This window comes from Parasteatoda tepidariorum, chromosome 9 (assembly GCF_982258835.1).
Source record: "Parasteatoda tepidariorum strain Cologne lab strain chromosome 9, Ptep-v5.0, whole genome shotgun sequence".
NCBI lineage: Eukaryota > Metazoa > Arthropoda > Arachnida > Araneae > Theridiidae > Parasteatoda > Parasteatoda tepidariorum.
Window position 1 is genome coordinate 97,307,489 of NC_141763.1, and position 243,793 is coordinate 97,551,281.

Here is a 243,793-nt window from a genome sequence, read left to right on the forward strand (position 1 = left end):
ATCTTCTTCTTTTTGAAGTGCAAGTATCCCAATTCTAAAGCTAAAGAGGAAAATTCGCTAAAAATTATGAATCTCTTAAAAAAAAATTTTAAAAAATTATGAATCTCTTAAAAAAGCAAGTAACTCATCCATGTTATTTTGCTATCATCTGAGCTTAATTTTGCAACTATTACAATGCTTTTAAACCTTTTGCGTTTCAAAGCGCCGTATCTAGGAAGACAAACAACAATCATTTTATTTCACTCTACATATGATACGGATAATCTGTAATTATACTTTAAGAAATTAAGAAGAATTGGTTGCAATGAAGGTTGCAAATTAATATCTAAGAGAGGAAAAAAGAAGAAAAAAAAGTATCAAAACCTGACTGATCTAATCTTTGTCGGGAAAGGTGAAATTCAAAACATAAAAACCTTTTTGATTGTCAAAAGAAATTGACTGACTTTCTCATTGGCGATTCACTTTAAACAATGTTTCTTTCTTTTTCGTCTTTTTTTTTTGTAACTTTTTGCGCATATTTCCTACTTATCATACTTTTTATAAGGTGTAAGTTTAAAATAATTTTTACAAGGATTAGTTTTTACGGAACAACGTCATTTTTAAACGAAATTCGAAAATTATTAAAATATCTGACATTTTGATTCCTTGCCTTCGATTCATAAGAAATGGTATCGATTTACTGATGATTCGATGAATTGAATTTTTATTGTTTATTTTTATTATTTTTCATTGTATACTTACCTTGCATGCCCTTATGCGGCTGCAATCTTTGCCCTCCAGACCAGTGCAATCTCTCTGGCAACATTCTAACTCCACCAATCAAATTGGTTTTTCTCATTGCTCACTATACCTTGCCAAGTGGACGCTGTTCTCTGCCTACCTCTTCTCCTCTTTCCATCTGGCGATCAAATCAATGTGCTTCCTTCGTTCTCTTGGCACGTTTTATCAATATGTGCTCCATTCAGTTTTATCTGCTCTTTTTTTTTACATCTATAATGAATGGCTTGGTACTGGCATAAATGTATAGATCAATTTTATTTATTTTGCTCGGCCAGTAGGCTTTCAGTTTATTTCTTAAGCAATTTCGTTTAAAATGCATCCATTTTGTCTCCGTGCTACTTCGCTATTTCCCAAGTTACGCTTGCCGTATAGTAGTACCGATTTCACTGTTGTTTTGAATATTCGTATTTTTAATTTCACTTTCAAGCATTGTTATTTCTATTCCTTGAAGAACATCCTGAAAGTGTTCAGTGCCTGTCAGTACAAGGATAATTGCTAACAATTGCCTCTAGGTATGTAAAAGTATTTGTCTCTTCTCTTCAATATTCTTCGAATTGATAATTTTTAAAAAAAATTTTTTTTGCCATTCATTATATTTCTTTGTGTATAAGACGACAAAAAAAAAAGGTATGGAAAGAAATATGATTTAATTCTTTGAAAAAGTAAAACTAATATTTCTGTGCGACATCGTAATTACGTGTTTTCTGTATAAACATTCGTTGCAAGTATTTCTTTCAAAGTTTTTTCATCAAAAAAAAAGGAAAGAAAGAAAGAATAAAAAATAAGTTAAAATAAAATTAAAAAAAGTTTGAGGGAAGAAAAAGTACTTTATTATTTTGTATTTCTTTTTCTTCTTATTTATTCAAAATTTCTAAACTTCTTATTAGTTGAACAGTCGAATATATTAAGAACTTCTGACTTCAGAAAATAAGTCACTACAGGACAAACTAAAAAAGCAGACGATAATAAAAATTCAATAAAACTCGCTTTATAATTCATATTTGAAAGAAAAATATCGGTTTCCTGCTATGAGTTGTTTAAGCTGCTGATTAAATTGTGGCGCGAAAAAGAAAATAAAAAATAAATAAATAATCGTTTTCTTAAGACTTCAGGATAAAAATCAGTTTAGTTGCGGATCATTAAGGAGCAAAGACAGGTTCTACTTTTTAAAAGAATTGAAACTAATAATAAAAAAAAATGTATCGCTGATTGTTCCAAAAGTTGATGTTAGAGCACGCGACCAGACATTCGCCGTTTCTTTTAAATGTTTTATGAATGGTTTAGCAACACGCGACGGCACAAGGTGCATTCTGATTGGTGCATTCAAAGAAAAGACGTCTCAGCGTCTACCGATGATGCTTCTGATAACTCGTTTATGATGTTTCAATTTTTTTTTCATCTCTTGTTTAATTTCAAGGTTCGCGGAAATGACCAATTTATTTAATTTAAAGTAAGAATTGAATTAAAGCGATAGATTACAACAGGCTGACCAAATGAATAACCGCTTGTGCAGTTTTAAAAGAAAATGATTATTAATAAAAATTAAAAGACAGTAAGAAAGGAAGCGCATTTCTATAAGCCTATTATTGTTTTGACTGAATTAAATTTAACAATATTCAGCCTCAGGCACAGGTTTTAAATTACACCGCTAAGCCCCGGGGCGGGGGGAATGAGCACACGGGGCTTGAGGGCGCACTCGCCAGAAAAAGTGACACCACAAGTTTGAAAATTTTTTTATTAAATTTATAAAATATTTTAATTCACTTTTCATCTAATAATAACCTTTAATTAAACCTTGATCATAATTATGATGAAATAGTGAGTTATTTTCTGACATTAATAAGAAAAATTTCTTTTCAATATGGTAAGTATATACAATGTTCCAATCAGTGTCTTTTCATCGGAATTGCAATTTTCATTGTCTTAAATTAAAATGAAATTAGTGATTTTAAATAATTGAACTTATTTTCATCGTATTTTCGTTTTATATTGTAACTTGAAATTTTTTTGCGGTTAGTCTATGAAAGAGTGCACTTATAAATCTTACGGAGGAGGTGCATCTAAGTCTATGTGCCTCACTAATCTTTTTTTTTTTTTTTTTCCTATTTAGAATCTATGAGGAATTATGGTTCTCTCGGCCAGGCTACTTTCTCTCTCATTTTATCGGTGATCAATACAGTACGCAAAAAAGAAGAAAAAGGAACTGACCACCCTGAGTAACTTTTGGTCTGACGATCAGATCTTTACGTTCAAGGACTCAATGTTAATGATTCGAGGAGTAAACTTATGTTAATTAATTAACGCAGACGATATTTCAAGTTATGAAATCACACACAAAAACGCATTTTCTCTGAATAAACATACCTTTTATTTCGATGTATCGGATTTCTGACCCCCAAAATATAAGGGGATAACCGCAATCAGGAAAATAGGGTCCCCGTAGTTTGGTCTGGAGAACTGTCTAAAGTTTGGGGACTCCTTGAGATTAATTTTACTTTTTGCATGTTTAGCAATATCTCGAGAAATTTGCAAACGAATTGAAAAATTTTTGCACACGACTATAAAATTCGTTAGTTCAAAGTTAATTCCATGTAAAAAATAATTTTTAGAAAAAGTATTTTTTTTAAAATTATTTTATTGAATAATAGTCGAAAAAAATTTAAATTGTAAGGTATACAATTTTGTACATATTTTGAAAGCATGTTATTTTACATGACAAAATTTGAGTGAAATCGGTCAAATAGTTCCTGAGAAATTGAATTTTAATAGAGTCGTAGTTAAAATTCGATTTCTCACGAACTATTCGACCGATTGCGCTAAAATTTTATATTTTGTCATGTAAAATTACATGCTTTAAAGTGATTTAAAATATTGTCTGCCTTACAATTCAAAATTCTTCCGACTGTTATTCAATGAATAATGAAAAAATAATAAATTTTTACTAAAATTTATTTTTTGAATAAAATTATCTTTGGACCAATGAATTTTACGATTGTCTGATTTTGCAATTTAAAATACCGTCTGTACTAATTAATAGAATATTTGGGGTTATCCCTTCGAACCATTCAGATTAAGATTCCCAGGACGCAAAGATCCGATTGTTAGATCAAAAGTGATTCAGAATAGTCTGTTTTTGGGGGGGAGGGGGCGCACTATTCGTTACACTGAGGAACAAATGTCTTTTGTATTTAAACAAATGTTTAATCTTGTGTCATTTGGGTGTAGGGATTTCAAATTTGAAATTAGTTTTGCTTAGCAATTCATGCATGGAAGTATCGTAGTACGCTCCTTGGGGTCATTCAACTATACTGTGATTCGTGCAGAAATACCGAAAGATACCGTTCATAATAGGGAAGTGTTCCTAGCGATGAAGGATCCTAGAGATGCAATTTTAATCCTGATAATGTGCCTAGAATAGCTCTTCTATGTGCCTTCTTTAGAAGTTTGCCATCACATTTATATAAACCCCTGTCATATATAATGTTTCAAAATTTATACATTTCTTCAAAAAATAGACTGAAAATGTCATTAAAAAAGTTCCGTGCCTCCGAGAGAAAAACCAATTGCCTATTCCAGGGGTGGCGAACCTTTATACACCAACGTGCCATTTTCTCTAAAAAATTCCTTAATGAGGTCATAGACGTGCCGTCAAATAATTTTGAATTTGTGATTATTGGAAAAATAATAATACTAAATACTATCAACTCAAAACTCTTTATTTACGTTGAAAAAAACAACATTTTGCAATGTCTCAGTTATGCAAGTAATTCAACTTAAAGTAACATCAATGTGACTTCTGCTGTTGCAGATTAGATGACCAATAACTTATATTAGGTTCTAAGATGTTAGTTCAAGCAGGACTGTTGATTTTTTTTGCTAGTTATTTATTGTTAGCTTGTTTTTTACGGTTCTTAACTGTTTTTTAGTATTAATTTTTAATTTTCTTATTAATAATCATTTAATAATTTGTTTGTTTTTTTGTGAATTTTAATGTAATTGTTACATATGCTTCATAGTGTAATAGCATTTGTGTAATAACAATTCATAGTGTGACAACAATTGTGATCGGTGGAGTGCCCAAAATATTGTGTCGCGTGCCATTGGTTCGCCATCCCTGGCCTATTCGAAATAAGAGATCTGTTAGAAAAATATCTCGCAATTGAAGGGAAAAAAAAAGATCTCCACTGTTATCAAGAGTTAAAGGAAATATAGTTTCTTTTCAAATTTAATGTATTATTTTACATCAGTTATGCCAATTTCAATCATGATATGGTACATTTATTTTACAACCGTCGTTGAACAACCCACTGAATTTCGGGTTCACGACTACTAGTATTCAACTTCGTTGCCTTGTAATTTTGAACCTAATCAAGAAGACAAGGTGAATTCGTGGAGAATTTTTTAATGAAACCAACCCGTATTTAAGTCACATGGAAAGAAAAACCTCACTCGGTTAGCCCGACGGTAAGGAGACTCTAACCCACGAGGACCACTGAGGATATTTTACATCAGTAGGGGAGAGTGGGGTCAATTGTAACAGGGTACGATTGTAACAGAGCAAAAATTTCGAGTGTCGGGATCTAGATTTGGTTCCTAGGTGGCACACAAGGTGTATTTAATAAATCTACTTGTACACCCCTGCTGGCAACCATTTTTATGTACTTTTGAAAGAGTTACATCACATAAGATACTTTCATGCAACGTAGGTACTTTTTTTGGTATTAGAATATTAAATTGTAACAAAATAATTTTATTTAAACAAATTAAAATTATTAACCGAATATGTAAGTGGACACCTTAATTAACATTTCAAGAAAAAAAGATTAGTTTCGTTAATTAACTAGCATTGTTTTTAACAAATGAAGCTGAAATGGCGTCTTGGGGACGATTGTAACAATAAGTAAAGGGACGATTGTAACAGCTGAAAATAAATAATCTTATGTTTACAAACCATTACTTAACTCCTTAAGAACCACCAATAGTTTCCTATATCATTTATATTATGTTGCACGTGCATTATTTTATTTGTCACCTTTCATAGCATAAATTAAAACTTTTAACCCCTTAAAGTTAAAAGTTTAACCCCTTAGGTCTCTGCTCATTATTATTTTTACTCCTAAAATATCACTACTATTTTGATCAATAATAAAATTTATCACAACTATGATAATATGTATAATTAACTATGTTGTAGTTGAATTTATGAACTGTTACAATTGACCCCGTAAGTGAGGACAATTGTAACAAGTGCACGACTGTCAAAAATTGTTAATAACTAATATAATAACATTGAAAATAAGGTATTTTTTTTTTCTAGTAGAGGATAGTCTACTTTACTCGTCTGCCAATTAATACTAATAATATATTGGATTTTTTGTTAGTTAAAAATAGTTAAGTAAAAAATGTTACAATTGACCCCACTCTCCCCTACTGTGGTCGGTGCTAACCGTATCGACTAACCATCGCAGTGATTCGATCCAGGTTCACCTCATTGGAAGGCGAACGCTTTATTCCCTGAACCACCAAGGTTCATGATATGGGTAATAATAAAATTATCTCTTTTTTTCTGTTATAGTGAATCCAATTTGAATTATGGTATTCACGGCAACTCTACACAAAGTCTTTCCCAAACCCCATTTGAACTGTACGGGTCTCTCCTGCTGCGAGAAAAACTCTCAGTTCCCTTCTTGACTTCTTGAAGAATATTGTGGACTCTTGGATTTGGTCCAGTCTGCGGCTAAGCCACGTGGATAAAGACAACAACAAAAAGCAAAGGAATAAGTGGAGAATTAAGAAACCAAATCTTAAAACTGGAGATTATGGTTTAGGTTGAAGATGACTATATTCCGATGAGTACTTGGATGATTGGAAGCAACAATGTATTTAATGGTACCGACAACAATGTACAGTGCGCGAAACAATAAACAAAGTACCCTGAATAACTTTTGATCTAGTGATCGGATCTTTACGTTAATCTTAATGATTTAAGGAGGGGCTCTCAAATATGCTAATTAATTAGCGAAGACGATATTTTAAGTTATGAAATCAAACACAAAAATCAATCTTTCTCTGAATAAGCGTACTTTTTTTCGACAGATTCGGGTTTTTGAACCCCTTAAATATAGGGTGTAGCCGCAATCTGGTGAATAAAGTTCCAATAGTTTTGCATTGAGACCAGTTTCGATCCTTTAAAGGTAATTTTATTTTTGCGTGTTTGCCATATCACGAGAGCTTCTTAAGCGAATTGAAAAATTGTTGCATATAATTATAAAATTTATTTATCCAAATATAATTTCATGTGAAAAATAACTTTTAGTAAATGTTTACTATTTTTTATTATTTTATTTAATAATGATAGGAAAAATTTTGAAATGTAAGGCATACAACATTTAAAAATATTTTTAAGAATTTAATTTTACACGATAAAATACGAAGTCGGTCTAACAGTTACTGAGAAAACCTTACAATTTAAAATTACTCAGACTATCATTAAATAAACGAAAAAAATTCTCGAAAATAAGAAGTTCTCGAAATATGGCGAAGTACGCAAGAACTAAAATCCACCTTAATGGGTCCAAACTTTGGACAGCTCTACTGACCACAAATATTGGGACTATATTTCCCAGATTGCGGTTACCCTTTATATTTTAGGGAGCAGAAGAGAAAGAGAGAAAGTGCGCGTTTGATTTCGTAACTTAAAATATTGTCTGCGCTGATCAGTTAGAATATTTGAGATCACACACCCTCGAACCATTAAGATTGAGTTCCAGAACGAGAAGATCCCATCATTTGATCAAAAGTTATTCTCGGTGATCCGTTTATTTTTTTGCGTACTGTACGTGTTGTTATTGTTCAGACTAAAATATTGTATTTACAAAAGATCTTTTTCAAAAATTGCCGTCGGAAGAATTATTAATTTCTAATAGAGTTGGAGTTGCTAAATAATTCATATGCTTACATATAATTATACAATTCAGATCTTATTCACAACTTGCGTTATAATTTTGTATTATTTGACGAGAAAATCTTTTATAAGAAAAGAACTTTTAATAATTATATAGCTAAATAATACAGGGTGGCTACAAAATACTGTTACAAATATCGAATCATTTTGTTGTATGGATATTAAATAGAAAATAATTAATACACAATTATGATGAACACTATAAATGGAAGTTTACCTTTAAAATTTTTTATTCGAATTGGCCACCATCTTTTTCAATTACTAAAGATAATCTCTTACGCCATTGTCCGATGACGGAACGAATCATTTTAAGAGGTGATTTGTCTCATTCACGCAATAAAGAAGCTCTGAGGGAGTCCAAACTTCTGTGGTGCTTAACATTAACTTTAGAATCTAGAATACACCAAACACAATAGTCTAAAGGATTTAGATCTGGTGAAAAAGATGGCCAATCTTCTTGCTTAATAAATTTCAGACAATTGACATGGAGTCAAGCCTGTGTTTTTTTTTAACTCGGTGTAACGGTGCAGATCTTGCTGAAATATTCAATCTTTTTTGGGCAGCATGTGGCAATAAATCTGTAGCCAATACTTCCTTTTTGTAATATTCAGCATTGATTTTTACCCCTTTATCGATGAATTTCAGAGGAAATTTTCCGTTATTTGACACTGCAGCCCTAACCATTCCAGAATTCTTTTCTGAAAGATCTTACACTTCCAGGTGCATATCATCGAAGATTGCTTTTTTTTTTCTTAACAGGTTGGCTAAGGAAAATTTTCGGTGTTATTCTAACGTTGCAAGACAGGTTTAAACTTGTGATTTTTAGGATTTAAAATTGTTTGAATTTTCTTTTGAACGTAGCTTTTGTTTTGGTGGATTATCCAACGATTTCTTATAATGGGATGACATTTGGTGCAAAAATTCAAATTTGTGGTTGCCAATTTTACAGTTTCGATATATTTTTCACAATTTAGATACATTGTTGATAAATGCGCTAACGAACATTTTTGGTGTGCTAATCGTTGGTTGGTTGTCGCGTTGTGGACATGGAAAATAAATCAATAATAAATCAAAAAGACACTCTATAGGACCGAAGGTCCAATACACTTCTTCAGTTATATCAAGACAAATGTCCGAATAAAGATCTTGTGGGCAGTCACTAATATTTTGTAAGATGGTCAAAATGGCAGGACGGGATGTTCAGGTCAAGATTCTGAGTCAGGGCCATAGGTTCTGCAAAGCAGATATTTTGTATTTCCATCTTATTGAATTTTTATTCCTCTCAGGTGGCGTGTTCTGAATCTGTTAAAGGTCCTGCTTCTGTCTAGTTCACAAATTTGATGTTTAAGTTTAACTGCTTCTTGCATCAGGAAGGTTCTGGGTTCGAATACCGGACAAGGCATGGATGTTCTTCCATTCTCTGTACTATCTGTTCTTACTGCACGAGCAACGTTGGCCGACTCAAGATGCTGCCCCTGGAAAAGTAGCCAACAAATCTGCCCTTCAGATGCCTGTATGACGTAGGTCATTCTCCAGGCGGGTTTTGAAGAAAAAAAGTTTCACTGCCTTCTTCTTTAATCTTGACTTCGCCGCTGATTTAATATCATTAAGTGTGTTAATGGCTTCCCACAATGGATTAATGTTTGAAAGCAAGATTCAAACTTGTTGATTTTAAGTCGAAATTTCGCTACAACTTGTTTTGGCTGTAATTTTTTGATGGGTATCGAAAAGTTTTGGTGAGATAACGAATATTTTTGGCAGGCTAACGATTTCCGACAAGGGGTTAACGTTTAAAAGTATAGTTCAAACTTTAGATTGCCAGCTTCACGCAGCTGGAAAAAAGAGAATTTAATTATTGTATTCTTAGAAATTATCTAAGTAAATAGCTAAATATTGGTCAAATGAAATTGTACCACCCAATTAAACGTTATAGTGGTGAATTCCTTTTGCTAACCGAACCATATCACGCTCGTGCACCGCCCCGGATAAACACACCTTTTGGAACAATGGAACGAACGCCTTCATTAAAACAGATAACGATCATTTCAATGGACGTCGCACTTTTTGCAAATCATTTCATTTCGATTTCAAAAGATGATTGTGACATATTCAACTAAAAAAAAAAGATAACTAAAATAAAAGAAAAAAACGAAACTAACTAAAATAAAATAGAAAAAAAAAGCAGACGGTAAAGAGATCATTTGGAGACGGTTCGGTGACTTTTTTGCCCCGAGTCACAATTAGAGCGGGTTTGGTGGCGTGTCTGGTGCGTCTGCCGAGTGTGGTACCCCTCGCATGCGGGATCTTCCGAACGGAAATGCACCTGTTGCGAGGAGGAAAAGATGATCGTATCAGGGCAAAACGACAGGTGCCCATGTTTAGAAGGGATGCGGGGAACGTGCCCGGATTCAGAAATGATTGGTAAATCGCTTCGACTTTTATGAAATTGCCCGCAGATTCAGGTTTATTGCTACAGAAAATGTTCCAAACTACATTAGTATCAGACGATTTTATTCTTATACCTTCCGAAGTTGAAAAAAAAAGGTATTTCACAGATTTTTTTTTTCCGGCTGATCCGGTAATGTGTATCATTAATATAATTTTTTTTTTAAATTTATTACTCTCTTTTAAAACTAAATTTAAAAAAATAAAAGGAACGAAACGAAGAACCTTTATTAATGTATTAATTCTCAATTTAATTATAGAATGAAGTATAATGTGCAAAAATATTTTTAACATATGTAAAAGACGACTTTTCAAATGTGTTCCATTTTTTGGGGTTATTTTTTGAGTTTTTTTTCCCCCTATCTCATCAATTTTTTACGACAGTTAGTATCTTCACTATTCTCAAAAAAAAAAAAAAAATAATAATAATAATAAAAACAAAATAAATAAATAAATCTATTTTAAGAGAGTAATTACAAAGATAAGTGCTTTATTTTTTTGAAAAAAATAAAAAACATTTTCTCTAATACATGCGTCATTTTGAAGGTTGAATATTCTTCCATTTATTTTTTCCCCTTTGATACAATAGTAATGTAGGTGCTGCTACGAAAAGACGTATACGGTGCTTAATTGTATACGTATTTAAATAAAATAAAATTGGATAAAAGAAAGTACAAATATCTAAGCGATTTGCTCAACAATAATTTTAAAATTATATTTCTGCAATACAAGGGTCAGTACTTGAAGTTGAAAAGCCAAATTAATAATAAAAATTAACTCAAAGGTTGTAATATTTATAATAATATTTACTATCTTTTTCCGGACGCCCCTAAAGTTACTAGTCATCTTTATTTTTTAACAGTTTTATTTTTAAAATAAATTTAGTTAAATTAAATTGGTTAAACATTCCAAGTTAATTAAATTAGTAAAAGTTAAGTTGGAAAATTAAATAAAAAGAATTAACTTAGAGAATTTAACGCTTACGATAATATTTGTCAGTCTTAAAGGTACCTTGTACCATGGGACAAATGTACCTTGGGATGAACAGGCCAATAAAAATGCACAGACAACAATGAACAACTTCTACACCATCATTAAATTTTTCACGTATAGTAAAATTCATTAAATGAGATCAATTTACTATATTTTGTTTATTTTTCATTTCGCACCAAGGTACAATACCGTGCACCACAAGGTACAACATGGTGTTGTACCTTGGAATACTTTACCAGGTTGTAAAAGATAATTTATTATTTCCTTTTATAAAATAACATATTTTTAATTTTAAAATGTTTATAAATTCCTTTAACGGATACGATATTATTACATTTCTTCTATAATATTTTCTTAAGTAATCTTCTTTTTGAGTAAAAATAAAAATGTCTGTTTTTAAATTGTCCCAAGGTACAATACCTTCCCCTGTTTATAGTTTTATTCTAAAATTTAATTAAGATAATAGCTTTAATATATTAATTTCAATTATACATGATTATAGTTAAAATGTAATAGCAAAATTAAGATAAGAAATCTTGTTTCAATAGATTTATTTACAATTTCAGGGCACAGAATTCATTTTATTGTGTTCCTGAGTGTAAAAACTTCTGGCTGCAAAATTATGATAATCAAACTTAAAACATTTTTAACTTTTTCCCCCGATGAACCCGATGAAATTTAAAAAATTTTAATTAATTTCCTCGAGCAGTGATGGCTCAGGGGATAGAGTGTCCGCCCTTCAATGAGGTGAACCGGGTTCTATTCCCAGCAATGGCTGGTCGATACGAATTCAGTACCCGGTTTGTTCCGAACACAGAGCTGACGTAATATATCCTCAGTGATAGACGGATCATGGGTTAGACTCCCCTTGCTGTCAGGCTCACCGTGGGAGGTTTTCGTAGTTTTCCTCTCCCATGTAACGCAAATGCGGGTTAGTTCCATCAAAAAGTCCTCCACGGAGGCAAATTTCTCCCAATGCTTGCTTGATCCTGGAGTTCTGGATTGGATTCAAAATGACAAGACTACGGACATTCGTAGTCGTAAATTCAAAAATTGGGTCGGCTGTTCAACGGCGGTTATAAAGTGAAATAAGTTAATTTCCTTTAAAGGAGTAGAAACTAATTGCAAGTCAAAGTAAAGCGTCTTACATAAAAAGAAAAGGAAAAAAAAAACAGAATAAATGATATCGTGGTAGGCGATCATTATTCTAATAGGGCGCATTTCTCAATTTGCCCAAGACGTTGACAATCCTATCACCTGTTTCAACAATCTTCTCGTTTCATCACAAGGTCACGAGTTGAAACAATAAAGCCGTTAATATTAATAATTTCATCATTTAGATCTCTGAAGATCTCAGTCGCAAAAGTTTATGCAATTGTTGGTCGTTAACTATTAATATTTTCAACTAATAGATGAAAGAAGTTGAGACAATTTGATTTTCTTTACATACTTTTGAAAAACATTGACTCGACGTTTAACTACAATACAAGTTAATGAACATCATCTAGTACTGAAGATCTCGAACGACAAGAAAGTAAAATTTATTCTATTAATCATTAGTATTCGTTTGTTGCTGAGGTTTCTTATAAATTAATACTTATTAGATTTAAACAGTTATTAAAATTTAGAGTAAAAAATTTTAAAATTACATAAATTCAGATTGTATTTTCAGGTTAAAATTAGCTCCATTTTGATTTTGCCCTTTATGAAAGCAACAATAATTTATAATCAATTATATTAATTGTTCACACTTACAGCGTTACTTACTGACTTAAGATCAAAATCTAAAAATACTTGTCATAAGGTCATGCCGAGACCCTTAATCGTTCATTAAGTTAATATATCATTAAACAGTCATAAATTTTTAAAACACTTCAACTTAATAAATATGTTCTTTTCTCTTTTTTTGTTGTATTACATGAACTCGCTTCTGGTGGGGTTTTTTTCTGTGCTTTTTTTTTTTCTAAATGATTTTTTCCAGGTGCTCTTTTTACTGGTGCTTCTTTTTACGCAATTCATTCAATGCAATTCGTTTGCATTGAGAAATGACGCTGCAATCTCTTTTCTTACCTCGAAGGATTCACCACTCAACTTCGAGACATAGAATGTTTACTGTGTTGTTCTGTAAACGTAGAGCCCAAAAATACTGTCGAATTCTGATGTTATTCAACCCCCGAATTTTCCGGATTAGAATTGACCTTTACTGATTTCGGATTTAAGAAAAAAGAAGAAAAAGAAACTTTTGTAAATGAAGCAGGACGTTTGAGGATAGCAAGTGGCTACTTGGGGGCACCCTCCCCCCCCCTTGCAAGAATTATAGATGCACCCTATCTTAGACTTAACTCATTATTTTTAGAGACTAGAACACAATGAAGAGATATTCGGGATTGGCAAGATGTCAAAATTGTAGGGATTTTTTAAAGCTTTCGAAATTTGTAGTATTAACCTCTGAAAAAAGCGATCAAAAGACTACGTGATTTGGATTTGGTGCTTTCAAAAACTTAAATGCTTATTTCAATTTTTATTTATTTATTTTGTTACTTTTTTCAAAAAAAAAAGGTTGTTTTTTTCAGGTTGCCACCGCGGGCCGCAGGCTGTGCATCCCTTCTAGCGTATTATTTCTGGATAGTGCGCCCTTAAACCTCGTGCACCCCTCGTGCCCCATGGAGGTTGAGGGGTTGTCATTTACACCACTGGGGATAGCCAAATGCTTGTGGGTGTATAAATGTTGAGGATAGGGTCGGAGAGAAATACCATGGCCAACACTGAAAGAAATTGCCACGTCAAGTGATTGATTTTTGTTGAGGATTTCGCATTGGGGTTGATAGGGTGCTTATGTTTTATAAAACAATGGATGGTGCCTGGATTTGCATGTCGCAGAAGAGAATTTAAGAGGAAGTCTAAGTGATTCTGACATATTTATTTTGGTAAACATCAGAATTCTTTTATTCTGGTGGCATACCAATGAATAGTTCTCATTTTTAGAGAGGGTAAGAATTCTTAAATGCCACATATAGTTTGTCTAAAGTAAGAACTCCCCCCTCCACAAAGTCTGAGGCCGTCTGCAGATATGGAAACAAGAATAGCGCATCTCAGGGAGGGTAGCTTCTTTACTCTCTAGGGCTGACACAATAGACCGAAGAAAAAGATTCCCTCTCTCTCGCCGACCCGAGCCAAACAATGACCCCACACCCCTACTTGAAATAGTTATACCTCGTTACCATAGTCACAGCCACGGATCCAGACAAATGACTTGGGGAGTTCTTACTTTATACAAACTATAGTTACGCACGTGAGAATATTTTAAGAAAGAGTTGCGGGATTTATTATCTTGCTTATTGGAGGTTGTAGAAACATTTCTGTGAATTCCATCTAGAATAGGACACCTTTCTAAAAATTCTATGAATTTTTCAAAATCGAGTATTAGTATTACTTTCTGAATTTAGTTCGACTTGCAAACAGCCTATTTTTATTTTTTATCTAGCTTTTGGTAAAATTATATTTATTAATAAACTATTAGAAAATGTATTTAAAGCTCTTATGCTTTTATTTAAGCATTAAGCAACTGTTTTCTTAATTCCTTACTATATTCGACTGTTAATTTATCATGTTTCAAAATCCTTTCGATTTGAGTATCAACAATTAATCGCCTATTCTCATCGCGACTCTTAAGAGCTTGAAACAAAGAAACATAAAATGTCTTCATATGTTGTGTGGTTTTTGGCTTCACCTTTAAGAGAAACATGCAAATAAAACAATTTCTGTGCATCATTTATATTTTTGTTTCTAACAATTAAATTGAAAAATTGTACTTTAAATTCTTCTAGTTTACTACTGAAGGTGGGAAAGAAGATTTCAGAAAGTTTTAGATTTATGGTTTCATAATTAGAACTATTCTTGATTTCAGGTTCCAGAATTTTCAGAGACGATAGAATTTGAAGTTAAGAATTTGATGAAGCAATGATTTTAAGCTTACATAGAAATTGTGTAAGCTGTCATTAATATGGGAAAGTGGACACTTTTGGTTTTCTCAAATTCCTCATCTGTGGGTGCTTTATAGTATTCTAGTTTTGCTGTTGTCGTTGTTTCTAATGCCATTTGCTAATTAACCAGCAAACCTGCTAGGTGAAACTAGGCGAATTTAGGGCAGAGGGTGCGTTTCTTGTTTTTCAGTGGCGCCATCTATCGCCAAGAATAGATCCTTATCCACAGTCACACGTCACAGCCCGTTTAAAGGGTAGACCGCAATTTTGACCTGGACCAAAGAACGATCAATCTCCAATTCAGAATCCCGACAGATTTAACGTGCATCAGTCACCATTTACTACACGCGGAGTCTTCGGTCGTTGGGAATAGAACTTAAGACCCTTGGCAATGGACCCAACTCCCCTACTAACCAGGCTAATCCGGTTCCTTCTACTTTCAGATCTTGGAAACTGTTTACTATTTTTGTGAAAATGTCCAATATAGGTTTTATGATTGGTTCTTCCGTTGATCTTCATCAACTGCAGTTTTGTAAGTCGTGATTTGAAATTTCCTCTCTTTCGGTTCAGGAGTGAAATAGTCCTGATGTTTAATGAGAAGATTTGAAGCAGTATTATGAAGCAGAATTTAGGCAGCCGTAGTCTTTTAGCTAGATAAAATGTTTTACTCTTAAGGAAAGACTATGGGAATCCCGCCCGCAAGAAAGGAGTTTAATGTAGCAGTAGAGGGAAAAGAACGGCAAATGTAGATGAATATATAAACAAATATCGGAACAGTGTATAATAGAAAGACACCTGAGTAGGGAATACCGGACAAGTGTATATCAAGAAAGAGCTCTTAATCTTTAAAAAAGACCTAGAGTTAAGCTGTATTTTAAAAATCAATTTTTTCTATATCCTATCTTTAAAATATCATAATAGAAAAAAAATGTATTTCAATTACTAAATAACACATAGATATTTTAATATAAAATATTATATTGTATTACATTTGGCGCATAAATTTTATTTTGAAATTTATTTTGAAGTCAAATTAATTTGTATCGCCAATTCAGCGAGTCCTTCCCCCATCCCCTGCAATGAAGTAATTTTCTAGGTGAAATTTCATATACACGGCGGAAAACAGAGCACTGGAAAAAAAGCACAGGATTCATTCGATTCGATTCTGGCCGTTGAATAAAAATGTGATACAATTTAATAATTATTCGAAAGCAAAGTGGGTACTATTTTTAAAATTATTAATATACAAAGCTTGATTTCAAGTCGAATAAAATTAAATCAATTAACTATAGTCTCTCAGAGACTTAATCTTTGGCTGAGTTAAAAATATTTAAAAAATGATAAAGTATTTCTACTTAACACAATTATTTTTAAAAAAATAAGCCAGTTGGAAATGTATTACTTGAATGGTATGGATTATTTCACAATTCACTAAGTATAAATACGGAAATTTAGAATAATTTTTGAATTTCTTAAGAGTCCTAATCATTTTTTTAAGAAATTTTATTAAGTGGGGAAAAATCCTACCCGTAAACTTTGAATTAATCCTTATATATAAATCCATTTTTACAAAAATATATAATTTCATTTGAATAAATGTTTAATTTCATTCAACAGGCCGAATTAAATTAGTTGTTAAATTCATATAATTGCTAATGATGAGCTTTTTTTCCCGGTGTGCTCTTTCTTTTGGAGATCTTTTTTCAGGTTAAACACTATAGTCACATTATAACTTATCAGGTTAAACACTATAGTTACACTATATTAAACGCTGAAGTTTATTATTATTACTGCACGATATCAAATAAACTTTATAAAGACCTTTACACAATGGAAACTACAAAGAATGCCATTTAATATGTTAAAATTTAAAGCAAATCAGGTAAAAATTTATTTAGTAATCGGTGCCGGTCGTTTTCAGATGTCTAAAAGAAAATATTGTTATTATAATACGCAGATATATTATTTTTAAACGATTACTATCATGCTGTAATTTTGCCTTATATATTTAAATTTTTTTAACTCAGTAGAATTCAGTTAGTCACAAAATAAATATACCTTTTCTTTCAGCGTATTCAGTCCTAAAATTCACAGACAAGAAAACGCGTCTCTTTTATCCTTTTATTCAAAAGGGAAAAAAAAAATCTATCACTTTCATGTATTTCTATAACTTAGCAATTCAACAATTTTTACGCCTTCATTGACTTTAATTTATATTTCCCTCCAAGATTTCTGTCTGCAGCTAGGCTTAGTTACACATAAGTGCTCCCGTTTCACCTACAACCCTTTAACTCATAATACATCACAACGGAAACGTGTGGAACTTTAAAAAATAAAAACATCTGGTTTTGATTTAGAAGAAAAAAAATTTAGATTTAAAGGGAGATATGATTAAAGTGGAGTCAAAATCGTGACGGTTTGAGAGAAGCCCGCATCCCCTATACAGAAAAACATCACCATATAGGCACACATTTCACCCTACAACCGCCGTCAATAAAATGATTACAAAAAATGGCGGCATTTTTGAAAAAGTTCTTCTCTCTTATCGTCTGCGGCAGCTGGTTTTTAACGAACTGGTCACCTGGCAACGGCGTGATATACCGACGTCAATTTAACACGTCCGCCGACTTTTTCTATGAGTAATTTAAATTCGTTTTACAAATTTTCGTCACCTTAATGAATGCGTTATCTTCGTAGATAAAATTGATGGTGAAAAGCAGCTGTGTTCTATGTTGACGGATGATGGTGTGAAGGAATGGAATTGCGCGTGTCCTACCACTTTTGGTTTAAACCAGCGTACTAATAGCCAATTACTTCCTTTAGAACTATTCATGCAGATTCAGTACATGCATATTACGTGTTAATATTGAATCCACACGCAACGTCACGAACGCAGGCAATATAATTAAAAGTTTAATAAATTTCAATACAGTGGCTTATCGTGTAACCCTTGAAGCCCCCTCTAAATCAGTAAATTAAAAAGGAAGCATTCAACTGAAAATTAATCGGAAAAATATGTATTTTTAAAAATTATGGATTATATTTTGATTTAAATTTTTTTGTGGGTAAATGTTCTTCCCCCCGAATTCTAACAAAAAAATCTTTTTTACTTCCCAATCGTGGAAATGTGTACTGTTAACTGACCCAGTACACAATAAAATTTTTTTATTTTTCTTCCTTTAAATAATTTCCAGGTATTGTAAAATAAAAATAAGAGTATAATATTTAAATTGGACGATTTTCTGTGTGTTTTTCTCCCCAAATTCTTAATCTACATGAAAGGACCCATTTTTGGAAATTAGTATTGTTAACTGAGCCAGTACACCACAAAAAAAATTGCTTTTTCTTCAAATAATTTGTAGATGCTTAAAAATAGAAATAAGAGAGTAAAATTCCAATTAAACGACTTTTTGTGTTTTTCTAAAAGAGTTCTAACGAAAAACTCTTTTCTACTCGAAAGGACCAATCTTGGACATTTGTATTGTTAACTAGACCAGTACAATATAAAAAAATTTTTCTTCATCAAATAATTTATAGCAGTTTAAAAACAAAAATAAAAAAATAAAATTCCAATTATACGATTTTTTTGTGCTAGTGTTTTTGCCCTAATTTTAACGTAAAAATCTTTTTCTACCTATAAAGACTAATTTCGGACATTAGTAATGTTAACTGAGCCAGTACACCATGAAAAATTTTTTGCCATGCCATCTTTTTTTTATGATCTGAAATCGTCATTAATAATGACGTCGATAGTTTTTCCAACAAATTCATTGTTTGAGATAAGCTTTTGTCCTAAAATACAATGAAAAACGCTAAAATTCAATGAAGTTTTCCAACAAATTCATTGTTTGAGATAAGCTTTTGTCCTAAAATACAATGAAAAACGCTAAAATTCAATGAAGATGCCGATAGTTTTTCCAACAAATTCATTGTTTGAGATAAGCTTTTGTCCTAAAATACAATGAAAAACGCTAAAATTCAATGAAGTTTTCCTACAAATTCACTGTTTGAGATAAGCTTTTGTCCTAAAATTCAGCGAAAAAGGTTAGAATTGTGTTCATTTTCTAAATTTAAAAATCTATTCAGCATATGGTGTGAATATTATACCTATCTATAGTAAAAAAGTCAGAGTTTATCAGTCTTTGTCTCTCTCTTTTGCAGTAAATCTAATATTTGGACGGCTAATGAAAAGGAAATACAGAGACTCATTATAGCAGCCAATCGATGGCTCCACTGCTTAAGAACATTTCTGAAGTCAAAGTTAATTTAAAGACGGAAGAAAAAAATTAATGCTATATGAAATAATCGTTAGACCTGTCTTAAATTATGGATCCAAAACAGGGTCTTTAACTAAATCACTGTTTGCTGTTTTTGAGAGAAAAGCCTCCAGAAAAATTATGTGCTGTAAATGTTGTGCTTATGGAGACAACGACATAATTTTGAATTATATAAGCTATTCAAGGAATCTGACGTCAGCAAATACATCAAACTAAGTCGCTTAAATCTTGCGGGTCACATCTGTCGAATGGACCTTGACATTTAAGATCTTCAATTACAAGCTAATGAGAACTAGAGTTAGGGGTAGGTCTAAGATCAGGTGACTTGACTGTGTGGAAGAAGATTTAAAAATCCTAAGAATTACTAACTGGAGAACAATCTCAAAGAAAAGAGCAGAATGGAGGAAGGCTCTTGCCCACAAAGGGCTGTCATGCCAATAGAAGAAGAATGAGAAGAAAAAGTTTTTCCCCTTGTCCTAAAAATCGTTCAAAAATTTTCTCATTGGTTTAGCATTATCCATTGCATTAAATTATAATATAAACAATGTTTTTTTCTTCAAGTATTTTGAAGTTAATAATAATAGCGTACATGAAGTTCATGTTTAATAACTTACAGCTCTATCTAATTAAAACCAAAAAAAAAGGGAGTTTAATGCACGTTCTTTAATATTTAATTATTTTTTACTCACTAGATCAATCTCATTTTACTTTTCAACTCGAAATTTCCATTTCCTTCCAGTAGGGGGCGCTAGTTCTCTTGTAAGTGTTTACGTGAGTTAAGTGGTATTACTACCTTGAATATTCACATTTTTTTTTTAAAAAGAAAAATTATATTTTTAGAGATGGCTGGCACCTGTAAAGAAAAATCTTTAAAATGGTAAACTGCTGCCATATTAACCATTTTTTTTAAGAAAATGGTTTATTTTAAATAATAAAATGTTAGCTTTTTATTCATCAGAAAGTAAAATTGTTTTATTCATTTTTATATCTTTTATTGAAACATCTTTCATTTATTTTTATTTTAACATTATTTTTAGAACTTAAAAATCAAAATTTTCAATTTTACCAGTTTTCTTTTATTTTTGAAATAACGAAGCTAGAACGTAATCAACGACTGTTGACATAAAAGGCGCTGTCAACCTTCCAGAAACAATCATGACAATCCATTTTGGGATATTGTTACAGCCTGCCCCGTAACAGCTAATTTACGGATGTCATTCCGCCTTGGTTAGATAAGCTCATTGATCAACGTGAATGTGATAGCATATATGCAGATTATGCATTGATGTCGATAGGTTTAAAAGATTGGTCGGGCTACAACACCAAATTAGTGTTCCTAAAGTTACGTGAAACCACGTGTTCATTTTATTTGGAATTGATTTTTTATAACGTGGTTTTGAAACGGAGCGACTCAATTAGCGATAACTGAATTAAAATTAAAAAACTAAGAAGCTAAATTAATGTAGAAAAAAAAGGCGTTCATTCATTTTGTTCCTGGTAGCAGAATTTACGTATTAAATCAGCAGAACTATCTTCGTAAATCCAAATTTGGCTCAAACAAATCAACCAGAGATTATTACAGTAATATTCAACTTCATCTACCATACGTAATATAATGTCTTTAAAAATTATCCATGAAAACTTTATGTTGCTTAAATTTAAGTTACATTTCATACAATGGTGCTGAGAATTTAGAATATAGGAGTATGAACAGATAAGCCTGTCATCAAGTAATTTTTCTCAATTTAGCTTTTTATTTTTTACAAGAAACTAGTTAAAAGATATTTTAAAAAGGAGTCTCAGCAATAGGCGATTTGATCCATTATAAATATGTAGAATTTATGCAGTTTGATACATTATGAATAACTTTGAACTTAACAATCTTGAATCAGAAGTGGTAATATTGATTTTACAATTGTTGGTGAACACCCGACCCAATTTCGGGTTTACTATGACCAATGTTCAACTCAATAGCCTTGTCATTTTGAACCCAATCCAGAAGACAAGGGAACTCCCGGATCAAGTGTTGGGAGAAATTTAGCTTTCGTGGATAACTTGTTGAAGGAACTAACCTCTTTCTCAACCTCTTGCAGAGGATAAATACAGGAAGAAATTTCTCTGTTGTGATAAACGGTGAGTTGGTTTCGAGCAATAGCATTATGCCAAATAAATACAGTTAATCTTTTTTTTTATGACTTCTAAAAAGGTGTTCTGCTTAATTTAATAATGTAAAGCCACCGAGAAGAACAATATATTACAATTAATTTTAAATTTTTTATTTTATTATTTTAGCTTTATCCATTGTGTCGATGTAGTTTCATGCATAATCTCGTAGCATTGGTAAACGATTGTAGTAGACGTAGTATTGGTAAATTGGCATTTACGATTCATTAATTAATTGCGTTTCTTTCCCTTCTTTTGAAAAAAAGAAATAATAATAAAAAAAAAAAAAAAAACAACTTCGTACGATAACAGGTATTTAATTAGTATAACATATGTATTAATAAATTTCAAAATCAACTGTCGTTAACATTAATATTCTAATCATTTAGAAATAACTAAAAAAAGATTTCATTTGAAGACTAATAAATTTTTAACTATCCATCCTTTCTTTTGATTCTTTTATTAGTTTAATGTCTGAAGATGATGCAATATTGAAAATTGAGAAGTGACCGACCGCAACCCAAACAAACTTCCCTCGCAGACGAGAAGTGTGAGTCATACCACACCCAGTTAAAAAGCACTCGGTGATCGGAACCGCCTCTTTTATCGCGCATACCTTAGCTTCCTGATTCAGGTATGGGTTAGTCAGAGGGTTAAAGGTTAGCTCAAAATATTCCCGCTTCCTCAAATACCGTTTCATGTTAGAACACATTTCAGCTTGTGGAGAAACCGCAAGATTTTTCACCGAAGGTTATTAACTTCCTTTTTTTTAAAAAAAAAAGTATTGCACCTGGGTGCATATAAGGAATTTATTTCTCCAGAGACGATTTTTAAAAAAAAAAAAATTATAGTACTTAAAGATGCGTCTGCAAATAAATATCATTCGTAACTGTTTTGAGGGTAACTATTGGTATTATATAATATAGAATGTGAGAAAAACAAACTAAGGAGTTAGGTAAAATGAAATATTAAAACACTTTCAGTATACTCTCGATATCACAACGTAGAAGGGAAGCTAAATTTCGAGATAATAAGTTCAGAGCTAAATATGCTCTAAAAAGTAAAAGAAAATATGTTCTAAAATTACTCTAAAAAGTAGAGAGATGAAACATAAGAACAAGTTCTATTAAATACTTATTTTGTAAAAAAAAATATAGTTCTTTAAGATGCGTCTGCAAATAAATATCATTCGTAACTGTTTTGAGGGTAACTATTGGTATTATATAATATAGAATGCGAGAAAAACAAACTAAGGAGTTAGGTAAAATGAAATATTAAAACACTTTCAGTATACTCTCGATATCACAACGTAGAAGGGAAGCTAAATTTCGAGATAATAAGTTCAGAGCTAAATATGCTCTAAAAAGTAAAAGAAAATATGTTCTAAAATTACTCTAAAAAGTAGAGAGATGAAACATAAGAACAAGTTCTATTAAATACTTATTTTGTAAAAAAAATATAGTTCTTTAAGATGCGTCTGCAAATAAATATCATTCGTAACTGTTTTGAGGGTAACTATTGGTATTATATAATATAGAATGTGAGAAAAACAAACTAAGGAGTTAGGTAAAATGAAATATTAAAACACTTTCAGTATACTCTCGATATCACAACGTAGAAGGGAAGCTAAATTTCGAGATAATAAGTTCAGAGCTAAATATGCTCTAAAAAGTAAAAGAAAATATGTTCTAAAATTACTCTAAAAAGTAGAGAGATGAAACATAAGAACAAGTTCTATTAAATACTTATTTTGTAAAAAAAATATAGTTCTTTAAGATGCGTCTGCAAATAAATATCATTCGTAACTGTTTTGAGGGTAACTATTGGTATTATATAATATAGAATGTGAGAAAAACAAACTAAGGAGTTAGGTAAAATGAAATATTAAAACACTTTCAGTATACTCTCGATATCACAACGTAGAAGGGAAGCTAAATTTCGAGATAATAAGTTCAGAGCTAAATATGCTCTAAAAAGTAAAAGAAAATATGTTCTAAAATTACTCTAAAAAGTAGAGAGATGAAACATAAGAACAAGTTCTATTAAATACTTATTTTGTAAAAAAAATATAGTTCTTTAAGATGCGTCTGCAAATAAATATCATTCGTAACTGTTTTGAGGGTAACTATTGGTATTATATAATATAGAATGTGAGAAAAACAAACTAAGGAGTTAGGTAAAATGAAATATTAAAACACTTTCAGTATACTCTCGATATCACAACGTAGAAGGGAAGCTAAATTTCGAGATAATAAGTTCAGAGCTAAATATGCTCTAAAAAGTAAAAGAAAATATGTTCTAAAATTACTCTAAAAAGTAGAGAGATGAAACATAAGAACAAGTTCTATTAAATACTTATTTTGTAAAAAAAATATAGTTCTTTAAGATGCGTCTGCAAATAAATATCATTCGTAACTGTTTTGAGGGTAACTATTGGTATTATATAATATAGAATGTGAGAAAAACAAACTAAGGAGTTAGGTAAAATGAAATATTAAAACACTTTCAGTATACTCTCGATATCACAACGTAGAAGGGAAGCTAAATTTCGAGATAATAAGTTCAGAGCTAAATATGCTCTAAAAAGTAAAAGAAAATATGTTCTAAAATTACTCTAAAAAGTAGAGAGATGAAACATAAGAACAAGTTCTATTAAATACTTATTTTGTAAAAAAAAATATAGTTCTTTAAGATGCGTCTGCAAATAAATATCATTCGTAACTGTTTTGAGGGTAACTATTGGTATTATATAATATAGAATGTGAGAAAAACAAACTAAGGAGTTAGGTAAAATGAAATATTAAAACACTTTCAGTATACTCTCGATATCACAACGTAGAAGGGAAGCTAAATTTCGAGATAATAAGTTCAGAGCTAAATATGCTCTAAAAAGTAAAAGAAAATATGTTCTAAAATTACTCTAAAAAGTAGAGAGATGAAACATAAGAACAAGTTCTATTAAATACTTATTTTGTAAAAAAAAATATAGTTCTTTAAGATGCGTCTGCAAATAAATATCATTCGTAACTGTTTTGAGGGTAACTATTGGTATTATATAATATAGAATGCGAGAAAAACAAACTAAGGAGTTAGGTAAAATGAAATATTAAAACACTTTCAGTATACTCTCGATATCACAACGTAGAAGGGAAGCTAAATTTCGAGATAATAAGTTCAGAGCTAAATATGCTCTAAAAAGTAAAAGAAAATATGTTCTAAAATTACTCTAAAAAGTAGAGAGATGAAACATAAGAACAAGTTCTATTAAATACTTATTTTGTAAAAAAAATATAGTTCTTTAAGATGCGTCTGCAAATAAATATCATTCGTAACTGTTTTGAGGGTAACTATTGGTATTATATAATATAGAATGTGAGAAAAACAAACTAAGGAGTTAGGTAAAATGAAATATTAAAACACTTTCAGTATACTCTCGATATCACAACGTAGAAGGGAAGCTAAATTTCGAGATAATAAGTTCAGAGCTAAATATGCTCTAAAAAGTAAAAGAAAATATGTTCTAAAATTACTCTAAAAAGTAGAGAGATGAAACATAAGAACAAGTTCTATTAAATACTTATTTTGTAAAAAAAATATAGTTCTTTAAGATGCGTCTGCAAATAAATATCATTCGTAACTGTTTTGAGGGTAACTATTGGTATTATATAATATAGAATGTGAGAAAAACAAACTAAGGAGTTAGGTAAAATGAAATATTAAAACACTTTCAGTATACTCTCGATATCACAACGTAGAAGGGAAGCTAAATTTCGAGATAATAAGTTCAGAGCTAAATATGCTCTAAAAAGTAAAAGAAAATATGTTCTAAAATTACTCTAAAAAGTAGAGAGATGAAACATAAGAACAAGTTCTATTAAATACTTATTTTGTAAAAAAAATATAGTTCTTTAAGATGCGTCTGCAAATAAATATCATTCGTAACTGTTTTGAGGGTAACTATTGGTATTATATAATATAGAATGTGAGAAAAACAAACTAAGGAGTTAGGTAAAATGAAATATTAAAACACTTTCAGTATACTCTCGAAATCACAACGTAGAAGGGAAGCTAAATTTCGAGATAATAAGTTCAGAGCTAAATATGCTCTAAAAAGTAAAAGAAAATATGTTCTAAAATTACTCTAAAAAGTAGAGAGATGAAACATAAGAACAAGTTCTATTAAATACTTATTTTGTAAAAAAAATATAGTTCTTTAAGATGCGTCTGCAAATAAATATCATTCGTAACTGTTTTGAGGGTAACTATTGGTATTATATAATATAGAATGTGAGAAAAACAAACTAAGGAGTTAGGTAAAATGAAATATTAAAACACTTTCAGTATACTCTCGATATCACAACGTAGAAGGGAAGCTAAATTTCGAGATAATAAGTTCAGAGCTAAATATGCTCTAAAAAGTAAAAGAAAATATGTTCTAAAATTACTCTAAAAAGTAGAGAGATGAAACATAAGAACAAGTTCTATTAAATACTTATTTTGTAAAAAAAATATAGTTCTTTAAGATGCGTCTGCAAATAAATATCATTCGTAACTGTTTTGAGGGTAACTATTGGTATTATATAATATAGAATGTGAGAAAAACAAACTAAGGAGTTAGGTAAAATGAAATATTAAAACACTTTCAGTATACTCTCGATATCACAACGTAGAAGGGAAGCTAAATTTCGAGATAATAAGTTCAGAGCTAAATATGCTCTAAAAAGTAAAAGAAAATATGTTCTAAAATTACTCTAAAAAGTAGAGAGATGAAACATAAGAACAAGTTCTATTAAATACTTATTTTGTAAAAAAAATATAGTTCTTTAAGATGCGTCTGCAAATAAATATCATTCGTAACTGTTTTGAGGGTAACTATTGGTATCATATAATATAGAATGTGAGAAAAACAAACTAAGCAGTTAGGTAAAATGAAATATTAAAACACTTTCAGTATACTCTCGATATCACAACGTAGAAGGGAAGCTAAATTTCGAGATAGTGAGGGTTCGACATAACAAGTTCAGAGCTAAATGTGATCTAAAAAGTAAAAAAATACTATGTTCTAAAAAATTATTCTAAGAAGTATAGTCATGAAACATAAGAATAACTACTATTAATTATGTATGTAATGATAGTTGGCTATAAGTCTAATATACAGGAATGATAATTTCATTTTTAAAAGTAAGGCAAGAATAATTATGCATTAAATAGAAAATAATTGGTTTACACCGAACTTACATTATGATTTTTCCGAAAAAAATCATTTTCTATTTCGAAAAAAAATCGACGTAGCACAGTTTTAAGAAGAAACCCTTCGACATAGAAATTCAAATTAACATTAGCGGTATAATGCCAAGAAGAAAAATATTTTTTTAACATAACAAAGTTTTTGAGATATCAAAGTTCGAGATATACATGTTCTGGAAGGAGTGCGTTGTGTTCGCGAGGCCCTGAAGGAGGTGAACCGGGTTCGAATCCCAGCAATAGCTGGTCGATACGAATTACGAAATCCACGGTGTTGACATAAAATATCCTCAGTGGTAAACAGATCATGGGTTAGAGTCCCCATGCGGTCAGGATAACCGTGGATCGTTTTCGAGGTTTAACTCTTCATGTAACGCAAATGCTGGTTTGTACCATCAAAATGTCCTCCACGAAGTTCAATTACGACCGATACTTGTTTCACATTGTATATTTTTCAGCTTTACTCAAATCAGTTTTTAACAGCTTAAAAAATAATGAAAATAAATTTTGAAAAATACGGGTGAATGCTGATAACTAAATTACCTATCTCAAATCTCTTGAATTGATTACTTAAAATTTTTGAGAATAATGTGCTGATTTCGTTGTTTTTAAGTCCGAAAAAGTTCTAACCGCTGTTTCTATTAGATTGATAAAATAATCCTAATATTTTCCTTTTTTTTTCTTTTTAAGGTTTTTAAGAAATTGAATGCCAATGGAAAATTTTTTAATCATCAAATTATAATATACGGGGAAAAAAACGAATAAATGGAAATAAAATTTAAACCTAAAAATCAAGATGGCGTGGGGAAGATGCTTCTTTACGAAGTATATGCAGACATGGATGCGATATTAACCACAAATGATATGTTTATAAGTCTCCAAAATAAATCAGCCAATCCCTCCCCATTTGAGCTGCGAGATAGGGTTGGAATAAAATAACAACATTCGTCAAGGGTTCTCATACGATAATTGACTTCCTACCTCAACATTAAAAACCACAATTTTTTTAACATTTTCACTGCGGTTTCTGACTGGCCCTCATATTTAGACATTATAGGCATTATTCCAAGCAAGCTGCAAATTATCGTTATGCACATCAATTTTTAATAGGCTTGTTTTACCCCTGCATTATTTCTTTATTGCTGCATTATTACTAATTTGCAGAAAAGCTTCTGGTGTGGAAAAAACCATTATCACAGCATCTACATTAAGCGCCTATATTTGGTACCCATTACAACAATATTTATACCACGAAAATATATATCAATATATTATGTATATATTAGTATATATAATATAATAAACATGAAGTGAATCAGCAGCTCCATCTTCATAATTCCAAATGTATTTGCGATCTATAAACGCAGTTACAGAAATTAGTATTATAAAAATTCATCTAAATTTAACATGCATCGTTTGTAATTGTGTACCCAATTAAGAAGACAAGTGAACTCCCGGATAAAGTATTAGAACAAATTTGCCCTTGTTTAAGACGTTTTGATACAAGTACTCCGCATTTGCGTTACATAAAGACGAAAACCTCACGCGTTTATCTTGACTGCAAGGGGACTCAAGCCCATGATCAGTTTACCACTGAGGATATTTTATGTCAGCACTGCGATTGGTATGGGCCAGGTGCGGAAGTCATATCGACCAGCCATAGCTGGGATCCGACCCCGGGTCACCTCATTTGGAGGCGAGCCCTCTATTCCACCACGGCTCTGGATCAAGCATCGGGACAAGCTAGCCCTCACTGATTACTTTTTGATAGAAGTAACGCGCATTTGCATTACATCTATATTATATAAAACGCTAATACGTACGTATGTATCAATAAAACCGATGATATTTCTTTTCTCGCGCTGGCAACAGATTTCATTTTTAATTGATTGGATTCGGCGCGCAAGAGCACGTAGTGAGCAACCAGATAACAATAACCAGAGTGAGCATTATCAGGTTGTTCAATTCAGATTCATGCACTAAAAACATGACAATATTTAATTTAAACTCAATTAGGAATTAATTAATTCATTGAAGTGAGAATGCTTTAAAAGGCCGCTGTTGAATTGATATTTTTCTACTGGGAGCTACCTAAACGTCTAAAAAACGTTTAAGTTGTTTGTATTGAATGCATTGAATTTTTTTTATATTTCGCGTTTATTTGTGCATTGAATTTTCACGCTTTAAAATGCAGAATATTAGTGAAGCAATATTTGATAATTTATTTTGCTAATATGTTTCTTATTTAGCTAATGTTTTGATTTTTTCACCATGTACAATCTAAATAGCTAATATACTTTCTTAAAAGCCAATAAGAACATCGGTAGAATTCTTCTACATAAGTACAATACTATGTCTTTGATGATAAAATACTATGTCTTTGATGATAAAATACTATGTCTTTGATGATAATATATTATGTCTTTGTGCTAGAACATTGTGTTCATTGGCGAACGAGAGCAGCGAGCCATGGTTCACGGCGTGAACCACATAGGATTGCGTAGCAATTCTCGGGGGTTGGCGAGCGTTAGCGAGCAGGGGGCGGAGCCTCCTAGTTTAGTGAAAAACCTGACGGCAAGTTCATGATCCGTCTAGCACTGAGAATATTTTACATCAGCACCGTGGCTTGTGCGAGCCGAGTGTGGTAGTCGTATCGACCAGTCATCTCTGGGATTCCAATCTGGGTTACCTCATTGGAAGGCTAGAGCACTATTCCTTGAGCCGCCAGGGCTCAACATACAAGGATTGATTGCAAAATAATGGAAATACTTCTATACAAACTCTATGGAAAAAAAATTCTTTCAGCAGCAAATGTTTTGGAAGATTTGTAGGCACAATTTGAAAGATCAGGGTTGAAGCCTTTTTTTCATTTTTACCCATCCAAAGTTCTGATCGACAAAAATGAGGTTGAAAGTTAATAAATTCTTTCTTGCTTTAATACTATCAATTTGAGCCGTGGTGGCTCAGGGGATAGAGCTTTCGCCTTCCAATGCGGTGTCCCGGGTTCAATCCCAACAATGGCTGGTTGATACGAATTCCTCATCCGACTCGGACTGACCACAATGCTGACGTAACATATCCTTTGTGGTAGACGGATCATAGGCTAGAGTCCCCTTGCCGTGGGAGGTGTTCGTGGTTTTTCTCCCCATATAACGCAAATACGGGTTAGTTCCATCAAAAAGTCCTACACGAAGGCAAATGTCTCCCAATACTTGATCCGGGAGTTCCCTTGTCTTCTGGACGGAGTCTCTTAACTCTTCCGATTTGAATGTTTAGGTTTGCCTTATAAGTAAGGTGATCTCTGAAGCAAGGAAAGAGGTTCAATCGGCTCTATTACGTAAACAGGTTCAGCTTTGCGTAAGTTTAAGAAAGGGAAAACCTTCTCGTTTTGTTTATATTCAGAGCAAAGATGAGAGTTTATGAGGAAAATATTTACGTTCTGCTTTTAAGATCGTGTAACAGTCAACTTAGTTTCAGCACAAAAGGAGAATATGACTGGAGGTTCATTAGCTATGTCTGTGCTGTCCATTAAGAATGTGTGAGTTTTGGACGAGACAAAATTCTTTCTCTCTTTCTTATTTCAGTAAATTTGTAAACACCATTTATGGTGATATTTCAATACGCCCTTTATACCGTATTGAATTAATTTAATACTTTTCCTTACTTGAATTTATAAAACTTGTTAATTTTTTTAAAGAAAAAAAAATATGTTAACATCTAAAGAAATTTTTTTGCATAAATCACATTTTTATAATTTAAATTCTTTTTTTTAAATTTTTTTTATTCCTATCTTATGAATATAAGATGTCTTTGCAGTTCGGAGCTATTGGAGACCATCGCTAATTTAAACTCAGTCCTCTGTCATACGTTCATATAGTCTACCATAATATAACATAACTTAACGAACTCTAAAGTTGATACTTTTATAAACAACCGCATGCCTCCAAATCAGAAAGACACACATAATTTGTTGTCAAACACCAAAGAGTCGCTCCTCCCCGCTACTTTTTCTTTCTGAATTTTTATTTCATGATACCGTTATGCATATTAACATTAAATTTATCTCATTTTAAAATAAAAATTCCCCCTCGTAAAAAGGAAATATCACATTTCACCCTTAAAACTTTTTCAGTCCTTTATTAATGTCAATCACAATAATTCTTCTAAATAAATAAACACAAAAAACTCTCAAACCATCCCACGCGAATTGAGAGGTTCGACTCGCGACCGTGCAGGGAAAGTTCGCAGATCAAAGTGTGCCGCTATTCTTTGGCATCAGTTTTTCTTCCCCCCTCCTTTAAGCTGGTAAACAAATGCCGCCAAAGGTTCAGCCGCCTTTGAAGTTATTCCCATCACACAAATATATATTCCTCTTGTTTCAAAATGGTACGAAAAATTGAATGGGTGAAAGCATGATTGGGTCAACGTTGGATCATTTTTAGAGCCATTCATTTCGTACTCTTGTTAGGAAATAAAACACAAGAAGTTCGTTGTTAAATATAATTCAAGGTTACAACGTTTAAAAGTTACACTTCATGAAAAACCAATTCCGTTGTGATTGATAATTTATGCAATATCGGCGAGGGGCTTTAAGTAGCTGATAAAATTAGAAAAACTCAAGGCTCCCTTGTTAGAAGCATTTACTCATTCGAAGATAATCTATTCCTCGGATTCAACTTTTACTTTACTAAATTCGTTCTGGAAACATAAAACAAACCTAAATTAAACTTTGGTGAAAAGTATGTCTTTGAAATAATTTAACTAACTCCTATTAATTACTAACTCCTATTATTGTCTTTGAAATAATTTAACTAACTTCTTGGAGGACTTTTTGATGGAACTAATCCGCATTTGCGTTACACGGAGATAAAAAATCTCGAGAACCACTAACATAAATTCCCACAATTGAATCTTAATTCAATAATTTTGATTGAAATGAAGCATAAAAACTCAATTTTAAAGCCATAATTCACAAAGAATTATTATATGCTTCAAATATAATCCCGAAGAAGTAAACAAAAATATACCATAGAGTGTCAACTATTCACATCTACTGAATCAACAATCAACAGTGTTGCTAGAGGGCACTGTAGGCTGTAGGGCGAAGAAAAGCTTCACGGAACGCGTCGTGATGACGTCAGAGTGGATCGTCCCAAAGTATTATAATTCTTGTTTTGTTACTTTTGATTGGCATCTACTCGAGGCATGACTTATAAAATAAAGAATATATAATAATTTATGTCCACGTCTTCTAATTCCATTAAAACGTAAAATTTATCTATAATTTTAGTTTAACTATTCAGTTAAACTAAAATTATTAAGTTTATATTTTATTAATTGAATTTCATTTCTTTAATTTTTTTTATTTATTTTTTTGCAATTTTAGTTTGATAAATAAAACTATTTGTCCTTAAAAAAATGGCAACAATTTAATTAGTGAAAGATTTTTTTTTGTTGACGATATTCACGGAGCATTTAAAATCAAATTTGTAACAACATTTATAATCGTAATCAACATTTGTAATTTGCTATCAAAAGTTGTATTAGTTACTGCCGAACATTAGATATTATTATGTTCCTTGGAATAATATTGAATGTGTAATTGTTTTGACTCCATTTTATTTGTAAAATTGTTACTCAAAACCTCTAATTGTCAAAAATTATATCTTGATGCTCGCTTACATACAATAAAATATTTATAATAAAAGTAATTTAGTAATATAATTAAGAAAATACTTTGCTTTCCTGCTTTGTTTCCTGCAATTTTTTAAAAATCTTTTTAATACTTTCAAGAAATACATATGATTCGTTTAACTTTATTTTTTTAAAGTAAAATTTAACATTTACAAATTTAATATTCTAATAACAGATAAAACAATCAACACTTAGACTTAAATGAACATTTATATTTACTATTAATTAGCACTCATCTACTATACAGTGAAAAGTTAAAGTTTAAACTTGTTTGTCGAGTTCAAATAATTTCTTTCTTTCTTTAAGCCTTTAAGGAAAATTTGGAACAATCATAAATTTGAATCATAAATGTAATTTAATATTTTCCTTAAATGTTTTTATTGTTTGAAATCTAATGTTAAATCGGCAGCAAATGTAACTATTCTTAAGACTATTGATCTTGATTTTTCTAAAACTTGCAACGGAAAAAAAAAAATCGTGCCTCACAAGACTATTTAACTCTGAAAGTTAATTTTTAGTTAATTTTGTTACGAAAATTAAAGTAAATTTCTACTATGAGTACTCAGAGAAAACATTTCTGGTAGAATTAACGTACTGTATGGTAATGACAAAAAAAAATCATAAGTCTGGAAACCAATATATATGATGTTTATTGAAAAATTATTAAAAAGTATCAAATGTACTTTTTCCGTTAATATGATAACGGTTTACCGAGAATTCTGGTTTTCAAAATTACTGTTATTATTTCCTCACATTTAATTAAAATTACCAAACTTAAAATGAATTTAACCAAATAAATGGTTTTTTTATTTCATGCTTTATGACAACATTATTTATGACAACAACATATTGCAACATTCACCAAATTTTATCCTATATTATAACATTATATTTTATTGTTAATTTTACCAAATCTTTACTAAAATGCTGCGGTATTATTACCGATTACCGTAAAAACCAGTCTTTTTCGGTGTTCCAATGCAGGCAGAAACACGGTTAAATTTTTGCGATATTCTGGTAGTTACTTATACATACTTAATTTTTCAGTGTATGTTTAGCATTTCAATTCAAATAACTGCTAAAGACATTAAGAGCACTAATCCTAAAACTTTTGATTAGGATCTTCAAGACTTTAAAGCGGGGTGGGGGTGGGGATATTTTTCTCCATACAGTCCATGCATTAAATTGTGCACTTAAATATAATTAAATTCATTCTACAATTGTTCAATGAAAAAAAATATATTATCGTAAGATCTCGAGGAAAAAGAACAGATGATATTTTTTAGGGCCACTAGTTATTCTTTGTTCTTCAATTCTTCGGTTAAAAATCAAAAGATACTAAAACAATAACATGTCTCAATTTATAATTTCTTTGTGCATGTTCTCTATGCAATCTTTCTAACGGTTTCTCCGAACAAGCATGTTGAAATGCAGGCTTTTGTCAAAACATTTCACCTTGACCAATGACCGCATGTTTCATCACCTCTTGATCTTTCTTATCAAATTCTTCACAGAAACATTTTCTTTAATTACCTCTATTATATTCTATTATAATTCTATAACTAGCTGAACAGTTTGAGAATGAGTAACTATTCACTTTAATAAAAATTCGATTGAAAGCTTTTGTCATTTGAAATAGTTTATGTGTCATTACCTAAAAATTAAGCAAATCACTTTTTCGAATTTTTTTTTTTACATTCTGCCAAGAACGTATTATATAATTGAAAGAGTAAAGTATATAAGTGGAAAAAATATGATATTAGGAATATAAGAAGAAAATTATGATATAAAGAAAATTAGTGGGAAAAGTTTGACATAAAGAATATAAGTAGAAAAAGTTTGATACAAAGAATATAAGTAGAAAAAGTATAATACTATTCTACTTATAAGAGTATGAAAAGTGGGATCTTTTTCTGCTTATGTGAATATAAGTAAAAAAAGTGTAATATTTTTCTGCTTATATGAATAAGCAGAAAAAGATCATACGGTTCTCTCCTACATCTTGCTTGTCCTATTAAGCTCCAAACCTTAAGTCGCTAAGATAAATAGGATTTATACTTCATAGTTTTAGACAAAAAGTGGTTAATCTCAGTAGCCCAACGTCATTTTAACTGCTAAGAAATTCTAGAGTGCCAATATATATAGTCCTTTGTTTGTTTTTTTTAAACTTCAACAACTATGCAGGCCTGAAAAATGTTCAAGAAGACAATGAAAAAGGATCTTCCTTCAAAGACTTTCATTTTTTAAACTTATACCATCATTTGTGAACATGAATATTCGTACAGCAAAATAATTTATGTGATTTCGGGGCTCACCGACTCGAACATATAGTGTTGAAGAAAAAAATAGGAAATCGGCTCTTACGATAACGGTAGAACCTCCATGGATTCGTTCCCTAATCTCTGTGCTCCATCCCTCCACCAGTAATCGATACCCCTTGCCCCACAACCTTTGAAAATGGCAAGAACAAACGCGTTTTCTAAGTAGAAAAAGAATGATCTAAAGAATATAAGTAGAAAAAGTGTGATATAAAGAATATAAGTAGAAAAAGTACAATACTATTCTACTTATAAGACTATGAAAAGTGTGATTTTTTTCTGCTTATGTGGATATAAGTGGAAAAAGTATGTTTTTTTTTTCTGCTTATATGAATATAAGTAGAAAAAGTGTGATTTAAAGAATATAAGTAGAAAAGTATGGTCTAAAGTAAGGAATATAAGTAGAAAAAATATAATACTATTCCACTTATAAAAGTATGAAAAGTGTGATTTTTTTCTGCTTATGTGAATATAAGTGGAAAAATTATGATGTTTTTCTGCTTACATGAATATAAGTAGAAAAAGTATTGATGACAATCACTAAAACGTAGAAGTCGTTGAAATGCCTATCTGTTTTCCCCAGACTATTAAAAAACTTTTATAAGTAATTCATACACTTTTTAAATGAACTCTTAGATTAATCTAAAATTAAGAAAGAGAATAGAAAAAAAATCATGAACTTCCTTACTGCGAAATACGTTGAAGTTTGGATAAGAATTTGTATAAATTTTACGATCCCAGATACTTTTGTCTGAAGTTATCATGTCAACACGCGATCGCGTTTTTCGTCATTTCGACAAGAGATTCTTCACTGATAATAACCACTTCATAAGATACTTAATAAGAGAATCAATAAGACTATTATTGATTACAAAAATTCTAAACAATCAATAATGGTCGACAAATAAATTTTGGTATAAAGACACTTTGAAAAGTTTGCATTCTTGCAAAAATTCTTGCTAGCCATTATACAGAGAAAAATCTTTAACAGAGCTGTCGCAAGCAAAAATTCTTGTTAGCCATTATACTCAGAAAGATACTTAACAGAGCTGTCGTAAGCAAAAATTCTTGTTAGTCATTATACTAAGAAAAATCCTTAACAGAGCTGTCGTAAGCAAAAATTCATTTTAAGAAAATTTCTTAGCAGAGCTGTCGTAAGCTAAAATTCTTGTTAGCCATTACACTAAGAAAAATCCTTAACAGAGCTGTCGTAAGCAAAAACTCTTGCGAGCCATTATACTAAGAAAATTTCTTAACAGAATTGTCGTAAGCAAAAATTTTGTTAGCCATTACACTAAGAAAAATCCTTAACAGAGCTGTCGTAAGCAAAAACTCTTGCGAGCCATTATACTAAGAAAATTTCTTAACAGAATTGTCGTAAGCAAAAATTTTGTTAGCCATTACACTAAGAAAAATCCTTAACAGAGCTGTCGTAAGCAAAAACTCTTGCGAGCCATTATACTAAGAAAATTTCTTAACAGAATTGTCGTAAGCAAAAATTTTGTTAGCCATTACACTAAGAAAAATCCTTAACAGAGCTGTTGTAAGCAAAAACTCTTGCGAGCCATTATACTAAGAAAATTTCTTAACAGAATTGTCGTAAGCAAAAATTTTGTTAGCCATTACACTAAGAAAAATCCTTAACAGAGCTGTCGTAAGCAAAAATTCATTTTAAGAAAATTTCTTAGCAGAGCTGTCGTAAGCTAAAATTCTTGTTAGCCATTACACTAAGAAAAATCCTTAACAGAGCTGTCGTAAGCAAAAACTCTTGCGAGCCATTATACTAAGAAAATTTCTTAACAGAATTGTCGTAAGCAAAAATTTTGTTAGCCATTACACTAAGAAAAATCCTTAACAGAGCTGTCGTAAGCAAAAACTCTTGCGAGCCATTATACTAAGAAAATTTCTTAACAGAATTGTCGTAAGCAAAAATTTTGTTAGCCATTACACTAAGAAAAATCCTTAACAGAGCTGTCGTAAGCAAAAACTCTTGCGAGCCATTATACTAAGAAAATTTCTTAACAGAATTGTCGTAAGCAAAAATTTTGTTAGCCATTACACTAAGAAAAATCCTTAACAGAGCTGTCGTAAGCAAAAATTCATTTTAAGAAAATTTCTTAGCAGAGCTGTCGTAAGCTAAAATTCTTGTTAGCCATTACACTAAGAAAAATCCTTAACAGAGCTGTCGTAAGCAAAAACTCTTGCGAGCCATTATACTAAGAAAATTTCTTAACAGAATTGTCGTAAGCAAAAATTTTGTTAGCCATTACACTAAGAAAAATCCTTAACAGAGCTGTCGTAAGCAAAAACTCTTGCGAGCCATTATACTAAGAAAATTTCTTAACAGAATTGTCGTAAGCAAAAATTTTGTTAGCCATTACACTAAGAAAAATCCTTAACAGAGCTGTCGTAAGCAAAAATTCATTTTAAGAAAATTTCTTAGCAGAGCTGTCGTAAGCTAAAATTCTTGTTAGCCATTACACTAAGAAAAATCCTTAACAGAGCTGTCGTAAGCAAAAACTCTTGCGAGCCATTATACTAAGAAAATTTCTTAACAGAATTGTCGTAAGCAAAAATTTTGTTAGCCATTACACTAAGAAAAATCCTTAACAGAGCTGTTGTAAGCAAAAACTCTTGCGAGCCATTATACTAAGAAAATTTCTTAACAGAATTGTCGTAAGCAAAAATTTTGTTAGCCATTACACTAAGAAAAATCCTTAACAGAGCTGTCGTAAGCAAAAACTCTTGCGAGCCATTATACTAAGAAAATTTCTTAACAGCATTGTCGTAAGCAAAAACCCCTGTTAAGCAATACACTAAGAAAAATCCTTAACAGAGTTGTCGTAAGAGTAGTGATCACCTAGATTCCCATATTTCTAGAGCTCTTGAGAGTACCAGACAGTGACATCCGGAAAAAGCCTATATTTTTAATTAAATATAAAACTTTTGATTTAATTTTCTAAATTCATTTTTGATAGTTTTAATTCAAAAATTTGGCTATTTCAAACATCATAGATCTATTCAAAGCATGACTTTTAAAGATTCCCCGTTTTCAATAACAGAAATAAAAATCATAAATTTGAAAAATAGGAATATTGGAACATTTTTATCTAATTTCTTAAGCTGCTCTAAAAGTCTCGCGCGTGATATACGTAACAATAAATCACGGTAAAAAGTACCGGCACTCAGGAAACATGTTACGGAACAAAAAAATAAGTTATATCGTAATTTTTACAGTAATAATTACCTTAAAATCACTGAATCACTCTAATTAAATAAATATTGCTTTAGAAGTACCCTGTTATATTTTACGGTAAAAATGTATTTTACGGATAATGCTCCTAAAATAGCGGTACTGTATACCGTAATGTGATCCGCAATTTTTTACAGTATATCATCAATAGAAATAAAACGATTGAATATGATAATAAAATTAAAACTAATAACTCGCCATCTTGGATTATAAGTTAAATTTTTAATTGGTGTTTTCGTGATAATTTTTTTTTTGTACTTAACAAACTTTTGACGATACAATATTATTAGACAGCATAGTATCCTTAAAAAAAAAAGTTAGAAAGTAAAGGGATCGCTTTTTTTTAGATTAGGAGAAAAGCGCTTTATAAGTTTTAGAACTTCTAGTAATGTTTCCTCAAAACTTTAAGCATAAAATGGAGCGTAAATATTTTAAAACCACGCGTTCTCAGTTTTTAAATTTTTTAATATCTACTTTAATTACAGTTTAAACTGATGAAAATGGATTTGGATGACGTTGAGAAACGTTAATTGCATAAAAAAGATGTTGATCAAAAAATCTAAACACTAATAACAGTATACTATTTAATTACCTCTTAAAAACTGCTTATTGCAGAATTTTATTGGCAAAATTTTGTTACAAAAAATTAATCTTAAATACAGTATGCTTTATATCTCAAATTGTGATTGGGTGGCGACCTTATATAATACAAGCATCGAAATATACCGCCAAATGGAGTAACTTTCCATCATTAGTTTAATTGTGATAATTAAATAAAAAGGATTAAAAGCATGTTAAGAATTTTCCCTCTCCATCTCTACCCTTTCTACTGTTGAGTTAAAAATCGATTTTAATTAATTAAGTTAATATCCAACTGGAATATTATATAAGGGGTCCATTATTTTAGGGTTCCATCAAACACCTAGGGCCTCCTACGTCCCCTTAGTTAAAAATACACGTTACAAGAAAATTAAACAAAATTTTATTCAAGGCTGCAGAGTAGGTTAACTTTTCTGCTGTTGGTGAGACAATTGTTCATAATTATTTGAACAAAAATACTCAAATGAACATTATAATCTACCTCAAATTTAATTGATCAAATTTGAACCTCTTTCTACCAATGTTTGATTGAGCAAAGAAAGCAGAAAATTATCAAAAAATCGATATTAAAAAATGAAATAAACTATTAATAAGTTATCTTTTATTCATAAATTCCAAAACCAAATTTGTGAATGAAAAGTTTATTAGAAAAAAAAAATGAATTTTATGAATCATTTGTTCCTGATAAATCAAAGTTTAAATATCTGACTTCTTAAAAAACTATTTGATTGATTTCGTTCAAATTTTATTAGTGAAAAAAAATTTTTTAGACCTTACACTTCCAGCTTTTTTCTACCATTATCAAATATAATAGTAAAAAATAATAAATAATCATTAAAAATTATTTTTTGCATGGAATTATCTTTGGATAAACGAATTTTAGAATTGTATGCAGAAATGTTTCAATTAGCTCAGAAAATTCTGGAGATATGATGAAATACACAAAAAGTAAAATTAACATTAAGGGGTTCAAACTTTCGACCACTTTCATGACCTAACTATTGGAACCACATTTCCCAGATTGTGGACACAACTTCGAACCATTAAGATTGAGTTCTCTTTCGTGAAAATCGGATCATTAGATCAAAAGTTATTCGGAGTGATTCATTATTATTTTTTTCTTTTTTGCACATTTTATATTCGAGTGTGCTTGTGCGATATTGATATCTACATTGTAAAAATTAACCGTAGATTGTACAGAACAAAAAAAAATTTTTTTACTGATAAAGAAAAAAACTGTTAAAAGAAAAATTTGGTTATTTTTCTGTTTTTGGCCGTTTTCCGCACACTTAAAAAAGTTCTTTTTACACGAATTTTTCTGTATATTTGACGGTTTAAATATGTTTTGTTGAGAAAACGGTTTCTCCCTTCCTAATTATAAACGGATTAAAACCATCAGTGCAAATTCTAATTTTTGCCCTGCAGTTTTGCTTACAGTAAGGATAACTCTATTTTATTCTAAATCATTTTACGGTTATTTTCTATGCTTACTCTTATTTTTGAGCAATTATTTCATGGTTTGGAACAACGTATTAACAAAAAGTAATTAAAAAAATAAATAAATAATAATAATAATAAAAAAAAATACAAAAAAAACAGCGATTCGATTTTATTTTCAAATTAATGCTATTCCTGATTATTATTTTTCTGAAAGTTATGTTGCTAGACATTTTTAAACGGGTTGGTCACTATACTTTTAAATGTTTTAATACCAAAATATTATTTAATATGTGAGACAATTAGAAAGTTTAAGACTGCTTATTGCCACATTACATCTCGCTGTGCTTCAGAAGTCGGAGAGATCACCTCCCAATGAGGTCACCCAGGTTCGAATACCAGAGTCAGCTAGAATATGATGATGGCTTCTCTCTAGACTCGCACCAACCAGACTGCTGACAGGTTATTTTATACAATTTTTTGTAAAGATAATAGTTTTTTTTTTTAAATATCGGAGTTCTTATTTTGCTTGTTAAGGCAACAGTACTTATCAGCATAAAAAACAGGCGTCGGTTTTAAGCTAACAGTATTTTCCTGTGAAATAAAACAGTTTTATACTGGCACATCATCTATCAGTTTATTTTTTCGTGAATTTAGCCGATTTTTTTTTACAGTGAATCTCTTATCTTATGGTGGTTTAGTATAGTAGTGGCCAGGGAGGGGGCATAGAGTGCTCCTCTTCACCTTCCAACAAGGTAATCGGTGTTCGAAAGCCAGGGAAGGCTGTCCGATACGAATTACGCACCCAGTTGGCACCAACCAGAGTGCTGACTTAAAATATCCTCAGTGGTAAATGGATCATGGGTTAGAATCCCCTCGCAGTCAGGCTAATAATGGAAGATTTTCGTGGTTTTCCTCTCCATGCAACGCAAACGCGGGCTAGTTCCCTAAAGTCCTCCACGGAGTCAAATTTCTTCCAGTAGGAGTTGAACATTGGTAGTCGTAAACACGAAATTGAGTCGGCTGTTCAACGATGGTTATAAAGTGAAATAAAATATTTTGTTCAAATTATTGTTATCGTTGTATCGCTATGCTGTAGAATGAAATATAATTCTAAGTAAAATACTATTAACTTAAAATACTATATAATTCTAAGTAAAATACTATTAACTAACTAGTAGTGCATGAAAAGAAATACATAATTTAAAATACGTAATTTATTTTTTGAAATATAAGAACGGTGTCGAGATCGAGATCTCAGCAACGCTCAGAGTCGATGTTAACAACCGATTCCACAGCTCTGATTTTATCTCCATTTTAATTTATCTGTCATTTTATGTGACAAAATCGACACTGCATAATTTAGTCAGTAAAGCTGAACCAAATAAGGCAACGATTGAGAACGAATGTCCACACTTCCTGTGTCACTTAAGATCGAATCAAATTTTTTCTAGAGGCAGACGATACAATGATAAATGGAACTCGGTGAATTTGTGGTTTTGCAATTATTTCGAATGACTTATTGCTTCTAAGAATTTTGACGAATTGAGATCTTCCGCACATATTTTGATTTGAAATTTCATAGAAAAATGATAATAAGGATGTAAGTAAGTAAAAAACAGATTGTTTTGCCTGGAAAATTAGAAGTAAAAGGAAGAAAAACATCATTTTAATAATTAAATGAGTTTAACAATCGATTTTATTTTGGCCATCCAAACAGTATTGAAATTATCGAATTAAATATTTATTCGAATGAAATTAGATATTTTTTTTAATTAATTAGTTTAAAAAGATTTATTTAAAGTTTACGAGATTATTTCAACCTTATTATTAATAATCTAAATGATTAATAATCTTAAGCAGTTAGAAAATTATTCTAAATTCCAACAATTGGGTACTTGCACTTCAAGAAGAAAAATATCATGGGTACCCACACATGTGACCTATGACGTTAGATGCAGCTGATCGTTTATAAGCAAAATGGTGTGTTGATGTTGATTTAACTTTCTTCACATTAGTTAGAATGTTAATTAACGTGAAGTTAATGAAAGTTGTATTACAGCGCCGTATCCCACATCGAATTTGTTGAAATGTTACTTTCTTGTTTACTTCTTTTACTTAACTTAGTTTTATTATTTGTTTATGCATTTTATTGTAACCATGTTATATTTTGGTTTTGTGTACCAGGCAATTTCCATGCATAAATAGTTTTTTTTTAAATTTTTTTTAATGTTCTACATGGCTTAGTGTCTGTCTTTGTGTTATGTTAGAAATATTTGGTGAAAGAACTGAATTCCTTGTGAAAGAATCTTTGTGTTAGAATATAGAATATGTCACTAACGTAAACAAATTCCCCGTTTCAACAACCAATCAGGATCGAGATACTCACACTACGTTACTTGCAGGTATCCCATTACACTTATTGCATTTATTTTATAATCGCCGTTGAACAGCCGACCCAATTTTGGGTTTGCGACTACTAATGCTTAACTCCGTAGCCTTGTAATTTTGAACCCAATCCAGAAGACAAGGGAACTCCTGGATTAAGTATTGGGAGAAACACGCCTTCGTTGAGGACTTTTTGATGGAGCTAACCGGCATTTGCGTTACATGGAGAGGAAGACCACGAGAACCTTCCACGGTTAGCTTGATGGCAAGAGGACTGTAACCCATGATCCTTCTACAACTGAGGATATTTCGCGTCAGCACTGACGTCGGTGCCAGCCGGGGAGGGAATTCGCATCGAGCAGCCATCGCTGGGATTCGAACCTGGTTCACCTTATTGGAAGGCGAACGCTCTATTCCCTGAGCCATGACGGCTATAATATACGAATAATACTTTTTCAATATCTTTTTTTTTTAAATTAAAATTGCATTAAAGTGAAGCACTCTATTGTTTCTCTCAATGTTTTTAAACTAATCACAAGATTGATAACCTATTACTACTCTTAATTGATGCATTTTATATTAATACTGTTGTATATTATAATTGTGTGTGGAAAAAAAACCAATTATATATGGAACGAAAGTCACCTTGGTTAGTGAGCGAAGCCTCTTAGAATTAAAAATAAATTCTATGTGTTTAAATAAGTATAGAATAAATAAATTCTTTTTGGTTGTTATATTCATTTCAACCCTCCTAACATTAAAGTTTTAGACAAATAAAATTGTTGAGCTCTGTTAACCGACCTCTATGATTATCAATCTTTTATCTTTCTCAACATATCAACTCCCCCGTTTCGAATTAAACTCAGACAAATTGGAATAACAAGTACACATTCGATTTCCTCGTGAGTTTTGTAAGTAGTACACCCTCCAATTCCGAAAACGAGTTCCACGGCTTTTTATATGACTTATACGAGAAAACGCCCGGGTATTTTTTCGTTTGTTCCAGGAGGGGCTTTATTATTTTTATTTTTACCCTCCTCCATCGAACAGGACGACTATCATTAATTCCTTCAACAGAAAAAGAAGAGAGAAATCGTGTTGACGCCTTTTCTAAGGAAATTTACCGTTTACGTACGCAATTCCAGTTCTTAATGACGCGCAACAGTGCGCCATATGGCACGTGGCACGTGCCGATCTGCCCTTCGAACGGCAGGGGTGATGGTAATTTGCTAGAACGCCCATACCCCGGATCCAAATATTTTTTTTTCTTCTTGGCTTCGCTATTTTTTTTTTCTCGACCGCCTGCTTCATAAACGTAATTTGAGCTTAAGTGAGCTTTAAGCTCTCTGTTATTTCCTGACTGAGCTGAAGAAAGTAGTCTGCGTGCCATAAGGAAGACCTGTATCACATTTTTTAAGTCCATGTAACAGATGGAACGTCTGCGTAGTTCTGAAATACAATACGTCATTATAACTCTGTTGCAAGTTAAGAAAATACCATTGTGGTAGAGGATTTAAGTAATCATCAGCGACTGCGTGTAGTTCCCTTTTGTTTCATTATCAGTGTTTATACAAATATGCTTTCAAAACAATGTAGAAGCTTACATAGTTAAGCACGTCAGACAGCTATTTAATTCGTACTATCTTTTGCGATATATATATCTTGAAATTATTAAAAAAAAAGTTATACTTTCGTAGTAATACTGGAATACTAGACTTGGCGACATATTTCGATACATAAGAGAGCGTTCGTTCTTGAAAAAGAAACAACTATATGACTTAGCAAGAGCATTGGATTTGATTGGACCACAAAAAAATGGCGCGTCTGATGCTGTCATGCCCTTAACAAATCAAAGGCCGGATAAAGAATTTTTACTTTTGTTTTGATGTAGAAGGAAATCGTGAAGTGCCAGAAACAATGTTTATTATTCTTTCATTAATTTCTTAAAAAATGTACAGAAACACGCATATTTATTACGATTTTCAGATATAATTTTTATTAATTCTTATTACTTCTTAAATTACTATTGTTGATAATAACTGTTATTATTATTAATAAGAAAACAAGCAAAAAGGAGACTGTGCAACGTCGTTCTAGAAATGACGATGTCAATATACGTTCGCTCTGGGAGCTTGGCATCCATTTGGCGAGCACTTAGACGCAAACAGGCTCTCTCCGTAGGATATAATGGTTTTTTCTTAACTTGCAGCAGAGTATAGAACTTGTTTTGTGATAGGAAAAGAAGAGTCGAATGTTTCGAAATTGTCTCGAAAAAGACGATTTCAAAAAAATTTTATGGGGTAATATTGGGAAATTTTGCTACTGTCCAGTTGTAGACGGATATTCGATAAATAAGAACACATTTTAATCAGTCATTTCAAACATTCGACAACACAAACAACATTCAAACTACACATTTTAAACTTTTAAACAGTCACCACATTTTAAAAAAGCAGCAACTTTTCTAAAAATTTTAAATTTTTAAACGATTAAAAAAATTCTTGATATTAATATTTTTTTAAAGCATTTCTGGAAATGTGGTGAACAAGGATAATTTCGAAAATAAAGAAAAATTGTGAGCAGCAAAAGGGAATTAAAGTAACCCATGATTCGTCTATCATTGACGACGATAATATACGTCCAGACTGCTGTTGGTGCAATCTGTGAGGAATTTGTATCGATCAGCCATCGTTGGGATTTGAACCCGGTTCTCCTTATTGGAGGGCGAACGCTCTATCCCCTGAGCCATCGCGGCTCCTATGACATGTATCGATAGGGTAAACTATTTTCCTGAGCTTCAAAAAAAAATTTTTTTTTTCCTGTCTTGCATGTTGCCGGTAAAAAAAAAGGAAACGGAAGCCTTTTAAAAACAGAAATGATGTGCAATTTCAAGAGTTTGAGATAATGAACAAGAGTGATAAAATGCTGCTCAATTCTTGAATAAATATCCGATTTTTGTTTGCAATGATAAGGCGTTTTCACACACACCTGCAGTGTCAAGAAGACAATTAAAGAAAGACGAATCACTTTGGAGTGTTTTCTTAGCTTATGAAATGGAGGAAATAATAAGAAAACAAACTATGATGTATACTCAATAATTTATTTAGAAATGACATCAGAGACACTTAACTCTCTTCTTTCCATTTTTTTAAAGATCTTGAATCAATCGAGCTGAAGGAATTTTTTTTTGTTGTTGCTTTTAATAGTAGACCTGAACATTTAAATTTTCAGTTTGTAGCCAATGGCTGGTAGACTCCAATAACTTAGTAGTCCCTTTTTCTTCTAGCCTAGTGAGTCGGTGACCGATATCAATACATTCTTTTTATTTAATAACCACTTTTGCAAACTTTTTTTTGGCTTAAATTAAATTATGTTTTTTTTAATTATATTAGAAATAATCTATGGCTATAAAAATTTAATTCAACACTAAAAATAATATGACGAAATTTAGTTAAACATAGATATTAAGTTAGTTAGACTTTAACGATCTTTAAAAATATTTGGGGAAGCAATTTTTATATATACATATATGTATTTAATGTATAAGTTACTGCGAATGACTAGAAACGGGTGGTTGTTGACAATCACATAGTCGCTTTGGTTAATGTCCGAAATATATACTAGGTCTAGTTAGATGTCAAATTCTGATGCCGTCCCTGCCAAAAAAGTGACTTTTTCCACAATTGAAGGGACGAGACGTAGGGGACGACCACCTACAAGATGGATAGACGACGTTGAAAAGGACCTCAAGCTATTGGGAGTCAACCGATGGCGGGCCGTCGCACCGGACAGGGCCAGATGGAGGAAAATCTGCAAGTCAGCCTTGGCTTGTGAAAGGCTGTTGCGCTTATGAAGAAGAAGAAGAAGAAGAGGAAGTTAGACGTCACTGCCCTTTATATATTTGCCCGGTATGCCCTACAGTGTTGTTTTTTTAAGGTTCAGTGCTAATGACCAGTATATCCTACACTGTTTTTTTAGGGTCAATTTCCACTGCCCGGTGTGCACTGAACTGGTACTCCGAACACTAATGTTTCTCCCTATCTTTATTCAGCAGATATTAAAATAACGAAGGAATATAATAATATCAACGAATAAATTAATATCAAATCGGGTATAACAAATATTTCGGACATTCACCAAAGCGACTATGTGATTGTTGACATTCTCCGGTGAAAGTTGACATTCTGTCATTTATGGCAACATATACGTAACAGCTTTGAAATATGTGAATTGTTAAGGAACTCCGTCCTCATGAATCTTTTTATCACAAATTGATAGATTCAGAAAGATTGAATGGAGACAATGGGCATTTTAATGAAAATTCTGTTTTCCTCAGACTTTTTGCATTTATGTACTTTTATCACCAAACATTTAAAAAAAAAAATGAAAAAACGATGGTAAAAAGTGGCCAGTTGTTTATTAAATTTAAGTCGCCACTTTCATTTGTTCACTCACCACGTGACGAGTAGTTATTTTCAGGTCTATTTATTTGGCACTTGAAACTATGTTTTTTTTAAAATCATGAAATGAAAATTCCTATCAACGTTTTCATTTTTGAAATCTTAAATTTTTATAAAAATCTTATTATTTCCTATGACAGACATTTGAGAAAATTTTCCGAAAATTATGCAATGAAACTTAGACTAGAAAGAAAGGGCACGTCTTGCACTGACGCGTTTGTGAATTAAATAAGTCCGCAAAAATTTTTGAATGGTGTTTTTTAAAAAAATACTTTTCCTGCTTATTTGTTTAGACTACGAATTTAAATTTATGTTTCTGATGCATAATTTTTATCACGTTTATAACATTTGATTACTTAAAAGCGATAAAAGTCTCAGTCATTTCTTTAATTATTTTTGACTTTTAAAAAGCTATTCGTGAACAGAGTTTTTCAAAATTTTTTCGTTTTCAAAAATTTTATTAATTAGTTTTAAAAAAAACTATCTGCAGTAGTGATGATATGCATAGTTCTAAATATTCTATTCAAACCAACTAAAATTGAAGAAGTTTTCTAACTAACTTTAATGATATCTTATTCAGAGTACACGTATTAAAAAGTATGGTCAAAACTACCGTAAAATTTACCGCGTTTCTGGATATTCGGGAATACCGACAAAACTAGGTAATTTTTACACATGCTATTTGTTAATGATTTTGGTTAAATTTACAACAAAATAAGGTTTTATAATATGCGTTAAAATTTGTCAAATGTAGCAAAATTCTGTCATTTTATCATGACTCCTTAGAGCAGTGTTCCCCAACCTTTTTATCAACGCGGACCTGTCAACGTTTGATAATTTTACAGCGACCCGCTGGTGGGGGGACGTTTATTGTTTAGATTTTAGATTATTTTGATTTATTAATTTTAATTTAATTGTATGTAAACATGCCTCCAAAATAAAATACAGTTACACCAAACATTACAAATATTAAAAAATTTATGTCACTACTTTCTGGGGCCCCTTTTTTAAAATAAATAAAATTTTAATGGAGCACAGATATTTTTTATTTGGGGTATAAACCTAGGAATTTAAATTCAGTTTCAATGAAATGGGTGGCCCGGCACCATTTGATCCACGGACCGGGGGTTGGGGAACACTGCCTTAGAGCATTGCATGGAAACCCTTTTTCGATTAAAACTATTTTTCAGTTTTGTATTTTTTACTAAATGCCTGTTAATAAAAACTATAATTTTGAAAGCCAGAATTTTTGGTAAACCGTTACCATATAAACTTAAAAAGTACCAAATGAACAGTTTAAATAGCGTGCGGTTTGGTTTTATTAACCAGAATTACTGTTTTGTTTGCTAGAAATGCCCTTACCATGCAACGCGGGTATTTTACCAGATTTTTTTTCTGTGTAGAGTAGATCTAACATACGTTTAATGACAAATTATTATATTATGAGTCTCCAATGATTGTGGGGGACAGGAACAAGATGTATTCGATCCAGACCCAATTCTGAGTTTACGGCTATCAATGTTTAAAGCACGGCTATCAATGGCAAAAGATATGCTTATTCAGAGAAAGTATGTTTTTGTGTATGATTTTGTAACTTAAAATATTGCCTTCAGTTATTAATTAGCATATTTGAGGTCACTCCCTAGATCCATTAAGACAGACATTATAATAAGCCATTAAGATAACGTGAAGATCCAATCATTCGATCAAAAGTTATTCAGGGTAGTCCGTTTTTTTTTCGCCCAGTGCAACAGTGTAAAAAAGGTAATAATAATAATTATTATTACCATTGAGGTATTAATTCTTACTTCTTATTAATTCTTCTAATTAATTCTTACGTCTTACGGGGGAAAAAATCTCTCATCACCTGTTTTAATTTTTTATTTCCTTCAAGGCTTAAAAAAATGTTTTTATAAATTACAAACTTTAAAACAATAATAAAATCTAAATTGTTTTAAATTTAAGTCAAGTTATTTCAAATTCTAAAGATATTTTCTCGATCGTTTGTTTTCTACATTTTTCTTTTGAAGCATTAAAACCGAAAATGCAAATAAAATTTTCCATACCATGTGACGAATTTATTTTATTATTATAAAAATAAACTGATTTACAGACTTTTACTAGACAAGTAAGTAGGTAAACCACCTGTTCTAACTAAAATGACGAAATCGCATTTTATTTCGAATAATCTAAAAGATGAATTGAAATATATCCAACATTTTGAAAGGTATATTTTGTTACACGTTTTTAGGGTAAAGCTTTGCACCTGATTTTTATAACTATGTTGCTATTCCTTAGAAGTTAGGTAACTCTGATGTAAATTTTGGCATCTGATATTTTAGAACATTGTATCATTTTCTTAGAAGTTTGATAACTTTTATTTAAACTCTGCTTGTGACATTTTAGAACTTCAATTCATTTTCTTAAATTACAAATCTAATGCAACTCTTTGCATCTGCTATTTCAGAACTTTGTATCATTTTCTTAGAAGTTTGATAACTTTTGTTTAAACTATGCTCGTGACATTTTAGAATTTCAATTCATTTTTTTAAATAATAACTGTGATCTAAATCCTTGCATCTGATATTTTACAACTTCGTAACATCTTCTTCGATGTTTAAAAACTCTGATGCAAAACTTTACTCTTAATATTTAGAATTTTGTGGCCTTTTATGAAAGATTTAATAACTTTGATGTAAAACTTCACACCTGATATTTTTAATTTTAGTTAAATTTTCTTAAAAGTCTTATAAACAAGTAATTTTCTATTAATATTTTCAAATATGAAATATGAAATAGAAATTGCTGGAAATTCAATTTTCAAACACTTTAAAATTTAATTTTATGCCTCAAGAAGGAAATTTTTTTTGCAATAAAACTTTTCAAATTTGATTGCAAACAAACAAAAAAGACGTAAAAAAAAAAAAAAATACAGAAGATGTGGGAAGGAATCCTTATAGAAAATGTAGCCCGCGACGCATGTAAATTATTATTTTCATGATAAAAATGTTGTGTAATGATGTACAGTACTAGCCAAATTATTATAAGAATTTGATTTTATTTTCTCTTATTTCAAGTTTGCAATAACATTACGAGATTTACTAAGAAGTAATGCTACTAATTACTTTTAAAAGCTCTTAGACAATATGTGTATTTTTTGTAACAAAACCAGAATTTCTATATTAGAATTTTATTGTAATGTTTCCCCAATATAAAATAAGATAACATTTCCAGTTATGTCAGTTATTAAATAAGGTTTGTTAATCCATTAACATTGTATTTTGGAATTTCAATGCAAATAATGAGATGGGATTTTTCTTAGCATTAATTTTTCTTGTAAATATAAAACGAGGACAGCATAAGAAAAAAATACACCGGTTAAATGCCGCATCGAATCTAAGACTTGATTTAAGCAACAGTAAATCCTATTAATTCTAAGAGAGAAATGTTAAAAAATATATTAATATTTTTTTATATAATTCATAAATTATATTAAAAAAAATACACACGCGCACGAATTACTATAATAATTTGATCTGCCTAAAATATATTTTAATGTGAATAGCTAGAAATAGTTTTTTTTTTCTTGGTGTCTTTAGAAGGTAACTTACAATAATTTCTGATTTTCCCTCATATGACGAGGAATAGAAGAAAATAGCCTTCTCAAGCATTAAAATGCCTATTTGAAAACGCTCAATTATGATTCTATAACGAAAAAAGAATATTATTCACAATTATATACGAAACGTCCTTTAAATTAATATCAAATTAATAAAAGAAATCCTACATCGAATCGAGAGTTAGACCCATTCTTATGGCTGTAAAAGTGTTTTTGTTCTGTTGTTTCGTTATATGTAAAGAAACAAACTTTACATGCTTGTCTTTTTGAACCTATGCATCGTTTTTCCCTCTACCGTGTTTTCCTCTCAATGGGTTAGTTCCCTGACCTCTGGTTTTCGGTGCTTCGTGTTAATGTCCTGACAATACCGTTTACAAAGAGACAAAAAGTTTGATTAATTTTTGATCTTAAGAGAAGAATGGAGACATTCCTTGCTTCCCTTTTTGTACTAAACAATTGATGTTTAGTGTTCGCCGGATTAAAATGTTTTGAAGAGAAACTTTTCATTTTATTACAAAATATTTTTTAATGCTGCACTGATAATATTTTTTATACCGGGTAGGATACAAAAATGTAAAACTTCAAAAAAATATATCAAGAAAATAAATATTTATTACACAGATGCTTGATGAGAAAGTACCAAAATTGGGTATTATGTATTTCTCGTATTTTTAACCATGAGCTTTTTGTGAATGAAAATCCTTCCAAGGGACTGATTTCGTGAGATAAATAGGGTGCAAATATTCCTAATTACTTTTATTTTTTATTTTCCTCCTTTGGCTGTAACTTTTATGTCAGACATAGTTGGACTTAATTTTGCCTTATTCAATACTTAATAATATAATTCTGAATTAAAATACCTTTTTTGTAGACTGATTTCGATTTTTGATCCTTAAAATCAGGGATATATCGAATATGTTATGGTTTCTATAGTTCAGTCAGGGTAGCGACCGCAAATATAGACACATTAATGTCGGTTTTAGTTAATTCGTATTTCGTCATATCTCTGGGATTACGTAAGCAAATAAAAAAAAAACATAGCACTCAAATAATGTAAATCTTGCTTGTTCAAATATAATATCTTACGAAAACCATTTATTTACCTAACAAAATCTTGCTACAAAAACCACTACAAAAATTATCTCGCAAAATTTATCTTAAAGAAAAACCCTTTTATTTAACATGATAAATTAATAATACAAATATGTATGATCAATTGGTTAGGTGATTATACTTTGAAGTTTTAATGGAGTTGCTTTAATTTTTTAAAAAAAATATTCTTAATACCGTGAATATTATTATATTAGAGTAATTTTTATAATGGGAAACCTACAAGTGACATAGTGTCGGTAACTCGATCCTGATTGGTTGTTGAAGCGTGGCATTACTTTACGTTAGCAACTGTTCTTTCCATTCTATTTCGAGTAAGCCAAGCCAGTCAAGTATCATTTCTCTCAAGTGACACATTCTAAATTCCTTTGCAAAGATTCTTTCTCAAAGATTTCACTGTTTTCACTATTTATTTACAGAAAGACTTAACAGACAGGCAAGAAGCCTTGTGGAACATAAAAAAACTAATTACGCATCAAAGTTGCCAGGTACATAAAACAAAAATATATCACGGTTACAATAAAATGCATAAACAAATAATAAATCTAAGTGAAGTAAAAGAAGTAGACAAGAAAGAGTTATATTTTAACTCATTCGATGTGCGATACCGTTCAGCATTTAATTAACTTATCCTTAATTAACATTCCAACTTATGTGGAGAAACTCAGCTCAACTTTAATACGCCATTGTACTGATAAAGATTAACCGGCTCTGAAGTCATGGGTCACATGTGTGGGTATGGAAGGTCTTCTTGAAGTGCAAGTGCCCAATTAATTGTTCTTTTTATTATTATTATTCAATTTAATAATGGTTGATTGGTTTGTGAAATATAAGATATACAAATGCTTGTTTCATTTCTGTTTTTGCAACGGATGTCTGTAAAAATGTTGGAGAGAGGTCATAGAATGGCGTGCTACTTCGTTAAAAAGAAAATGTGACTCAATCGCTTTAAAAAAATACAAAATTATAAGTTTTGAGAGAAAAAATAAACCTGATAACAAACTTAATTTGTTTAGATTAATTATACAATGGAACGACGCAATCCGAATAGCGTTCGAAAAAAGGAAATCCAAGAAACCGCAATCCTTTGAAGCAGTTCTTAATCTCACCGAAAAGGAAGTCTCTCACCTGAGGAATAAAAAGTAAATAAATAATGATGGCTTAGTCAAAGCGCGTGTCGTCGCAGTAAAAATCAAGATTATTCATGAAAAAACGCGCACTTTAATCACATTTTTCCAGTGGTTGGAAGTAATGCACTACAAATAGTGAAACTAATGTTTTATAAAAATTGTTAAGATTTGCATTTGGCCAATTTTCGAAGACTTTCGAAAAATGGCGAATACTTTTAGAGTTTGGCTAATTTACTGGATAATAATTTGAAATCAGTAGCGCGTTATCTGCTGTTTATATTATTTAAAAATAAATAAATAAATAAAAACTATCGTTCAAATGATGAAATTCCCTTTTATTCACAACTCAAGAAGTATTTATGGGATCTCTCTGGTCCCATATCTCAAAAATAAACTCACCCACTTAATACAAAACAAAATTAAAAGTGAAAAAAAAGAATTCTAAAAACAATTATCAAATAGTAGCGGTCGCCATAGCAACGCATGCGCACTGTTTACTATTACTCTTGATTATTGTAGATGAAAAGTGAGGACGCCAATTACAAGCCAAAACTCATTTTGCCAATGGGTAAAAAAGAACATCTGATTTAAGAAAAGGAAGTAAAAAAAGTTACAAAAAGGAAAATGAGAGAATTAATTACTTTTTCCAAACTCCAAATTAAAAATAAAAAGTCATTGAGATTCATGCGGGTTAAAGAAAAAGTTGATTGTTTATAAAATTAAGCACCTAACATGAAACCGCCTTAACTTTTATGTCTCAATTGTCAACAGAAAATGAAGCTTCACAGGTTAAAACTACTTTTTAGACATAGTTCTAAAAATATGGGACTTCAATGAAGAATATAAATTATAAACAAAAATCAGGATGAGTTATTGGATCTTTAATTGTAGACTAAAACAGTTGTACGTTTTCACGATATATAGGGTAAACCAACCAGTGAAGGAACACTACCCAGTGAAGGAACATTTCATGTATATTGATTAAAAATAAGAATTTGAAAGTTTTTCTTTAGATTGATTGGTAACAATAGCTTACTGCCAAACAATAGGAAGTCATCTAGCAATGTTTTGGATTACCTGGTCAAATAGACTTCTCTGGAAAAATTTTTGAATTTGCTATTATCTCTGCAACACCTTGTTTCTTTGAAAAAATTATAAGGTGAGTGTTTGTATTTATATGTTTGAAGTGGAATTAATTGCATGTAATAGTTTTATTTTTCTCCCTGAGAAAAAGAGAATTCATAATATAGTTATTGAAGTTACGTTTTATTTTTTTTAAGTATCATGGGATAATAAAGTACTGAGATATGGGGGTGTTTATTCACTGGATCACCAAACGATGAAAAACCAGTGAAGGAACAATTGTTCCTTTATCGTTTTTTTTTTCTAAGTTAATGAAAATAAAAGGTAAACTTTAATTTTCTTGCACCTTTAGTGATGTTCCGCATCAAAAGTATGTTAAAAATAGAAAAAACAACTTCAAACCAGTGAGGGAACAGGCATGTTCCTTTACTGGGAATAGACTTCCCAGTGAATGAACAGTATGTGTTAATATATTGACACTTTAATTTTCAATTCATGATTACAAAAAAAAAGTTAACATTTTCCAAGTATTTATATGTTATAATTTCAAGAATAGGCTTGTTTTTAAATATTTGTTTGGCTTATAAATTCATAAAGAGCATTAAAAAATAACCAAAATTAAGTGTTCCTTTCTGGGTGTTCATTCACTGGTAAGAGCTGTTCCTTCACTTGGTCTTCTTACTACTTGTTATTTGAACCTCCAAAACTTGAAAACAATATTATGTAAGTTCTCTACACTTTTTTACACAATTTGCAATTAGTATGTTGACACTGTCATTTAACTAAAATTACAAATTTTGAAATTAATATGATTTTTTTAAAAGGCAAGCGAAGCTTAAGTGTTCCTTCACTGGTTAGCTTACCCTATTTAGCAAATTATTGATTAACTATTGGACGTTTATTGGTTGATAATTTGGAAAGAAAAAAATAGGATTTAATAATCATAAATAAAAATACTGATGAGATTTGGAAAAAAAAAATATTCATTTAGATTGTGATCGGAAACAGCGCACCGCAAGTAGTGAAACTACTGTAGCTGCTACTTTTTTTCGTAGTTTGTAGCGTAGCGTGCAACTTTTTTTTTTAAGACAGTAATGTAGTGAATAGTGCGATACAAAAAAAAGTAGTTTGTATGGATTCCTAGCAACTAATTTTAACCTTAGTTTAGAAAAGAAACATGGATCTAACGCAACTAATTTTTCGAATTCGATGGGTACAAATCTTCTCAATGGATGCAATGAGAATGATCCTGTGCCTAAAACTGAGTTTTAGCAAAAATTCAGTTTTTTTTTCTTCTCCTACACGAAATTTAGAGAGAGCAAAACTTTTCCCGTAATTAAATTAAGCAATGCCTTTATTTTCTACTCTTTTTTTTTGAAAAAAAAGAAAAGGTGCAGTGGGATCAGATAATGCTGTACTATGAAAATTTTGAAAAACAAAAATCCGTCCTAAAAACAAAAAAGTAAAAATTTAACCTGAAATACGAGATGTCAAGAGCTTTGGCCTCTTAACTTTTCTGCATCCTAAATTCTTCAACAATATTCTTTTTTATTTCAAATCTTAAAGATGAAATAAAAAATTTCAATTATTCCCCTTTATTGTTTATAAATTTATTATTGTTATTTATTGATATGTGAGGAGAAAAAAACGTCACTTTTGTTGTTACTTCAGTTTTTGAATAAAATAAAAAAAAATGTTTGATACAAGATGGTATTATGGATAATAATGATCATTATTTCACTTGTAACCTATCAACAAATTTCGATTCGAAAAAAGTTTATTTCAGAGAAGTAGTAATCGTGTTATTTTATCGTTTTCAAAAGTACTTCTTTGTTTTGTCAAGAAAAATCGTTAGACAATGGATATAAATGTACTAAAGAAAAAGAAAAATAGGGTTTGTAATTGTATTATTTATTCTATTGAAAATTGCTTGTTGGCTGTCACAACGATCGTTTCTCTGATGAGCACAACGGCGGTTTTGGATACTTGAATTTTCTACGAAATGGATTGTTTATTTTAGATATATCGTCTCATGGTTCAATCTGAGTTATTTCTTAAGCGATATATTTTACTTTGGAGAGTTATCATTTTCTTTAGTACTTAAATACCTGCGCTATATTTTTAAACGTTTAAGTTTCAAAGAGAAAAACATTTTATGAAATTTCATATTCTTCCAGAATTAGTCACATTTTACTTCCAATAATTATATTTTTAATATTAATGCCCCAAATCCTTAGTTTTTACAGTATATTCTAGCAATATTATAAAGTTATGTCATAAAATTATAGGATCAGGGGGTTAAAGTGGATATAAAATCGAGATTTTGTTTTAAGAGAAGGATCTAAAACCAAACCATTAAATTTATTTTACTGAAAACTTTGTTGCATTTTATGTACACTGCCTTCAAATAGATTAAATTTGAAGCATAATTTATCGATATTGCTTGATTGTTTTCTCTCAGAAATGCATTAAAAAAACATTGTTTCATTTACCCACTTTACCCGAGAGTGGGGTAAAGTGGTGTAGCTCTAAAATTAGTATATATTTACTAATTTTAGAACTATATCTTCTAATAATATTATAAATATTAATTGTACTAATATATTCTAGAATTATTATAAAGTTGTGTTATAAAATTTTAGAAAAAAGTGGGGTAAAATCAAGTTTTTTTTTAAAGAAGTCTCTAAAACCAAACCATTAAATTTATTCTAATGTAAATTTTATTGCATTTTATATGTACGGGATTCATAGGAATTAAATATGAAGCATGACTTATCTATTTTATTTCAATGTTTTTTTTTTACAATAATACATTTAAAAACATGTTTTGATGTACCCACTTTAAGCCACTCTGGGTTAAAGTGGGCACATCAAAACATGTTCATAATTATATATTGCGTCTGTAATTTTGTTATCTCTTTAAAAATGAAACTTAAAACAAATTTTGTTTCAGTGTTTTTTTTACAATAATACATTTAAAAACATGTTTTGATGTACCCACTTTAAGCCACTGTGGGTTAAAGTGGGCTCATCAATACATGTTTATAATTATGTATTACGTCTGTAATTTTGTAATCTCTTTAAAAATAAAATTTAAAACAAATTTTGTTTTCTGTGTTATTATGTAGGGCTATAATCAAATAAAAAAATATTTTTTAGCTATTTCATAATAAAATATAGAGCATCAGATACTTATTAAAGCTAACGGAGGAGTAAAAAAAATATCCCTATCATACAACACTTAGCTAAGTTTAACCCTATACCCACTTTAGAAAATAATTCATAATTAGTAGAATTTTTAAATTTATTCTTAAATTTTTATGTAGGTCTGTTCCTTATCCTCTAACAGGTCGATCTGAAATATATAGTTTTTGCTAGTTAAGAATGAAAGAATGATATTAGTAGATGAAAGTTCGAGAAAGTTGATCATAAACAGATAGTTTGATTTCTTATCAGTTTCTAACAATGAAATAGCAATTCCAGTAAATGCCTTTAAAAACACTAAACAAGTTATCTTGACCTACGGGAAAAATAAAAGTGTTTTTTTTTTATTTATTTATTTATTTTTTTTTTAAACATATACCCACTTTACCCTAACTGACCCTATAAAACTAGCCGTCTTTGGCGACTAGTTTGGTTTCCTTTCAAAATTTCAAAATTATTTTGGAAGAAATATCAACTTAAACGGTAACCAAATCGAATGCACTAACAGTTGTATTTTAAGTATTCTGTTTGGCTCCTCCAATCCTAACTCTTTAACTATTTTTTAACAATATTTTAGACAAATTTTTTCACCGTCTGTGTCAAGGCTACGGCGTTGAACATTAGTAGCTGTAAACTCAAAATTGGGTCGGCTGTTCAACGACAGTTGTAAAATAAAATAAACAATTGGTGGCTGTACTCAACATCTCTCTATAATTCTCAGTTGCTTACTGAGATATTGTTTAGTCGAATTCAATCTGTAATTCATTGATATTTGATTCAATAAATTTAATTTTATGACCAATTTAAGCTTAAAACTTGAGTCCGATTTGATATTTCTCTCGGGCGTTATCTGACAAAATAGCCGATAGCACAACACTTGAAGACTGTATCCGCTGTCATAACATAATGACGTTTCTAAATGTTGTTGTTTTATCATCTCGTAATTTTTAATTTCCATGTATGCAATCAAAATCGTTTTCCCGAGAACGATTAAAATTCTTATTTTTCAGAAATGCATCCACGTGACAACACTCAAAACTTCGTTATCTCCTCTAACCCTATCGCCGTCGGAAATCGATCCATAATTTAATTCTTAAGAAATAACTGTGATAATGCGCATCCGACAGAAGGGAGCACGCGATCGTTGAAGCTAATGCTTTTGTGACTGTCGGCTAATTCATTTACCGGGATGATTAGAAGAAAAAAAAGTCGCTGATAAATTTCAACAGAAAAATTTGCTATTTTTGTTCTGACAGTTAAAATTTTGTCCGAAATCATTTGTTTATTGGGTGGTAATTTTAAGTGAGTTAGTTAGAATTTAATCATATGCCGTCAGATGAATACTAGGAAAAAACTAACTGATTTACAAATGGTGGTTTGTAGTGTAGGGAGGGAAGTAACTGACCATATCAACCTTCTTCTATAAAAAGGTACCCCTACGTAGAGTCGAGTTAACATGTCTTATATACTAGTGAATTGTAGTTGTAATTTTGTAGTGGTAGATACGCTACAGTACTCCCCCACCAGAATTATATCTGTGATAGAATTCGATAAACGTATACCACTAGTTGATTCATTGCTGTTTTGTGAGAAGCCGGGAGAGCTGTATTAAAATCACCGTATTTTTTGAGTGCTGAATGTGAGAGATGTATTAACTTCACGGTCGTAGTCGCTCCTGTGCTGCCGTTAGCAGTCGAGTGTATGCAAGCAGACGTTGTGCGTGATCCGGGAGACTAAGTACCGAGACGAGACTAAGTAGCACCAGTGCGAGGAGGTGGATAATGTCGCAGTCACAAGTAGTAAGTCAACTGTTCAATGTGGACCATCCATCGAAGTAGGCGTTTCCAGATCGAAGTGGGCGTTACTGTCAAGATAGGCGTGTTCACATCACGTCCGGGTCACCAATGTGGGGAGGGAAGTAACAGACCGTGTCAACCTTCTTTTATGAAAAGGTACCCCTACATAGATTCGAGTTAACATGTCTTATATACTAGTGAATTGTAGTTGTAATTTTGTAGTGGCGCTGCGGGTAACAAGAATTCATACTCTGAGGTTTCAGTTTGTTTCTAATTTTTTCGTACTCTAATTACGATTATTTCATGCAGAATGTTTTATTTAATTCTATCAGTGTTTCTAAAAAGCCTACCTATAGAGTGGATACGCGACTTATTTCTCAGTCATAAATACAGGATCTGAACAAAATTATGGAAACACTTCTATACTCACTCATTTTTTCATATTTCTCAAGAAATACTTAAAGAATTACCTTAAAAATGTAAAAGTGTGTAAGTTATGAGATTTCTCATTCTCGTTAATAAAGTTTAAAGCCTTTGAGGGAGCGACATTAAAATACCATAGAAAAAAAATTTTTTTGAACACTTTATGTCAAGAAATACAACGATAAGCTTGTAACTCATTGATTATCCCGTGAAAGAACTGCTCAAAATTTCGTAAATCTAGCTTCAATATTCATGAAAATATGGGTATCTTTATATTAAAAAAAACTAATTCTTTTGATTTACTTTTTCTAACTATAACTGCTAAAATATTAAACAAAATTTTTACAGTAATTTCTAATTATAAATGAAACTATAATTTTAAAATTCTAAAAAAAAATCATTAAAAATTGCCCAAGATATGAGTATTTAAAGTAATTTTTTATACTGCGCATGCACTGAAACCATTTAAAAAAAATTTAATAATTTTGTTTAGAATCGTATTTGGTAACTTATGAAAAAAATGCGATTTGAATATCTTGAAAATGTAAAAAGTTAGTAGCAAATTTCTAAGTAACTGTAGTACTTTTTTTACTGAAAGCTCTAAATGATAAGGGGTTTTCCACAAATTTCATTTTGCATCATAAAACAAAATTTCATTGTAAATTAAAATACCCTACTATGATCCGAAAAACAAAATCTGATGGCATTTAGAAAATAAAACATGTGAAATAAAACATAATTTAATAGATGTGGTTCTATATAGTTCAGAAGTAATTTTTAATAAATCTTTAAGCTAATACTACTAGTATAAAATCAAATTTGTAAAAAAAAAAAAAAAAAAAAAAAAAAAAAAAAAAAAAAAAAAAAAAGAACATTCGAATTTTTTTTTTCTCCAGTATAACAAAAACTGCAAAGAAAATTTGTAGAAACATTTTAAGTTTTCAAGTTATTCAAATTGGACCTTTCATTAACTATCAAATACGACTCTAAAAAAAATAATTAAAAAAAAATTTTCTTTCCCCAATTTCTTTAAATGTTTTCTGCGCATGCGCAGTATGAAAATATCACTTTGAATACACATATCTTAAAATTTTTAACGATTTTATTTTTTCAAATTTCAAAATATTTTTATAATTAATTAAAAATTACTCTAAAAAGCTTGCTTAATTTTATTGAATATTTATGGAGTTATCATAAGAAAACATAAGTTAAAAATTTTTTTTTTTCTTTCTTTCTTTTTCTTATAAAACTATCAATATCCTAACCGTTTTCATAACCAACTTTTCCCAACCAAACTATTGGGGCGACATTTCCCAAATTGCGTCTCACCCCCATATTTTGAGAATCTGAAATCCTAATCCATCGAAAAAAAGTTGTTTTTTCAGTGGAAGTCTGATTTCTTAAATATAATTATTCTCTGCACTATTTAATTAGCAAAAAGGTTAGTCCCTCGATCTATTTAAATTCAGGTTTTGTACGTGAAAATCAGGACATTAGATTAAAAGTTATTAAAAGTATTCCTCTTTTTTTTGTGATTTGTGCTTTTTAGTACAGAATAGAAATTGTCAAAAATTTATTCTTCATCCAAATTATTCTTGAATGCATCAACAAAAGAAAATTTTCAACAAACATGATAGAATCAGATATATCCAGCGGCTGATTTGCCGAAGGGCTTGTGACACCCGGGGCTAGGGCCTGTAAGTTTCCAGGGACCCTTTAAAATTTTCAAAAACAATTTTTCCTCAAGAATTGATTCATGGAATTATGAATTAACAAAAAATGGAAATAAGTGTAATCTCCAATTCTCATAATATATCATAAATTTCTACTGATATAAATATATATATTTTTTTAATATAAGAGAATTTTGTATAATATTATTCCTATATGTAATTTTTTAAAGAATTTTTTTCTATGCGTAAAATACATATCTTCATTTAAATACCATAATATTGTTAATAAATAGGGAGTTGGATAATAATAACAATTATGACAAACAATAAGATAGATAAACAATCTCTAATTATGACAAGTTAAAATATTTTTTTAATGAATAATGTTGAAACTAATATCTGATTTTATAATTAAATAATCATTGCAATCAAAATGAAAGATTAAATATTTTGCTTAATGTAAACTGAATAACTTTGTTGACATATCATTAACTAAAAAATGTTGAGCTCCATATTGTTAATTAAGGAGAATCGCAGACAAATAATCAAATATCTATTTTTCAAAACATAAACACTTCCAGACAATCGTTTGTATTCAATCAAACCCTAAACAAACAGTGAAATAATAATTGAAGTATTTGTTTTGATATCATGTAACAAGACCTGCGGTCTAATCAAAATGCAAAAGGAAGTGTTTGGTGATAAGGACGCAAGCGTTAATTTTACTGGGTTGACGAAAATTCGAATGATAATAGCGTTTAACTGTCTAGTCTGAGCACGAGACTGCCTCCAACAACCGCTTCCGATTTTAAAGAGTAAAAAGAAGAAAAAGAAATAAAAATAAAATTGCACAGTAAAGTGAGTTGCGTTTTATTTGTGGAATACTGTTTGCCGTCATATTTTTGTTTATAAATCTGACCTCTTTCTTCTCTGAAGTTGTGCCAAGGTGGCGTATACGCGAGCCATCGCACGTCCGGAAGCACGCGCTTTTTGATTGGATATTTCCGAAACACGCGATTTTCAGTTGAGCAAAGTAGTTCAGCGTTTGTGTTTAAAATTTATGTATTCGTTTTTTGGAGAAACGAGTTGAATCCTCCAACGGATGTTATCGTGAATTTATTTTCTCAAAAATGACTCGTAAATTTCACTTAGAGAGTAATATTTCATTTTACTCCTGTTTTGGAACCTCAGCGGCTACGAAGGCCCTAAATAATTGCTCCTTTTTTTCCAAATATATTGGGGCCCCCACACATTTTTTAAGGATTGCTACAAATTTTTCAAATTTAGAACGAAATCATTTTTAATAGTTCGAAAGAAATAAGATTTGAAAATAAGATCTAATCGAAATTTTATCTCTCAGGATCTGATTGATCGATTGCACTGGATAACTACTTTCGTCATTTAAAACTACATAAATTTTTTCATTGTAATTTTTAGAACAAATATTAATATGAATAAGTATAGTGGCGTAAATAACACTCCCGCGACCCCCTCGGCTTGGGGTTGGCGTGCACAAGGTTTGAGGGCGCATGTTCCAGAAATAATACACTTATGGAGATGCTAAACCTGCGGCCCGCTGTAGCACCTGAACATAATAAAAATAAAAAAAACTATTATAATTTTTTTGCAAATAAATAAATAAAAAATCTGAAATTTTGAATTGCGCATTTGCCTTCGAACGTGCCAAATCTTCAATGCAGTTTTTTGATCGTTTTTTTTTCGGTGGTTATCATCACAAATTTCCGAAATTTAAAAATCTCAACTATTTTGGTATCCGGACAATCCCGAATGTCTCTTCATTGTACTTCTGTCACATATAATAATTTTTAAAATATAGTCTGAAGTTTAAGATAGTGCGCATTTATAATTCTTGCAGGGGGGTACACCCAAATCAATGAACGCCACAGTATAAATAATTATAAAAAAAAATTTTTTTGCATGGAATTACCGTTGAAAAAAAAATAGTTTTATAATTGAATAATGTTTAATTCGCATGTGAAGTTTCAGATATAAAGCGAAAAACGCTGGAAATAAAAATTAAATTTGAGGCTCAAATTTTTGACCGATAGACAATTTGAGGGTCAAAAATTAAAATCTATTACAAGAAAAGTGTGTTTAATCAAAAAAAAAAAAAAAAGGAAGGAAAGCTTTTTTTAAAATTTGATTTTGCAGCTTAACGTATCACTCGCACTAATTATTTAGAATGCTTTAGGTAAATTCCTCAAACTACTAAGATGGCACATGAAAACTATTTTTGTAATTGTTTTTGTCATTTCCTTGGGTAAATTGTTGAAAATTATTAAATGATGAAGGTAAAATTAGAAATTTTTGCAAATTCAGAAACGAATTTACTGCAACATGATTCCATTTCATCTCTTATGGACAAGATCATTGCCTGACTGAAAGAAATAGATTTAAAATTTACTTAGTATTCAAATAAGCTATTCAAACTTATTTGAGTAAAAAAAAAATTAAAATTTTTTTAAAAACAAATTTAAAATTTTTAACTTTTTAAGAGAGATTAATAGAACCTCTATAATTGAAGTATCAATATAATTAACAGAAGAGGCAGTTAAAACGCATCTTCTTCAAGCTTCCAACACTTTTTATGCGACATATTTCAATCACAAAATCTTGGACATACTTGACAATATTTTTAAAAAGTTACCATAACAGTTTTTGAAATAAAAGTTCCCACAAAAATTCTCAGTGGTGTTAAAGAAAATGGCGAAACAGTCTCAACTCAAAATTTTTAGAATTTTCAGGAAGTCCGATATCTTCAAAAGGATTGAAGGAATGAACTAGGCAATTCATATTGCCAAAATGAATGAAAAAGATCCAATAAAGAAAATTTTTGTATCAAAGTCCTTCACAGATCGAAACACGCGGAAGATCAAAGCAACAATAGCGTGATTTTGTGAAATTAGATTTCAGAATGATTGGAATTTAAGACTGGCAGTCCAGGTTGCCCTAAAACAGTGATTCTCAACCTTTTTTTTTGTGGCGGCACACTTTTAACGATTTCGAAATTTGACGGCACAAAATGAAAAAAATTAGTTTAAAAGTTGTTTACTTACCTATAATACACTGTGTTAAATAGTTTTTGATAATAATTTTAAATGTGAAATAAAATAATATGTACTATAAAAGCACGTTTATTAAGGGACTAATTATTTCTTCCGACTAATTTTTTGTTAGTTAGTAACAGTTTTGTTAGTCAGTTATTTTTTTCTAGTTACTAATTGTCAGCTTGTTTTCTATAGTTATTATCTGTTCGTTTTTTTTAACATTAATTCTTATTTTTGTGTGATTTCCTGTAAACTAGTATTTTTGCTAATTATTAATTGTTAGCTTATTTTTTGTTAGTTATCCTTTGCTAATTTGTACTTATAACTATTTATTGCATAGCTTACTTTAATAATTCCGTTTGAAAGTTAATATTTAGCTTGCTTTCTTTTGTTAATTAATAATTTTAATAGTCATGAAATTTCCTACCTATAATTTCAAATTTTTTCTTAAATTGTCAAAGACAATTTAAACACTTCCTCCTTATTCTAACTTATTTTAAGATTGTCTGAGACAAGACTATCACCGACAAAGATGTTGACACGGCTAATGCTTGGAAAAATCATAAAAAGTATATATATATATATATATATATATATATATATACTTTATATATATATATATATATATATATATATATATATATATATATATATATATATATATATATATATATATATATATATATATATATATATATATATATATATATATATATATATACTTTTTTTTAATTTAAACTTTATTCGTAATAAAAAAAAGCATTATAATCTTTATTGCATCATTTCCAATATTTGGTGGCACATTTTAAGAATTTGGCGACACACAAAAGTGCCGCGGCACAGTGGTTGAGAATCACTGCCTAAAAAGAATCTACAACAAAAGGCCTTAAACAATCCTGGACTTTAATAGCAAAACTGTCCCGCGAAAAAAAAAGACTCTTTTTTTTACTATTTATTTATTTTATTTTTTTAACATTTACGGGTGAATGTAAATGGATTTTCCAAAAAGATATATATCTGCATATCTACAATTAAATTTCTTTTTATTTATAAATAGTGTTCTGACTGCGTAGAAACTTAAAATAGTCGTTTGATTTTTAAAAATTCTAAACTTAAAAAATTAATCGTATTAAATAAATTGCAGACGATAATTAATTAAAATAAATGCTTTTCGTTGCATTTTGAAAGTGATGGCAACTGCATAGCCATAATACTTTGGAACTTTTCGAAATGAAATATGCCGTAATTTCATATTTGACATTAAGGAACAGGAGAATAAAAATCCGTTAGAATGAAGACACGATGATACTAATCTATTAACCTCGAATTTTATGTTCCTTTTTTGCTTTTTTCCGTTGACATTATGATTGTAAATCTGTTAATATCATTCTTTTTCCTCTTACAATCTATTCGTTTATTTACCGTTAGAGATTGGAACTCGGCCATTGGGTAAGTAATGTGAATAGTAACTTATAAGCATTTTTATTGGTAATTATTTCAAAAGAATCTTTATTTTGTAATGGAAATTACTTCTGTAATTATGGACCTAATGGATTTTAATATTTTGTAGATTCTATTAGAAAAAACGAAAGTTTAATACTTTCGAATTAATTTTCGTTTTCCTTAAATTAAACCATTTTTTATTCGGTAAAATTTTACTTAAACTTAATCAAAACATGTTAATGATTTCGTAATTAATTTTGATAATGTTTTTTTAATTAGTTTTGATATTTCAATTTAACGAGTTAATTACACAGTGGAAATTTTTTATTTTATTGAACTTATACAAATACTTGGTCTTACCTAATTCTGATATGGGAATTTCATACAAGAAATCTGACACAGATATTTTTAAAATGACATTTGTAGTCTATTTTTCATCGAAATGTACAAATTTAAAAACGTTATGTATAACAGGGGTAGCATAAATATTGCTAAAAACTTCCAGAGAGTTAAGGAACTCATGCTCCGAAATGCCGTCGTAAGCGGCTACACTTCCATATTATGACCTGTTCATAAGCCCACGAAGAAACAGTTCATAATAGGGAAACGCCCCTAGCGGCTTCACCCTACCAATTATTGGTTACTTTGAAGTTTTAATTCTATTATGTGTTCATGCTCCCCTAGAAATTCGCGGAAACATTTCCGCGACTCTCTTTAACACATAACGTCTTTAAACGTGTACATTTTGCCAAAAATTTAAAATTTACTGAAGATATCATTAAAAACATTGTAGCTTGGAGCAGAAACCAATATCAGATTTAAAATCAATGATACGAAAGTATTTCTGCTCTGTTAAGAAATCTCATGCAAGGAGAAAAATTGCTTCCCAGTACAATAATTTTCTTGTGAATTTGTGAAGAATGTTTTGTTTTATGTTTTTAGAATTTTATGTTTTATTTCGATGTAGATATGTTATTTAAAAATACTAAAAAAATGCTATTAAGTAAAAATAAATATCTAGACATATTAGTTCATGCTCATTTTCTTAGTATTGATAATCTTCATTACATAATTAAATTGGAATGAAATCAAATTGAAACTAATAATAATATTTTTAAAAAAAATTATTACGCACGGTAGTATTTTTTTTTCTTCGATTAAAATAAAGGACTTAGGTGAACTAATAACTGTGCGACATTCACGTTTTTTCCCAATATAGTTAAGTAAACGTTCAACTCTACTAGTTTATAAATAGTGTAATTACTAATATGAATTTCAGGAGATAAATATCTAGAGGAAATTTTAGATAACAAATAGTTCCCAAAATACAGTTTAAAGTGTATCTTAATATTTAAATTCATAGCATTTCATATTTACTTTTGACGCAACAGTTATTCGACTAATATTAAACATATCATTGCCGTTTATTGTGTTGTAAATTTTGATCACAGTCTTAAACAGGAGTAGGATTTCATAGTCATGTTTTTTAAGTAAGGTCATTCAATATTATGTTGCCAAATGAAAGGGCAAAGAAAGCACACAAAAAAAAAAAATAAATAAATAAATAAATAAATATAAACTCACATAAGAACATGGAATTACAAACGCTGAAGAGCACTGACACGTGTCCAGGCGTCTGGCAAAAACTTCGAGCAACTCTGTTGTAGTAATGGTTGCAAATGTGTAACACGTGAGAAAATACAGTTTATTTTAATGATGTAAGTAATTTTTGTTGGTTATCTTTGTGTTTAACGTATAATTTTAAAACCTCTCTTGTGTTTTCAACTATCGTTTGCTACTTCATATTCTTATGTGATTTTTTATTCTTTTCGTATGCCTGATTTGCCATTGCATTTTGTTTATTTTAAATCACACTGCATTTTTTTATGGTCATGTAAGTTGAATTTCATGTATTCGTTTGTATGAATTTCACATTCATGACTTTATTTTATTGTTTAAAAAACTGTTCCTTGAATATAAAATTCAACTGCACAAATTTCATGTTAAAATTATGATCTAGTTACATTAAAAAATAATTCTTTATTTACAAAAAATAGATTATGAAATGCTAAGGACGCTTACTTATATGCATATTTATAAGCGTATTACTAGTTGAAATAATATATATTTTTTATTGTAATAAACATGGCGTCGCATACTATTTTCTTAATAATTTACTAATAATTTAAGTTGGCTCACGTTCGAATTTTGTTTTTTTAATAAATTAATAGTTAAAAAGTTTTTAATCTTTTTTTTAACACAGAAAATAAATATGATAAAGTAGTTGATGATTGAAACAATAAATAAAAATCGAGAGAAAGTGACAAAAATGTAATGCATATAATGACTAATTAAAACCTGGGCATTTTATTCATCTATTACTGACTACCTACCTCTGAAAGTGAAATCAATGACAGAAGAAAAAAAACTTTTAATAAATATATAATGAATACTAATGGTGAAAACTTATTAAAGGAGCAGATGGTGAAAAAAAGAGAGGAAGATCAGGTTCAGAAAGAAACAGGTGGCCTAGACTTATAGCAGGTGACTCTCCTACTATTAAGCTGTGATTAAGCGTATGGCTCAGATAAAGTACCTGCCATGTTCACTTAGGCAAAATAGAACGAAAGATTTTGCAGTCACTGTGCCCGGAGGATACTCGCCATAAACTTGAGTATCCTCCATACTCCATATGGAAGAGGGCAGACCATCTGTCAATCCATCTTACGAACACTAACTCATTGACGGATATGCGGATTTTTTTTCTCCTGAAAAAAAGGTAAAACCATGAATATCTGAACCTGAAAATAAAGCGATGCTATTTCTAAAGTACATACCAAAATTACACATACATACATAACTAATTTATTGCATACATACTTAATTGCATGCATACTTAATTGCATGCATACATACATTTATTGCATGCATACATACATAATTGTACACACTAAATTACAGTATACTCCCGATATCTCGAACTTCGATATCTGGAAAACCTTGTTATGTCAAAAAAATATTTTTAACTATTATATAATTTGGCATTAACTAACCACCTAATGCAAATTTGAATTCCCATGTCGGAGAGTTTATTCTCAAATCCTTGTTATGTCGAATTTTTTTCGAAGTATAAATTTAATTTTTTCTTAAAAATCACAATGTAAAATTATTGTGCTCTAATTCTTTTCTAATGAATGCATAATTATTTTTGTCATACTTTTAAAAATAAAATTATCATTGATGTATTAAGACTTATAGTCAACTATCATTACATACATATTTAATAGTTGTTATTCTTATGCTTCATGACTCAACTTTTAGAGTAATAAATATAGTAGTAAATATATTTTTATATAAATAGATAATAAATATATTTTTCTACTTTTTAGAACATATTTAGTTCTGATCTTGTTATTTCGAAAACTATCTCGAAATTTTTTTAGTGTCCCTTCAACTTTGAGATATAGAGAGTATTTATATTATCGTATACTTATTTATAAATTTTATGATTGAGTTTTTTTTTCTTTTGACAGTAAATTGGCTTAAAATTATGATCTAGTTACATTAAAAAATCATTCTTTATTTACAAAAAATAGATTATATTGATATCGACCTTAAAAAAATATTATTAAAAACACTTTCATTTTTTGATATTTTTTTTAAAAATTCCTCAAGAAATACTTAAAGGTTTATTTTGTAACTTTAGAGAAGTTTAGCTCATGTAATTTTTCATACTTAGAAATAAGATTTAAAGCTTTCAGAGGTTTGGAGACCTACATCAAATTACGAAGAAAAACAAGTCTTTTTGAACACCCTATGCCAGATAATCATGAAAACTTCTATCGATTATTTTAGTTGTTATTTTTAATAACTGCATAAAGTTTCGTAAACCTTGAGTTAATATTTAATATGGTCATTTTATATGGACATTTATATGGATATTTTATACGGACATTTTTATAAAAAAAAAATAATTTTTTCTCCTTAAGTTTTTTTGCTGTAACTTCATTAATATTCAATGGAATTAAACAAAATTTTGGGGGAAATTTAAAATCAATTACGAAGTTGTTGATTTAAAATTTTAAAAAAAAAATTGTTAAAAACCGCACAAGATATGAGTATTTACGCCAGCTCTTTTATACTGCACATGCGCAAAAACATTTTGAAAAGTTTTTTTCATAATTTCGTATTTGGCAACTAAGTATAAAAGCTATATTTGAATATCTTAAAAATTGAAAAAGTTTAAAGCAACTTTTTAAGTAGTCTTTGTACTTTTTAAAAGAAAGCCCAAAATGATAAGGGGTTACCTAAATATTTCATCATGTAACACTAAACAAGATTTATTAAAAATGAGACAGGTATTATGGGGGATCACTCCCCCCCCCATAAAAGGACGTTTTCTTTCGCATGCTTTCTTCCTCTATACCATTAAAGTTTAGTTTTCGAACGATTATTGTAAGGTAGTACGAATTGTTATTAAAGTTTGTCTTATGATGCAAAATAAAATTTGTGAAAACTCCCTGATCGTTTTGAGCTCTCCTTTGAAAAGTACAAAAACTATTTAGAAAATTGTTTGAAGCTTTTTAAATTTTCAAGATATTCAAACCAATTTCTTTTTTTAGTTGCCAAGTACGATTCACTACAAAATTATTAAAAAAAATTTTAAAAATTTTTCAGTGCATACGCAGTCTAAATGCTCATAACTTGCACAATTTTTAACGAATTTTTTTAAAATGTTAAATCGACAATTTTGCAATTAATTTTAAAAATTTTGTTTAATTTCATTGAATATCTACAAAGTTATAAGAAGAAAACGTAAGGCGAAAAAATAATTTTTTTTATAAAAATGTCCATATTTCCATAAATATTTACTCTAGGTTTACAAATGCAATTATTAAAAATAAGAACCAACCTAATCGATACAAGTTACAAGGTTATTGCTTGGTTTTCTTGAATAGGGTTCACGAATATTTATTAATTTTTTATAGTAAGCTAAAGTTCATAAAAGTTAGAGGGTTGTGTGATTATAAAACTTTTATTTCATTGCAAGTATGACACAAATATTCAGTTTTTGAAGCTAACTTTATTTCATAACAATTAAAAGAAACCCAGAACTGCAAAACTTTTTTTGAATTGCTGTTTGTTTGAAAAAATATTATACTTTCAGTGTTAATAAAATTCCCCCCTTTTTTTTCTTTTTTTACATTAGTTAATTTTTTTTTTAATTTTATTTATTATTTTTTTTTTTAAACTCTTTAATGTTAGACGAACACGAATATCCAGTTTTCACAATGGGCTGCATTTCATAAGTTAGGGAACATCTGAATAATAAAACTCATTTCTTAGTTGTGGTTTGTTCGATAAAATATGTCTGGTCAATATCTTGCAAGATTTCAATATATTGACTAATTAATATTTTTATTAAAACAAACAAAAATAACATATATTCTTTTTTATGTTTACTTTTTTTAAATAAAAATATGTTAGAGCATTTTTTTTATGAATTGTAATTGCTTTTTTTTATAGGAAATAATTTTTTTTACTGTTTCGTAGTACGCCGAGTTTATTGCTCGCTTTAAAATGACGCATCATTAAAAATAAAAAAAATAGTATATTTTCTTTACTAAGTTTCTCAAAAATATTCAATACCTTTAAACCACTCTTCATTTTAGAAACAACTCACTAGTGAGAAATGCAAAACATTAAAAAAAATTAGTGATTTTATTATGTATATTTTTCATACCTATCGACCAATCTACGCAGACTTTAGTCAGTCGACCAACTAATTTATGTTTTTATTTTTCGTACGTAAAGTAAATTCAGATGAGGAAATCACTTTGAAATTCAAAGAAATGCTGACTAATAAAATTTTTTATTGTTATGAAATATAAGCTAGAATAGTACGAGCTTCCTGAAAAAATATATTCTCATATTCAGCAGTAAAACTAATTTCTAAAAAAAGGGGGGAATGCTTTTCTGAATATTTGATGACAGAAGATATTGCGAAAATCTTATTGTAACTGAAATACTTTTGGATGAATCACACTATTTGTTTTTGGAATGTTTAAAATTAGTTATAATTAACACCGGTAGATGAAGAATTTAAACTAATAAATCTATTATTGCTGAATAAAAAAATTGAAGAATTGGGAGTGTTAGTTGTAAGACTTCATTTATAGAGTTTACCAGACTCAATAAGAAAATAGAAGTGACTTTTGCAGTTTTGGTAGCCACTTTTATGTTAGTGTTAGCACATTACCAAAGTTGCTGATCGAATATATTATTTGGAAAAAAGGCAATTTATTTGATATACATAAGATTCTTTTATTTAAATCATTATTTATTAAGAATTTTTTAAAAAATATATTAAATTTATGTTTTACATCATGCTGGTAATATTTACATTTTATCGCGAATTGAGTTTAACAAGAAATGATTGATTAATGAAACGCAGGGTTCTATATTCGTGCGTCGATATTCAATTGTATCGCATTACAAATATCGGCAATTTAAAGAATGTGCATATATGCAGAAAAATTTCCGAAAAAAAACCCGATCAAAATAATATTGCAATTTACGATTAAATGAGGTGCAAATTGCATGCACTATTTCATTCTTTTATATTAGATCTGTAACATGGTCGCCACTATTGGAAACTAAAAGCTGATATTTTAGTAGCCATTTTATATGCAATGGTCACCCGTTGGCCACGCTAATCTAGAGCTTTACTTGCTTACCTATTTAAAATTATCGCTTTTAACAATAATATTTATTCTTATCACAAAATGAAAATTTATAATTCGTTAAAATTATAAGTTATTAAAACCTTTAAAAATAAACATAATTTTTAATTTATTTAATGTCTGGGGTGCAAGTTACTAGTGAATCCTCTAGACACCATTTTTGGGTACCCTTGCCAGTAAGAAACTGATTCTACTATTTTATACCTCGCCACAAATGTTCTCCGTGAATCATTCAACTCGTTCAATTTTTTTATAGATATATAGTGGTACATTAGAAATTTTTATACATAAATATATATTTTATTTTTAATTTTAAGTATATATATATATAATTCTATATGGCCTCAACTTAGGTTAACCAGTTTTGCTATGAAGATTCAATAGCGTTCGATTCAAGAGATCAACCTACCGTATTTTTACAGAAAAAGCACGTTTACAAAGATAATGGGGACAACATAATAATTGTTATTTCGAAAAAAATAGTAAATATTTTAAATATACAATACAAATAGCATAGAAAATTTAAGAGCGATGACATTTTCAAATTTTACCGACTAGTTAAAATTGTTATCAATATTTTGCTTTTTAAAATATTTTAACGTATAGTAAATGTATTTAATTTTTTTGTTCATTTTACATTAAATTAAAATTATCTTGTTGTTAATTTATTTTTACATTTTAGTTTTTATTATCATTAATGATAAAAATACGTTACTGAGAAAAATGTTCTCGTGACTAGCTCGTCGAGAAACATACGGAAATATGAAGTTTCGAAGCTGAACAAAATATTAAGAAGTTGCTCTTGTACATTCTTGGTAAAAACAACGTTTGGCAAATAAAAGTATACTAATTATTGAATTAAGAACTAAGTTTAACTTTTCTAACAAAATGAAAATAATACTAAATGATATTTTCCATTTAATCTTACATTTTGAAACTATATAGATATATATATAGTTTCAAATATAAATATATATATATATATACATTAAAATTATATAAAGCTATTTTATTAATAGAAGAATTCTATATTCTTTGATATCGAAGAGCAATTTTTGATTGAGTACGATTTTCGGTCATTTCAGAGAATAAAATATTTATATAAATTATAAAAAGACAATTCCAATATTTTAACATTCTGTGGTCAACAAATATCGGATTTCTGGATTTAAAAAGTATTGTTGTTAGCCTTCGTTGATGCCATAACTTCCTCCAAAACTAAGCTATTTAATGCTTGAAAGTTATGTATAAAATATATTTATTACTAAAATAGAGTTGTATAATTTTGGTATAATGCAGCAAAATAGCTGTCGTATTAAATGCAATAAAATGCATCATGCACAATAAAAATTGTAAACTGAATTTTAAAAATCAAATTTTAAAAAAATCTGACTGGAAGTATATAGATATAAATATAAATACAAGATTGCTGCAAACGTTTTCCGCAACAAATTTTTGTATGCATTGCTTTATTATCAATTAAAATGTTTAATAATGAATGCATGAAACAGTAAAAAAAAAACACTTTTTTTCTTCTTTTACCAATTGTTAAACGTATAAACTTAATTTGTTCATAATAATATAAAAACAAATAAGAAAATAAATGGAACTGCGCTGTTAACTTTTTTTTCATTCTCCCCAAAAGATGAAATAGAATTTATTTCTATTAATTTTTAAAACAATTATTCGTCGGGACTAAAACAAAATATTTTTTTCTTTTTATTAAAAAAATGCTTTTTTTCTCATTTTTAGCAACGTTTACAAAAATGTAAAACTTTCAAGGAGTTGCATTTTCGAAAATAAATTATTTACAAAAATAATAAGGCTTTTATTTATTTCCCCATACATATATCTTGTCTCGCGCTTATTGGAGTTGATGAATGACTAAAAAAAACCGTTGGAGGATCATCATCAAAAACAAGGATAAAACTCATTCGAAAAGATGAACAGTTTATATGTCTCAAATCAACTCAAGGATCTCTCTTTAACCGTTCTTAAAATCTTCAACGGTCAATTTCAAATCAAATCTTGGAGGAAGAAAATTCAAAAAAGCTATCACTGCTGTCATGACGTCATATCTCCACCCCGCTTTGCCTGGGCTTCGCTTCAACGGCCAATCCAGAGTAAAAGTGGCGTGGCTTATGAGCATCCTCATTGGTAGCTATAAATAGACGCTTTGCCCGGGACCTGACACTTTAGTTCCCCAGTTTTCAAACAAGATGGCTTGCTGGGAAGGTAACCTTATCGCTTACTTGGCGCTCTAGAATTACAATCATTTTTCATGACAAGGATTTTTTATTAACGTTGTTTTTATTTTCTTTAAAAGTGCTCGATTTTTCTATAGAAATAATTCACAGTTAGATTTCAAATTTTCACCAGTTTCCAAAGTGTCACAGTAAAGTAATTTTTTATTTAAAGATAGTTTGAAATTTTTATTAAAAAAAGAAACTGCTTACTAAGGAGAGGCATCCTACTACTTCCTTTCTTAATTAGATCTTAAGTTTAAGAGATGTTTGTAATCGTTTTCTAATCACATCAATTTATTTTTTTTTACATATAATATGACTTAAAGCATATTATATTAGCATCTGAAGCATTTTACATAAAACATTATTCAATGGCAGTAGTTTATAAGATGTGCAATGTTTGAAACATACGATGTTTCGAGGCATGTCATTTAATTTCCACTTAAAATGTGCTCATATTTTTAATAACAGTTGTTAATGTAAGATTTATTATAATCTTGACTTGTAATTATCTTACCCAATGTAAATTATATAAAATGCTTAAAAAAGAATAAAAAATGTGCTTATTTATTCGTTTTAACGTATTATGATTTATAATTTAAATATATTAAAACATTTTTAAATATATTAAAACATTTGTACTAAGAATCATATTCTTTTTAGAATGTTAGTAGGATGCTATAATTACACTTTATAATTTAAAGCTAATTAATATGAATGTTTTGCTAATCAATTTTAATCCTTATAGTTGTTAATTTTTCAGTAAGTCTTATCGGACAAATTAATATTTTTTTAAAAATAACTTTTTAATTTTTTAAAACAATTTTCAAGCAAATTGCTTCAAGGACTACGAATTCCGTATTTCCTAATATGATTTGTATGAGTTCTATAGAATAAATTAGTAATTTGAAAACGACAGAACCCATGTATGCCGAGCTAAAAATAATCACAATAGAAATCGGTGACTTTGTTATTACTCGTTGCAAATTTACTAATGGTAATTATTTTATTAAAAATGTATTTATTGTTTTACTCCACTTAGTTAAAAGAAATAAAAGCTAAACAAGACTTATATATTGTTTTAGCCGTTTCGTTAAAATCAAAAAAATAGTTTTATTCAAAATATCATTCAATTTCATATAAAATTAAATGACAAATTATTTCAACAGAAAAGTGCCAAAATATAACCAAAATATTTATATTTTGTTATATTAGCTGGCATATAACCTAAGCTTATGGTTATTAAAATTATTTTAACTATAGTGTTTTCTGACTGATCATTTTTTTCACTAATATAATTTCTTTTACCTTATAGTCATTTTTCTTTCTCGCTGTCTTAAATTTATTAGGTGATAGCAGAAGTTAGCGTCTAATGAAATTGTTGTTAGGTATGGTACGGCAGAATATTTCTTTTCTCGCTTCTTATATATAAAACGTTCAAATTCAGTTTAACAAAAATTTGAACGATAACGCTAGACCAAGAGACTCTTAAGATATTATAAAAACAGAAGAAAATAAAATTTGAAATCTCACAGAAATCTCTGAACGTTTTTATACGTCTCCTTTGTTTCTTGTTCTACTAATGGTAGTAATGAGAAATGGTACTATGGAGGAATGGTACTAATTCGTTGAGGATAAACTTAAAAAAATACCAATATTATTATTGACGTCAATGATGCTTAATTAATTTTGGTAATATGTACTAAATTTAAAAAAAATAAACTGTAATCTATCGAACAATGAAAAAGCAAAATTAATGGAGAAGATAAACTTACTAGTTATGAGGAATCGTAAAAAGTGGCCATATTATCCTTCACACCATTGATGCTTAATTTTGGTAACATGCAGATATCATGATAATTATATTCAGTTTTAATAGGTGTCAAATGCAGTCTTATATAAATGCAAAGAAATTTTAAGAGTAAATTTGATGCCTATTACAGCTGCATAAATACTATACATTTTTATGGTAAATTTTTCACGGTCCCTCGGAAATATAAGTACAAGAGAAAGGAGCTTCATTGTAACAAATCTTAAATATCATCAGTTGCCACGAGCAACAGCATTATACCAGATGATATTAAATATAGTTAATCTTTATATTGATGGGAAGATCTACTAAATTCGTGTTTTGCTTCATCTAATGATGCAAAGTCACCGATAAAGGCAACATATAATAATTAATAAAAAATAAAAAAATATTGGAATTTTTTTAGCTTTATTATTACTGTCGGTATTTGTGTTACAGTTTTGTGCACAATATTGTAGTGTAGTACAGTACTCATTTATTCATGCTTTTTTTTACCCCATACGAAGAAAGGGTATTCAGCTAGTAATAGAATAGATAAATTGTACATTATTGATTTACATTGATATGAAAATGTATATATTTCCAACTGGGTGAGAAATAGTTTTATCACCTAATATTACGTATTGAAATTATGTATTTAATTAATTAATTACATTGCAAAAAATTATCATCTAAGAGTATATGTATTAACAATAAAAAAGTTTAGTTGCCAAAAAACTTTTAAAATAATTGAGTTTAGTTTGCCACGTGAGCACTGGAAAATAATTATGTTGATTTTTGTATATAAAGTTAATTAATTTTAATTGTAATTAAAGTATTTATCACTGAGTTTAATTCACCATGTGAGCATTAATTCTCATGCTTAGTAAATATTAGAATTTTTTCCATTCTGCCGTTACTAAAAAAATAAAATTAAAAAAATTATAATAATTATAGAATAAAAAGAATACGTCATTTAACTACGGTTAAAATTACTATGTTGAAATTTCTAAATTCAATAATGCAGTCCCATTTACGTTTTAAACATACTTATTAATATAAATTAATATTTTTAAGTGGTAATTCGGAAGCTTTCACTGATGCAAAAATATAAGAAAAAACAATGAAAATAAAAAAAATAAAAAATTCCCACCTGCGGTGCCTTTGTCGTAATATAACAATATAACCTATAAGATTACACCATTAATTGAATTCCGCGAGATTTTTGAGAGTCTGGGTTAATATCTATTGATGAAATTGGCTTCTAAAGTTAATTGAGGTGCACGGATCCAAATAAATAATTGAATACTGAAAATTGGAACAGAAGCTGCGGGAGAAAATGATTAACATCATATACAGGATTAACTTTTGACCTTCCGTGGCTACTTTATTATAATGTGGGCTCCCTTAGGCTGTACTCTTAGAAAATAGTTGGAAACATGTTTATTATTTTATTTCAATTTTCTTACACCAAATATTTTTAAGGTTGTTTCGCTCCTTCATTTCGCTTCATAATCGATTTACTTAACTGGAATTGTAATTAACTAGTTAATATTAGTAACTAATTAACTACATTACATTAGTTTACATACCTTCCACTTCATTACATTACATTACTCATGTGAGGTAAGTTTTTTTTACTTTGCAATACATACATTATATCAATTTTGTTACTTGTTAATTAACGAAAAAAAAAACCTATCAGAATTAATCAATGTTGGACTAACATAAGTGAATATAATGCAGTAAATTTCATATTTAAAAAATAAAATGAAAATATCAACTATGAATTAGACCTGTGGTTTTTTTTCCCTTTTTTTGCAGCTTTTGAAAATTTTTGTTGTATTGATTTTATTGTAGTTCATTTTGATACTTGTTTTTGTTAAATGTAATTTTTGTTTAATTTTGATTCTGATTGAAATTTTAGAAAGTTTTTATTGGCGTTAAGTTTTGTTTTGTTACTAATCGTTATACATTTGTGCTGCTAAGATCTCTATTTTTAGCGCTGTTTATGTAGCTGATTTTGTGCTATTCAGTTACCTGTTGTACGCTTCTTTACTGATTTGGGTTCTTTGTAGTTGTTTAGTGTTCAAATAAAAAGTAAAAACATCATTTATTATCTATTTGATAAAGCTACTTATTTTTTCTTTTTTTGGATTGTATCAATGCATTTTGTTCTTTTTTTTTAAAAAAAAAAAAAGTTGAATGATAATAATAAAATATAAAAAAGCAAAATTTTAAGCAATTGTACAAAATTTGAAAAAACTGTCAAAATTTAAATTATAGGCGATTTTAAGAATTCTTTCCCAGGTATTTCCTGGAAAATATCTAATAAATTAAATAAATTAATAAGTAACTGAGCAAGCTTAGCACTTTTATTCAAGACATTTAACATCAAGTCAAATTTTAAAATAATAATAACCACTTCCTCAATACGTACTTCTATTTAATAAATTTAAAAGAAGCGAATACTTAAAACTGATTTAATTTAAAACTTGAAAAATTATTTCTGTTAGAGCGAGATGCATTTTTGAAATTGTTTATGTTTCATTGCTTTACAATTTTGATGAAATAAAGATTTTAAAAGTTATAAATTCAATAGAAATTCTAAAAAAAAAAGTTATTTTGTCATTTTAATTATACAACTGTCCTTTAAAAGGCAATACATGTCTCTTAGAAAGTAAACAAGTTATTTTTTGATTTATTAAAACCTCCTATTTTTAAATTTTTTAAATCTTTAGCAACTCTTTTAACAACATATAGTTTTGTATAAATGTACCAGTCGCTTGCTTTTAATAACTGATACAAGAGGTTTTGAATTTCAAAAAAAATAAGCACTGTTTGTTTCTTCTTCTCAATTTTAGCTTCTAAAGTTAAAAAGATAAACATTTTCGAGCAAAAATATGAATATTTAAAGATAAACTGCACTCTGAATAACTCTAAATTAAGAAAGATACCGGAGTTAATCAAATTTCTTGCTTAAAGTTGAATGTAGAACTTGCTATAATTATAATGATACCATTTTGTATTTTTCTTCTATATTTTTTCTAATTGAACAACATTTAACTTTTTTAAACGTCTAATTTTCCAAAAAACCATTTAAAAAAAAATCTGGACGTTAAAGGAACTGATCGTGATTATAGGTTATTTGTGAGACTGGTATAAGAGAAAAAGCGGCAGACGATAGTTCTTGAGGACAGTCGTCTGCATCTGAAGTGTGGGCGTTGGAGTACAGACGGCGACCGATCGCCCTCGTGAAGAGATGCCGGCAAGTCCCACATCTTTCGCGGTATGAAAGGTATATGATCTTCGTGGGTTGACGGCGTGGGAACAGGACGGAGGTAGATATGAGTGTTAGTCACAAGGAATCTGAGATTATTGCTAGGCAGAAGAAAGATAAAAATAAAGTCTGAAAACATTTTCTTAAAGTTTAACTTTTTTATATTCGAAAATCAAATATCTTTTTCTATAAGTTCTTAATTTCGTTGAAGAAAAAAAAAGTACGAATAAAACTACCTGTATATGGTAAAATTTGCTGCGTTTTGAGCTGTCTGGTCAACAAAACACAACTGTTGGAAAACAAAAAGCTCGATAATTATTAGCGAAGCGCTTTGTTCATGATTTTGGTAAAATTAACAATAAAATATAGTTTTGCAATAGGTGATAAAATTTGGTTAATGTAGGAAAATTTGGTTATTTTATCGTGATACCTTAGAGCATGGCATAAAAGCCATTTATTCGGTTGAATTTGCTTTTCAATTTTTCATTTTTCAATAAATGTGTGGTGATAACTGTAAATAAAATATGGTTCTATAGCATGTGATAAAATTTGGTTAGTGTGGTAAAATTTGATAATTTTATCATCATACCTTAGAGCAGTGTTTCTTAACCTTTTTGGTACAATGGACCCCTTTTAAAATTTTTTAAGAGGTCACGGACCACCCCCCTGAAAAATAATTGCAAAAAGACATCCATAATTAGAAAACACTTAATTTTATTATTTTAATAGAATAAAAAAAAATTTATAATTAAAATTTTTAATGTTAAGGTTGCTGCTGCTTTTCCTTAATTAACAAATTGAATTGGGGGATAGTTTTCGACGAAGCAACGCGCATATCATGTTCAACATTCAATCGATTTCGATGTTTTGTTTTTATTGTCATGAGTGTGGAAAATCCCGCTTTGCAAAGATACACCGTAGCAAACGGAATTATAGCTGTCATAGATCCCTTTACAAGCAATGGGTAGGCCTCCAAACTTTTTAAAAATTAGGAGTAGTTAGCGTACCCCCAAAATATGACTCATGGACCCCTTAGGGGTTCATGAACCACAGGTTAAGAAACCCTGCCTTAGAGTATGGCATAAAAACCATTTACTCGGTTAAATTAACTTCTCAATTTTGCATTTTTTAATAAATGTGTGGTGATAACTACAATTGTGAAAACCAGAATTTGTGGTAAACCGTTACCACGTGAACGTAAAAAGTACCAAACAAATAGTTTAAAATACCGTATATTTTGTTTTTATTAACTAGAAGTGTGTGTTTTTTTTCCTACTCCAAATTTTGTTACCATACAGTACGGTAATTTTACCAGATTTTTTTTCTCCGTGTGTTATTTAAAAATTTTGTTGACATCCCTAAAAACTTCCGGAGCTATTATTATTTTTTTTTTCTTTTGAAGTACTTATTTAGTGCATCTGTTAACGTGAATGATCGAAACCAAGAGAATGTCGACTTTCAACGGTGAATGTCAACAATCACATAGTCGCTTTGGTGACTATCCGAAATATTTGTTATATCAGATTTGATATTAATATTTTCGTTGATATTATTATATATATTCGATATTTTAATATTGACTGAAGATAGATTAAGAGAAACATCAGTGTTAGGAATACCGGTTAAATGCATACTGGGCAATGGCCCTTGACTTGAAAAAAAAACCATTGATGTAGGGCATACCGGGCAGTGACACTGAACCTTAAAAACATTGATGTAGGGCATACCGGGCAAATGTATACCGGTTAGTGGCTCTTTACTGGACCTAGTATATATTTCGTACATTTACCAAAGCGACTCTGTGATTATCAACATTCACTTGTGGAAGTCGACAATCACTAATTTCTGTCATTCGAAGTAATAGATCCAAACACTATTTAGAACAACAAAATCACTATTTAAAGCAGCTTCCGTTCAAGGTATGTTTAGTTCTATCGGAGTTAGAGCCTTGAACTTCGGTATGTATAGAAATTATGATAGGTTTATTTGATTTCAGCAAAATCGAGTTATATTTCGAATTTTGATCATAAATTTTAAAAAAAATATCAAACCTGGTAAGAGGGCACTTTTTAGAGTAGAAAGAAAAACAACTAAAATTTAAATTTAAAACTCAATTAGCTAATGCGAAATTAGTATTTTGGAAATATAAAACACAAAACTTATGATTAAGAATACTTTAAATTACATGTTTGAAACTGGTGGCACGTAATTAGGCTCCTAGGTGTAAAGAGATGAAATATTCGTTTTAATTTAGAATGTATACATCAAACTAATTTTTTTTAGCGCGAACAGAAACAAAAATTTTGATTGCAAAGTATCCAATAAAACCAAGTGATTAGTTTCAAATCAGTAATAAATTTTATTTTATAACCATCGTTGAACTGCTGACCCAATCTAGGGTTTACGACTACTAATGTTCAACTACTTAGCCTTGTAATTTTAAACCCAATCCAGAAGACAAGAAAACTCCTGGACCAAGTATTGGGAGAAATTTGGCCTCGTGGAAGTCTTTTTTGATGGAACTGACCCGCATTTGCGTTACATGGAGAAGAAAACCACGAAAACCTCCCGCAAGCCTGACTGCAAAGGGAATCTCACGCATGATCCGTCTACCACTGAGGATAGTTTACGTAAGCACTGAGGTCGGTGAAAGCAGGGTGCGGAATTCGTATCGACCAGTCATCACTGGGATTCGAACCCGGTTCACGTCATTGGAAGGTGAAAACTAATAGAGCAAAAAATAACTGGCTTAATGGTTTTAAATCATACAATTTATGATAAAATTATTTTAAATAATAAGAATGGAAAATATTTTACTTCAACAAATTTTTAAAAATTACTAGATATGAATAATGTTTTCTGTTCTTTTAGATAACTTCGTGAGAAATCCCTGATGTTTTTGTCAGGATATCAAGGTAGCATCAGTTAATCTTCAACAGCAGTATTATATATCATCATTGGTTAAAGAATTTTAAATTTGCTTCGGGTTAAAATTTGATTGGTTTAAATCTAGTAACTTTTATGCTTTTTTTTCAAGTATTCGCTGTCTCTTAAAAGCAATCTGTTTACAGTTTACTAATCAGTATAGAATTTCAGAAAGTTTTGCAATGTTCAGACAGGTGTCAATTTTCAGTTTCGGTTGGTATGTTGATTAAGCTTATAATTTCGACTTCCTGAAGAAGTGAAAAAAAAATTGAATAAAATAATGCATATATTTGCCGAAAAGAAACATTATAACATTAAAAAAAAATCTGGTGTTTACAGTACTTCTTAGATTTTCTTAGCTTCAAAACTTCTACAAATTTTCTTAAGGATTTTACAAGTAATTTAAATAAATATTTTATATAAATTATTTTTGAAGTTCTAAATCTTAAATTATTCAAACTTCATAACGTTTGCAAATTTTTATTAAAGAATTAAAACTAATATGCGTGAATATTTATAAGATTTTTCTAATTTCAAAACATCCTACAATTTCCTTAAAGAATTGTAATAATGTAAGCAATTTTGTATTCACCGAAATTCTGACTCTTTGATCCATAAATGTCATTGCCATACATAAATTTTTTCTCCATATGTAGTTAGATTTCCGATTATATGAATCTGTTTTTTAAAAATTTTATTAAAAGTGTGTTTTCTTGTTAAAAAAAGAACGTTATTTTATTTAAAAAATTACACATTGTTGAAATGTAATATTAATTCGAAAATGTGCTATCTATTCACATATTAATTAAATTTAAACGTTCAAGTTCAAGAAAAATAGAGTCCAAAATAAAACATTATTAAAGTTGCAGCAAATTTGCACTGTATTCAAGGTACCAATATTATAGTTCAACGTTTAACCGATTTATCTGACAGTGCATTATTGTGCTTAAAAACTAAAGTTGTAATAATGTCAAAAGCACACACACTTTGTACAGAGTTTAGATTTGCAATTCATACAGCATCTGATCCAGTTTGTGTCAATTAGATTTGAACACTGTTAGAATTTTCATTCTAAAATTATGGTATAATAACCGGCAGCAGAGACTGCTCATCCATTTAATGATGAAGTTTACGGTAAAGAACAATTTTTAACTTAATGATTTTAAAACCGTTTACAACTAATAGGGTAAAAAAACCATGAGTACAAAACTGTATGGTTTTTTTACCATTTACAAGCAAAATGGTTTCAAAACCGCAAAAAAAATTTAACTGTACGTTGGAGATAGTTAACAGATTTATGGTGCTGCCATCTATGCGTGAATGAGAGTATCATATTCTAATAATCCAGGGTCGCAATTTAGGGTGAGCAGGAGACTGGAAACTCTTCATGTGTTGAAGGTATTACAGGAAATAATGTGGTGTCAATGCTAGGACTCAAACCCCTGTTCTGTTGGCCATGAGATTGACAGAATTGCCCTCTCGGCTATAATATGTATGCAGCTGCAAGGAATTAAGTGAATTCATTAGTTGGGCTTAGTGGATGCTATAAAATTCTGGTTGTTTAACCGTTTTAAGTGAAAGCAGTTAATAAAAGTTTTTTTTCTTCACAATTAACACTTTGAATTCTATTTTATTTATGGTTATTTAACTGCTTTGTTTGAATATGGTAAAATAGCAATTCAATAAATTGCTATTTAGCCATTTTTTCTGAGAAATTTCTAATAGTGAATAATATAGGGTAAACCAACCAGTGAAGGAACACTACCCAGTGAAGGAACATTTCATACCTATTGATTAAAAATAAGGATTTTAAATGATGTTCCGCATTAAAAATATATTAAAAATACGAAAAACAACTTCTAACCAGTGAGGGAACAGGCATGTTCCTTTACTGCACATAGATTTCCCAGCGAATGAACAGTATGTGTTAATATGTGAACACTTTCATGTTCAATTCATGATTACAAAAAAAAGTTAACATTTTCCAAGTATTTATATGTTATAATTTCAAGAATAGGCTCGTTTTTAAATATTTGTATGGCTTATAAATTCATAAAGAGCATTAAAAAATAACCAAAATTAAGTGTTCCTTTACTGGGTGTTCATTCACTGGTAAGAGCTGTTCCTTCACTTGGTCTTCTTACTACTTGTTATTTGAATCTCCAAAACTTTAAAACAATATTATGAGCGTTCTCTAAAATTTTTTTTACATAATTTGCAATTTGTAACAAATATGTTGACACTGTCATTTAACTAAAATTACGAATTTTGAAATTAATATGATTTTTTAAGAGACAAGCGAAGCTTAAGTGTTCCTTCACTGGTTAGTTTACCCTATATTATTTATTTTACTCAGTTTCAGATCAAACTTTTTCTACAAATAAAATAATAGCTAATAACAACTTGAATAAAAGTTTCAAATCAAACTTTTTCTACAAATAAAATAATAACTAATAATTACTTGATTAAAAACTTCATTTACTTAAGTAATATACAGATTTTGAAGCGAATGAAGTTTTTAATCAAGTAATGTCTTACCGCTTCAGTTTCTTAGAGTTATTTATTTAATAATAACTATTGTGTTTCGTAAAAAAAGACATCTTAATCAATGTAATCATAAGTAAGCCGACAAAAGTGACTTTTTAGCCCTTATTACAGGATACTTTCTCAAGTCTCTAACAAAGAAACCAGAGAATTACCACAGAATGACACGACTGTCAATGATCATTCAGAACCGTTTTTGTCACCAATGAGTCATGAAAGCAATTGGCTTTTACAACCACCGGTAATAGCTAGCAATAGAGGCGGTTTCAAAAGATAGGGATACCTTATTGTCTGGAAACAATTCTTTTTTTTTTTTTCTTTTCCTCCTCTGGGAAACAACATAAAAAGAAAATTCGTTAAAATATCAAGTTCGGATCATCCCCGTGCTTTATGGATCTTGACCCTTCCGCCGCTATCTATTGTTTCCGAAACAATGAAATAAGAGACTCCGACGTGTTCTTGCCCTCTCTATGGTTGTGAATTATTAATATTAGATAGGTAGGTATCTTTTTTTAACGTTTTAGTAAGGTATGATCGGTTACTGTGAGGTTGGAGTAAGAACTCTTTTTTTTTTATGTGGCGTCCACAAGGAAAATTGAATTATTTAAGCTTTGTTTGGCTGCAAAGTTTCGCTTTTGTTTTTAGTAAGGTTGTAAGAGGCAAACGAGGAGGTAGAACGTATAACTTATGAATGGTATTGTTGGTGTTTCTCTGTTCGATACTTTGATGAGATGCATTTAAAGAGCAGGCACATTTGCAATTTTTTTCTTGAAATTTTTATGTTTCTTTTAAGAAGAAAATTACTGAATTATTTCAAAATCCATATAAAAAAATTAATAAATTTTAATCCGTTCAACGCAGAATAGACCTTAAACCATATTTAATCCCTGAAACTAAAAAAAGAAACTCTTTTTTTGTTGATATTTTAAGGGAAGAAATTACAAAATTATTAAAAAAAAATATTTTTTTGTACTCGAGTGCTTGTTAGGTTCCTCTGAAGTATTAATAAGAATTTAAAATGAATCTCCTAGACGAATAAAAAAAATTGCTCACAAGGCGAATTTTTTATTGCCGAATTATGATTAATGGTTTTCTTACTACTCAATGAATATTAAAATAAAAATTTATTTTAAGAAAAATGTAATCTTTGGTAGTTTATAAGCGAAACAAAATAATACAAAATTTAGTTATACTAAGATTAAAATGAGCAACAAATGTAAAAATTGGAAACTTTAAAAAAGGAAATAAACACAAATGATCAATAATCATAATTGTCTTGCAACTTCATTTCGATAAATATTTATTTACCGTGATGTGTGCATAAAATAGTAATTTGTCCTCGTAGTCAAATTATCAACATTTGTAATTCAAATAGGTATGAGTAAAATTAATTTTAATTACCCTCGAAACGAATTAATGTTATACCGAATTAGAAGACTTAAATAGTCATACATTATATGTATCATGCATTGATTAAAATGAAGCTCATATAATGCTCTATATGATAGTGATTGCACAAAAGATGGGTCAGCAACGTGATTTTATCATTTTTCTACAGTAAAAATTGAAAAATTAGTTACAATTAAATGAAGAACAAAAAATAAAAATTTATCAATGGAAAGAAGAACAAAAAATAAAAATTTATCAATGGAAAATTGAAGATTTATAAGAAGTTAAATGAAATTTCCATGCATATGCTATTTACGAATACTTTTTCCACTCAATTTTGATTTTGTTCGTTGCTGTCGTATTTTGAATTTTTACCTATATTTTGCGCAACATTAACTAAATTCAAAATATACTTCGTATAACAATAACTCAAATAAAATTACCTTTAAAAGAAATAGCAACCGAAAAAGCAAAATGTATATATTAGTTCCACGAAAATAAGTTATGAAAAACGAATTTAGCTCATTTCGCAATCAATGAAAACTCACAAGGAATATCTTAAGCCGAAGTAACTTAAGAGAAAAAACATTTATTTTATTAGCAAAACAAACAAACCGTTATTTTACGTATCAATTTTACATTAATTGTGATCATACGGTAAAAATATTCTTTGGAAAATGTTTAGAAACTCTTTGAATAGTTAACATCCATGTATGACTGCATTTAACGAAAAGTTGACACTGATATTAAAAATTTCATTTATTACTGCCCTTTTATAAGCATTTTTTTTAAAAAAATATTTGCAAAATTTTCTTAACTCTTACTTCTGCTTTTTGAGGACAAAGCGGTTTCCCTGCGTCGGCATAACGCGAGCAGGGAAAACATATTTACAGATTGCTACACAAGAGTATTGGGTAGACTAAAACTCAATACATAAAATCCGATTGATTTACAGTATTTTCTTCGTTGGCAATATAATAAGGGAATTTAAAAATAAAGAATAAAAAAAACTATTCAGAGTTTAATCGGTGGCTAAAATACTTAAAGTTTTACGTCCAAAAAGTTTTAAGGTGTTTAAGTTTTTTATTACATGTTAAAATTTGTATTGCATTTAAAAAAATTTATTTCGATAACTTACTATTAGTTAATAATTAAAAATTTTTAAAGAAGAATTAGTCTTAAAAATTTTAATAATCATTTTAAATTCTTTAGATTTTAAGCTAGACCACATTTCAAATGGGTTCAACTTAGTGGCGAGGGGCACGAGCGTGGTTTTCAAAGCAAACCAAATAAGATATCATATGAGTGTTAGGGAACATCAGCAAGCAGGGCGTGGAAATCACTGTTAATGATGATTTTTTAATTCCTTATTAACAACCACTTCCAATCAAGGACATTTATTTTTTAAATATTGAATATTATTTTTGATCCGTGGTGGCTCAGACCGCTGGCCTTTCAATGATATTCGAATCCCAGGGATGACTGGTCAATTCGAATGCCACTCCCGGCTTGTACTGACCAGAGTACTGACATAAAATATCCTCAGTACTGATCAGAGTACTGACATAAAATATACGGATCATGGCTTAGAGTTCCCTTGCCAGGCTGACTGTGGGAGATTTTGTGATTTTCCTCTCCCCATTACGCTGGTTAGTTTCATCAAAAAGTCCTCCACGAGGGCAAATTTCACCCAATATTTGATCCAGGAGCTTCCTTGTCTTCTGGATCGGGTTCAAGATTACAAGTCCACGGAGTTGAACATTGGTAGTCGGAAACCCCGAATTGGGCGGCTGTTCTGTCACGGTTACAAAATAAAATATTGAAAGACTAATCTTATGACCTACCTTTTTATTATTATGCAGTGGCGCGTAAATATTTTTATAACATCTTTCTGTTTCTGGATGTTTGTACGTATAACTTTAAAATACATAATTTTTTTAAACGAAGTATACAAAAACTGTTCAGCAATAAAAATATAATTCTGTTTTTAATGTCCTAATAAAAATTCCGTGTAATGAAATCAAAATAACAATAAACTACCTGGTTATGTATTCCTCACAGGGCAATTCTATCATTTAGGAATGCCATATTCCTTAAATCATAATTACTCTTCAAATAATAATTACACACTGGTAAAATTAGCTGTGCTTATAGATTTAATTCTGATGGTTATTACAAACATTTACATTGTTAGGATTATTCTCAAATACTTCAATTTTTATAAGTTTCATATATTGATGCATTTTTTAAGTGATTTAAAACTTTAAAATTATTTTTTAAATAAATACCTTTTTAAAAAACATGCACTTTTAAATGTTCATTTTATTATAATTTTCCGTTTAAATTATATAAAAAAGCTTTAAATTTTTTTATCAATTAATAATATTTTTAGGTTTCTGTTTATTGAAAAGAAATTTATATACAGAGAGTTTGATTTTAAGCATGACTTTAATTATTTTTATAAACTACAAAAAAAAATAAATTACTATCTTAATAATGTGTAAGAATAACTTTTTGAAATATACACTTAAAATAATATATAAGAGGGTAATTTAAAAATTGTTGAGGATCAAATTTTATAAATACATAATATTACACATTTTGGTATTTTTTTTACAGTGTTAAGTAAGTGCCCTTTCAAATTTCAAAGTGTCCTTCTCCGTGGTGAAGCACGCTTTCCTTCTTTATTCCTAGGCAAAACTCTAGAAAATGTAAAATAGAATATTAAATTTTTTTGGGGTGCTTTTTAAAAGAACAGTAGTATATTTCTAATAAAAAAAATAATAAAAATGGAAAAAACATGTGTATTGATCATTCAAAAGCCGTGCACACGAATTATCTTTAAGCTTTACCATAACTTCTTTTTTTCATAATATCACCGTTATATCCTTATACACTGTACCAATGACGTGTAATCTCTATATAAAGTTATCACTAGTTTATTCTTACTTAATAGATATTTAAACTATAGTTATTCGAACGTACGATCCATTATACGAATTTTATTTATCGGTGTGTTTCAATACCTGCATGAATCTGAATGATTCTGATGTATCTGCGTTCATCAGTACTCGTATATTTATCTGAATGGCTCAGTATCTGAATGACTCAGTATCTGCTTTTATCAGTACTTGTATATGGATTTAAAAGATTCAGTATCTGCATGAATCAATACTCGTATATTTTTATCTGAGAGATTCAGTGTCTGCATTATTGATACTTGCATACTTATCTGAATGGCTTTGTAAATCTTAAGAGATAACTTACACATATTACTCATTAAAAATTTAGTGCTTTAATTTCCAAATTCTTGATTTCATATTTTTAAATGATCGCATTTATTAATTAATTAGCTAATTAATGATTAATAAAATAATTACTTTAAGTAAAATATTTACTTAAAAATGATTTAAATGTGCAATGAATATGAACTTTTCCATGTTTCATCATGCTCTACTCAAATAATCAGTAATTTAAATTTATCAAAAAAAAAAATTTACCAATTTATTTATAAATTTATAATTAATAATTATAAATTAATAATTAATTTATTTATAATTAATATATTTATTAATGCATTAATTAATTTATTCATATTAATATATTTATAAATTAATAATTAATTTATTTATAAAGTATTATTTTATAACATTTTTTATTTTCAAACAATAGTTAATCATTCCGGTTAAAACAGTATTTAATATGCAAAGAATTTATCCCTTTAAAAAAGTTTACTTATTTTCATTAACTGTTTGGCTGGAAGTCAAAACATTCAATGTTTTCAAGTGTGAGTTATACATACTTGGATTATAATTGCGTCTATTATTTTCAAAGAATAGATAAAATAGAGTTGTTTACAGTTCTAAATATTTAAGTTTCTAAACGGAAATATTTAATTTAAGAAATTAAGTTTTTCTTGTGACAAAAATGTTCTATCTTAATCGCAATTTTTTTGCTAATTGAGAAACTTTAATAATTTAATCGCTTTAATTAAGAAACGAAAATTAAGTGGAGATTCAGAAATATACATGTTTCTAATTCTAAAGAATGTATCATTGCAGAAATTTTAGTTTTGAATTAAGTAAAAAAATTATTTGAATGTGTTTTATATTATTGCAGATTTGAAAAATAATTTCCTAAGTTTATTTTTATCAGCAGTTCCTTTTGTTTTCCAATTAGATAAAATGTCTTCAGTTGTTGTTATCACGCACTAACTTTGTTCTAAGTAAAGTGCAAAGTTCAAAGAACAAACTAATGGGTGCCATTCTCTTGTTAGTGTTAATCAACGTAAGAAAATATAACAGCTGGAACAATAGATTTCTTTCTCGTATCTCAAACCACTGTTAAATGTTAGAATTTATAACAAACTAAAATGTAAATATTGAAAATATAATTAACAGACTGCAAATAAAGTTTTTTTTTATAAAAATATGCATGAAACATGCAGTTTTAGCTATAGTTTAAACAAAAGTAGTTTTTACAGTTATTGGAAAAGAAAATCATGTTTAAAATTATTTTTCTCCTGCGTTTGTATAAAAATATAATAATTTGAAAACACTTAAGGCTGTTGTACAGTAATATTGAAATGAGAGAACAGGTTTACATTATTTATTATTATTATTTTTATTAAAGGGCCAGTCATATGCCTTACCTTTTTGGTTTACAAGTACATAAACATGCTAAACATAATTCTGTAAATTTTCAAAATCGATAAACTCCAAAATGTTGTAGAAGGCAGCTTTATCGAATAACTTTATTGAATAGAAAGATAAGCATAAATTTAGATAAATTAGCCAATATATTTTTACTAGCGTTTGTATACATGCTTTTAGGGGAATGTGATGCTGTCAATATTTCAGATTTAGTGAGGAAATAGTTTCACAGTAATTTTAACTTAAATAAAGGAGGAAAAATAACACAACAGAAATGTGGCTTACTTAAAAAGGTTCGTATCTCCACGCATTGAACACAGCATGGAAATACTCCATGCTCCATGCATTGCATTGCATGATTCAATTTTTCACTTTATAAACAGTTTTAAAATTGAAAGGCTGTAACTTACTATGTCAACAGTTTTTCTTAAGCTTTCAACGTGTTAAAATGTTCAATAAACGTGTGTAAAAGAGTCGATATAAAATTTTGTAAGTAGCAAAATTTCCGTTGCTGTTGTTTACGTGAAAATAACATCGAAAATAATTCTTGAAAAATATCTATCATTCCACAATCTCTTTTTATAATTTTCATTTATTGATTATTTATTTGATAATTTTTTTAATAATTTGTATTTTCACGAAATTCTAAAATTTCTCACCAAAAAAATTTAAATATCATGATACTGCTTTTCACCCGAATTGTGGAAAGGCATTTCATTTAAACAGAAATTAAATCTATTGGATATTAACGCAAAAATGTACTGTGGAAATTCTCTTAGAATTGTTGCATCGAGATAAAAAAAAAAGGAAAACAATATAAAAAAATATTCCAAAAAATTATAACGACTTCATACTTAATCCCCTTCTTTTTTCAGATATTTCTCGAGTTGGCTTAAATGACGCAAGCTGTCGCCAAAAGCCACGCCAACACTAAGAGCCACAACAATACAACCATATAACAGGAGCTGCGACAAGCTGAAATAAACGAAATTCGGGGGAGGATGCCAGGGGGAAGGCAATGAGGGAGGAGATGTACGGGGGGAAAAAAAGCGGTTACGTTATCGAGGAGGGAGTATCTGAAAAGTTTTCAAAAGTTTCCCCGCAATTATTACCGTAGCCAGCTTCGTCGAGAGAAGACGTTCGATCAAGGAGCTCCGTGAATTTCTCCTAAACCTTGTACTCTTGCAGCTCTTGTTATTTTCTCCTCCGATCTTTATTCGGGGGAAAAAAAACAGCGTTGAGGTGAAAACGCGTTTTATCGCCGCCGTGTATTATTTTTCAACAAGGCTCTTCCACCGAATTGTTCTATTTAGCCATTTTTCTATTCGGTTTTATTTGGAAAGTCATCTATTTATTGTTGTTGGAGGTGGAGCTATGTGCACTGCGCAAGTGCTCTTACTAAATCGCGACGCGATGCGACGTAATTTTGGTAGTGATGTAAACAGACGAGTGTGTCGAAAGTTGTTTGAAACTAGCGATCCAAATCCGGTAGGTCCGGCAGTGTTCTTGAAAAAGATGCAAGAAGAAATTAGAAAAAGAGACACGGAGCGCTGGAACTTTGATTTCCTGACGGAAACACCGCTGGCAGGAAGGTATCAATGGGAACCCGTGTTTGCCAACAAATCATCCAGCAGTAAAAAGCAATCAACAGCACCGGAATCGAACCGGGAGGAAAGAGTCCAACAAGCTCCTGTGGAACCGATTGTTGAAGAGATTCATAAAGCAGGACCTACTACTCAAAAGAAGAAAAAAACTGGCGCAGGCGCCTCTTCTCAACATAAAATCACAGGTTAGCCATTTGCATTATTTAACTATTTATTTAAATGTATTATAGTTAGTTACACAAAAGTTAAGCATGATTAGCAACTATTAAAACGCATAGTTCAAAGGCTATATTTTTTAAATCTATATCGTATCGAAATATTTGATTAGTTATTGTTTACTGTGTCGAATTATTATTATTAGTTTAATATTCAGTTATGGAGCTCAGGGGATTGAGCGTTAGTCTCCCAATGAAGTGACTCAGGTTCTAATCCTTACGTTGGCTGGTTGATACGAATTTCGCTCCCGGTTCACACAGATCACAGTGCCGACGCAAAATATCCTCAGTGGTAGACGGATCACCTCTTGCTGTCAAGCTAAACGTGGGAAGTTTTCTTCCGCATGTAACGCAAATGTGGGCTAGTCCAATCATTAAGTTCTCCTCGAAAGCTAGTTTATCCCAATGCTTGATCCAGGAGTTCCCATGTCTTCTGCGTTGGGTTCAAAATCACAAGACTGCGTAGTTAATTATGGATAATCGTAAACTCAGAGTTACGTCGGCTGTTCTACGCCTGCTATAAATATAAAATAAAATATATAGTTATGAATTAAATAAATTGTTACTTAAAAGAAATCAGTAAACTTAATTTTAAGAATACGGTCACTTCCTTTTACTAAATCAAATTATAAATTTTAATAATTAGTTGCGAATTAAATATTTATCTCAAATAGTCAAGCTAATAGTAATTTTAAGGTATGCATTTTTGTTTGCTAATTCGAACTATTTAAAAATATTTTTAAGTAAATTTAAACTTTATTAACGATTCCACTATTAAAAAAGATAGTTATTGATACTGAAGCTCAATCAGAGGTAAATCATTTAATATTTACCACTTAAATATTTGTGATACATTGGACAAGTTTGAATGTACAAATTTAAAGGTACGTAATTGTAATTTTATCATTATATCATTGCTTTTAAAACCAAATGTTTAAAAATATTAATAAAAACATTTAAATACAAAAACAACAAAAAGAGTCAGTAATTACGTAGTGAAATATCACGTCCGCGATTTGGCTTGTTTTCGAGCACAAAGAATTTATTTAAGCCAAATCAATAGGGAGGGATTAAACAAAAATACTATAGATAATATCATTCATCCTTTATGTGCCATAGTTTATCATTCATCATCGCATTATAGATTATTTTTATATTCATTTCAATGCACCAATTAAAAATTATTATGTTATGGTAAATTAAACATCACTACAATGATAATAAACTAGATAGTTAAAATAATTAATAAATAAGTTAATAAAACTCATTATTTTTCTTCGTTTTTCTCTCTTTTTCTTATCCTTTTTGTCTTTAATGCTCTATATATTTGTAGATATATGTAGTACAATAAACTAATTTAAGATTGCATACTTAAAGTAGTAGATTGATTAATGCAATCTTAAATTAATATTTATAAATCAGTCTATCTGTAAAACAATCTTTCTAATGTAAGAATTAATGTCTAATCTATGCTACGTCTTATCTTAGATTCGAAAACAAAATACGTATAGAAATATGTATCTTTTGCTTTAATTCACTTAGCAATAAAAAAAAGGCAGTGAGTGAAAAGTATTTATCTAATATTTAACGTCCGCACAAATTAAGACGAGGGAGTGCTATTCTAATTTTCCTGCATCCTATCCTTGGCGAGTAGGCAGTCTTCCGTAAAGCATAATTATCAGCGCACGTGCTTACAACTGTCACGTAACATGTTAAGTGTTGATTAATTCTATAAAAATGCAATCCTTGAACAGGGAAAAAATTGCAACGAACATTTTGGTCGAAAAAATCCTTTATTATTTAAATTTAAAAAATAGATAAAGCCTTCCAATCCTTTGCTTCATTCTTTTTATATTTTGAAAAGGTATATTTTCTGCTGGGGAATGTTTAAGTAGTCTTATAACTTAAAAATATGAACCCCATTTTATAAGTCCAGTTTAAAATCGAATGAAATTAATTTTAAGAGAATAATATATATTTTATCCAATTGTCTATGTAATTAAAAGTTTTTTTTTACTTTGATTTTGTGAGTTGTTAAAGTTTTTTACATTTGCTGTAATGTATCGAATTTAATTCAATGAAAAAGTTTCAATGACCCGCTATATGCATATGGTAGGGAGTACTTAAAAGAGAACTAATATTAATTTTTAAAGGTACGTAAAAGAATTTTAAAAATGGTAAAACTTTCTAATCGTCTACGCTTTTTTTTCCCTCTCCTTTTTTTTTTTTTTTTTTTTTTTTTTTTTTTTTGAAAAATATATTAATTCTGTCTGCAGTAATGTAACAGTATTGTAATTAAAAATCTTATTAAAAAAAACTTTTTTAAGTATTCTCGGACTTAAAAAACTAAAGTATTACGACATGAAAATATTAAAGGACTTTCGGCTTTAGACACTTCATGGTATTATATTTTTCTAACTGAAACATTTTTTTAAAGAAGAAGATGAGATGAATCTAATTTGGGACGATTAAATTTGTATCTCAAGTCTACTGTTTCCGAAAAAGAAAATAAAACGTTTCTGATTTTGCTAGATGTAAGAGAAAAGTTTACTGTTATGCTCAGTATATTTTATAAATAATTTACAAAGAGGGGAAAATGTCAACGCCACAAACCCCCAACTTTCACAGAACATGACGACGTTGATGATGATAAGAAAAACACATAACACATAAAATCAGAATATTTTACCTTTCTAAAAACAACATTAGAAAATAAATCGGAGAGTTAGAATGATGACAAAAAAATTTTTTTTTAACATTATTGTTAACATGAAGATTTATAAGTTTTACAATTAAAAATATCAAACTTAATTTACTCTTATCTTAATTAAACTCTTATCGAATTATTGTTGGTGTAAAATTACTATCAATCCGTTTTAGTTTGATTATTTATTATACGTTTATTTTTAAATACACGCAGTATCATTGAAATAATTAAATATAAAGTGTTCAAGTTTTAAAAAAGTAGTCCTGAACAACTGTTATAGATAATTATTATCGAATTCGCAAGTCTTTTAAAAAATTACATTCACATGACCCAAACTTACTTTTGTTTTCGAAACAGGAAAATATAAAATGATAAATAATAAAATAAAAAATAAATTATGCTTGAACCATTTAAAAGAGACCAAGTTATTTTGAATTAATTGAAAATACCGTAACCACATCGAGTAAAATATTATAGTAGCAGCATTAATTTTAAAAAAGTTTTTTTTTTTTTTCTAGATTTCTGTATTACATGGAGAAATTTTTTTATTTCTGTAATATCTATGGATTATTATTATAATTTGTCTTTGTAATGCTCATGAAAAAAAAATTATTTTAAAAGAGATGCTAATTAAACGTGAAGCAATACGTAAAAATATTTCGATCAATCATTCAATATCTCGAAAAAATATTGAAATTTAAATAAATATTATAAACATTTAAGGACACTATTAATGTATTTTAAAGATTGAATCTCTCACGCGTAACTTTTGCTTGGCAGTAGCAAATAAATGCTTAATTAAGAGTTAATTCAACTTTTCATTTCTTTGAGATAAAACGAAATGGGGACCTTAGTGGGAGAAAATTAATATTGAAATGTTCATGTATTTTCCAGAAAACATTTTTATCTTAATAACGTTACATATTGCACGTCACATATTGATCCCATGAATCTAAAGACTGAATTTTACAGGACTTTAAAAAAAAAAAATATTTTGAAAATTGAATACAACCAAATAACTGAAATTCGTATTTTATACACTGCAATGAAAAAGCGTACACTGAATTATAATTTTTTTTAAACTCATATGAAAATAAGTTTTTTTTTTTTTTTACTGCTCTTTATTAGCTAATCCACGTAGCTATCATGCAAAAGGTCGCTAGGCACCAGCGAGATTCGAACTCGCGATCTCCTGTTTACTAGACAGGCGCTTTAACCAACTAAGCCATGGCGCCGCGTAGTATGATATGATAGTATTCGAAGCTATTTTGAATACTTGTATTAGGTAAATTAATATTGCACTTATTGTGCTTTATATAATTGAAATGTTAATACAATGTTAAGAAAAAATTCTCTTGAATAAATTTTTTTCATTTCCAAAAGTAAACGATTGTATTAGAGAAGCACTGGATTCTCTTTATCAATTTTAATATTTTGATCTATCTTTTGCATAAAAAACCACCGTTGTTGGTTTAGGTAAAAACAACCATTTCTAGGCACCAGCGAGATTCGAACTCGCGATCTCCTGTTTACTAGACAGGCGCTTTAACCAACTAAGCCATGGCGCCACATTAAAAATTATAAATATTCTCTGATTGCTTTTAATTTTGTATAATTATTTAGAATTCTTGTTATTTTAAGTACTTTATTAATTGTATAACAATTAACATATTTTATTATTTTGTAAAACGTGTTTTTAATATTTTTGCTTTGAAACTTTTAATAATGCAAGGTAAAAAATTAAAGAAAAGGTACATTTAATATTATATTCATATAATACTTACCGTTTGTTAAAATTTATTTTGTTTCTTTCTCTTCAATTTTTTCTACATTCTATTTAATCTTTCGTATGTTTTTTTCTTTAAAATTTTTTTATTAAAATTCGTTGTATAAACTGATAAACATCAATTTAAATTAATCATAAATCATGTATTTTAAATTTATTTTAAAAGAATTGTTTTATTGTGTTTTGCCAGTTATAGTAAAGATTTCAAGAACAATTATTGATTTACTCATTTATCATTGTTCCAAACTTTTGTTTTTACACGGCTGCAGTTGGAAGCGATGCCTTCTAGCCAAAACCATTAATAGAATTTTTTTTCTTCTCATTTCTGTCCCTAATATTATCTCTTTTGCAAATATCATCTTGAAATCTGGTGTTTTGTAACAGTGATAGCAGTTTTTTTGCTTTATTCTTTATTGGCTCAGGCGCTACTTATGCAAGAATATAGTTTCCCGCCAAAAACTTTACGCTTGACGTCATGCACGTGCGACTGGGTATTGACAAATAATTCGAATTCCTTGTCCCTTTTTTTATTTACTTTAATGACGTTTCTTTTGGGGTTGCGTATGTTTAACCATCATGAAAACGGATTGTTTTATAAATATTTTTTACTGAATTTCTACGTAGTTTTGCTTTCCCCCTCCCCTTCTTCCAATAAATATTTACGAGTTATGAATAAAATTCCTGTTTGTTGTCTATATTGTTGTGTTTAATTATTTTAGCAATCTTAAAATTTCCTACTATTTTTTTTTAAAATTTGATTTTATTCGATTTGGGAATCGAAATTAATCTAATTACTACTATGCATGAACATTGTGCGACCAAACACATTTTCCGATGCATGCATTCAGAAGCTTTTCTGCTTTTATCATTTATTATTTTTGTGAAGATACAAAGTATCAAAGGTACAGAGTATGTTAAAATATAGAGTTTTTTTTTTCTAAATCTTTACTTCCATTATCATAAAACAGTAAATAGTTCATAGAGTGAAAGTTTCTAATATTGGATTATAGCATGATTATACTACAGTAACACTATGTACTAGTTATTGTATGTTAATACTGAATTAAAAAATACATATTATAGTTATTTTGTGTAATATCCCATAAATTTATTAAAATTACATATTCTAAATCATTCGGTTTTTAAATTATGACGACGATAAAATCTTGACCGAGATACAGGCCTAAGAAAGCGAATATTTAACAAGCATATTAGGTTTGTAATTTTCCTAGTTGGCTTTAACGCACACCCGTGATACTATGGCCAACACAACTTAAGTTGCAATAAATTTTCAAGCCTATTATTTAGAATAGCAACAAATCAACGCCACAATTTGAATAGAGGCGAGGATATTCTTGTGCAATGCTAACTCATGCTTGAAGGCATTTTCTTTATGCTGAGTCATTTTTGCGAAACATTCCTTCTAATTATTCCAATGAATTCAACATATGCGTACATAAAGCTAATGTTATGTTGCAATCACTGTCATGAACTTTTTTTCGAATATTTTAATCATTTACAAAAGAAATGAATTTTCGTAAATCGGATAGCTGATATAGCGAATTTTGCTTGCAATACATAGATAATAATAATAATAATATATATATATATATACATATATATATATATATATATATATATATATATATATATATATATATATATATATATATATATATATATATATATATATATATATATATATATCCCTTTTTTTTCTTGTTCTGCAAAACACCCCGAATCTGGGGGTATGCTATCTATCTATAGTTTCCCCCTTACATAGTTTTTCGACCCCTTACCAGAGGCGCTTCATTCGTCTTCAACTCTAAAGCATCACTGATCTTTTATTTATTTATTTTTCTTTTCGGAAATGAACTAGCTATTATGTCTCCAATAATTGCTTTTATACCTGATTTATTTTATTTTCATTTTTTTTATTGCTGCAGTTTTTTTTTTTTTTTTTTTTTTGGTCTTTCTTACAACAAGAAAGTGAGCTAAATACTTAACATGATTTGCTCGAGCACCTGTTGGTGTTGAATTTTTCCGGATTTTAAATTTCGCCTGTTAGTGCGATATTTTTTTTCTTCCTTTTTAACATATATATTTTAAACAAAAATATTATATATATGTAAAATAATGCACTGATTGGTAGAAAGGAAGTTCAGGAGACATTTTCCAAAATAATTAGCTCTGGACAGTGTCGCAACGATATGAAACTCTCCACCAGACGCGTTTTCTACTTAAAAGCCGCCTAAATTATATAAAAAATAAATTTGATTCATAACACTTAGCACAACATATTTTAAAACTAAAAATAAAGCACAATTTCGGAAGGATACCTTCTGTTCATTATACTAATAAAGTTGATAGTAAAATTTTCTTATACTTTTTCATTAGATATATCTTTTGCACTTAAGGTGTTTTTTTTTAAATAAATAAAAAAAAATAAGCCAACAAAAATCTCCTAATTTTAAATAATAGAAATTTTTATTAATCCTCGTCATTATACAATCCAAAGGTATCTAATATTTGCTTAGTCGTAGCAAAGGTTGTTGTTAGATCGAACATGATGCCAATTTTATATGAATCGACATACGATCTTTTGACATCCTAGATGTGACAACTTCAATCAAGAATAATGGCTCGAATTTTCTATACATAAATCTTTTTGTTGCTATTGTGACCGAATATTCTTATCATTTGAATGTGAGTCATTTTATTTGCTAATAAACCTCCACAAAAAAGAAGGACTGATAATAAACCTAGCTTGTTTCAACTTGCTCTTATAACGTTGTTTGCTCTCCTTTCACGTAATTTTTTTTTCTTTCTTTCCCCTTCATCTTCTACATATGATCTAATCTAGTCGAATTACACCCGGTATATTTTGGCGGTCTCAGTTAGTATGGCATATTAATTTTCAAGGTGAATCATGAATACCTAATTACTTCCTTTGCGACTACGATTTCAATTTCTCTTAAAAAGGAAATTCTATTCTAATTTACAATATAAGCTTGTAAAAAAAATAGGAGTGTTGAAATTTTTTATCTAGGGCTTAATACTAAAAATGGCGCTAGTTTTGTATCTTGATTTAGTTGTTTACTCAAGGTTTTTAATGTTTCGATTAATGCATTAACTTGAAAATTATATGCAATAGTTATGCATCGATTTCTATTTAATGCTTAACTTAGGATTGATAAGTGTAGTTCAGTTATTGTGCATAAGTTTTAATTTTTTCCTCTGCATTGGCATTCATTCCTTAATTTGTTTAAGAAATGTCCTTTATCCTGCATTACATTTAAAAATTTTGAGTGCATTGTATTACACAACTGTTATACACATTCCCTAGAAAAAAAAGGAAGAAAAAAAAACTGAATTTTTTTCCTTTAAAATTTATATTATTGTTATTTTCGCACACTAAAAATGAGTTATTTATGTATAGAATGCTGTATTGTAATGGTTATGTTTTTCTTTTCATTTGATAACATAGCATACTATTTCTAAACTCATATTTCATGTAGCAGTACAAAGAGTATTCCTTATGGATTTACCACAGAAAGCCCTTGATTTATCCATAAAAAATCGCTTTATTGCTCCTTGCGCCGAGGAAGACCCGCTATTTAACTTTTCTGGAACTTCGATACCCTTAACTTGGGCCTCTTGCTTAGCAGTATATATTAGCGTCTTTTTCATCCATCCAGGGGACGTTGTTAAAGAAATAATAATAATAAAATAAATAAAAAAAGCTCCATCGACCCTCCGTTCGCGTGGACACGTGGTCCTATGACGTCAATGTTAGTGAAAATATTTGTTTTGCTCTTTTTTTATTCGCTATGATTTCTAGTTATCGGTGTTAATTTTTTCCCTTCCAATTTAAATGAGAGAAAAGAAAAACTTGGTCTTCAATTCCAAGTGTTTTTACGAGTTAAATGATAGGCGTTGTAAATTATTTAGATTAAAGCAAGGAAGATATTTCAGTCACGCTTTGACAGATTGCTATTGCGTTACTAACAGTTTATCTAGCTTTCAATAAGCATCTCTATCAGGGGCCTTATGGGTGATTTTGACGAAAGAAATTTCTCATTTCTCTAGCTACTGTGTACAAGTCCTACTTTCAAAACGTTAAATACAGTTCTGAATCTTTTAACTCATATTCAATAATACATTATACGCATTTAAAAAAAAAGTGACGGGCTGATTTGCGCGAGGGCAATGCAGGCGTCTTATCGTAAATTAAAATTTGAGCAATAGTTTATTAGAAACTTAGGCATTTGCTATTACATATATGTCTAAATTTAACTAGAGTAGCTATTCCAATAGTTTTTTTTTCTTCTTTCTTCTTTTAAATATGAATATTATTTACGGTGACATAAAGCAATGGAGTCTGAAGTTAGGTCAAATTTCTAAAAGTCTAAAGTAGCTTTCTAACAAGCTTATTAAAAAAAAATGTATGCTTAGACAGAGCTTGCGTTAAGGATTCCAAATTATTAACTAGTAAATTAGCCAAATATGAAAAGTATTCGCCAATTTTCGAAAATGCAAATCTTAACAATTTTTTAAGATTAATTTTTTTCTCATAGAAAACTATTTCACAGTAGTTTGTCTCAGGCTTACATAATTTGGACCCAATTCTCATTGGTTATGCGGCGCACTGAAAATTACTGTAATCGAATAAAAAATACTGTTTGATTAAAAAAATTAATTTTGTCGTAATTTTGAGGATCTAGTTAAATATATATTTTTCTTTCTCGTGGAAAAAAATCACCCTCTAATACTTTCGCCAAAACACAATTTTATTCGCCAAATTTACGATTTTATCGCATTTGGCGAGGTGGCGAATGCTTAGCACAAGCCCTGCATAGTGCAGTTTATTTGTAATTGTTATTCATACATTTAACATAGAAAGCATGCATATTTGTATTTAATTTAAAAAGCGAATTAGGTGATCTAGTTTCAGTTGCTTGCCAGGGATTTAATTAAAACTTTTAATATTCAGTAATAACAAAGTACGGTTTATTATACCGCGATTGTTTCCGAAAGAAATTTTGTACTTAACCCTAAAAGATTTGCAATGCATTTTTTTTTTAAGATGACGCATTTATATTGTATTGAATAATCCCGATCTGGTAAAGGTTTATTGCTTGAAAAAAAGAGTTCAAATGCTCTTGCAATTCATTCCTTTCTATTACGTATAAGTTTTAAATAAAATAGATATTATTTACTTTTTTCTTTCATCGCCCTGAGCATTCATATAATCATCAATCTATTCCCATTTCACGTTCGCCATCCCCTCACAAGGGGTGCTCCAGGGATGATGCAGAGCGGAACGACCCTCTGACCCTGAATTAAGCTGAGGAAACTTGTCCACCATTATTGTTTGGCATCTTTTGTTTAATTTTTTTTCCCTGCCTAGCAAATGATCATCTTCGCTAGGTGACACTGCTTTTGCATTCGCGAACAACAGGTGATCGCTGGATCGAACTGTGGCTGCGGAACTCGAAACGACGGGAGATTCCACTTAAAAGAGCGAACCCAGTCATCAGTTTTTTTCTTTTTCTTTAACAGGTTGATCGTCGTTTAAAAAGGGTTGAAATATCAATAATTTTTATTCGTTTTACTTATTGCTTTAGAACTACTATTAAAATTTTTATCTACTTATTTCTGATTGGATTATTTTCTTCATTTGGCAAGTGTGGAATATTTTTAGTTGTAGTGAGATGAATTTAAAAGATTGCAAGCTGCATTTAAAATATCTCTTTTTAATTTTATTTTAATAAAAGTGTAATTTAAATGTTATTTTAATAAAAGTATAATTTTAAAGGGAGATAATTTTGAGATAAAAATTTCCTTTTAAAGCAGCATTTGTTATTGCCCGTTACATTAATTCTTAATCGAATTAAGGTGATATTAGTTATTTTGTTACAAAGGAAATATTTGAACAGTAACTTTGATTTTGATATCGTAGGATATAAGGGATTTATAAACTTGAAACTGTAATCAAAAGTTCTATGTTTATTTAAACAGTTTTGAAAAATTGTTATTTTTTTTATATTAGCTTACTTCTTGATATTATGTATGCAAAAAACGGAGAAGTTGCACATTTCTCTACAATGTACTTCTCTAATAAGTTTTCTTTAAAAATGGCTATAACTCCTAAAACTAAAAAGAAGGAAAAAAATCTATCGAATGACCTTTTGCTTCATTTAAAGTTTCTAGTTTATATTCTTGTACTTTATAATTTTTCTTCAATTCATTCTGTCATAATCTTTTTCACCTTGCTTTAACTAAATATTGTTCGACGTTTTATTTTTTAATTAACATGACTATTTAGTCTAGCGTGTTAATTCTGGGTCTTTGTACAATAGTACTACAGGGCGTTGCCTCTAACCTTGGCAAAAAATTTTCTTCACGCTTTTTTCTGAATGACACAGACGAACAACCATGCTTTGTTCCCCACCCACTTCTATGCAATATCAAAACCAGAACATTATTGTTGAATAAGAAGATTTTTGTATGGACGGAAACTGATGGACTCCACCCATACTAGATAATACACGGACAAACGGTCAGTTATCACGTCAAGGTTTCAAAAGAAAATATATTCTTTTTTTAAATAATATGGAAAATAAAAATTTAACCCTCATTAGTTCTGTACCAATCTAATTCAAACATAATAATACTTTGTTTAACAGGTGAGGAATCAAATTCATAGGTAATTCATCATATATTCCGTTTTATATTATATAAGGTAAACAATTAATTGTTAAAACTAATTTAATAGATTTCTGAATTGCCAAAAATAGTACTATGATTTTATTTATAAATAAAATTAGCTGTTGCATATTTGAGTTGCTGAAAAACCGACTAACTCAATTAAAAAAGCATTCATTATATCAGACTTTTGATAATATGACCCTATTTTTTTCTTTTTTTAATTTTCAGTAGATTATTTATTTCGATTTAAAAATTAATTAATCCAAATTGTCAATTATAAAATATCATGTTTTATTATAAAATTTTCTTCATTTATCACGTCGAGCTAGGAAGCAGTTGGCAAGTTTTTATTTATTAATTTTTTTCTTATTAAAAATTGAAATCGGGCTTTTTATTTATAAAAATTGAAAATTGTTGTTACGAAAGTAGAAATCACGTAGTGTAGATAAGTCAAAAATTTATAAACTTTCAAATATCTACAGCACAATAGGGAACAATACTTTTAGACATATTGACAAAAATAGATTATATTCAACTACAGTTATTAAGAAAAGTAATTGAAGTAAAAATAGTGACATTTCGTTGATTTTTTTCAAGGTTTTTTATTGTTTTCTCCAAAATGTAAAGGTCGCAATGAGGTCTTCTAATTCCATCTTTCGTGTTCTTTCAACCCTTTTATCCAATCTTTCTCAATCGTCGAGACCCATGCCTTCGAGATTGTAATCGGGGAATGAGAATAGGTTAATAATCTCCAAACAGCCTATGCTCATGACATCGAAAGGGAAATTTTCCGTCATTTAAATCCAAACAATGCTAGAGTAATTTCACAACATTGAAGGATGACTCTTAGTACAGAATACCTAATGAAAGCTATTGTGCTTGCATAATGGCTCACTCCACCCCTCTCCTGATTGGTAGGTCACCCTTTTTTTCTTTCTAACCTTAAGCACGCAATATTTTGGAGGTCACTTTGGGGATGGACAATATCAACAATGACATAAAGTACACCCAAAAATGACATAAAGTACATTATTTTTTTGCAATGCACTTTTAAAAATTTACTAAGGCCCACTAACATTAGTACGTCGAGAATAAAGCTATACTTATATTTATAATTCATTCTATAATAAGATTATCAAATTCTCAATGAAGAAAAATCGAACTTATTTATGAATTATCTGATAAAATTATCTACACAAATCTTAAATGTTAATTAGATTTCTCAAGTATACAAACCAACTGTGATTTATAATGTTAAGTTTTCTGCCAGTTAATGCATGACAGGTGATATTTTATTACTTGATTTTATACTCTATTTTGAAGCTATTGTATGATTGGTATTTTTCTAAGATTTTTTTTATTTTTAAATTTACTTTTAAAAATTCCTCACAAACCAATAGCTATATTCATAATTCATTTTAAAACGCTTATATCCCTCAAAAATGCTAGAGGTTTTGCTTGAATAATCTTATTCTCTGCATCTAATTGGTTTAAGAATTATCGGATTAAATCATCTGTACACTATCCAGGAGTGTGATTACTTAAAACGTTTGTTAGATAATTGTAATTTATCAAGTTTAATTTTGACCCAATTAAGGCATGAAAAATATTGCATTGCACAAGTATCTAATCTATTTTGAGGTCTACACGGTTGCTTTGTCTTTAAAAGAAAAAAAAAAAAAATTATAAAAGTCAGAATTAGTAATTTGTTCCATTTTATACTATATCTCTGCTTAAATATCGTTTACAAAAATTGTAAGCATACTATAAATAGTTTAAGAGTAGTAGTAATCAATAAAGAAGTTTGAATTGCTTTTTCTCCCTCCAATGATATTGCCGTTGTCGAGGTTGTTTTGTTTTATAAAATAAAAATTTGCACCGAATTTTTATAAAATTTTATTGCAAAATAATAAGTAAATAAAAATTGGATTGTTTTGTACGAAACAAATTTCTTATCTTTCCAATTCTTTTCATAGCTTTAACCTATTCACCACAGCCTACAATGAAACAATAGAAGTGTACTTAATAAAGCTAAAAATTTGTGAAGAGTATTTTCCAATTGCCCAATTTTTCCAGAAGAAATTTGTTATTGTTAAGAGCGTCCGGTTACCTAATCAAGAGCACTTGATGATATTTTTAAACACTCAAAAGCATTGATATTTTTTTATTTTTTCCATTCAGCACTAAACATTGCAACTGATAACAGCCAGGAAAGACAATGGTATCATTGTCAGTCAGAAGTACCACCTGTATGATATGTCAGTGCTTTTTATCTTTCGAACAGATTAAATACTGTTGATGAGCACAGAAGCACACTCATAGCATTTTACTGATTATGAACGAAATATCATGATTATTAATTGTTAAGAGCGCTCTAGAATAAAGAAATCAATATCTCACTATTTGTTTTTCTTCTTAATTTGCAAAAAATTTTTAATCGTGATGTTCTTACGAGTTAAATTATGAATTTCTTTACTATTATTTTTAATGTAAAGTTTAATTTAGTGTTTTTATTATTGATATTTTTTATCAGTATTATATTTTAATAAAATTAGTTCATTATGATGTACGCATTAATTGAATTATGCATATTTTATCTCAGTTTGACATATGTTTCATTTGTTTGAATTAAGTTCCTATTTTTGTGAAAGCTTTGTTTGGATACGTTTAAATAATCATCATCTTTTCCCCTTCGTAAATAATAATAGTAATCCCTAAATAGGGAGGATCTGGTTAATTAAATGTTTGATGGTTTTTAATATTTATTTCTAGTTTTATATCTTGTACTTACCATAGTAAGTTATTTATTTTAAGTAATACAATTCAATTGAATAAACGCCTTACTTGTTCAAATAAATGGAGACAAGTCGATGAGGCATTAAAAAAAAAATCGTTCTTCATTCTAAGAACATCTTCATTAGCAAATATTGCCTTTTTCTTATTTTTTATTTAAAAAAATCCCCTAACCCATTTTTTCTTCTTCTTTTTTCTTTCTTCTTTCCTTTAGATCTGCCTTAGCTTTTACTTCTAAGCAACTATATAAGTTTTATAGTATCAGATTTGTGACAAAATAATTGCCAACATTTTAGTTGTATACTTAATTGTAATTTTGTGATCAGCTATCTATAATTTTGCTTTGAACTGGAATTGTTAAAGAGCGAATTGTATTATTTGTCAGTCAGTAGCTATCTATAGAATCAGCTATTCTCAGTCCAATTACCATTATTATTACTTCTAGTTTCGAAATAAAAATAAGCTCTGCAATATTCCCCTCTTCTTTTTTTTTTGTCAGTATTACCATTGTGAATTTTCATAATGTTATCGGCACAATTATTCTATATTTTTCCAGCCTTGTGATTGATAACGTCTTGAAGAAAATGAAGTTGAAACAATCCACCTTATCAGCTGATAATGGTGTGATTGTTTCAACTTCTTGGTAACTAAATAATGAACGGTGAAAATCCGGTTTCTTTTTTGAAAGAGATTTAAGAATATATATTTTCTCTTCCATTGAAAGATATAGATAATTTTCATTGGCGTATGTATTTAAAGATATAAGGTAATAGTATTTGTGGTTTGGTAAAAACAAAGTTCTGCTTTCTTTTCTAAAATAATTAATTGACTCTCTAGAACTTTGAAAACCGGTTCTCTATTTTTTTTAGTTTATTTATGTTCCAAAATAATAAAGTATTAATTTAGGTAATAGAGCTGAATAATATAGTTTAGGATTCATTTTTTTAAAAATTAAGATTTATAATTAATGCAAAGAAAATTGTTTTATTGAATAAAAATGTTACATGAATTCACATCGCAACACTTTGCTTTTTATTACTTACAGTAAAGATTCAGAGTCATACAATGCCAAAAATAATAATAATAATAATAATAAATAAATAAATATTGAGAACTTGAGTAGAATGTATATAATAACTATAATAACTCATAATCATAGTCAGCTAAGTGATCATATAAATAGAGATAGATAAGATATAGATAAGATATAGTGAGTCAAATGATGATAGTAATAGAGATACATAATAATCCACAGTGAGTCAAATGAAAATAGTAATAGAGATACATAATAATCCACAGTGAGTCAAATGAAAATAGTAATAGAGATACATAATAATCCACAGTGAGCTAGCTATACAATAATAAGATAGCAACTAATTTATTCATTCAAGAATAACTAGTTATTATGTTTAATCGAAAATGAATTGACTATACTGTTGTAGAACAATACTCTATAGAATAACTATTTCATATAGCCCATAAAACATAAAATAACGAAGTATACGTTCATGTATGGTATTTTCAAGCATTATCGTTAGAAGGCATTATTTTCATTAGTTATTTCTATTCTAAATTATATAGTCTAAAATATTTATTTCATACAGAATTATAATTATGAAAATTACGTATTTATACTAAGTATTTTTATTCTTTATTTAGATTTCATGACAACGAAAAAGCGAAGAAATCCAGAGGAGTGTTGTTCCTCTTCCAAACTGAAAGTTCGCCGAGTGGGTCGTAATAGTCTCACAACTACGACGAGGCTGAGGTAGAAAAATTATTCATCTCACAACCACCCTCATTTAAGTCACCGAAGTCGCTGGATACGACAGAGGTAAGTTTCAACACACAAATAGCAACATTTCATTGAATCTTACAACTATTTGTTATTATTTCTGACTTTCTTACATAAAGTAATGTGTCCGCTTTCTTTACGTTTCTCGGTTTGATTTGTGATTACAATGTTGCTTCTGTTTTATGCAATAACGATACAATTTTAAAAGATTTTCATTTTTATTATTAAAAGTAACAAATAAAAAAATTTTTAATTTTTTGCATATTTATATTAAGAATTCAAAAAACTATGTTTCTTAAAATTTTTCATTTTTCATACATAAGCCTAATATTTGGTAAAACTGTAATGCTAATGTAATTCATTTAATAAACGAAAGCCTGCAATGTGAACAAAGTGTTTAAATACTAATAGTTTTAAATTAATGTATTTATAAGTATCTGATATCCATATGTAGTTTACTTATTATGAAAAACCTAGCTAAATTAGTTTGTTTTTTTGAACGGCAATTATTTCGCTTCATAGGGGCAAGCGATATATTGAAATCTTAATACTTATTTTGTTATACATTTTTAAAAATTATTTATTTACTTAACTTTAACTTATAATGATAAACTTTGGACAGCATTTAACTATTTCAAAATATCAAACCAATTTTGAAAAACCATTGAATCTTGAGTCAAAATTTGAAAAAATTGAATTTTTTCGCAAAAATAATATAAGTTTGTTATATATTTTTCTAAATTTTAATGACAGCACTTCAGTTTTTAATTATAAGTGCTATTATATTTTTTAAATTTAAGTCATGGTACTTCAGTTACTAACTACAACTGCTACATTATTTTTCAAATTTCAGTCATGGCACTTCAGTTACTAATTATAACTACTGTTATATTTTCCAAATTTCAGTTGCTAATAATAACTGCTGTTAAATTTTTCAAGGTTAAGTCATAGCACTTCTATTACTAATTGTAAATGCTGTTATATTTTTCAAATTTATATCATGGCACTTCAGAAACTAACTATAACTGGCATGAGATTTCGGGAAATATCTTTCTTTGGGTGCGTCTATGAAGTATCGGAATTGCTCGGAACAACAATTTCCGCCGGATGACAATGTATCTTTTCTCTCCTTTTTAAGATAAATTGTGCGTAATTCTACTTTCGAATGCTATCGGTGTTCATACCCATATATGCCATACATATGTATGCTCTGAAATCGTGATCGTTTGGTGATGACCCAATATTTCAATGAATAAATGTGTTCTAGAATGTAATTTTAGCATTTCGGCATCGTACTAAAGAGGCAGGTGTTGGTACATAGACAGGCGCTCTCTCCCTCATCGTACCAGCTGCTCGTAGTTAGTGTCTTTAAAGACGTGCTCTGAAATTTTTCAATTTCCTGTCTGTTTCTACACCTGTCTTAACCTTCTAAATACTCCAAATTCCCTTAAAAACTTTTTTCCTTTATCACTTGTAGTTGATAAATAATTCCATCTTATCTGTAAAAACATTCAATGTTAATTAACTCTGAGTTAACAGTTGGCTAAATATTTTTGTCAAATATTTTATTATGTTTAATTTATTACGAGTTAATATTTCATAAATTAGTTAATTTAAGGTAAAAACAAATAACGTGAGATTAGGTTATCGATGTTTTCTATGATATTTAATAACCAATATTTTTACACCAGAAAAAGCGAGAGAGAAAATTAATCTTTTTTTTTCTTCGAATTTTTGATTTTTAACGTGTTCCGATGTATTTGAATATAGGAATTCAAATAATATACCAAATAAAACTACCGTATTAATGATGCATCAAAAAATAAACTTTTTATTTTAATGTATCATATAAAAAAAGTTTAGTAATCATAATATAATGATAATCATAAAAATGTTTAATGCATCATAATATAATGATGCATTAAACTTATAAGCAACTAAACTTATTAAGAATGCATTAGAAAATAAACGTGTTTTAGTTTAATGCATCACCTAAAAAAGTTTAATGATCATAATATAATGATAATCATAAAAAAGTTTAATGCATCATAATATAATGATGCATTAAAAAAAATATGTTAGTTACAGAAAAAAGTTAAGATGATACAATCTTGATTGCGGATTGAAGATGCCCTAAGCCAAAATCTTCTCTAACCTCCAAGAGCAATATCACCTTCAAAAGACATACCAAGAATTTTTAACCTTATACTCATTCAAACTACTGAAAAAAAAGTGACTAATAGAATACGTAGCATTCTTATAGTTTTTATGCGCATTCTTAGATTAAGATGAAAAAAATTATTCCATTCATGAAAAAGCGCGCCAAAACCTTTTATGAGGTGGGATGTATTATATCGATTTTTTTGCACTTCTATTCGATGTTTTGTTTAGGGATCACTGTTACAGAACTTTGTGAGGGTCTGAATCTGATTCAACAGTGACTTTTTTTCGTTAGAAAGTTTTTTGAGAGGGAGGTAGCGTTCAATTCGCTCGCGAATTCGAGACCTTCGACCCTTAAAAAAAAGTTTATTGGGGGCTGGATCAAAAATTGGCTTGATAGACGTTTCTCCATTATTGTGTACATATTTTACGTTAGTCATAGTTTTATTTAATGACTTCTGCTTTGTAAAGTGTAGCCGTAATTAAATACTTGTAAGTAAACTGTTTTCTGTAATTTAGAATCTTTAAAGCATTTACCCCTGAAACTAATGTCAATGTTTGCAGCTCTAGTTAAAGTTCGATATTTGTATTTCAATTTGATATGAATGTATTACAATTTTTGTTAATAAATGCATTAATTAACTAAGTTAGTTTAACTTCATGTTAAAATTTCAAGCATGTATGATAAGTAAATTATCCAAATCATCCAGACCAAGAACTAGATTTTTTACTCTATAGTTTTAATTCGTAATTTTTTTGATATTTTTTTGTTCTTTACTGAAAAAGTTTGTGAAGAACTTTTTTTTAGTTATGATGCCTAAACTCATATGAATAGTTATATACTATATCGTATATTTTGCTCATACAGAAATATACAACAGAAATCTTATGAAAAATTTATAATTCATAAAACATTTATAAACCTGAATTTTGAATGTAAGAGTGAATGTTAAAACTGGCTCCATAATTTTAAAATTTACTTAATAAGTTCAGACTATTTTATTCTGTTCTTATTTAGAACATAGCTAAAGATTTTTTTAAGGTTTAAAATAGGCCAATAGGAATACCAATATTTTTGAAAAAGAGTGATGATTTGTTTAAAATAAGTATTGGTTTTTCCAAAAAGTTTTTTTTAAAGCTAAAACAAAGAGAATTTTGTATTTTTCTCAATTAAAATTTATAGACATATTTGTTTAATCTAAGCTCAGTTTATCATCATCCTTTGTTTAATTTCATCGTACCTTAGAGATAAAATTTCTAAACAATAAATACATAAAATATAAGCTACAGAAATATCTGTGTACTTTCTTTTGCAACAAATATTTAACTTATTTAAGTTTCTATCCATCTACTAAGCAATTTAAATCAAGACGTAAAATTTTAATGTAAACATATTAATGCCACACAATTCTGCAGGGAAACTTCTTAAAAAGTAAATTTGTTGTGATTTTTAAACCACCCCAGTCCCAGTGAATCCGAATATTTTTTTCTTCTTACTCTTCGACCTCTGACCGAGGCTCCCATTTGTCACCGTTCGTCCGTCCGTCTCCTTTGACAGAATTTTCGCTTGGCACATGCGCTCAGTTATAAAAACAGCTCTAATAATAAAAGAAGAAAAGTTATATAAAAAGCTACTCCCCCCTCTCACCCCCTTTTATTCTTGGATAAACGACGACTCCTCCTATCATGTTTGAGGCCTTCTTGGACAACTTTGGGGATAGAAGATGGCAGGATTTATCAACTTAAAAAAAGAAAAATAGTTCTATACGCAGACGATAAGATTTGTTGGGACAATTTCTTTCTTTTGTGCGTGTGTTTTTAGTGAATTAATAAGATTTATATTTTTAACATTAAAGTAAACGTCTGGCTAAAAAATCATAAGTGAAATCGTTAATGCATCCTTTATCAGCTATTGTGCTTTAATTATGAACCGAATTCAAGTGAATGTCGGCTTTCACCGGTGAATGTCAACAATCACATAGTCGCTTTGGTGAATGTCCGAAAAATTTGTTATACTCTCCGATTTTATATTAATTTATTCGTTGATATTATTATATTTATTCCATATTCTGTTGTGGATAGAATAGGAGAAACACCAATGTTCGGAGTACCGGTTAAATTTTAATTCTATCTTGCATAAAATATATTTTTCGTGAATATTCTTAAGAGTTTTAATTTTCATTCATTGCTAAAACCTTCCCTATGACTCAAATCTGTACTTCCATCTGTTTCAGAATTGAATTCGATCAGTTCAGATTTGAATTGATCACATCATAGTTACGATTCTTTAGGTTTAAAATAGACCGAAAGGAATACTAGTATACTTAAAAATTGATTGTTTTGTTTAAAATAAGTATTGTTTTCTCGATTTTCGTTAAGGGAAACGAAACGGAATATTTTTTTTTTTTTCAATTAAAATTCGTTGATGATCTATTTGTTTAATCTAAGCTCAGTTTATCATCATTTTTATTTAATTTCATCCCACCGTAGAACTTTTTAAAATGCATCAATAAAATTTTTAATTTAATTAATAATTCCTGTACGTACAAAAAAAAATATTTTAAATTTTACGAATGTAAAATAAAGCATTATTATTCAAATTAAATTTTTTAAAGTTTATAAAACGCATTTTTAATGTTTAAAAATATACATTAACTTGTAAGCATATAGGCACCTAGGTCCCAAATGCCTTTTCTATTCATTATATTTTAATAGCTACTTGAAACGGGCCAGATAAAATTTCAAAAGTTTAATTTAATCTACAGATGGCAGCACTATCAATGTATTGAAGTGACCATTAGTACTAAACAAATTTTAAAAGAAGAACGCAATTCGACGAATTTTTCCTCTTTTTTTTTGTGTTTAATGATCAAAGTATGAAAATAAGAAAATTTCCTTGCATTGCGAATATGATAAAAATTATGATTAGAGCAATTTTAGTAACTTCTGTTGACATAAGATAGTAGCTAACCAATCAAAACGTCGATTGCAGTCGATTTTTTGAAAAAGTGCTCTTAACAATTACTCTTTATTTGATTAGATAAACAAAGTAAATAGAATAAGCACTTGTATTGTTCACTTCTATCATGATTAAGAGCATTCCTTGTTTTCCTTTTATCTTTAAAGAGCAACTTAAGTATTTAAGTTAAGTACCATATTGTCGTATGAAAGAAATTTTTATCATTTTCAATTGTATCAAAATTAAAGTGCTTTGCATTGAAAGCAACATAATGCAATGTAAAAATTAAAAAAAATCACATTTTTATCTTTTTTTATTAAATTATGATTAAATCACTCATTAAATTTGATTTAAAAAAAGCTAGGAGTAAAATTCTAGTTTAAAATATTTTTTTATTAATGAATATTTATAATAAATGTATTTATCTCCCTCTAGATAATTTAATAAAGTAGCTAATTTTTAGAACAAAATCTTTCTTTTTTTTTCTTGAATTATAATTATTTTAAAGGAGAAATATAAATTTCATTCAAATGATTTTCCGAATTATGGAGAAGAATTTAGAATTTCCTTTAAACTTTTAATACATACGAACTCCCAAATTATAAAAAGTAATTTTATTATTATCAATATAGTTATTTTTTTATTATATAAGGTTAATTTAAATTTTACTTTGAATTAATTCTATTATTTTATAAGGACAAATATTAACTTAATTAAAACTTCTTAGATTGGGAATCATTATTATTTTTATGAACTTAAAATATCGTTCCTTGTCATTTGTGCAAAATGTATTCCAATAAGAAATGCGTTAACTGACAGTTCAATTAATGTAATTTTATCTAAAATTTTATTAATCTAGGAATTCTAAGCGTATAATTAATTAATTAGTAAATTAAATCGAAATATGAGAAGTTAAGAATTACATCGTATAGGAAGGTAAGATAAACTTTAAAAAAAAATATGGTTTCATTTCATTCATTAGTGGGTGCAAAGGTTATTCTACCAAGAAATGTAGCAGCTGGCAGTTCCGGCGGCCGTTGAAAATTCAAGTTAGGGGAGTGTGTGGGTTGAACTGAGACCCACTCCACCTTCCTGTAAATTATTGAAGTAGTTGAAAAACTGTAACGGAAATTCGCCTCCTAGAAAGTTACGGGAAGCAGGTTCCGAAAACGGTCAATTGAGTTGTATTTTAAATAATCGACAAAAGTACCTCATACATCCAATGATGATAATTGTTACAATACTCCTTAACTGATCTTAGTAGCAGTTAGTATTATTGTAATAATTTAAATTCTAAAAATATTGAGTAAAATTGGATGGTTCCGAACTATAATAGCTCTGAAGTATCCAACAAGTATGACAGTATAAACAATAATGGATATTGTAATAATGTTTTAATTGATCTAGTTAGTATTGTTGTAGCAATTATAATAAAAAAATTAAGTTTGTTACTAAAAAAAAAAAAAAAAAACATTGAATTGAGTGGTGTAATTAATTCCCTGTTGTATATGACAATTGCGAAAGTTTAAACAGTGATAAATATTGTTATAATAGTAATTAATATTATTGTGATATATTTAATACTTACAAAATATTAAATAATTGTTGTCAGTTCAAAAATTATTGCGGTTGCCATACTTTTAACAGTCAACGACGATTGTTAATTGTGTATAATTAATGCATTAAAATTTTAATTGTATGATAGCTGAAATAAATATTTTTCAGCAAATTATGAAAATGTAATGGACATGTCTATCAGGGTAGCTTTCAATTATTTTAACAAAATAAACCATATATTTTGAAAATAGATGGTCTGGTATTAAAAACCGCTTTAAACGAACATGAAAGTCGATATTTGATTGGCCTAGAGTTCAAACAGCTGCAAGCACTGCAAGTTACTTTTGATCCTGCCTTTATCGTGGACGGTTCGCACCTGCTACACTATTTTTTTCTTCTCCACCCCTCTTTCGACGATAATCTTACTTAATTTCTAGCCCTCTTTCCTTTTTTCGAAAATCCACCCCTCATCTTCCCCAGATCTTCCAAAATCGAATAAACTAGCTCGCGTTTTAGATCCTAAATACTAGACCATATTCTTTTCTTTCTTCGGAACTATGGATAGGGTTGACTGAGCAGACGATTTATGTTATTTAAGAATCGTGGTAGAATTTTTTTTTCTCTTTTCTTTCTTACTTTTTAAGTCACGCATTAGTGACTTCATTAAAAATTCGATTTTCGTTTTAATTTATAGAAATGTAAAATGATTTGAAAACGGGGATAGGTAAATCTTGGTGTCAGTTTTTAGTTTTGCTCATGTAATTGTTGTAAAGCGTTATAGTCTTAAACATTTTTTAGTTTAACAGCTTTCAATTATTAAAGTACTTCTTCGAAAAATAAAAGAAATGCAGTTCAAATATTTAAACTCTTTATTATTTTGCAATTACTATTTGGAATTTCCTTGAAAATTCGAAGGAAAAATGGTTTAATAAACGTTCTTGTTCTTTAAAAAGTTCTGATATTTACAATTTAACAATTGTTATTTTATTCTAATAAAGAATGTACGAAAATTTATAAATACCAACGGTCGGAAAAGCTGCTTTATTTTTGTAGTTTACTACAACTATAACTACTTTGTTACAAATGTATTTAACTGCAACTATTATATTTAAAGAACCGAACCTATGTTCAAAATGGTTTTGAATAAAAAAATTGACTGTTTTTTTATTTTTTATTTTACAAATATTTATTTATGTTTCCATCAGTTTGATTTTTTTTTTTTAATCGAATTTGTTCTTTCAACTTATATGCCTCCTTCGACAGCGAATATTTAATTTAAGAAATGCGAAATTATCTAACACTTGCAATTTTTTAATTGTTAAATGCTCTTTTTATTACTCTAAGAAATTTAGAACATCATAAATACGTTCCCTTCCTTTGAAACAACATCAATGTTTCAGGAGTGTGCATGTTAAAGTGTGGCTAAAGTGATTCATTATCTATTTTTCGTAATGAGTAGTTTAAATATGAGTTATACGTTCCTGCTAACATTCAGCTGCGGCCACAGGGTCATTTTCATTGCGTCCATTGACGGACCTGCGAAGATTTGTACCCATCAAATTCGAAAAATTAGCTTGCGTGTTTCCTTACTAAAATAACGTTAAAAGTAGTTGCCAAGAATCGCTACAAACTACTTTTTTTATTTATTTTTTTCATCGCACTACTCACTACACTACTTTTTTTTCTTTTAAAAAATAGCATGCTACGCAATAAGCTACGAAAAAAAGGAGCGACTACAGCAGTTTCACTACTTGTGGTGTTCTACTTCAGACCACTGATAAATATTTTTTCCTATTTTTTAGAATTTTTAACAATTATAGCTGCTTCACCAACAACCTCATAATTGTGAAACTTGTAACAAATTAGAAAATAATGCTATCTACACCTTCTGGATTACAATGTAAAAAAATTTCTGGCATTGTATGGTGCGCAATATATTAATAATAAACCCTAATAACTTTCAATTTAGTGATTGAAGTTTTACGTACTAAAAAGTAATATCAATGGCTCTCGATAGGCTAAAATTAAATATTCTTACTTAATGAGTGCAGATAAAATTTTAAGTTACGAAAATCAGACATAAAAACGTCCTTTCTCTGAAAAAACATGCTTTTACTTTTACAATATATTTCTTTCTTTATTTTTTTGGGACGGATTTTGATTTCTATCCTCGAAATAGATAAAAGTAGCTGAAATCTTGAAAATAAGGTCCCAATAGAGTACAGTCGCAAGTTTATACCCCATTATCTTTATTTTACTTTAATTCGGAGTTAGGAATATACAATAAATATGCAATTTCCTAAACTGAAGATTTAATTATTATCTTTTCATTTTGAAAAGAACATGCCTGTAATTACAATCAATTGAAATTTTCGACGTTAAATTTTTTTTTTGCACCTAAAGTATGTATGCTTAATTATATTACGAACGAACTATTTTTCAATAATAAATATGGAACCATCTTAATTTTTTATCATATTGGTTCCACATGCCGAGGCAGCAGACCTTTCATTATGGTGTCGCGTGGACAAGCTTTTCTTCCAAACAACCAACTCAATTGCTCAAGGTCACGTGAGCATGCTTTCACCTGTTCTTTCTAGGGGAGCAGACGAGAAAATAAAGAAAAAGGGCACCACGACGGCAGATGTTTAGAAATCGGGGGTCAGTCAACGAACGCGTGCGGTCTGGTCTAGTGGGCCTTTCTTCAGGGGTTTTCCCTCTCAAAAGGGGGTCGAGCTCGTGGATTGAGGCCGGATTTTTAAGGTTTTGATGTCCAACACCTGTCACCCACAAATCCAATCGTGTAAGTAAGAACAAGTTCAGGATAGCTTACATGCGCCAGTACTGTCAAGAAAAAAAAATGAAAGATTGAAACTTAATTTGGAAGTTATGTTATTTAGGATCCATTTTTTCAAATTCAGTTGGATTGTATGGTGGTCTAAATTGAAATTTTCCAAAACTTAAGACTTTCTTTAATAAAAAAAAATATATATAATGTTCAAGTAGTTTTAAAAAATATCAGTGTATATTTCTCGAAATATCATAATTGTCTAGAGAATAAATTGTTTTATTTTATTTTAAGTGTCCTTAATAAAAAATAAAATGAGAAGTGGCATGCCATGTGATTAATTATTAAATTTTATAAGTTTAAATAATCTACCAAAAATTAAAAAGTGTGAAAGAAATTTTTTAAAAACATTCCTTTTCAGCGTAAAATTTGGAAATCAGGAAAATAAATCTTAGTTAGGATCTACCAATAGTGAATTAATTTCAATGTATTAGTATTATATTCGAAAATTGTTTACATTCGATTTGTTCATATTGTTATTATTCGAAAATTGTTTATTACATAACATTTTCAAACCTTCCAAAATTTCCCTCAAATTTTCTCTGCAAAGTATAAATTAAAACAAAAGCCATGATGCGGGGGTGTCAGTCATAATTAAGAAAAGTTAGAAGTAAAGGGAATTAAAAAAAAAAAGACTGTGTAGCCGGTCATTTGTATCACGAAACTAAAGTGAACCCGGGCAGAACGTAAAAACTGTCAGAATTACGGAAACGGGCAAAAAGGGAATGTGAGAAAGGTAAAAACGGAAAAAATCCATTACTTATTTCCTTCAGAGAAAATGTGCTTCGGTTTTCCATAGTGTTCCTGGACATTTCCGGCTCACCCCGTGCTTAATTGTTCTGCTTCGCGCATCACTTCGTAAAACGGTGACAAGGTTGGTTGCACTGCTACTACTTTCATAAACTCCCAACAACTCTCTCTCTACCCCACTATTGTTTCATTTTTGTTGTGGGGGTGTTTTGGAGTTGAGTAATTTCTTAGTGATAACAAGGTCACGGGTCGGTGTTGTCGTTGACTCTCACGGATGTGTCAGGTCCGGCTGTTTGGAATAAAGAAAAGAGAAACTTAAATAGTTCGAACTACGTTTTTATTTCAAATTTCATTCTACTTCTTAAATGATAAAACTAAAGAAAAATCAGATTATGTGATAAAAATTCTCTTTATAAATAAAAAAAAAAAAGGATATATTACTTAAAATGAAAAAGAAACTAATATTTGATTGATATCTAGCTAAAAAAGAAAACCTTTTAAAAGAAGAAAAAGTTTAATGCCCCTAAATATAAAATTCCCCAAATCTCTCTTTCAATAAGTATATTTTATTTAAAACAATAAAAAAATTTTGTTTAAAATATTGAAGTATGAGATGTGAATATTCCGAGTCTATTATCAGTTCTTTGAATAAATAGGTGCTTTTTCGTCTATAGTGCTGCCATCTGTCGTTCAGCGAGGTTATTTAATATATACCATAAATGAACGCAAGTATTTTATAGCTAAATTCAATAGAGTTAAATAATCATCATTCAATGGAACAGAACAAAATAACTGACATTATGTGATATAAAATAAAAATAAATAAAGCTTAATATTTTTTTTCATTTTCATACTTTTAAATATGCTGTTGCTCTGATCCTAGTTCATTGTTTTTTAATACAATATGTTTATACTGTAAATTATTGAGATTAAACCTAAGAATATTCCTAACTATTTTATTTGTTGTATATTTATTCAAAATCATTTTATCGAATATTAACTCTTGATATACGTTTCGATTAAAGAATTATGATTTTATTTATTTAAAATTGAAAGATAATGGTATTTAAATTTTATTACACATACTGACAACAATTTTTTTTTTTTTTTTAAATATTTTGACGGGCACCTACTACGTTTCACTAACCATTCCAGAAAAATTTATGTCAGTTGGAACGCATTTTGTTTGCTCTGCTATTGATAAAGGATAACCGTCGAAACCCCAATCTGGGAGTGAACTGTGTACTTTCTTTTTTTTCTTTATCAGGTTCAATCACGTATAATATTTACTGTAAAACAATAAGCAAATAAAAGTGAAAAAAGAACAAAGAATAGCAAGCAAATAAGAGGGTGGTGCTTGACTGCTTTTCCAGAACGCAGGAAATTGTCACGTTTCCTTCACAACACTATTCCAACAATGAGTTCAAGAACGGATATAGTCTCCGGCGACGTTCCACGCGATATTCCACAGGTGGACACCTAGCGTTCGACCACCCCTCTCTTGCATTTCCTTTCACTTCCTTTTTCAGTGGAAACAAATATCGCTTGATATATTTTATTTCGGAATTGTTTCTTTTTTTCTTAAAAAATATTTTTAATTAAAAATAAAGAAAGGAGTGGAAAATATCAGCAATTTCAATTATGTAACTTAAAAGTAGATAACGTATTTCAACGAATTATTCAAACGTATTCGTAATTAATACAGTTTAACTAATTATTTAGATAGATTAGTAACTCACATATTTTAATTAATTATTATAACATATTAGTAATATATTTAACTGATTACAGATATTAAGTAAATAATATAATTTTCAAAACATAATTCATGTAGCCATTTGTAAAGTAGTTTAAATTTGAAAATTAGTATAATTTTCAGCTTTATTAATGTATAATTTTAAATAAAGTAATTTTTTTTTCATTTATTGAAATTCACTGATTGTTTAAATTAAATAACTATTAGAATTATTATTCTTATAATTATTTAATAACACCTCGGAATAAATTTTTTCCATGCATACAATAAATATCTTTATTAGAAATTTAATTTATATCCTTTTTTTTTTTTTTTTTAATCAGTATTTTTAATTTACAAAAATACTGTTTTCGAATTTTTTAGGTAAATAACCTGAAATTATTCTACCAAGTTCGCGCTGCATTTTTTAAAATATACTGTACTTTATTGAAAAGAAAATAATGCAAAAAAAGAGATGAGAGTTAATTCACATCTCCTTACCACATGTGGAAGATAGGGAATAGGGCGATCAGATGTTGTACTAAAGGTTTTTGTTCCATTTTCTCATCCCGAGGGAGGGCGACCCTGAAAAAGGACGTAAGGGAAGTTCTACTTCCGTTCCCTTCACAGGTGCTAGCTTTCTTCCATTATACTCCACAAAAATCACATCCGCTCTTATTCTTCTGTTTGCGTAGGAGTGAGAGTTTTATACATTTTTTTTTCCTTCTTCTTATCTCCAACTTCTATTTTACGCGTTTCTTAAAGTGTGAGCATTGCCATTTTCTAAATATATTTAAACTATTCGATGTTGGCATTTTTTTTTAAATTGTAGTTTATGAACTTTATTTTATTGGTAAATATTATTTTGCTCACGTTGCGACGGATTTTTGTGTTAAGGCTGTTGTTTTTCGAAGGCTCCGCTCCGTCTTAATATGAAATGATGCTTTTTTGCCAATAATGTGCTATTTTTATAACTGCTGTGAGTTTTCAACTGTTACTCATGATTGTTAGGTCAAGTTTCGTCTATCTAAAGTCAACGCTTATTTTGAAAAAGGCGCAAAATTTCAGTATGGAGAAAATATACAGTTTTGTAAAAATAAAAAACATTTGCGGTCTAATTTTTTTAATATTTAAAAACTTACTCCAATGTTGCATTAGTTGGGCTCATAAAAATTTGCAAAAACTGAGAATAAGCTAGTGAAATTGATAATTTTCATCGATCTGGAAAATTGTTACCCAAATTGACGATTTTTAACAAAGTTTAATAACTTTTAAAGTACTTAAGTTATTTGTCTGTTCTAAAGCCTAGATAATTCTTCACGACAAGATTATATATATAGTTTAAAATCATCGCATTGCTTCAAGTGTAAGGCGCTTAAACTATCGCTTTTTTTTTTCCTTGACAACAGAGCATCGAAAAACAGCCTTAAATTCTTTTAGATTAATATTTTTAAAGATCTCTAAAATCTAATATATTAGCTTTGTAATAAATTTTTTAAAAAAAATAGAATAAACTCAGAATATACTTCATATTGTGGTTTATTTTATTCCGTTAATAAAATTTATAACTTTTGTGCTTTAATGATATTTTGTGATATTTTGTCGAACAAAAGGATTTAAAAATAAAGCGCTCTGAGCCTATAAACGCAGCAATCACGTTTTACACAGTATTTTCTAAATTATATAAATTTTCATTATTGAATGATAATTCATAATGTAAATTTAGAATGGCACTATTAATCGCGACTCATCCATGCAGTAAGACCCAAAACTTTTTCAAAAAATAATCATGTTATGGGAAAAAATAATTTTTGAAACTTTCAGCTTGTGCAAATAACCATTATTCAAAACGGCACAAAATAACGAATTCTAGTTGTATGAGGAAAATGTATAGTTTGTTTTAGGTTCGTCTAGTGTTTCTGAAACCATAATAAAAAGAATTGTGGTTAACTTTTAATATTGGCTCACCTGCCACTTTCACAACCAGCAGGACCTTGGTTCCAGGTCCTATTTGATACCCTGTTTCTTTATGCATGCTATTTAATCAGGCTTGTTACACTGTTTTTACAGTTCTCTTTTCTGCTTTTAATATCTTTTTTTTCCTTTCTTTCTCCCCTTCATAAATTCAAAAGATAATTATTTGTTTGTTGGAACATAACGGCGAATTCAATACTTGCCGCCGTTCATTTAATACTTGTAGTTGCAATTGTCTATTCAATACTAGAGTTGTATTTTAAAAGGTAATGCAATAAGCTAAAGTTTGTCTCATAGGAAACACATTAATGAAACAAAAAAATATGTACTTAGAAATTTTTTTTTTAAATTTGTCTCCCTTTTTTATCATCCTGATAAAATAAATACCTGATAAAAAATTTTTAGAATTTGAAAAATTTTACTTCTTTCTTCTGTCTCTCTGTTTAGTGAATGCCTATTTTTACGTGGATATTTCCGGATTGAATGAAGTAGATAGGGTGTATTTTTTTCTTGTCATTATTATCATTTAATTATAGACAGAATAATAAAAGGTAGTTTAAAATAATAATCCTTATTTTTTTTACATTCTTCTTGTACCTGTTTCCTTTATTACTAGGTCATACATATTTTACTCCCGTAATATGACGTGATAATAAAGGGTTCAGGAAAATTCCTAAAATTATTCTCCTGTTTTCATTTATTATCTCGCTATTCAGGTAATGGCTGTTTTAAAAATCGATATTTTCTGTTTGAATGTAGCGAAATTCTAAATATAGTTATCTTGTTTTCCTCGTCATTATTAATTAATATTAAGGAAACATTATAATTTTAAAGCATGCCGTTAATAATAAGGCATACACTGCAAAGAAGTCAAACGTGTTTTTTGAATCTAGCGTTACACCGACGTAATTTAAAACTTGTAACGGGCGCCGAAGAGTAGTTCTCAAGTGTCGGTCGCCGTGTAAAAACCACTTCTCTGCCAAGAGGCCGAAACGAAAAGACTTTCGATAGTCATCTATATACTTATTCATTTGTGGTGCCAATGGGATGATGGCTTTCTATTTTTACGAGATGAATTTTAATGATGCCGGATGACATTACACATTTCTTTGTAATTGGAAATAACTTATTTTTATTTTATACTAATGGCTTGATCGAGTCAGTTGACTTGATAAAAATTTTCAGTGTTGAAACCACCTATTAAGAGTGGTTCGTGCACTGTAATGAACTAACAATTTTTTGGAAGGTTATTGCGAAAGAATGTTAGCAAATTATTCAAATTTATTTTTGTTCATTTTTCTAGAGTTTTTTTTTTTTTTTTTTTTTTTTTTAATTGCGGTAAAAATTGCGCTGCTAATCCTTTAAATATAGACATATAGATGATATTTAATCATTTATTTTTCATTTTCTTGTTAGATTTAACGTTTTCATTTCTAAAACCAATCAAAATAGCCATTAAAAAATATTTGTTAAAATTTAATGAAAATGGACAGTAAATAACAAATTAATATGGATAACTAATATTGATAAGAAATTAATATTTTTAACAACAACAAATATATGAATTAGTTTGTTATTATACTACAGAAATTGTGTTATTTTTTTAGTTACTTTAAGATTTGTGACTTAATTTTAAAATTAAAAAAAAAAATGAAATCGTAAGTTTACGTAACCTTAAAAAAAAACCATGGGGAAATTTTGAAAGAGCGTTTCAACATGTAGGTGATTTGAAGGTCGTGGGGTACGATCTGAAAAAAAAAAAAAAAATAAAAAATTGGGAGAGGGATACGATTGGGGAAACCCGTGTGAGTACGTTACTACTTAATAGAGTACGATACTACTATCGTAACGTAGCGTAGTAAAACTTTTTTTTTCCGTTTTCGGTTTTTGTTTATATTTTTATCGAAAGCAAAACCAGCCCGGAAATGGGGTAAATCGTGAATCAGGTGAGCTTAAGATTTTGCTCACACGGTTTTTCTTACCATTCTCCTGCTGTACCCTTATCGATGTACAGGTAGTTCATTGGGGGGGGGGGGAGATAAGTACTTACATGCAGGTGTATTTTATTCCAAAAATATAGAGGCTTTTTTTTCCCTCCCCTTTTCTTATCTGTCATTCTCTTGACCCTACATAAACTTTGAAGAACTGCCAATTTTAGTTCTTTTTTTATATTATTTTATATTTATAGAAGGTTAAAATAAGAACGAAATCTGGAGGTTTTAAAACTATTATACTTTTTATTCACTTAGTTTTATGACAAGTCTTAGTTAAAACATAATATTTATTGTGAAACTATCAATATTAAAGTAAATCAAATTAATTAATTTTAAATTATTCAAAAAATTTTAAATGAGAGGCTATCTTACATAACGACATTATATATTGTAATTATCAATTTTGGTATATTTGTTGCCCCCTTTTTCTTATTGTTACTAACTCTAAAAATATTATCTTAATTAATATTAAATGCAGTTTGCTAAATTAAAGTAGCAATAAAAATTATTTCAAAATAAATAATGTAAAGTATTATACAGATCATAGTATTTCCAAAAATTGTAACCTTATCAATTTCGAAATACGAAAAACAGTCGATTTTTGAAAAAAAAATCTTGAAATTTATAAAAGAGAAATTGGTATTTTTAATTCAATCCAGTGTATGGCTTTCAATCATGAATTGTTTCCCTTTTATAATTCAGTTTCTTATAAAATAAAAGAAAACAAATTTTTGTAACAGTGTATTTATTAAGAAGGTACATAAACAAAACTCTCTCTACATAATTGTTTTGTTATTACTTAATTTCAATTTAATGTTTGTCTTAATTATTTTTATTTGGCCAGGCTGGAATAAGTTTTAAATTAAGATTGCTTAAACTTCAAGATGTTTTTTATTTGAGGACAAATTAAGTAAAAATCAAATATGTAGTAATATATTGTTTGGATAGGAGCTGTGAAAGAAATAACTTAGTATAATAAAACATATATTTTATTATTTTAATTTTCAAATATCATATTTTAATTTATTTTTTTTTACCTTTACATGATGTTACTTCCAAAGCAAAGACAAGTCTTAAGAAAAATTACCGAAATTATATATAAATATTCTTAATTCTACATGGAGTCGAAAATAAATCTTTTGATATCATTTAGCAAATGTGGCTCGTTAAATTATTATTTCAATTAAAATAAATTCTTATTACTAAAAAAAAAAAAGCATTGTTTTGTTGCAAGTCTTTCAATTATTTCTTCAACCAAATAAACGAAAAGAGATTTAAAAAAAAATCAGACTATAAAAAAGCGAACTTTTATTAGAGTTTTATGTGGGACATGTTCCCACTCCGTACCTGTAACTTCCCCTTACTGCACCCTTTTTCCTGTGCTTTCCTTTCCATGCAGGTCTCTTACCTCAAAAAACACATGTGTATCGCACCAACTCGTGCTTCTATCGCAGCGTGAGAAAATTGGATGAGGGGGGAGAATGAATATCTTTAATTCGCTCTTCGAATACATCCCCGTAACGTACCGGAAGTGAACGTACTAACGCGCGTCCCGCAAGGTCGCTTTCCTGTATGGAGCGATATCTTTGTCCAGTCTTCCACGTTCAGCTGTTTTCTGTCTCTCTCTCCCTTGATTCACGGATGCGGCCGAGACGGGATGGAGGAACAGCTGGTACGGCAGTGAAGCCCCCCTACTTTTATCTTCAAGCTTTTTTTTTTTTTTTTTTTTTTTTTTTTGTCACTTACATTTTCAGAGGGTGGATTTTGATGCAGGTGCCTGACCGAAAAATCGCGTTTTCCAACTGTATCAAGCGTTGACTTCTAAATCTTTATTTATTATTTTTTTTCGTGGGCTAATTTTAATTTGACTTACACAGCTGTCGATTTGGCGTATCTTGAAAGATTTCGCCTTTACGCGAATTGGAAAAAAAAATATATTTAATAAATAAATTGTATTAATGAAATTACAGGAATTCAAACAACTAAGAATTGTAAATTATTGGCTTGAGGCAATACAGTGATATAAAGAAAAACAACGCGAATAAAATACAAATAATGGCGCAAATGTGGACTTTTAAGTGGCACGTTGTTTTTCTTTATTCGTATGCATTGTTTCGTGACTAAGTTGACTATACACTTTTTAATTAGGTAAATTATTTCTTTTCGAAAAAAAAGAAAGAATATTGTATCCGTGAAATGAAAAGACTAATAAATTGTATGAATGAAATAGCGTGAATTAAAACAATTAATAATTGTAAAATAACTAATAATAGTAAATTGTTGACTTGAAGCAATGTAGTGATTTAAAGCAAAACAATGAGAATAAAGCATATATTTCCTTTTCATATTTTATATTGATTTTTTATATTTTCTTTTGAAATATATATTAATAAGTGTTCTTTTTTTTCTTTCTTTATAGGTTGTCACAGGCCACTAACCAAAGATGCATGTGATATAATTCTGCCTTTTTAACTCTTCTCTAATGCAAATGCTGAATTTCTTTTCATAAATTAAACGAACTCTCTGGAGACAAATGTAATATATATATATGTGCGGAGTTGTCTTTTTCTGAAATGCAGCATGTCAGAAATGGATCAGTTAGAGAAAATTTTGTAATAAATTGTTTCAATTTTTTTCTCCAAATTATTTTATTATTGAAAAGTTTAATCAAAATCATATTTGTATATATATCTTGTAATTTAAATAGAAAGAAAGATTATGTTGTAATAAAGTATGTAGTGTTTAGTTTCTATTCTTGTAATTTGATAGACAATGAAACGAAAACTTCTTAATGCCCTCTGTTCTTTTAGAAAAAGACAAGTTATTAAGTTTCTTTAAGAAGGAAAAGTGATAGTTAACCTAATCTATAATGTAAATTAACTACTATTTTTTCATTATTGCTAAAAAATAATAGAATAATGTTAAACAAATTTGTAATTATACTAATTATTAATAGTGATAATTTCTCTTAAATACCTCACCCTAAAGTTTAAAATCAATATTTTGATTAACATCATTATATAAAATTAATATTTTTCAATGAGTTGTCGAGTTTTTAAGTAGTATTAGTTTTAACTCATCATCTTTATATAAAAAATCTAGAAATTAATATAGAACGATCACCTTTTGGTTTGACGAATAATTATTAATATTTTAACAATCATTATACATAAGACTCATTTATAATTTCATACGGCTTTTAAACAGTAATTAAATTTTCGTTGTACAAAAGAGGAAATGCCAGGTCTATGAAAGTGTACATAAATGTGAATAATGCTGTGTATAACAAATTTTTGAATTGATATTTCATATATTTATGTATACACGAATAAATATGCTATTGCTGTAGCATCAGCTAATGATCTCATTTTTCCTTGTACTGTCAAAATAAATATTGGCGGTACAGAAATTCCTCTCTTGTAAAGAAATATGCATTACTACTATTGTTGTTAACTAATGTATAATGTTTCTATGTAATAATACTTGTAAAAAAAAAAGGTAATGAAAAAAAATGTACAGCTATTTTAATGTTATTAATAAAAAGAATTTTATTATGTAATCATTTGTGGTCTATTTTAGTTGAGTTATTATTTTATTATCAAATACTTATGTATAACAACTCAAAGCAGCATAAAACATGGCATGTAAAAAATGAGCTATACAGTTGTTTTGATGCTGGAAACAAGCATGTGTCAATAAACTAGGGAATCGCCATATTGGTATTTAGTATTTTTGCATTTTATTATCGAGGTAGTCAGAATATAATCTTTAAACATATGTATTTGTTTATGATAACAATCCACTATCATTAAAAAAAGTTTCTTTACAAAAAGGATAAGAAAAATATATTTGTTATTAACCCGTTGAGAGTCTCTGGACCGACCTCAACTGTCGAAGGGCTGGAGACTGGAAGTAAAAATTCTAAATATGCTTTTAAATCATTTTATTTAATTTTCACAAATAAACTGATATTGGATACTTTCACAAATAAATATTTTCGTGTTTTTCCTCTCCATGTAACGCAAATGCGGGTGAACTCCACCTGAAAGGCAAATTTATAAGCAATGCTTAATCCAGGAGTTCCCAGTTCCCTTGTCTTCTGGATTGGATTCAAAATTATAAGGGCTAGGTGTTGGATACTAGCAGTTGTCCCAAACATGGGATCGGCTGTTCAACGACAGTTATAAAATAAAATAAATTAATACTGGATATTTAATTTTCACAATTAAACAGGTATTTGATTACAAATTACATTGGCAGTTATTATATTATTTTAATCTTTGCGATAAAAGTAAAATGCAAGGCCGTCGCACAATCACAATTTTAGATGTAAAGCGTGCGGTATTTAAGGTTTCTCTATTCATTTTTTGAGCAAAATTATATCAATACAATTCTGCAATCCGCAGTTTTTGATGGGTAGTTAAATAGTATACAAAAGTCTGTTTTTAGATTTTTGATGAGTATTTTTTTTTAGGCAATTAACGATAAAAGAATTTTTTTCTTAAATCTAAAGATCGAGAAATGTGTAGTTTAAAATTACTTAGGCATCATTTTATTGCTTTAAAATTTTAAGGAAAATTCCATAGAAGTTCTAAAAATTATCAAGTGCTATTTCTCCTAATCTAAATAAATCAATCCCTTTATTTTCTTCTTTTTTTTAAAAAAAAAAAAGTACTATGATGCCTAATAATATTACATCATTAAAAGTTTGCTAAAATCAAAACAATATTAAGAAAACACAAATTGAAATTTTAACCTAAAACAACTTTTTTTGACATAATATTACGCGATATGGTATTTTGTGCACCCTGTTGCTGACGGACTGTTACTTTTCGGTTTAATGCATCGTTTTTCTCCTGTTTCTGACGTATTTTGTTTCTTATGCATGCTAGCAAAGAGAGACAGAAAAGCAAATAGCATTAAAACAGGTAAAGGGTTCATAAATAAACGAATTTACAGAAAGATGCCTGCTTCGAAATAATAAATTCACTCATACATATACGAAAATACGGCAATTTGTTGGTATTGCCTCACAGCGTACTGCAACAGAAAAGCTTTTTATTAAAAAAAAAAAAATCGCTCATAACGAGCATGAAGGAACCACAATATTTGCTCGTTACAACCATAGCACGTAAAAAAGGAGTTTGTGAAAAAAGCATAAATTTCAGACGTACTTAGCAAATAGTTATATAGCACTTTAATTTATTTCCTTGTACCGTACAAAAGAAGTTAATTTGCTGAACTGTCTTCTTGTATCTTTGCTGTTTCGTTCGTCGCATAAGATTAGTGACCGAAAAAAAAAGGGTCGACATCAAAAAGTATATCGTCGATCCGAAAAACTTCAAAAAGGAATTTTTCCAAGAAAGGAGTGAACTGGAGAAGTGGATATAAGTAGAAATTTTATGAATCACATAAATATCGATCGCTAAAATCGAAATTAAATCGTTAAAAGTGAGCTATACTGTATAAGTCATAAATTGTTCCAACCAAGTATTTCCGAAACGCTAAATCAGGGTCGTTATCGACGATTTTGACTGTACATCAACTTTCTAGACAAATCTTCTTGGAACCATACAAATTTAGGTTTTTTCCGAAATCCTGATATTAAAAAAGAAGTTGTGAACATATATTGGAAACAGAGCCGGATTATACCTTTCGTAGGCCCTAGGCACAGCCGTTTTTTGGCCCTCCCCTCCTTCCCTCTTTTCAAAATATATGCTAAAATTTTCTTGCATATTTTTCTTTTATATTTATTACATTTTACATAATATGGATTTTAATTTGAATACGACATTTTGCATACAAGATTAATTTACATTTAGTACAAGATTTCGTTGAATCCAAAAATCGCAAGAAAGTAATATATTATATCATAAGATTCTGCAAAATAATTTATTACCGAAAAATATTATATTTTTATTTGTATCTTCATAATTTTGTGCAAAATACACTTGTTGTTTTTAAAGCTAAATTATTTTTGTCAAAAATTTTTTTCTCCGAATTTTTTCGTAGGCACGTGCCTAGTGTGCCTATAGGTTAATCCGGCCCTGATTGGAAATCGTAAATAACAATAAAAAAATTTTTTTAAAAAAATCTGAAGGTCCATCAGCCCAACTTCAAACAACATTTTATTTCAGCAGTCAACAAAAATACGCGTTTTTTTTTTCTTTAATTAATTTTTTAGTTACATAACAACTTTCAGAAGATAGTAAAAAAGTATCTACAGAAGTAAATAAATAAAAAAAAAATTGCGATCGAGGGAAGGCGATCACGGGTAACTCATTGGTGAAACCTTGCTTAATTTTCTTGCTTCAACTCTAACCTTTGAGACCGCGACAATCAGTTTGGGACCCTCTCTATTTGTGATATTCACCTGAATTAATATTGAAAACGAACCAGTTTGATTTCTGATTATTAATTTTAACAATAAAAACAAAAATATCGTTGAAATGATGAAATTCTCTTCTATTCACAAATCAAGAAGTATTTATGGGATTTCTCAAAAAAGAATTCTAAAAAAAATTATCAAACAGCAGCGGTCGCATGCGCACTGTTTACTTTTACTCCTGAACACAGTTGAAAAGTGTGATGACGTCCAAATAAGGCGCGCACGCCATCCAACCCAAAACAACACCCATTTTGCCAATGGGTAATAAAACTTATAATTTCGTTCCAACTAAATAACTGATCATAAATATGCTTCTCTTATTTGTTATTTCTTGTCATTGTGAAGTTATAAATTGATTCTTAAAAATAGCCCCCTACGCAAAACAATTCCTGCTATCGTCCAACTAAACCATTTGTTATAAATATGTTCCTAATCTGTTATTCTATGTGATTGCACAGTTATTCGTTGAAAACATAAAAATGTTATTGAAAAAAATATCCTCTTCCAAAATAAGATTTTAAAAATACCCACTTAAACATTCAAAACCAACTTAAACATTACATTTATAAAGCTGACAAATGGCTATGATGACTTGCCCCTCTTGGTTCTTCTCTGTGGGCCTCCACGATGTGTACTTCATAGATGAATATTTAGACATTTAATTGCAGTTAACGAATGATTAATTTTATTACTGTATGGTAGATCATATCCAGGTGATTTTGACACTAAAATTTAAACTTACAAATGGAGTTGTCGTCTGATTGTGCTGTATCGAGAAGCATAGTTAAGACTTTTTTTTTTAATCATGATTTTTTCTCGGTGGGACAAAACATTTCACTACATTTTTCTCTGAAAAGCAGGTTTTTTTTTTTTTTTTTTTTGCATTATCTCGGTCGCCAACGTATTGTTTACCTAGCTCATTCGAGATCTCCGCTATTCTCATTTTGTGCGGTTGCTGACAGCGAGCATTTCCTTATAGTCTAAAAAACCGATTTCTTAGTGTGGAAACGATCCTCCCTTTAAATTACCGATAGTCCACCAGGTTTAAAAAATAAAAAAAACATTTCATGTGAAGCATGAGATTTTTTTTCATTTATCAATATGTCTTGAAATTTGGTTTTACGTCAGATGGTTCTGAATATTTCTGCTTTCTGGTTCTGAATTTGTTTTTGGTGTGTGAAGAATAAGAATTATAATAAACATGTTTCTTTACTGTTGAATTTTATTAATTTATTATGAATTGAAAAGTTCGGCGGAAAATATTTATGTAATTTTTTTTTTATACAATACAGGCATATCCTTTTCATACTTTTATTAATACAATTTTTTTTATTTATTTACTTAGTCTAGTAATTTTCTTCTACACTGATATTTCACTCAAAAGAAAAATTATACAAATTGATAATAAATAACCTGGGGTAAATTGAAAAAAATAATCATAAGAAATTACCAAATAAATTTTACTTAGTTTAATAATTATTTACTTACTAAAAATTATTTACTTAAATTTAGCAATTTCCTTCTTCACTGTCATTTACCTCAAATGAAAATTAACCAAATTAACAATAAATAACCAGAGGTAAAATGAATCATAATAAATAATCTTAAAAAATTACAATATATTTACTGAGAGAAAAGTCCATAGTATCGGAATCCCTGTGATCCTACCATGAAACTCTAGGGCTTCACGGGACATCTTTAGAGACCACTGGTCAAGAGTTTGTAACTATGGTCACAAGATTAAACTATTGTAAAAAAGGGTCATGTTCAGGGGTGATTGTGACACAAATTAAAAAAAAAACTGAAAATTTTATTTGCTAAAAATATATATCAGGATATTAATTTATATAACATACATGCTACATATTTAACATTATTTCTTGCAATAAGATTAATAATTAAATTACCTATAAATAAAGAATATCACACCTTTATAGTAAATAAGTTAAGAAAAATCTCAGAATCATGATATTGGATTTTTAAAAATTGCGTGAATATGAATAATAAATAGCGATATTGGATTTTAAAATCACATGAATATAAATCGTGACATTGAATCTTAATGTCGTATGAACAGAAATCGCTGCAATGGATTTTAAAGTAGAAAGAATGTGAATCGCGATAATGGATTTTAAAAATTCGTGAATATGAATCACGATATTTTTTTTTAAACAAGTGAATATGAATCGCGATGCATGATTTTCAGATTGCGTGAATATGAGTCGCAATGAGTAGCTTTTAAATTATGTATAAATACGAAATCGATGTTTGATATTACAAACATGCGAACACAAATAGCAATATTGTATTTTAAAAATGAGTGAATATAAAACGGGAAACTGATTATAAAAACGCGTAGGCGCAAATCACGATATTAAATTTTTTAATCACGTGAATAAGAGTAGCGATGTAAGCGGATTCCGGTTCATTTCCAATTATTCAAAATGGTGAAAATCGGCTCAACGGCCAAAATCACATGTATGTAAACGTTTACGGGTTTTAGCGAAAGTTTTTCCAAAATTTAAATTTTAGATTGCGGATTCTAAGTTTGATTAGTGGAAGTCCGAAAACGCAGAATTCCTGCCCTTAATTTTGATATGCAGAAGACTTTTATACAAAATCCCCGAAATTCCGAGATACAACCAGAAAACAATCACTCCTGTATGTCATAGAGTAAGGACAGGTTTTGACTTTGAGAAGTGATTCAACTTAAAAATTGACTTAACAAGAAAAAATAAACATAAAATATTTTACTTGAATCATTATTCTAGATCCCCCCCCCCCAAAAAAAAAATAGATTAAAACAAGACATCAAAAAAGAAAAACATTTGAGCATTTTATCAGATTAAACTAAAACAACTAACTTAACAATTAGAGAATTTCTTAAATCTAATTATAAAAACACTACTAGAAAACGATAAATTCATTATAAAACTTAAGCTTATAAGACAACAGAAGAATGCTACATACTGCATGGCAAAAAGCCCCTTAGCCGCTTTGTAGCTTTTTCACATGACCTAGCATTAGCGATAAAACTTTAATTTTAATCTTTCTCTGCGCTTTAAATTTTTGATGTTAGAATGTTATTCTACAACTTAACAGGCTCTTTCTTTTGCAAACATACAAGTTTTTTTTTCTTTCCGATACCCACCTGGGTTGACATTCACCAATGTAGGGCAGATTTGTTGACCACTTTTTCAGGGGCACCATAATAGGTGGGTCAACGTTGCTCCCACAGTCAAGACAGATAACACAGAGAATGAAAGAACACCCATGCCTCGTCCGGGATTCGAACGCAGAACCTTTCTGATGCAAGGCCACTTCCCTGATCCCTGCACAGTCTGGTCGAGGCAAACAGACGTAACCAGAAAATTCTTGTAGGATGGGCAATAGCCCTTAAATCAATCCCAAATATTAACTATTCCCCCCCATATTATTTATTTAAGACTAAAATTGAAGATTCCACATATTGTGGAGTTTAGTAAAGAAATGAAGACATGTTTTTAAACATTGCTTTAATTAAATTAGTATAAAAATGATAAATGTTGCCTATTTACAATTTACAAATACAAAAGGTAGAAGTGAACATTTTTAGTTTCTTCTTCTTTTGGTTCTAGATATCCTCCAAGCATTAGGTTCTTCATATTTGTTGTACAAGGGTTCCAACCTGAGTTGTTTCTTTTGTGCACTCAGTTTAGTCGGGTCAGCAAATTTGTAGAATGCCGGTGCAAAATCGACCACCCATTTCGGATCGACAGCTGTTACGTCTCTCATGTATTCCTTAGTAGTCTGAACTACTTCGTGATAAATAACCCTGTGTGAAAAATAACAATGTTTTGAAATTGAAAATATTTTAAAAAATAAATTATGATATTACATTCAAAAATACAACAAAATAACAATTTAAACTTTTTAAAATGTTTTTTTCTTCTTCTTTACAGTGAAATCTCTTTTATCTTAAAAATAGACATCTAACTTAATCATATTTAGGAAACAAAATGGTGAAGACAATGCTAAAAATCGCATATACATGGGTGCCACTGTAATAAAAAAATTTCGAGACTTATTTTTTTGACCAATTAACAAGTTCTAGCGTTGTTTACCAGAATTTTCAGAAATTTACAGCCCACTGCCTCCAAAATGTACCTCACCAAAACAATGGCTCATACAATAAAACAATGATTTAATTATTTTTTCCAAAACATTCATTTTATTTCATTAATTTTTTCACAGCAAACAAAATAAAAATAACAGCTAAGTTTGTACATCTTTTTACACCAATCATTGAATAATAAACCACTAATTTTCTCTGAAGCTCTTCATATCTCTACTTATTTTTTTATTCCACCATTATTTATCTTTTGTTCCATCTTAATAAAAAAAATTTTTTTTTTTTAAAAATAATAATCTCAATTTAACTTTCGCTAGCATTTCAAAATGTTGGGGGGGGGGGGGGATGAAAATTGAATCAAATACAGCAAGAGTACAAATTTTGTTTAAGTAAGCATGACCTGAAGTTCAATCAAACTTATTTCCGTGCGTTGCTCTATCATTACTTGATCGTTTTGCAATAATTACGAAAAATATTTTAAAAACATTTTTATTTAAAAAACAAATGGGAAAGAGATATTAATTGATGAAATTTAGCCTGCTCTCAGCTTATTTTTTTCTTCCCAAGACTGATTTCAGTCCCCAGGACTGAAAAGTGGCAACCATGCATATAATGTATTGAAAATCAGGACCTGCTTTGCATGGACGCAAAATGCAGTTTTAGCAACAGAAAGCTGACTGTACTTCTTTTGCATACATCATTTGTCCTATATCTTCCCTGTTTTTACCAATATTGCTGTGTTTTTATGATGTGGAAGGTGCTTCTTGCAGCTCTAAAACCTACCTGGATTTTTGATAAATTTTTTTTGATTTTATATTGTTCCCATTCAACAGTTCAATCATATCTCAAAGGAAGACACTGTAACGTTTTCTTATTAGATATTTTTTAATAATGATTTTTTAAAATAAAAAAAAATAATAATTTTAATATAAAATGTTTACAAACAGTCAAAACAATATACTTTGGAAGAAAAAAAAAGTAAATTCCCATAAATATGAAAATTATGAATATTTCTATTTTATATTTTTCAGAACAAGTCAATTTCATAAAATAAAAAGCTGGTATTAGTTCAAGTTCAAAGCAGATTTAAGACACAAGAGGTAGAGAAAAAGAAGCACTAGCACTACTTCTTGTTTTAGCTAGATTCAATCTGTGTTAAGTGGTAATAGCAGTAATTCAAATTCAAACAGCAAAAGGCATGAATTTTTTTTTTTGCTGCTTTTAATAACTTTTGTTTTTCTATTAATTTATTAATTTTTTTTTACCATTTTCCTATCTTTAAAATATATTTGCACTGTCTAAAAAAAGTTTCAACTTATTTCAAAATGAATATGTATTTAAAAAAGTAATAAGCTGTAAGTGACTTAGAAGCGAATTTTAATAAATATGAAAGCAGAAACATAATCACTGATCAGAAAACCAGATTTGAACAAAGCACATTTGAGGCTACTTCAGAATTGACTCAAATACATTTATATATTTAAAATTCATCAAAATAAAACTAAACTATATTTGTTACTGTAAAATCAGATACTATGATTTGAATTTTTTAACTTTCTCCAAAATTTAACAATTAGAATATTTGTTTCCCCCTCCCCCTTTTCCAACAGTCACAGACATAAAATTGAAATATGCACATGTAGTTCTTACCATTCAGGTTCTCGGTTGAATAAGGCACTGGATGGATGGATGTAAACAACTTGACCATCAACAAGAGTCCTGTAACCATCCTGGTGATCTTTCTTGGCAACATTTCTAAAAAATCCACTGCAGATAGCTTTCTGAATTTGAGCTGTTTTCTTACCACAGGACAGAACATCAAATTTATGCCTAAAATTAATATTTTAGAATAATTAAGGAAGGAAACTATTACAAGCAAAGTAAGATAAAATGAAAAACTTTGAGAACACAAAATCTATATTAAAAAACCTTTTGCGGGCATTGATTAACTCTTGTAACTACAGTATAACCTCTCGGGAACGACCCGTTCCACGGTAAACGGGTTGTTAATGGAAGTTGTTGGTTCTTACCTCCATTAACTTCAAAATTGTTATCAAAGGTACATGATTTTTCACAAACGATTTTAATTTTAGTCAGTGTCATTTTCTACGTGCGATAATGCCACTTCTGTTGTCGTCATGAAAAAACGGATCAATGAATAAAATTTAGCGCCTATAAAAGTGATCTGAACTGATATAATTATGTGCAAAAACAAATTTAGCAATTATGAATGATAAAGCTATTTTAAATAAATAAACAATTACATTTTTTGTTTTAAGTTTGCTTTTAATTTTAAATCATAAAAATTAGTTAGCTTTAAAAATGAGAAGAGGTTTGTTTGTTTGAGAGGCTTGTTTCTTCTAAACAAACTTTTTTTTCTAGTTTAACTTCAGAAGTAAATCATTGATAGCATCATCTTTAAAGCAATCTGACTGCAACGTAAGGTTGTATTGTCAAAAAAGCTCTCTAAATAAGAGCTTCACACAAATATTTTGAATACATTTTAATCTACTTATTCGTTCCGTTAAATTTTTTATTTTCATATTTGAAACCAAATGCCTCGGGTTATAAATAAAGTAAATTCCGCTATGATTTTGTTTCACTAATTTAGAAAATATTACCAACCTATCCATGATCCCCAACAGCTGTTTGCGAATATCTTGAGCCTTTTGTAGTGTTCTAAATTGTATGAAATTTTCATAACACCATGCTTTGGAAAATTTGTTGTTGCTCCAAGAATTGTACACTGCCAGCAAAGTTAAGTGATCTCCTTGAGGCTGATGAAATCTGGCTTTTTTCTGATCAGCTAAAGCTTGTTTGTCCTAACAGAAGGGAAAAAAAATAATTAAAAAAAAATTGCATACAGTGAAATTTCTCGGGAGCGATCAATCTCTATCCCACAGTAAAATGGTCGCTAATAGAGGTTGATCATACTTAGGGGTTACTTCCATCGACTTCAATTTTACCCAGTGTCATTCTCAGGGTACAGAAACGCAACTTGTGTTGGCTTCATGAAAACCGGTTTAATGAATAAAATTAAAAATGAACCCCCACAGATATAATTTTTTAAAAAAAAGAAATTAACCAATTATGAATGATAGACCTATTTTAAATATATAAACATAACTTTCAACAAAAATTATGTTTTTTCTTCAAGTTTGTATTTAATTTTATATAAAAAATTAATTTGCTTACTAATGGGTGGTTTGTTTGTTTGAAATGTTTTATATATTCTAAAATGGCTTTTTTCTCCTAATTTAACTGTTGTAACGAAATGTAACGAAATAATTGATAGCACAGTGTTTAGTGCACTCTGACGGTAACATAAGGTTGACTGTCGCGTTCATTGGTCGAAAAAAGCTCTCTAAATAAAAGCTCTTAACAAATATTTGAAACACATTTGAATCTATACTCATTTGCTTTGTTAATATTTTTTATTTTTAAATTTTTTGGCGTTTCTTTATTTGACCTTTTTCTCATTTGGTGCGGAGGTCTGCCCGGTCGCTGAGAGAGGTTTTGATGGTTTTTCCCAAAGGTTTTCTTCAGCACAGTCTATGGAAAAAATTCAGTGCCCCCCAAAAGTGGATGCAAATAGAGGAGGTCACTACACAGAGGTGGTCTCTCCTAGAGGTTTCATTGTACTTGTCTGTAGCAGAATTTTTTTTTACAGTAATTAAACCAGCTCCAAAGTTTATTAACATGGCCCCTTTATTTCCATACATTAATAAATATATTATAAGAAAGAAAAGAAAAAAAAACATAACAGGAAAAAAAATCTCTTAAACTAAAAATTCAGTAACTAAAATTTTAATTCTGTAATTAAAACCTTTAACTCTGTAACTAAAAGTTACTGATCTAGCTCAGAGTCTTTCTCTGAGCATTGGAGAGTATTCATTTTGTTACGCAAATTTTGGTTCATGGTAAGGGGTTCTGTGTAAAAGTACAAATAATCTAGCAAAGAAAGAAAATTACAAAAACTTTAGATGAAACAAAAATTATAATTTTGAAATTAAAATGACAACCATCACATTAATTTGACACTATTTTAATAACAAAGTTTATCTTTGGAATAATAGTGATTATTATTTTTTTTTGTAAAACTATAAATTTATCATACTAATTTGCATTGTAATCTATATATTTCATTAATTTTTACAATTACAAAGTTACATTAATGTTTGCCATAATTGCAAGTTTCAGTTTTTGTAGCCCACTGAAAAAAAAAAAACAAATTTATGAGCTTCTCTGATTTGTAATCAGAAATGCCAACTTCGCCTTGTTAATTTTTTTCAGTGGTAGCAAAATATTTTAATATTTAACTTTCAGTTTAGTATATTTAATTCAAAGTAAGTTTAACCAAGACTACAAAATTTTATACTTCTCAATATATTATGGCGAAGATTTTAAAGTGTTTTTTAAGTTTAACAAAATTTTGCAAATTTTACTGTACAATTAATTCTCAACAACTTTAAAAACTCGTTTGCAGAAAGCGGAGCAGCTGTGCAACAATAAATGCATATCTAATTATAACATTGATATTGATTAGAATTCTACAGTAAGTAAAGTTAAATTAATTACTAATAAATGTTACGAAGAACACAGTTAAGAAAAAAAATTTCAAACGCCTATAAAAAATTTAAAAAATGTATGAATACCTTTGGCCGATAAAATACGCCTTGAACTGACAACATAGATACAATAGTAAGAATTTCTTCACTGCAACCCAATTGCACTGACATTATAAGCATCTTTGATAAGTTTGGTTCCATTGGAAATTCTGCCATCTAAATACAAATGAAACAAAACTGAAATTTTTCCTAAAGCTTGTGTTCATAATCATAACAAATAGTTAAAAAGCAGTACAAATCTAAATTGAATGGAGAGTGTTGCTCCGCGAAGCATTTTTCACACATAACTTTAACAATTAAAGTCATATTTACAATCTAAAGAAAACATTTAAATAGAATAACACTTTCCTCTGCAATATACTTTTTCAACACAAACAATTAAAAAGAAAAAAAATTCAACCATTTAATTAATTACAAAATGTTCCAATTGTTAACCTTGGAAGGGTTGGCCATACCCCCATTCTTGTGAAAAATTTTATTTGAACCAATTTTAAAACAGCAAACCATTTTTTTAAAGACATTAAAAGTAAAACATACAGCAAAAGTACTAAATAAATTATTTTTTAATAACTAAAATCTTTAAAAAATCTTTTAGAATGACTACTTGAATTGTTTTATAAATTCATATTCTGAAAATAGAACTAAAATTTTTTTTAAATAAATTTATTTTAATGTGATGAAATTTTCTTCCTTTTATCACGGCATTAAATCAATGCATCAGATGGTTACTTTTGAGGTCATGTTGTCTATTGGCTAAAGTTATAAACAAAAATAATGCTTCTGTTGAAGTTAGAATTATTTTTTCATAATAAATGCCAAAATTAGTTTTTAATTATTTCTAATAATTGAATGTTTACATTGACATTAGCATTTAATAGTAAGAATGTCAAAAGTCTACCTCTTCTCTACATTCAGGGATGAGAGTAGTCAGAAAGTAAAAAAGAGGAAATCCTAGAATATATATATATACACGAAAATTTGACAAAAAAGTGCGATTTTTAAACTTGTAAACCATGTGATTATAAATCCCGATATGAGGTTTTTAAATCACGTGAATATGAAACTCTACATCGAATTTAAAAAATTCGAAAATACAAATCATGATGCGTAACTTTTAGATCACGATGCATAATTTTAAAATCGCGCGATATTACAACCGCAAAAACGAATCACGACATTGGATTTTAAGCTCGCGTAGCTACATAAGGTTTTAAAAGCTCGTAAATACAAATCGCGATATTGGTTTTTGAAATCTCGTAAATAAGAATCGCAATGTACAATATTTAAATCGCTTGAATATTGGTTTTAAATCAGGTAAATACGAAAATCGATGTTTGATAATAAAATCGCAATTTTAAAAATGCATAAATACAAAACACGATATTGGATTTTTAAATCTCGTAAATACGAGTCATAATGTACGATATTTAAAAAGCGTAAATAAGAACTGCAATGCGCAACTTTTAAATCAGGTACATACGAAAATCGATGATTGATATTAAAATCGCGTGAATAAAAATCGAAATATTTCCAGAGTCTGGACTTGGGATTTCTAAAAGGCTTGTTTGTATTGTTTTTTGTTTAGACTTAATAAATAAAAATTTACAAGATTAATTGAATGAGCAAATAAATATTTTCACCGCAAATCCACCTCTACTTTTTTTTCTCTTTTTTTGTCTGCTTTCATTCCAGAATACAAGAAGCAGTGACGTCTGAATTACGAAAATACGAGCTATCCCGCCGACGGATAAAAAATACGGAAAATCTTATTTTCTGTGCATGAAATCGGAGAAAATAGCTAATATAAGTAAAAATGCGGAAGGGTTAGCAGCTAGGACGTAGTTTGAATTTTCTGTTTTTCTTTGAAAATCGTAAATAAATATAATTATTTTACTTCAACGACTGAATTTTCACAAAAAAGCGGGATATTTATTAAAAAAAAAAAAAAACGAAACTTTTAGAGAATCGGAGTTTTTGATAAAAAGGCTGAAATTCGAGAGACAAAAGGGAAAAAAATCTCATCCCTGTATGAAGGTCAACCAGTTTTATCCCAAGGAATTGATTTTTAGAGAAATTTCAGAGGGAGTAATGAGAACTTCAATAATTTCGATCCGCGGAAAATTAAATTCCTCATAAAATATTTTAACTTGTGCAAAAAAATATTTCAGCGGAAATTAGCGGGAAAATTGGAAAAATCTGAAAAAAAAGCAGAAATCCGCGAATCCGCGGAAGAATCTCATCCCTGCTACATTTGAACTATTTAAATTGAAAAGCATTTCAGTAAGCTTTATTGATAAATGAAACAAAATATGCAATAAAATATATGCTTTTTTAAAAAATTATATTAATTGAAATTAAATTATATTAACTAAATTAACTTTCTTTAATGAAAATAGATTGAATTGTTTTTCATTTAGACTTATATTTAAAACATTTTAATAATTGTCTCAGATGTGAGAGTCCTAATATGCATGTAAAATAAATTCTTATTCATGTACGTAGTAATTTTTTGTATTAGTACAAAATTTCATGTTGATGAATCTTCACGGTACAAGCTCAAATTATAAAAGCTTCAAACATCTATCCGATAGAATTATTTTTTTAATACTCTTATGCATTTATAACATGTTTGAATTAAAGTACAGTAAAAAGTAGGCACAGTTTGAAAAGAATATGCAATTTTAACTTGCCAAATCAGTTGCATTAAACATTGTTTTAATAATGAAAAGTATTAATTTACCCGTCGTCCAAGTCTAGTCAAAAGCCCTTCACTATCCAGAACACTGAGAGAATACAACTGCTGTAAAGCCATAATTAGAGACTGTAAATAAAATAAAAAATTCTAAGTTAATATTTTCCGGAAATCAAAATAAATAAATTGATGGGAACTTTTAGAGAAATTACAAATATAGGCTAATTAAAATGTTTTTTTTTTTAAAATTACATAACTGTGTTTCTATTGATATCTTTCATTAAGACTACAATGACAATGGATATTATACAGATTATTTAATTTAAAAAATTAGTACAATTGTATTTTAATTTTTCAAATAATGCATCAGAAGTAGACAATAAACTGAAGATTGCCCATAAATTGTTTGGATTTCCCGTCACCTCCCACAAATTTAATAATAATAATAATAAAACATATTATTAGCATAGCGCAGTGGTCGTAAAAACTACATTTTCTTTGTAGTTAACTACAACTATTTTATTACAGTTGTAGTTAACTAAAACTACTTTTTTTTAAAAAATGAAGCAACTACAAACTACTTTTGAAATGTAATCACTACCTTGCTACTTTTAGAAGACAAACTTAACTGGAGAACTTAATTTTCACCAATATTCAAAATGATTTTGAATAAAAAATTGGCTTGGTAAATTTTAAGGCGATATTAAAAAGTTTTAATTCATGTTTACACGAAATAGTTTTTTATTTATTCTAAAGCATTTTACGAATTTGTTCTTTAAACTTCCAAACTCTATGTTTTTCTCAATAGTGACTTAAGAAATGCTAAGAAATTATCAAATATTTGTGATTTAAGAGATCAATGCTTTTCTCTACATCCACCAAGAAATAAAGTACTTAACAGAAAGAAAAAGGTTAGAAGAAGAGATCAAAAATTTTTTTTTTGAGATCTTTGCTTTTTGTAATTCTATAGATGAATTTTAACCCATAAAAATTATATAAAATGCAAAGTAATCGATATGAAAATTTTCTAAAAATCAATAATGTGATAAATGCATGTACCACTTGAGGAGGAGCATCCATAAATTCAAATGAGAGCAAATCATTAATCCCCATTGCTTTTAGCTGCAGTATAGTGTATGCAAGATTTGTCCTTTGGATCTCCGGTACTGGAGTGGTGAGCATTTCATCTCTGTAGGACCTTTCAGTGTAGAGACGATAACATTTTCCTGGTTCTGTTCTTCCTGCACGGCCTGCTCTTTGCTTAGCTTGAGCCTATAAAATTATTTATAAAATGTCGTTTTTTAATGAAACATTAAAACACATAAATTTTAAACCAAAATTTTTTTTTGTTTATTTTAACAAAATTTACATGAAAAAAAAAAGAGGATTATAATGAAATTAGGAATTTTTAAAAACAGTTGAAGGAAGAAAAAAAATCCGCATCATAGACTTAGCATTTGTTTTAAGACACTCTCTGAAACCCTTATAAAAAATATTAGCAGAATGTCAGCTTTTATAGAAATTTTAAAATTAGCCCAACTCAGGGTGGGTAGCCAAATGATTCAATAAAAATAAGCACTTTTCAAATACTTAAAAAATATTTTTAAGCACTTTAACTGACAATCGACAGTTCTATCGTAATTTAACCATCATGTGTAAAAAAAAAAACTTTTGGCATTGTTTTTGACAATTTTCAAAATTCATGAAATTTTGAATAATGTAAAATGAATGGCGTTTTCATATTCAAAATAGTGACCAAAAATTCAAAGTAGTAATAATTATACATTTGGATCTTTGTATGTAAAGCTACATAGTGCAAGGAAATTTTTTTAAAAAATAAATTTTTTTTATCAGTTTTTTGATATTTTATTTTAGCGTTCATAGCATTAGAAATAGAAGGAAAACAACTGTCAAAACACTTTTCAATTGCAACAGTAATCTCTTTCTCTTATGCAAATGCCAAAAATAAAATTTTCTGAAATTTTCCAGAAAAAAGGAAAATTGATAGTAAGAATGAATTGAATCTATTGAGGAAAATAAAATCGAAAATAGTTTAGTTTATGTAAACATTTAGTAATAATCAGAAAAAATATATTGAACTTAGTTATTCTCAAAACTTTATTTCCTCAATCGGCATTTACTTTACTAATTGCACTCAGATAATCTTAAATGGAAATTAATTTCTAGCAAAGAATTATTATAATTGGAATATTTAAAATGTGTTAATGGCTCTTTTACTCATAAATTCGAAATAAGTTTATAATACAGCATTAGAAGACCTAATATTATTATAAAAACCAAATTATTAACACTAAAATTTCAATAACCAATAATGAAACTTATCATTACTATTATGACAATAAATTCTTTAATAAGAAACATTTCTATTCTAAAATTTAATTAGAAAATTTTTTATTTTAAATAGAACGAGCCATAACAATTAAAAATCTACAAACAAGCTGAGACTCAAAGATAATACAAAAATGGATATCTAAATAAAACAGGTATCATATTTCGAAATAAGAAGTTGTAAAAATGTTAAAATGCTACATTAACAATAAAAGAAGTAATTAATTTCACTTATAATGATTCATACCCTTGAACATGAGTTTCATAAAAAAACAAGTACATAAAAAATGTCAGTGGTAGAGAAGTGAAACTGAAATAAAAACTGAAATTTTGTAGTAGATGAAGAGTATGTCAGTGCATAAAATCTGTTAAAATTATTCCAATATAAAAAAAAAGAAGAAAAAAAAGAAAAAAAGACATACCTGGGATATGGGTATAATAACTAATGACTCCATCCCAGTTTTTGAGTCAAATGATTTCTGCTTTACAAAACCTGGGTCAACTACAAAATAAATTCCATCAATTGTAAGGGATGTTTCAGCAATATTCGTAGCTATTACAACCTGAAATTATCAATATATTAGGTAAACACTCCAGTCATTAAGAATAAAGCTTCCAATCTACATAAGATTGAAAGAAATTTTAAGAAAGAAATTTTTATAAACAGGAAAAAGCAATTAGCATTTGTGATCAAGCATTAATTAAATTTTACAATGCTGAATTCAGTAAGGAATAACTTTCTATCTTAACTAATTTTTTTGCAATAATACTTAATGAAAAAATACTAATTTGAATTAAATTCCTAGTACAAGTTTCTTAACTGAAAGGTGAATTCATCTGCATAATATATTCATAACTATAAATATATTCTGCTTTCTACATAATGCTTTAAAATATCTGCTTCCTTCTTTTAAGCAACCTTGTATAAAATTAAATTTTCAACTTATAGTGTATCAAAAAATATTGGAAACAAACCCAAAACATAGCATTTAAGATTATAAGCTATTTCATCTGGAATTTAATTTATAAAAATATTTTTGTTTCAATGTTTTTATTTTGCTAAACCAATATCACATGATACTGACATCTAAAATATCTCACGAAATATTTATGACAAAAAAAAAATAATTAACAAAACAAGACAACCAAGAATCATAAATAGGTTGACAAACAAATAAAAATAGGATGCAGAGCTTTCTAAGAAAAATATAGTTTTTGTTCTGACACCTATTTATATACTTTAAGGTTTTGTTCATTTGTAAATAAATTGGATGAGTATAATTAAATAAGATTCCATTTTGGAAAATGAATACGGTAACTTTCAGGGAATAAAAAAGTTAAAAAACTCAAAACTAGATATAAAAATTAAAAAAACCTTTAGGTCATTTCAATGATGATCAAACGACAATGAAAAGATTGAGAATACAATATAAATCATAAATTATTAAGTATTTTAAGTGAAAGAACATTAAAAGTTAAAAAATAGAGACCTTTCTCAATCCAATAGGAGTGGGTTCGAAAATTCTTGTCTGCATTTCACCAGGCAATGCCGAATAAATAGGAAGTATTAAAAGTTCAGGTGCTTTTGGACCTAAAGATTTCATTCTTTCATACAAAACTTCACAAGCTGTGTCAATTTCTTCCTGACCAGTGAGAAAAACCAAAATATCACCTAGAAAAGAAAAAATGCGTATTTGTAAGTAATATACATTTTATCAACCTTAAAAAGTCTTTTGGTAATTCATGTTGTTTTGCTTTATTCATATATAGCGAAAATATACCTTATCTTCATTTGGATTTGGCAACATTTTTTGAAGAAATATCATACCTTATTTATTTTACCAAAGGACCATAAGTAAAAGCATTAATTAATATTATAACAAAACCTACTTAATAAAAGGTACAATGGCTGCACCACAAATGACAGGAGAATATTATATTTATATTTTTATATATGTGCGCAGAGAGCAAAAAAAAAAAAAAAAAAAAAGACCACCCTGAATAACTTTTGATTTAATGATTGGATTTTCACTTTCTAGGATTAATTTTAATAGTTCGAGGATGTGACTTCGCACATGCTAATTATTTTAAGCAGACCATATTTCAAGTTACAAAATCAGACACAAAAATGTACTTCGCTAAACAAAGATACCTTTTTTTTTTTTTTTTTACGGATTCGGATTTCTGACTCCCCAAATATAAGGTGGCAGCCACTCGGGAAATATGGTCGAAATAGTTTGGTCAGGAGCAGTGACTCTTAACATTAATTTCACTTTTTGCGTATTTCACCATATCTTGAGAATATTTTAAGAGAAGTGAAAAAGTTTTGTACGTAATTATAAAATTTGTTTATCTAAAGATAATTATACGCAAAAAATTAATTTTAGTAAATATATATTATTCAATATTATTTTTAATGGAGAATCACAAAATTTGAGCATAATCGGTTGAACAAGTCAAATTTTGAAAAAAATGTGCATTTAAAATTTCATTAATAATAATAGCTTAAAATAACGCATGCACTAATTAAATATCGTACTTGAGATTAACCTCTTAAACCTTTAAGATTGAGTACTGAAATGCAAGGATCCAATCATTAATTCAAAAGTTATTCAAGGTAGTCCGATCATTTATTTTTTGTGTGCACTGTATGTCAGTAATTTTCACAAAGAAATCACTAATTTTATTAAAGAGACAATGAACTTTTATAGACTAAAAAGTACCATTTTTAAAAAAAACATTTAAATTCTATTAGCACAGAAAAGTTTATAAGAATCATGCTTTTTTAAAATTAAACATGAGAAAAAGAACAAAAGCACTTTAAAATTAATTGGTGCTCAAAATTCAACAATACAAATACAAGCATACATTTATTTTACCATTTTTAAATTTAAAGAAAAGAGAAATTATATAAATTGTCCCTTATAACTTTTTTTTAAAAATATTTTGTTTAAATATTAACATTTCCTAAACAAGATTTTTCTTTAAAGTACAACTTTTTAAAGTAGATTTTCGTGTGAGAAATAAAATATATCAGTCAAAATAAAAAAAAAATACAACAGATAAAACTTGCCTGCAGGTTCAGAAAGATGAATCTGCATAACTGTGGTTAAAGAAGCATCTAAATAATCCTTTTCTGGTTCTTTAGCGTATAAAATTTCAACAGGGTAAGTTCGTCCAGGTATTGTGAATATTGGCTAAAATAGAAGAAAAATATAAAAAACTTATAAAATTTTGAAACAACTAAAAATAAGGAAAACAAACTATTTAACGCTTATAGCACAAGAAAAAATATTGAAATCTTTCAAAGAAATACCAACAAATGGTTTATTCCAGAGGAAATACAATAAACTTATTCTAGAAAAATGTCTTTAAATATGAAGTATGATAACTGGGATAAAAATTAATTCAAATAAATTAGTTTTTAAAATAAAATTTTCATGTATAAATAAATATCCAATACCAATAAAAAAAAAATACAATAAAAAAAAAGGATTCAGATAATATTTCAGCAATTACTACTCAAAAATCTAATTTTTGGACAATCACTAATTAAAAATTTTAATTACATTCTTTGGCCACTAATATAGATGAATAGTAACCATTTTGTTAATGTGTTTTTTTTTTTTTTTTTTGTTCGTTCAATTGCTTACTAAGGTGGCTGGTTTTCTGGCCATTACAGATTAATTTCTGTGATCCAAATTACAGTGGTTTAAGACTAGAAAAACACTTCTACTTTCAAACACTAGTACTTCAAATAATCGTTTTTTGTAGTTTTAGTCTAGTTTGTAAATATTTTTCTTAATTTTATCCAAACAAAAATTAAATATAAATACATAAAGTTATACCAACCGCTTCAAAGAAATACTGAGAAAACTTTACTGCATCCAAGGTAGCAGATGTAACAATCAGTTTGAGTTCAGGCCTTTGTTTCACAGCCTAAAAAAAGAAGAAAAATTCAAATACACTATAAGTTTAAAAAATGAACGAAAAAAAAAAGAAAATACTGCTAATAGTAAATAATGTAAGATGCAACATAACTTGCATGACCAATATGAATCACAATATAATTAATATATGACCACAATTTAATGAAGAACAATTTAGAAATAACAAAAAAGTAAAGATAAAATTATGCGGATTTGTAGTCATGAATTTTATTAAGTAAAAGAGATAGTTTTCCACAAATTCCTAGAAATATAAGCTTCAAAATATTTACTTGCAATAAGTTTCAATATATTTAACCCTTTGACTGCTCATTGCTCTAAGCTGAATTGCTTCCCACGAGCAGTGCCTTGCTGGCAGTAACGATTGCTGGACCTGAATACTTTTTGCTACAATATGAACAAGAAAAATGAATAGTTTAATTGCGTATGGTAAATCTCAAAACAAGTGCCAACGCATAACCAGATGTCGCATTTTGTACATTCCTAGGGAGCATCGCCTTTTCTTCATGTTTCCTTTGGACAATACATTTTCTTCTTCTTAAGTTGCCAACTTCATCTAATTTCTTTAACTTCTGAATCAGAATATCTTGGTGCGTTATCATTAGGCCACCATCATTATTTATTGATAGCATTATAATCTTCATTGAACCACAAAGTTTCATAGATTTTAAGGTCATATTTAAATTCTTAAAAATTACTACTAATTTTTAGAATATTAACAGCAGCAAACAATATCTCAAAAACCACAAAAGTAATATTACAATAAGTATGCTAACAAAACAATCACACTTTTCAGAACATAACCAAATAAACGAGATTTCATTTTTCTTGTTGCTAAGTAATGAGGTATGATATAAGAATTTCTTAAGTGTTCTAACTAGATGAGAGAAACAATTTCCAAACATACAGATAAGACTAAAAAAAAGTCAAACTTTCGTAAGAGTGTACATTTGTGTCCATAATTTGCACAGATTGTTTGTGCCGAATTCACACATGTCCCCAAAGGCGGAAAATGGTTGAGGGGGCTGCGCCAAAAATGCAATTGGTGCGTGACACCAATTCCCTTTTAATAAGGAGATAGGTTTTTTCCATTTCTTTACTTTATTCTTTTCTGCTCTGCAAGAAATGGAAATAAGCAAATATTTTCCCTCACTCTTTTCACACGTTCATGCTTTTTTAAAAAAATTATTTTAGCAATTAATATTTAAACTTCATTTAAAGAAGAATTAAGAATTCCAATAGATAAAATTATATTTCGTATAGAATAAGAGAAGTTTACATACATTGCTTTTTACTAAATTTAATGAATCTCTATTGTTTTACAAAGAATAGTAGCCTAGTTTAAATAATAAAATATTTAGTCTTTTTGAGAGTGAAAAATACTGCATTTTCTCTCTTAAATCAGAAAGATAAATAGGACCAACGAGGGAAAAAGTATATACTATTTTAAAATTTGCTTATCCAAAAGTCATTTTACATTTTACATCAGACTGGTTGTCATCAATGCCTTACCTTCTTCATAAGTCCAAACAATACATCTGTATAGATTGTTCTTTCATGAGCTTCATCCAGCATCAATACTGAGTAACTTTTCAGGTCCGGATCATTCAGACACTCTTTCAAAAGCATACCTTCTGTCATGTATTTAATGACTGTTTCAGAACTCGTGCAATCTTCAAAACGGATGTAATAGCCTACCTATAAAAATAAAATGCTGTTTTGTATTTGGAAAGAGGTTTAAAAAACGTCAATTGAAGGGCTTTAAAATTAGATTAGGATAGAATCTAGTTACAAGCACAACAAACTAAATTTTTTTTACATCAGTCTAATTGAAAAACATTACTGGTTAATGAAAGTTTTTGAAAATTTCCCAAATTGAAGAAAAATAATAAAATTTAAAATGTCATTTTAAGTTTTTTTTTTCCATTTCAATTCTATTCTCTTTATTAAAATCAAATAGAATAATTAATTTTAATAAACTTAAAAAGACTAAATAATCTGTAAATGTTTGAATTTCTTCCTGCACACGTACCTCTTGGCCTAATCGGCAACCAAATTCCTCGGCAACTCTTTTTGCAACTGACGAAGTTGCAACTCTCCTAGGTTGAGTGCAACCAATCTTTCCCTTTGCCGTAAAACCAGCTTCTGCCAAATATTGAGTCATTTGGGTAGTTTTTCCAGATCCAGTTTCCCCAATGACAATAAGAATTTGATTCTCTGTAATAGCCTATGAAATTTTAAATGAATGGAATTAAAATACAAGTAATATGCAGACAGTCATTAACAATAAACATTAAAAAGAATGCAGAGCACATTAATATATTAATTAACACATAAATTAATAAAGCGTAACACCAAGTTTGAAATAAAATGCAAAAGTTAGACTGAATTTACTGCAGAAAAAAAATTAAACATCTAATATTTAATTAGTGAACTGATAAATTAATGAGACTTTTGTGATAAATGCACACACATTTAATTTTTATGCATATTTGAAGCTATTATATATTCTTCCTTCAGAATTCTTTGGACTTAATTACTTCTCTGTACTTATTAAATATTTTTTACTAAAGCTCAACCTCTTTTTAGAAAATAAGATATGATTTTTCTTAGGCAAAATTCCAGTTTTTGTTAAAAAAAAAAAATTTTAGTAATCAACTTTAATTTGTCAAATAAAAACATCTACTGAGTTTTGTATAATCAATGTAAAAACGAGTGAAAAATATTTTTAAGGGTATAAATTGAAAGTAAAGCTGACCAGGCTGCATAGCAAAATTTTTCACCAAAAAGTAAGCACCTTTTAAGCATTCAAAAATATACTTTAAAGCACAATTTTTTTTAAAAAATATCATAATTAAGATATGCACACTAATAAAATTTTCCCTCCGTATTGTTGAAAGTTCATATACATACATTAAAAAAAAGTAAAATAATTTTATAAGACTTTAGAGGATCATGATAAAATAACCGGTTTCTGAAAGAGAACTCTTTTTCTTGATTATGCTAGCCACCACAAAAACAATTTATGCTTTTATGCACATTTTTAAATATATTCAATATTGAGTGGTTGAGTCTATTTTTTAAATTACTTAATTTAATTATGTAAAAAAAAAATAATTTTGATTCAAAATTATGACCATAGTTGCACATGCAAGAATTCTTCCCACTGAATCTAGCTTAGTATACACATATGCAGGCCTGCAAGTATTTCATCAAACATGTATAATTAATTGCCTTTTCATATGTTACAGACTGACAGTACACTAAAATGGATTGTGGTTGAATGAAAAGTGAAAACATTGAAAGAAATGATGTAAAAACCTTGCGTTTTGTATAATTTGTGGTGAAAATCGACATGGTAAAGAAAATAAGCACCTTTAAAAAACGCAACGTACCCTAACTGACTAAATAAATATTTATTCATTGCAAAATTAAAATTTTAGGTCATTTTCAAAAAGATATTTTTACGCAAAAAAAAAAGTTAAATCATAACATAAGAGATGTGGTGGCTCACGTGATAGAGCATTTGCTTTTCAATGAGGTGAACCAGGTTTGAATTAAAGCGATGGCTGGTCGATACGGATTACACACCCGGATCGCACCAACTACAGTGTAGATGTAAAATATCCTCAGTTGTAGATGGATCATGGGTTAGAGTCCCCTTGCCATCAGGCTAACCGTGTGAGGTTTTCCTGTCCATGTAATACAAATGAGGGTTAGTTTCATCAAAAAGTCTTTTACAAAAGCACATTTCTTTCAATATTTGATCTGCAGCAATATCTTCAGAAATTCAAATTTGTCTACAACTCCAACACAATCCAATAGATTACACTGGTAAATATACTTTTGTTTGCATTTATACAAATACTCGATCTTGCCATATGCAGGAGGGAGGATTTCAAATTTGAAATTAGTTTTGCTCCTTAAACTACAGATTTGTTTAAAAAAAGGACAGTTTTAGTCCATTTTTTGTTGAAATGTACAAGTTTAAAAGTATTATGTTCTACAGGAGATCACATAAATGTTGCAACAAATTTTGTGGAGAGCTAGGGCGCATCAACAGGCTTAAAATTGCATAGGAACCTATGCCTCAAAATGTTGTCGTACACTGCAAGGGGCGCTTTCCTGTTATAACCTATACAGAAGCACATGAAGAAACAGTTCATAAAAAGTGGCAATAGGAAGTATTTCTCTCTCCCAGAAATTTGTAGCAATAATTATGTGACCTTTTGTTAAATATAACGTTTTTAAACTTATACGTTTTTGACAGAAAATAGATTAAAAATCTTTTTGACAAAAAATAGATTAAAAATGTCATGAAAAAGGCTGCAGCTTAGAGAGAGAAACTAATAGTAGATTTAAAAGTAGTAATACAAAAGTATCCAAGATCCCTTAAAAAATATCATGCAACAGAAATAAAAATAAATAAATAAACAAAAATTCCCAATGTTATTATTGAAAAAATTACGCCTAATCTAACATTCATTTTTAACATAAGATAGATGTTTTGCACAAAAAAATTATCTTGATAAAAATTTGGGTTATATTATATATATGTGGGAGATAGTGCAGCATAGGAGTAAATGATGACGATAATTTAACAAACATAACAATTTAATAGAAATAAAAAAGGTAGATGGATATAGCAGTTAACAGTATTGACATGAATCGTGAGAGCTGCCTTCGCGCAGTGGTCTCCGGATTGCATGTGACTAAGAATTAGAGTGTTCTATGGTATAAAGTAAGAGTTAATTATAAATTCGGGAGTTTCCCTTCGGGACTTCCCCTTCTGGTCTGGCTGGCGCCTCTCAATATCAAGAGGATGATGCAACGTCCTTTAATATTACAAGATGGTAGATGACGCAATGTTCGCAGTTATTACACTATGGTATTGAAACCTACATCAATCGGCGATCCTGACATCAAAATGTCCTCATTTTCATCAGAATAGCTACCAGACACAGTTACCTGAAATAAAAAAGAAAAAGAACGAGAAAGCAAAGTATAAAAATATAAAAAGCAATTTTTTAATTAACTGGCCACGGTTTCATGTGGTCAGCTGAAGATGAAGTATTGTTCGGTCCATCGTGATTCCCGACTTTTTGCACATCATATCTATCATTCTTCTTCACTTTTGTGATTTGGTATGGACCGAAGAACTTGGGTCTTAATTTGAGACCAGATCCAAACTGAGTTCTCTGGATTGCAACTAAGTCTCCTATTTGATATTCGTTGGCTTTCTTTCTTCTTTTGTTGTACTGCTTGCGGTTCTCTTCTTGGATCTTCAAAATATTCTTTTTGGTTTCTTCTCGAATGTTCTCTCTATCTTGGATAAATGATTCCATGTGTTCTTTCTCCAGCATTTGTAGAATTTGTAAGTCCTCTTTTGTTTTCATTTTCACTCCGGTCAGAAGCTGGAAAGGTGTCATCTGAGTGCTCCGAGAAACTGTAGAATTAATGGTACGCTGTACTGTTGGAACAAATTTGTACCACTTAGTAGGATCTTTTATCGATAGTTTTGCCAGTATCGGTATGAGGATCTTATGCATTATTTCCACTTGTCCATTACCACGAAGAATGCCTGTAGTTATTTTCACATGTTCGATACCTTCATCTTGGCAATAAGTCTCAAAATCTGTTGAAGTAAACGCAGTACCTCGGTCAGTAATTATTCGTGAAGGATTTCCAAAAGTTATTTGTTGATTTTTTAACTTATCTATTGCCTCTTGACTTGACGTAGATTTGGTTGGGTAGAACCAAACAAATTTGGTAAAAGCATCTACCACGGTGAAAATATGTTTATAGTTCTTATTAGTTGATGGCATGGGACCGATGAAATCAATATGGTAAGTATCTAAGGGAATATTATTTTTAGGAATCGGGTTCAAAAACCCTTCTTTTTTTCCTGCCTTCCTATTTACTAATATACACTCTACACAATTACTTACAACATTTTCAACACATTTCTTCATATCTGGAAAATAATAGTGTTGTTTAAGTACATCAAGAGTTTTAGTTATACCAAAATGACCTTTAGCATGTGTAGATTTGATAATGTCAGTTTGCATTTGTTGTGGAACCACTAGTAAATAATTATCATTCTCAAGTTTATATAAAACATTATTTTTTACCACAAAATCATCAATTGATTTATTCTCCAAAAGTTGTTTAATAGAGTTAATATATTCATCATTTATCTGGCAAGTAACAATTTTAGAGGTTAATTCATCACAAGTAATATGCATAATAGGATATCTACTTAAACAATCAACGTGTTTCATTTGTTTACCTGGACGATGTACAATTTCATAATCAAAGTCTTCCAAAAATAATGCCCATCTAGCAATTTTAGGAGTTAATTGTTTTTTACTCATAGTCTTTTGGAAAGCTGAACAGTCTGTTACTAGTTTAAATTTATTTCCCATCAAATAATTTCGAAATTTTTTCAAAGCCTCAATTATAGCCAACACTTCAAGTTCATAACTTGAATAATTTTCCTCTTGAGGAGTCGTTTTTTTACTCATATAGTGTATTGGGTGTAATTTGTTATCATCAGATTGTTGAAAAAGAATAGCACCATACCCAAATTTACTTGCATCGGTATGCAATTCAAGCTTTGCTCCTTGTTTAAAAATGTGCAGTACTGGATTTTCAGAAAGTTTTTGTTTTAAAGTTTGAAATGCTGTTTGTTGTTCTGGGCCAAAATAAAATACATTGTTATCTCGAAGTAAATCACTTAATGGTTTAGCAATTAAAGCATAGTTAAGAATAAATTTCCTAAAATATCCGGTTAATCCAAGAAAACTCTGCACCTGTTTAGTAGACTTAGGTACAGGAAAATTTTGGACAGCTAATGTTTTTTCGGAAGATGGTTTAATGGTACCGTTCTCAATAATATAACCCAAAAAGTTAATTTTAGACATCAAAAATTGGCATTTCTTTAAGTTTAGTTCTAGTCCATATTCGGATGCAGTTTGCAATACTCGTGTTAACCTGTTCAGTGCGTCAATTTCACTCTCTGCGGGAATAAAAATATCATCCATAAAAATGACGACAACACCTTCTCTAAGAAGATCACGGAACACATAATTGATGTACCTCTGGAATGTACTAGGGCTATTACACAACCCAAATGGCACTTTATTAAACTCATACTGCCCATCAGGTGTCACAAATGAGGTGTATTTTTTACTATCCTCGTCCACGTCTATATGGAAAAAATTGTTCCTTAAATGAAGTTTACTATATACTTTGCCACCCTGCAACTTGTCTAACACATCTTCAATAAGAGGTAAGGGGTATCTATCTTTAATTGTTTTTGAATTCAATTTCCGGTAATCTATGCATAATCTTAAGCTATTATCTTTCTTTTTGCAAAGAACTATTGGGGAACAATAATCAGAGCAACTCTCTCTAATTATGTCTGTTTTTAACCATTCTGATATCTGATCATTTACCTTTTGTTTCTCAGAAAAAGATAAACGTCTAGCTCTTTGACATACTGGGATTTCATCTTTTAAAATAATTTTCATTGTTAACTTAGTGTCTTTAATTTTATTTGGTTTATAATTATTAATCAACACTGACAGTTCATTTCTAATACAAGGATCATTAACATGTGATAAATCAAGTTCATCATTACTATACACATTGTTGATATTAAATAAAAAACATTCACAAGAGCAAGAGTCATTAATATTGAAACAAGAACATTCATAAAAATCTTCACTCTTAGAAGTTTTGGTTTGAGTATTTACACTTGAAGAAAGCTGACATAGTTTTATTAATTGCTCATAAATCGTTGAATTTATTATTGCATCTACTTTAAGTTCATCCGAAACAGCGGCGCTGACCTTCAACCCTGACTCATTGGGATATAAAGACATATGGATCTGTATAAGTTTCGCTTTCCGTTCATCCCCGAAACATGACGTTAGCATTATGTTAGACTGAGGAAAATCTTTTATTTTTATTTTATTTGAATTAATCACAGATATTTGAGCTCCAGAATCAATTATGGCATTTACTGGGATATTTTTATTCAAATAAATCTGAGCATACTTCAACTCGTGCTTAAAATTATTCTCTCCAGATGGTTTGCAGGAATTAACACTAAAGCTTTGATTTCTTAAGTTATCACTGGGAGGGGTATTTTTTCTTTCTGATTTATCGCTTCTGGATTCGTATGTTTTTTTCGATCTCATTTCGCAATCACGTGCAAAATGGCTGACTTCTCCGCAGATGTAGCATTTTTTCTCTGCTCTATTTTGTTTATTTATTGGTTGAGAAAAACGATCCAGCTGGTTTTTTCTGAAATATTTTTTCTCGCTTCGAAAAAAAGTGTTCTGCCCATATTTATGGGTATTGGAAACTTCTCTGTGTGGCATATTTTTAGACGTAGTGTAAATGTCTAATTCTCGTCCTAACTCGACGGGATTAAACCAATTTTCACCCTGGCGGATTAAAATATGACTGGCCATATCTTTATTTAATGTCTCAATTATTTTATCGGATATGATTAAGTTACATAATGATTTAAATGTTTCAACTTTACGTAATTTGCAATAATACTCGAAATGTGAATTTAAGCGAGTAGCAAATTGAATATATGTTTCTTCTTTAAATTTTGAGGCATTTTTAAAGTTATTCAAACATTCTTGGGGAGTTTGTTGAAAATCGCGTAATATTAAAGCTTTTAATTTTTCATAGTTTTTTAAATCCTCATCTTCTATGTATAACAAGACGCTGTTTGCTTTTTCACCTAGCATATTGATTAAGATTTCGGCTTTAAGCCCCTCATTTATGTTTTTCGTACTAAAAGCTCTTTCCAACGATGAAAAAAATTGATTAAAGTTTTCAGGTTTCGATGGAACTGGAAGAGATAGAGTTTTAATGCTATGAATTAGATTCTCTATATTTGCTTCAGGTGTATCATTTATTGTTTTGGGAGGGTCGATTTCGAATGCTTTGTTTTTAGCCTCTATTAAAAGCATTTCTTTCTCTAGTCTTTTTAATTTAGTTTTTCTAACTCAATCTGAATTTGGCTTTGTTTAAGTTCCCTGTCAGCTATTTGTACTCTTTCTTCTACGGCGTTAGCTATCAAATTTTTGACAAATTCAGAATCATTCTTAAATATTTCGGAACATTCAATTTTTTCTTTTAATTTAACGATATTATCGCTGCTGTCTGCGATGCCTCCTATTTCCTCTAATACTTTTACTAGGTCTTCTTTCTTTGAATTTTTATACATTTTTAAAATTGAAAATTTCCTACCTTGATTGAAGAGACTCTCAGTGTCCAATGGTAATCCAATGTTTTTCGATTCGTTGATTCAAACCAGATTCGTATCCCTTTCGTATCCAAGGATTTCACACTGCACTTCCACGGAAAAGTTGACTGCCTTGCTGATTTGCACAGGATATTCCAATAATTTCGGAAAGTTTCTGGATCAATTCTGCCCTTCTCGACAGAAGTTTCTGGATCAATTCTGTCCTTCGCGACAGAAGTTTCTGGATCAATTCTGTCCTTCGAGACAGATCCGGTTATTGCTGATTTAGGAAAGTTCAGGTCTCTGCTGCTGCTTTTCTCCAGTCGCTGATTTTTTGCTGCACTTCTCCCCTCTCGATCAGTATGACTCCAGAAAATTCGTGGATTCCAGCTGCTTTTGCTGCACTTTGATAAATCGCTCCTCCACGAGCGTAGAATTTCGGTGATTCGGTGAACAGTTCGGTGATTCCCCTACTCGGGATTTAAAATAGGAACAAAATCTGGATCTCCTTCTCGAGCGCAGAATTTTGCTTTCCTTTTTTTTTTTCGGTGAATGTCCCCTTCTCGGGATTTCTAAAGTTACTTGGCTGAAAAATATCCCCTTCTCGGGATTTCGAAGTAGTTGGTTAAAATCCCCTTCGCCGGATTTCAGAGATTAGAAATAGTTACAGCTCGATGTTCAAATTCCGGACTCGAGCCCCCATTATTTGTGGGAGATAGTGCAGCATAGGAGTAAATGATGACGATAATTTAACAAACATAACAATTTAATAGAAATAAAAAAGGTAGATGGATATAGCAGTTAACAGTATTGACATGAATCGTGAGAGCTGCCTTCGCGCAGTGGTCTCCGGATTGCATGTGACTAAGAATTAGAGTGTTCTATGGTATAAAGTAAGAGTTAATTATAAATTCGGGAGTTTCCCTTCGGGACTTCCCCTTCTGGTCTGGCTGGCGCCTCTCAATATCAAGAGGATGATGCAACGTCCTTTAATATTACAAGATGGTAGATGACGCAATGTTCGCAGTTATTACACTATGGTATTGAAACCTACATATATATATATATATATATATATATATATAAACTGCTGTTTGTAGAAAATGCAACACCATGAAAGAATCATCAGAATCAAATGAAATTTAATGCAGAAACGACTTGTACTGATACAAATAAATGATGAAATTTTCAAAACAAAAGAAACAAATTAAGCGTCCGAAATCAGTATTTGGTGCAGCCACCACGCGCTGCAATAAGTGCTGCTATACGACGTGGCATGGAGTCAAACAGATGTTGAATATCTGCTTGAGGAAGAGAATTCCATATCGCTTGTATGCGCAACCAAAGTTCGTCTTTGGAAACTGCAGGACGCGGATCACGAGTGAGACGCCGACCAACCATATCCCACACGTGCTCAATAGGCGACATATCCGGCGAATAAGCAGGCCAAGGAAGAAGTTGCATGCGTTGTGCTGAACAGAAGTCTCTAACAGTCCGCGCAACATGTGGGCGTGCATTATCCTGCTGAAAGATAGCTCCAGGGATGCCTTGAAGGAAAGGAACGACTTCGGGCTGTAGCACTTCACGGACGTATCTGTTGCTATTGAGATTACCCTCAATTCGTATCAAATTGGATCGTCCATGATACGAAATCGCACCCCAGACCATAACTCCGGGTGTTCGACCACTATGTCGTTCAATAATACACTCAGGAAGGCAGCGTTGACCGGCATAACGTCTAACACGAACACGGCCATCATGGGTCCACAAATTGAAGCGTGATTCATCTGAAAAGACAACTTGGTGCCAATCAGCTCGCCAGTCTCTGTGCTCAAGAGCCCACTGCCGACGCAGCCGTCAATGATCCGCCGTGAGGGGAATCCTGTATAATGGCACCCTTGCACGCAATCCACGGCGCAGCAGACGACGACGAATTGACGAAGCCGACAATTGTACACCTGTAGCAGTAGACCAATGTGCTGCCAGCTGCCTGGAGGAAGCTGTGCGATCATTCACCGCCATGCGGAGCAGGTGTCGATCATCGCGCTCTGACGTCACCTTCTGTCGTCCAGTGCCTGTTTTTCGAGTTGTTCGGTGCTCGTCGGTCCACTGCTTCCAAACTCGCATCACTGTGGAACTGTTCCGCTGCATACGAGCTGCTATTGCGCGATAGGAAAATCCTCCTTCTCGAAGGCCGATTATCCTCCCTCGTTCAAACTCCGTAAGTTGCTTGAATTTCTTATTCTTCCGTCGTGGAGGCATACTCAGGTCTCACTAAACGTTTGCCACTAACAAATAATCATAGACTATTTTCAACGTCCCGCTACAGCACTTTATTTATACGCTTTCAGCATCAATTCAGAGGGCGCTGCGCGCGCCACGCACGCGCGATGGCTCTGAAACTTTATTAATTTGCATAATATCCTATAATTGACATTTGCTGCGAATTTCATTTGATTCTGATGATTCCTTCATGGTGTTGCATTTTCTACAAACAGCAGTTTATATATATATATATATATATATATATATATAATACAAACTTTTAAAGAAGGAAATAAATCCCTATAAAGTCTATAACAAACAACCCGAATTTTCAGAAATTAGTAATGCTTTAATTCTTCACCTTACTAAATTCCAGTTGATTTAAAGAAATAATTAGAATTTTGGTAAATCGTCAATTTCCTTTTGCTTATACCTCTGAAGATTAGGAAATTTTTTTTATAGTTAAAACATAACAGATAGTACTTGAATAAGTTTAGTGGTCTCAAAATGACTTTTCTGTTCTATCTCTCGGCAACAAAAAAAAAATCTAAGATGAAAAATAATAAGCAAATACTGTGTAATCTGCAAATTCTGATGTTGTACTGGAAGATTTCTACTAACACACATTGAAAAATGCTACTGTTTTAAATAATAAAAAGAAAAATATATAATTAAAATATACCTTCACAAGATCATCTTTTAATTTATAAATAGGAAGGCTTTGTCTTTGTTCTAATAAACTCAATTGGGTCTTTTTGCCATAAGACACTTTAGGGCCAGCTATTATATGCTTTTTCCATTCAGGAAAATCATCAGTAGACAATCCGGAACTTTTTATGCCTTCAGCTGAAATAAAATATTATATTAATTATTCTCAATATAATTTACAAACCATCAAAGAAAAAAAATGAAGTGCATATTGTGTTATAAATGTAAAAAACATCAGGCAAAAGGAAAAGTAACAAAATGTTTTGAAAATTCTGTAACTTTTTTTTACCAGGCTTTAATAATTTTATGAATGAAATGATTTTATTAGTATAGTTATAAGATTACTATAAGATTAAAAAGAAAAGAACTCGTTTTTATTTATTCAAATAAGTTTTAAATAAAATTTCATACTATGTGGTAATGGATCAATCCATTGTTTGCTCAATTCAGTAGTAATAGAATTCCTTTCAGCATCTCGTTGTTGCAGTCTTTGCTCCCTTCTATTTTTTGCGAGGGCTGATTGTATCATGGCACCTTGAGCTAAAGAACCATCAGGATTCTGTTAAAATAATAATATACTTAGTCAATATTCTACAATTATGTAATATGCATAGAGAGAAATAATTAGACTAACAATGTAGCAACTTTGAGGCTATTAGCTACACTATAATTTAGTTCAGATTGTTTGAACAACATACATTAGTAACAAACTTTCATATTCAGATTTCAATTAAAAGATGAATACAAACGTTTATGATATTATGTAATAAGATTTCATTTAAATGCGATATAATTTTAACACTTTCATTGCAGCAATGGTGCACTATTGTTACATCCTCTGCACTAGGAGTTTCCCCACAGTGCTAAAATTTGAACAAAATGCTTATTCCTCTAAAATTTGTTTATTCAAAAAAGCATAAATTTCAATCAAAAATAATCAATTATAATCAAAAATAATCACTAATACAACAATAGTGGACAGTGAATATCCCAGAAGACAAGTTATCTAGCCTATCAGGTAGAACACGATTTATTTAAAAACTACATTTTCAAAGGAAAAGAAAACATTAATTTATTTATTTTTACTATTATAAAAATCGTACTTTTGACATTATTTAATTTCTAACAAACACAAATAATTTTTGAATATAAATTTATTATTTTCTGATTCATTGTAAATTAGTTTAAGTAAGCTAAAAAAAAAGTTCTCTAACAAATATTACAATTTTTAGCTCCAATACTTTTTTTTAACTACTCTTCCTGGGCTTTGTGCATCCCAGAACCTTTCTGAATTCGACTCAAGGGAGAAATCCTCTCACAGATAAAAGGACAATGAGATACAATAGAAAAATGTCAGAAAAAACAACTAATAAACCAAGTTTTTCTTTCTTTTTTAAAGGAAAGAAATAACTTGTAAAAAGTTTGTGCAAGCTTTCTAGAGAAAAAACGATTTTGATCTGTTAAAAAAATGCATAAAACGGGAATGTTTAAAAGAAGGGTTAGGTAAAATCTGGGTTAATTTAATATAATCAGAATAGGCAATTCTTACAAACTAGCAGAAAATAATGTAGTAAGTGAGATAATGTGCGAAACGAGAATGTAAAACTGAGGTTCCGCTGTAGTTACTAAAAATAACAAAAACATTTTATGATTTATGAATGATTTTCAAAAAATTAATTAATAACATTAAATTGCTAAAGAAAAAAAAAAGTTTTAAAATTTTAATACCATAGAATATTATCCACTAGAGTTTATATAAAAAATTAATTTGAAATTTGGAATTAGAATTCTCTTTTTTAATATACATCTCGCCAAGGTGTCTATATGTGTGTTTTTCAAATTGGGTTTTTATTTGCCCCTTCCAATGATTATACCCTTTTATTAAGGGCATCTAAACAAGTAGTTTTCTACTGAATCTTTGTCACATAGAATTCCACAAACAATTTAAACTTCTGACTTATTGTGGGTTTTCAAAATGGGATAAAGAAAAGAATTTGTTAACATATTTAATAACTCATTTTAAATTAACAAAGATTTCATTAAATAAAAATACAGTTTCAAACGCAGAAATTTTTCTAGAGGGCTGTCAGAAATATAAAAACACTTTTTTAAAAATTTACCTTTTTCAAAAAATGATTTTCAATATGTTATGTACAATTAATTTTGGATTTTATCTCAACATATTTCCTTTACACAGAAAGGTTTTTTAGAGGCACTCTAAATTAAACTAAAAAAAAATTAAGAATAAGAAAAAAGATAATTTTTTTCAACAATACAACAAAACTAAATAGGGCAGGGTCAATGAGAAAAATTATAGTATATTTTTAAAAAAATTTTATACAAAAAAGAAAAAAAAAACTGCATGAATGAAATGGAATGTATATAAATTCTAAGAAAAAAAATTAGGCCATACAAAAATTTATTAGTTTCTCTCATATTAGTACACAAGGCAGGAAGATTTTCAGAGAATTTGAAAGGGGCTAATATCTCAAAGAGTTAAATATAATGGGAAGTTAGTTATATAAAAATGAAAAAGCAAATTTAAAAAAAAAAATAACGAAGAAAGAAATCACAAGGTAAAAAATAAATAAATAAATGCAAACAAGCGTTTTTTTTCTCTCCTTTCAAATATACAGTACAATTTTCATCAATGTAATCAAGAAAACTCACTTTAACAATTCTGATAGGTGTAAGATCTTGTACATTTTCCACATCAAGCAAAGACAAGAAGGGTGGATTATCCTTAACAAGTTCAATTTCAATATCCTCATCTAAATTTAAAAAATAATTTTAAATGAGTAAATATAAATCAATCATTAATACATATTTGTAATTTAAGTTGTTTCATTTAATAAACACATAAAATCAAATAATTTAAAATAAGGCACAGGATATAATTCTAGTCAATAAAATGATAAACCCATACCATCTTCCTCTTTTGATTCCTCGCTTGTATCTACATCATGAATGGGTAGCTCAGGTATGTGCAAACAACTTGAGGTAGGCTTCTGTAAAAATAATTAAAATTATGAAAAAGAGTAATTTAAACATATAAACACGGGAATACATTTTTGTCAAAAATAGACCAGAATAAACATAGAGTACAAATTAAATTAAAATTATGCCAAACAAATATTTTTAAATAAATTTTGAGGAAGATAATAAAAAATTTTCAGGATTGAGAACTTGGTATAAGTACCATAACATCTATACTTAAACTTTTTGACAAAAAAAAAAAAAAAAAGTATAAAGGATTTTTTAATTATATAGGGATACAGCAGAATGTAAATATGAGTAAGTGACATATGATTATGAGTGACTTTTTATAGCATGTTATTCATTCTTTGTCATTTTTAGAATTTTAGATTTCAGTAAAACAGTCGTGGGATTTTTTAAAAATGGCAAACACGAATTTTGAAAAAAAGGAGGAAGGGACACAGCCTTAAGGGACACAATTTTTGGTTAGTAAGTTACTAAAACCTTCAGCATTTTTTGGTTAGTAGTTAAATAAAACCTATAATATGATTTTTTGAAAAATGTCAAAAAAATTCATGAAAAAAGTAAGTAAGGACAATATATTCATAAAATTGCTTGTTATTAAATTACTAAAACCTTCAGAAATTTTGAGTAAGTGGCTAAACAAAACCTTTAACATTTTCAAACTCCAGGGTGCACAACAAGATGTCAACTGTATTAGTAACCTAAATCTCGAAATCACTAGATCTTGATATTCTTGGATGACAATGTTTTGAAGAACAAAATAGTTTTAGAAATATGAAGAATAATTCCATTAAGTGAAAACAAATTAAACATTTGTATGGGTACTTAGAAATGATATGATCACAAAACAGATGATTGAAACTAATTCTCAAGAAATATTTTTAAAAAGGCATTAAAACTAAACTTTTAAAAGGTTCTAAAAAATATACTAAACATTTACGATACATTTTTTCTCATAACATAATTTTGAAAGTTTAATCAAATATGCAGCAAATTTACCATCCATATTAAATATAAAAAACCAACTAAACTAACTAAAACTAGGTGGCACTACAGCCCATAGAGGGGGAAGGCCTACTGTGCCCATCTCAGTTTTCTTGACCTTGGGCTCTGGGGTGCAGGAGCAGATGTTCCAGTTAGGTGGTCAGCCGAACGCGAAACCCCCAGTGTTATATTAAATATAGATATAAAAAATTTAACTAAAAGTGATAAGTACTTATAAAATTGCATTAGATGCCCTCTACTTAGACTACTACTTCTACTCTCTAGGCTCAATTTTTAATTTTCTCACCATTTTTTACTTGTAACAAACTTTTTATTCTAATATTCTACAGCTCAATATTTTATACATCAAAAATAAAATCCTACCTGCTACATTAGTATGGGAAAGTTAAAAAACCTTAAAACTAGACAATCAGTACTTTTCTTTCATTATCTCTTAAAATATTTTTAAAAAAGCTTACAGGATGCAGTTAAAATCCAACTTTTTATTATTTGAAAATATTAATAAAAAACTAAAACACAAAATAAATATATTTCAAATATTTAAAAGATAAAAAATTTTATGAAAAAAGTAGAAATAAATTACCATTTGAAATTCATCTTTGAAAACAGTTTAAACTTTCTTACGGGTTTCGAAAAATATATTCAAGTAGCAAACATTGACTTATAAATAATAAATAAAAGCATATACTCCCTTTAACAAATGAGTTTTGCAGTGAAAAAGATGCCTTAAATAATTTGACCATCAAAATTTGACTAGAAAAACTTTATTCAAAATAATGAAAAACTTCAAACTTTGATTTAAAAAAAAAGAGCTTAAGTACTAACTTACAATGACATAATATTCAACTGAAGCAAGTGAATCAGTGCTTCAGTAGGCATTCTCTCTCTGATCGCTATCTGTAAAAAACAAGTATGTTTTAAATATAAATTAAAAGCCGGATTTATTTGACCAAGGTACCTAAACATTTTCAGAAATACTTGATAATCATGCATTCTTAAGGGATATCAATTTTAAAGAAAAACTAAATTATCCCTTAAAAAAAACCCAACTAAAATAATAAGAAACCTAAAAATGAAGGTTTAACACGAATAAAAAGTATAAGTTGTACATTAAAAAAGTAAATTGCCTCATCTCTTAAATGCATACACAAAAATAAAATGTCTTGGGGTGATGTAGAATAAAAATTAAAAAAAAAAATATATTCATATACTAATAAATTTTATAGTAAAAGTTGAAAATTAGTGAATGTCAAAATTTACATAAGAACGTCTACCAAAGTGAATGACTTTGGTGAATGTCTAAAATATTAGTTTAATATCATTATTTTATAACCGTCGTTGAATAGCCGATCCAATTTCGTGTTTACGACTACTAATGTTCAACTCCGTAGCCTTGTAATTTTGAACCCAATCCAAAAGAAAAGGGAACTCCTGGATTAAGTATTGGGAGAAATTTGCCTTCATGGATGACTTTTTTATTATGGAACTAATCCGCATTTGGGATACATAGAGAGGAAAACCAAGAGAACCTCCCATGGTTAGCCTTACGGCAAGAGGACTCTAACCCATGATCAGTCTACCACTGAGGATATCATTAAAATATCATTATTTGTCAATTACACTAGCAAATGCTAAAGTTCATTAGTATACATAATCATTCAAAGTATTAAATGAACAACAATTAAAACATAATTATTTTTTTAGCTGAATGTTGACATTTTCTGGTGTAAGTGAGAAATAATGATATGTAACAAATATTTAGGACATTCATCAATGCATTTAAGATTTCATTAAATAGATGCATAAGTGTTGTTCCAAGAAATTTTTATTATAATCTCTTAGAAATTAGGCATTAAACCACATAAAAATGTTAGCATACTCAGTCGCTAGAAAATATAACAATCGGAAAATTAAAGATGTAATAACTGTTCTGTTCAAAAGCAATATTTACCTATTTATTTACTAACGCTGTAACAGAATTTAAAATTGTGAATAAAAACATAATAAGTGTAAATCAAATGAAAGAAATTATAAATTATCTCTGTAAAAAGTGAATAATTTAAATCAAGACTTATTACTTTTGTTTTAAAAATTGAAATGAGAAACAAGAATAAAGAACAAGGAAAAAAAGACTACAAAATGACTTCAAACATTAAGCATTAGAATCAAATTTAGAATTTAAATCAAATTTAATGGTTTAGTTGAATCCTCTAAAATATCGATAATAAAAAGTTTCCATGAAATTTATTAAATATTTCTAACATAGGAGCTGCAGTAATTAGTAATAACAATGTATAGTCAGATATCGAAAGAATAAAAATATGTCGCCATAATACAAAAATGTTTAAAAGCAAAATTAAAAAAAAATTTTAAGCCTTTAAATTATCATATATGAGTTAAAAGTATTAACTCTTTCCATTAGATATATTATACAACAAGTAAAATAGAATTCAACAATAAAGTCGTATCTTTTTGTCTTTGATTACAGAAGTAAAATACTGGAAGGAAATCTAATCATATTCAAAGTTTTATTTAGACTTTGAATTTTTTCATAACTTACCTTAACTTTATCATCATTAGTAGCAATAACTGAAAAATGAAGATTTTCTTCGCTTCTGGAAGCCGCACTCATTTCTGATGGATCCTCTGCCTCCAATGATCTTTTTGGCATCATAGTCTTAATGCGACGCAACACAATAGCAATTAATGAATCCTGAGAGTAGAAATGAAAAAAATATTTTCCATAATGTATGACTTTTAAAAAAAATTCAAACTAAGAAATAATTAATCAGCACTTTTAAACATAAAAAATTAAGAAGTCTGCAAATAGCCTAATATGCTTAACAATAAATGATCTGAAAAAGACAAGCGATAATATATCATCAATAATAAATGACAGCCATGGTTGAATGTTCAGGAATGAAGGCAAAAAGTTGGAAGGAAGATTAAGTTTAAGTCATTTTAAAGAGATGACATGGCTTCACATTGTCTATTTAAATAATTTTCAAGCATTGGCAGAGCCTAAATCGGGCTTCAAAAAATGTGTGCTTGAGATTTTATCCTAGAGAAAGCAGGGTTGGGTTTTTGACGTCAAAAAGTGGTTTTTGACATGACAAGGGTATAATGCTGGTTTAAACCGTCAAAAACCCGTCAAAAATGTCAAAAACTAAAGTTTGCCAAAAAAATATATAAACTTCAAAACTACCAACAGTTGCCATGCATTATATTGAAATTTAATTATACTATAGGTAATCAGCAGGTTTTAAAATATTTTTTAATTAAAATTAAGGTAAAATAACAGATTTAAAATCTCAGAAATTTATATTCAAATGCATGTGCAGAAAAATTTTGCACAAAATTTTTTCAAATATTTATGTTTTTAAAAAAAAAATTTTTTTTTTGATACTTAAGAAAATTAAAAGTTTATTACTATGCATTTTTGACATATAAGGAACATATAACTAATATTTACAAGGAACTTACAAGTTATGTTGTATAAATACAAACTTGATACAAGTGTATGAAAAAAAATTTTAATGTTATACCGAATATCTTTATTATCCAGATTGTTAATTTGAATTTAAAAGTAGTTATATTTGTGAATAATGATAAATATAATTCATATTGTTTATTATATTTATTTATAATTATTACACTTATCATTTTAAAACAATTTTTACCTCTTAATTTTTTTCCCCCACTTGTATTAAGAATACAAATAATGCATATCTTGAAAGCAAGAAGTAATTATTCAACAGCTGAATATTTAGATATTCAACAAAACTATGTATATAGTATTCAGCAAAATGAAATTCACAAGCATTTGGATAAACTAAATTTTCAGCATAGTAAATGAATAGGCTGAATATACTGTAAATCGACACTAACTACTCTGTGTATTTAACAGAAAGCACTTAAATTTGTATTGTCTTATGTTAAAAAGATTATTAAGAAGATTTAAAAGAATATTAAAAAGATTTTTCTTTAAAAGATGTCTAATGTGCAAAACTGCTAATGTTTATCTTTAAAAATGTCTAATTTTTAGTATAATCTATACTATACACTAAATTTGGTTATAAATAAATTTCTTAATAATATCACTGCAGATTTTCAATAACACATGAAAATGAATACATAATATTACAAAAGATGTGAGCTTACAAAAGTACAAGATTTTGGTTACTATTCAAAATATAAGTGTTTCTTCAAAATTTTAAATTTATTTTTTCTAGAACATATTTAGAAACACTATCCTTTATAAAAAATATATAAATTTTATGTATTAATTAAATTTCACATATGAATATAGGTTTTTGACATTTTTGACAGTGAGGTTTTTGACGCGACGGTTTAAACCATGGTTTAAACTGTCAAAAACTGTCACATGTCAAAAACCTGCCAACCCTGAGAGAAAGTAGTATAAGTTTTTCACTTTATTGTTTTAGATCTCAGGGAAAAATTTATAATTATAATTGGTCTGCTAAAAAGCTGAGGGAGTGCATTTCTCACGCTTTTATAAAAGGGAGAAATTAAAAATGTCAGTTAATGGGTAACTTAAAGCCAAAAAAATAGACTAAAAGATATATATATAAAAGCTAAAATATTGAGAAAAAATGGAAAATAATAAAAAATAATGACAAGAGAAGAAAATTATTAAAAATAATTTTTCAAAAGTATTTAAAAAATATATAACTTCTGATATCAAAAAAAAAAAAAAAATTCTTTTTTTTATTTTCTTCTTTTTTTAAGTTCAAAATAAAGATAAAACATATATATAGTAGCAAATTGATCAAGGTGAAAAGAGAAATGCCTTATTAACTGAAAGTAATTATATAAATTTAAAAGTAACACTTGCTTTTAACTTTTAAGGCTAAAATAATTTTTTAAGGTAAATAAAGACAGTTATGAAATATGATTAAAACTTTTTGTTAACATGCAAAAAATTATACAGTTACAATACCATAAAAAATCAACATACCGAAAAAGTAGCACCATTTTCTTCCAAAGCTCTCTTGAATGTTTCATGAGTATCATTCTTTTCAGCTAATGATATAACAAATTCAGCTGTAAATGGATAAAATAAATTAATAAACCAAAATGAATAAGGAAAATTGCCTAGATAAAAGTTGAGTATTTGTGCCAAGCTTCAAACATTAGTTTAGGTTTGTTGAATGAACATGCTAGTGACAATTAAATTAATTTGGAAAAAAAGTTCAGTATAGGTGGAAAATAAAGGTTAGTATAGGAAGTTTAGTTAATCCACTTTTTAATCTTTATCTTGATTAAAAAATTGTTGGATTTTTCTTACAAGAAAATCATTTTCATTTAATCATTGATAATAATAAATCATTTAATAATAATTACATTAATAATCATAAGAATCATAATAATTAATAAATCATTTTATTATAAGATAAATCATTCGGTAATATTTTTTAATAATAATTCTTTTAAAAAAAAGAATTGAAGAGTGGACCCCAAGGCCGGAATGGTAGCTTGGTTCACCACTTGAAACACGTTGGACCATGTAACAAAAATGCAACCAGATACAATATTGTAGGATAAATGTTATATCATACAGCTATAGCATTATATTCTTAATTACTTAAAATTAAATATCTATTTTTAAAGATGAATATAATACCTAGGTCTATAAAAAAATATAAGGTAATTCTGACAGCCCACAATTATTTATTGAATTTTATTAATAAAATATTTTTGGTACTAAAAAACTAATTTATTAATAATTGATTTTGCATAATGAAACAAAATATAATTGTTTAATATAATTCATAGGAAATTAAAGTTATGAAAAGTCATATCAAGCGATAACTATGCAATGAAAAGCCTGATACTTCTTAAAAGGGACTCATGAAAAATAAGAATTACCTGTATCATCTTCATGAATTACTATTTAAAATCATTTGTTTGATATAAAGAATACTTTAATTACTATTTGGCACAAATTTAGTATACAATGAGACATTAAAAAAACATACAGACACATTAAAAAACATACTGACATATTACAAAACATACAGGCACGATCCTATGCCTGAAAAATTTATGTTTTTCATCATAATTCCTTAAAAAGAATGTAATGTTTGATAAAAGTAAGCTTTTCTTATAATTATTTTTTAAATATACAAAGACACCAAATTTGTATAATTTTTATGAGTGTAGAGGTAAAATATTATGCTTACAATGTTTTTTTTTTTTTTTTTTTTAGTTCAGAACTAAATTTTGTTTCCATTGAATAAAAGGTACAGTAGGGAACCAATTATCCGGAACGATTGGCACCATCGCTATTCCGGATAACTGATTTTTCCGGTTTTCGGAATCGCTTCAAAAAGCCGTTTTTTTATTGTTAAACCCAACTAAAAAAAAAAATTTGGAAATAATCTTAAAAAGAAGATGAAGTAATATACTAATGATTATTTCCAAAATGATGGTAAGGTGAACATCTTTCAAAAAAGAAAGAAAAATCCTAAAATCTTATGAGGAAAAAAAAATCTTTTTTTAAAAAAATGGCGGGAAAATTTATTGAATTTCGTTCTGGTTTTTTGGTTTTCTGATTTCCGGATAACGGGTTCTGTACTGTACAAAACAATGTTCCTGAATAATTTTATTAATGAGAATAAAACTAATTCAGTCTAAATTTTGGAACTGAAATTAATTGAATAAATATTTGTAGACAAAGTGAATTTAAAGTACTTTTTTAAATAATTTTTATGAAATACATGTTCTTAATTTTGCCCATGTCCAGAGGTCCAACCTCCCCCTACAGTATAAGCATCCATTGGGGTATAAAAAATTCCCATACTATTACTTACAGAGGTAATTTAGAATTAATTGTGATAATAGGTAACAAAAATAGTTACTATGGTAAAAGATTTTATAATGAATACAGTTAACGCTTTACGGAACTATTTTTTTATGTCCATAACAACAGTGTTAGCTTTAACTGAAGTTTTATTAACTTTTTGTTGTACTTGGTGAGAATGGTTGGCTACAACCTGTTGTACTTACCGTCATTACGTATTACACTCGTTAAATTGTTTCCCTTTTATGTGTTCTCTTTCTTAGTTTATTGTGTGCAACTGACTTGGTTACAAATCAAGTACCTATGAGAAAATTTTCTTAAAAAATTATTTTTTTGCAGAATTTATGGATTATTCTTTGAGGTCATATAGATACAAATATGACTTAGGACCTCTAGACCAGTTTAAGATAATATACATGTTTATACCTGTTTTAAATATATTTTAATTATAAAATATTATATTTAAATTTAAAAAAAAAAAAAAAGATTTTTTAATGAAGAAATCAAAATTTTGTGAACCCAGCATTTTAATAAAGTGCAGGTCTTTCTCTTAAGTGTATAGTTCATTTTAAGGATTTAAACCATAAATGAATCTTGTATTTATCAGAATAATGGGGGATCTGTAGCGCCAACTACAATCGCCAAGGAGTCAAATAGATTTTAAACTTGCACACCTTAAAAAAAAACATGTAGATGTTTGAGCTGGGGGTGACTACGAGTTATACCTTTCGAATTAGTCCCTTCCTGTGATGTTTTTTTTTTAGTTTCTCGCGGGGTCACTGCCCGGAAGTTTCCAAGACTTGGCGATTATTCTGCCACAGATCACGATACGGAAAGATTTTTCTCAAAACTAAGTAGTAAACTAAAAATAATACAAAATAATAAATTTCTCTTTAAAATACTAAATACTAGTTAGTAATGACCACTAAGAATGACTTAAGTTTACTGATCAAAACATTCATGCGAAAACACTCAAACGAAATTATATTATTTTAAACAAACTAATGAGTATTAAAAAATGCAAGGCCCACGAAATAATAATAGAAATAAAACATTTAAATGAATTATTGAGGCAAACCTAAATCTGTGTCGCTAATTCCTAAATGATTATAAAGTTCAGTAGCAATGTTTTTCACAACTGAAATATATTCTAATTTTCGTAATTCAGCCATTGTAGAAAAATTATAAGTTTAAAGAACAATAAATTTCATTGAATTTAAGAAAGATAGTGCTTTGCACTTATTGCATTCGATTTCCTGTCTTACAATTTATTTGTTTAGATTTGCAATACTTCCGGTTACTTATTTCTGTAATGACTTTGCTTGCATTACGCTAGAGCCATTCTCACTTATGTAAAAATATGTAAATGCGAATTCAGGGACGCAAAGTTTGCAACCTCATAATTTTTCAACTTCTTTGTACGCAGAGATCAGAGTTGCGCGAATCGCAAACGAATGAGAGCATGTTGATTAGAAAGTTTTTCACGGATCACTATTTTTATCTCATTCACATTCATCAAATACGCATGAGGATATTCATAGTTAGAATAGTCCCTTAGTCAAAGTTTCGGTTTCGTTATTATTAAAAAAAATTTTCCTTTCTATTATGTAAATGGCTTGCCGACCGGCCTGTGTAGGGGTTAGGGAATTGCCTTTGCACCGGAAAGGTTCTGGGTTCGAATCCCGGGCAAGGCATGGTGGGAGCAACGTTGGCCCACCTAATATGGTGCCCCTGAAAGAGAGGCCAACAAATCTGCCCTTCAGATGCCTGTATGACCTAGGTCATTATTGTGGTTGTTCATTTACGTCGCACTAGAGCTGCGCAATGGGCTATCGGCGACGGTTTGTGAAACATCCTTGAGGATGATCCGAAAACATGCCATCACAATTTTGATCCCCTCTGCAGAGGGGATGGCACCCCCGCTTCGGTATCCCGACGACCTGCACACGAAGTCGAACACTTTACGGTAGAACAGTTTAACGAGGACCCATACCGCACACCCTCGGTCCCTACGCAGACTGATCGAAGTGGTCACCCACCCGCGCACTGACCGCATGGTCATTATCCAGGTGGGCATTGGAAGAAAAAAAATGTAAATGGTATGAAGTAATTGTAGAACTTTATTTACATTTCACTAGAGCTTCAAATTAAACTATTAGCAACAGTCTGGGAATTATCTCTGAAGATGATCCTAAGAAATGTCATCACAATTTTGTAGGTGGTTGGCTTCCTTGCTTTGGTAGACTGACGACCTGCGTGAACTCAAACGCTACTAGTGAAACAGTGCCTTAACTATCATTCCTTTGCGGGACGTAAATGGCAAGCAACATTTTGCATAAAATGATTGAAGATTTATAAAATAATTACTTAAAGACTGACTAAAAAACAAAATTTTTTGATATTTTTGGTTTTATATATAATTTTATTGTACATAGTTTTAAGCAGTATGTTTAAATAATTTTCAAAATCTTAAGTATTATAAATGTGTAAATAACATAGAAATACCTGAAACTTTAAAGAATTTTCAAAACAGAAAAATTATCCAAACAAAAACTACATTTTCTCAATTTAATTTTAGATTATAATCACTATTGAATACACAACTCAAATGGAGCAGAGCCTCTTAATTGTTTCTGTTTGATTCATAAGTAAGGTAAACTAAGAAGCAAGGAAAGATGTTTCAACTGGTTCTATAACGTTTCAAGCTCTGCTTCGTGAATATCTTAGAAACAGGGAAAACCTCTTCACATGCTTCAGAACAGGCTTTTGATTATAAAGATGAGGCCTTTTTGAGGAAAATATTTATGGTTTGGCTATAAGCTTGGTTAATAGTTAACTAGCATGAAAATTTGGCTAGTTGCCCATTAAAATAAAATTGCGTGAAAGTAATCTGTAGAATTATCATGAAAAATATTACAGTGGTTCGATGCATACTTGAAGAGTATTCGAGGAAACGTGTAACAGTAAGAATAACCTTGGAAAAAGCATAGGATGAGTTAGATGCATATTATATGACCAAGCTCATGGCCATCCAGTATATATGAAAGTGCAGCTTTTCAGCTTCAATAGATTTCTCGAGTATAAGTAAAAGCTTTTTGTACCTAACTATTGTTAGTATGCTAGAAGTGTCAAAAGGCTACAATTTTGTACCTTTATTCATATTAACCAATAACTACACTGATTTCAGTGAAAATTTCAATACCACGAAGGAATTATGCAAATTGAACTCAAACTTACATGAAATGAAGAGAGGTTAACTTGTAAATCATTAGAATTACAAAGCAATTGTACATGTAACCCTACTTGCACATGTTTATTTGTACTACTATCAGTAATACGGAATAAATTTCATTAACTTCTGATAATTCCTTCATGGTATTGCAATATTCACAAACATTAGTGCATTATCATAATTGGAAATATTTTTTATTGTTAAGACTTAATTAAAAGGGGTGAAGTTCAAATAAATGTTTAGAAATTTTGTAAATTTCTTTTTAGAAATTTAAAAATGCAATAAGTACATCCTCCTGAGATTTTTCATCCTAATGAATGTTTTTATCTACATTTATATCACAAAGTTGAAAACATGTTATTACATTATGCTGTTTAATGCTTTTAAAACAAAATTCTATCTTTTCTTAAATTAAGCAAATGTTAGTATAAATACTACACTTGATTTCAGGCTTAAATAGAAGATTTTTTGAGCAAGTTAAAGAATTATCAAAAAAATAAAAGAAATATGACTTAAGAGTAAAGCTTTTGGCAATCTCATAATTTAAAAGCTACATTTTTGTTGCATGCATAAAAAAAACATAGTAAATTCCCAATATAATTCAATGAATAAAAAAAAATATATATATATACAATGAATTGCAGTTTTTATTTAAAATCTCAAAATTATTATTGCTGATATTTGAATGTGTTATTTTAAATAGAGAAACTTATTTTCAATTCAAGAATGCCCTTATTGACATCAACTTAGTTACTTAGGAGGATATTACTAACCTTTCTTTGTCGCTTAAACATTTATACAAAAAATAGTTGCACCAACTCAATCTATCTGTATCTCAAGTTCATGACAGAATTTGTTTCACGAGTTTTAAGGATTTAGAAAAAACAAGAAATAAGTTAGTTGACTCTATATTGCCCTCAAGAAACTAATTTGTTTTAGCTCAACGTTTAGCATATACGGAAAAGCTTATTCAATAACTACAAAAAAGAAGAAGGGAAGATAAAGATGTATTTTTTTTTCATTTTTTACAACCAATTCAATGGATGAGTAGTAAAGGATTTCTTAACGAATTGTTAACGAATATTATTCTTTTACAATCGTTAATTCAAATTTAAGTGAATTAAGTTTTGTTTCTGCAAGGTATTATCGATTGAACTCATGTTAAATTATAACGTATTTCAACATTTTAAATTTCTAAACTCTTGCAAATAGGACATTATGAATATGAACAATGCAACTGTTTTACTCCAGAATTCTGGATAATCAGAACCAATTTTACTTTATTTTTCAAGAATCACAATTGTAAAGAATATTTTAAAAAATATTTAATATTTAGAATGTTTGAAAAAATAAAATATATATTCAGTTCGTAAAATGAATACTTTGAAAAAAATAGTAACAATTCAGAATCACAGATCATAATAATTCATTGAGTAAATTTATATTTATAAAATTTTTTTTAATGATACAAAATATTTAATTATCTATTATAGTTGAGGAACTTGAAAGAAGTGAAATTATCCTTGATGATAAAGTTTACTTTGTAAACTTATTTTGGTACTTCAAAGTTTCAAATTAAATAGAATAGTCTTACAAAGAATTACTCAAACTCTCAGGTAAAGCTTTATACATAGCTGTGAACATGGATAGGAAAAAAATCCAGTAGATTTTAAGAAATAATATAAATTTCATGATAATTATTGCCTAATGTATTAAATATTATACACATATTATACATTTTATAGTCATCAAAATAGAAAAACTGCAATATTTTCCAGTTATGACTGAAATCGAATGAACTTGAAATGTTAGGTATTAGCCTAATTCATAATTTTGAATAGTAATAGGCATTTTTCAATTATTTTAAAAAGGGAGTTCGAAATAAAAATAAAGTGAGCATTTTTGAACAAAAAAGTTTTAAACTGATTACTTTACACAAGGCTAGCTTCATTATGTGTTAGTAATACTTATTTCAATATTCAAAGAACCAATAATCTGTGCAAAATTTCTATTTTAATAGGGATTTTTTAGGAAACAACTCAATTTTAGGGAATTTTCTAAAATGTACAAAAACCAGGAGAATTTTTATAAAACCAGAAGACCAGGAGAAACTGGCTAATCCAGTAGAATTGACAGCTATGTATATAATATTGTAGTCACCATACTCCAACATTTGCATGCATTGATTATGTAATATTTCAAAAAACTAGAAAAATAAAAAGGAACACCCTTTATTCATTACAAAGGATAATTCTTCAAGTATTTACAGTCTGTGCCCTAAATATTTACATTCTTTGTACACAAATAATTTAAGAAGGATTATTCTAATTTCTTCTCCTCCTGACTCTTGATATTCTCCAGGCATTTGGTTCTTCATATTTATTGTACAAAGGTTCTAATCTTAGTTGTTTCTTGTGTTTGCTAAGTTTAGTTGGATCAGCAAATTTGTAGAATGCAGGAGCAAACTCAACCATCCACTTAGGATCAATTGTTGTAACTTCTCTCATATATTCTTTAGTAGTCTGGACTAATTCATGATACACAACCCTAAAAATAGAGTAGAGTATTTTTACTAAAAAAAGCCCTTAAAGTTACTGAGTCTATTACACCTGTTTTAAGCTATTCATTTAGTAAATCAAGCATTACAACCAAATTAATACAATACACATTTTGAGTATTTGTAACAGAAAAAAAAACAAACCCCAACTTAATTCTAAACCTCAAGTTGGTAAAAAAAGTGTAAGGAGTATTTTTAGGGCGTAAAAAGTAAGTAATACGAAGTTGTAGTTAAAAGTAAGGAGTTGAATTTTCCTTTTCTTATTCTTTTTTGCATACCTAACTACAAAGCAAATTACAATTTAATATAAAAATATAAAACATTTTAATTTATAATGATAAGCAATGAAAATTTAATCTAACACAAATTTATGGCATTTCCGGAAACTTTTTTGGCAACAACATTAATGCTGAGGTAACAACATTAATGTGTAAGCCTATTTATGAAAAGAAACTTAAAGCTGTCTTAAATGCATTGCAAATAATGAATTCCCAATTTATTTTAGTCATTTTTGGCAATTAATGTTAAACACAATTGTTATTCATCTTATCTTTATACAGAGCTTTTTCTCGTTAGTCGATATAGTGAACCAAGTGAACTTCTGGAATGGTTTGTTTGATTATTTAAAAAAATTAGGTAATTCACTTTATTTATAAATGGAGCTTATTTTCGCTAGCAGCCGTACTGATCCAAGCGAATTTTTGAATTAGTTTGTCTATTTATTCAGTAAAAAAGGAGTATAAAAATTGTGTTACGAAGAGAACAGATATTTCGATCATAAAATACTTTATCATTTTTGAAATAAAAGTTTTTAAATGACTACAACATTATTAATAATGTAACTTTGCAGTCTGTTTTCTGGTCATTTGTAATAAATAAATAAGTATTAAAAATTAATACAGAGGAAATATATCTAAACTAAAAATTTAATTCACAGCTAATAATCATTATGATAGCAAAATAAGTATATTTGACCTGACACACCTTCCAATCAAAAATGTATTTTTTTCACTAATAAAAAAAAAAGGAGTTAGAAAGAAATCTTACCACTCTGGTTGACGATTGAATAGAGCGCTGGAAGGATGAATGTAAACAACCTGTCCATCTACCAAAGTTCTGTAGCCTTCCTGGGGATCCTTCTTAGCTGCATTTCGAAAGAAACCACTGCAGATAGCCTTTTGAACACGAGCCGTCGTTTTGCCACACGATACAACATCTAATTTATGTCTGAAATAAATGTTTAAAATTATGTAAAAATGTATGAATAAAATTTTAATTTTCCCAGATAAGTTTCCCTGATTGAAACTTGAAGTAAGAATAAATTTACATTTTGAATTATAGGCTCGTTTTTTTAATGTTATTTTTATTTCTGTTGAAATTTTCTCACAATATTCGAAAAAAAAAAAAAAAAATGAAGAGAAAAACATATCTTAATTCATGGAAGAGAAAAGCTCAAATTATCCTCTGCTCAATTTTGTTTATTTTTTATAAATATATATTTTATCATACAAAACATTCTTTAGTTTTTTTTAAAAATGTCAATCAACCTATAAGAACACGCTATTGCATATAATTGAGATTAATTATCCCGCATTTGTTATTTTTTTTATCTGAAAAATTCCTAGTATCCGGAAAATAGAGTTTTGTCGAAGTTCAGACAATTCCAAATGGGACTTTTCCCTGTTTTTTTTCTTCTTTTCTTCTTTTTTTAGTTAACAGCACATTCTATCAATTATTCTACTATACTCAGATAATTTTAATAATTTTTTTACACATTTTCTGGGGAGCTTTATCCATGAAGTTAATTGAATTCACAACTAGGTATATTTTAAATAAACATTAAAAAAAATAATTGACTTATTTTCTTAGATTAATATTTAAAATATTACAAATCTAACTTCATGAAATTTTTTCTTGAATTTTACAACTAGGAGACATTACATTAACTTTCCAAGCAAGTTTCATCTAAATATGTATGAAACATTAACATCCCATGAATAGTTAAAAGGTCAAGATTTAAAAAGAAACGCTCACCGATCCATGATTCCTAATAGTTGTTTCCGGACATCTTGAGCTCTTTTCAGTGTCCTGATCTGCACAAAATTTTCGTAACACCAAGCATTAGAAAACTTGTTGTTTTTCCATGAGTTGTAAACAGCAAGCAGTGTTAGATGATCTCCTTCAGGTTGATTAAATTTTGCCTTCTTTTGATCAGCTAAAGCTTGCTTGTCCTGAAAAATATTTAAAAATATATAGTCGCTGAAAATAAATTAGGACAACTGATTTTTAAACATTTGTTAGATTTTAATATAAATTGTCTTAAAAAATATGTAAAAATTCGTAGTAGCTCAAAATAAATTGGGACATTTGATAATAATTATTTTTTTAAGCATTGGTTAGATTTTAATATAATGATCTCGAAAAATTTGTAATTTTGAAAAATATATAGTATCTGAAAATAAATTCGGACAATTAACAACAATAAAATTTATTGGTTAAATTGCTTTAAATAAATTAAATCATTCATGGGTATATTTTTTATGGTATGTAATTTTAACAAATTTATATTTATTACACATTATACAAATAACAGAGTAGGAAATATCAGTATGATGAAGTGGTTCTTTCTTGTCTACTATCATAGTTAAAATAAATAAATAAAATGTGTATATGCATTTTAAAGTAGAAATTAAACGATGCAAAAATTCTATTAAGTTTCTGAAAATTTTTTTAGACCTAAATATACTTTTTTATTTTTTAAAATTTAAACTAATTTTTAATTACTTATGGCAGAAAGTTTACCCTTTTTTTAAAATTTGCATATTTTTTTTAAATTGTTGACTGCAAATAATCAGATTTAAAAAGTAGTTTTTTTCTGGTTGATGCACCATCCATTAACCTCTTAACTTGTGAGCTTGAGTTAATTTGAGCGTGCTAAACAGGCCAAACTGTGCACACTTGAGATAATTCGAGTGGCGTTGTATTTTAAGCTGCTATAATTTTTCACACTGGAATATAATCGAGAATTGAAAATAACAATGTGAAAGCTAAGAAAAAAAATCGTTTTATTGATATTTATCATTCACATAGGATTGTAAGCTATAACACTTATTTATTCAAGAATAAAATATACAGAGATGCCAACTTGCTCCGGACAGCAAATATCTATTTTAAAATGGTAGTTAATCAGTTGTGATTCTTGGTTTAATAAATTCAATTTAGTAGATTTTTATCCACTACTATTTCTAAATAATTTGTAGGCTCACATAATTCACCACTTTATAGTACTTATGTCATGCTATACCTTTTAAAAAGCAAGCAAAAATAGTCATTTGGAAAATTTACTTTGTAGTTATTTACCGTTTTTTAAAAATTATTTTGGCGAGTTTGGAGCAGTTGGCATCTCTGAATATAGCCTTTTTCCATGAAACAAAAGCGCAGTATATCAAAATTGTCCACCCAAAGAAAAGACAATGTTCTAAAGTGCGTTTTCTTGTTGCAAAAAATCTGTGCGTTAGGAAGTTAATTGGTATTTATGGTATGAGGGCAATTCTAATGCATAATAATCTTTCACTTTCTGGAACATAATAATTAATAGCAATACTTGAAATATACGACACATTGAATAGCATAGATACATTTCTTTACATTTTCACACATTAGAAGAAAAAAAGTGGTTAATAACATTATTTTATTCCATCTATTTATTAACTAGGACTGTAATTAATGACTTCAAAAATTCTAAACCTTATTATTTTAACCTTATAACCCTTTAACTATTGCAGATGGCTATTGAAATTGCAGAAATTAAGAAAGAACTCACGGAAGTTATCAAACTAATCTTGATTCTGGAATTCACTGAAAAGTTTATCATTATGACTTTCAACCTTTTTTTTCTCATGGAAATATGATTTGGTTAGTTGGGTTGAATAGGCAATATGTGCAAAATGAAAAAAAAATTAATAGTGCCTATGTAAAATGATTGGAAATTTAAAGTAACACCAGAATGGTAATGAAGTGCTATGAGATAAATGGTTTGATACAATTTTAACGCATGTATAAAATTTTTTTTTTAATTAAAAAAATTTTGAATAAATTTAGTATATATATATTTTTAAATTTCTTTCTACTCATTAGTTATAACGTGGATGTTGGTTAGTTTAGTGTTATTTCTTGATAGTTCACAATAATGAATTTCAGTCATAAAAAAATTAATTTGTTACAACAAAGAAAATTTTGGATGACGATATATATTTGAGCTCTAGATTGTTTAAAGAATCATGGTTGTTAAAATAATAGTTGACCTTTAGAGGTAAAGTGGTTTGTATCTTTCAAGTAGTTAGTAATATTTTTGGAATAAGTAATTCCCCAATGAACATTCTATTATTAATAAAAAAGCTAAAAGTTGAAGGTGGTCGGTGATGAGTACAAGAGATGGAGATTTAATAATCTGGTTATAAGTATTTTTATATAATTGACAAAATGCGATTCTAAACAGGCCAAATATATTTTGAACAGCTATATTGGCAATTTCTCAGAAACAATCAATATTTTCAGCAGTAAAAGATTATTAACAATTATTATCATTTAATCAAAACTTAAAAGATACACAGTTGTTATAAACGAAATATACCTTTAAATATCCATAGAAGATTGACAACCTAACTTATTAAGTAGTATTTATAATTAAAAATGTAAAATTTATTGCAGGAAAGTTATATATGTATAAAAAAGTAAAATTTTTTAAACTTAATAGACTTTTCTTTTGCAACTTTAAACTACCATTGAAATGTATTAGAATAATAATAAGTTCCATTTATAATTGGAACTTAATTTTCTTCATTTCTTAAAATACAAACTAAGATAGACTAGAAACTATTATTGTTCATAAAAATGAGAAACAATGTTAAGCAATTAAAAGAAAAAAAAGGCGTAAATATACCTTTGGTCGGTAAAATACATTTTGAACAGACAACATAGAAACAATTGTAAGAATTTCTTCACTGCAACCCAAATGCACTGACATTATAAGCATTTTTGAAAGACTAGGTTCCATAGGAAATTCTGCCATCTAGATTTAAAAAAACAAAAACAAATATTAGTACACATACTTATACTTATAATCAGAGTAGGTAAGGTTTAGGAGATAATGGATTAATCCACAGTTTAAACAATCCTGTCCAAAACACATTTGTCCAAAATTGTCTTAAACTGTTCTAAACCTTTTTTTTTCTTCCAAATTATGTCAAAATTAAAAAAAAAAAAATTATTGTGAAAATTAAAAGATTAATTTTTGAACAAAAACCAGAAAGAAGATAAGTGCTTGTTTCATTAAAAAAGTTTATTATTTTAAATATTGCATTATTTATCCTTTTGCAAAAATATAACTTATCAGTATTAAAAGCATATTTATTCTTATTTAAAACATAAGGTATTCACTCTTGTTATTCATTGAATTGTGGAGCTTCAAAAGTTATAAATCTTTTAGTACTATATTATATTATTTTCCTTTAATAAGTTAAAACAAATTGTATAAAAAGTATCAAATACTTATTACTGAATGTAATTACTATGCATACAATGGTTACACATATAGAATTTTTACCTTTTACAAGTGTTCAGGGTTTTGGACACTTTAAGACAGTTTTAGTCAGTAAAACCCATGTGTCTCTTCGAAAACCAGCTTAGGACGTCCAAAAACCCCAGCCTTGTAGTGTTAAATAAAAAAAAGGCAACAAATAATCCGAAAGACCTATTGTTTAAAAGCAATGCCAAAACAATACTCTATTCTGGTATCCATATTTTAACGAAATAATGTGTGAAGAGTAAAACACATATTTAATTTATTAAATAGAGAATTCAAAAGATAATTCTATTGAAAATGTTTTTTTTTTTTTTTGCTAATAATATTACTTCTTCTAACCTGTTTTAAGATGAATTATTCTACATAATGTATAAAGAATGAAGCAGATATTGCAATTATTAAATGAAGAATTTTCAAAGTAATTCTATTGAAAATATTGGACTTTTTGCTGCAATATTGCTTCTTCAAACTTGTTTTAAGATTAATTCTTTCATTTTCCTTCATTAATTAAATAGTAATTGTAGTTCATGACCTTCATTACTTAAAAAACATTGATGAGAAAACTATGTGATACAATATTCAGAACTCCGAAATAAAATTGAGAAATAGATAGCTTTCGGGATCATTACAATTACAATCTGTGTGTATTTAAATTTCATAAAAACAATACATTACTACAGCAATTCAAATTTAAAAACCAAGATTTAATTTAAAAAAAACCTTATTTAAACTCAGTTATCCAACAACATTTAATTTCTTAGTGGTTGACTGAATTAGATAAGACATTTACAGCTACAATCAAAGCATGAAGTTAACAATCTTATTATTTCTTTAGAATGAATTGCCTATATTACCCGTCGTCCAAGTCGTGTTAAAAGCCCTTCATCATCCAAAGCACTTAAGGAATGCAACTGTTCAAGAGCCATTATCAGAGACTGAAATGAAATAAAGTTTATTATTACTCATTTCGAAAAACAACCAATAAAGTTACAACTTTAATAATATATTTTTGTCAAAATAAAAATAATTAGGTTATTCAGGTTCTTTAGATTTACATCTAAGTAGTTATGTATAAATATATGCCACAAAACAAATATTACAAATGAGAGTTAAATACTTTGTGGTGAGAAATTGTCTGCAAACTTTTCATGGTTTATTGAAATAAGAATGCAATGTACGCAAATTTTTTTATAATTTCTAGAAATAACTTATTTTTATTAATTAGGAAAATATTTTGTTGATCAGAGGTTTGAATTAATCCAGATGAGTAATATTCCATAGTAACCTTTAAGAAATTGGGGGAAAAGTGACTGTGCCTCTTCTTGAGGATAATTTGAAGACAGGTCCTCACAATTTGGATCCTCAGCAAAGGAGTGGCTTACCTGCGCTGACAGCATGACGACTTGAGGTCAAAGTAGAGCACTTTACTGGACAGCAGTTTAACAAGGATTGATATCACACACCCTTGGTCCCTTAGCGGAATGATCAAAGTGGTCACCCACTCATTGCTGCCAATGATGTTAGACTTTGGGTGATTCATGTTTAACAATCAGTCCACAGTGAGACTAATTTAATTTAACATGATAAATTATAATTATGAAAATCACACTAACCAGTTGAATAGAGAAAGATTAAAATTTTATAATCTGATGTTCTGATATTTTATAAATATTTGACCTTCATTTACGGATTCTTAGGCACCTATGCTTTGTATTGGATATGTACAGCATTAGCAAAACTTCTTTTTAAAGAAAAAAAAAAACATAGTAGCATGAATTAAATTATAGCATATTATAGGATGAATTAAAGTTTTGGCACACCATAATTAAAAAATAATAATTGTAATCATTTAATGATAAAATTTTTTTTTAATCATATAAAAATAAATTTGATTTAAGCACAGCACAAAAACTAAATATTAAATGACACATTAACATTGGAGTGTAAGTAGGGTACTCTTTAAAATTCTAATATTATGAAAATAGAATGTACCTCTGGTGGAGGAGCGTCCATAAAGTCAAATGACAGCAGGTCATTTATTCCCATTGCTTTGAGCTGCAGAACAGTGGCTGCGAGATTTGTCCTCTGGATCTCCGGTACTGGAGTGGTCAGCATCTCATCTCTGTACGACCTCTCAGTGTAGAGACGATAACATTTCCCTGGACCTGTCCTTCCTGCACGGCCAGCTCTTTGCTTAGCTTGAGCCTATAACAGATCATTTTCAAAACAAATTTTTTAATTAAAATGACATAGATATTTTAAGAAATTAAATAAAAAATTAAAGATACATACATTATTTTTCTTTTAAAAACTTATAAATTTTAGGTAAACAGCTGAAAAATAATAGTTAAGCTTTACATAGTAATTTTTGCAAGTTATTTATTAACAGCTTGATGTGGCAAAATTAAAGGAAATAAAAAAGTAATGGAATACAGTTTTGGTCTTTGCAAAACATACATTAAAAAAAAAAAAAAAAAAAAAAGAAACTTAGCATAAAATCTACTTAGTTACAATGATAGATTTATTAGGATGTCTATGTTTTTAGCACATACTATAGTAATTTGTAGATTATATTTTTTTGTTGTCAAAGTAAAAGTAACAAGCACTAAATTAGATTTTTCAGCTAGCACATTTCTTCACACTAATATTAGCTTTTTTGAGAATCCATCGCGGGCTACTCTTTTTTCAGGATGCATATTTCGATACTGTTATGTAGGTTTAAAAATTGTTTATGGTAAAATCACATGATATTGGATTTTGAAATCGCGTGAATATATTATTTTAAAATTGCATGAATACGAATTATGATGTACGACTTTTTAAACCACATGAATACGAATCGCAACGAGCAACTTTCAAATTATGTAAATATATATATCGATGTTTGATATTCAAACCGTGTGAATAGGAATCACAATATTAGAGGATCCCAGTGCAGTTTTAAATATTCAAAATGGCGTAAATCTACCAAACCAAAATAATCACGTTTATGTAAGCCTCTCGCAAGCAAGATATAGCAAAAGTTTCAAAATTTAGATTTTAGATAGTGGAATTCTGTGATCATTTTGCTGAATTTTAAGTTTCTGATTAGCGAAAGTCCGAGAACCAGTGGTCTTGAGAAATGCAGAATTTCCCTTGTTTTTAGACCGGGAAGGATACTATAAAAAACTCGGAATTTCGGGATACCTCCAGAATACAATCACCCCTGCTCTACAAAGACAGTGTCTAAATAATGTTTAAAAAAACTGAGAAAAAATTAACAAACATTTTTACAAACCTGTGATATAGGTGTAACAACTAAGGAATCCATTCCTGTTTTAGAGTTATAAACATTCTGTTTCACGAATCCTGGATCAACTACATAATAAATGCCATCTATAGTAAGGGATGTTTCAGCTATATTTGTAGCTATTACAACCTGAAACAAAGATTAAGTTAGCTTTCAGAGAAATCAAGATGACAATTAGGGTATGATTATTATTATTTATTTAATAGTATTTTATTTTATAGCCGTCGTTAAACAGACGACCCAATTTCTTGGGTTTACGACTGCTAAAGTTCAACTCCATAGCCTTGTAATATTGAACCCAATCCAGAAGACAAGGGCTGGATTAAGAAGTGGGAGAAATTTTGCTTTCGTGAAAGACTTTTTGACTAACTTGCATTTGCGTTTCATGGAGAGGAAAACAATGTAAACCTACCATAGATAGCCTGGCAGCAAGAGGACTCAAACCCATGATCTGTTAACCACTGAGGATATTTTATATTAGCACTGTGGTCGGTGAAAGCCGGATGCGGAATTCACATTGATCAGCCATCGCCGGGATCGAACCTGGTTCACCTTATTGGAAGGTGAACGCTCTATCCCCAGAGCCATTGCGGCTCCAATTTCAATTATATTATAAAAAAGCTTATAATTATTAGGCAAGAACTATTTCATTAATTGTTTGGTGGCATTAAAATCATTATCACTTTGACAGTTTATGTCCAATTTTCATGAGAACCATATTTAATGCAAAACAATTTATTTCTGGTTCATGTTTAGTTTATTCACTTTTGGTGAAGCAACTGATTAATAAAAAGTTTTCTATCAGTCAAAATACAATATTAATGAACTAAATTCGTATATTTAACATGTTCAATTAAAAAAAAAAAGTCTTCATGGTAATAAATAGCTTTAAAATTACAGTATTTAAGTAATTTGAATTTTAAATTAAAAAAAAAGAAGAGGCAAATGCAAAATATATAAATAAGATGAAATAAATAAAATAATACATAGTAAAATTAAACTAAAAAATTTCTAATTTAATGAAATAAAAAAAAAAAAGAAGACCTTTCTTGATCCTAGAGGAGCAGGTTCAAAAATGCGAGTCTGCATTTCACTTGGTAAAGCAGAATAAACAGGTAGTATGATCAGTTCTGGTACTTTTGGGCCTAATGACTTCATTCTTTCATATAGAATTTCACAGGCCGTATCGATTTCTTCTTGACCAGTCAAAAAAAGCAAAATATCACCTGATAATAAAAACAAAATTTTGTCAATAATTTTATAATTTAATTTAATAGAATATACAATTAGGGGTCATCTATAAGTGTTATTATTTCTTTTAAATACATTTTACCCCCGTCTTACCTTTTGTCACAAAGCATCACCTTTCTCCTCCTTGTCACAAGTCACACTATATTACTTAAACATATACTAGCAAAATTTTGTTTTTAAACTAACTATAAGTGATAACGTTAAGACGACTAAAAATTGCTGTGAGTCAGAAGCGTTCAGAGTAGCCCTTCCTAGATTATTTCAGTGCAGAGCAATCAGATAGCTAAAATTTTAAATCATAATCAAATTTTATTTAATAAAAACATAATAAAAATTTGATAATCAGATTTCTATATTTTTTTTCCTAATTTTCTTTTTTATTAATTTTAGATTTAAATACTCCTTTCTTAAATTTTTGAGATGCACTATAAATTCGAGCAGCAAATTTTTTTAGTTTCATATTAAATTTTGTTACTTTCAAAAATTAAAAAAAATGTTTTATTATATTATTTTAAATAGGGACCCAATTTTAGGAAAAAAGGCACAAGAAATATGGAAGTTTTGGGGAGAGACTGTAGTTTTAAAAATCTAGCAGAATCACTGGTTGAAAGGAGAACTTAAAAAATACAATTTTATATCTCTGCCCTTAATAGGTAAGTAATAACAGTGGTTGGAAAAACTACATTATTTTTGTAGTTAACTACAACTACAGCTATTTTTTTTTAAATGTAGCGACTACAAACTACTTTGGAAATGTAGTCACTATTTCAATTACTTCTAGAAGACGAGCTTGGTTTGTGAATTTAATTTACCCACATGTTTAAAATCGTTCGGAATAAAAAATTGGCTTATTCAAAAGTGATCAGTCATCAAGAAATATTTATTCAATCTAACATGATCCAGTTTTTTCAACTGTATTAGAATTAATAATATATGTTTCTAAACCAATTACATGTAACTAAAAGACTTGTACTTGATCAACAAAAATTTAAATATCAGCTTTATGGTTACACTATTTAATGGTTTCAGTGAAACAGTTGACCAGAAAATACTAATTAGTTATGGAAATAATTAAAGGAAAAATGAGAAACAAATGTACAACGGTTAATAACACATTAAAACTAATTTTAATTAGAAAATCTGGTGAAGATCAAAGAAAACAGAAAAGTAACATCCAACCACTGCAATTAAAGTTCTTAGAAAATAACTGACTGCAAAAAAAGATTACACAGGTATAGTAATAATAATAATTAAAGAAATGTGTCAAGATTAATTAAACATGTTTGAAATATCAGAGGTACTTGCAGCATCAAGAATCAATATTATTTAATACTTGCCTACTGGTTCAGTTAAATGTATCTGCATAACTGTGATTAAAGAAGCATCCAAATAATCATTTTCTGGTTCTTTAGTATATAAAATTTCCACAGGATATGTACGTCCAGGAATGGTAAATATAGGCTAAAATAATAAATATGTAGTTGAATGTACGAAACAATATCAAAATAAAAAATATTATAATGAGAGAAAATTATCAAACAAAATTATTTTTGATGAGCATTTTACAATCAACTGGTTAAGAATACAAAAAATAATAATAGTAATAAACAGAAAAAATAAATGAAAAAAAAAAAAAAAAAAAAAAAAAAAAACAGGTGAGGCAATTTAATTAAAATTTCTCACTTAACATCAATTTTCAGAATTCACAGTGAAAGTAATAAAGTCAAATTATCAAAAAAAAATAAAAAAAATAAAAAATAAAAAAAATAAAAAAAAAAATAAAAATTTTTTTTTTTTTTTCCTCCGGAATTCTAAACGAAACAAACTAAGTTCTAAACTTCAGTAGAATTATACACAAAACAATTTTTTAAGAATACTAATTTACAGCTGTCAAGTATTTGGCCTTCTTTGCTTCAAAAAGATTACGCAAATTTTTAATCAACTTAAAAAAAGAAAGATTGAAACATCTTTATGGAGCAGATCAAGAAATAAAAAAGTAATTAGTCTTATCAATAATTTTAAAAAAGACTAAAACTTGTAAGAATTTTTAATTTCTTTTTCCCTTTGGAACTTGATATTTCATACTTCTCGCTTGCATAAAGCAAGAACAGAGTAGCTTTAAAAGTGTAAGCATGAGTGAGATAGAAGTCACAACAGTATCTAACAGTGTTTTAAGTTATGTTTGACAGGAAAAAAAGAAACAGATAAAAAGGAAAAACTAGACTAAAAGAGAAAATATCACAAGAGCATTTCAAGGTTATGGAATCCACATTTACTTAGTGAAGGCAAAACCTCTGAGGAAAGAGGTTACTTTAGAGAAAAGGGTTACTTGACACCAAAATCAAAAATACAACAACAATAAAGTTTATTTAAAACAATTCAACGACATTATTTTTAATCAATTCATGCATCATTCTTAATAAATCTTGCAGTTAGATAAAATATATTTTTATATGAAATCAAAACTTATAGAACAGTGCTGCAGTGCATATTAACAGTGCAGCAAAAAAAAAAAAAAAAAAAATCTTTACTTGTAATTTCTGGACTTCTTCTATCTCTCTACACACTATTTAAACTTTATAGGCATACAACATTACAAATTATAAATTAAAAACATGGAATTTAATTACACAGACTGCAATTTTAATAAAAAACTTTTTTAAGAAGATTAAAATGATATTGCTCAACTACCTTAATATGAAATCAAAAGTAATAAACAATCATGTATTTTTAAAACAATAATAAGCAGAGCTGGAAGTCCAAAATATAAAAACTAAGTACAATATTGCCTCCAAACTTAAGAACAATTTAAGGATGTACCGAATCACTAATGTAAGCAATTTGTACAATATCAACGTGGGTTCGCAGATATACAATTGGTAATAGTTTTCGCACTTAAGTGGGGGGAAAAACATTTTAGAAAAATATAATTTTTCTTTTTTTTTTTTGAGTTGCACAAAAATTTATTAATTAATTTATTTTTATACAAAAAAGGAGAGAGAATTGTCTAAATATGGAAAATCATTAAGTAATAGCAGTACAATACGAGGATATGCAGTAGAGTATGATGCAGTGATGAGGAGGGAGTAGAGACATAAGAGCCTTCTATATATTTCTCCCACACCGAATGCTTTATGCCATCAATTTAAAATACTGTATAAATGTAATTTAAACTGACACGAAAAAAACAAAAAACAAATTATACTTACTGCTTCAAAGAAATACTGAGAAAATTTCACAGCATCTAATGTGGCAGATGTAACAATAAGTTTTAGTTCTGGCCTGCGCTTCACAGCCTGTAGATAAATAATAATAAAATAAATAACAAATATTATACAATTTATGCCTATTGGTGATTATGAAAACATTATTAAAAATAACACCATAGCTACAGCAAAAAATCCAGTAGATTTTATGAAATAATATAAACTACATGCTAACTGTTGTATTATATACTAAATATTTTAAATATAAGGAATTTTTTTGTCATCAAAATACAAATATTTAATTAAAAGTAAGTAATATTTACCAGTTATGATCGACATTAAATGAACTTGAAATGCTTTTTCTTATGTTAACTTGTAATTTTTTATAATAATAGATAAGTAATTTATTATTGATAGTTTATTAAAGATATTTTAATTAATTTACAAAGAGAGTTCCAAATAAAAATAAACAGAAAATCTTAAAGAAGAAAGAAAAGCTTTAAACTGAATACTACAATTGAAGCGAGCTTCAATTGTAGTATTCAGTATTTGTATATTCATTATGTAACATTAATTTAAGTATTGAAAAAGTGCAGTAGTGCAAAGGGCATTATGTAACATTAAGTTAAATATTAGAGCATGCTATAAACTGTGAAAAATTCTACTTCAAAAGGGATTTTTTTAGGAAATTTAATTTTAAGGAATTTTCTAAAAATGCATGAAAGCTGGGAGAAATTTGATTAAACCAGTAAACCAAGAGAAAGTGGCAATATCCAGTAGTCTACTGGTAAATCCAGTAGAGTTGGTAGCCCCTGTGGCAGAATTTTTTTGAACTTTCTGCGACAATTGTCTCTAGTACTAATACTTTTCTGAGAGACATTTTTAATAGTAACAAATGTAAATGTTACTAATTTAAAGTCACAGAAGCACTTTCTGTTTGAAAAAAAAGCCTTATAAAATAGAACAGTATATAATTTCTTTAATTATAAATGTAAGAACTTTTTTAATCTACATATAAAAGAATACATATTCTAATATTATTGGTGATATTCTTGTGTTTAAAAAAAAATATTTGCATAGTTAACCTTTTTGAAATTTTTGCCATTATTACTTTTTATAATATCAATCTAATTCTAGCTAAAGCCAGATATTCTCAAAAGAAAGTAGAAAAAAAAAATCATGAGCATTTTTTCTACCTCTATGTGAGAAAAACATTTCTTGAATATAATTCTGCAGGAAGGGGTTGAGAAGTTCTGCAGAAAAAAATATTTCAAAAACTTTTACAGAAAAAAAAACCTAACTTCTAAACCCCAAATAAAAATTTCTTTTTACAAGAGCTCTATAATGTTCTGCGACAATGTCGCCACGATTCTGCCACAGGGTTGGCAGCTATGTAACACAGTCAATATCTTACATTTTTCAATAGACCAAACAGCACATCAGTGTGAATTGTCCTCTCATGAGCTTCGTCCAACATCACAACCGCATAACTTTTCAGGTCAGGGTCAACAAGACACTCTCTCAACAACATACCGTCCGTCATGTACTTGATGACAGTTTCAGGGCTAGTACAATCCTCAAAACGAATGGTGTAACCAACCTAAAAAAGAGATATGAAATGTTATTAAAACATTTTCTAGTTCAGATAACCTGATCAGAAAAAAGACAAAATAATTCTTTAGGTTTTATGACATAAAAAAATGTTGAAAAAAAGTTCTAATAAAACTTTCGTAGAAAATTTATAATTTTTCATTTCTTAATCTAAAAATAAGCACAATTATACATTAAAAACAATTAAAAATGAACTTAATGGTATAAGAGTCAATTTCAATTTATAATCTAAATAAGCATTTTAAATTATCTTAAACTAAATAAGATGCTTTAAATTATTGTTTCGATTATGTTTCTACATTACTATTCCATAAGATGCTTTAAATTATTGTGATTTCTAACACACTATATGCTGCAGTAGTACCAACTTTTGGACTCTTGACAGAGCATGACTGTTTTCGCACGCATCTTTTTCGTTTAAGCATATATAATTCTCATACCAGGAAATGACTGTTTCGTATTTGGATGAGAGTCCTGCACCAACTGCTTTCTTCAATGAGTGAAGAAACATTTGAGAGCAAGAGATCAAATGGCCTAGAGGTCAAATGATGGGATTCGATAAATTAAATTAAAATTATTCTGAATTAAATAAGATTTCCAAAAGGATAGGGAATATTTTGTGCTATGCAGACTAAAGTATCTCTTCTTTGGACAATTTATTGCAGAATAAGGAGAATTAATAAATATTCAATAATATTTAATATAGTATACACTACATTAAAATATTTTTTATAAAACAAAATTATTCAAATCATTATATACGAAAATAAATGACTTAAATTAGGGGTGCACAACCTTTTTCAGTGAAGGGCCACATGCACAGCAGATTGACCAATGAAGGGCCGCATGCCAAAGTGTTTAGACCGACATATTGAAAGCAATTGTTGGTGGTGATTGTTATATAAACATCATTGTTTATATAACACTAAATTCTTTTTGTCGGTTAACCTTGTAATCTCTTTGCAGAAAATACAATACTTTAAAACGTTTAAAATTAGAAAATGCAAAACTGATTACTTAAGAAGGAAAACAGAATTCGAAAATCAGAATCAATTTATCCGAAAAAAATTAGATAAATTGAAATAATTAAAAAACTATGGAAAAATTGAAATTTTTTTTATCACATTACAAAATACAAAAGTCCATTTAAACATAAATTTTAACGTTAATTTTTTTTTCATAGAATTAAATTTCAAATAAATAAATATTCTAGTCATTAATATAAATTCAAGTTAAATACTTTGATTTAAAGAAAGTTTATAGGGTTAAAAATGATTAAAACTAAAACTAAACCCCTTAAGTGGAAAATAAGACTTAGCATTTATTAGGGAATGTACTTTATCTTTCAGACATTTTTATTTTAAATTAATAATAAGAGGCTAAGAGAGGGAAGAAAAAGAAAGAAGAAAACACATTAAATTTTAAGGAACTATATTCCTTAATAATAAAAAACTATTAAGATACTTGTTTACAACTTTTTATGACGAATATATTTTTAACATGACACTTACTATTTACAATTAATACACAATCAATTAACAATCAATAAAATTTACATTACTTTTCGAAACTTATCTTGATTAAATTTTTATACAGTTAAAATTTAATGATATACAAATCATTTCCCAGCATATAATCATAAATGATATAAAATGCTCCAAGAAGATAGAAAATGGTTTAAAAAATTTCTTAATGGTTACACTGTAATTTGCAAAATTTTTGAATATTGTGATAATTTTATATACTTGATCATGTGATATTTTTTGAGCCATTAAATGAAAATGTAATGATTGTATTTAAAGACTACTCTGTAATTTTGAACAGGCCAAATTCATTCTGGAAAACAGTCTTTCGACAAAAGCTGTTGTTGTGGGTAGTATTAAACTTAGAGCAAATAACATAATCAGTTTTGGAATTTGTCCTAGATGGTGTTCTTCCTTTCTGGGTTTTTAAATCGCGGAAATGCAAATAGCGATGTGTTATTTTTTAATTGCTTGAATACGAATTGCCATGTGTGTTTTTTAAATTGCGTAAATAATAAACTCGATGCTTGTTTTTCAAATCGCGTGAATACGAATCGTGTGGCTTTTAAATTGCGAAAGGACTACTCACAACACTTGATTTTTAAAATGCATGAATATGAATCGCGATATATGGTGTTTAAAACGCGTGCGAGAAAAGTAGCAACGGATGATATTTTAAATCCCGTAAATACGAAACGCGATGGATTATTTTTAAATCTCGTTAATGTTAATACGAAATGCGATGCGCAATTTTCAGATAGCGTAAATACAAATTACGATGTATGACTTTTAAATTACATGTGACAACAAAAAGAATAGGTTCGATGTGTGTTGTTAAACTTGCACGTGTTCATGGGACTAAAGAATTATGCCGTTTTTTGAATTATTATTATTATTTTTTTTTTTTGCAAAACGGACCGCGTTTAATATAAACACATCTCGGTTTTTTTTCCTGGGAAGGTGTTGATTTGGCTAAGATACGTAATTACTTTTTAAGTTACAAAAAAAAAATTAAAGCTGAATCGAATTTCACGAGTTGTAATATTGTGTGAAAATATCAGGTATATTCTAAATCACAAATAAAAATGCAGCAATAACGGGAAAGAAGAAAAAACACTTTCGAAAAACCTCTTAAAAAATTCGTGTTAAAATCGGTACAACGCAAATTATAAAATCGGCACAAACAGAGCACGTAAAAAATAATTATTTTAATGCGCGATTCAAAACTCTCTTGCTGTCAAAGTATTAAAAATATCATAATCTTTTTAAATCACGGGGAAAACGTAATAACTACTAAAACAATAACCAAAATACTTCAATATTTTAGATGAAATTGGAGTAAATAAAGTCCAAATTTTATGTAATTTAAATGCGAGATTTGAAATTAAAATGTCCCAATAGTGTATAAAAAATATCGGTACTTTCAAAACCTTGTAGAAATGTGTAGCAATAATTTCTAAAATAACAATTGAAAAATAATTTGATTTGCGATAAAATCGTTACAAATAAGCCATGTCAAAAAATGGTTATCTAAATGAGCGATTCTTTACTCGCGATTCGTAATAATATCATGCTAAAATATCGAAGTTATAAAAACCGGGCTGAAATGTGCAGCAATAACAAGAAAGGATCTTGAAGAAAGGATCTAAAGTCATTTAGATTTTCCATGAAGTTTGCACAAATAAAGCGTTTCATAACTTTCAAAAATCGTTATTTCAGAAACTACTTGAAAATGGGTAGCAATAACTACCTAAAAGTCATTGGAATCGGCACATACGAAAAGCGTCAAAAGGGATAATTAAAATTCGTAAATCGTAATAATGATGTATTAAAAATATTGGGATTTTTAAAACTATGCTGAAATCCGTAGCGTTAACCATCGAAAAACTACATTGATTGAGATTGGGTGCGTCAAAAACTTAAAAGTGTAAATTTAAATTACCGAATTTTTTTTATTATTTTTCAAAAACAAATATTTAATTTTTTTCTTTCATTTTGTTCAGATTGCGGCCGCATTTGGCCCGCGGGCCGCAGGTTGAGCACCCCTAACTTAAATTATCATAAACTAAACAACTAAATTAAATTATTATAATCTAAATTAGATTACTAAAATCAGCATAAACTTAACCAAATAAGTTAAATTGTTATAAGCTATATTAGATTACTTAAATTATCATAAACTAAACCAAATGAATTAAATTAGTATACAGGGTGCATTCTGAAAGTAATGCGCATTTTCTGGCAAAAATAGATTTATTGATCCCATGGGTACAAATGGTTAAAATTCTTCAAAATAGTTCCCTTGTGCATCAATACACTTGCGGAGACGATTCTGCCACGTCTGGAAGGCACTCTGGAAGTCCTCGACAGGAATGCCTCTCAGGAACCCTGTAACATGAGCTTGGATGCTCTCCACCGACTCCCAGTGCTTTTCCTTCAGTTCTCTTTTCAGTCTCGGGAGCAATAAAAAGTCACACGGTTCCAAGTCAGGGCTATAGGCTGGGGCATCAACTCATCAATTCCAGCAATTCTTCACTGCGCAAAACTTGAACACCTTTTTGCTCCTCCGTCAACACCTTCGGCACAGACCTTTTGCATTTGCAAATCCTTCGTCACAATCCCATGTACCACACATTTTGACAAGTTTAGGGTGTTAGCAATTACCTGAATGCTTAACCGACTGTCTGACTTCAAAACTTCACGCACATGCCGGACGTTTTCATCGGGTCGGGCTGTTGTTGGGCGCCCAGAACAAGGCTCGTCGGTGACCTTCCCCCGACCTTCCTTGGAGGACTTGTGCCACCTTCCACACTGAGATCTCGAAATGCATTCCTCCTTAAAGTCGTCTTGAAGCATGTGATGAGTTTCCGTCACATTCTTCCCAAGTCGCACTCAAAACTTTATCGTGTACCTCTGTTCCAGCGAACGAACACTCCATCACGGCGTGACTCTATAGAAAAAAAGATTTTGCGCAAAGACACGTCCTACCGCTCGGAGCGACCTGAGACCAGGCTTGTTTGGAAGGATAAATCCCCCACCACATTTTTTGACCAATCTGAGTGCGCTGCGATCAATTGTCACGTCACAATAAAATCATGCGCATTACTTTCAGAACGCACCCTGTAAATGAACAAATTAATAATAAATAAGTCAAAATAAATTACTTAAATTATCATAAACTAAACAAAGGAATTTTTTTTCTCTCTAAAGGCAGGTACTGAACTTTTGTTCCTCACCTCAGAAAATGCTGAAGTGTTACTCATTTAAAGTTACCCAGTGGGCACCTGTGAACCTAAGTCACGGAGGCGAGCAACAATACCTACATCACAAATACCCATTCATAGGGTGGGTCACATTCACACACAACAGAGGACAACACAAAAAGAAAAACATCCACGCTCAGAGCGGGATTCAAACCCGCAGCCATTGGCTTCACAGTCAGGCACCTGGCCGGCAAACAAATGAATTAAACTATTATAATCTAAATTAGATAGCTTAAATGATTACAAACTTAATTCCTTGATTTAAATTAACATACAGTATTATGATAATTGGGTGTATACATACCTCTTGGCCCAATCGGCAGCCAAATTCTTCAGCGACTCTTTTTGCGACTGACATAGCTGCAACTCTTCTAGGCTGTGTGCAACCTATCTTTCCTCTTGCAGTGAAACCAGCTTCTGATAAATATTGAGTCATCTGGGTCGTTTTTCCAGACCCAGTTTCACCAATGACAATAAGAATTTGATTTTCAGTTACAGCCTATAAAATTTTTGAAATCTTAATTATGAAATTCGAAAAATTATTCACAATTTTAACATAATATTTTATGTATTATATATCGGTTAAATGAAAGCAAATTTTTAAGGAAAAAATATTAAATCAAATGTCACATCATATCATAGTCAGAAAGTTTTAAAATCTTAATTGTTTTGTAATATTATTTAGAATTTAATATAATATTTCATGCATTACATATCAGTTAAATGAAAAGAAATTTTTAAGGAAAATAAAATATGAAATTAAATGTCACATCATACTAGAAAAAAAAGAGACAGACAAAATAACTTTTTTCTCCAAAGTATTTATCAATAACATACACTTGATTAATTAAAATGGACATTTAAAATAATACTCTTTTAAGTTATTATTGAATTTAATTTTTAAAATTTTGCACGTATGTTTTCTCTCACAAAATGACACACAGAAGCTAATTAATATGATTGAAAAAATTATAAGAGGTATAGCTCAAATTTTGGAAAAAGATTAGAGAAAATTTTTAATTTTACAGTTGAACTAATAAATATTTTGCCGAATTAATCCAACCCAAAGGAACCCGATGTTTGAATATTCCAAAACATTTGATAAATATATATTAATTTATTATTCCAGGAAGATTAAATAAGTTCTAATTGAAGAATACACTATAAGGGCACATATTTTAATTAGAACTGAATGATGTAATAAATTTTACATTGAGTTATATAATCTCTTAGACATTGTGATATGGTGACATATATATTGTTTCTTTTTATTTAAAACCACAGAATCAGAAATCGTAAACCAATTTAAAACAAATAAATCTTAAATAAAAGAAACTTTACCTCAATAATATTTCTTAATTATTTTTAAAAATTGAAATGATACTGATGGGTTGATTTAAGACCCTCTATGTAGCTAGGCAACAATAACATAGTATACAATAACAATAGTATACAATAACAATAGTATACAATAACAATAGTATACAATACAATAACATAGTATACAATAACATAGTAACAATAACAATAGTGCAGTAACAGTGGTAATGTAGGCAGGATGCTCAAATGTTATATCCTTAAATCGCAAATGGTTTAAGTTTCTGTGTTTCGCAAGAAACGAAAGCGATTATACTGCCATGAAAATGTATGCGTTAAGTAGATATTTAGTAAGATATAGGCCAAACCTAATTTTAATTTATGAATGCTCACTTTGGTTAATTTGGATAAATTGGAGAAAACAAATAATCAATAGCAGATGGATAAAAACAAAAGTTCTAACAAATGCGTTTAAACTTTCACCGAAAGTTATAAAAACTAAAAAATTTCAACAATAATTACTTTAATCAGGTCATCTTTCAATTTATAGATTGGAAGACTTTGCCTTTGTTCTAGGATGGTGAGCTGAGTTTTCTTTCCATAGGATGCTTTAGAGCCCCCTGTGATATGTTTCTTCCATTCTGGCAAATCTTGAGTCGACAATCCGATACCCCTCATATTTGCTGCCAGTGTACGCCCTTCAGCTATAAATTACATAAAAAAAATTCATACTCAAAATAAATAACATTTTTCTTTATAGTTGCTGCTAGTGTACAATGCACTAAATGAAAAAGTGAAAACCCGAAATAATTTTTATCTAATGATCGAAATTTCATGTACTTGGACTATTCAAGAGCCTAAATATGCGTTAATAAATTAGAACAGACGACATTTTAAGATACAAAATCAGTCGAAAAATGTACTTTCTCTGAACAATAAACATACCCCCCCCCCCCAATGGATTTTGAATCGCGACTTTCAAAATATTAAGAGTTTTTGCACACTGTGAAATACGGTCCAAATAGTTTGGTCAGAAGAGTTGTTGATAGTCGGAACCCTAAATGTTAAATTTATTTTTTGAGTATTAAGCCATATCTTGGGAACTTTTCAACCCTTTCATGCTATCACTGAGGCCAGGAGCGTCTGTCCAGGGCCAAAGGGTTTTGTTAAGACTAAATCCATGAAATCACTGAAATATGAATATGTTTTTTAATGATGCACTGTAAAGAAGATAAAGGACACATATTGTACGTATTTTTTACTTACTTAAGTTTTTCTTGTTTAAATACATTTTCAAACGATTTCTGGTACAGTAGAGAACGATTTATCCGGTATCCAGATAACTGGGAAACCAGAAAACCGGGAAGAATTTTGCTTGCTTTTCCTGCTATTTTAAAGTACTACTTAAAGTAGAGTAGAGGGAAAGGAGGGAATACTTCTCCTCACTTGCCCAGAGGAACTTCAATTCTTCCCCTGACCTTGAAGATCATTAGATCCGGAGGGGGCAGGGAAGGGACAAATGTTTTATTTTCTCCTGTGTTTATTTTCTTTTTCTGATAAGCTGTCGTCAATCAAACTTAAAGGAGTGGCAAGCTGATTTAGTTTTCTCTTTGATTTACGAGGGGGTGGAGAAAATGCATTGCACAGGCATAGCAATGAATGTTTGAGTTAAGGAACTTGAAACATCTGGCTAAGATTATTGATTTTAAAGGTGAAATGTGAGATTTATTTTAAATCATCCACTTCAGTTACTCAGTTTTGTTATTTATTATGGTGAATTGTTTTATTATTTCAGATAATGCATTATTTAATCAGCAGTTATCTATTTGACATCAATTAACAAAACAATATTTTTTTGTTGAATAAATTCTGATTTCTTAGAAATGCGATATCATTAGCAAGTTTTTCTTGATGTGCAATCACATCTGCTTTCCTTAAAAATAGTCTTTTAATAAAATAAAATAAATAAAAGGAGAAGATTGTTTATTAATTTAAGCATGTAATTATTTGTTAATAAAAGCAGGCGATTATTTCATAAAGAAGATAGTATTTTTATTTTTTTTTTTAAATTTTGATTCTGTTTTTCTGATTTCACTGCGCTTTTTTTCTTTTAGGATAAATTTTGTACTCAATAAATTAATCCTTTTTATTCATAAATTTTATTATAAAGTTTTTTTTCTTAATTCCGTTTATCTTATAATATCCTGTCTCTTCAAGGTTTTAATACTTATGTTAGTGCCTTTTTTAAACATCGTTTCCGTTCCATAATTTTCAAGTGTTGTTTTTATTTAGATTAATAAGTTTTCTTTTCATCCTCCCCCCCAGTATAAGTAGGTATGAAATATATTGCATTTTCTAATTATTGGTTTTGTTTTATATTAGTTAATTTTGGGATTTTAATTATCAAAAAATAAATATGCAAATTTTGTATTTTTTAAACCTGTTTTTCTTGTCTAAATTTGCAAATGTTTTTATCCTTTTAAATGTTATTTTTCTACCATTTTTTTCAAATTTAGGAGATCTTTTCGTTTTTTTCCCTATTTTTAAATATGTTTAACTTTTTCCTTGTAATTTGGGTTAGATAAAACATCGAATAATGGCACTTTTGGCCGATCCAGAAAACCGGGAAATTCAGACATCCGGGATAGCGATGGTCCCGAGCATCCCGGTTAATTGGTTCTCTACTGTATTTTGAGTTGAAATAAAAATTTTGACGTTTTAACATTGTAACTGTACAGAAAAATTTACAAGCCCTAACTATCAATTGTAAATCACAACCGTGACTCGTAAGCTCACACTGTAGTGATTTTATTGTATAACCAGTAGTATTTTTATTTTATAAATTATATGACCGGAAGGGGTAGGTTTGCAACAGTGCTTGAACAAAATAAGATACAGTCAGCAGAATGAATAGTTCAATGAATGTATATGTAAAAAAAAGGAAAGTAATGAATAAATAATGAGGAAGAATGAATCATCAGGAATACCATCAGGTAAAGGATCAATCCAATGTTTGTTCAATCCAGCAGGAATGGAGTCCATCTCAGCCTCTCTTTGTTGTTGTTTCTGCTCTCTCCGTTCTTTTGCAAGGGCTGATTGCATCATGGCTGCTTGTGCTAATGATCCATCAGGATTCTATAATTAAATTATTCATCAAATGGATCTTTCTTTTACTACAACAATTAAGCCACCATATAGCATTTTGTAATTTTTGTTTTACATTTTTCTTTTTTGATCCTTTAATAAAATACAATTTTATTTTATTTAATTATATGTTTTTTTTTTAATCCATGGATTATTTAGGTCTTATGGAATTTACTTTTTAACAATAAAATTATCTCTTCAAAAAGTATTCGTCCTAATGAAATAAATACTATTTAGCTTCATAATAATTTTAGCAATAAATAACTTCAACTAAATGATTTGTCAAATTGAGGTTCCTTTTACATATTAACATACCTACCCATTTCATTATTTTTGTTTTACATTTCCCTTTTCTTGAGTCTTTAAAAAAATATAATTTTACTTTATTCAATTATCATTGGATTATTTCTGTTTTATTAAATTTACTTTTAAACAGCCAAATTTGAACATCAAAAAGTATACTTCCTAATTAATTAAATACTATTTAGTTTCATAATAATTCTCTAATTAGTAACATATAAATAAAATAATAGGAGGTGTGGAATTATTTTTTAACTTTTAAAACTAGAATTAAAAAATAGTTTGTTTTTTAATTCAGTTTTTTTCTATATGCTCTTAACATAAATTAATAATTGAAAATTCAGTACACAAGGGAAAAAATTGAATATTGTGAAATTAAATACTGTAACAAGCCTACATAATATTTTTTTTTTTTTTTTGAATGCAACAAAACTTACTTTCATAATTCTAACTGGGCTAAGATCTTGCATGTTTGCTCGACCATGACCAGATAGGAAAGGGGGTTCGTCTTCCACTAATTCAATTTCTATGTCCTCATCTAAAAGTTTAAAAAAAGGACAATTAAATTAAAATTTAAAAAAAAATTGCCATACAAAAAAGTAAAAAACTACTTCAAAATATTATAAATTAATAATCTTAAATACTTAATTGCAGTTTTCATCACAATAATGTTGAACTTTTAAATCTATGCAAAATGTAAAAGTGAGATAATATTATTAAAATTTATTTGCTACATTAAAAACAGAGAAAAGAATCTCACCATCGTCATCCTCCTTGGGTAACAATCCGGTAGAATCGTCAAAATCTGGCAATTCGGATATGTCAACACAATTGGCAGCCAGCATCTACAGAAATTAAGATGCATGTTACAGTATGGCAAGTTATATAAAATGAATTATTTTCTTATAAAATTGATTATAATACAGGGTCATTCTAAAGTCGTGAGACGAACTTGGAGGGGATGTACGGCACATCATGAGGATCAAGAGTAGCACAGAAACCTATGACCGGAAATGTCATATTGCATCCAAATAGAAGCATAAATAGCTGTTTTATAGTATTTTAATGATTTGGTAAGCTTGTTAAATTAGTCGCCACATCATTAAATTACGATTAAGAATCTAATACTGACCCAATTTAAATGCAATGTTCAACAATAGTTATTAGGAAACATTAAATTAAGATAATTTAGATAAATAAAATTCCTCTTCAGCATAACAGTTATCATATACACTTCAAGTTCATACTGCCAAGTGGTGTACTATGAAAATTTCCAGTCATGGGTTCCCATGCAATTCTAAATCTTTAAGATGTGCAGTGCCTTACTTTACCTCCAAGTTTGTCCTGTGATTTCAGAGTCACCCTGCATAACATTTTGCATTGTAGGAAAGAAAAATTTAAACTTAAAGTAAAGAAACTTAAATTACTTTTTAAGAATAACAGTTTGTATGCAAAAACAAATAAATAAATAAAATAAATTGAAATATCTTCTATTTTGTTGCGTTTACTTGAAGGAAAAAGATAGATACGAACGAAATAAAAAAACAACTGATTTGCTAAATTTTTTTAAGATAACAAATAAAAAAAATTAATACTTACAACATCTGTCATTGTTTATGAAACTGATAACATAATCATTTTATGCAAAGGTAAGATATTATCAATCACTAATGGAATAATATTACACATTATTTCAAAAATAAAATGTAACATAATTCTTATCATACTTAGATTTAATATAATTATTTAATCTGTGTTTTGATTTTTTCAAACCAACTATGGATAATAAACGACAGGTTAAAAAAAAATGGCGAGCTTGGGGAAATATCATGATAGAAAACGTTTTCAAATTGCACATGAAAGCACTTTTGAAGGGAAAAAAAACCCACAATATTTATGCAGGTAATAAGATGTATCAGCTTTTCAATGGGTCAATAAAATGAGAACCAAACATACTTGGGAATTAAACACTGGGGGTTTCACGTTCGCCTGACCACTCAACCGGAACATCTGCGCTTGAACTTCAAAGCACAAAGACAAGAAAACTGGGATAGGCACAGTAGACCTTGGATCCTCTCATGAGCATTTGAGCCACTACATCAATGTTTCTTAAAGGTCAAGTGCCACTGCCCGGTATACATTTAAGTGGTACTATGAAAACTGTCATTCATGGGGTATACATATATATATATAGAATACAATGTAATACACAAAGAGTGCCAAAACTCCTCACCTGCCTTCAGCACTTCATACCTGAAGGTATGTCGAAGTGCAAGTTTTAGTTTTCACAACAAGGTGAACAGCAAAAGCTGTAGGCCAATGCTTTAAGTATGCTTATTGTTCTATTTTTTCAATTTCATTTCCTACATCGCTTAGAGTTTTTGCTCATTGCCACATTGTAAAAACAAAATTTTGTACTTCTAGTATTCGATATGCAGTGCTCAAGGCTGCTGATGAGTTTATAAGTACTATTTACTTATCATATTGTAATCTACATTTTACTTAGTTAGAAATTGATTACATACAATATTTTTTTAATAATTCTTCGATTATATATAAGTTTGATAATATGTAATTCTGAAAGCTAAGATTCAATTGAGAAGATACATTAAATAAAATTACCTGTTTAATTTCCCATCTTTCAGGAGATGATATTCTTTGGACATGTTTCCTTGTGTCCACATCACTATCGTCCACTTTGGGTATGAGATTAAAACTGGACGGTCTGTCTGGATTTCTCAACAAGTCTTGCGTAGATCTGCGAGTAGACTCAGGAATAGAAACTTTAGGATTCAAATCCTTTCCAGAATCTTGATCAACATCCTAATATGGAATAAAAAAATTACTTCACTTTTCCATAATATTTTTAGCAAGTCCTTCAACATTTGAGGATTTTGCAAATTATGTACTAAAGAAACCCAAATAGAATTTCGATAAAACATTTAACAGAACGGAAAAAATGGACCTTTCATATATCTCTATATAAATTCTTTATATATAGAGGTAAAAATAGTCTTTTACTTCGAATTTATAAAAATATTAATAAATTACCTTTCTATCACTAAGAAAAAAGATTTTCGAAACTAAGAAAATTGGATAGTAGTTGAAGGGTAAGCAATAGCAATTAAACCAGCAACTTCATAAAAACAAATAAGCAGCTTGATATTTATGGTTAAAATATACAAACTAATAATAAAAAGAAATAACTAGGAATTCATTAGAAGGCATTCTAATAATCCTAAGAGCCTAAATAAATAATAAACAGGAATATGAAATGTTTAAATAAAATAAAAGTAATAATATTTGAGTAGACAAATTACCTTCATAGATAAACTAGTTTTTTGTCCAGTGAAAGATAAAACTTTGACCTTCACTCTTTGTCCTTTCTGGACAACATCCCCAACACTTGTAACACGGCCTTCTCTGCGAAGCTGTGAAAAATAAATGATATTTATCTTTAACATAAAAAATAGCTGTTATTAAAGTGTCAGATTTATAATCTGATCAATAAATAAATTTTCAAATGAAAAAAAAAAATTCTACCCGACAAAAGATCAATCCTTTATCTTAAACAACTCAAAAAACATTATTTTCACTCTGAATTTTATATTAAACATACACATAAAAATTCAAAACAGATTTCTGCCGTACAGTTCATAGATTTCATATTAAGTACTATACAATAAATGATGTAAACATAATTAAGTAGAAACAAAACTTAAAATTAATAACCACATACAGAGCAACTAGTCAAAACATTAATTAAAATATACAAATATCAAAGCATTAAAAAAAGCATTCCATTTTAATTTGCAATCTACTAGATTTCAAAAGTTTTTTAAATAAAGAAATTATTTCAAAATATTTTTTAATCAAGTTGCAAACATGGAGGTGAGTATGTTTCAGAATAACTTTGTGAAAAATTAGATAATTTTTGGGAATTGTAATCATTTGTAAGATAAACGTGTTCTACATTTACAAAACAATTGCAGAATTAATGATTAAAATTCATCATGAAAGTGAAAGTTTTCCAAACAAAACTAATAAGCTACGTATTTTGTCTTCTTTTTTTTGTCATAATTTATAAAATTAAATTTTATAACATAATAGGAAATTACTTGGGAAAATTAATTCATACATACAATTACAAAACTCATTTGAATATTGTTTCATAAATAAACTTTTTCTGTGATAAACATAAAAAAAAAAAAAAAATTATGAAAAATTCTTAAATTACTGACTAATGTAAAGTATTTTAACAATTTTAAACAGCATTGTATTCGAAAATATTAAAATTCTTAATTCCAGATAGTTAATAATTTCAAAGGCTTTAAACAAGAAAACAACAGAACTTAGTTAAATTACTAATAATAAAACTAATAGAAATACCAATTTTGCTTTTATAAAATACAATAAACTTGATAACATGTATATAAGTTTCAATTTATGTGAAAAAAATTTGTTTGCAGATCATGAGTAAATATTGTTTTCTTGACACACACTGAGTATACATAACTTAATTCAAACAAAATAAAAATTGTTATAAGTGCTAATTTAAAGTGTAAGTTAAAAAAATTATATAACTTGCAAATATTGCAGCTATCTTAACTTTTTTGCACTCAATTTTATATATTGCTATTCATAGTACATTATAGAAAGAAAAAAAATGCTATTCAATCTATAAAACAATAATTTAAAATAGTGCTTCAAAAAGCATGTAGTAAAAAGAAAATTTATAGAAGTAACTATCAAGTAATATCAAAACGTTTAGAGGTGGGATTGTTTTTAAGTACATAAATAGATTAATAAATAAAATTTAAAGCAAACCACATTAGATTACAAATATGAATAAGTGATTTTTTCGAGGAGGGGAAAACCCAATTGATAGGATGCTCGACTCGTGTTCGTGAGAACCTTAGTTTGTATCCCGCTGGCTGAAGACACCACGTGTATCAAATGGTGAATGGTACACATAAATCTGTCAGGGTCACAAAGCCCTCTAAGTTCCCATAACAAATCAATATATTTGGGGTACTGAATGGGAGATTGATCGTTTTTCAGGTCAGGACAAAAATTACATTCTGTGGGTGAATGAATGGGTCTGCCTTGTAAAACAGCCTGTGAAGTGTGTGCGTGTGGATGAAATTGTATTTCTGGTTATGGATGCCGCCACTGAAAAACAAGAAATGCACTCCATGTCTCAACTTGGCTTCCCAAGCAAGCTTCCTGGCATTGGTAAGCAACAACAGAAATTTTAAAAAAGAAAATAATAATGAACTCTTATTAAGTATAAAAAAGCATTTATTCTAAAGCATAATTTTGCAATGTTCTTAATTTTCTCAAAAAGTAAGATAATTACTTGAGATATGTGTACCAATCCCTCCCAGCGTTTCCTGAGTCCTTCCAACTGTACAAAACAACCAAACTGCATTATGTTTGTAATTTTGCCATTATAGATCTGCAATAAATAAATTCTATAAATAATGTAACAATAAAAAGTAACTACAATTTATTTTTTTACAAATATTATTAATCAATAAAGAAAAAAAAAGCCATTACACAATTTTTTAAATACTAGTCAAGCGTTAATGAACACATCCATGATCCAATTCAATAACAGTTTTTTTTTATGTATTTATAAACAATATTTATGGAATATAATTAAAAATTGAAAACTAAAAGACAATTTAAACTGATCAATCAATTCCATAAATGTTTAAAATAGTTAATTTCATACAACAGAAACTACTATGGCTGACGAAAGTCATGATTTGGTTATAAAAAAGAATATTTGATTCCAATTAGAATTTTTCTTTTTACTTAAATTTTTTCTACATTAATTAACTAAAGAATCTGTTAAAATGCATTCATAATGCTTAATATTTAAAAACAATATTATAGCTAAAACAGTTAATACTTCAAAGTAAAATAGTTAAAATTATTCACACCTGCCAAATTTAGTTTTTACTGAAAAAGATTTTCTCAAGTGGTAGTATATTATGAAAATTGAAGTGTTGTGGGCAGAAATATTTTTTTAATTTTGTCAGAAACTAATCACACCATCTTCTGATTATCATATCTTTATATCTATGTTTAATTTGTTCACATAAATTGGTGGTATAAATTATTTTAAATTAAATTTATCAATTGAAAATATGAAGAAAAAAATCATAAAATTTTCAACCACTTTAAAATGTAAAAAGAAAATTTACAAATTTTTATTTTTGATGGTCTCTAATAATGGTTTTCTTCAACATAAAGAATATGGATAAAAATCAGTGCCTTCCAAAAGTGGTCGTAAATAAAGGAGGTCTTTCATCGAGGTTTCACTGAATTTAATTTAAATTATTATTATTATTTTTTTGAATTTCAGTTTCTTTAAATTTGTGATTTTTCTTTAAAAAACATCAGTTGATTTAAATTAATAACAAAAAAAATCAGTAAACTCAGAAAATATTTCCCACTTACTTTCAGAAAAAAAAATTCCCTGACTTTTCCAGGTATACCATGCACATTTCAATGAAAATTCGTGACCACATTTTCATCAAAAAACTTTTATTCTTTTACGTGAAATATTAGATTTTCTGGGTAAAAAAATGGATGGGAACATTTCAATTTGACTAAAATGGGAAATTTTTACAACAAGTAATAGTAATAAATGGTTGAATTATTTAACTCGAATCTCAATAACTGATTACTGTTATTAACAATTTTAAGACTGGTTATTTTCCAGGTATGATATAGGAATATTCCAGGTTTTTTTTTTTTTTTTGAAATTGCAACTTTCCCTTGCTATTCCCAGATTTTTGGAGTTAAAATAAAATTCCCCGACAATTCCAGGTTTTCCCTGACCTGTGGGAACCCTGATATTCTTATACTAATGAATAATACCTCTCCAACAACTGGTTCTAAAGGTAGCTGAGGTGGCTTATCACGTTCAGATTTTTTATCATAGGAAGGATGCTTAGTTTTCTTTTCAAAGTAAGGTGAGGAAGATCTTGACCGCGATCTAGACCATTTCTTTTTTCTGTCTTCTTTTCTAGGAGAACGTGATCTTGATCTTGACCACTTTCTCTTTCTGTTATCCTTCCTAGGAGAACGTGATCTTGATCTTGACCACTTTCTCTTTCTGTCTTCCTTTCTCGGGGAACGTGATCTTGACCGCTTGTACTTCTTTTTAGAATGAGATGGTGACACAGAGCGTGATCTTGAATATCTCCTATCATCATAGCGATCACGAGAATGTCTTCTAAAACAAATCAACAAAAAACGGAGTAAATAAGCATAGTTATTTTTTTCACCATAAACTGAAGTAACAAAATGAATTAACTCCATAGTTATTGAGTGTGTTTAATAAAATAAGTTTCAATATTATCAACATATAACATAATTAACCTTCAATAATTGTACTTAACCTTACAATTTTTTAGTGCAATCAATTCACACAGTTGTGAATGAATTTCAATGACAATTTTTCATATTTCATATAAATATAACATCTGTGCATTTTGTTTTTCAAAATATTTTTCGAGACATTGTTTGACATATTTCAAGTGTCTGTGTGTTTGATTGCATGTTTTTACAATTTTTATTAATTGTCTCAGGAATTTACTTAATAGTAGTTATATAATTTGGTGACATTGTTTGAACTAAGTTATCAAAATATAACTTGATGTAAACAGGAACTATTTCAAAGAATTTTTGTGTTTAGTCGTGTGTTTTTACCATTTTTATTAATTGTCCAAGGAAGTCACTTAATAGTAGTTATCTAGTTTAGAGACATTGCTTGAACTTATAACTTGATGCAAAAAGGACCTATTTCAAATTATTTTTTTTTGTGTTTAGTTGTACGTTTTTACAATTTTTATTGTCTGAGGAATGTACTTAATAGTAATTACAGAATTTGGAAACATTGTTTGAACTAAGTAATCAAAAAAATATAACTTGATGTAAACAAGACCTATTTCAAAGTATTTGTGTGGTTAGTGGTATGTTTTTACCAGTTTTATTAATTGTCTGAGGAATTTATTCAATAATAGTAACATAATTTAGAGCTTCATCTTAATTTTTTTTTACAATTAAAAATTGATATGCCTTTATCAAACAAATACATAAAGAAATAGTAAAAAATAAGTAAGTAAAGCAAAGAAAAAGACAATGAAAAGTAGTTATTTTTAAAGACATTAAAATTCAAAAAATGCATAGACTTTAAAAAAAATTGATTTATTTACAATCACTTAATAGTCTACAAAGTTTCAAATGAGATGGCTAAGGTCTATAAATGAACACTTCTTGAGAAAAAAACTAACTAAGAAAAAATTTATCTTAATGTTGCTCACCTTTTCTTATCAGAACTTTTATGTTTTTTATGTTTCTTGCTTTTGTAATCAGGAGAAATTTCCTCTTCTTTTATTCTACAAGAGAAAAGAACAAACACATTTATGTTGTAAAAATTATAATATCAATTTCTATTGTGTTGTTTAATGAATCATAAATTTATTTCAGAAAGACAGATAATATATATATATATCAATCAATTATGATTCTTCGCCATCAAAAATACGCAGCAACCCTTGGAAAAAAGTCAAATAAAAAAAATGTCAGATTTCTTTAGCAACTATTAGGCTGTTTTTTATAATTAAAAAATACCAGAATAGATTTCTGCTTGTAATTAGAGCACCAGAAAAAATATATATAAAAGGGATACTGGGTCCCATCTGCATCAAAGGGTTAAATTAAATAAATGCATATACCTAAATCGTAATTTTAAAAAAAAAAAAAATTGGTCGCATATTTCTTTAAAATTTATTACTGTTAAGATAATTTTAAATAAAAAGAGTAATGAATACACACAGGATTGTAATTAATATATAAGAGTACAAAGTTTGAGTAATTTTGTAAATTATTGTCTATTTACAGAGGATGAAATTTTTACTGCAAGGAATTTCTGGAGAGGAATAATTCATAAATTCACAAATGGATTAATTCATAAATTTTTCAAATGGTTATAGTAAACTTTAAAAGTGATGGGTCGTAAGTCCATTAAAAATATTAATTAATAAATAATATCTTTAATTATTAAATTTTTATAGAAAATAAATTTTTTTTATTATATAATAGCAGTTTTAGATAAACCAGCAACATTAGCATATTTATTTATAGCAATGAATTAAAGAAATAATAAAAAACTGTCTCAAACATAATATACTAACATAGATTTTGAAGAGAAAAAAACTTGAAAATGAGAGATTTTTATCGAAATTTTAACTGGATAGCATCAAAGAAGAAAAGAAGGATTCAAATAGATCAAATTTTAGAAACTTATAGATTTAGATAGAAAAGATTTATTTATTATTCTTATTTACTTTTTTCCAGGAGCTAAAGCTTCTAACTGTGCCAGTGCATCGCCTACAATTAATTCATCCTCTTCATCTAACAAATTCTATAATAAAAAAGAGAAATATAAAAATAAGTATTCCTTGGCAAACTATCTCTGAAAAAAAAAACTTATTAAGTTATAGGACATAAAGGAGAAAATGGACAAGATTGAAAATTTCACCCCATCCAGACACAGATGTAATATAAATAACACAATATCTATTGCAGTATTCTCCCTAAGCGTTTTTAGAAAGGCAGCCTGCCTTACCTGCCCATTGATCCCCATAAATAAGCCCTCTTTGTTCCTTTTGTAAAAATAAACCGCCATCCCTTAAAAACACTGCCTTTTTATTCATATTCCATTTTCTTAAAAATTAATTCACCATTTAAATAATAATTACACACTGGTAAAATTATCGGCTTTTATAGATTTAATCCTGATTATTATAACAAATATTTACTTCATTAGGATTATTTTTAAAGAGTTAATTTAACAAGTATCTCTTTTTTCAAGAGGGGGATATTAATAAATTTTTCAATAGTTTTAATTTTTAAAATTATTTTTTAAATAAATAACTTTTTCTTTAAAAAAAAAAAAAGGAACTTAAAATGTTTATTTTCTTAAAATTTTCAGTTTAAATTATATAAAAATATTTCAAGTTGTTTATCAATTAATAATTTTTTTTAGTTTTTTTTTTTGAAAAAAATCTATGTCCTGTTGTTTATAGCCTTTAATTATCCATGCCTTTAATTATTTTTACAAACAACAGATTTTTATCTTACTCTGATAAAGAGAGAGAATTATTTTTTGAAATATACACATAGAATAGTATAAGAGGGTAATTAAAAAAATAGTTGAGGATCAAATTCAGTTATTACATAATATTTCACATTTTGATAAATTTTTATGGTGTCGAATGAGTGTCCTTTCAAAACTTACAGTGCCCTTTTCTGAGAGGCAGTGCCCTGCCTATTTTTATTTCCAGGTGAATTCTACTTAATGCATATAATTACAGTGGGTGATCGGTTAACGAACATAATCCGTTCCAAGACTATGTTCGCTATCCGAATTGTTCGTTAACCGATCAATGATTCACCATAGACTTTTATGTGAAATCGATTAATTCGTTCTGGAGACCCTAAAAATTAAATTTTAAAAAATTTATAATTTCATAGTAAGTTTTTAAAAAATTAATACATACATATAGACTTGCATATTAATCAGTCCTTTTCATTTTTTACTTATGGGGCGTTGAAGAACATGTCCAATGTCGATTGCTTTTCTCTCTTTTTCAGGATTTTCCGGAAGTAATTAATAGCATTGTCGTTGTAAAGATCCCCAACCCTACTGACATCAGCTTGGTTTGGATGCCATTTTAAGACCATTGCTCTGACATCCTCCCACTTTTTCAAAAGATCTTTAATGTCAGATGTCGGCATTGGTCCTCTTTCGCCTTCCTCCTGTTCAGATGGAGACACATTTCGCTGTGTTTCTTGGTGTTCTTCATTCAAAATTTCTTGGAGTTCTTCTGTCTTCAGTTCATCTTCATGTCCCATAATGAGCTCTTCTGTGTCGGTTCACCTCACAATGTGTTCTCGTTCACCTCCAATTCCAGATCTCTAGCAGTTGTCAAAATTTCATCCATAATTTCAGGGGTGTCTCCCTGATCACCTCCGTCTCCTTGAACGAAGGATGGACACAGCTTTCGCCAAGCTGAAATCAACTGTCGCTATGTGACTTCTGACCCCGCCTTTTGAATGATACGAATAGCTTCAAGAATGTCAAATTTTTCTTTCCAAAACGTTTTTAATTGAGGAGAATTGACTTGCTTCAAAACACCGACGAAACAGCGCGCGAGTGTACAATTTCTTGAAAGCCGCAATAACCTCCTGATCCATCGGCTGAATCAACGAAGTCGTATTCGGAGGTAAAAACTGAACTGTCAGCCAGGGAAAGTCTGTTAACAAATGATCTTCAAGATCCTTTGGATGTCCTGGTGCATTGTCCAATAGCAGCAGTGCTTTCAACGGCAAGTCGTTGGTATCAAGGTAGTCTTTGATGCTCGGGGCACAAACTTTAAATAGCCATTCTTTGAAAAGATACTGCGTGACCCACGCCCTCTGATTCGATCTCCACATTACTGGCAGTTTGCTCTTAATTATGGAATTTTTTTTGAATGCTCTGGGATTCTCAGAGTGGTAAACGAGAAGTGGTTTAAGCTTCATATCACCACTAGCGTTGGTTCCCAAAAGTAACGTCAATCGGTCTTTCATAGGTTTATGCCCAGGAGCACTTTTCTCATCTTTCGTGATGTAGGTACGGTTCGGCATGCGCTTCCAAAACAAACCAGTTTCATCACAATTAAATATTTGTTGTGGACGATACCCTTTTGTTTCAATGAATTCTTGAAATTTGAGACAGTACTTCTCAGCTGCTTCTTTATCTGCACTAGCAGACTCACCATGCATTAATACATGTTTAATTCCAGACCTTCTTTTAAACTTTGTAAACCAGCCAGTGGTAGCCTTGAATTCTAACTCCTCGGATGACTAACCTGGAGTTTGTTCTTTCAATTTCTCAAAAATTTCTCTAGCCTTCTCTTGAATGATAGGCATACTAGTTACATCTCGTTTCATTTCCCGTTCATTTATCCAAACTAAAAGCAACCTCTCCATTTTATCACGGATGGCACTTCTTTGCTTCGCAGATGTTATTTTCGTTACTCCTTCAGCTGCTTGAGTCTTTTTGATGATATCTTTCTTAGCTAATATTGTGCATACTGTAGACCTGTTCAAGCCATACTGTCTCGCAACATCAGCCATTTTCTGTCCACTCTCAACTTTGGCAATCATTTCTCGCTTGGTGTTTAAAGTGAGCACAGTTCTTGACACTCCATGCTTTTTGGGACCCATAATATTGTCAGATTTTCAATTTTTTTTTATAAGGGGTTCAGAAAAGAACACACGAAAATTTCAGAGGAACAGGAACCAACTAACGTACACAATTGACAAAGTTTTGGCGCACACTAGCACCATACGTGTGTTATTACCACATTCAAAGTTGCCAGTGGCGACTAAAAGGCGATTGACTATTTGGAAAAGAGCCTGCCGTCTGGAATTCGTCATTCAAGACAATGAATGGGACGGGGAATGAACGAGGGGGGGGGGAGCGCTCAAAACGAAATATTTTTCGGTTTTGAATGAAATTAAAACCGAAACTGATGGTCTAATTTGTATGAATATTCTATTGGAATTTTTTTTTCAATAGAACTTTGAAAATTAATAGGTAAGCAACATAATTCAAGAGAAATGAAAAACGATTTTTAGTCCGTTTCTCATATTTCACGTATTTTTACGGCGGTAGCGCGTCATTGGCACCTTTATATTTTAGAGTCTGCACTGATCGAAAAAATTAAGAATTCGCTTAATTTATTCGCTATGTCAGCAAATCCACTCGCCCATAACTTATTAGCTGTCAGAAAATATTGATATTCGTACTAAAATTGAAGTATTCAAGTGTGTATTGATTTTAGTCATAATAATAATTATTGAATGACCTTTAAATTCATTGTTAATTCAAGTTTCATTTAGTAATTATCAATACTAAACATGCTTTAAACATTTCTCCTTTCAGTGATCTTATTTTGCATGCAAAATTATAACAAATGTTTAATATTAATTTTTTTTTTCAGGCCGAGAAGTGTTCCTTAGAATTTGTTTTGTTCATTATCCAAAAATGTGTTCGTTGTCCGAACTCAAAAATTTTTTCTTGAAAGTGTTCGTTATCCGAACACAAAAATCCTTCGTCAAAGTGTTCGTTAACCGATTTGTTCGTTGACCGATCAGTTCGTTAACCGATCACCCACTGTATAGTTAAAATGACATATAATTTTTTACTTAATTATTACTGAACACAAAAATTAATAATTAATGACATAATTTAATTACATTACATAATTTTTACTTAATTATTACTTAACATTCAAATTAAAATTTCATTAAATAGAAAAGTACAATTATTCTAAAAATCTATACAAAAACTCCCACATAGGAATTCAAAATTAAATTGTAACTTTAAATATAATTTCTCCTATATTAGTTAAGAATATGCTCTCCAGCTCAAATTTTAAATTTGTTCTTATAAAAACATCAAATACAGTTCTCACAAGCAACCACTCATTCCACCCATTTACGGTAAGTTGGGGGTAATTAAGTGTGACTTTTTTTATTTTGAACTTAGTCCCCTTAAAAAATAGTTGAGTGTTTTAAGAGCTTTAGGTGATTTTGAGCTCCTTAAGAATGCAATAACAATTAACCAAGTTACTTATACTCTTAAAAGGAAGGTCATAATTACTACTTTATGAGCTTATTTTACCTAAACTAGCTATAGTTTTATACAGGCTGAAAATAATAAAAGTAACATCATGGCCTAAGTTATAATCAGATCTGTATTTACCATCTGATTACAATTTTTCTGAGGGTTGAAATCATTTTGAATCTACACACACTTTAAAAACAGTTTTCAAAGAGTTGTATAGTTTTTAAAATTTATTTGAATTTCATAGTCCGATTGCACCGTTCATCGATTGGAAATGGCTATGTTAAGCCACTTGGAGACTGCTTGCAGCCATTCATGGACTTCATGTATCCAAACAATAATAATTTTTATAGATGACAATGCTTCACGTTAAGGACCTTAACTATTTGCAACTGGTTTGAAGAACATTCCGGACAATTTCAGTAATCTGGCCACCTAGATCGTCCGACATGATTCCCATTGAACATTTATGGGAGTTTTCGTTACTGAATATTTATGAAACAAAGAGTCTGTACACAAAATCCTGTTTAAAAAAAAGCAATTTTAGTTTATCAATAGAACAATCTGACTGCAACAAAAATGGAGTTTGTTGTGCTTTTTGGAATCTGTCAATACTAATGATGAAGAGAAAGGAAGGAAAAACTAACACTGAATCTGCAAAACCAGGGGTCTGTCCAGACCGAATTTACTACCGTTTAGCGGTACCTTCACAAATTCAACTTTAGTAAAAACGGTAGTTTCACAAATTTAATTTTAGGAAAAACGGTAGTTTCACAAAATACTTTTTCTTAAAATTTTATTTTTGTATTCCTTAATCCATATTCTTGCCATATTTTTGTGTTGGATTTTTAAATATAATTTTTAATTTTTCACAAATTATATCTAAATTTTCACAAAATAGGTACCTCTCAGAAAAACCTAGACTGACCCCTGAAAACAGATTTGATTCCTTTCCTGATTCATAAATGAAGGAATAATATGTGTACAAAAGCTAAACACATTATTGTTTTACCATTCTTAATGATACACTGGTTGGGAAGAACTTTTTCCTATTTGCTTGTAAAAAATTTACATTAACAAAGTTTACGGAGAAAAAAAAGTTGATCCACCCAAAAATCGGTGGCTTCCCTAAAAGTGGTTCCTTCTGGAAGTTTCAATGTATAAGCTGAAGTTAGCCTATTAAGTGTTAATTATTATTAACAGTGAGCTTACTTTGACTTTATCATTAGGAATGGCTAGACCAGGGAACTTTTCCTTTTTCTTCTCTAGTTCTGTTTTAACAACATCTTTTAACTCATCTTCCTCCTCCTTTACTTCTGTTTTTGGCATCATCGTCTGTATAAGACGTAGCAAGTTTGCAGAAAATGATTCCTATAATGAAAGTGAGTAGCAAATTTATTAAGCTTTATAAAAACATATTCATAGAGACAAGGTAAAATAAACTAATAGATAAAATAACCAAATAAACAATTAACACGTTGCTGCATACTTTTAATTTTCGATGGCCGTGCTCGGAAACACATTTTTTGTTCAATTGTTTATGATTGCAGCTTGAAATTGAGTCAGAGTGCCAATTGCATGTTTGGAAGCGAAAATGATCATTTTGTCACAGTTTTTCACTAAAACTCTCGACAGAGGTAACCATCATTTGCACATTATGACATTTTTTCTATTCCCAAACCAATAAAAAAAAATTATATATATTTTTTAAATCCGAAATGTTAGATTTTTTAAAATATATGTTACTGAAAAAATAAACAATTAAAAATTAACAATAAGATATCTATAATAACTGTTATGTATAATATCTAAAATCAACACTGTTAATTCATAGATATCTATTTTTAATATTTCTTTATCATTCTCTTTCATTCTTAATATTATTCTCCACAATTATTATGATTTGATATTTTATTTTTATCGTAAATTAATAGCTTTGAAAAATAATAAATAAAAAATTTTTTATGACAAACATATTAAAAAAAGTATGTAACTTAACCATTTTGAAATTATTACTCAACAGCAAATGCGTTATATTTACTTTTATGACGAGCTTTGCAATTATTTAAAGCCAAAACTGATATTAGGAATTAACTTTACATAATATTACTAAACAATCAGATGAAAAACATATCTAATTTTCTAGCAACCCCAAAGTTAAATAGAAATTTTAAAAAAAAAATTAAAAAAAACAAACAAAACAGTATATTAAGTTGCAATGTTAACTGAGAAATATGATTATTAAACTCTAAGTTTGAATTTTATTCTAATAGTAGGGGTGCACAACCTGTGGCCCGCGGGCCAAATGCGGCCCTTCGACTACTGAAGTGCGGCCCGCGTGAGCTTCCAAATACAATAAAAAATTTTTTAAAAAGGGCAATTTTTAACCGCACTTTTAAGTAATCACGTTTTGACACAATCAATTATAACAGATTCTTTAGTAAATGTACGTTTAACGCACTTTCTTTAAGCCGATTTTATCGTATCATAAATGAGTTTTCTTAAGCAGTCATTTCCGCTTTTCTACGTGATTTCGAAAATCCCGAATTTTTACTACGACGCGAGTTTCAGATCAGCCATTTAAATAATCACTTTTTGGTGCGCTTTATTTGTGACGATTTCATCTTAAATCTAAGTGATTTTTTATCTTTTTTTTCTTCTCAATTCTTTCTTTTTCTCAACAAGTTTTTCGGCAATTATTGCTATGCGTTCCCACGTATCATAAAAAATTCCAATTATTCTATTACGACATGCAAATTTTAAATCGTGTATTTGACACGCTTTATTCGTGCTGAGTTCAGCATAAATATAAGTAATTCCCCCCCCCCCCCAATTATTTCTATACTTTTCCACATGATTTTGACGATCCCATTATTTAACTATGATGTTTACGATATGTTTTACTTTTACTTAAGATTACTTTTTGATACGGTATTTCGGTGCAGTTTTATCGTAAATCCTAGTTATTTTTCTTTCGTTTTTTTTACCGCAACGAATATGATTTGGTCGAATTTGGTAATGAATTGTGATTTGGTCAAAAACCAAATATTCGGCAAAAAAAGAAGAAGAAAAAATCGACTGAATGCCGTACACTTGGGGCCAAATAGCAAAATCTTTTAGCAGCATAGCAACACTGAAACTAAAATTTCAATGCTCAGAATAATATTTCCTGGAAAAACGTATTCATAAATTAACTCTAAAAAATAAGGCTAATCAAGAACGTTTTTGAAAATGAAACAGAGAACATAAAAATCAATCTTAATTTCTGAAAGAAAATTTTAAAGCTGAACTTCTTAGTTTTCCAATTACCAGAAAAAGCCAAGAAAAAAGAATTAAGTCAACAGAAATGCTATTAAAAATTAATGCGTTATAATAAAAACGTCTAAAAAAGGTTTTTTTTATTTAAAGAAAATAAAAAGTTAGAAAAAACGTTCTTAATTTTTCAAATGAAAATCTTATGCTGAAAATCGCAATTAAAATTTTTCTCATTGCCATAATTTTAGAAGAAAAAAATTGCTATAAGATAAATTTATTAGTAACTTTATTTTTAAAAAAAATGCTGAGTCAAAATAAAAATGCCTAAAAAAGAAAAACAGAAAAAACAAATTTTTCTTAGTTCCAGAAACAAAACTTTAATACCGAAAATCACACTTTTCTATGTTACTGGTTATTTATATTTACGGTTCAGGGAAAGAGTGATAATAAATTAATAGTATGAGACGTTCTGTTAAAATGATGGGTTATAATAAAAACAGCAAAAAATGGAGAAAAAAAATCCTTCTCTATTCTCAAAGTATTAAAAAACGACAAAATTGACGTATCTGATTATAATTTTAAAAAAAAGTAATGTCTATGAAAATTCAAAAATAAAAAAAACTTAGAAAAATACATTTCTAAAAAATATTCTGCCGAATATTTGACTGATCATTCAACCAACTGAATTTTTCACAGAAGGGCCAAATACTCGTTGCACCACTAATTTAAATGCAATGTTATTGCAACTTGAGAAATTCATAAAATGGCGGAAAATGTGAATTCTTAAACTGCTCACTGTTTGTAGTTTAGATTTCAATTTTTTGTTGTTTAAGTGATCTTTTTCGATTAAAAAAAAGGAACATTTTTGCGATTTAAATAAAGTCTAATAATTAATAAAATGAAATAATAAAGTACATTACAAAATAAGCATTGAATTTTATTTTCCTATACTATCGCAGTTTTGTTTTTATTTTAGGCTTTTGTTTAAAACCTTTAAATTTTCTTCAATTAAAATTTTTAATTTGAATTTATATTACTTAATTATGACTGAATTTTTTCCTACTTTCATTCTGAGGGCATTGCAGTTTTTTTTATTTATTAGAATTTAGAGGCGTATCCAGAAAGTAAGTTTCCCTATTTTTTTAAAAAAAAAGAACTCATACTTTCAGGAACATATTTTTTGGCAACAAGTACAGCAATGCTTCAGCTATTTTTCAACATGGCAACATAGAATTGAGACACTTGTCGTATCATGGGCTCAACTTTTGTATCCCTCTGTCGTAGAACTCTGCCACCTGTGAATGGAACCACGTTGTGAAACAGTAAGCGCTGGCCGTTACTGTGAAACACTGCGGAAATTGCGACGTGCCATTCAAAACAAGAAGCGTGGAATGCTTATTGCAGGTGTTGTGCTCCTCCATGACAATGCTCTTTCACATACAGCTCGATGCACAGCAGCTGTTTTGACGAAATTTGGCTCGGAGTTGTTCGATCATCCACCCTACTGCTCTGATCTTGCTCCCAGCGATTTTCATGTTTTCTTGCACCTCATGAAATTCCTATCCTCGGGTGAGAGTTTTGGAAACGACGAAGAGCTGAAGATGTCTGTCATACGCTGGTTCCATTTACAGGCGGCAGAGTTCTACGACAGAGGGATACAAAAGTTGATCCCACGATACGACAAGTGTCTCAATTCTGGTGGGGGCTATGTTGAAAAATAACTGAAACATTGCTGTACTTGTTGCCAATAAATATGTTCCTGAAAGTATGCGTTCTTTTTTTTAAAAGAAAAATAGGGAAATTTACTTTCTGGATGTGCCTCGCAATTCTAAAATGAATTTTCGTACTGCATGACATGATAAAAAAAAACATTTATTTTCTTCACTGTTTATTTATCTTGATAAATCTATTGTTCATATGATAAAAATAGCAATTTTTTTGTAAAAAAAAAAGTATAAGTTTTTTTATTTTTGAATGAATCCTAAAAATGGAACACCTTTAATTTTTTACAAATATATTACTAAGTTTATTGATGAAAAAATGGAACGCTAATATTTAAATAAACATTACTACATTTGTCATTAACATGTCTCAATACATGCGCGGCCCTTCGTTAGCCAACCAGCTGTGCCCTTCACTCAAAAAAGGTTGTTCACCCCTACTAATAGACATTAATAACAAAAAGTTTGGGATCTCTTAATTGAGTAGATTTAATCTTCTATGCAATAATCTGCTTATCCTTAAGAAATAAAAACAATAGCGTAACAATTTAAAACTTTAATATTTTTTTACATTGCAGCAAAACAAGTTATAATTAGTTACTAAATATTTAACTTTCTTGTTAAGATCAAATCATGCATTCTTATTTAGTACTCAACAATAAAAATTTAAAATATTTTTGAAAAAACTTGAGATTTTCACCAAAAGCCCAATAAATCTCAGGTTTTTGATGTAAATGGATGGGATTTTTCAAACCCTGTTTATTACATATCAGCTTAATTTTTAGCACAATCAAAAATTTTAAAAAAATGTTATTGCTTTTTATAAATTTACAGTAACTTATTACACACTTAAATATATTACAAATTTATTTCATTCTTCCAAGATTTTTGGAAATAATTTTTGTTAATGGATTCTAGTTCAAAATTTTTTTTATACTTCTTCTCTTGGGGTTTTACTTTGTTCTTATGAGCAGATGCATTACCAGCAGAACTGAATTCTTTGAATTCTGTCAATTTTGATTTTGACGGTGTGGGTCCCCTACTTAATTACCTTAGAACCCCCCCCCCCCCAAAAAAAAGAGCACTATCTTTCAAGGCAAAAGGAAGAATATATTAATAAAATAAACAATATATAAATAAAAGGACGTGCTTTCTTCTCCTTGCTTGCAGCCCTCTCACATCCATCCCTTCTTGTCTCTCTAAAATGCTTTACACTTGGTGCATAGTCTAATTCTAGGTGATAAAAGAATGACTTCCTGTTTTAAAATATTGAACTGAAAAATTGTTCCTATCTGGTATAGTCATGCTGAAAAATTAAGCATTTTTAAAAACCTTGTACCAAAATTAAGTACTTTTAAGGGCCCTTATTTTCCAAAATAAAAGTTGAGCAGTTTTTAAGGATTTTTAAGGAACATGGGAACCCTGTTTAAGACGGGTCTCACTTTTTAATCAGTGAAATAAATATCAGACAGATTAAATAAAATTACCGAAAATTCTGCTCCATTTTCTTCCAAGGCTTTTTTAAATCCATCATATGAGTTGTTTTTTTCAGCCAATGAAATTATAAATTCAGCTATAAATACAAGAAAATTCATTAGCAATCTAAAAAGTAGAAGAAAACAATGGGGGATAATAATTCCAAATTAACTCTATTAAGCAATTTTTTAATGATGAAAAAGTGTACATGAATTAACCATTTAGTTTTTATTTTAAAGAAAATAAGTAAAATGTGCTGCAAGATTCAGTACACTGAAATTTTTAAATCAGCTTTATTATCATATTCAAAAGTAATTTTTGTTGCACTGCAATTAATTATAGTTCATCAATGCATTATATAGTAAGCAAAATCAACAACCAGTTATACCTGTCATAAGAATGTGTATTAACTAAAATATTTTGTTTTAAAATTTTTTAAAGAGGTTAATGTTTTTTCTGTACATTTTTTGCTTCTTTTATTATAGTGCAGCATAGCATTTCAGTTTTATTAATTTATTCTCACCTTTTCCCTATACGGTAAGAATTGGTAACATGGATGATCAAAGTTTTCAACGTTTAAGTAATGCTTTATGAATGAAGAAAAATTTTTTTTTTGGTTTCTATTTTGCATTTTTATAAGTATTTTTATTACAATATAAATTTTTTTAAAGAGCGTTTCTAATGGCGTCACTCTCCCCCGGATTAAGCGCACATGGGGCTCTAGGCCATTCAAAATTTTGGGGCCCTTAGGTTCATTTTTATTTATTTATTCAAATATAAAAGTATTTATATATCTTTTCATTTTAGAAAGCATATTTAAAATTAAAATAAATAATAATAAATTAAATTTTAATCAGTAGTAAATAAATATGATCAACATTGTATATAAAAAATTACGGGATTTTATTAATATATATATTTAAAATTGATTTTTTTTAAAAATCATTATTTTTCTTAATTTTTAAAATTTTTTTTCAAAAAATCCATTTTAAATAATTAATTAAATTTTATTAGGCCCCAAGTCATGGCCTAATGGGTAATCTGGCACTGGTCACTCTCTTATCAAAATTTTCTCTAGAAATACGGCAAAGTGAAATAGTTGAATTTAGATTTTTTGTGCTAGTTTTCATTAAAAAATTAAGAATGATTTTTGTTTTGATATATTTTTTTTTATTTCTCTCTTTTTCTTTAAAAAAAAAAAGAACTTTTGTTATCAGGGGTCTGTCCAGGCCGAATTTACTACCGTTTAGCGGTACCTTCACAAATTCAACTTTAGGAAAAACGGTAGTTTCACAAATTCAATTTTAGGAAAAACGGTAGTTTCACAAAATACTTTCTCTTAAATTTTTATTTTTGTATCCCTTAAGAAACAATAAATCCATATTTTTGTGTTGATTTTTTAGTATAATTTTTAATTTTTCACAAATTATGTCTAAATTTTCACAAAATAGGTACCTCTCAGAAAAACCTAGACTGACCCCTGGTTATTATTGATGCTTTTATTATGAAGCAGCAAATAAGAGGGTTACTATTAGATTTACTATTTTTTCTTTGCTTTTTCCTAAAAATACAGAAACTGGAAAAGTGGCTCAGCTTTAAAATTTCAGAACTAAAATTTATTTTCATAATTTTTTTTCTCAAGAATAAGATTAGACTTTTATTTCGGTTTTATACATAATCTTTTGTCTTTCTGGGCATTTTTATGAAAGCTCAGTATTCATAAAAGGGTTTCTAATAGACTATATTTCTTTTCACGTTTTATGAATTAACATATTTTTTTCTTTAATTCTCCATTTCTTTTTTTCACCTCTACAACTTCAGTTATTTTTTATAGCTGTTAGACAGTTTCTTAAATACTTCTATTGGATAACTACTATAGTTTTTTTTTCTCCCTTTACCCCATAACTGTAATACAGGTAGGTTTTGATTGGGTTTTAATAATGACTAAACTTATTTACATATAAAAATTATTTATGAATAGTTTTTTCTAAAAAAATTTTGCTATTCAACTGTAGAATATTTGTTATTTGGTCAAGTCACTATTCGTCACCAACAAAATCAATATTTGTAATAGTAATCAGAATTAAATCTATAAACACACTTAATTTTTACCAGTGTGCAAATTATTATTTAAATAGTGAATTAATTTTCTTGAAAATGGAATATAAATAAAAAAGGCAGTGTTTTTTTGGAATGGCAACTTATTTTTTCGAAAAGTGTGCATTTATAGGGATCAAAGGGTAGGCATGGCAGACAGCCTTCTCAAAACACTGCTTATGTTTTTTTAAGGTTAAGAGCTACTGCCATGAATACATAATATCTTACTGATCTAACATTAATTTTTTTAAGATTAATTGCAACTTTCCGAGAGAAATTTACTCAATACATCCTACTTTAATGTTTTTTTGAGGTTAAGAGCTATTATACAGTATACGTTAGTTTGGTGTACTTTTAACAGGGCGCATACTGGTAACGAAACTGTTGCATAGCCGCTAAGATTCAATATTGGTCTGCGCAATTTTACAGCAAAAAACAAGTGCCTACTGTGGCTGTGTGTGTTAAAATTCTTGCCAAAGAGCATTCACTATATGTCTGCATTATTTTTCACTTACAAAAAGTAATTTTGCAGTAATAAAGTCCATGTAATAATTAGGAAAATTTACTTATTCTGCTCTGCAGCAGAATGATCACCAACTTACGGACAGTGGCAACTAAAAAAAAAAAATTAAACTAACTAAAACAAAATTATTACAGAAGGGGATAAACTTGAAGGGTTTAAATCGTGGCTATTCTGAGGCAAACCTTTACTAAACAACAGATAACTATACGAAAATATTCCCCTTACAGAAAACGTGGAAAATGACTTTAAGGTGAGATGTTCTAATAATAAGAAATCGAAATAATAATAGAAAAATGAAAGATTTCATATAAAGTAAATGCACCAATATACTGTGCCCAATACAAGGGACACCCAATTCTATACTCCATTAAAAATAATTTATGTGATCAAACCTAAATCTTTGTCGTTAATTCCTAAATGATTATCAAGCTCTGTACAAATCTTTGACACAAGTGAGAGATACTCTAATTTGCGCAATTCCTCCATCACAAGATAGTTTACAAATTTTGTCCTTTTAACTTCATGAAATTTAATTCAAATGCACTTTTTTACTGTACTTCTATTTTATTCAAAACACAAACAAATTAAGGAAAAGCAGCTTTTTTATAAAATACTAGTGTTGCTTATAACTTTATTTGATATGTCTTTGGTTACGTGGCTATTCTCACTGCATATATGCTCAGTGAAGATGACAATATAATTGGTGAGTTTTTCGGGATGTATATTTTCACCAATCAAGTTCAAGTTCGCAATTGGAATTCGAAAGAAAACTTTTTTCAAGTACATATCATTAGTAACAAAAATAAGCAGTCTGGAACTTATATTCTTAAAAGTGTTTTTTTTAGCGGATTTGTATGAATTTAGACTTCGATTTTCCTAGTTTTTTGGTCAGAAGTTTTAGAAGAATAATTAATATTTTATTAAGTGTATTAAACCATCGATTTCATTTCGATTTTTCGTTGGTGTATTTTAAAATCTGTTTTCGTGCAGGTTTTAGTTAGATTACCTGATATGAAAGTCCGTAACTTGTTTAAAGCACAACTTGTTAAGTGCTTTGAACAATGATACTAGTTAAAGTCACTCATAATAAAATGAAAATCAATTTTAATCTATGGTGTAATTCTAAAAGTAAAAGGTACTTAATTTTCCCTTTTTGAAAATGAGATTTTTCCTTTACCATGTTGATTTTTGCAACGAATTATGCAAAAAGACACTGTTTACATTGTTCTAGTCAACGTTTTCTCAATTAATTCAATCCCAATCTAATTCGGGTTATTGTCAGTCCGTTGCGTTTGAAAACGTCATTCGTTTTGCATGATTCAAAATTTCATGATTTTTGACAATTGTCAAAACCAATGCCATAAGATTTTTATTATTATTATTTCTTTTGACATGACGGTTAAAACAACATAAAACCATCAATTGTCGAAAACTTTCCGCTCCACCTAATTATGATATTTTTCTTTAAAGTGCTTAAATTTTTTTTTTTTGAGTGCTTAAAAAGTGCTTATTTTTTGTTGAATAATTTGGCTATGCACCCTGTATGCTGTTATTGTAGTTCACTTACGTCGCACTAGAGCTGCACAATGGGCTGTTGGCAATGATCTGGGAAGCATCCACGAGGATGATCTGAAGACGTACCATCACAATTTTGATCCTCTGCAGAGGGAATGGCACCCCCGCTTCGGTAATCTGCTGGGAACCGTGTCTTAACGATCAGTCCATCTGGCATAGAGACTAGAGTATCATATGGAGACCCAGCTTAGTGTAAAATTTTCCCCACAATGTGATTCGTCAGAATTTAATGGATTATGTATGCATGACTATTGCTAGGTCGCAGCAAACTATACGCCAACTAATTTTTCGTTCGTTAACATTGCACATGCAGGATTTTCGTTTTAAAAACTAATATTAAACTTCAATATTATTTTATTTGTTTGTGCTTTTTAGATAATTATAACAAGTAATTATGGGGAAGTTTTGCTTTTGTCCCGGATGCAAGACAGGCTATCCATCTGAACTTAAAAAAAGAAAAGACAAGCAGCTTCCTACTATTAGCTTGTTTAAAGCTCCAAAGGTAAATTTTTAATTATCGTTTTGTTTGTTTGACTTTTATGCTATTAAACTTGTACTTGTTTATGCTTTTAATAACATTGTAAAGATATTCTCTTTTAGAATTGTTTTTCAAACATCAATGGAAATAAATTTTGTTTTAAGTCTTCCTGTTTGATCCACTAGTGTATTCTTTGCTTCTTGTCTATTTAATTTATCAGTTGTTTTAATAAACTTATTACTTAATCGTTAAAGTGATTTTTAAAAATTGCTTATTGTGATTGATTGTTGTTAATTTACGTCGCACTAGAGCTGCACAATGGGCTATTGGCAGCGGTCTGGGAAACATCCCGGAGGATGATCCGAAGACATGCCATCACAATTTTGATCCTCTGCGGAGGGGATGGCACCCCCGCTTCGGTAGCCCAACGACCTGCACGCGAAGTCGAGCACTTTACGGTAGCACAGTTTAACGAGGACCAATACCGCACACCCTGTGACAACAACTGTGATTGATTGATCTGATCATCGAAACAATTATAGTTTATAAAAAGTAATTGGAAGAATTATTATGTGACTTATTTAATTCCAAATACTTCTTTTTATCGTAAATTTCAGGAAAATAATAATTATTTTATTAAGTGTATTAAACTGTTTATTTCATTTCAGTTTTTCGTTGGTGCACACTAAAATCTACAAGGCTGTGTCTGCCCATGAAGTAAATCCATTTTTGAGTTAGATTACCTGATTTGAAAGTCCATAACTTGTTTAAAGTGCCAAATTAAGTGCTTTAAGCAATGATACTAGTAAATAAACACTCACAATAAAATAAAAATCAATTTTAATCTATGGTGCAAACCTGTTTCAAAAAAATTATTTAGTTTTTAAAGTTTGGTTAATTTGATTTCGCTGGACAGATCATCATTTTTGTCTACTGTCGTAATTTTCGAGAAAAACAATTTATAATATATATCATGCCAAAAGTTTGCTTTGTACCTGGATGCAAAACAGGCTCTACGAGTAAAAGGAGAAAATCTGCTCGAACAATTTCTTTGTTTAAATCACCAAAGATAAATGTTTGTTGACTTAAACCTTGATGAAAAATATCACTGCATAATTAATTAAACTTTTTAAATTATTATATGTATTGGTGATATTTCCTTATCAGTACCTGTTTACACTAACTGTCACCATCAATAACTCAAGCAGGGTTGGAGTTTTTGCCGGCAAAAAGGGGTTTTTGCCAGGACAGTGGCAAAAACCTGGTAAATACCGGCAAAAACTGGTAAAAACCGGCAAAAACCAAATTATCTAAATTGCTGATTAAATATTATTACAAAACACTTGAAACAAATTTAAATCAATCATAAGGAATAATAATTTTGATACATTACATGAAAAAATTATTTTTAACATATTAATAATTAATATAAGGGTAATAATTTTTAAAAGATTGAAAGTTTTTTAACCTCTTTTTATTTTAGAATCCTTAAGTAAATGTTTTTTTACAAATAAATAAATATTTTTTGTATTTATTATTTATTAAAAAATTATTTGTACAGTAATTAACTACACATGTTGATAGATATTTTATGCTTTAAATTATAGTTATATTAATTTAAAATAAGTTCATTTCACTGGAAAAAAGAGAATAATCACAAATTTTCCAATCAATAATGTTTTAAACTACTAAAATGATATATTATTACATTATGATTTAATTATGGAATAATAATTTTTTTGTAATTATTTATATTTATAGTATATTATTCAATTTTAGGAATAATTTTGTATCAAAAATGTGTTTTTGTCCTCTCATCTTGGAAAATATAGGTTTTTGCCAATTTGCTTGGCAAAAACCTGTTTTTGCCAGGACGGTTTTTACCGGTATTTACCATGGTTTTTTCCACCTGCGGCAAAATCTTGCCAACCCTGAACTCAAGGTATTTTTAAACATTCAAAATTTTCTAAGAAAACTGATATGTACTTGTTTATCCATGAGATTGCAGTCATTCCTCCTTGCTATGTTTCTTGTAAACTTCTTTTTTACACCACTGTCTTGTTGCCTTCAGAATTTCTCAAAATATCGGAAACTTTTAAATTTGTTTTAAAGACAGTCCAATTGTAATAAAAAAAATAAAAAAATCTAAACATTCTAACAATTACTTATGCTATCTTTAATCTAAAGACTATGGAAATCATGAAACTTTCAATTAAGAAGTTAAATGTTTAGAGTTGCAAATAATCCTTCTAAAAATTGCTTTTCTATTTTTATAATTTTCAAACCTATATTTTTTAAACTTTTTGTTTTAAGTTTGTTAATAAATGTAGCTAATATTATAATTAAATATGCATAATTTTATTAAGATTTTTTAGTATTTAAACTAATGCTGTTGGTAAAAAATGTATCATCATAGTAAAAAAAATTTAATATTAGCTGTTTTTAAAAAAAAAAAAAAAAAAGGAAGTAAAGAGTCAGAGTTACCATATTCTATTTTGCCATCAAATTAAAAAAATTGGGATACAACAACAGAAAATTTAAAAAGTAAATTTCTAATTTTATAGCTTCATAATATTTCCAAATTTCAAGAAATACAATAATCACTAAAGTTTTATACAAAAGCATTAATTAACAAAAATCTGTGATTTTGAACGAAATTTTCTCAAAATGAGGTGACAGCAAAAGGATTGATATTCTTACCAATAAGAAAAGAAAAAAAATTATTAGCAGAAATTTTTTTTGTTGAAATATTGCTTTCAGATAAAGCTTCTAATTTTATCTAAGTCGAGTGAATTTAATGCGATTTGTACTTACTCTAAAGTGTTACCCTTATCCGTGTATTTTACATTGATGCTTGCAAATACTGATTCTTTGTTAGTAAGGGTATATAAGATAAAATATATATATTTACATTGTTCAGGATCCTGCTGTCTTTGAGATTTGGAGAAGATCCATACCTCGAGCTGACAGACAATTAAGAAATGCTGATCACATCTGTAGTAGACACTTTAAAAAAGATGACATTGAAAGGTTTTATGAAACAAAACTGCCTGATGGAACCGTAAGTGTTATGACTCTTGAATTCAAATAAAAATAAAGAACTATAGGTATTTAAAGCAGTGTCTTGCAAAAATCATGATTTTTTAAAAAAAATCAGATTTACTTATTTATTTTTTATTTTTTTAATCATCTGATAAAAGTTATTAATTCTTAATATTATTTAAAAGTAATTATCTAACTAAAATAGTTAACTAAGTAATTATCTAGCTAAAATATTAGCTATTTCTAACTAAGTATTTTTTAATTATTACAAACTTCTCATTGAATAAATGAAATATCGGTTATTTTTGCTCGAACATAAGATCCATAGGCTGTTTGCCAGTTATTGTAGGTATCCAATGAAAATTAAATTAGTTTAGACCAGAATGCATTAATAAAAAAACTTATTCTGGGCAGAAGAGTTTAGAGAGAATCTTGTTTCATTTTAAAAATCTCTGGGATTTATAGTTTCTTATGGAGATACAAAAGCAAACTTTTAAGAGGCGGAAAATCTTAGTACTTGCTTTTTTAACTTACTTGTATTTTGTGAAACTGCAGTTTTTTTCTAAAGTTGAATTTGTGAAGGTACCCTGAATTTGTGAAGGTAAATTTGCCCTGGACAGACCCCTGGTTTCTCTTCAGTCAAGAGCTAACACAATTGAACGAAGAAAAAGATTCCCTTTCTCTCGCCCACCTGAGCTAAAATCTGTCCTAAACTGTGACCACACACCCCTCCCTACTTGAAAGAGTTGCACGTTACCATCACGGGTCCAGACGAATGGCTATTTGCTTTTTACATTAAACAAATTATACATCGCCTTTCATGATTTATTTATTTATTTTTGAAATAAAACTTTCTTTAACTGTGATATTTTAGAGAAAAAACTAAATATATTCAGAAATAATACTATATGTAAGTATTTTAACATGTTATGGTTTTTAAAAAAAGTTTATTTAAAGCAGTAATTTTTTTTTTTTTTTTATAGAAATAAAGTGATTTAAATTGCAATCTTTATCATAATATAAATTAAGTGATTTAAATAGTTCTTACCGTTGAAAAATAATAACTCTAATTGCAGATTTTCCGACTTAAACGTGAAAGACCAAGACTTAAGCTGGGTGCCATTCCTTGCCTTTTTCCTGATATTCCAGGGCATTCTTCCTATCGACCAAAGGAATTTAGGAGTCCTAAAATCAGGAAGAAAAAGTTAAAAAAAACTAGGTTGACCAAGACAGTTTCTCCCTCTTCTCTTCCTCCACCTAAACAACAAATATCTGGAAAATTGGAAACTTCCCTTTCAGGTATTAATTGTATTTATTTTTGAAATTTCCTTTCTTAACACAGGTTTTTATTTAATTATTATGTGCTAAGTAAAACTTAATTGCTATCTGCATTTTTTGGTTATTGCTAAGAGCATTTTTTATTTTTGGCTATTGCAAAGAAACTTTTTATTCTTGTCTATTGCTAAGAACACTTTTTATTTTGGAATATTGCTAAGAGCACTTTTTATTTCTATCTATTGCTAAGAATAAGTGCTTATGTTTGGTTTAGAAGTTATAATGGTTTATTAAATTAAGCATAATATCTCATTTCATCTAAGGATAACTTTTTTTTTTTAATAATCACATTTCAACAAACTTGAGATTTTTCCACAGATTCGTGATTCTCCTCCCCCTTTTTTACCATTTTTTTAGTATTTTGCGTATGCTTGAAAATAACCAGTACCATTCCACTAATTTTCTGCTGTGCGCTTTTCAAAATCTATCGAAGTTCAATTCAATTTTTCATTATTCAATTTTAATCAATTTTGAACCCATTAATTGATTAAAATTCACCTTAGCTAAATGAGTGAGTATGGTTAAGTGATTATAAAGATTAAGGTCAGGTGGGTGAATTTGGATTTTTTTTGGAACAAGGCTTATATAGGATCTTATAAATTTTTATTAAGCTATAAGGGATATCAATTGAACAAATTTCTATGGTATTTTTTTACTATCTAAATTTTTAACATTAATGTCTTTATGTAGTTGTTAATGTTACTTATGCCACTTGCTTATCAGCAAGTCTGCTTGAAATGAACCAGATTTTTAAAGCAGGCAGGGTTTCAAAAAACCCGGGTTTTTCCAGAAAAACCCAACCTCGATGCGTTTTATTAGGCTTTTCATGTTTCATTGTTTTTTTTTTTTTTTTCTTTCAAAAGAGAGGGCAGGGACCTTATTTTAAAAAAGCTTATGTTAATAATTAAGTTTCATTTTATGAATTGACTTAACATATAGGTAATTAAAGTGTAATTAATGATTAATACTAATAAATTGGTACAAAAGTCTGAAAAAAGTTTCTTCCGACAGCACGATACAAAATGTTATATGTATTCACATAGATCACACATTTGAAACTTATTTTACTAAAGGATTACTTTTTATTTATATTTTAATCTTAAAAATATATTTAAGGAATTGTCTTTTTTGTGCGCATAAAAAGCAAATTAAAGGCACTGAGTAATCAATGGTCATACAGTCAAATCTAGCCAGCAAGGTGATTCAGTCTCCAAACACCTGTTTCCCATAATGAAAGGAAGGCTGGTCATGGGCAATGACTAGACATGCAGAATCAAATACCACTAGGTTATTCTCCACACACATATCTGTTTTCCATAGTGGGGGAAAGGGTGTGCAACCTCATTTCTGCTAGTTTTGAATTTATCCATTGACCATTGAAAAGGAACAAGTTTCGTGAATCATCTTCTGGAAGTTACCAGTTATTGCACGTTTCACCTGAAATTCTGTCATTTGTGCTTGAGCAGCAGATAAAACACTGTACCAGATACTTTGAAGTTTTCTACTTAACTATTAACTTGTTACTAAATTTTATTTGATCATTGTGTTCAACAGGGTTGGGTTTTTGCCGTCAAAAACTGGTTTTTGACATGACAGTGGTAAAAACCGTGTTTTTACCGGTAAAAACTGTCAAAAACCAACTGTTTTCTTAAATTTATGGCATATAGTGGACAATATATTATTTTCACATAATTGCCCTTATAAATGAATCTTGTAAATGATTGCTATTGATTTTGCAACTATATACATGTATTCTTATAGAAGGATATACATTCATACAGTAATATTGTTATATGCTTATTGAAAATAGTGATACTTATTTTTATCATTATAGCTTGTTTTGCAAATGATTCAAAATTTTGCACTTCTTAATTGTTAGAAATAAACAAACAAACAAAAAAGCTTGGAAATATTAATAAATTCAAGAACTATAAAGAATAATTTGGAATTTGGCATTTCTTAAATATTAGAAATAAGCTAAAATAAGCTTTCAAAGCTTGTAAGTACTAACAAACTCTTAAGTCAAGAATTACTGCTATTTCGTCAAGTTAAAAGCTTTTATTCAGTTGAAAAAGCATATTAAGCAAAACTTAATTACATGTTCAGTAGTCGGGGTCACGGTACCGAAGCATACGATAGCAAGTGACTAATTTTGCGCATTTTTCATTGCTCAGTCGCTTTCTGAGTTTAGTATGGATGAGTCCAAAATTCAAGAAGATTCTGTCAATGGAAGCCTGTCATTGAGGATAATGATAACAAAAGGTTATTGCAATGTTGCAAGGAAACTCTAAAAGGATTTCCCAGGCTTTTTCATGTCTCATTTCTGTGTAAAATATTGAAAACAAAAATGATAAGAAAAGTTTATTTTATGAGGCTTTCTTTTTATGTGTACATGTGTTTCTCAAAGGAAGATTTTATGAATGAAAGTAATCAATCTTTACATTCTTCAGTAATGTAATATGCCAAACAAAGTGATGCTTGGAAATGTTGAAAATTTTGTTTAGTATCCTAATATTTTACTTCAAATAGTATGTTTTGCTATAAACATGTTGAGAAAATGCAAGAATCTGTTCTTAAATATCTTTTAACAACTTTTTTTCTAATTTTATTGCCCAAAAATTTATTAATTTTAAATTATAAGCAGTTAAACTCAAATAAAAATAAAGTTTTACCAAAACTATGGGTTTTTGACAGTTTTTGACAGAGGGGTTTTTGACATGACGGTAAAAACCATGGTAATAACCGGTAAAAACCGTTATGTGTCAAAAACTTGCCAACCCTGGTGTTCAATTTAGTATAGTGTGACTGTGCTTTCATACATAATTTAAATTGATAAAATGTCTAATGGGGGTGTTAGAAGAAGTGCTCCAGAATGGTCGGAGGTAACTGAATGGAACTTTGAGAATAAACGGAAGTGCTTTTGCAATCACTGTAACACAGAAATAAGTGCAAAAATTGAAAGATTTAGAGCTCATCTAAACAAGTGTTTAAAAAGATCTCTGAGCAATCCTAAGAATATACTTGTGAAAACTAAATAATTTGTTAGCTGTTGAGTCTACAAGTGGATTACATATTCCACCTGAAACAATTCCTACAAATGTTATACGGATTTTAGACAACGTTGCAATTTATAAAAACGCATTGCACATGCAAAAACAATTATCAGAACGGAGCAAAGTATTAAATCTGATGCAGGCAGAAAAAACCCATATATTTACTGCTGTTGAGCTTTCCCAATGCATTATTTAGCAAACATTATGGATCTTAAATATACAGGAAAAAAATTAACCTCTGATATGTTACAAAAAACTGAAGAGTGGTTTGAAACAGAACACCCAAAATGGTTGATTCTCTTCAAGAGCGACAAGTTAAAAGACCCAGAAATATTTTCAAGCATGTTTCATGCTAATGTAATCAAAAAATTCAGTGCACCACAGTGGTGGAAATTGGTTGAAATGCGTGTTAATGATAGAGATATGACAGATTGCCCTAAGCAAATGTCCAGCTAGTTCTGCATAACTGGAATGAGTGTTTTATACTTATGGACTGGTTTGGTCAAAATTGAGAAATAGACTGCGTGTACAAAAGGTGTTAAAATATAGACATTTAAGAATTATAACACTGATTGATTTGTAATGTATTTCCTCTGTCTGTGTTTATTTTGAATTAAAGTCCTTATGAAATAACTTTTATTGTAGTATGATTTATAGTCAAATTATTTTGCTTTTTATATGAAACCTATCCATTTTTCTTCATGAATTCCACAAAAAATTTTTCTTTTCAGATTATTGTTAGTTTTTTTACCATAGGTACATTTTCTTTAGGGTAGACTACATTTATATTTCAATAGAATAGCTCTTTGCTATAACAGAGGATAAAAAAAAATCAATATTAGAAAACCCACTTTAAGGTGAGTTTTTCAGAGAATGGGTTTTACCCAGTAAAGCCTGCCCATTGTTATGCTGGGTAGGTGGGTTTTTTGCAACCCTGGCAGAGGGTGCGTTTCTTGTTTTTTCAGTGGTACCAGCTATACCTAAGAATATGATTTCAGCCACACGGCCCGTTTGACAGGGAGGACCCAATCATACTTTATTCATTCATCCGCAGATCGTAATCTTGACCTGAATCAGAAAACAATCAATCTCCAATTCAGTACCTCAGAGGCATTTATTATGTGAACTGGGAGGACTTCATGACACCGACATAAGTGCACCAGTCACTATTTAATTAACGGGATTCTTCGCCCTGGAGGACGTGAACTCCCATTCTCACGAACACGAGCCCAATGTCAGGCTGTTCCAGCCTCATTTTTCTTATAGTAATGTTGTCTAAAATATAATTGTAATAATGATAGTAATATTATTTTTATATAATATATTATATTTTTATATATATAATATATTATATTTTTATGTAATAAAACTGCTAGAATCCTAGAAAGATAAGCCTCATAAAAAAAATACAGAATTATTCATAAAGACTTAAAGAATTATTCAGATCACAATTCTCAAGTTTGGAGTAAATACCGTTTAATACTATGGGAAAGTTAATGCTGAACTATAATTTTAATGCTATGGTCATTGGTTTAATTTTCCCTCAAGATGCAATTGGCTCAAATATTTGTCAATCAATGAATATATTTTTTTTTCGCCACCCTACGTCAGATTTCAAGTCAACCAAGGCCGGATTTAAGTATAAGCTAAATAAGCTGTAGCTTGGGGCCCCGAGATGACAAGGGCCCCTGATCCTACCTTCCCCCCTCTTTTTTTAAAGTTTTAATCGGAGCTGGGGCCCTCAGAAGCCCAAAATGCACTTTTTTTTTTCTTTTTTACATTGTCGGACATAATAAATATAAATAAATGGCTGAATAAAACAAAAAACTTTGTTGTCTTTAGTAGGGAACATATTATCTTTCAAGCAATTTGAGTATTAATAAATAATGTAAAAAAAATTTTTTTTTAGTTTAAAAGGTAAACTAGTTTTTTTTTGCTCCATCATTCGATCATCAGACTATTTAATATCTGTTTCTAAGGATCAGAATTCCCTTTTATTTTACTTTAAAATTGTACAAATAATATATTTAATGCTTTCATGTGATATGCAGCAGTTTTAAATAGCAATTTAAAATATCTAAAAAAGAACAGAAATTGTCAGTTCAAAAAAAAAAAAAAATTAACTAATATTTTTGAAAAAGAATTTAAATAACTACATACGTTTGTTTTGCTATCTCATTCTATATAGCATTATTTAGAGTAGACAGTTGTGTGTGGGTGTGATGATGACGTAATAAAAGAGGCATACAAAAAAAGCAAATTTCATTTCATTTGAAATCCTCAATATTATATTTTTAAACTCCTCGAAAATGTAGTAAAAGAGGTATACAAATTAACTGTCGCAAACAAATTAATATTAAGTAAGAACGAAACAAAAATGATATCGAAATGTGCTGAATCACTAATGAGACCGGGATGAAAGACATCGAAACCTATTTGATTGAATAGTGTAACTAGAAGGTGTTTCTAAAATTCTGAAATCTATCAGGCTTTAATTTTTTTTTCCTGTCACAAACTTTATCAATAATTAAAAATAATAAATTCGTTAGATTTTAATATTGGTTCTGTTTTTTCGTTGATTAAATGTTAAACATTAACATATATTTGTCTTTTAAAACATTTCATTCTATAATAAGATACTTATTCTGCAATTGTAATTATCTAAAACTAATTGCTAATTGATATAAAGTTTTAGTGTGTTCCATTGATACGTTGAATGCTCGTTTTGGCTGGATGCTCGGGACAGTTGCTCTTTCACATCCTAGCCACGATCAAGAGCAGAGCTGATACTTTAAACCCGTATGACATTTATTCTCTCTGATATTTAATAGACTCTTTAATAAATCCTTAAAAATATAAGCCAAAAATTTACATAAATAATGAAAAAAAAATTTCTTGCACTAAAATTTAACAAATGTACTTAAAATAATTTTAAAAAAAGCAAAAATAGTGAAGAAATATTTCCAATATAAACATCAATTAAATAATATCAACTTACGAAATGTTCCTTTTATTTTTACAAACAGCATTAATATAATGGCCCTCACCTGCTCCAGGGACTGCTGGATTGGGTTCAAAATGAGAAGGCTACGTAGTTGAATATTAGTAGTCGTAAACTCGAAATTGGGTCGGCTGTGCAATGACTGTTATAAAATAAACTAATAAATTTGACCGGGATAGCCTGGTTGATAGGGCGTTGGATTTGTGTTTGTGAGAATGGGAGTTTAAATCCAGCCAGCAGAAGAATACCCATGTATAAAATGGTTACTGGTGCATGTTAAATCTGTCAGGATCACAAAGTCCTCCAAGTTCGTATAACAAAGAAATACCTCTGGGTACAAATCTAGCAGTTTCCTTGTCTTCTGGATTGGGTTCAAAATTACAAGGCCACAGAGTTGAATAATAATAGTCATACACTCGAAATTGGGTTGGCTGTGCAATGACTGTTTTAAAATAAACTAATAAATTTGGCCAGAATAGCCTGGTTGATAGGGCATTGGACTCGGGTTCGTGAGTATCGGAGTTTGAATCCAGCCCGCAGAAGAATACCCATATATAAAATGGTGACTGGTGCATGTTAAATCTGTCGGGGTCGCAAAGTCCTCCAAGTTCTCATAACAAATAAATACCTCTGGGTTCTAATATAGCAGTTCCCTAGTCTTCTGGATTGGGTTCAAAATTACAAGGCTACGGAGTTGAATATTACTAGTCGTAAACTCGAAATTATGTCGTTTGTGCAAAGACTGTTATAAAATAAACTAATAAATTAGCCGGGATTGCATGGTTGATAGAGCGTAAACCCAAAATTGAGTCAGTTGTTCAACGGCGGTTATAAAAAAAAATGAAACTAATAATCAAATTGTATTTTGTTGTTTTCTTTCTAACTCTTTACATATTTTCAACGCACATTCAAAATTTCATGTTTCTAAGCCTTATAGATTTTATTACGGAAAGAAAAAACAATTGAGAAAAAAATTCGCAAAAAAATCATTAAAAATTGCAAATAAAATATATTCAAAATGAATCTAAAAATAAAAAAAACTCAGTTAAATATATAGTGGCCCAGCACGCCAAATTTTTACTCTGTGCTTAAAATGCGTTTCTTTTGTAACTTTTCCACCTAATTCAAAAAATATGTGCAATAAAAGAAAGGTTCTACATAATAGTCTCATCACAATTAATATATTTAACAATAAAGTAATATCAAATTTTTTAATAATATAATGTTAATACTCAACAATAAAAAATAGTGACAGTTTTTCTTAAGGTGTATAGAAATGGAATTGAACTTATAAGGGCCCCATCATTTTCAGTAGCTTAGGGCCCCACAAAGCTTAAATCCGGCCCTGGCAGTCAACACTTACCCCTTCTCAGCCCCCCTCTTTCCAAAAATTTTCTTCTTCTTGTAATAATTAAAATCCTTTTTTACTAAAGTTTTGTAATTCATACCCTATTTTGTCAATTGTATGTCATTGAATCGTTTTTGGAAGTATTTGTATGTTTAAATATATGGTCTCAAAATAAAAAATTATCACCATTAAGTTAATTATGAGATGAATTTTTCCTATAATTGTCTTGTGCAAAAGTTAACATCACCCATTCTTAGTTCTTTTTTAATAAACAATGCAAATGATAATAAATTGAATATACGTAGTTTCTTTTAAAATTTTTAGTAAAAAAGTTTTTTTAGGAAAAAAAAACTTTTTAAGTAATTAAATCATTAATAAATGTATGTATTTTATTTTTTACAGAAGAGGAAACTAAACAAAAGAAAGAATCTTCAATTCAATTAGGGAAAGAAAACATCTTATTTGAAGGCATAGTTTTTCATCCTATTGCACAGAATCTTCCAGTACAGCACACTACTATGTTATTAAAAGAAAGAGAAAATGCTGAAAATGAAATGAATTTTACACCGTTACAAAACTGCTCAATTAATGAGCCTGAATCTTCTTCTACAGTGGATGACCTTGAAAAGGAACATTCTATTCCAAGTTTATGCGAAGTTATTCTAAATGAATCAAATGTAATTATTCCAAAGTCTGTGGTAGAGGAACAATTTTCTTTTAATTTTTTAAAGATAAATGTGAATATGATTAACACACTGAATTCCTGGTGGAAAGTGAATGTTCTAGATGACTTTATTTCTTTTATCCGTTGGATGCCTGATTATACGGTTGAAAAGAAAATAGTGATTACTAAAGATCTAGCTGTAAAAGTAAGTGATTTTGTAAAGTTATTTACAAAGTACATAACTAATCTTGATTTTTCCAGTTTCTCTTTTCTAAAAATTCTCCTAATTTTTTGTTACATTTTAAAAATCTTTCTGACGACACATTACTGTAAATCTATCGAATTACATTTTTAATGCAGTTTATCAATTGATTTTTTAATGTGGGTATATCAAGACATGACAATATTTTATATTAGATATATAATTATTCCAAAGTCTGTGGTAGAAGAGTAATTTTCTTTCTGATGGAAAGTGAATACTCTAGATGACATTATTTCTTTTGTTCGTTGGATGATTAAGTGTACACATGAAAGATAAATAGTGATTACTAATGATTTAGCTGTAAAAGAGATTTCTTCATTTTGATTTTGTAAAGTTATTTACAAAATGCTTAATTAATCTGGATTTTGCTAGTTTCTCTCTGTATTCGAGCGTATTCCGAAAAATATTTTTTACATTCATAAATTTTTCAATACATATTTTTTTACATTTTAAAAAACTCCCTGACATTTGATAAGTTACTGAAAAAAATATATCAAATTAGATTTCTCATACAGTTTATTGATTGTGTGAGTAGGTATGTCAAGACATGGGAAATTAATGACGCAAATATGATCCATATTCTATAAAAGCGCCAATCATTTTACAGGTTTGATAAAATACTTGTGAGTCAAGTGAGCTGAGATTATTGCACTCTCACGTGCAACTCTACTACATTTTGCAAGATATTCTCAATTTCAAGCTTCATTTTCCACCCTCTGAAATTGAACCGAAAAATCTCTTGATCTTTTTTTAATGGCTAATATATTTTTTTTTCCTCGAATGGCAGGCACTTGAATTTTAATCTTTGCCTGAGAAGATGCCGGAAGTATTACTCATTTCGCGTTACCCAGTGGGCACCTGTGAACCTAAGTCACGGAAGCGAGCAACATTACCCATGCCACAAACCCGTTCATAGGGTGGACCATATTCACACATAATAGAGAGGACAACACAAGAAAGAAACATCCATGCCCAGAGCAGGATTCGAACCCGCAGCCAATGGCCTCACAGGCCGGCTTAATGGCTTCTATAATCAAGAAAAGAATTATTTGTCTAGAACTAGTTATTTTATAATGATCACGTTAAGTCTTTGAAAAATACTTTTTGAGTGCTTATTTTTTGTTGAAAGATTTGGCTACGCACCCTGAATTATGTTTTTTCTTTATAAACTACACCAAACCTTGGTTGACTGGTTTACATTATGCCCACGGAAGCTAGCCTTCTTCCCCTATATTCTTTGGCCAAATTACACTTTAACCATAAAACTAGCAATATTTTGTGCTTATATATCATATCCATCATTGTATACAGTTAATTTATTCTGTTTATGTAGAGTTATTATAAAATCCAATATTGTGTTTAGGTCTTTTTGAAAGATAGAGAAACTGCTATTGGACGTGATTTAAAAATACTTTCTGTATGCGCCATTTCAAAGCTCATTTTCAGAGTAGAAAGAACACAAATCTGCAGATGTATTCACAAAAAGTAAGGCTTTCAAAATTTAAACAGCTTTGTACCTAGTTTATAGATTTCTTCTTACTGATTAAATTCAATTTTTGATTGAACTTGCTGTATTTAATTTATATTGGCAAATTAATAGTTATTATGTATTATAATTGACATTACCAGGCTATTACTAGCTTTAATGTGTTAAAAGATTTTTCTTGTTGTGGCAAAAGTTATACTTGAATATTTGATTCTTTTTTTAATATATTTGACTTGAAGTTATTTTGGCCCAACTGGCAAATAAATAATTTGTTTATATGACCCCTTTCGCGAGACTGTCTACTTTCTTTGCTTTTAGGGAGAATGTCTTCTAGTGGTATTTATGTTTTCATGTCTAATTTTAATAATGTATAATTTTAAATTTGATTTTATGTTATTTTTTACACCACTCCATGTAAACAATTTGAAAGTTCATATGTCACAGTTCTTTGTTACTGCTCTTTCGCGGTGCAGCTTTTAAAATGTTGACAAAATTATCAAAACTTCTGAAAGATTTAGTTTTTAATTATCTACCACTCTATAAAATATTTAAAAAAATGTGTAGTAGTTGGCAGCTTTGTATTCACAGCGTAGCGTTTTCAAAAAGTGCTTATTTTCGATTTTTAAAAGCCTTTAAAGTTGCTTTTGTTATTGCGTGTTTTTAAGAAGAGCTTAATTTTCCCATTTTCAAAATGAGAGTTTTCCTTTACCATGTTGATTTTCGCTAGGAATAATGCAAAAAGTCACAGGTTACCTTGTTCTATTCACCGTTTTCATAATTAATTCAACACCAATCTATTTTGGCGTATTGTCAGTTTGTAGCGTATGAAAACGTCATTCAGTTTACACATTTCAAAATTTCATGACTTTTGACAATTGTCAAAAACAATGCCAAAAGTTTTTTTTTTACATGACTGTTAAAACAAGATAAAACCGTCAATTGTCAAAAACTTTCCAACCCTGCCTAATTATGATATTTTTTTAAAGTGCTTAAAAATATTTTTTGATTCATGATGTGTATCCAAGTGCAGTTGAAGTTTGAAAATAAATTACCAATTTTTCATTTTTTTAAAAAGTTTCACTACTACTGTTTCCAATCTTTGCTTGCTAAATATTTTAAATATTAATTAGATTTTTTTCTCATTAAATTAAGGCAATGTATTTAAAATGTGGGGAAACATATAAAAATTTGATGGTTAAATGAACAAATTCAGAAAAAAGTATCTTTGAAAAGCAGTAAATATGAATAAATATTTCTTAATTATTCCCTTCTATTTAATATAATCCAATTTCTTATTCAAGACCATTTTGAACACAGGTGAAAATTAAGTTCTCCAGCAAAGTTCGTCTCCGTAAAGTAATTACTACAATTTAAAAGTAGTTTGCAGTCTTTACATTAAAAAAAAAAAAAAATTGTTGTGAATAACTACATTTATTACAAAGTAGTTGTAAACTACAAAAATAATGTTTTTCTGACCACTGTGTTTAACATTCAAAATTGTTTGATATCTTTGTAATAACGCAAATTTATTTCTTTTGCAGGGAGAGAAATTGTGATGGTTTTTTGCAAGGTGTCTTTCAGTGTAAAAAACATAATTTGTGCCTTGGCTGTATAAAGTGGGAGAGGGAACAAAAAAAACTTTTAAAACTCCCCAGTAATCTTGTAGAGCTTATAAGATTTAACATGAATGAATAGTTCCCATAAAAACATTATTTTTACGAATTAAATTAGTATGCATTGTTCTTCATATTTTATTGTTGACTGACATTGTTTAGTTATTCTAGAAAATTTTATTCTGGATTATTTACTCTGGAAATTGTTCCATTAAAAAAAATTGTAATTGTTGATATTATTTGGAACTTGAAATTTATGTACAAAGATAAAAAATATATTTAATTAAATTATTATTTTTAACGAGAGTTTTTTTTTTTTTTTTTTACTCTATGGAAGTTAAGTAATATTTTGAAAGACTAATCTTCTGTGTGGCTTTGAGGTGAACTCCTCCAGACTGAAAGTCTGGGATTGTCTGCTTCTGTGGTAACAACGAAGAGTGAATTTCTAATTGGGGTGAAATGGAGAAATGAAAGTGTTGATTGGTTTACTCATGCTGACCTATGAAAAGATCAAGACAAAACTATTCACCCCACATCCCTATTTGAAATGATTTTTCCTCATAACCATGGTACCTGCCACGAGACGAGACCGGTGTCTGGAGTTCTCCTGAAAGCTGCACTATACATCTGGTTATGATTATTAAAATTGTCTGATTGCTTCAAAACATCTTCTACTTGGTATTATTTTGGCATGTAATTTTTAACTCCAAGGTAAACATTAATAGCTACTGACTAGAATTACCTTTTTAGAAAATTTGTTATTTTTCCCCAACTGAATATTAATTTTGATACTAATGTTTCAAACATTTAAAACACCCTTGAAAAAATGTCAATGTTTTAGCGAAAAATATCAGTTAATGTTAAAATATAAAAAAATATTTATTCATTTAGGATTTAAATAATATCAGACTTCATTTAACAGGATTACATATTTTTTTAAAATGCATTTTTAAATATTCCATTTTAAGAACCAGTAGTCCTTCTTCAAATAGTTATAATTTTC

The 243,793-nt window shown here is 29.1% G+C and overlaps 4 protein-coding genes and 2 non-coding genes across 10 annotated transcripts; 2 read left to right on the forward strand and 4 right to left on the reverse strand.

Moving 5' to 3' along the window:
• Positions 1-92,226: 92,226 nt before the first annotated feature.
• Positions 92,227-128,263, forward strand: LOC107443706 (uncharacterized). The gene is made up of 3 exons (XM_021145754.4): positions 92,227-92,905; positions 108,592-108,766; positions 127,124-128,263. Exons 1-2 carry the CDS (start codon positions 92,491-92,493, stop codon positions 108,702-108,704), a joined length of 528 nt encoding a protein of 175 aa, XP_021001413.2. The 5' UTR covers positions 92,227-92,490; the 3' UTR covers positions 108,705-108,766; positions 127,124-128,263.
• On the reverse strand, positions 96,804-96,877 carry TRNAT-AGU (transfer RNA threonine (anticodon AGU)). The gene has a single exon. It is a non-coding gene; the product is annotated as a tRNA-Thr (tRNA).
• Positions 97,137-97,210, reverse strand: TRNAT-AGU (transfer RNA threonine (anticodon AGU)). Its single transcript has one exon. It is a non-coding gene; the product is annotated as a tRNA-Thr (tRNA).
• A 6,327-nt stretch (positions 128,264-134,590) lies between the features above and the next one.
• On the reverse strand, positions 134,591-173,181 carry LOC107443708 (ATP-dependent RNA helicase DHX8). Its single transcript, XM_087152477.1, has 19 exons — positions 172,967-173,181; positions 170,044-170,129; positions 167,626-167,778; positions 163,987-164,068; positions 163,731-163,831; positions 161,472-161,619; positions 161,035-161,198; positions 150,852-151,046; positions 150,332-150,517; positions 148,725-148,811; positions 147,946-148,069; positions 146,363-146,544; positions 145,295-145,435; positions 143,583-143,795; positions 142,572-142,652; positions 139,859-139,987; positions 137,829-138,025; positions 136,854-137,033; positions 134,591-134,906 (listed from the first exon to the last, which is right to left on the reverse strand). The coding sequence occupies exons 1-19, from the start codon at positions 173,058-173,060 to the stop codon at positions 134,684-134,686; spliced, it is 2,766 nt and encodes a 921-aa protein (XP_087008603.1). The 5' UTR covers positions 173,061-173,181; the 3' UTR covers positions 134,591-134,683.
• A 4,154-nt stretch (positions 173,182-177,335) lies between these two features.
• Positions 177,336-225,602, reverse strand: pea (ATP-dependent RNA helicase pea). The gene is made up of 25 exons (XM_071186115.2): positions 225,326-225,602; positions 222,325-222,410; positions 217,074-217,232; positions 211,531-211,607; positions 210,505-210,579; positions 209,057-209,414; positions 207,525-207,623; positions 205,486-205,596; positions 204,788-204,988; positions 202,926-203,010; positions 202,603-202,703; positions 201,709-201,856; positions 199,244-199,425; positions 197,709-197,903; positions 192,422-192,607; positions 191,011-191,097; positions 189,139-189,262; positions 187,595-187,776; positions 186,539-186,679; positions 185,254-185,466; positions 184,116-184,196; positions 182,620-182,748; positions 179,712-179,908; positions 178,725-178,904; positions 177,336-177,667 (listed from the first exon to the last, which is right to left on the reverse strand). Exons 1-25 carry the CDS (start codon positions 225,417-225,419, stop codon positions 177,445-177,447), a joined length of 3,714 nt encoding a protein of 1,237 aa, XP_071042216.1. The 5' UTR covers positions 225,420-225,602; the 3' UTR covers positions 177,336-177,444.
• A 125-nt stretch (positions 225,603-225,727) lies between these two features.
• Positions 225,728-243,094, forward strand: LOC107443707 (uncharacterized). 5 transcript variants are annotated; one of them, XM_016057660.4, is made up of 7 exons: positions 225,728-225,820; positions 226,884-227,010; positions 229,907-230,047; positions 231,105-231,327; positions 239,168-239,634; positions 241,055-241,176; positions 242,719-243,094. In XM_016057660.4, the coding sequence occupies exons 2-7, from the start codon at positions 226,903-226,905 to the stop codon at positions 242,870-242,872; spliced, it is 1,215 nt and encodes a 404-aa protein (XP_015913146.3). In that variant the 5' UTR covers positions 225,728-225,820; positions 226,884-226,902; the 3' UTR covers positions 242,873-243,094. The 5 variants fall into 5 exon arrangements, with proteins under 5 accessions (XP_015913146.3, XP_015913143.3, XP_042908032.2 ...); XM_016057657.4 differs by having other exon boundaries at positions 225,729-226,068; XM_043052098.3 differs by lacking the exon at positions 229,907-230,047 and having other exon boundaries at positions 225,747-226,068.
• The last annotated feature ends 699 nt before the right edge of the window (positions 243,095-243,793 follow it).

What these genes read in the sequence shown, in the direction of transcription:
- LOC107443706 (XM_021145754.4), top strand. Translation starts at nt 92,491, where the DNA reads ATGTGCACTGCGCAAGTGCTCTTACTAAATCGCGACGCGATGCGACGT. An exon ending in TTCTCAACATAAAATCACAG is followed by an intron (nt 92,906 to 108,591) that starts GTTAGCCATTTG and finishes TTCTTTATTTAG; the next exon opens with ATTTCATGACAACGAAAAAG.
- LOC107443708 (XM_087152477.1), bottom strand. Translation starts at nt 173,060, where the DNA reads ATGGCTGAATTACGAAAATTAGAATATATTTCAGTTGTGAAAAACATT. An exon ending in TGTTTGGACTTATGAAGAAG is followed by an intron (nt 148,812 to 150,331) that starts GTAAGGCATTGA and finishes TTCTTTTTTTAG; the next exon opens with GCTGTGAAACAAAGGCCTGA. An exon ending in TTCAACCGAGAACCTGAATG is followed by an intron (nt 134,907 to 136,853) that starts GTAAGAACTACA and finishes TTTTTCACACAG; the next exon opens with GGTTATTTATCACGAAGTAG.
- pea (XM_071186115.2), bottom strand. Translation starts at nt 225,419, where the DNA reads ATGGAGGAATTGCGCAAATTAGAGTATCTCTCACTTGTGTCAAAGATT. An exon ending in TTCCTAATGATAAAGTCAAA is followed by an intron (nt 211,608 to 217,073) that starts GTAAGCTCACTG and finishes TTTTTATTATAG; the next exon opens with AATTTGTTAGATGAAGAGGA. An exon ending in GCTTTAGCTCCTGGAAAAAA is followed by an intron (nt 210,580 to 211,530) that starts GTAAATAAGAAT and finishes TTTCTCTTGTAG; the next exon opens with AATAAAAGAAGAGGAAATTT.
- LOC107443707 (XM_016057660.4), top strand. Translation starts at nt 226,903, where the DNA reads ATGGGGAAGTTTTGCTTTTGTCCCGGATGCAAGACAGGCTATCCATCT. An exon ending in CAAAACTGCCTGATGGAACC is followed by an intron (nt 230,048 to 231,104) that starts GTAAGTGTTATG and finishes CTCTAATTGCAG; the next exon opens with ATTTTCCGACTTAAACGTGA. An exon ending in ATTGGAAACTTCCCTTTCAG is followed by an intron (nt 231,328 to 239,167) that starts GTATTAATTGTA and finishes TATTTTTTACAG; the next exon opens with AAGAGGAAACTAAACAAAAG.